The sequence below is a fragment of the Salmo trutta genome, chromosome 17, assembly GCF_901001165.1.
Source record: "Salmo trutta chromosome 17, fSalTru1.1, whole genome shotgun sequence".
Taxonomy (NCBI): Eukaryota; Metazoa; Chordata; class Actinopteri; order Salmoniformes; family Salmonidae; genus Salmo; species Salmo trutta.
Genome location: NC_042973.1, coordinates 45,516,469 through 45,804,826, shown reverse-complemented (window position 1 = coordinate 45,804,826; position 288,358 = coordinate 45,516,469). Strand labels below are relative to the sequence as shown.

General features: G+C 43.0%; 5 protein-coding genes across 21 annotated transcripts; 3 read left to right on the top strand and 2 right to left on the bottom strand.

The window, feature by feature from the left end:
• Positions 1–19,904: 19,904 nt before the first annotated feature.
• Positions 19,905–40,910, top strand: LOC115152283 (AMP deaminase 3). 4 transcript variants are annotated; one of them, XM_029697026.1, is made up of 15 exons: positions 19,905–20,184; positions 25,762–25,987; positions 26,146–26,338; positions 26,536–26,701; positions 26,916–27,135; positions 27,236–27,365; positions 27,516–27,710; positions 28,041–28,172; positions 28,263–28,426; positions 30,565–30,691; positions 34,363–34,526; positions 36,740–36,860; positions 39,059–39,232; positions 39,502–39,612; positions 39,883–40,910. In XM_029697026.1, exons 2-15 carry the CDS (start codon positions 25,767–25,769, stop codon positions 40,057–40,059), a joined length of 2,295 nt encoding a protein of 764 aa, XP_029552886.1. In that variant the 5' UTR covers positions 19,905–20,184; positions 25,762–25,766; the 3' UTR covers positions 40,060–40,910. The 4 variants fall into 4 exon arrangements, with proteins under 4 accessions (XP_029552886.1, XP_029552885.1, XP_029552884.1 ...); XM_029697025.1 differs by having other exon boundaries at positions 19,906–20,184; positions 25,765–25,987; XM_029697024.1 differs by lacking the exon at positions 19,905–20,184 and adding an exon at positions 21,003–21,478 and having other exon boundaries at positions 25,765–25,987.
• A 9,169-nt stretch (positions 40,911–50,079) lies between these two features.
• LOC115152282 (uncharacterized) lies at positions 50,080–52,155 on the top strand. Of its 3 annotated transcripts, XR_003867453.1 has the most exons (3): positions 50,080–50,854; positions 51,147–51,707; positions 51,829–52,155. XR_003867453.1 is itself a non-coding variant. In XM_029697022.1 (2 exons), the coding sequence occupies exons 1-2, from the start codon at positions 50,177–50,179 to the stop codon at positions 51,537–51,539; spliced, it is 1,071 nt and encodes a 356-aa protein (XP_029552882.1). In that variant the 5' UTR covers positions 50,080–50,176; the 3' UTR covers positions 51,540–52,155. The 3 variants fall into 3 exon arrangements, 1 of the variants encoding a protein (XP_029552882.1); XR_003867454.1 differs by having other exon boundaries at positions 51,602–52,155; XM_029697022.1 differs by having other exon boundaries at positions 51,147–52,155.
• Positions 52,156–60,698: 8,543 nt separating this feature from the next.
• Positions 60,699–76,377, bottom strand: LOC115152281 (RING finger protein 141). The gene is made up of 6 exons (XM_029697021.1): positions 76,258–76,377; positions 68,683–68,880; positions 68,125–68,233; positions 67,741–67,919; positions 67,487–67,594; positions 60,699–61,070 (listed from the first exon to the last, which is right to left on the bottom strand). Exons 2-6 carry the CDS (start codon positions 68,817–68,819, stop codon positions 60,920–60,922), a joined length of 684 nt encoding a protein of 227 aa, XP_029552881.1. The 5' UTR covers positions 68,820–68,880; positions 76,258–76,377; the 3' UTR covers positions 60,699–60,919.
• Positions 76,378–130,225: 53,848 nt separating this feature from the next.
• Positions 130,226–135,161, top strand: LOC115152280 (homeobox protein DBX1-B-like). The gene is made up of 4 exons (XM_029697019.1): positions 130,226–131,587; positions 131,770–131,874; positions 134,084–134,286; positions 134,467–135,161. The coding sequence occupies exons 1-4, from the start codon at positions 131,221–131,223 to the stop codon at positions 134,773–134,775; spliced, it is 984 nt and encodes a 327-aa protein (XP_029552879.1). The 5' UTR covers positions 130,226–131,220; the 3' UTR covers positions 134,776–135,161.
• A 472-nt stretch (positions 135,162–135,633) lies between these two features.
• Positions 135,634–274,419, bottom strand: LOC115152279 (neuron navigator 2). 12 transcript variants are annotated; one of them, XM_029697014.1, is made up of 40 exons: positions 274,342–274,419; positions 273,292–273,810; positions 227,710–227,827; positions 226,936–226,988; positions 225,160–225,232; positions 224,782–225,010; positions 224,324–224,395; positions 223,609–223,739; positions 217,700–218,726; positions 217,283–217,401; positions 211,077–211,185; positions 207,609–207,989; positions 199,890–200,015; positions 179,962–180,091; positions 168,543–168,849; positions 167,502–168,165; positions 166,118–166,552; positions 165,729–165,800; positions 164,886–165,046; positions 163,323–163,499; positions 156,165–156,217; positions 155,736–155,759; positions 155,494–155,568; positions 152,224–152,307; positions 151,991–152,114; positions 151,685–151,842; positions 150,342–150,517; positions 145,469–145,549; positions 144,864–145,017; positions 144,478–144,628; positions 144,208–144,305; positions 143,988–144,083; positions 143,668–143,836; positions 143,250–143,485; positions 140,612–140,766; positions 140,365–140,436; positions 139,926–140,122; positions 139,622–139,740; positions 137,839–138,042; positions 135,634–137,549 (listed from the first exon to the last, which is right to left on the bottom strand). In XM_029697014.1, the coding sequence occupies exons 2-40, from the start codon at positions 273,370–273,372 to the stop codon at positions 137,415–137,417; spliced, it is 7,026 nt and encodes a 2,341-aa protein (XP_029552874.1). In that variant the 5' UTR covers positions 273,373–273,810; positions 274,342–274,419; the 3' UTR covers positions 135,634–137,414. The 12 variants fall into 12 exon arrangements, with proteins under 12 accessions (XP_029552874.1, XP_029552866.1, XP_029552867.1 ...); XM_029697006.1 differs by lacking the exons at positions 273,292–273,810; positions 274,342–274,419 and adding an exon at positions 237,341–237,907; XM_029697007.1 differs by lacking the exons at positions 273,292–273,810; positions 274,342–274,419 and adding an exon at positions 237,341–237,907 and having other exon boundaries at positions 163,323–163,496.
• Positions 274,420–288,358: the final 13,939 nt, after the last annotated feature.

Sequence of the window (288,358 nt, the reverse complement as noted above, 5' to 3'; positions counted from 1 at the left end):
AAGGAATAACGGGGCATTATCTGTGTCATATTTTGATGATTGTTAAATTGTAAAAAAAAAAGAAATGGCAATAAATATATTGTACAAAAAAAATGTAGTAGTTTTTCCACCACTGGTTATTTACGTTTTAGTCATTTAGCATATGTGGGAATCGCACCCACAACCCTGGTGACTAAACCACACTGTGCTTCATCAAATAGCAGAACCAAATTACCTGGTTTGAAGTTGAGATTACATTAAAAGTACATGGTGCAAATGATCAATGCCGTTCGAGATTCTACATATACTACAGCAATTGTGAATATCTCCACAGAGCCGCCACAACCTACAGTATGCATGCTATCTTGAACATGCACGCTTTATATGATTAACGTTACATACGAATAAATGTATAGTTACAGAAACCTTAAAATGTGGCCATGGATCTGTTACTTATTTTAAGGTTGAATAAATATTGTTACATTAGTTTGTAAGATAGCCTTAACTTTAGGCTATTTACGGTATTACAAAAGTAATATTGAATTGTGTTTAGTTGACAACGCAACCAAATATCAACATTTAAAGGATATATTAACTGCTTGGATAGTTCAATCTAAGGCACTGGCTTAATTCCATTCTTTAACTTGTATTTTTGGTTGAGTTGGAGACGTGCAGCCAACATCTAATTTATTAACATGTTTTGTCGACAATTTAACAGGCTATTTATTGTATTTCAAAAATGATATTGAAATGTGTTTGGTCGACAACATCAATTTAGGCATCAGGCATGTCACTTCCCCCATTGGCTGACGGTGCTAATACCGAATGGGACCAAACTATTGTGGGTTTAGCATTCAAAACGAATGCACGACAAAAAAAACACACAAATACTACTATTATAGTATAGAAGTAAAAATACCTGTAGCTATGTTCCTATTTGGACATAATCAAAAACATTGACACCACAGCGTTTCTAGTTCTAAGAGGAGCTATACTAAATAGATAATTGTGATTTTCAGATTTATTTGAGTACTGGGAATTTATTTGCCGTGCATATATGCTGATGAATTGAATATGAAACTAAAGTCGTGAATGTTTTTCAAAGGCGTCTGTGTGGCGTCAGCTGCAAACGTTCCACACAGATGTTCAATGAGCGATCGAGTTCTACGAAACTCACTAGGCCTACTCTCATTTTAATAAATTCAAAACGACTACTGTAATGATAATAAAAGCCAATAAACTGAATAATTACTGTCAAACTATTATTTTTATTCAATTGTTGAATTAGGCCTATTGTATTTAATTTTACATTTCATGCCTATTCAAGTGGTTTTGACAAACTTTTAGGATGTGGACGGCTACTATGTCATAATGTACATGATGTCATAATGAAGCATTATTTTGTTAAACTAAGACAATCCATAGACAGGTCATTGACGCTCTTCCTGAACTGAGGTAGGACCTATAATTTAATGAAATAATCTCAAATACATTACTTTTATCTTATGAGAACTTTATTTGATCAATAACTGTCAGAAAACGTATGTTTTGTGATTTGTGACGAAATTTTTTTTGTTTTAAACTAGGTCTTGTGTTTCTGTTTTCAAGAATATATTGTTGAAACTGTATAGTCAAATCCTACGTGTGCAAATTATCTGGAAGTCCAAATTGAAGGTAGGCCTTAGTCTGTTAATCTTTCATTTTTATGAATTTATGAACATTTTGGCAGGAATTGGAATGTCCTTTGAAAGTGGAAAAACACTAGTTTATAATAACAACTTTGATCAAATTCTATTGAAATATATGTCATTTATTCTATATTCTTATTCTCAAACATGCTTTTTGTTGTTGTTTGCTACTCCACTGTGACTCTCAGCCATGAAAGACAGAGGGAAGTCCAGCTCACCGTTGGCTAGAACACAAGAGACCAGTCAGAACAGTTCTGAGAACAGCCTGACAGACATCCTCAGTGTCCGGAGTGCCAGTGATATTGTCCTACAGCCAATGCCACCAGGGAGAAAGAATAGCCGATCCCACTTCCACAACATGGATGTAACAAAAGAGAGGGATGACATGGGAAGGCTTCCCATGGCCACTCCACCCATCAGGCTCCCAATGCTCACTGTGACCTCTCTCACTGTCCAAAAGATCAAAAACACCCTCAAGGTGACTGGCATGCCTTGTCTACAGCTCGAGGGCCAGATGGGTAGTAAGCGTCTGGGTCCGGTCAAAACCAAAACCGGAGGGAGCACATTGACCTCCAGCCACAAGCAGGAGCCAGAGGTTAAATCCAGCAGACCACAGACACCAGGAAGCATCCCTAGGAGGCCCAATGTATGCTCCACTGCAGCCAAGAAAGTAGCTTCTTTATCTGGGACTCCATGCAGCCAGTCTGAGGTCAGGATCCTGGCCCATCCTCTCCAGAGGTCTAACATCCAGGACCAAAGGCCCCGCTCTCCTCCTGCTCAGGCCAGACGGTCTCTGTCCGACGGCAGCCTCTTGCAGCTGCCATGTTCTCCTGTGGATGTCCTCCAGCCGGAGGTCCAGGCCAGCAGAAGCCTGGCTCGACCCAAGACCGGGATAGCTAGGATAACAAGACATACTGATGGCAGCACACTGAGGTTCCCTAACCAGACCTTAGAGCTTATAAACTCCATGGATAGGAGGGAGAGCACCAATTCTTTCCCTGTGCTGCCAACCATTGCAGTGTCAGCCTCACCTGCCCAGATGGCCATCCCATTGCCTATCCCAATGATCAGCCAAGTGCCTGACCTTCTGGTGCCTACTCCATCTGATTCTCTGGTTCCTTCCAGCCGAGTGCCTGCCCCACCTGCCTCCCCAGTGCCAGCCCGGCCTGCCAACGCCAGATCACGGCGTGTGTCAAAGACGATCCAGCTCTTACAGATCTAGTCTGCTATGCTGGACCAGCAGCTACCAGAACAACTGGGTGACAAACAAATCATATTACCCTCTGAGCCCCTGTCCTTCAGTAGCACTGAGAGGATGTTCCTCTGTGGTCCACCTTTAGTCTGCCACCCAGCTAACGTAGGCGGAGATGATGGCTGTCACCCCCTGCCCAGAGCTACGCCCAGCCACACAGGTCACACCAACCACTCCGCTTTACTGACCAGTAGGAGAGCAGTGCAGGCCAGCGAGAAGTGCCCCTTTGAAATCCTCTTGACCCCCTTGGTCCCACTGGCAGAACAGCCTCCTATCAAGCGATGGCACATGCCCGCCTCCCGTGCCAAGGCCAAGCGGGAGAATAGCCAACGAGGGCGCAGGAAGAGAGTGAAGCCCATTCACGGGGACGTTAACTTTAAGTCTGGGCCTTTCTTCCCAGTGTGTGTCTCTCCATCACTGCCCTCGATCTTGGAGGTGGATGAAGAGTCTTTCTGAAGAGATGGAGCAAAGCCAGTTGTAGGGGGTCACTTTATTTAAATAGGCAAGTTAGTTAAGAACAAATTCTTATTTACAATGACGGCCTACCCCTGCCAAACCTTAACCCGGACGACACTGGACCAATTGTGTGCCACCTTATGGGACCAGTGCCTTAGACCGCTGTGCCATTCGGGAGCCCTCATGGCCTCCCATGGACCAGAGAGGATCAGCCAGCATCATCCCAGTGTCTGCTCTACCTTCCATCCTAGTTCCTCCACTGCCCTTTCAACCCCAAAGCACAAAGGGCAGGTGACAGAAATGATCCAGCGCCCACCGATCCAGGCTGTTGTGCATGAGCAGCAGCAGCTACTGTCGGAAGTACTGTTGGAACAGACTTTTCCTATGAGACCCAACAGGAGCCACAAGCTGTCAAAGTACTTTCATCCCTGGGGTGTGTAGCTTCTCGAAGAGTGTTCTCTTCCTGAAGATGGACTGCTTCAACCCCTTGGGAGTATCCAGAGTATCTAGTACGCTGGTGTGATGATAGAATATGTCCATCAGTATCAACTAGAGATTAATATTAATACACTTGTTATTCCAGTTAGGCAAATGTTAATCAGCATGTTCCAAAAAAATTATGTTTCTATAAAGTTTTATTGCAGTTGAAAATGATCTGTGGTGTGTGTTGTTGGTTTCTTGTGAGCTATGAAGTATACAATTTTAGTAGAATGTTTATTTCTTCATTGGATTTGTTGATGTGTTGCCCAAGGAGAAGAGGTAAGTGCTGACCGGACTAATATAAGTGAAGGTGTTTCCAGAGGCCAACAACACAGAGCAGGTTAGAGAAGCTTCAAACCTAACTAACCACACACGCACAAACACTGTAACCAATTTAGGACTCCTCACAAATACATACCTTTTGAGGACCATGCTTTCCAGACATCATAGAAGCACAGAAATTACACTCATGAGAAAGAAAAAAAATCTATTGAGTTAATCACGTAAAGTTTCTGACTCCTTGAAAAAAGTTCACTTGTAATTTTAACAACTTCTTGAAACCGTACATTGCAAATCAAATTGTATTGGTCACATACACATGGTTAGCAGATGTTTATGTGAGTGTAGCAAAATGCTTGTCATCTTCTAGTTCCGACCATGCAGTAATATCTAACAAGTAATCTAACAATTTCACGACAACTACCTTATACACACACAAGTGTAAAGGAATAATTAACAATATGCACATATAAATATAAGGATGAGCGATGGCCGAACGGCATAGGCAAGATGCAGTAGATGGTATAGAGTACAGTATATACATATGAGATGAGTAATGTAGGGTATGTAAACATTATATAAAGTGGCATTTTTTAAGTGACTAGTGATACATTTATTACATCGAATTATTAAAGTGGCGAGAGATTGAGTCTGTATGTTGGCAGCAGCCACTCAATGCATTGCAATGCATTGCCGTCATCCATGGAGAGAATGCCTCCTATGAAATCTATAAAAGCTATCCAACTGCCTACGTTGTACCTAATGGAAGCGTAAAATAATTAACAAGTTTAAATTCCCCCTATTTGACGCATTCATTCTATTTTAAGACTGAAAATATTAATGTAGAATGCCACAATGATGCAACACGGATGACAACTCAACGGCTGTAGTGTAGTACTTCTGTAAAGTATTTAAACTGGAACAACCATTTCAGTAATGGATTCAATATATCCAAGTTACAGATTAATAGTTTAGATATTTTTTTCTTTTCTTTCTGTAACATTCAAAGTCAGCAGGCTTTGTATTCTTGAGACCTTAGTCACTCCAAAAGTGAACCACCCACCTGGAAAAACTTCCCCCGGACAGTGAGTGTCATGCCCTGACCTGAGAGAGCCATTTTTCTCTGTTTAGTTAGGTCAGGGTGTGATATGGGGTGGGCATTCTATGTGTTTTATTTCTATGTTTTGGCCGGGTATGGTTTCCAATCAGAGGCAGCTGTCTATCGTTGTCTCTGATTGGGAGCCATACTTAGGCATCCTTTTCCCACCTGGGTTTTTGTGGGTAGTTGTTTTCCGTTTAATTGTCTGTGGCCTGACGGAACTGTTTGCTTTCGTTTTGGTTTATTTGTTTAAGTTTTTCATTATAGTAATAAATATGAGCACTCAACACGCTGCGTTTTGATCCACTCCTTTTGAGGATCGTAACAGTGAGATAGAGGACATTCGTCATATGCCTATGAGTTTAAGTCAAGTAAGTCCCATTAAATCCTCAGAAGTACACCAAGATAGCCAGAAGCATCTCATACACTTATTTTCTCTGATCTGGAACTATTCTGTTGTGTACATAGAAATGTACTGCTCTCCAGTCCCTGTTTACTAGTGCTTGGGGAGAAGAAGCAATGCATTTCTCAGTCTTGTTTTTCCCATTCGGATAAAATTCATCAAGGAATATTCAAGGGCATCCACCTCTATTGTCCACCAATACCTTTTGTTCCTTTGGCACCTTTTGTCACGCCCTGACCTGAGAGAGACGGTTTGATTCTCTATGTGGTTAGGTCAAGGTGTGGGGTGGGTACTCTATGGTGTCTATTTCTTTGTGTTGAGCAGAGTATGGTTCATAATCAGAGGCAGCTGTCTATCGTTGTCTCTGATTGGGAGCCATACTTAGGCAGCCTTTCCCCACCTGTAGTTGTGGGATCTTATTTTTGTACTGCTCCTTATAGCCTGCAAGACGTGATGGTCGTTTGTCATTGTTTATTCTTTTGTTGAAGTGTTCTAAGTTAAAATAAATTCAAGAAGAACACGTACCACGCTGCACCTTGGTCTACTCCTTTTGACGATCGTTACACCTTTGGAAAGAGATGGCATTATGAATGACTACATTAAAAAAAGGTTGACTACAATACAGTACTTGAACATCTCTCTGTATTAACTCTACAAGGTTACAGCTGTATCTGCAGAGAGTGTGTTGAGATTAAACTAACAATCCCAACTAAATAACTACAAAGATAAGGATGTAAGAGGAGAATGCCTTGATGTCAGCATTTCACAGACTCGATCTGTATGGAATCTAAGCCCAACAATCTGTTTGCAATGTAAACCTTCTAATAAAAGCAATACCTATTAAATCAAGTTCCCTCCCTCAAGAAAAACAATGTAAAGCGTGGTAATCCTTCTGTGTTATCATCTATCCTGACACACTAGTTCCAGATCTAACATCTTGACTTGTGTCCAATCCAAACTGAACCGTTCTGTGCTGGCATGGTTGGAAATACACTAACTGATAAAGACGGTATTGATCTGGACCAGCACAGTAGGGCCATAAGTTGACACTACAGAGTGAAAATGCACTGACTGAAGGCAGCAGGAAACATGCTTACCGTGTGAGCCTCTCTTTTGTCCCAGCTTTCCCTTGGTCATTGGCTGTTTAGCCCAAATCGCTGACATCTCTCCTGGAAAACATCAGTAGAAAACATGTCGAAAAGGACATTGTAAGTAAGAATAGGTCCATGTGTATGTAAGGTATAGGCATACCGGTCAGATTTTCTTCATAGAAATTGCCTTCCTCTGATGGCCCTGGGACACAACCATCTTCACTGTTGTCAATACTGGTTATTGAGTCATCAGTCTTGTATCCAAGCATAGCTTTGGTCAACTGTATTGCAGAAAAAAAGGATCTTGGATAACTAGACAGATATCAAAATATTTGGACACTGGTACATTTTGATGACTTATGGCTCTGTGCTCCTCTACTTTACATTTTCTTATAATACAATGAATATGGGATGGAAGTGCAGACTTGCCTGTCTTTGATTTACAACGCTGATTCACAAGAACTTACAGTATGTGCTGGTGTTGAATGACACAAACTTACGTATACGCTGTCTGTTCTGATCAACGGCGGTGCATCATCCAACACATGGACTATCGACCCAGAGGTACTGGCAGCCTCAGTGTCTGACATCTAAGGATACAATAAAATGAAATTAGTCATGTGCAAATTAGGCAATTGAATATGATTCAACCATCCCCAGTATCCTCATTCTAAACAACTGACAAACCTGAGCTTCAGGATTTATTATTTCCTTTTCAAATCTGGCCTACAAGTTGAATTATGTTTCTTTTAGAGTTTCCATGCTTCTTCCTAGCCTCTGCAGAACCTTTGTAAAGAAAGACAAGTTACAAAAATAATGGTTGAGACTTAAAAGAATGACAAGATTGCTCTGCACACAACAAAAAGGATGGGCTGGGGGACACCAATGACTGTTATCATTGACTGATAGAGGTCCTACAAACATCTATTACAATTTACTTTCTTAAGACGACTTTCGAGGTAAAAAAGCAAGTATAAGCATAACATAAGCACATTATGCAAGTTCCTGGATGCAACTAAAGCTGATCTGCTTTTATGGATGGACTAAACGAGAAACAGTATGAGTGAAATGGCTAAAGCAAGGTATGTGAATTGGCACAGCCCTACCAAATGTTACACTTTCCCACAATCCTTATTCCTGTTGTGGTGTTACACTCTTTTACGTGCAAAGCCAAAATAACTAGCAACTTATTTCTCTTTGAGTAAGAAAGGGCGCTAAAAAAAACTGCCAAAACTTGAATAAAATAATTTAATGAGAGGATTTTTATAAATATTTCAGCACACATGCATGCTTATGACTTGACAAAACAGATGAAAAAGAACTGGATTTTCTAGCTAGCTATTAAACCAATTCAAGTTACACTAGCAATATTATTTACTAATGCATGTAACATTGGGTTAACCACAATCATGTATTCTGAATCAAAGTCATGTTACCAATTATGCTAAACTAGCACGCTAACCGCTGGCTAGCACGCTAACCGCTAGCTAGCACGCTAACCGCTAGCTAGCACGCTAATCATTAGCTAGCAGGCTAATCATTAGCTAGCAGGCTAATCATTAGCAAGCAGTAAATAAGTAGAAGGTAAAAACATGCAAAGTAACAATTGAACATTAATGAATTGTTTGGATAAACCCACCAATTTCATTCTCATGACGCAGTATATCTGACACAATGTGGCTTTCAGACATTGTCAATGCATGTTGGATTCCACCGAAAGACATACATGAGCTAACATTAATTACAAATAAAGACAACGGGAACATGCTTGCTTGCCAATACACCAAATACAATTTTAGTTAAAATATTGGTTAACAGTTTAGTTAATAGCTAACCTTCTTGCAGGAATGTGAACGTCTACAACCATCCTCCTCTTCATTAAAAAACGTGCTGCACAGCTACTTTTGTTGTGATCATGCTCAGACAGAGACAGGCTTGCCAGGTCAATTTCAAATGTCTAGTAAATCCAGGAAAACCCGCTTTCAAAGCATGAAACCTATCACAATTTCAGCAGATTACAGGGAAATTAATGGATTTTTTAAAATACCATGTTGGTAATGGTGCAATATAGAAGTAGTATTAAAAACTTGCACCCAGCGACCAAAACTTTTCAGCTGCAGAAAACTTAAAAAGTTTCTCAAAAAGACAACATAGTAAACATGGCAACCCTGGGGAGAGACTTGTCACTGCAGCATGGGGGAGATGGGAACTGTGTTGACCTGTGAAATGTTTGATAGTTTGGTACTTTGTGCACTCTGCAGTGGGGGAGGGGCTGGATCTCCAGAAGAAATTATGGAGAGTAGACAATGATTCCATCAGCCCAGATTTCTGAATATGTGTGCAATATTATTACTGTCACCTACATTTCCTTAGACAGTTTAGGTTTGTAGCTTACACAATCAGTATCAGTGAGGTGTTAAGTGCAGCTACTTGAATGGTCTGTAGACCTGCTGACACAAAAGTAGCTTATGGCAGGTTAAGATTCTAACTAGCAACCTAACCCCTCAGCAATCAGGTTCACTGCCTGCACACAGACCAAACAGCCTAGTGATATTAACAGCCATCTCTTGCTATAGGCACTCAGCTACTCTCACCATCTCTCTTTCTCTCTCATAACAGGCCTTTTAAAAAAAAGTCTTATTCTCATTTACCCTCCACTAGACCCCTGGTTTCACAAGGTGGAATAAAATGTACTGATAATAAGTGATTTCAGGTTTGTACTGCTGTGAAGACGTGGGCCTTTACATCAGCATTGGTCTCTTTGCAAAAATCCTCAAGAAAACTCATAATAAACTTGGGTAGCTGATGTGTAACTGATGTTCATATCTTAAAGGACAAGTCACTATAAGCTTTTGTCAGGAATCAGGACTCGGTTAATAAAGCCAACACAACTGCATGTTTTACAAATGGTAGGCTATCTTATGGTAGGCCTAGTTATAAAATTACATTATAGGACGACACTGTACACTATAGGCCTATTTCTTTGCCGGATTGGAGAATGTCTGCAATTGTCATGCCTAGTGCAGTAAAATGGCCAAAACATGGCCTGGTCATGGATGAAAAGCACCTTTTCAAAATGTGGTAGAACTGAGTGAACATAAGGCGGACCCCAGGATTTCAGCTTCCTGTGTTAGCTGTTGTAATCCTCTTGCTGTGTTTATTTGTAGATAGACTCACCCCAACAGGGAGTTCTGAGTTGGGAGGTATAATCAAAATGTCTGCTTAATGCTTTTGAGGGAGCAGCAGAAAAGTGTATCCAAGAAAGGGTACCCCTTGCTAGAATTGTTAGTTGTAGCAGTAGTAGTAGCCATGTAATGGCAGCAGTGTTGTAGTCGTGTCACTAAAGCATAAGTTTGAGTCAATTCACAAGACCCTATGGCTAACTCTGAGTTGAGTCAAAGTCACCAATGTTTGAGTCGAGTCGAGTCACAAGTCCCTATGGCTGAAATAAGAGTCCCTGTGTTTGAATCCCGGTCCAAGATTTCAAGTCTAAGACAATGGGTCCATATTAACTTAATATTAAGTTATTAACCCAGTCAAATAGTGACAGGGGGGAATTTGATCAATCATTTTTTACATTTATGTGCAAACAAATGTTTATATGCTACAGGTCAACCAGATTGACAGCTAGCTAGCTAGCTAATTTGGTAACATAATTGAACATGGTGTGACTACACAGCTTCTCTATCTTTGATGTAGTCTAAACAGAAACTGAAAGACACAGACAAACAGATACACTTTTATAAACTATACTGATGTCAGATATTAGTGGCTAATGTTCACATTCTGTGGAGGTCAACTGCTCCTAGATCTGTGTGTGTGTGTGTGTGTGTGTGTGTGTGTGTGTGTGTGTGTGTGTGTGTGTGTGTGTGTGTGTGTGCCTGTGTGGTTAGGTTTGAAGCTTCTCTAACCTGCTCTGTGTTGTTGGCTTCTGGAAACACCTCTGGTTGTCAGCGCTCTCTGTGATAGAAGATTGGCTTTAGCGCAGCAGCTGTGGCAGACAGATTCTGCTAGTGAGCGTAAACTGAGAGCACACAGCTGATTAACCCCTTCACTGCCGGCCAGGGAAATTGAAATGTATGCAAATGTTTCCCAGTTTATGCAAATACTTGCACCATGACGTGAAACCGTGAAAGAAAGAAGGCCATGTTTCAGTTATGGTGACGCATGATCACATGTAGCCTAACTTACCTAACCTTCCTGAGAGTATGATGGGAAGTGTTCATATGTAACTCAACATCCTTCTATGCTTTGCTCTCTATCTCTCGCTCTTTTTTCTTGAACCAGTTCTAGAACAATTGATACAGCAATACTTCTCTGCTTGGTCATAGCTTTCTCATGCATGTTTCTAGAGAGAAACTGGGTACCATGCATGACTGATCTTACAGTGCAATGTAAGATCTTTGCACTGGCCCCCATATAAATCTCTACAAAAATGTGGTAACACCTCTTAAACTTGAGTGATATCTTTATAATGCTAGTAAGCTTTGGGTTTTGGTGGAGAGAATGTGTTTCGGAATGAACCTTAGAGAACAATACATAAGTTGCCAGAAAGTATTTATTATGATGGACTGTGAAAAACCCAAGGGATCATCATCTATTAATGTACTGTGTGATAGCAGATATGACATTTTCTGTCATTTAAATAGTTGAGGCTGTGTGTAAATTCAGATGGTGTTCAAGGTACAAAATGTTCAACCTCCTTTCGTTACAGACCTTTAGTGCCCCCCTTGTGGAATATCACGTGTCGTTACATGGGGATCAACATTTGTTTTTGAGGGTTGCAAAAAAAAAACATGGATAATGTTAGAATAAAATCATGCAGAGGAAGCTTTATTCAAAAGACGGAGGATGACACATGACGTGTTGTACAGTGTCAGGCTTCAGATCAAAAGAAAAACGATACAGTTACTGCCTTGCAGGGTTGAAAGGGCAGTGGAGGTACTAGGATGGCAGGCAGGGCAGACGCTGGGATGATGCTGGCTGATCCTCTCTGGTCCATGGGAGGCCATGAGGTCTCAATAGGGCTCCTGATTGGCGCAGTGGTCTAAGGCACTGGTCCCATAGGGCGGCTCACAATTGGCCCAGTATCGTCCGGGTTAGGGTTTGGCCGGGGTAGGCCGTCATTGTAAATAAGAATTTGTTCGTAACTAACTTGCCTATTTAAATAAAGGTAAAAAAATGTGTGTGTGTGTGTGTGTGTGTGTGTGTGTGTGTGTGTGTGTGTGTGTGTGTGTGTGTGTGTGTGTGTGTGTGTGTGTGCGTGTGTGTGCGTGTGTGTGTGTGTGCGTGTGTGTGCGTGCGACCCCCTACAACTGGCTTTGCTCTCTCTCCAGAAAGAGACTCTTCATCCACCTCCAAGATCGAGGGCAGTGATGGAGAGACACACTGGGAAGAAAGGCCCAGACTTAAAGTTAAAGTCTCAGTGAATGGGCTTCACTCTAAATGATGTTTAAGTGTGTGTCACGTCCTGACCAGTAATAGGGGTTATATGTTATTGTAGTTTGGTCAGGACGTGGTCACTGTTCTATGTTTATGTATTTCTATGTTCAGTCTAGTTCTTTGTATTTCTATGTTTAGTTAATGTTTGTTTTAGTGTTTTGTGGGAGATTGTGCTGTGTATAGCTTTGTGCCTTACCGGCCTGTGATTAGTCGTTGTGTTTTTTTTGGTTCACCTTCTTGTCAATTTAATAAAAGAAGATGAGTGCACTTTTTCCTGCTGCATCTTGGTCCACTTTACCCTACGACAGTGTGACCCTGGCAATCTGGTTTGCTTAATTTAAGGAATTTTAAATTCATACTTTTACTTTTGATACTTAAGTATATTTAAAACCAAATCCTTTTAGACTTTTACACAAGTAGTTTTTTATTGGCTGACTTTCACTTTTACTTGAGTCATTTTCTACTAAGGTAACTTTACTTTTACTCAAGTATGACAATTGAGTAATTTTTCCACCACTGGTTATTTACATTTTAGTCATTTAGCATACGGTCACACTGGTCACCCATGGGAATCGCACCCACAACCCTGGTGACTAAACCACACTGCTTCATCAAATAGCAGAACCAAATGACCTGGTTTGAAGTTGAGATTACATTAAAAGTACATGCTGCAAGTGATCAAAGCCGTTTGAGATTCTACAGACTACAGCAATTGTGAATATCTCCACAGATCTGCCACAACCTACAGTATGCATGCTATCTTGAACATGCACGCTTTATATGATTAACGTTATATACAAACAAATGTATAGTTACAGTAACCTCAAAATGTTGCCATGGATCTGTTACTTATTTTAAGGTTGAATAAATATTGTTAGATTAGTTTGTATGATAGCCTTAACTTTAGGCTATATACTGTATTACAAAAGTAATATTGAATTGTGTTTAGTTGACAACGCAACCAAATATCAACATTTAAAGGATATATTAACTGCTTGGATAGTTCAATCTAAGGCACTGGCTTAATTCCATCCTTTAACTTTTATTTTTGGTTGAGTTGGAGACGTGAAGCCAACATATCATTTATTAACATGTTTTGTCGACAAATTAACAGGCTATTTATTGTATTTCAAAAATTATATTGAAATGTGTTTGGTCGACAACATCAATTTAGGCATCAGGTATGTCACTTCCCCCATTGGCTGACGGTGCTAATACCGAATGGGACCAAACTATTGTGGGTTTAGCGTTGACTCAAAACGAATGCACGACAAAAAAACACACACAACTACTACTATTATAGTATAGAAGTAAAAATACCTGTAGCTATGTTCCTATTTGGACATAATCAAAAACATTGACACCACAGTGTTTCTCGTTCTAAGAGGAGCTATACTAAATAGATAATTGTGATTTTCAGATTTATTTCAGTACTGGGAATTTATTTGCCGTGCATATATGCTGATGAATTGAATATGAAACTAAAGACGTGAATGTTTTTCAAAGGCGTCTGTGTGGCGTCAGCTGGGAACGTTCCACACAGATGTTCAATGAGCGATCGAGTTCTACGAAACTCACTAGGCCTACTCTCATTTTAATAAATTCAAAACCACTACTGTAATGAAAATAAAAGCCAATAAACTGAATAATTACTGTCAAACTATTATTTTTATTAAATTGTTGAATTAGGCCTATTGTATTTAATTTTACATTTCATGCCTATTCAAGTGGTTTTGACAAACTTTTAGGATGTGGACGGCTGCTATGTCATAATGTACATGATGTCATAATGAAGCATTATTTTGTTAAACTAAGACAATCCATAGACAGGTCATTGACGCTCTTCCTGAACTGAGGTAGGACCTATAATTTAATGAAATAATCTCAAATACATTACTTATATCTTATGAGAACTTTATTTGATCAATAACTGTCAGAAAAACTGTTATATTTTGTGATTTAAAACTAGGTCCTGTGGTCTTGTGTTTCTGTTTTCAATTATATATTGTTGAAACTTTTTAGTCAAGTCCTACGTGTGCAAATTATCTGGAAGATGTCTTTTGAAAGTGGAAAAACACTAGTTTATAATAACAACTTTGATCAAATTCTATTGAAATATATATCATTTATTCTATATTCTTATTCTCAAACATGCTTTTTGTTGTTGTTTGCTACTCCACTGTGACTCTCAGCCATGAAAGACAGAGGGAAGTCCAGCTCACCGTTGGCTAGAACACAAGAGACCAGTCAGAACAGTTCTGAGAACAGCCTGACAGACATCCTCAGTGTCCGGAGTGCAAGTGATATTGTCCTACAGCCAATGCCACCAGGGAGAAAGAATAGCCGATCCCACTTCCACAACATGGATGTAACAAAAGAGAGGGCTGACATGGGAAGGCTTCCAATGGCCACTCCACCCATCAGCCTCCCAATGCTCACTGTGACCTCTCTCACTGTCCAAAGGATCAAAAACTCCCTCAAAGTGCCTCGCATGCCTCGTCTGCAGCTGGAGGGACAGATGGGTAACAAGCGTCTGGGTCCGGTCAAAACCAAAACCGGAGGGAGCACATTGACCTCCAGCCACAAGCAGGAGCCAGAGGTTAAATCCAGTAGACCACAGACACCAGGAAGCATCCCTAGGAGGCCCAATGTACGTTCCACTGCAGCAAAGGCAGTAGCTCCTTTATCTGGGACTCCATGCAGCCAGTCTGAGGTCAGGATCCAGGCCAATCCTCTCCAGAGGTCTAACATCCAGGACCAAAGGCCCCGCTCTCCTCCCTCTCAGGCCAGACGGTCTCTGTCCGACGGCAGCCTCTTGCAGCTGCCATGTTCTCCTGTGGATGTCCTCCAGCCGGAGGTCCAGGCCAGCAGAAGCCTGGCTCGACCCAAGACCGGGATAGCTAGGATAACAAGACATACTGATGGCAGCACTCTGAGGTTCCCTAACCAGACCTTAGAGCTAATAAACTCCATGGATAGGAGGGAGAGCACCAATTCTTTCCCTGTGCTGCCAACCATTGCAGTGTCAGCCTCACCTGCCCAGATGGCCATCCCATTGCCTACCCCAATAGTCAGCCATGTGCCTGACCTTCTGGTGTCTACTCCATCTGCTTCTCCGGTTCCTTCCAGCCGAGTGCCTGCCCCACCTGCCTCCCCAGTGCCAGCCCGGCCTGCCAACACCAGATCACGGCGTGTGTCGAAGAGGATCCAGCTCTTACAGATCCAGTCTGCTATGCTGGACCAGCAGCTACCAGAACAACTGGGTGACAAACAAATCATATTACCCTCTGAGCCCCTGTACTTCAGTAGCACTGAGAGGATGTTCCTCTGTGGTCCACCTTTAGTCTGCCACCCAGCTAATGTAGGTGGAGATGATGGCTGTCACCCCCTGCCCAGACCTATGCCCAGCCACACAGGTCACACCGACCACTCCGCTTTACTGACCAGTAGGAGAGTAGTACAGGTGGGTGAGAAGTGCCCCTTTGAAATCCTCTTGACCCCCTTGGTCCCACTGGCAGAACAGCCTCCTATCAAGCGGTGGCACATGCCCGCCTCCCGTGCCAAGGCCGAGCGGGAATGGGAGAATAGCCAACGAGGGCGCAGGAAGAGAGTGAAGCCCATTCACTGGGACGTTAACTTTAAGTCTGGGCCTTTCTTCCCAGTGTGTGTCGCTCCATCACTGCCCTCGATCAGGGAGGTGGATGAAGAGTCTCTTTCTGAAGAGATGGAGCAAAGCCAGTTGTAGGGGTCGCACACACACACATCTTCATTTTTGTAAAAAAAAAAAAACGTTATTTAAATAGGTAAGTTAGTTAAGAACAAATTCTTATTTACAATGACGGCCTACCCCGGCCAAACCCTAACCCGGACGACACTGGGCCAATTGTGCGCCGCCCTATGGGACCAGTGCCTTAGACCGCTGCGCCAATCAGGAGCCCTATTGAGACCTCATGGCCTCCCATGGACCAGAGAGGATCAGCCAGCAACATCCCAGCGTCTGCCCTGCCTGCCATCCTAGTACCTCCACTGCCCTTTCAACCCTAAAGCACAAAGGGCAGGTGACAGAAATGATCCAGCGCCCACCGATCCAGGCTGTTGTGCATGAGCAGCAGCAGCTGCTGTCGGAAGTACTGTTGGAACAGACTTTTCCTATGAGACCCAACAGGAGCCACAAGCTGTCAAAGTACTTTCATCCCTGAGGTGTGTAGCTTCTCGAAGAGTGTTCTCTTCCTGAAGATGGACTGCTTCAACCCCTTGGGAGTATCCAGAGTATCTAGTACGCTGGTGTGATGATAGAATATGTCCATCAGTATCAACTAGAGATTAATATTAATCCACTTGTTATTCTAGTTAGGCAAATGTTAATTTATCATCAGCATGTTCCAAAGAATTCTGTTTCTATAAAGTTTTATTGCAGTTGAAAATGATCAGTGGTGTGTGTTGTTGGTTTCTTGTGAGCTATGAAGTATACCCTTTTAGTAGAATGTTTATTTCTTCATTGGATTTGTTGATTTGTTGACCAAGGAGAAGAGGTAAGTGCTGACCGGACTAATAGAAGTGAAGGTCCGATTCAAATTTGTATTAATCCGAAGGAGGCACATCTGAGTCACACCTTAGTGCCATAATTCTTCACATTTTCAATGTTAGCAACACTGACAAATTCTCAGGTGGAACTATTTGTACTACTGCATTGGAAATGAGGATCTATCCAAACACAGTGTTTATGAAAATCTGCTGAACAACATTTTCTGACCAATAAGCTTGTTTGTGGTAATATTTGGCCAAAGGTTTCTTTGCTTGAGTCAAGAGGTCCTTTCTCAACTTGCACATGTAAGGGAAGCAGACAGCTGCAGATTTAATATAAGTGCTGGGTTACGCGGTAACCAGGTCTCTCTTGGCAAAAGAACCCACTTTTGCAAGAAAGATCTGGATAGTGCCACATAACACAAGGCTTATATAAATTCTTCCTTTTATACAAAGAAAAATGACCCCTTTATCTGGAATAGATGTAGTGTTGCCTTACATTTGTGAAATGTGAATGACATTTGCTTAGCCTTCAAACTGTGCTTCGTTTAAAATACCGTTGGTTGGACTGCGAGGCAGCGATTGTATCGTTTTTCTTTTGATCTGAAGCCTGACACTGTTCAACACGTTGTGTGTCATCCTCCATCTTTTGAATAAAGCTTCCTCTGCATGATTTTATTCTAACATTATCCATGTTTTTTTTTTGCAACCCTCAAAAACAAATGTTGATCCCCATGTAATGACACATGATATTCCACAGGGGGGCACTAAAAGACTGTAATGAAAGGAGGTTGAACACTTTGTACCTTGAACGCCATCTGAATTTACACACAGCCTCAACTATTTAAATGACATAAAATGTCATATCTGCTCTCACACAGTACACTAATAGATGATTATCCCTTGGGTTTTTCACAGTCCATCATAATAAATACTTTTTGGCAACTTATGTATTGTTGTCTAAGGTTCATTCCGAAACGCATTCTGTCCAGCAAAGCCCAAAACTTACTAGCATTATAAAGATATCACTCAAGTTTAAGAGGTGTTACCACATTTTTGTAGAGATTTATTGGGGCCAGTGCAAAGATCTTACATTGCACTGTAAGATCAGTCATGCATCGTACCCAGTTTCTCTCTAGAAACATGCATGAGAAAGCTGTGACTAAGCAGAGAAGTATGTCTGTATCAGATGTTCTAGAACTGGTTCAAGAAAGAAGAGCGAGAGAGAGAGCAAAGCATAGAAGGATGTTGGGTTACATATGAACACTTTCCATCATACTATCAGGAAGGTTAGGTTAGTTAGGCTACATGTGATCGTGCGTCACCATAACTGAAACAAGGCCTTCTTTCTTTCACGTCATGGTGCAAGTATTTGCATAAACTGGGAAACATTTGCATACATTTCAATTTCCCTGGCTGGCAGTGAAGGGGTTAATCAACTGTGTGCTCTCAGTTTACGCTCACCAGCAGAATCTGTCTGCCACAGCTGCTGCGCTAAGGCCAATCTTCTATCACAGAGAGCGCTGACAACCAGAGGTGTTTCCAGAGGCCAACAACACAGAGCAGGTTAGAGAAGCTTCAAACCTAACCACACACACACACACACACACACACACACACACACACACACACACACACACACACACACACACACACACACACACACACACACACACACACACACACACACACACACAGTATGCTAATTAATATTTAGATGCACTTGCAGGCACATACAGTATGAAAGAAAACCAGCAATGTCTGAATGCCGAGGTGAGAACGCAGCCCGGGGCATTCCATTGTTCTCTACCAGCATTTAAGAGTTAAGTCCTGTTCAAGGTATGAGCATGTGCACTGGCCATTCAGCAGGGTCAGTGCAATAACATAAAACACTCATTTACACTGACAGAGTTCATACACTAATTGTGTGCAGCGCTGCAAACATGTGTGTCTTATTTAATCTTATTCAATGATATTACTACATGTTAAAGATCACGAGTGTCTTATTTAATCTTATTCAATGATATTACTACATGTTAAAGAGCACGAGTGTCTTATTTAATCTTATTCAATAATATTACTACATGTTAAAGAGCACGAGTGTCTTATTTAATCTTATTCAATGATATTACTACATGTTAAAGAGCATGAGTGTCTTATTTAATCTTATTCAATGATATTTCTACATGTTAAAGAGCATGAGTGTCTTATTTAATCTTATTCAATGATATTACTACATGTTAAAGAGCATGAGTGTCTTATTTAATCTTATTCAATAATATTTCTACATGTTAAAGAGCACAAGTGTCTTATTTAATCTTATTCAATAATATTACTACATGTTAAAGAGCACGAGTGTCTTATTTAATCTTATTCAATGATATTACTACATGTTAAAGAGTATGAGTGTCTTATTTAACCTTATTCAATAATATTTCTACATGTTAAAGAGCATGAGTGTCTTATTTAATCTTATTCAATAATATTACTACATGTTAAAGAGCACGAGTGTCTTATTTAATCTTATTCAATAATATTACTACATGTTAAAGAGCATGGGTGTCTTATTTAATCTTATTCAATGATATTACTACATGTTAAAGAGCAGGAGAGTGTGGAGACCAATCCCAGGTTGGATGTGCTACTAATACTACTACTACATCTAAATGTGGCTTTTTTCACCACTAAGTGAGCAATTATTACATAAGAGCCTGGCCTACCAACACTCCATATGGAAGTGTATGAAGTATGTAGGTTCACTTCCTCTAAAACGGAACTGCTGTGAGAGATAAGGGAGCTGGTTGTCTTATCTTTTATTCCTTCCTAAATGTAGGCCTCGTTGGCACAGTGCTGGCACGCTGGAGCTGATTTGTCAAGTGAGTTCAAGACTACAGAGCTCACTCCTGCGCTAAGACTAAATAAATCTATGCGAATCCATGTTCCTATGTGTGTTTCTATGCGTCACTGTCAAAAAGTGTGATTTCTTCTCGTATAAGTAAAGAATTGGAGTATCGTATTACCAGAGTACTGAATATATTGCAAAAATTTCACAATCCTTCATAAGAGATGTTATGTAATACAATTCCAATGCCATAATTAGTCGAGCAATAGTCTGGAGAGCGGATGTGGTTGTGTGTGGCTCTGAGTGGGAGTGAGAGATTGGGAAGTGGAGGTTTTGGGACTGGGACAGGATAGGATAGGATAGGATAGGACTGGCACACACACAAGTCTCTGCGGGATGGGCAGGTACAGCAGCAACGCTTTCCAAGGCGGAGTCAGGTTTCCTCCAATTGTTTCCATGCAAATATAGGAGAGGCCGGGGAGACGCAGCTCAGCCATTCAAAAGATAAATAAATACAAGTAGTCTGCTGAGAGCGCCACACACTCACTCCACTCGTCTCGTTCTGTAGCGTCAGGAGACAACACCGAACAAATCAACAACGCACCAAGACAATATATCTACCACCTTCTCAGCTTTGTTACACTTTGGGGTAAGTAGCAGGCCTGTCTCTACGTACTTTGGGGGGGGGGTTTGCACGTTTTCAATGGAGACAAATGACATATTTTTTTACTACCCTCTAACTGTGTTTATAATCTGACTTGTTCCTGACACTTTCCATTCCCTGTCACTGGACCAGTGATTGGGATTTACTACACCGCACAAATAGCTCCAGGCATTTCTCACCCTGGTGTGTCAGCATACTACTATTAAATTACATTATGTTTGTTGTTTCTGTAAATGCTTAGGGGCACATGTGACTGTTGACACCCAGCGTATAGTAAGGGTAAAGGAGGCCACTCACTGCAAATCGGATTCAGTACTCTATGCCTGGTGTCCTACGTCAAGGTCTATCAAAGCATGGGATTGGGAATGTGTGCATTTTACTACAACATTGTGTGTCCTTCACTGTGTTTCATTCAGTGTGACACAATGTTTCAGGGACAGAGTGTTCCATAAATGACCATAAGCTCTAGTGCCCACAGCACATTCTGTTCTATCAGGTACTTGTATTCTTGGTCCTGTTATGGATTATGGAAACCTGGTAAAGCTCAGTTGTCTGTTCACCACAGTGCAGGGCGTGGTTGCTATGCTCCTGGCAGGCTACAATGGCCCAGTTCCAGGCCTGGCTTTAAGAAGAGCCAGCTGGTGCAGACAAGCATATTTTTTTTACCTTTGCTGTTTAGCAGAGCGTCTTGCTTGCCTCCCTCAAAGACATGACTAGAAAATCAAAGGCAAAGAGGTTGCCTCCTGCCACTAATGATCTATTCAAGCAAGAATGAAGTACTCTGCTCTCCTGTTCTCCTTACAACTGTTACAGTGTACGGTGGGTGGAGGGATCAGGAGGACATTAGGTTCCCCCATCACCCCATCTCTCAGTGAGTGCTGAGTCACTGCCTCGCTGAGAGCCAGTTGTGACATACACAACTTGGATTAGCGGGTCGGGTCGCCATGACACTCCCAGCCTCCAAAAATAGAGAGGGAAAGGATACTCAGAAACAACCAGCTGCTGCCTCATACAGAGACCAGGGCTGATAAACAACTGAGCGAATCCTGAGAAAGACACACAGAAAGAGATAAAGCAACCGAATCACACCGAAGAGACAGAGAGGCTGTCAAAACAGAGACAGAGAGAGACACAACAGGGAACCCCTCCTGCATCACAGTAGTGACCAACAGAGTGATACAAAGAGATTCACAAGAGAGACAGAGAGAGTCACTATTGGGGAATACAGACTCATCACTCAGAGCAAGAGAGCCAGGCATGGCCCAGATCACTGCAGAAGGTAAGAGTGAGAGATAAAGCTAGCTACTGACCATCCCGTTGTGTTGTGATGATGACAATGGGCGTGGTGTGAATGGCAGGGGTCATTGAATTTCTATGGCTTGGGGCACTCTGAGGGTCAGGACCTACTGGATAGAGCACTTCCTGTGTGCAAGAAAATACTGTGATGAAGCACAGCTAGTTGACAATAGGCAAATGCTGAAAAAGGGGCATTTTCAGAGGAAATGACAATAAGTTAGGATGAGTCGCCAGTTTGATGATGTCATGTGTTTGGATTGTGTGTGATGGTGTATAGAGGCACTGACCTTCCACACGGACACAAAGTCAACAACTAAATCACTCAGTAAATTATATTGTCCCCATATACACTGTTGTTGACTGTGTTGTATGTCTATGCGTCAGGCTGCCATAGACAGCGTATGGGTCGGGTGGGGTTCCATGATGACCGACGCTGCTGAATTTGACTAAGGAGGAGGTCAGAAACATAGCAGTGTGGTGCCGGGACAACAACCTCTCCCTCATCGTCAAGGAGACCAAGGAGCTGATCGTGGACTATAGGAAAAAGAGGGAAGAGCACGCCCCCATCCACATCGACGGGGCTGTTGTGGAGCGGGTCGAGAGCTTTAAGTTCCTTGGCATTCACGTCGCGAAGGACTTAACATGGTCCACCCACATCCGCGAAGAGGGCACGGCAGCGCCTCTTTCCCCCTCAGGAGGCTGAAAAGATTTGGCATGGGCTCTCAGATCCTCAAAAAGGTTCTACAGCTGCACCATTGAGAGCATCTTGACCGGCTGTATCACCGCTTGGTATGGCAGTTGCACTGCCCTTGAACGCAAAACGCTACAAAGGGTGGTGCAGACAGCCCAGTACATCACTGTGGCTGAGCTCCCTGCCATCCATATCAGGCGATGTCAGAAATGGCCAAAGACTCCAGCCACCCAAGTCATAGACTTTTCACTCTGCTACCGTAGGGCAAACGCTACCGGAGCGTCGGCTCTCGGACCAACAGGCTCCGAGACAGCTTCTATCCCCAAGCCATAAGGCTGCTAAACAGCCAGACTGCTAAATAGTCAATTATCTGCACTGACTCTATGCACACTCACTAGACTTTATATACACACACTCACTCACACAGTCACTCCTACACAAATCCCTCACACATTCAAACACTATATACGCACGCACGCGCACGCGCGCGCACACACACACACACACACACACACACACACACACACACACACACACACACACACACACACACACACACACACACACACACACACACACACAAAATGTTCCAAAGCATTGTAGGCCTATTTTAAGGCGCTGGGGTTGTTGAAAGATCTTAGATGGCTTGAGTTCCACGTCAACATTTGGTGAAAGAGAGTCAACAGCGAAGCACTCATTTGATAGGGTGGCTTGTTGTTCTACACAGTATCCGTGATGTCTGACTGGTGAACTGGCCAACTGACCCACTCAGTCACAGATGCTACCCTAATAGTGGCACTAGTATTAATAGTCACGTGGAGACATGGTCAATAAAATAAGAACACAGCAAACACAATAGACTGGGAGGTGGATAGCAACCAAAGGTCTGTGTCACTCCAAAATGGCTGAGCTACGTGAATCAGCAGAATCAGTTATTATTGTAAGGCTTGAGGGCTACACAAATAAACATTACAAAAAGGTCCTGGGAACCAAGAGTAATATAGTCTGCAAATAACTGAATACTAAAACAACAAACACTCTGGGTTGTCTTTGCCTTTTACAGTAGAAATGGACCTCAAGATTGTTAACCCCTCATTATCTCTGTCCGCTTGGTCTGACTGGAAATATTCTGTCTCATTTAATGTGAATAGAGTTGGTTTTGTGCTACAACACAGAAACAGACAATGGAACTGAAAGACGTGAACGAAACCGTGTTTGTTGCATAACAGTGGTTTTGTGAAACTGCCAGGCAGAAACAAACACCACAGTTACCAGATCTACCCTGAACCAAGCCTATGGGCAATTCTGTAGAAGAAAGGAATCATTTATAAACTTTTGGGGGGGAGGAGGGGGGAGGCAGTCGCCTAATATGGTCACAAATTTTAAAAACCTTTTTTTTTTGCATCCTGTGCAGTAACAATATTTACATGATCAGCCATGAGCTCATACTATCCCATGAACTGTGACATATCCCACTACAGTATGTATTACACGTCTCTTCACACTTGTATTTGATTTGATATGCATACTCAACACATTATCAAGGCCATTTTGTCTGCATCACAGTCGAAAATGCTTTACAAACAAAATGTACAGAGTCACTGAGACAGATAATTAGAGACAGAGAGGCTGGGTGGGTGAACGATTTTCCTTTTCATGCTCAGTGACTGACCTCTGATCCAGGAGGTCAAAAGTGATGCAGTCTCTGTAACGTGCCCTTTTTGGTGAACAGTTCTGTTTACTGTAACATGATTATGACTTTGACAGCAAATGAAGGCACGTAGAAACAGGAGACAAGGACGCTCAAGGACATGTTTACTGCAGTGATTTAAGCTGAGGTGTTGCAAACACGTGTTCCCATTACACCATGCTCTCAGATTCAGCCTGTTGTTCTTGTATTTACTGCCTCTGTCAAGATAATATTTTATTTTCCCTAACAGCAGTAGTATTTCATCGTAGACAATATACTAATCATACCAACAGCCTTCATGTATAAGTCATTTACAGAACCAGTCAAAAGTTTGGACACACCTACTTATTCAAGGGTTTTTCTTTCTTTTTTTTTTTTTTACTATTTTCTACATTGTAGAATAATGGTGAAGACATCAAAACTGTATGACATAACACATCTGGAATCATGTAGTAACCAAAAAAGGGTTAAACAAATCAAAATAGATTTTAGATTCTTCAAAGTAGCCACCCTTTGCCTTGATGACAGCTTTGCACACTCTTGGCATTCTCTCAACCAGCTTCACCTGGAATGCTTTTCCAACAGTCTTGAAGGAGTTCCCACATATGCTGAGCACTTGTTGGCTGCTTTTCCTTCACTCTACGGTCCAACTCATCCCAAACCATCTCAATTGGGTTGAGGTCGGGTGATTGTGGAAGCCAGGTCATCTGATGCAGCAGTCCATCACTCTCCTTCTTGGTCAAATAGCCCTTACACAGCCTGGAGGTGTGTTGGGTCATTGTCCTGTTGAAAACCAATGATAGTCCTACTAAGCGCAAACCAGATGGGATGTTGTATTGCTGCAGAATGCTGTGGTAGCCATGCTGGTTAAGTGTGCCTTGAATTCTAAATAAATCACTGACAGTGTCACCAGCAAAGCTCCCCCACATCATCACACCTCCTCCATCCTTCAAGGTGGGATCCACACATGTGGAGATCATCCGTTCACATACTCTGCGTCTCACAAAAACACAGCGGTTGGAACAAAAAATCTCAAATTTGGACTCATCAGACCAAAGGACAGATTTCCACCGGTCTAATGTCCATTTCTTGGCACAAGCAAGTCTCTTCCTATTGGTGTCCTTTTGTAGTGGTTTCTGACGATGAAGGCCTGATTCACGCAGTCTCCTCTGAACAGTTCATGTTGAGATGTGTCTGGTACTTGAACTCTGTGAAGAATTTGTTCGGGATGCAATTTCTGAGGTGCCGTTAACTCTAATGAATTTATACCTCTGGGTATTCCTTCCTGTGGTGGTCCTCCTCATCATAGCGCTTGATGGTTTTTGCGGCTGCACTTGAAGAAACTTTCAAAGTTCTTGACATCTTCAGGAATGACTGACCTTCATGTCTTAAAGTAATGATGGACTGTCGTTTCTCTTTGCATATTTGAGCTGTTCTTGCCATAATATGGACTTGGTCTTTTACCAAATAAGGTTATCTTTTGTATACCACCCCTACCTTGTCACAACACAACTGATTGACTCAAATGCATTAAGAAGGAAATATATTCCACAAATTAACAAGGCACACCTGTTCATTGAAATGCATTCCAGGTGACTACCTCATGAAGCTGGTTGAGAGAAAGCCAAGAGTGTGCAAAGTTGTCATCAAGGCAAAGGGTGTCTACTTTGAAGTATCTGTTTAACACTTTTTTGGTTACTACATGATTCCATATGTGTTATTTCATAGTTTTGATGTCTTCACTATTATTCTACAATGTAGAATAAAAAACTCTGGAATGAGTAGGTGTGTCCAAACTTTTGACTGGTACTCTATAAGTCATTTTATAACTCAATTCTAAGGACAATTTCACTATGTGCTTTAAACCTGTGTTCCTCTGTTTCAGTAGAGATGCCGCGTCAGTTCCCCAAGATCTCGCTGAGCGAGGTGGATGAGTCGGTGCGTCTGCTGGCAGAGAAGGTGTACGCCTCGGTGCTGAAGGAGGAGGACACCAAGGATGCCCTGTCCATGTACACCGTGCCTGAGGACTGCCCCATTGGCCTGCACCAGGACCGGGAGATGGAGATGCTCAAGGAGATCGCCGAGCAGTACTCTGAGGAAAGCACCAAGAGGTCAGAGGGCACATATAAACTAATGGGTCTAATAGGTCAAATGTAGACATTTTCAGGGAGGATTATTTTCCCAAAGTGACTTGAATGACATTGATTTAAAAAGGAGACTAGGGTACGGAATGTCTACTTATCCACTTGTATGATGTTGGTCTCTCCAGGAAGAAGAATTTTAAGATGAAGCGTTCCCAGTTGGTATCTCAGCAGTTCCCCAGTTCCCTCAACATCAATCCAGAGTGGGCTATGTCTGTAGTCACCCCTCTGCTCTTCCCTGGCACCCCTGTTTGCCCCAGTATCCCAGAGAACTCCCCAGAGTTCCAGAGGGTCACCATCAGCGGAGATTATTGTGCAGGGGTAAGCGTCATCATAAAATAATATATTTATATAATCTCATTGAATCTTATCACAAATCATGTCATATCCTTCATACAATGACCCCCCCAAAAATTATACCAAGGCAAGAGCTAGTTTGGAAACAATACTTCTAGGAGTTGCCATTTCTAATGACAGTGTACTGCCTATAATGGCCTGTCAACATGCATTTTTCCCAGATCACAGTGGAGGACTATGAACAGGCAGCCAAGACATTGATGAAGGCCCTGTTCATCAGGGAGAAGTACTCCAGGCTGGCCTACCACCGCTTCCCCAGAACCACCGCCCAGTTCCTTCGCAGTGCTGAGAACCAGAAGTGGAACGTGGAGGACGAGATCTTGCCAGGTAGAGAATCACACTATACACATTCAGCATCAACCACATACCAGCTTTGGGGCTAAGAGTCTTAGAAACAGCTTTTCTTTGATTATTTCTGAGCTCAAGCTTTATAAAAGTAACTCCACTTTGAGACACTCGTTCTCAGCCTCTTCTTTGGTCGTTTCCTTTCACCTCTCTCCTCTCTTCCCTCTGGTCACTTATTTAATCCTGTCCTCTGCAGATATGTGCCCCTGCCCTCGCGAGGGGGAGGACCCGTACACTACGGAGGGCATCCCTGACGACCTGAACTACTCGCTGCAGATGAAGGACGGCATCGTGTACGTGTACGACGATGCAGAGGCCCTGAAGCAGCAGCAGCCCCACAGCCTGCCCTACCCCGACTTGGAGACCTTCGCCATAGACCTGAGCCATGTCCTCGCCATGATCGTAGACGGGCCCACGTGAGCACCCCACCACTACATCACCACTTCACACTGTTGCCCAATTCCCAATGACCCCCTCTATTATGGTGTTTCTAATATCATCTCATTGTCATTCCAGGAAAACCTACTGCCACAGACGACTGAACTTCGTGGCCTCCAAGTTCTATCTGCACGAGATGCTGAATGAGATGGCTGAGCTGAAGGAGCTGAAAGGTGTACCTCACAGAGACTTCTATAATGTCAGGAAGGTTGGTGACGCATAAAGTATAAGATGGATTGCAAATACAAGGGTAGAAACTCCCATGATTACATGGTCATAAATGACATTTCACTGACTCAAGCTGTGCTTTAGAACAAGCTGACAAAATATGTCGGCTTATGCCTCCTCGCGAATACAGGTAGACACTCACATCCACGCAGCTGCTTGCATGAACCAGAAGCACCTGCTGAAGTTCATCCAGACCACCTACAAGACCGAGGCAGACCGCGTGGTGCTGGAGAAGGGGGGCCAGATGATCACCTTGAAACAGGTGTTTGACACCCTGGCCATGGACCCCTATGACCTCACTGTGGACTCCTTGGATGTACACGCTGTAAGAATGTTCCAGAAACTCTTAGATGCTCCAATGCTTGAAATAATATTGTTGGATAGTATTTAGGTTATTACAGTTTATAGGTTACATCAAGATTTTTAATACATTTAATAACCTATTCTGCATGACGATTAAACTGTTCATAAGCAGTTCATAACACCATTATAATGCATATATGAATATTCAGAAGTATGTCTTTAAACAATTGCAGTTCTGCTGTAGGTTCCATGTAACTTGCCAATAGTGTGTTTGAGGATCACAATGATAGTGGTGCTAAACTGCTGTTATTGACAAAAACATGTAATAAATTATAAATGTGTACTCTCTTAGGGAAGGCAAACATTCCACCGCTTTGATAAGTTCAACTCCAAGTACAACCCTGTGGGAGCAAGCGAACTCCGAGAGATTTACCTGAAAACAGACAACTACATAAAAGGGGAATACTTTGCACGCATCATCAAGGTATAGCATCAACTTAAGCTCAATATCACAACTCCACTATCATGGGAATCTCTAACAAACTGTAATTCCTTTCCTCTTCCTCTATAACAGGAAGTGGCTCATGAGCTGGAGGAGAGTAAATACCAGCATGCAGAGCCCCGTATGTCCATCTACGGCCGCTCCCCTGATGAGTGGGAGAGCCTGGCCTCATGGTTCATCCAGCACAAGGTTCACTCCCCCAACATGCGCTGGATCATCCAGGTGCCCAGGATCTAGTAAGTGCCACAGGTAGAAGAGGGGAAGATAAGGGAATGCTGCTCTCAATGCTGATCTCTAGGCTAGTGGTACTAAAATGCTTCAACCATAACGGTCTTTGTAAAACTACACTAGTTGTAAGTGTTCCATGGCAATGGAAATAAACTCAGCAAATAAAGAAACGTCCTCTCACTGTCAACTGCGTTTATTTTCAGCAAACTTAATATGTGTAGATATGTGTATGAACATAACAAGATTCAACAACTGAGACAAACTGAACAAGTACCACAGACATGTGACTAACAGAAATGGAATAATGTGTCCCTGAACAAACGGGGGGTCAAAATCAAAAGTAACAGTCAGTATCTGGTGAGGCCACCAGCTTCATTAAGTACTGCAATACATCTCCCCCTTGTGGACTGCACCAGATTTGCCAGTTCTTGCTGTGAAATGTTACCCCACTCTTCCACCAAGGCACTTGCAAGTTCCCAGACATTTCTGGGGTGAATGGCCCTCACCCTCCGATCCAACAGGTCCCAGACGTGCTCAATGGGATTGAGATCCGGGCTCTTTGCTGGCCATGGCAGAACACTGACATTCCTGTCTTGCAGAAAATCACGCACAGAACGAGTGGTATGGCTGTGCGTGATTTCCTGCAAGACAGGAATGTCAGTGTTCATGCTGGAGGGTCATGTCAGGATGAGCCTGCAGAAAGGGTACCACATGAGGGAGGAGGATGTCTTCCCTGTAACGCACAGCTTTGAGATTGCCTGCTAAGACAACAAGCTCAGTCCGATGATGCTGTGACACACCGCCCCAGACCATGACAGACCCTCCACCTCCAAATCAATCCCGCTCCAGAGTACAGGCCTCAGTGTAACGCTCATTCCTTTGACGATAAACGCGAATCCTACCATCACCCCTGGTGAAACAAAACCGCTACTTGTCAGTGAGGAGCATTTTTTGCCAGTCCTGTCTGGTCCAGCGACGGTGGGTTTTTGCCCATAGGCGACGTCATTGCCGGTGATGTCTAGTGAGGACCTGCCTTACAACAGGCCTACAAGCCCTCAGTCCAGCCTCTCTCAGCCTATTGCGGACAGTCTGAACACTGAGGGATGGATTGTGTGTTCCTGGTGTAACTCGGGCAGTTGTTGTTGCCATCCTGTACCTGTCCCGCAGGTGTGATGTTCAGATGTACCGATCCTGTGCAGGTGTTGTTACACGTGGTCTGCCACTGCGAGGACAATCAGCTGTCCTTCCTGTTTTCCTATAGCACTGTCTTAGGCGTCTCACAGTACGGACATTGCAATTTATTGCCCCGGCCACATCTGCAGTCCTCATGCCTCAGGCACGTTCACACAGATGAGCAGGGACCCTGGGGATCTTTCTTTTGGTGTTTTTCAGAGTCAATAGAAAGGCCTCTTTAGTGTCCTAAGTTATCAGAACTGTGACCTTAATTGCCTACCGTCTGTAAATTGTTAGTGTCTTAACGACCGTTCCACAGGTGCATGTTCATTAATTGTTTATGGTTCATTGAACAAGCACGGGAAACAGTGTTTAAACCCTTTACAATGAAGATCTGTGAAGTTATTTGGATTTTTACGAATTATCTTTGAAAGACAGGGTCCTGAAAAATGGACGTTTCATTTTTTGCTGAGTTTAGGACGTTACATTGTCAACCAAGGTTATGGTCCCTTTTACTGGTTGTTATTTAATTTAGAAGCAATTGATTCCCAGAACCTAAAAGGGTTCTTGGGCTGTACCCATAGTAGAACCCTTTGAAGAACCATTTTTGGTTCCAGGTAGAACCCGTTTGGTTCCAGGTAGAAACTTTTTGAGTTCTATGTAGAACCCTTTCCACAGAGGGTTCTATATTGAACCCAAAAGGGTTCTACCTGGATCCAAAAAGGGTTCTACCTGGATCCAAAAAGGGTGCTCCTTTGGGGACAGCCGAAGAACCATTTTTTCTATGAGTGTATAAGTCACACAAAGGGTAGTAGGAATGGTGCTGCTACTTTAACAAAGAAAGGCTGTTGTCAGCATTATTATTAATCAACAAATAATTTAACTGAATCCACCGTCAGTCTTACAGTGATCAAGAAAATCACATCGGTCCATCTAAAGATATGTTACACAAATGTAACATTTTGTCTTGCAGTGACATTTTTAGGTCGAAGAAGATAGTACAGAACTTCGCCAAGCTGCTGGAGAATATTTTCCTCCCACTGTTCGAGGCTACAGTCAATCCACAAAAGAACAAGGAGATACACGTTTTCTTGAAATACGTGAGTATTTACAACACACAGTGGAATAGCTCAACTTTATCAGACTGATTTTCCAAGTCAGAAATTGTGAAATAACTACACACATATACATACAGTTGAAGTCGGAAGTTTACATACACCTTAGCCAAATACATTTAAACTCAGTTTCACAATTCCTGACATTTAATCCATTTAATCCTAGTAAATTCCCTGTCTTAGGTCAGTTATGATCACCACTTTATTTTAAGAATGTGAAATGTCAGAATAATAGTAGAGAGAATGATTTATTTCAGCTTTTATTTCTTTCCTCACATTCCCAGTGGGTCAGAAGTTTCCATACACTCAATTAGTATTTGGTAGCATTGCCTTTAAATAGTTTAACTTGGGTCAAATGTTTTGGGTAACCTTCCACAAGCTTCCCACAATAAGTTGGGTGAATTTTGGCCCATTCCATTCAGTTCTGCCCACAAAGTTTCTGTAGGATTGAGATCATGGCTTTGTGATGGCCACTCCAATACCTTAACTGTGTTGCCCTTAAGCCATTGCCACAACTTTGGAAGTATGCTTGGGGTCATTGTCCATTTGAAAGACCCATTTGCAAACAAGCTTTAACTTCTTGACTGATGTCTTGAGATGTTGCTTCAATATATCCACATAATTTTCCTCCTCATGATGCCATCTATTATGTGAAGTGCACCAGTCCCTCCTGCAGCAAAGCACCCCCACAACATGATGCTGCCACCCCCGTGCTTCACGGTTGGGATGGTGTTCTTCAGCTTGCAAGCCTCCCTCTTTTTCCTCCAAACATAACGATGGCCATTATGGCTAAACAGTTCTATTTTTGTTTCATCAGACCAAAGGACATTTCTCCAAAAAGTGCGATCTTTGTCCCCATATGCAGTTGCAAACCGGTCTGGCTTTTTTATTGCAGCTTGGGAGCAGTGGCTTCTTCCTTGCTGAGCGGCATTTCAGGTTATGTCGATATAGGACTCGTTTTACTGTGGATATAGATAATGTTGTACCTGTTTCCTCCAGCATCTTCACAAGGTCCTTTGCTGTTGTTCTGGGATTGATTTGCACTTTTTGCACAAAAGTACGTTCATCTCTAGGAGACAGAACGCGTCTCCTTCCTGAGCGGTATGACGGCTGCGTGGTCCCATGGTGTTTATACTTGCGTACTATTGTTTGTACAGATGAACGTGGTACCTTCAGGCATTTGGAAATTGCTCCCGTGGATGAACCAGACTTGTGGATGTCTACAATTTTTTTCTGAGGTCTTGGCTGATTTCTTTTGATTTTCCCATGATGTCAAGCAAAGAGGCACTGAGTTTGAAGGTAGGCCTTGAAATACATCCACAGCTACACCTCCAATTGACTCAAATGATGTCAATTAGCCTATCAGAAGCTTCTAAAGCCATGACATAATTTTCTGGAATTTTCCAAGCTGTTTAAAGGCACAGTCAAGTTAGTGTATGTAAACTTCTGACCCACTGGAATTGTGATACAGTGAATTATAAGTGAAATAATCTGTCTGTAAACAATTGTTGGAAAAATGGCTTGTGTCATGCACAAAGTAGATGTCCTAACTGACTTGCCAAAACTATAGTTTGTTAATAAGAAATTTGTGGAGTCGTTGAAAAACTAGTTTTAGCAACTCCAACCTAAGTGTATGTAAACTTCCGATTTCAACTGTATGTATATATATATACACACACAGTGCATCATACATTTTTTTTTAAATCTCCAGAATTTCTGCATTTCTGAGTTGTCTCCTTTTGAAAGACATTGCTAATGCTACAGCTTAGCTCATTAGCGACATACAGTGAGGGAAAAAAAGTATTTGATCCCCTGCTGATTTTGTATGTTTGCCCACTGACAAAGAAATGATCAGTCTATAATTTTAATGGTAGGTTTATTTGAACAGTGAGAGACAGAATAACAACCAAAAAATCAAGAAAAACGCATGTCAAAAATTGTATAAATTGATTTGCATTTTAATGAGGGAAATAAGTATTTGACCCCCTCTCAATCAGAAAGATTTCTGGCTCCCAGGTGTCTTTTATACAGGTAACGAGCTGAGATTAAAAGCACACTCTTAAAGGGAGTGCTCCTAATCTCAGTTTGTTACCTGTATAAAAGACACCTGTCCACAGAAGCAATCAATCAGATTCCAAACTCTCCACCATGGCCAAGACCAAAGAGCTCTCCAAGGATGTCAGGGACAAGATTGTAGACCTACACAAGGCTGGAATGGGCTACAAGACCATCGCCAAGCAGCTTGGTGAGAAGGTGACAACAGTTGGTGCGATTATTCGCAAATGGAAGAAACACAAAAGAACTGTCAATCTCCCTCGGCCTGGGGCTCCATGCAAGATCTCACTTCGTGGAGTTGCAATGATCATGAGAACGGTGAGGAATCAGCCCAGAACTACACGGGAGGATCTTGTCAATGATCTCAAGGCAGCTGGGACCATAGTCACCAAGAAAACAATTGGTAACACACTACGCCGTGAAGGACTGAAATCCTGCAGCGCCTGCAAGGTCCCCCTGCTCAAGAAAGCACATATACATGCCCGTCTGAAGTTTGCCAATGAACATCTGAATGATTCAGAGGACAACTGGGTGAAAGTGTTGTGGTCAGATGAGACCAAAATGGAGCTCTTTGGCATCAACTCAACTCACCGTGTTTGGAGGAGGAGGAATGCTGCCTATGACCCCAAAAACACCATCCCCACCGACAAACATGGAGGTGGAAACATTATGCTTTGGGGGTGTTTTTTTGCTAAGGGGACAGGACAACTTCACCGCATCAAAGGGATGATGGACGGGGCCATGTACCGTCAAATCTTGGGTGAGAACATCCTTCCCTCAGCCAGGGCATTGAAAATGGGTCGTGGATGGGTATTCCAGCATGACAATGACGCAAAACACACGGCCAAGGCAACAAAAGAGTGGCTCGAGAAGAAGCACATTAAGGTCCTGGAGTGGCCTAGCCAGTCTCCAGACCTTAATCCCATAGAAAATCTGTGGAGGGAGCTGAAGGTTCAAGTTGCCAAACATCAGCCTCGAAACCTTAATGACTTGGAGAAGATCTGCAAAGAGGAGTGGGACAAAATCCCTCCTGAGATGTGTGCAAACCTGGTGGCCAACTACAAGAAACGTCTGACCTCTGTGATTGCCAACAAGGGTTTTGCCACCAAGTACTAAGTCATGTTTTGCAGAGGGGTCAAATAGTTATTTCCCTCATTAAATTGCAAATCATTTTATAACATTTCTGACATGCGTTTTTCTGGATTTTTTTGTTGTTATTCTGTCTCTCACTGTTCAAATACACCTACCATTAAAATTATAGACTGATCATTTCTTTGTCAGTAGGCAAACGTACAAAATCAGCAGGGGATCAAATACTTTTTTCCCTCACTGTATATATATATATATACATACACACATATACATTTATATATATTCCTCCTAATAATAAAACGTTGGTATTGTATTGCATTCATACAGTAGTACTTCCCCCTGGGTCTCAAAGCATTTTACATTGTATGAGAGTAACTCACGACTTCTACCATCACCAACGTGTAGCACACTCCTGGGTTAAGCATCTTGTATTGCAGCAATTTAGTGCCAAAATGGTTACAGTGCATCAGCTACGGCACCTGCTCAGATCCACACCTCCTGTCCTGTAGGTGACCGGGTTCGACAGCGTGGATGATGAGTCCAAGCACAGTGACCACATGTTCTCCTACAAGAGCCCCAAACCTGAGGAGTGGACCTCAGACGACAACCCTCCCTACAGTTACTACCTCTTCCACATGTACGCTAACATCATGGTCCTCAACAACCTGAGGAAGTAAGTCACTGCTCTTGACCAGGGTGTCAGGAACATGTACTCATGTTATTCCTATGTGTAGCCTACTGCTATGATTAAAGGTAGACTCGCAATATACAATACATACAGTGGCAAGAAAAAGTATGACCTGGATTTCTGCATAAATTGGTCATACAACTTGATCTGATCTTCATCTAAGTCACAACAATAGACAAACACAGTGTGCTTAAACTAATAATACACAAATTATTTTATTTTTCTTGTCTATATTGAATAGATAATGTAAACATTCACAGTGTAGGTTGGAAAAAGTATTTGAACTCCTAGGCTTATGACTTCTCCAAAAGCTAATTGGAGTCAGGAATCAGCTAACCTGGAGTCCAATCAATGAGACAAGATTGGAGATGTTGGTTAGAGCTGCCTTGCCCTATAAAAAACTCTCACAAAATTTGGGTTTGCTATTCACAAGAAGCTTTACCTGATGCGAACCATGCCTCGAACAAAAGAGATCTCAGAAGACCTAAGATTAAGAATTGTTGACTTGCATAAAGCTGAAAGGGTTACAAAAGTATCTCTAAAAGCCTTGATGTTCATCAGTCCACGGTAAGACAAATTGTCAATAAATTGAGAAAGTTCAGCACTGTTGCTACTCTCCTTAGGAGTGGCCGTCCTGCAAAGATGACTGCAAGAACACAGCGCAGAATGCTCAATGAGGTTAATATCAGGAATCAAGGTAAGACCCAGATGCAGACTGTCGAAGTAACAATGTTTATTGTAGCAACAGGGGCAGGCAAAAACAGGTCAAGGCAGTTAGGGGTCGATAATCCAGGGTAAGGCAAAGGTACAGGACGGCAGGCAGGCTCAGGGTCAGGGACAGGCAGAGTACAGTAATCCAGAGGTGGAGCAAAGGTACAGGATGGCAGGCAGGCTCAGGGTCAGGAAGAGAGGTTAGGCGGGTGGGTACAGGCTCAGGACATGCAAAGGTCAACAACCAGGAGGACGAGGAAAGAGAGGCTGGGAAACGATAGGAGCTGACAGGAAAAACTCTGGATAGCTTGAAATAATAAGACGAACTGACAACAAACAGATAGAGAACACAGGTATGGGGATAATTGGGAAGAACGGCGACACCTGGAGGGGGTGGAGACAAGCACAAGGACAGGTGAAACAGATCAGGGCGTGACAGTTAAGAAGGATCCTAGTGTCAGCTAAGGACTTTCAGAAATCTCTGGAACATGCTAACATCTCTGTTGACGAGTCTACGATATCGTAAAACACTAAACAAGAATTGTGTTCATGGGAGGACACCACAAAAGGACACTTCTGTCCAAAAAAAAACATTGCTGCACATCTGAAGTTCGCAAAAGAGCACCTGGATGTTCCATAGCGCTACTGGCAAAATATTCTGTAGACAAATTAAACTAAAGTTGAGTTGTTTGGAAGGAACACACAACACTATGTGTGGAGAAAAAAAGGTACAGTACATCAACATCAAAACCTCATCCCAACTATAAAGTATGGTGAAGGGAGCATCATGGTTTGGGGCTGCTTTCCTGCCTCAGGGCGTGGACAGCTTGCTATCATTGATGGAAATATTAATTCCCAAGTTTATCAAGACATTTTGCAGGAGAATGTTAGGCTATCTGTCCGCCAATTGAAGCTCAACAGAAGTTGGGTGATGCAATAGGACAACGACCCAAAACACAGTAGTAAATCAACAACAGAATGGCTTCAACAGAAGAAAATACACCTTCTGGAGTCCGAGTCCTGACCTCAACCTGATTGAGATGCTGTGGTATGACCTCAAGAGAGCGCTTCACACCAGACATCCCAAGAATATTGCTGTACTGAAACAGTTTTGGAAAGAGGAATGTGCAGGTCTGATCCGCAACTACAGAAAATGTTTGGTTGAAGTTATTGTTGCCAAAGGCAGGGTCAACCAGTTATTAAATCCAAGATATCATACTTTTCCCACCCTCCATTGTGAATGTTTACACAGTGTGTTCAATAAAGACATGAAAACATATAATTGTTTGAGTTATTCGTTTAAGAAGACTGTGTTTGTCTATTGTTGTGACTTAGATGAAGATCAGATCAAATGTTTTGACCAATTTGTGCAGAAATCCAGGTAATTCCAAAGGGTTCACATACTTTTTCTTGCCACTGTACTTTATTTGTCCAACTGCTACAGAAATGTGTATTTATGCAATGCGTCATTCTTTGTTTTCCATCAGGGAACGAGGCCTCAACACCTTCCAGTTCCGGCCCCACTGTGGCGAGGCTGGCTCTATCACCCACCTGGTCTCTGCCTTCCTCACGGCCGACAACATCTCCCACGGTCTCAACCTGAAGAAGGTCCGAAACCTCAACTCTGACACCTAATCATTACCTATGACATGCCCTGGGTTGGGTAGTAACGGATTACATGTAACAGGAATTATAATCTTTGAAAGCTGTGCTGAGCCACACAGCTCGTAAATCACCTTTCAGTGGGAATGGAAGTTTTTCCCTACTGTCTAATCTACACGACCGAAAGTATGTGGACACCTGCTCGTCGAATATCTCATTCCAAAATCATGGGCATTAATATGGAGTTGGTCCCCCCATCGCTGCTATAACGGCCTCCACTCTTCTGGGAAGGCTTTCCACTAGATGTTGGAACTTTGCTGCAGGGACTTGCTTCCATTCATCCACAAGAGCGTTAGTGAGGTCGAGCACTGATTTTGGGCGATTAAGCCTGGCTCGCAGTCGGTGTTCCAATGGGGTTGAGGTCAAGGCTCTGTGCAGGCCAGTCAAATTCTTCCACGCCGATCTTGACAAACCATTTCTGTATGGACCTCGCTTTGTACACGGTGTCATTGTCATGCTGAAACAGGAAAGGGCCTTCCCCAAACTGTTGCCACAAAGTTGGAAGCAAAGAATCGTCTTAATGTCACTGTATGCTATAGCGTTAAGATTTCCCTTCACTGGAACTAAGGAGCCTGAACCATGATAAACAGCCCCAGACCATTATTCCTCCTCCACCAAACTTTAGAGTTGGCACTATGCATTGGGGTAGGTAGTGTTCTCCTGGCAAACCCAGATTCGTCTGTGGGACTGCCAGATGGTGAAGTGTGATTCATCACTCCAGAGAACTAATTTCCACTGCTCCAGAGTCCAATGGCAGCGAGCTTTACACCACTCCAGCCGATGCTTGGCATTGCGCATGGTAATCTTAGCCTTGTGTTCGGCTGCTCGGCCATGGAAACCCATTTCACGAAGCTCCCGACAAACAGTTCTTGTGCTGACGTTGCTTCCAGAGGCAGTTTGGAACTCGGTAGTGAGTGTTGCAACCGAAGACAGACAATTTTTACAAGTACACACTTCAGCTGTCCCATTCTGAGAGCTTGTGTGGCATACCACTTCGTGGCTGAGCCGTTGTTGCTCCTAGACATTTCCACTTCAAAACAACAGCACTTACAGTTGACCGGGGCAGCTTTAGCAGGGCAGAAATTTGAGGAATTTACTTGTTGGAAAGGTGGCATCCTATGACGGTGCCACTTTGAATGTCACGGAGCTCTTCAGTAAGGCCATTCTACTGCCAATGTTTGTCTATGGAGATTGCATGGTTGTGTGCTCGATTTTATACACCTGTCAACAACGGGTGTGGCTGAAATAGCCGAATCCACAAATTTGAAGGGGTGTCCACATACTTTTGTGTATATATAGTGTATTTGAAATCTCCAAAACTGCCAAATTTCCTCTCATTGGTTGTTTTCCACAGAAACTTTATTTTTTACCAGAAAAGTCAAGAGCACCCACTTACTGAGAACTGAATCATTCCACATTTCATCAGCTTCTTTGTGTCAAAAGGACACTTTTCATTTGCCAACACAGCTCCACCATGTTCACTTCACAGGCACTGGGATGACATACATGACAAATCAACAGCTTATTTTTAGCTAAGTGGGAACGAATACAGTAAAAACCACCTGTCTACCTTTGTAAACAGATCTTCGTGTTTTTGCAAACTTTGAATAGACTACATTGAATATTTGCACAATTGATTATCTAACTCATGAAATAATCGGATTGAACTTGGACATGTTACATCTATTGAAGTCTTTATCATACTGTTATGTTAAGGGTGGATCAGACAGAGAAGACCTAGAATTGCACAATCAATGAATGAAGATTGGGAAAGCTTCCCTGGAACTTGGTGTTACATTTTTTTTGTATACCAATCATGAGAAACATCAGTAGAATATACAATGACACAGTTTGATACATTTTCTAAAGTTGCAAATGGTACAATTTAAACATGGCAATCTGTGATAAATGTAAAAAGTTGTGGAAGACCATAAGAACCTCTTTCTCTCCCTCCTCCCATGATCCCAGGTCCCCATACAGCTGACCCTCCCATCCCATCCCATCCCAACCATCCTTTCCCCAGATCCAACCTGAGTCCCCTCCTAGCTGTCACACTCGCCCCAACAACCCCACCCTCCCCACTACCCATGGCTCACGGCCAGGCCAAAAGGAGTGTTGACATCTTTCCATCTCTCCCTTCTCAGAGTCCTGTGTTGCAGTACCTGTACTACCTGGCCCAGGTCCCCATCGCCATGTCTCCTCTAAGCAACAACAGCCTGTTCCTGGAGTACTCCAAGAACCCTCTCAAGGAGTTCCTCCAGAAGGGCCTGTGTGTGTCCCTGTCTACCGACGACCCCATGCAGTTCCACTACACCAAGGTCAGAGCCACTGGGAACTTCTGTAGATCTGTAAGGATTGGATTGGTGTAAGCAACGTGGCAGAAATGTCAACTAGCCTACCAGAAGGCAAGATGAAACTATCCCCATAATAATTATATCTACACAACCCAGCCGCACACCTACCAGAGAGTAACAATTGCAAAATCAATGTTTGACGGTTAATCTTCTGTGCGTGAAATAAAGTAGCATGTTAGCAAAGAAGCTTTGGGGAAACTCCCCTCTCCCCTGTCTGTTTGTCCATGCTGCAGGAGGCCTTGATGGAGGAGTATGCCATTGCGGCCCAGCTGTGGAAGCTAAGCACCTGTGACACGTGTGAAATCGCCAGGAACAGTGTGCTGCAGAGTGGTCTGTCTCATCAGGTACAGTAAATCAATACTTGGTAAATAGAACTGCTTGGTAAATTGTAGCGTTACACTAGTAGTGCCTGCTGACAGTGACAGATGCTTTCACCCTCTATAAGCTCATGCCGACAGCTTAGGAGAACTCACCAGGACGTCACCTCGCAAGTGATTTCTGTAGCCATCCCCGACCACCTCCTCATGTAGCTCCTGTGCGTGTCCCGGTGCTGTGTCACCGAAGTGACACGTATTTAGTGACACATATCCTGTATCCCCCTTTAATCCTGCCAGGAAAAGAAGCACTTCCTGGGGGCCAACTACCTGCAGGACGGGCCTGACGGGAATGACATTAGACGGACCAATGTGGCTCAGATCCGCATGGCCTACCGCCACGAGACCCTGTGCAATGAGCTCAGCTTCCTGGTGGAGGCTGTGAAGACAGAGGCCAGCAGCACACAGGTCGAGTGACCACCGCACAAAGAGACCCTTTTCACACTACCGAGCCAGGCGGAGCTGTACTGCGCTTGCCTGGTTACACATTTACCACACAGTAGCTGCTGGGACAGTGTTGGAAAGGTCAATGTTAAAAGTATCTGTGGCAGCACAGTATGGTTTGAGTCGGGACAGTAGTGTTGAAAAAGATTAGAGTGACCTCTGGTCTCTATCCACTTCAGCTCTAGACCACAGCCAAATACTGTACTGTTACTGCGCTACGGTAATACTGAGAGAATAAGACACCATGCTAAATGAATGAGACTGTACCGTGTAAGCCACACCAAATCAAGCCACGCTAACAGCACCACACTAGGCAAATCAACATTACCCTATTGATTCTTGTTTTCTTTTGTCTGCATGCCTTTTTCCATATGGTGTTTGATAAAGTAGAACTTCATCCCTACCACGAAAACCCTGTTTGTAGTTGAACATGAGATCCAGAGGGACACTGCTTATACACTGCCATAGTTCCCATGTCCTGTTCAATAAGTACTACCAACTGTGCCAATACAGGAGCTCTCACACCAGATTGAAAGCCAATCCGAGAGCACACCAGTCGTTGTGTTATTCTGGCCTTTCTATTTGAAATACAGTACCTAGTGGTAGGAGGGATATTATTATGTCAGGTAAAGGGACTCACATGTAAAGGATAGCCATACATTTTGATGCATTGTTTTCGAGGTCTGTATCTCTGTTGTAACTGTCTCTGAGGGTGTGGTGTTTTTTATTATACAAGTTTGTGAAGAGAGGTTTGCTACGATGCGATAGAGGAAATGTATGTTTTTATATGACAATAAAGAGTTACTTACAATATTTCACACAAACAGAAGCAAACTGTAACACATGCACCTGAAACACATAGTTGGTCAAATATGAGACTGGCAATCACAATAAGTTGTCTTTTAATATAATAGAAGACAAAATACACAAAATACATATATGTGCAAAATGTGAACTTTTTTATTAGCCAGTGGTATTGGTTTATTTAATCAGTGGTGTAAAGTACTTATTAAGTAAAAATACTTTAAAGTACTACTTACGTCGGTTTTTGCGGTATACTGTACTTTACTATAGATATTTTTGACTATTTTTACTCTACTACATTCTTAAAGAAAATCATTTTCTTTTCACTCCATACATTCTCCCTGACATCCAAAAGTTACATTTTGGTCCAATTCACACACTTATTAAGAGAACATCCCTGGTCATCCCTACTGCCTCTGATCTGGCGGACTCACTAAACACAAATGCTTTGTTTGTAAATTACGTCTGAGTGTTGGAGTGTGCCCCTGGCAATATGTACATATTGTGCAGTCTGGCTTGCTTAATATAAGGAATACAAACATGGTCTCTTTTTTGATTAAGGCAGCTCCAAAATGCAGGTGTTTCAGCCTAGCTCAGTGCTTTCTGTGCTGGTGGGGCAAGCCAGCAGAAAATACGGAGCGTTGCGCCGTGATTGGCTCAGTGGGGACACTGCGTCATAGCCAAGTCTAAGGGTAGAGCTAGAAAATTCAAGCCCCTTGGGTGCTGCCATATAGTTATATTAGAAGTGCCCATCCAAGAAGTCTCAAGGTTATTGGCCACATATAATTTGATGTCAAATCACATATCTACAGTAGCTTTGATTGGACTGATCATGTCAACATCATACTTTCAAAACCTTTGCTGGCAGTCAACATCATGAATCAGGTCGACAATCTACTGGCAAATCCTTTTTAATCCTTGTCATATGAAGAGAAATAATGAAGAGAAATTATAGATAAAGCGTATCGGTGCTCATCGGCCATTGGACATAAAAACATTACACAACAAGTTGGAAATCGCAAATTCAGTGATTTGGAAGGAATCAGTGGCTAACTGCAAGCATTGCAAAGCGATCACTAGCCTGCTATTCAGTGGACTGGCTGTGTGGTCCCAAGTCTGGGTTTAAGGGTCTCTTTTCCAAGCTTAAAATGATAAACATTCAACATTGGCCATGCTGTCAAAGAAGCATGATTTGGCCCACGCTCAAAACAACTGTTAACTCGGAACTGGGAAGTCTGACAACTGGGAACTCGGGGAAAAAAATAGCTCTGACTGGGAAAATAAGTTTTGAATGCTCATCCATCTGGGAATTGTAAGTCGGGAACTCAGGCCTCTTTCTAGAGCTACAACCTGAAGATCACTGACGTCATCATGATTTAACCTCCCCCAGAGTTCCCAGTTGTCTTGATAGCTCCATAAATCCAGAGAATGCCAGACTTTGATGACAAAATTTGCCCACGAAAGGACCGCCACGCCACCCGCCTGTTCAAGTAAGCACAACAAGGTGAGTCCAAAAATGTACTGTATGCTGCTGCATAATGATGTAATATGCCATTTCTCCTTCACCAAGATAATCCATCCACCTGACAGGTGTGGCATATCAAGAAGCTGATTAAACAGCATGCTCATTACACAGGTGCTGGGACAAATGAATATAAAAAGGAAAAGCAGCCAACAGGTGCTCAGCCTACGTGGGAACTCCTTCAAGACTGCTAGAAAAGCATTCCAGATTAAGCTGGTTAAGAGAATATGTAATTTCATAGTTGAGATGCCATCACTATTATTCTACAATGTAGAAAATAGTAAAAATAAAGAAAAACCCTGGAATGAGTATGTGTCCAAACTTTTGACAGGTACTGTATATGGAAACGGTATATTGATGATATTTTTGTTCTATGGGGTGATGCAAAACAGCTCCAGGCGTTTTATGCTTTTCTTAACTCCTGTTCTGAACATTTGAGATTTACTATGCAATCTGATACACGTCAAATCAGTTTTCTTGATCTTCTGATCTTGTGTGAAAATTAATGTTCTATACACTGATCTTTACAGGAAACCTACTGATCGTAACAGTTTGTTGAGGGCTGACAGTTGTCACCCACTTCCCTTGAAAAATAGTTTGCCCTACAGCCAATTCTGTCAAATCAAAAGAATTTGCTAAAAACAATCAGATTGACAGAAATATGGCTGAGACGCAAAGAAAGTTCAAGGAGAGGGGGTACAAAAATGATCAGATTAGATTGCCATTGATAAAATTCATAACAAAACGAGACATGACCTTTTTACAAGGTCAGTCTCGCAAAAAGACGCGTTCTTGCGTTCTAACTACCCGCTATTCAAAGCGCTCTGAACAAATTAAGGGAATCGTTCACAAACATTGGCACATTCTAAAATACGATGACAGTCTCGGTAATGTGTTTTCGGACCTTCCCTTGGTCGTATTCTCGCGGGGCAGAAATCTCAGAGACCAATTGGTACACTCTGATTTACACTCTGATTTACCACCCCAAGATATTCCTGAACAATGTCTATTTGCGCCCCTACTGGATGGAAATTACAAGTGTAATTGCTGTGCTCAACAACATTTATTTTGGCCCAAAATGGAGAAAGAAGTACAAACTTGATGGACGTTTAGATGTATAAAAGCTAGAGTTAATGATAAAACATAGACATGAAGATAGTGAAGAGGACAGGACAGTCAAAGCCCTGAGAAGGCTGCTGGAAGAACAGGGAAAGGAGAGAGAGGAACTACTGAAGTTGAGAGAGGAACTACTGAAGTTAAGAGAGAAGAGTACTAAGCTAGCAAGGAGAAAGAGTGAGGATAGAGAGTTCAGAAAATTAACCCAAGAATGGGAAAAAGATAGACGGGGACTTGGGCATAAGTGTGGAAGACCTAAGGCCCTCGGTAGACTGGATCCCCATAATCAGAGTCCAGGGAGAGAAAGAAGCCAGGGAGATTCAGAATGGATAGAGGAGGAGGATGGGGAGAGTGGCCAGTACCCTATGATAGCATTGCCAAACCCACTGGCTGGGGATGATGCGGCACCGGCCACTCTGGATGTATACAGGGCATGGACACAGAGAGATGTGGTCCGAGCCGTAGAGGATGTAGTGCATCCTAAGACAGGTATAGAAGGGTTCAGAAGAGATCTGGAAGGTCTAGCAGCCAGCTAGACACAGGGGAGATTGAGAGAGCAGTAAGACAGCTGGTGGGGAAGGTCTGGGCAGCAGTCCGGGGACAGTGGGTACCTGGACATAATGATTTGGTGGTATTGCCCTGGGCAGCAGATGGGCCGTATGCCGACAAAATAACACAGCTGTGTAATAATCTGAAGGAACACTATCACCGACATGCCGATTTTTCCAAGGTCCACGAATGTAAGCAGGGAGACAGTGAGACCATAAGTCAGTACCTAGAGAGGCTGAAAGATGTATTCAATGCAAACAGTGGGTTAATAGAGACACCGGTAGCCCAGGGGAACGGTACAGCATATCACCAACAATTGAAAATAGCTTTTCTCAGTGGAATGCGCCCAGAGATAAGTCGTACCATAAAAAAGACTCTAGTAGGGTGGGGAACAGCAACTCTAGCAGAGGTAAAGAGATATGCCATTCACTATGAGCAGCATAGGAAAAATGACAGAATTAAAAAAGAACAGAAAAGAGCAGAGTACCTGGTAGCAACCCTAGGGGAAATAGCGGGGAGGAGCAGAGACTCTGTAGACAGGAGGGGAAAAACAGGGAAACACGATGACAGAGACGGAGAGAAGCAGTGTTTTATTTGCGATAAAACAGGACATTTCGCCAGGGACTGTAAAACACCCTGCAAATAATGTAACCAAGTAGGACACAATCACCGTAACTGCAGACATAAGGGGAAAGGCAGGCGTGACAATCGGGGTGGGAAGGGAGAGAAGAACAATAGGCGCCCACAGCCCGATTCAGAGGAGGAAGAAGAGGAATGAGGCATGACCAGATTCAGAGGAGGGGGAAGATCTGAGTGAACTAGATGAGGTGGTAACAGAACCAAATTGTGAAGTGTTTGAATTGGCAACCATTGATTTGACAGGAACAGAAACCACATTTGATATTGACGGTAATGGGAAAGAAAATAAAATTTCTTTGTGACACAGGAGCATGCCGTACAGCGATCTGTGCTGCTGATAAACCTGAGGGAGTAAGAATAGATGGGGAAAAGATTATAGTTCGCTCAGCTTCAGGACATCAATTCATGGAAAGGTTGTCCTCACCAATCAATTTAAAACATGAGCAGTCTGGAGGGGAGGCAACCGTCCCTGTCTTGAGATCCAAATTGTGCCCTGTGAACCTGCTGGGATGTGATGTAATGACCAAATTAAATGTAGCCGTCACTCCCATTGAACGGGAAATGATGGCATACATTGTTCGAGATAACATGGTAGTTTGCGGGGATGGGGAACCGTGCTATTGGTATAGTCAAGATCTGTTAAAGGGGGGAGTAACGGATAATCCTAAAACCTTGATGGAACTTGCGGATGATGTAGTACCAGGCCTCACTAAGATGCCCCCCGATGACTTACACTGCACTCTCTGGTATAATAGACGCCCAGGCCCTGATCAAGTCTCTGAGGAGGCATTACTTAAAACCACAGAGAGTATCATTGGGCTAAAGTGGTTCCACTATGACAGTACACACGCAGCAGGGGAAGTAGAGCTACAGCCTCAGACACAAAGACTGTTCAGGGAAAGGTGTGGCCCCCATGTCTCTCTTGCGAAAGAACCTTCAGAAGGGTGGGAGGACATGGGTCAGTGGATATCTAAGGGAAAGAGAATCACAGACTGGGTAGACATGATGAGTGGAGATCAGCATAGTCCATCAACCGATAGATATCGCAGGAAGCTAAATTGGAGAGCAAATAGTGTTCCTGGGGTACATCTGAGTGAATGTGGGAGGTACTGAGGAGAGGCATACCTGTTAACAGAAGAACATGAATTAGAATTACAAATAGTCCCTGAGCACTTATGGTCACAAGGTCCAGCAGATGTAGGATTAATTAAAGGGGTAATTCCAATACAGGTAGTGCCAAAATCTAATCATAGACCATACCAGAAGTAAAATTTTATGAAGCCCGAGGTTATAAAAGGGATTACTTCCATATTTGAGGAATTGGTAGAAGGGGGAGTAATCGGAGAAGGAGATGAAGCATAGTGCAATTCTCCAATGTTTTTGGTAAAGAAAGCAGCACCGAGTAATGACTGGAGGATGTTATATCTACTCGGCTACTATAAGAGGTGATTTAGAGTGTAATACCTGGATCTTTATGTGTACCAGATTTTGGTTAATGTATTTTTATTATAGTATAAGTAGTATATCCTGATAGCCATGGTTGGTTTGGCTTTACCTTTTAAGGGAGGGAATGGATATATAATAGGGTATTATATGATTTTTTTTAAAAGTAATTAGGACTACTTTAGGAAGATTTGACCCTCCAGAGGAGAGCCAAATTTGAATATATGAAGATGACATATTGGTGGCGAATCCCTCCCAGGGGGGCTGTAAAGCGGACACTCTAGCTCTGTTAGTGTTCTTAGCAGAACAAGGTCTTAAAGTTAATAAGAGGAAGTTACAGCTCTGGCAGGAACAGGTCATTTATTTGGGACACACCATAAGACAGGAAGGGAGAACACTTAATTCCACCATAAAGACAGCCATTCTAGAAGCACCTAAACCACTCAATAAGAAACATAAGTTTTCTTGGAATTATTAACTATTGTCGTGCGTTGATACCCCACTTTGCATTACATACAGGGAAGCTCAGTGAGTTGATATATGGTAAAGCTATGGCAGCAAAAGATAAGATCGAGTGGACAGATGAGGCTGAGAACCAGTTTGTAACCATAAAGAAGTTATTGACAACTAGCTCTGTCCTAGTGTTTCCCAGATATGATCGTCCTTTTACACAGACAGTAGACTTCAGGGAAGGATTCATGACGTCAGTACTAACGCAGAGACACGTGGGGGAAAAATATAGTCCTATTGCTTATTTTTCCTCCCGATTAGATGAAGTAGCCCAAGCCATGCCACTATGTTTGCAGTCTGTGGTGGCAGCAGCTCAGGCAGTTGAGGACTCGGCATCTGTTGTGCTCTATCATAATTTGACTTTAAAAGTTCCTCATGCCGCATCCATACTGTTGTTAGAACATAAGATGGCTTACATGTCACCAGCTAGACATTTGTCTTGTATGATAATTCTTTTGAACATGCCTAATTTGACAATAGGATGTTGTACTACTCTGAACCCCTCAACATTAGTTCCTATTGCAACAGATGGCAGCCCACATGATTGTGTAACAGAAACTGAGAAAGTTGTCTTACCAAGACCCGATTTGACTTATCTAGCTTTACCTGATGGGGAACTGACTATGTTTGTAGATGGATCATCAAGAAAGAACCATGATGGCACTAATACGACAGGATATGCTGTAGTTACAGACACAGAGGTATTGGAAGCTGAGCCGTTACCGAGAAACTATTCAGCACAATAAGCAGAAATAGTAATACTTACCCGTGCGTGTCAGTTAGGGACAGGAAAACGTATTACTATTTACACAGACAGTGCCTATGCATTTAACACAGTACACATATTTGCAGCCCAATGGAGAAACAGGGGAATGGTAACCACTTCTGGGAAACCTATAACACACTCTCAGTTGATTTTTAATCTATTAGATGCTGTACTTTTGCCAGAAAAGTTAGCTATTTGTAAATGTGAGGCCCACACTAGAGGGACAGATAGTGTCAGTAACGACAACAGAAAAGCAGATGTGGAAGCGAAAAAGGCAGGTCTTTCACCATAGCCATTTAATCAGCAGTTGTTAAAAGAGGAAGTGAACATAGACAAAACTATATTACAAGATTGTCAGTCTAGAGAACCAGTGAAAGAGATTTCGAAATGGGAGAAGTTAGGAGGAATTTATATAAGGACGGTATTTGGTATCATGATAAGTTACCAATACTACGTAAGTCATTGTTTAGAGATGCGGCAAGATTGACAGGGGATAGTAGAGCAGGTTAGGAAACACTTTGTGGCCAATTGGATAAGGAACTACTTAAAAAAAGTTTTTTATAATAGATAAATATACTGCTCAAAAAAATAAAGGGAACACTTAAACAACACAATGTAACTCCAAGTCAATCACACTTCTGTGAAATCAAACTGTCCACTTAGGAAGCAACACTGATTGACAATAAATGTCACATGCTGTTGTGCAAATGGAATAGACAACAGGTGGAAATTATAGGCAATAAGCAAGACACCCCCAATAAAGGAGTGGTTCTGCAGGTGGAGACCACAGACCACTTCTCAGTTCCTATGCTTCCTGGCTGATGTTTTGGTCACTTTTGAATGCTGGCGGTGCTTTCACTCTAGTGGTAGCATGAGACGGAGTCTACAACCCACACAAGTGGCTCAGGTAGTGCAGCTCATCCAGGATGGCACATCAATGCGAGCTGTGGCAAGAAGGTTTGCTGTGTCTGTCAGCGTAGTGTCCAGAGCATGGAGGCGCTACCAGGAGACAGGCCAGTACATCAGGAGACGTGGAGGAGGCCGTAGGAGGGCAACAACCCAGCAGCAGGACCGCTACCTCCACCTTTGTGCAAGGCGGAGCACTGCCAGAGCCCTGCAAAATGACCTCCAGCAGGCCACAAATGTGCATGTGTCTGCTCAAACGGTCAGAAACAGACTCCATGAGGGTGGTATGAGGGCCCGACGTCCACAGGTGGGGGTTGTGCTTACAGCCCAACACCGTGCAGGACGTTTGGTATTTGCCAGAGAACACCAAGATTGGCAAATTCGCCACTGGCGCCCTGTGCTCTTCACAGATGAAAGCAGGTTCACACTGAGCACGTGACAGACGTGACAGAGTCTGGAGATGCCGTGGAGAACGTTCTGCTGCCTGCAACATCCTCCAGCATGACCGGTTGGCGGTGGGTCAGTCATGGTGTGGGGTGGCATTTCTTTGGGGGGCCGCACAGCCCTCCATGTGCTCGCCAGAGGTAGCCTGACTGCCATTAGGTACCGAGATGAGATCCTCAGACCCCTTGTGAGACCATATGCTGGTGCGGTTGGCCCTGGGTTCCTCCTAATGCAAGACAATGCTAGACCTCATGTGGCTGGAGTGTGTCAGCAGTTCCTGCAAGAGGAAGGCATTGATGCTATGGACTGGCCCGCCCGTTCCCCAGACCTGAATCCAATTGAGCACATCTGGGACATCATGTCTCGCTCTATCCACCAACGCCACGTTGCACCACAGACTGTCCAGGAGTTGGCGGATGCTTTAGTCCAGGTCTGGGAGGAGATCCCTCAGGAGACCATCCGCCACCTCATCAGGAGCATGCCCAGGCGTTGTAGGGAGGTCATACAGGCACGTGGAGGCCACACACACTACTGAGCCTCATTTTGACTTGTTTTAAGGACATTACATCAAAGTTGGATCAGCCTGTAGTGTGGTTTTCCACTTTAATTTTGAGTGTGACTCCAAATCAGACCTCCGTGGGTTGATAAATTTGATTTCCATTGATTATTTTTGTGTGATTTTGTTGTCAGCATATTCAACTATGTAAAAAAGAAAAAGTATTTAATAAGATTATTTCTTTCATTCAGATCTAGGATGTGTTGTTTAAGTGTTCCCTTTATTTTTTTGAGCAGTGTATATTAAATGGGAAGAAGCGTTCCCAACTTACTTGGAGGATACGATTAGGGTAGCTAAAATATTAGGTCCAGATATTATCCCTAGAATTTGTTGACTAGGATCTATCTCTTTAAATAATGGATTACATTTTAGCTGATCAGGTAAACCATATAGAATGCCAGAGTTAGTGAGACCAGAACAGGTAGACATAGAAGTTGAAGATATACTAACAGAACACATGAGAAGACTGTTTGTTAACCAAACCTGTATGTCTGAGATTCTGTGTCCAACGGGTGAATTACAGGAGAAGGTGATTCACTCAATCCAACCAGGAGACTTGGTGTGGATCCAGTCCCTGAGGAGAAAAGACTGGAAGCAGCCACAGTGGGAGGGGCCATACCAAGTACTTCTGGTGACCGCCTTTGCCATGAAAATAGCTGAAAGAGCTACCTGGGTGCATATCACACATTGTAAGAGGGTAAGACACACTGACACTGTTGGACAATCACAGAGTTAGGAGAAGAACCGAATACCAATAAGGTTCAGGGGTTACCTCTCTAACGAAGATTCCCTAACCCACCCGATCCTCACTGTGTGCATTCATAGAAGTGAAAGTATGAGTTGGCCTCTAGCCAGTGAAATGTTCTCTGGGAGGGGGTGGGGCTTTACAGGGGTACTGGTAAGTCTGAGCTGTCTAATTGTGGGAGCCATATTCCTAATACACCATGCACCGCTCGAGAAGTCAGAAGGTGGTAATTTAACCCATAGTGTAGAAAAGGAGGATTTTGTACTACCTAAGTATAAAAGGTCACTCGATCTGGATAAAAAGGAAGTGAGAGTAGAGTTAGGGAAGGATGTCTCAATAGAGTTCTATGTAGATCAAATGGGGTCCCTAACCTCCTGGCAGTCTAGGACTCTGACTTCATGGGGAAGATATCTGTGCAAATCCCCGTGTAACTCATGGAATCAGGTCATAGCTCACACAGAAAGAGAGGGCTATGTCAATCCACACACCAGATATAGAAACGGATGGAGCGTAGTAAAGGTCAGGGTTTTTGACTGCAATCCAGAGCAAGGGAAGTATTGCATAAAGGTACGAATAGCCATTAGAACTGTAAAGAAAGAGGATTTAGGGTTATGGTTTGTGGGATTTGACCAGACTTCAGTTGACACTCTGGTATCATTCAGAGTAGGAAAGCTTGAGGTGGGAGATGGTTCCGTGACTGGCCAGAATACAAGCACAACCCCTGAGGACATGGATGTCCCCCATGGTGCTGTCCAGAGTCAAGGACCGGTAAGAATAATTCAGACGAAAGATCTTAAGGAAGTGATTGAGGTGGAGACTTGGTTTGGGGATTCCAACCTAGGGCTGGAATGGATTCAGTGTACAGCTAGATCAGTAGCTAGAGAAGAAGGTTATGCCTGCGCAACAGCCAAACCTCAGTTGACAACCATCACCTTTCCACTCGATGGAATTAATTTACCAAGGGGAATGGCTTGTATGGTAAAGCTGTTAATGAAGGCAGGGAAGCCAGACAATAACAGTTGCACTGATCTGCATTATCTGTATCCTATGTGCCCATTAGATCCAGACTTTCCCCTTTCACAGTCGCAGGAGGAGACTATTATTATATGGCTCGACACAACACACACGGACGGGACGTAGGGGAAGTAAGAACCTGCAACTGAATGTTACAACTGACGAGACAATGAGGGACCTGACTGGGTGGTTGAGTTCCGAGGACTTTAGTATAAAAATGCCGAGAGCGGATGTCTGGTGGTTGTGTGGGGGTATGAAGCTGTGGCCTAACCTGCCTTCGAATTGGACTTGTATTTGTGCATTGGTACAGTTAGGCATGCACTTCACCCTTATCAAACACCATGATCTATTGCCTGTAAGACGGGCAAAAAGAAGCTCTCCATCTGGGTCCTTTGACGATAGAGTTTACATTGATAGCATTGGATATGTTGCTGGCTGAGAAGGGGGGTGTGTGTGTGATATTCGGATCAATGTGCTGTACTTTCATCCCAAATAACACAGCTCCAGATGGATCAGTGACCAAGGCCCTGGCAGGTTTAACCACATTGGCTAACAAGTTGGCAGAGAACTCTGGGGCGGATACCTCACTGACTGGGTGGTTTTGATAGTACGTTTGGAAAATGGAAACATTTTGTAATCATTGTGTTGTGGGCTGCTTTCACTTGTATGACTGTGTTGATATTATGTGGTTGTTGTTTGGTCCCTTGTACGAGAGGTCTCATTTCCAGGGCTCTGGAGAGATCCATGACGGAGCAGATGGTGAGATACGGACCGATTCCAAGTTCAGACCAGTGGGACGACAAATACCTACCGCCGAGCCTGGTGGAGGATTCATTCGATTCTGAGGAGCCCATGTTGAAGGAGACTATCTTTAATGTTTAGGAAGACTATTTCTTTAAATAAAGGTCATAACAAAAATCCTAATCTGAAGAGTTAGGACTGGATATAGGCCTAGAACAGTCCTGGATGAGTATGTGATGAAAAGACATGTATTTGTTTTCTTTTATTTAGTTTGATTTTGTGTGACATTTCTGAATCCAATAAAAATAGATGTGTTATAGTGTATGTGAAATATTTAGCCAATAGGGTGGATTGTAATGGAAATTATATGATTAAAGGTTGGACTAAATTATTTCACCCTGAAAATGTATAACTGAGTGATTATAAGATGAATGTACTAATGTGTGTGTGTGTGTGTGTGTAGGAAAAGTTTAAGCTTAATGATTTAGCAATGTAAGTAAGACATTCAAGGAAAAGGGGAACTGTTAACAGACAGCAGACAACTTATGACCACTGTGAAACTAATAACAGGAAAGAGGTCTCCCCACCCAGGGAGGGGAGAAACCATTGGGCTTGCAGTAGATTATGTAACATGGGGCAGGATATGATAAGCAATGTATGTGATGGAGAAGACTTGTAAATAAGCATTGACAGTGTTAAAGAAGAGGAGGGGCATTTGTAAGGAGTATGACATATGGTATGACCAAATGTTAGGTATAAAAGGCTGTGTACATTGTATGATATTCAGAACTCTCTGAATAAAGAACTAACCTTTTGCAGACTTCTGGGACTTTGTCGAATTCTTCTATTAACCGGGGCCTTACAACCCCCGGGGAATTGGTCAAAGCATATAGTGAGTTTTGAGTTAATAACATTGGGATGAAAATTTTCGTGACAGTATCTCAGAGCATCGTAGCACCATTAGGTGCAAAAACTTGACTTACCCAGTTGCGGCCCACTTTTTGGAAGCAAACCACTCGATTTCGTCTCTGCGTTATATTGGCATCGAACCTGTCACCCTCCCTTGGAGAGGGGGTGACCTTGATAATTTATTGTTAAAACGAGAGGCTGCCTGGATCTTTAACTTAAAGACCCTTGCACCCTTCGGTCTCAACATAGACTTTGATCTTAAAACCTCTTACATCTAGATGTTCCGCTAGCGGAACACCACTCCAATATCCAATGATAGGGCGTGGCGAATTACAAATTCCTCAAAAATACAAAAACTTCAATTTTTCAAACATATGACTATTTTACACCATTTTAAAGACAAGACTCTCCTTTATCTAACCACACTGTCCGATTTCAAAAAAGCTTTACAACGAAAGCAAAACATTAGATTATGTCAGGAGAGTATCCAGCCAGAAATAATCAGACACCCATTTTTCAAGCTAGCATATAATGTCACAAAAACCAAAACCACAGCTAAATGCAGCACTAACCTTTGATGATCTTCATCAGATGACACTCCTAGGACATTATGTTATACAATACATGCATGTTTTGTTCAATCAAGTTCATATTTATATCAAAAAACAGCTTTTTACATTAGCATGTGACGTTCAGAACTAGCATACCCACCGAACACTTCCGGTGAATTTACTAAATTACTCACGATAAACGTTCACAAAAAACATAGCAATTATTTTAAGAATTATAGATACAGAACTCCTTTATGCAATCGCGGTGTCCGATTTTAAAATAGCTTTTCGGTGAAAGCACATTTTGCAATATTCTGAGTAGATAGCCCGGCCATCACAGGCTAGCTATTTTGACACCCACCAAGTTTGGTACTCACCAAACTCAGATTTACTATAAGAAAAATTGGATTACCTTTGCTGTTCTTCGTCAGAATGCACTCCCAGGACTTCTACTTCAACAACAAATGTTGGTTTGGTTCCAAATAATCCATAGTTATATCCAAATAGCGGCGTTTTGTTCGTGTGTTCAAGACACTATCCGAAGGGTAATGAAGGGTGACGCACCGGCGCATATCGTGACAAAAAAATTCAAAATATTCCATTACCGTACTTCGAAGCATGTCAAACGCTGTTTAAAATCAATTTTTATGCGATTTTTCTCGTAAAATGGTGATAATATTCCGACCGGGAGACGTCGTTTTCGTTCAAAGACTGAAAATGTAAAATGGACTCTTCACGTGCACGCGCGCACCCATCTCATTGTTCTCAGATCGACCACTTACCAAATGCGCTACTGTTTTTCAGCCTGGGACTGCAGAGTCATCATTCAACGTTCTGGCGCCTTCTGAGAGCCTATGGGAGCCTCAGAAAGTGTCACGTTACAGCAGAGATCTTCTGTTTTCAATAAAGAGGCTAAAGAAGGCCAAGAAATGGTCAGAGAGGGCGCTTCCTGTTTGGAATCTTCTCAGGTTTTGGCCTGCCATATGAGTTCTGTTATACTCACAGACACCATTCAAACAGTTTTAGAAACTTTAGGGTGATTTCTATCCAAATCAAACAATTATATGCATATTCTAGTTTCTGGGCAGGAGTAATAAACAGATTAAATCGGGTACGTTTTTTATCCGGACGTGAAAATACTGCCCCCTATCCATAACAGGTTTTAAGCCATTCTTGTGATTATTGTGACTTTGCCATTGTAATTGTTTGTAAGCTTGTGTAGTCTAAAATTTATCTATGATCGTATGCTATCCATTACTTTTTTTGTATGCTTTTCTTTGTATGCCATTTTTATATTTGAGAATTAACCAATGATATTAGGCCATGATTACAGACATCTGTGTGTCTTTTGATACTACTATATAAACGAGTCATCTCGCAGTGTTTGTGATTATACCCTGATGAAGATAGCTTGGCTGTCGAAACGTTGGATATTACATTTTTGCATCTGAGCTCCCAGAGTGTGCGGCTCTCCCTTATTTTCAAGTTTTCTAAATGGGTCAACTTTGAGCACCTTTATCTCCTTAATATTTTGGCATTCAGGTCCAAAAGGTCCCTTTCACCATGGGCAAACATGTATGGAAGGTGTTGTTTAAATCAAAAGGGGTGCAGTCAGAAATTGATCAATCATATGGAACAACCTTTTACTCAAAGATGCACTAATAATCACAGTAAACTACAAAATATTCACAATAAACTACAAAAATATTCAAAAGTGCAATTGGTCAACATTACAAACACAAAATAATTTGGTCAGATTTGAATTACATATTTTCTGTGGATTTAAAAACAAATATTAATTAAAATGTTTAAGTACAGTGTTACAATTCATATAGGGAAATCAGTCAATTTAAATAAATTCATTGGGCCCTAATCTATGGGTTTCACATGACTGGGAATACAGATATGCATCTGTTGGTCACAGATACCTTAAAAAAAAGTAGGGGTGTGGATCAGAAAACCAGTCAGTATCTGGTGTGACCACCGTTTGACTCATGCAGCGCGACACATCTCCTTCACATAAACTTGATCAGGCTGTTGCTTGTGGAATGTTGTTCCAATCCTTTTCAATGGCTGCATGTTGGCGGGAACTGGAAGACACTGTCGTACACGTCGATCCAGAGCATCCCAAACATGCTCAATGATGACAAAACGTTCCCTCGAATTTCTAGGGGCACTGAGCACATTTTTGCTCTTGCGAGCGGAAACTTGAACATTGTGAGAAGACAGTAGCCAATAGGCTATTGTGGTTTTGAGCATAATGTAGGCCTACCAACAAAACCAATGGAACGAATCCCATAACATTTTCACACGGAATAAGCTTTTGATTGATAGGATATAGCCTATAGTAGCCTATATGTCGTGTTCAGTGCAGGCCTATATTGCATGAGACTTTTAAAAACGCTTTTACATTAGGTGTTTTACTTGGTCTGTAACACCATGGGCCAAATAGCTGACTGTAAATTGCATTCATTGTACAATGCAAGAAGTGGCTTTACAAAATAAAATGTATTATCACCATACAGAAATTTGACAATGTAGGCTACTCCTCTGACTATTAACTTATTTGCATATTCAAGCCTGTCTCAAAATACAACACTGCTCCTTTAATTAAGACTTAAGCTTTTTGGCTGACCGGCTTTTCAAATACAGCTTGAAATGTAGCCTACACGTTTTGTGCTCTTGTATGAAGCAGTAACTCCCCATAGCTGACCTATACACGTATCTATAACTGGGATAACAACTCGATAACTAGCAAAGAATAGCAACAAATGTGCACACGCGCGGCTCTGCGCTTTGATCTGACAAGCGCATTCCCTCGCGAGTGATTGAAAGACCGCAAGTGGGCTACCCAGGCCAATAGAATTCTACTCCGTTGCACTCTGGCTCTGCCTACAACTAAATCAGACTCAAACTTGCAAAGTTAGATTTGTTTTGGTTTGTTGCATTGAAAAGTCGGTATGTTGATTCGATCACAGAAAAAACGTTGATCTATATAGTGCAAATGAATGGGGCGAACTCAATGAAGTTCAATCGTTTGCGTCTCTGTGCAGCATGACATTTCTTCCGCATGGCAGTCCTGAGGGAAAGGCGCGGCAGCAGAACATTGGTGACATGTCTGGTGAATATGCTGGCCATGGAGGAACTGGGACATTTTCATCTTCCAGGAATTTTGCACATATCCTTGCTGTGCATTATCATGCTGAAACATTGGGTGACGGCGGCAGATGAATGGCACGACATGTAGCTCATCTCGGTATCTATGCATTCAAATTGATCGATAAAATGCAGTTGTGTTCATTGTCTGTAGCTTATGCCGGCACTTTCGCCAACAGTTTCATCAGCTGTCCTGGTGGCTGGTCTCAGACAATCCTGCAGGTGAAGTAGCTGGATGTGGAGGTCCTGGTTACAGGTGATCTGTGGTTGTGGAAGTACTGCCAAATTATCAAAAAGGACTGAGGCAGTTTATGTTAGAGAATTGCACATTAAACTCTCTGGTGGACATTCCTGCAGTCAGCATGCAAATTGCATGCGCCCTCAAAACCTGAGACAAAACTGCACGTTTTAGAGCAGCCTTTTGTCCCCAGCACAAGGTGCACCTGTGTAAGGATCATGCTTTAATCAGCTTATTGATATGCCTCACCTGTCAGGTGGATGGATTATCTTGGTAGAGAAATGCTCACTAAAGGGATGTAAACAAATGTGTGCACAAAATAAGAGAATTAAGCGTTTTTTGCATATGGACAATTTCTGGGGATCTTTTATTTCAGCTCATGAAACATGGGACCAACACTTTACATGTTGCGTTTACATTTTTGTTCAGTATAGTACCAGCCAGTCATGAGTAAAGTACATACAGCTCAAATCTTCAGTTCCCTAATGGGAATAACACATTCCAAATATATTATTTGTAGTACTATTTTAACATTCACTCAGCCTCACACAAGTTAAATATTTAAAACAGCCAGTGCACTGGCCTTGCTTAAGTACCCATGATATGGAAATTATTTTGATAAACAATCACATTTTGTTTTACTGATTAATATTTAAACTAAAAGATACATTTTTGGGGAGATAAATCACCTCATCTAACTTACACTGAGGAGAAAATAGAAAGATTATCGTGGCTGAAGCATCCATGAGATTATTGTACTTTATTTCACATTTCATCAAATAGCAAACCATTCACATTGAGGGCGTTATAGGATTTCAAAAAAGTAGAGAAGTTGTGTGATTAGTGATTTATGGACATTTCCACAGCAGTTAGGTGCCTATAAAAACATCTACTTTTCAAAGTGCAATTATAAGAGTAGGTATAACCAAACGGAAACAATGTGGTTGGTTTATATATTATTGTGGAGAGATGTGCGCACCCCCCCCCAGTCAATAGTTGACACACAGACTCATTCCAGGGTTTCTCTTTATTTGTACTATTTTCTACATCACAGAATAATAGTGAAGACATCAAAACTATGAAATAACACATATGGAATCATGTAGTAACCAACAGTGTTAAATCAAAATATATTTTATATTTCAGATTCTTCAAAAAGTAGCCACCATTTGCCTTTGACAGCTTTGCATTCTCTCAACCAGCTTCATGAGGTAGTCACCTGGAATGCATTTCAATTAACAGGTGTGCCTTGTTAAAAGTTCATTTGTGGAATTTCTTTCCTTCTTAATGCGTTTGAGCCAATCAGTTGTGTTGTGACAAGTTACGGTTGGTATACAGAAGATCACACTATTTGGTAAAAGACCAAGTCCATATTATGGCAAGAACAGCTCAAATAAGAAGAGAGAAACAGGCCATCATTACTTTAAGCCATGAAGGTCAGTCAATCCGGAAAAGTTTAAGAACTTGGAACGTTTCTTCAAGTGCAGCCGCAAAAACCATCACGCGCTATGATGAAACTGTCTCTCATGAGGACCGCCACAGGAAAGGAAGACGCAGTTACCTCTGCTGCAGAGGATAAATTCATTAGCATTAACTGTACCTCAGAAATTGCAGCCCAAATAAATGCTTCAGAGTTCCAGTAACAGACACATCTCAACATCAACTGTTCAGAGGAGACTGCGCGACTCAGGCCTTCATGGTCAAATTGCTGCAAAGTAACCACTACTAAAGGACACCAATATGAAGAAGTGACTTGCTTGGACCAAGAAACACGAGCAATGGACATGAGACCAGTGGAAATCTGTAAACGGATGATCTCCACATGTGTGGTTCCCACCGTGAAGCATGGAGGAGGTATTGTGATGGTGCTTTTCTGGTGACACTGATTTATTTAGAATTCAAGGCACACTTAACCGGCATGCTACCACAGCATTCTGCAGCAATACGCCATCCCATCTGGTTTGCGCTTAGTGGGACTATCATTTGTTTTTCAACAGGACAATGACCCAACACACCTCCAGGCTCCAGGATGGAATGCCTCAATGACCTGGCCTCAACCCAATTGAGATGGTTTGGGATGAGTTGGACTGCAGAGTGAAGGAAAAGCAGCCAACAAGTGTTCAGCATATGTGGAAACTCCTTCAAGACTGTTAGAAAAGAATTCCAGGTGAAGCTGGTTGAGAGAACACCAAGCGTGTGCAAGCTGTCCAAGGCAAAGGGTGGCTACTTTAAAGAACCTAAAGTCCATTTTGATTTGTTTAACACTTTTTGGTTACTACATTTTACATTTAAGTCATTTAGCAGATGCTCTTATCCAGAGCGACTTACAAATTGGTGCATTCACCTTAAGATATCCAGTGGATTCCATATGTATTATGTCATATAGTTGATGTCTTCACCATTGTTTTTACATTGTAGAATAAAGGAAAACCCTTGAATGACTAGGTGTGTCCAAACTTTTGAGTGGTACTGTATATACAGTGCCTTCAGAAGTACTCAGACATTTCACATTTTGTTAGGTTACAGCTTTGTTCTAAAACTGATTAAATTGTCCCCTCCCCCGTGTGCCTTTCCAAATACCCCATAACGACAAAGAAAAAACAGCTGACATTTTTGTTAATTCCTAAAAATAATGAAATGTCACATTTACATAGGTTGTCAGACCCTTTACTCAGTACTTTGTTGAAGCACCTTTGGCAGCAATTACAGCCCTGAGTCATATTGGGTATGAAGCTACAAGCTAAGCACACCTGTATTTGGGGAGTTTCTCCCATTCTCTACAGACCCTCTCAAGCTCTCAGGTTGGATGGGGAGCAATGCTGCACAGCTATTTTCAGCTCTCGCCAGAGATGTCCAATCGGGTTCAAGTCCGGGCTCTGGCTGGGCCACTCAAGGACATTGGGACTTGTCCCGAAGCCACTCCGGCATTGTCTTGCTGTGCGTTTAGGGTCATTGTCCTGTTGGAAGGTGAACCTTCTCTCCAGTCTGAGGTCCTGAGCACTCTGGAGCAGGTTTGCATATGGATCTTTACATTTTGCTTTCCTCCAGACGTGACGATCTTTACATTTTGCTTTCCTCCAGACGTGACGATTGGCATTAAGGCCGAAGAGTTCAATCTTGGTTTCATCAGACCGGAGAATCTTGTTTTTCATGGTCTGGAGTCCTTTAGGTGTCATTTGGCAAACTCCAAGTGGGCTGTCATGTGACTTTTACTGCGTAGTGGCTTCATCTGGCCACTATCATAAAAGGCCTGATTGGTGGAGCGCTGCAGAGATGGTTGTCCTTCTGGAAGGTTCTCCCATCTCCACAGAGGAACTCTAGGACACTGTCAGTGACCATCGAGTTCTTGGTCACCTCCCTGACCAAGGCCATTCTCACCCGACTGTTCAGTTTGGCCGGGTGGCCAGCTTTAGGAGGAGTTTTGGTGGTTCAAAACTTCTTCCCTTTAAGAATGATGGAGGCCACTTTGTTCTTGGGGACCTTCAATGCTGCATACATTTTTTGGTACCCTTCCCCAGATCTGTGCCTCGACACAATCCTGTCTCGGAGCTCTACAGACAATTCCTTTGACCTCATGGCTTGGTTTTTTGCTCTGACATGCATATAGACCGATGTGTGCCTTTCCAAATCATGTCCAATCAAATCGAATTTATCACAGGTGGACTCCAATCAAGTTGTAGAAACATTAAGGATGATCGATGGAAACAAGATGCACCTGAGTTCAATTTCGAGTCTCATAGCAAAAGGTTCTGAATACTTACGTAAAATGTGATATTTCAGTAAAAAAATAAAATAGGCACCTCAAATTTCTAAAAACCTGTTTTCCTTATGGAGTATTGTGTGCAGATTGCTGAGGACTTAAAAAAACATATATATATACACATATATATATATATATATATAAATATAATCAATTTTAGAATGCTGTAACGTAACAAAAAATGTGGGAAAAGTCAAGGGGGCTGAATTCCTTTCAAAGGCACTGTAGACACACACAAGTTTAAGAGCAATCATGTAAAAGTAATCTTGAAATATGGAAAAGTAAAAAAGAACATAAGAAATAATCACAACAGGCAAATTCCTATAAAGCAACCCATCTTCTCTACATACCCCCAAAACCAGGGCAAGGTGTTTTTCCTGGCGAAAAACTCCAGACCCTTCCCCAAACTATTCTTGTCAGTTTGGTTGTCAGTGGTTAATCAAAGTGTCTTAGTGTTGAGTAGCTTAAGGTCTGTGCGGATGGCCTGCCTCGTCAGCCAGGTTGAGGATATAACCAGCTACGTCGTCCTCTGTAGGGGCATCAGGCATCACCCACGACTCATTGGCAGCGGTCACTTGCAAGCGGCATATCGGACAATTCCTGCTCTGCCCACTCCTATGAAAACAAACCAAATAATTGGGTACATTTACATGGACACTGATTAAACGTAGTTTGATTAAAACCTCTGTATGCTTTGCAAGAAGAACCATTTCCCTAATAATCCTGTTTAAAAATGGACATCAGGCTTAAATTAGGCTACCTGAAGGGACTTTAGTGAATGCAGAAAATCAAAATAAATGTGCTATCAAATCTATAATTTTATTAAAACAATATAATACAAAGACAATACAAAATGGCCACTCCTATCAGTGGGTTCTCTGGGCAGTGGATGCGCATACCCCCACCCGCCCCGAGATGCCAGCAGTGCAAAGCCCCTGGCCCAAAGGGATTTTCCAAGGGTGGGAAGCACCAAGCCCCACCCCATGCCCAGGCGGGCATGAAAGCGAGCGTACCCATAACCACCAGACACACAGCGTGAAACCAAAAAAAAACATGCATAACAAAACATATAATCACATCCCCACACTCACCCCTGATTAGAGGATCTCAAACTTTTATAAATGTGCAAGTGTGTATGTATGTATGTATGTTTTCCAACACTCATTAATTCCAACCTTCAAAACAGCCACAGATCCACCCATCTCTCCCAGTAAATCATTGTACCACTTCCTTTTGCAATACATACCTCCATCCTACCATGGTGTCTCACTAGGGACTTGAACCTCCCCATCTGCAACATTTCTACCGAAAATACGCCACAGATGAACAGTACCAAAAGAGATGCTCTATTGATTCTTTCCTTGTGGCAGCCTGCACCGGTCTGACTGTTCAATGCCCCATATACTGAGCATTCTTTTGTAGTGAGAATTTGATATAACAGCTTAAATCTAAGTTCTGTATATCAGTTCATAAAACCAATGTCATGGTATTGGGACTTTGAAAATTTGTTTGCAACTATCTTGAATTTATGAAGCATAGTTGTCAAACCTCTTGATCGTAAGTGAAACTGATAGTTTTTACGATTTATATTGGTCATTTTATGCCATTGATACTGTACTTTTTAATTGGTGGCAGACAAACTAATTCCTTTCTCTTTTACGTAATTGCTTCTTCCATGTGGCAGAGCTGTGATGAGTTGGTTATTTAAGCAATACGGCTCGAGGGGGTGTGCTATATGGCCAATATACCATGGCTAAGGGCTGTTCCTATGCAAGACGCAACGTGGAGTGCCTGTATACAGCCCTTAGCAGTGGTTTATTGGCCATATACACCCTAAAAATCCCGAGGTGCCATACTGCTATTGTAAACTGGTTGCCAGTGTAATTAGAGCAGTAAAAATATGGTTTTGTCATACCCATGGTATAAGGTCTGATATACCACAGCTGCCAGCCAAATCAGCATTCAGGGCTTGAACCACCCAGTTTATAATTTTTTTTATACCATGGCATTGTTGAATACTTGTTTCTGATTGGCTTGAAGGACATTTTAGAGCGGGCATTATTTCCCTATAACACAGTATATTTGCACAGTAGAATTCAATGGCTATAATAATGGCTGTTGATTGTCTTGAATGGCCGTTCCTATTCAAAACTATGGAAGCTTTCAAATTTCCAGCTGAAACAATACATTTAATAAATTATTGTATAAATATCCTAAAGCAAGAATATACATTATCCGATTAAATTGCTTTAGAAAGGGGCACAAGACAGGGATGTCCCCTCTCTCCCCCCTCCTGTTTGCACTGGCAATTGAACAGCTTGCAGAAAGAACTAGACAGGGCTCAAATGTAACAGGTATCAGCATTGGTAAACATTCATTTAAAATAAACATATTTGCCGATGATCTCCTGCTATACCAGACCAATATTGAAAACTCAATACCACCTTTGCTTAAAATATTTTCAGAAGACTCAAATCTCAAGTTATAAAATTTAAGTGGAAAAATATGAAATAATGGCAATAGGACAAAGAAAAACTCCCAATTCACAGCAATCCTTTAAGTGGACCACAAAAAAGTAAGATTTAGGATGCTTAATAAGTGACAAACAAATATATAAAAATAACTTTATTCCATCAGTCATTAATATGAAAGCAGATGTAATTAAATGGAATAATCTTCCCATAAATCTCACAGGTATAATAAACCTCTTTAGAACGGCATAGCTGCCAAAATGTTGTATATATTTTTGGTAATACCAATTACCCCACCAAAAACTAACGAAATTACAGTTAACATTTTGCTTAATCCAGTAAAAATGAATGTATAGAATTGATTATACAAGAGACAAAATTCATAAATTCCACAGCACAATGTCAGAGTCATGTCTCAAGTGTAAAACAAATAAAGCTATGCTTTCTGGGAATGCTATAACGTTTAGAAGATGTGGACGGAGCTAGAAAGTTGTCTGTCAGAAGTATTAAAATATAAAAACTTACTTTTAATCCACCCATCTGCATATTTCAAGACATGACATATGGTGATGTAGTGTGATACCCAATGGGCTGGACAATTCTTTTCTTTTTTTTGTTGAAAAAACGAATACTAAAACCTTGGAAGTCAATTAATTTGCCATAATTAACACAATCTAATCATTCATTATTTAAATAGTATGGGCTACTGATTTTTTTTTTTAAGACCAAGTGGCAAACAATAATGCAGGCACTAGGGATGGGAGTGTGAGCAGGCGGGTCTGGGCCGATGAGATGTAGAGCTGTATGTGTCTATAAGTTATCATTCATATGTATAAAAGTTTTTTATTCAAAAAGCAAAGGGAAAAATAAAATAATTTAAAAAAGAATTCAATGCCTATAGTTCATTCTTACATGTTCTAGGTTTGAGCTGCTTTTGAAAGCAAAAGCAGAAATTGAGAACATTGGCATTGTTGAATTAGATTTTATAATAGCAAGCTAGGACTGACGGTTTGGTTAGCTAAACTAGCACATCTGTTCGGTTACCAAGGCAACTGTCACTATCTGGTATACTTGCTAGCTACTTCAGTGGATGTTGAACACATTTCTACTGGTAAATGTTTTAAATTATAGCCATTGTATAGAAGGGATAACCAACTTGGTGCTCTATGCTTTCTCTGGCAAATAATGCAACTCCATGGAAGGTCAGTTCAACTCCCCTAATACGTCTTGGAACACACCTTCCACATCGTTCATTATTTTCCAAAGAACGCATAGCCCCTTGTTGATTATCCCTTATTGTGCATTCATCTCCATACACCTTGATTAATTGCTTGTGTGACAATTTTACCGTCGTTGTTTACAAATGTCATTCATGAACATGATACCTTCCTTATACATTCTCTCCAAGAAAATTGGTTTATCCATATTATTTGCAGAGATATATATATATATATATATATATGAGGATAAAATTGGAATTGTAGCCAACTTGGTACCGCTTCATTTAAGAAGGAGGGTAAGAGCAAAGAGACCCATTTTAAATATTTGATGTGCTTCTCTTAGTAGCCTACTGGAAAACCAGTTTGTATTTAGATACAGTTTCGGTATAATGGAAGCTTTTGTGATATTTTGGTATTATTTCTGAATAAAAAAATAAATTACAACCCCCCCAATCCCAACCCGAGGACCTAAGGGATCAAATTAAATAAACATGCATGAAAAAAATGACAGAAACTAAAGCAACACAAGTGTTTCAGCGGCAAGAAGGCATTGGTTCAAAGAAGGAGTTGGAACAAATTATTTTCCAATCGTTTCATTCTGAGCAGAAGCATAATTTCTCGTTCAGTTCCACTGTTCAGACCAGCAAAATAAAGTTCTGAAACGGTTCGAACCCGCCAAAAAGTAATGGTTTATATTGTTCCTTTTTAAACCTCTGAAATCATTCAAATTTGTTTACATTTAGCGCAACGTTAAATTACTTCACCAGTCAGCGCAGATAGAGTAGCTTGCTATGGCGCGAGCAAGTTATTTACATGCATTGGACAGACAAGTGTCGGGTGCACGATGCGACTGACATTTTGCAGGTGGGGAATAGTGAGAAACGGTGGAGAGGAGGGTTTGCGTCAAGCCCTGGGCATCTTTTATCCGTTACTCAAATCTGTTCCCTGAACAGGTTCCAAACCCTGGTTCAAAATGTCTTCTTTAGTGCCATGAAAGCGAGTGGTAGACAGCTCCATATAAATGATATTCATAAAAGTGAGGAGCCATTGATAGTGTGAGTGTGGAAGCTTCCATCGTACTGCAATCATTTCTTAGCGGCTGTTAGGCCAGAGTTGACAGGTTCGATGCTACGTCATCCCAGAAAATAGATAGAGGGCATTCCCAAACCAAGTGTATAAAAGCTACCAGGTTCATTAAGAGGGAACAATGTACAGGAAGCATAATTAAAATGTTCTTATGAAACAGCTTATGAGGAGTTACATACAGTGGGGGAAAAAAGTATTTGATCCCCTGCTGATTTTGTACGTTTGCCCACTGACAAAGAAATGATCAGTCTATAATTTTAATAGTAGGTTTATTTGAACAGTGAGAGACAGAATAACAAAAATATCCAGAACAACGCATGTCAAAAATGTTATAAATTGATTTGCATTTTAATGAGGGAAATAAGTATTTGACCCCCCCTAATCAGAAAGATTTCTGGCTCCCAGGTGTCTTTAATACAGGTAACGAGCTGAGATTAGGAGTGCTCCTAACCGCAGCTTGTTACCTGTAAAAAAAGACACCTGTCCACAGAAGCAATCAAATCAGATTCAAAACTCTCCACCATGGCCAAGACCAAAGAGCTCTCCAAGGATGTCAGGGACAAGATTGTAGACCTACACAAGGCTGGAATGGGCTACAAGACCATCGCCAAGCAGCTTGGTGAGAAGGTGACAACCATTTGCGAATAATCGCACCAAATGAAGAAACACAAAAGAACTGTCAATATCCCTCGGCCTGGGGCTCCATGCAAGATCTCACCTTGTGGAGTTGCAATGATCATGAGAAGGGTGAGGAATCAGCCCAGAACTACACGGGAGGATCTTGTCAATGATCTCAAGGCAGCTGGGACCATAGTCACCAAGAAACAATTGGTAACACACTACGCCGTGAAGGACTGAAATCCTGCAGCGCCCGCAAGGTCCCCCTGCTCAAGAATAAATATACAGGCCCGTCTGAAGTCTGCCAATGAACATCTGAATGACTCAGAGGACAACTGGTGAACGTGTTGTGGTCAGATGAGACCAAAATGGAGCTCTTTGACATCAACTCAACTCGCCGTGTTTGGAGGAGGAGGAATGCTGCCTATGACCCCAAGAACACCATCCCCACCGTCAAACATGGAGGTGGAAACATTATCCTTTGGGGGTGTTTTTCTGCTAAGGGGACAGGACAACTTCACCGCATCAAAGGGACGATGGACGGGGCCATGTACCGTCAAATCTTGGGTGAGAACCTTCCCTCAGCCAGGGCATTGAAAATGGGTAGTGGATGGGTATTCCAGCATGACAATGACCCAAAACACACGGCCAAGGCAACAAAGGAGTGGCTCAAGAAGAAGCACATTAAGGTCCTGGAGTGGCCTAGCCAGTCTCCAGACCTTAATCCCATAGAAAATCTGTGGAGGGAGCTGAAGGTTCGAGATGCCAAACGTCAGCCTCGAAACCTTAATGACTTGGAGAAGATCTGCAAAGAGGAGTGGGACAAAATCCTTCCTGTGATGTGTGCAAACCTGGTGGCCAACTACAAGAAACGTCAAGAAACCTCAAGTGATTGCCAACAAGGGTTTTGCCACCAAGTACTAAGTCATGTTTTGCAGAGGGGTCAAATACTTATTTCCCTTATTAAAATGCAAATCATTTTATAACATTTCTGACATGCGTTTTTCTGGATTTTTTTGTTGTTATTCTGTCTCTCACTGTTCAAATACACCTACCATTAAAATTATAGACTGATAATTTCTTTGTAAGTGGGCAAACGTACAAAATCAGCAGGGGATCAAATACTTTTCCCCCACTGTAGGTCCTGTGTAAAAATTACAATGGATGTTGGTGATCAGGATTCAGAGAGGAGTGTTGAATATTAGACTGCACACGATCCCAACTAAAACATTTATCCTGGAAGGCATCTTATCACAAAGTGTCAAGAGGAAGAGGTTTATAACAAATGTACAGTAAAAACAATTACCCATTTGTTTTGCTCCTTAAAACGCAAAATCTTATGCATAGGATGTAGCATCAAAGCTGACTGCCATGGTACCCAAGTTCGGACAGAAAGTTGGTATATGAAAACCATTTATAATATTCACACTTAGGTTTTACAAGCTCACTTCACTCATGCATAAGGCTCATGCAAGCACATGCGCAAACAGCTGGAACTCTAAGGTGTTTACATGTCCTAATTCTTTGCAATCGTTCAAATAAATGTAGGCATTTTAATCTAACATGCTCAATGACAACAGACGTTGTGACAACAGATTTATCAGTGGGACTACTGTGGAAAGCATCTGTCTCTTACCACTTGTCAATGCACTTTTGACAGAAGCTGTGAGCACAGGGCAGAATGAGGTCAGATTTACCATCCATGCAGATACAGCACTCCTCCTCATCAGTTAACTGCTTCACCCTGTATGGGAATACACACAATGGCAGCCAGTCAGACTTGCCTCAACTTCCAGACTTCCTCACATTAAGGAGCAAGACTTAGAAGGATGGCAATGCAAGACTTCCCACAGACACATGAAATAAACACACATACACAGAACTACTAACCTGCCCATCCACATGCTGGCCTGGCAGGAGTCCCCTGACGAGAGGGTTCCAGACGGGAGGCTGGCGCCCTCTGCTGACAGCACCTCTACTGCCTGACTGGTGATGTCATGGTACAGCTGGATGAACTGATACAGGTTCATGATGCGAGACGCCTCCACCATCCCATTCTCTTTGTTGATCTGCCAGAGCACAGCGCGATAACAAACATGTTTCAGTCTCAAAAACACACATGCCATGAACACACACAATGTGCTTACAGACACAGTAAACACATCACTGTTTTAAAAACACACATTTCCCCTAAAAAAAAAAATTTGGTCAGAGATGAGACTGATTCACAATGACATGTCTCCAGAGACCAACTTTAGTTTGTCCCTTTCTCACCTTGGTACAAACTATCCTCACAGCCACTTTCCACAGAGCAGAGGTGTCCGAGCCAGTCTGGACTTCAAAGATCAGGTGTTTTTGCTGTCCAGCTGCTAGCTTAGCCGTCCTGTCCAGTTGACAGTCATGGAGAAACATTGTTACTCAACAAATGATCCAATGACAACTTAGAAACAGAGGATGGTTAGGTGACAGTGTTATCACTCACTGCCTGTGAAAACCACATTCACACCAGCAAGGCCTACCGATTGGGGAAGGACTAGGTTAAATCCCAGCAGGGAGACAGTGCTCTAGCTCTTGATTAAGGTTCATAACCTGGATTATGTCCGTTAATAACTAGTGTTATAAGTGGATAATGTTCAAGAAGTGCCAGCGTAGGAGCTGGATGTTACTTTGGGGAATTAGCTCCCCACCTGTAAATGAAAAGGGAAATACTGCTATTCTCTTTGTAGAGCTGGATATTATTATCATCATCATCATCATCATCGTCTAATGACTAAGTACAAAACGCAGAGCAAACAAGGACTACACTGACAGTCACAACATGGCCGGCCTTACACGTCATTGAGCTCTGCCACCCTGGCCAGGAACTCCTCGTAGTTGAGGTATCCGCTGTCGCGTACCAGCCCAGCATGTTTCACCAGCTTCTCAGGTAGACGGGTCATCACCGCCTGGCCTGAGATCTGCTGGCCCATCCCAACCGCGCTCAAAGAACAGCACTATGGAAAGACCGTGCCTCATTCAGCGCAGGGTGGCCTGACCGAGGGAAACAAAAGCAAAGTCACCAAGTCATTTACCTAGAGCAAGGGTTCCCAAACTTTTGGCCCACGACCCCATTTTGATATTAAAAGTTCATGACCCCACCATGTAAAATGTTTTTTTTTTTTAAATACAAAATAAAAGTGATATAATCAACCAGCAATGGTAACTTTTTAAAAAAAATTGGGGCTGTGACAGTCTATTACAAAATCAGTCTGACAGTACTTTTGATAGTATTTCAATCTGAAGAAAGTATGGTTTGACGAGACAGAAATGCATCAGAAAGGCATTGTTCAATTCAGAAGAACATCAGGTAATCATTTTGTATGATCTCCTATGTAGAAAAGATCACCATTGATTATGTTATTCCCCCCCCAGTCTGATTTAGTGCCTGGTCTTGTCCAGTCTGTTCTAATGAGGCTTGTGGGCATTGTAGAGTGAAACAGAAGACAGTTACGTGTTCCAGTGATGGGGTCAATCTTTTGTATCTTAAACCAGTCAAAAGATCGAGCCACATTTGTAGGAAGAAAACAGAAATCACTGTTTATTACAACCACACCTACACTGCATGCACAATTATTAGGCAAATTGTATTCCTCGGGATTCATTTTATTGTTGAACAAACAATGCTCTCAGTCAATCCAAAATGTTATTGAACCTCAAACCTGAATGTTTAACAAAGGAAAAGTGAGTTTTGTCTTTGTCAGGGAAATATATAAGTGTGCACAATTATTAGGCAACTATTAGTGTGCAGAATTATTAGGCAACTAAATTACAAAAATAATTTCTCTCAACTCACTTGTTTATTCTCAATTTTTAGAGTAAGTGTACCAGATAAGTCACACAAAATGACAATTATATAATTTTTGGCCTTTCAAAAATATTCAGTGACCAATATAGCCACCCTTATTTTCAATAACTGCCATGAGCCTTCCATCCATGGAGTCTGTCAGTTTCTTGATCGGTTCACGATCAATTTTCGCTGAAGCAGCAACCACAGCCTCCCAAATGCTGTTCAAAAAGGTGTATTGTCTTCTATCTCTGTAAATCTCATGTTTGAGAAGGGCCCACAAGTTCTCAATAGGATTTAAGTCAGGTGAGGAAGGGGGCCAGGTCATTATTCAGGCATCTTTGAGGCCCTTGCTGGCTAGCCAAGCAGTGGAGTACTTGGATGCATGTGATGGAGCATTGTCCTGCTACTCCACTGCTTCTTCCTGTACCACTATTTGACGAAAGAATCTTCCAGAAACTGGCAGTAGGTTTGGGAGTAGAGTTTCAGCCCATCTTCAACCCGAAAAGGTCCAACTACCTCATCCTCAATGATAGCAGCCCATACCAGTACCCCTCCTTCACCTTGCTGGCACCTGACTCAAAGTGGTGCCCTGTGTCCATTACTGATCCAGCCAAGGGCCCATCCATTTGGTCCATCAAGAGTCACTTTCATTTCATCTGTCCATAAAACCTTTGAAAAATCTGTCTTCAGGTATTTCTTTGCCCAATCTTGACGCTTCAACTTGTGAATCTTATTCAGTGGTGGTCTTGTTTCAGTCTTCTTGACCTTGGCCATGTCTCTGAGTACTTGACACCTTGTACTTCTGAACACTCCAGGTAGGTTGCAGTTCTGGAATACGGTGGCACTGGAGGATAATGGGTTCCTGGTAGTTTGACGTTTAATTCTTCTCAAGTCTTTTGCAGTTAATTTGCGCCTTTTCTTCCCCATGCGGTTTTTTGTGCCCCAGTTGACTATTCGCAACAAAACGTTTGAATGTCCGGTGGTCACACCTCAATAGTTTAGCTATTTAAAGAGTGTCGCATCCGTCTGAAAGGCATTTTACATTTTTGGCTTTTCAGTGTCAGTTCAATTTCTTTTTTGGCCCATTTTACCTAAGGTAATGAGGCTGCCTAATAATTATGCACACCTTGATATAAGGTGTTATTCACTTTCGCCACACCCTCCCTCATTACACAAATACATATCACCTGAAAATGATTAAATCCAATAAGCATTCAAGTTTATATGGTTTAGAGTTAGAAAATGTGAATAGAAACGATAAGATCATGATAAGATCAGAATACTCACTTGCCTAATAATTGTGCACGCAGTGTAGTTTCTCTCGCAACTCCATTTTCAAATCAAGCAACCCCACATGGGGTCACAACCCCTAGTTTGTGAAACGCTGCTTAAGAGGGAACTCAGTGAAGGCCTGTTATCACAGCTTTGTAGCCTACTCTGAGTGTTTTCAGACTTCTACCAGCCAAATGGTATTATTTATATATCAAATAATTTTTTGATTCATGTGTCCTCCGCAACATGACCCACCAAAACGCTTCTTATCACCCGCTCGCTTAACCTGGAAGCCAGCTGCACCAATGTGTCGGAGGAAACAGACCGAAGTCAGCCTGCAGGCACTCTACCCACCACAAGGAGCCACTAGAGCACGATGAGCCAAGTAAAGCCCCCCTGGCCAAACCATCCCCTAACCCGGACGACTCTGGGCCAATTGCACGCCGCCCTATGGGACTCCCGGTCACGGCTGGTATTGACACAGCCTTGGATCGAACCCCAGGCTGTAGTGACACCGCAACACTGCGATGCAGCGCCACTCGGGAGGCCCATTTGTGAACATTTGTAATGGGTTGGACCCAGATGAATTGAGGCAGGTAGTGTTTCACAAAATAGCCAAATATACCTGGCTAGCTAGGACTTAGCCCTTCATCGTCACTCTCAGTTCCATTACATTAAACATAAGGGTAATTGGACCGACGCTCGGTCTGAACATTAACAGCGCTTGCGTTACAGTTTTGGAAGCATAAGGACCTTATCTTTCATATCAGTGAGAAATAATAAATACAACTAAAAGGTTGAATTGATACACCTATCTAGGGTTAGGGTTAGAGCGCTTGTTTACGGAAAAGACGGATTAGCTGCGTTGGACTAGGCCTACTACGCACCTTGACCGATCATCCTCAGCATACAACACCTTCTGATCTACTCTGACCGTGGCGAGCTTAAACCCTCTCTCACACCGTGCACTTCTAATCCCCAGCAACATGGACACCCCCACAATTGACCGTTTTTTCCACCAATACTACACATACCTTTGTCACGTGCCCTCCTGCACACTTTTCACATCTCTGAAACTTGGATTCTAAAACACCTTAGTGGGTTCAGCACAAAAGTTCACGGGATAGCTGACGTCACTTAACGACTGCTTCAAAACGCCGAAAAGGACAGATGGTGTCTTTTCAGTTTCACCACGCTCGCCACCGGGTCTGCGTCGCAACAAACGGCGGGCATAAAAGACGGGGAATGTTCAATTTCAGTTGTTCCACCTCAACACGCCGCCACCCCAGTAATCATTCCTTTCAAAAACCAAGTCACAGGTCTTGTTGCAAGGCTCCTGACACAAAACACTCCTCCTGGGCAGAAGACACAGAAAAACCACCACAAGACCATGTCGAGCTACCGTCACCGATTTAACAGTACCCAACTTATTTTCTACCCAGCCTGATACTATCTATGGGTCCGCCAAAAAGGCAGGGATCCACATTCTCCAAAAATGTCACTCCCACTGGTCCAGATTCATCCTTTGCATGAACAGGGAGAGACAACCGCAGATAATTCATCCACTCTCGTCAGGTTAAATTTCAGCGCTGACAGCAGAGTGCGGTTTGTACTTGGCGCCATTCTTCCTCAACACACATATTCCCTCTGCACTCGGCTCTTCTCCCTCACTGTCCATAACCACGTCTATCCATTCACCGCGCCTTCATCCGTTATATTCAGGGCCGGCTCTACGGCATAGAAAAACCCCCGCATTGATCAGAGAGGAACTGGCCACCTCGCCATGGTGTCAGTCACTATGAAATCAAGTGACATCACAGAGATACTGAAATCGAATCTACTCACGCAATTGGCACAGATGTGACACTTGAGGTCACAGGCTTATTGAAAGCACTGGCAGAGCCAAGCTTTACATTTATAAAACTCCAATTCCTGGGGCTTCTCGACCCACCTAACAAATTACTGCAGTCTGAAGATACTGATCTGCACCCGGGTATCAAACTTGTCCGCAGTACCTATGGGTGCATTGAAAAACTTTGATGCCGAATTCGAAAAGCTTTGCGAGGCATGCAGGGAGGTCATGAGCACCCCTTGGAGAAGGACCTGACAAGTAAAGGAAGGGGAATGGAATAAGAAACTTTGAGGTTCAACACATCGAGGAGGCTGCAACTCTTCTAAATGGTAAGTTACAACATTTATGGCCCTGGCCGCCGTGCCAGAATTATTCATTAAATTGGTTTTCCCTCATGTAAGCCTGGTTGTTTGGCAGATTTTTTTTTGTAATGTAGTGTTACTTCAATTAATGTTACATTTCTCTGTGATTCTTAATGTCATAGCTTGCTTTTGCGGGTCTAATTGCTATTGATAGATATACAGCTTTGCGTTATTTTATGGGTATAGGGACAATGACCAATGTAGCCTACTGGTTGTGCTCTGAGGTGAGCCCTGGCGCAGTTCTCCGATTGTCCTGGCTGTCCACTTCAGTGAGGCTGAAATTGGTAGTGCACCCTTTCAAATCAAATCTTAATTGGTCATATACACATGGTTAGCAGATGTTAACGCGAGTGTAGCGAAATGCTTGTGCTTCTAGTTCCGACCATGCAGTAATATATAACAATTTCACAAAAACTACCTTTTACACACAAGTGTAAAGGAATAATTAACAATATGCACATATAAATATATGGATGAGCGATGGCCGAACGGCATAGGCAAGATGCAGTAGATGGTATAGAGTACAGTATATACACATATGAGATGAGTAATGTAGGGTATGTAAACATTATATAAAGTGGCATTGTTTAAAGTGACTAGTGATACATTTATTACATCTAATTTTTTATGTTGGCTAGAGATTTGAGTCAGTTTGTTGGCAGCAGCCACTCAATGTTAGTGATGGCTGTTTAACAGTCTGATGGCCTTGAGATAGAAGCTGTTTTTCAGTCTCTCGGTCCCAGCTTTGATGCACCTGTACTGACCTCGCCTTCTGGATGACAGCGGGGTGAACAGGCAGTGGCTCGGGTGGTTGTTGTCCTTGATGATCTTTTTGGCCTTCCTGTGACATCAGGTGGTGTAGGTGTCCCGGAGGGCAGGTAGTTTGCCCCCGGTGATGCGTTGTGCAGACCTCACTACCCTCTGGAGAGCCTTACGGTTGTGGGCAGAGCAGTTGCCGTACCAGGCGGTGATACGGCCCGACAGGATGCTCTCGATTGTGCTGTTGAGCCTTCTTCACCACACTGTCTGTGTGGGTGGACCATTTCAGTTTGTCCATGATGTGGACGCCGAGGAACTTAAAAAACGTTCCACCTTCTCCACTACTGTCCCGTCGATGTGGAGTGCTCCCTCTGCTGTTTCCTGAAGTCCACGATCATCTCCTTTGTTATGTTGACGTGGAGTGTGAGGTCACCGCGCGGTAGCCTTCTGTCCATAGTACTAAATCGATGTTACGGCGTGTGCCGTTTTAATAAGCGCTCTTGGGCCACCAGTCCTCATGTGGATTTATTTAGGCTCTAAAGCAAGACAAGTTGTGACCCCCTTCCCCCATGGATTTAAAAAGCCCCCTCCGGCATGTCATCCTGGAGCAGAACCTGGCTGTATTGCTTGAGGAGCATGCACTGATGGCATTTCTCCAAAATCCAACTTCTCTTCCTTAGCCCATTTTATAAGTCTGGCTATGTCGGGCCTCTCCATGCTCGCTCCCTTTGCCAATACTGGTGCTCCTCTCATGTGGAATGTATTTTCTAACGGACTATTTACATTGATACATAAGATCAACCGAAAGTTTAGATGTCATTTAATTCAGTCATCCTGTACTTGCTGCCGTAAGGACAATTCTAATTTCTCAAGCAAAGCGAGATGTAAACGCGAAATCTTCTGTGAGATTGGCGCCGCCTACAGAGTGGACTACCTGTGCTAATTAGCTATATGCGTCTCCGAACACCTGTGTACGCCACGAACGCGTTGTCACTGACAACGTTTACATGTGCACAGTATTCCAGCTAGTAGCTCACATCCCACTCAAGGTCTTATTCAGGATAATCTATTTACATGTACCTTTAATATCCCGCTCATTAGTATCCATGAATAAACAGAATAGTCCTAATTTAAGTTCATATGGGTTAAATCGAATAGCAATTGAAATATGGACACTGGAAAAGTTATTTATTAATTCAGCATCTCTTGAGAAAATGTGAATGCCTGTATAATATTGTATACTTATGCAACCAGACAGTATTTCAACCACATAAAATATGCACCCAAGACACACTGAAGTCTTATCAGAAACGTTTGTCGTTCTCTTTTCATTTCCTTTCCTTAAAACCTTTCGAACTGATGACATTTGAACATTTTGCACAGGACCAACCTTTCTGTAGTGCGTTTTTTACCCGTCCCTAAAACGAAACAGACAACTTTACAGGTGCTAACTAGATTACTAATGCATTCATTCTATAGATGTAAGACATTCTGGTGAGCACTACTTTATTTAGTCTTCTGGGGCAACAAGTTATGACAAAAGAGTATCCCGAATAATAACGGGATATTGGTGTGCATGTAAAACGTGGTCATTGAAAAATACTGTCGGCTCCAATTGTGTTAAAACAGTGCACAGTAACGTGTGTATTTTGCATTTGTGAAATGAAAGTCAAGGGATTTATGTTTCTAGAATCGTACCGCCAATTGAGAATCAATTCACGTTTAGATGGCGTATTTGGCTGTTTATTTGCTTCCAGAGCCAATTGCCCTTTAAAACATACATAAGGTCGTTGGACTATCGACTGTGCAGCAAAAGCACGCTGACGCGGCAGAGTCGATATCCGCGGTTATAAACCCAGGGTCGTTACAGTACTTTAGTTCATTATGTGGCTAGTCAGGACTGTTACCCATCATGGCATTGATATGTTTATCCATCAAACGTTAGGTTACGCTAATGTCGAAGTTCCCTGATGAATCGCGTCAACAATTTGAACGCTAACCAACGTTACGAATACGATACTAGTGATATCAGAAATGTTATGTAATCAACTCAGCGAGCTAACCAGCTAAGTTAGCTTGCCTTGACATGAAAAACTGTAACTGTTATTTAGTCACACGAAAGGCTTGCCTATATTTGTTGCAATTTCTCTTTGGCATTTTACTGCATCTGGCACATAGCGACATAAACATATGACTACTAGCGAACGAACGTCACAATGTATTTCTTAGGTTCGGATGCTAACGTTAGCTAACAGAGGAAAACACGCACTTCTTTTTCAAAGCCCAAGCCCACATAAGATCATCGGTCTACATTTGGTGATATAGGTTCAGCTTACCTGGTATGGCTACGTGTCAACATCGATATTTTACAATCCACATGCAATCATCAACGTTTCATTTGTTTGGGAGTTTATGTTGTGGTTTGTGTAGCGCTAGTAGAGATGTCGCAGAATGATGACGAAAGAAAGTATCGACCCGCAAACTTCGCAATGTCCTAACCTAACCATTTTAAATGTAAACTTCAATGGGGTAGGGTCGTCCCAAAGATTCCGGATAGCAAGAACCATTTTAACGCAGATCACCGGTGACGATCAAACTAAGCCTAATGCTAACTCAATGAATTGATCAGTTCAAATATGTATCATTAAATGTATTCATGTTCTTAAATAAGGAAAGACAGAACTGGAAATTATGATCAAGGGGTGATAAAAACATGTAAAAGGAAACATTTTAAGCAATGTTATATTTTGGAACTAAAAGCTCATTCAGGTAGGCTATTCTTGCATTATGTTGGCTAGACCGTTTGGCTCCTTGAGTTTGTGACAGGTTGGGGGCGCGTCAAGAGCCGCACGCGAAATTAAGATTATTGATGTCGCTTTGTTTACACAGCTACTGCTAAAACCCAATTCATCTTTTTTTCTCCACATCCAATCTTTCCACACTCAATTTTACATATGACCCACATCAGATTTGTGCATTTACACTGGGAAGATCTCAATTGCACGCTCCTCGCGTCACCGTCTCCTTTGGTATCATGTCTTTCACACATTTTGTCTGTGCATGCCGCCACTTACTCTGCGGTAGTGTGCTCAATCACGTTGCCGTTTGTGATACAAAACTAAAATAGGAAGGGGGAAAGGAAAACAATTATAATTTGCACTACCAATTAACCCTACACCTATATACCACAATTTCATTTTTTTTAAACACCCCATTTAACTACTTTTACCCTACACCAGGCTGACGGGCTGGGAGGATGTTCGTTCAACACACCTTGTAACTCTTCTGCAGCAAATCATTGTACACCCAAGTACTTCTCAGCAGCTGCCAGCATAACATTTATTTTCATTTTTATTTAACAGTACCCAACTTCCTTTCAAAAACCAAGTCACAGGTCTTGTCGCAAGGCTCCTGACACGAAACACCGCTCCTTTTGGGCAGAAGACACAGAAAAACCACCACAAGACCATGTCGAGCTACCGTCACCGATTTAACAGTACCCAACTTCTTTTCTACCCAGCCTGATACTATCTATGGGTCCGCCAAAATGGCAGGGATCCACATTCTCCAAAAATGTCACTCCCACTGGTCCAGATTCATCCTTTGCATGAACAGGGAGAGACAACCGCAGATAATTCATCCTCAGTGTGATTTAAGTTACATTTCTATGGTACAGTTGATAATCATGACAATGAATGCTTAAGACAACCATACTGAAGCACAGTTCATATCACTCTGTATTGGCCTACTACTCCCCATTGACCCATCATCCTCTACTCAAATACATTTCAATGTAAGGGCTTTATTGGCATGGGAAACATATGTTTACGTTGCCAAAGCAAGTTAAATAGATGTATCTATAAACATTTAGTGAAATGAACAAACAAATGTACAGTAATCATTACACTTACAAAAGTTAGAAAATAATAAAGACATTTCATAGTGTTGTAATGATGTGCAAATAGTTGTATTGGCATGGGAAAAGGGAAAATAAATAAACATAAATATTGGTTGTATTTACAATGGTGTTTGTTCTTCATTGGTTGCACTTGTGGCAACAGGTCACAAATCTTGCTGCTGTGATTGCACACTGGTGTTTCACCCAATAGTTATAGGAGTTTATCATAATTGGATTTGTTTTCAAATTCTTTGTGGGTCTGTGTAATCTGAGGGAAATCTGTGTCTCTAATATGGTCATACATTTGGCAGGAGGTTAGGAAGTGCAGCTCAGTTTTCACCTCATTTTGTGGGCAGTGTGCACATAGCCTGTCTTCTCTCGAGAGCCAGGTCTATAGCAAGGCTTTTCTCACTGATTTTGTACATAGTCTAAGATTTCCTTAATTTTGGTCAGTCACAGTGGTCAGGTATGCTGCCACTGTGTACTCTCTGTTTAGGGCCAAATAGCATTATAGTTTGCTCTGTTTTTTTGTAAATTCTTTCCAATGTGTCAAGAAATGATCTCTTTGTTTTCTCATGATTTGGTTGGGTCTAATTGTGTTGCTGTCATTGGGGCTCTGTGGGGTCTGTTTGTGTTTGTGAACAGAGCCCCAGGAACAGCTTTCTTAGGGGCTCTTCTCCAGGTATATTTATCTGTAGGTGATGGGTTTGTTATGGAAGGTTTGGGAATTGCTTCCTTTTAGGTGATTGTAGAATTTAACAACTCTTTTCTGGATTTTGATAATTAGCGGGTATCTCAGATCGTTCACAGCTTTGTGGAAGTTACCTGTGGCGCTGATGTTTAGGCCGAGGTATGTATCTTTTTTTGTGTGCTCTAGGGCAACGGTGTCTAGATGGAATTTGTATTTGTGGTCCTCTACTCTCTTCACTGCCTCAGCATGCAACACCTTCTGTTCTATGCTGGCAACCTTCTTCTTCTTCGGTGGGGTTAATTGGCAGTTGGCATCCAACATTATGGTGCATTACCGCCACCTATTGTACTGGAGTGTTGGCCAGAGACAGGGAGAAACTAAATCCTACCTGCCAGCCCCGTTGCTCTTAAAAAACTTCTTAAGGCTAGGGGGCAGATTCCTGAATTTCCAGATGACTGACGTGCCCAAAGTAAACTGCCTGTTACTCAGGCCCACAAGCTAGGATATGCATATAATTGGAAGCATTGGATATAAAACACTCTGAAGTTTCCAAAACTGTTAACATAATGTATGTGTGCATAACAGAACTGATATGGCAGGCGAAAACCTGAGGAAAATCCATCCGGATTCTTTTTTTTTTTAGGTCACAGGCCTTTTCAATGCAAGCCTATGGGATATACAAAAAAATAGCTCCCAGATTGCAGTTCCTATGGCTTCCACTAGATGTCAACAGTCTTTAGACACAGGCTTGTTTCTTGAAAAACGAACAAGTAGTTGTAGTTTATCCAAGGTGTTCTCATCAGGAAAGGTAGGCTTTTGGCGCGTGTGAATGAAGGCGCGCTCTTCGTTATTTTCCTTTTCTATTGAACATTGTTCTTTCCGTCTGAAATATTATCGTTTATTTACATATTAGGGTACCTGAGGATTGATTAGAAACATTGTTTGACTTGTTTGGACGAAGTTTACCGGTAGATTTTTGGATTCCTTTGTATGCATGTTGAAGGAGTGGATTACTGAAATCAATGGCACCAACTAAACAGAATTTTTGGATATAAAGAAGGACTTTATCGAACAAAACGAACATTCATTGTGTATCTGGGACCCTTGGGATTACGAACAGAGGAAGATCTTCAAAGGTAAGTGATTTACTTTATTGCTATTTGTGATTTTTGTGAAGCCGGTGCTGGTTGAAAAAGTATTTTGATGTGGGGCGCTGTCCTCAGATAATCGCATGGTATGTATTCGCCGTGAAGCCTTTTTGAAATCTGACAACGCGATTGGATTAACAAGAAGTTAAGCTTTTAAATGATGTAAGACACTTGTATGTTCATGAATGTTTAATATTACAATTCTGTCATTTGAATTTGGCGCGCTCCAACTTCCCCAGATGTTGTCGATTTTAATCCCGCTAGCGGGATCCGAGCCCTAAGAGGTTTTTAATTCTAAATGACGTTCTATAGCTAATGACGTTCTACTCAATATACTCATTAAACTAATTTCCCCTTAAACTGTATCCCCTTCTCCCTCATAATCGATCTCAACCTCTCTCTTTCCCTCTGATACTGCCCACACTGTAGCAATACATGCTCCACGGTCTGTTTTCTGGCAATAATCACATTTTCCTGTTGGATGCTTTCCTATCACATTTAAGGTCTTATTCAACTGGCTGTGTCCCACCCTTAATCTTGTAAAAATACCCTCCTCTCTTCTGTCCCTTCCTGCCCTCTGTACTTAAATAAATGCCTGCCCTTCGCATGTCTATTCCACTGCTCCATCACTGTCCATATCAGGCTTTTTGCCTCTGCCTTGCTCATTGAAACTACAACATCAACATCCCCACTACTAAGTGCTTGTTTAGCCAGTACATCAACTGCCTCATTCCCCTCTACCCCAACATGGGCTGGGACCCAAGTAAATCTTATCTGTTTCCCCATCTCTCTAATCCTGCCATGGGTTTGTAGCACCTCATAAAGCAGATCTTGTCTGCTAGGCAAGCTGAAGATTTTATTTTTTACCTTTATTTAACTAGGCAAGTCAGTTAAGAACAAATTCTTATTTTCAATGACAGCCTAGGAACGGTGGGTTAACTGCCTTGTCCAGGGACAGAACAACAGATTTTTACCTTGTCAGCTCAGGTATTCGATCTTGCAACCTTTCAATTACTAGTCCAACACTCTAACCACTAGGCTACCTGCCACCCCACAGAGACTCATTAACACTGCACGTGAACCAGAGCAAATAACTACTGCTTGACTTCCTCCACCCACTGCAACGCCAACAGTATGGCCTTCAGCTCCGCCGTATATACAGCCAGATTATCTGTAATGCGTTTCCTAATTTACAACCCACATTCCTGCACTACAAATGCTGACCCAATACGTCCTGTCCTTTGATCTTTTGAACCATCCATGTAAATGGCCACAGTATCCAGACGTCTCTTAAACAAATCAGATGGATCAACACCCACCCTATCTTTCTGTAGTCTCTCCAACACTTCTAGATCAATTACTGTCGGCAGGAGTAACCATGATGGATTTACGGGAATAGCTACCGTTGGACTAAACTCCCTTCCATACAGCCCCATCTCCTTCAACTGGGTAGTACCCACCAACACAAAGCTTGTGTTCTGTCTTCGCTCATGTTCCCAGCATGCCTGTAAAATCCCTTTCGCAGGATGAGACACCCCATGTCCCTGTAGGTTGACCCAATAATGAATTGCCAGCTGCTGTCTCCTAATGTGCAATGGCATATATCCCATCTCCACCTGTAGTGCAGCAACTGGGGAGGTCTAAAACACCCCACTACATATTCTGAGTCCTTGCCCCTGTATGACATCTAGCCTTTCCAATGAGGTCCGGGCTGCCGAACCATACGCTATACTGCCATAGTCTATTACAGATGATGTCCGGGCTGCCGAACCATACGCTATACTGCCATAGTCTATTACAGATCAGATCAATGCAACATACATGGTCCTGAATGAGGAACGCCCAGCTCCCCACTCCTTCCCTGTCAGACAGCGTATCACATTTACCACCTTCTTACACTTTCCCACCACTCTCTCTCAATGTGTTCTGCCCAGGCCAATGTAGTGTTAAAGTATACCCCAAGGAACCTGAAGGACCCCGCCCTCTCCAAGTTTCTCCCATATAACCTCAAACATACCTCATCTCCCACCTTCCTCCTGGTAAAGAACAATGTCTGAGTTCTCTGCAGAGAACCTGAATTCCCACGTTAATGCCCACCGCTCTACCTCGTCAATTGCTTCCTGTACCTTCCTGACTACGTATGGCACATTTCTTCCCCTCTTCCATAAGGCCCCATCATCTGCAAATAACGACCTCCCAATATCTGTCCGTACCTGAGAGTGAACATCATTGATCCTGATTGAGAACAACAGAGGACTAATTACGCTCCCCTGTGGAGTACTGTTATCCACCAGGTAGCTGCCAGATAGAGACTTCCCCACCCTCACCAGGATTGACCTTTCAAACAGGAAGTCCTTTATCCAGTTGTGCATTCTCCCCCCTACCCCCATAATATCAAGCTTGATTAACAACCCCTCCTTCCACATCATATCATATCCCTTCTCCACATCAAAAAAGACAGCTACAACAGTCTCCTTGTTCACCTGAGCCTTCCTGACCTCTGCTTCCAAACAGAGCACTGGGTCCATACTTCCCCTCCCCTTCCTGAACCCACTCTAATGTGTCGATACTAAACCCCTGCTCTCCAGGAAGTAAGTTTGTCTCTCCGTAATCATACGTTCCATAGTCTTACATACAGGTGACGTTAAAGCTATTGGCCGATAGCTTGTTGGCCTCGTTGGGTCCTTCCCTGGCTTCCAGATTGGTACCACTACTGCCTCCTTCCAACTGCCTGGTAGTTTCCCCTCCTCCTCCTACACTCTGTTGAACAACACCTGTAGCTTATCCAGTGCCTCATCACTAAGATGGGCCAACATAACATAGCACACCTCATCTTTCCCAGGTGAAGTTAACCCAGCCTTTTCATCTCTGCCATGATAAATGGTTCACCTTTGGTTCACCTTTGAACCTCTTCTGACAAATGATCCGAGCTATGCGCTTCTCCTCATCTGTTACTGCCACATCCTTCCCACTCGTCCACACTGGATAATCCCACTCCCTTCTAACCTCACTCATCCTCTTAATGGTGTCACAGAACCGACGCCAACATGACCTCTTTGCCTGACGGATATTTCTTCTCACCAGGGCCTGGGCCTGCTTATACTGAATCAGATATTGGAAGTTATGTGTCCTTTTCAGTACTCTAAATGCCCTGTTCCTACTCCTCACCATTGTCCCACACTCCACCATGGGACTGCTTTCCTCCTCCTCCCTGAACTCTCAGGTATAGCCTCAGTAGCTGCTCCCTCTAACTCTTTTCTCACCCAGTTATTCATACTATCCACATCCCCTCTCATATCCACCCAAGCCATCACCTGCTCACTCAGCTCCTAAAACTGATCCCACTTTGCCCTTCCAAACACCCACCTGCCTACCTCCCACTCACAGATTCCTGCCATCGCACTAGATACCATAGTGAGGTCCAAGGCAGACTCTTTCCCTGTGGCTACATCAATCCTGGTACCTCAGCCAACATTCAGGTACACCAGATCTTTCATTTCTAGCAGATTTTCCATCACTTGGTCATTTCCATCCATCCATCCATCCATCCATCCATCCATCCATCCCCCCACCACTACATATCCCTATATGCAGGGGCGGAAATCCCAGGGGGGACACGACCCCCCCATCCTGGGAAAAATATGATTTGTCCCCCCCAATATATCACTGAAACATAACTATGTAATTTAAATAATATTAATAATACGCAATGAAAGCAATTGTGCTGATTATAGACACTTAATAGCGCGTTTTTAAGTTTCAAAAGATTGCAACCCCCCCACCCTTTGCCTCACAATGGTTTGATCCACTGCCAGTTCCTTAGCTTGCTAGGTAACAGAGAGGTCGTATCTACTGTCTGAAAGGCACTCAATGCACATAACTGACGTGAGGTTAATCCAGTCAATCGCGCACACACACTAGCTGAATATGCAGAGCTAGCGCGCAAATATTAACTATTAAGCTAGCTAGTACCTATTCCATTTATGTGGCGTCGTCAAAGATGGAATCAGCATGCAGATGATGTAAGTTAGTGCTTCAAAGTCCCTGTGATAAGGTTAGCGATAAACTGAAACCCAAACTGAACAGAACTACACTCTCTTCTACCATTGTCTTAAATATATTTAATGGTCTCGTTGCAAAAGCTAAATTGTCGCAAGTGAACTTTTATTTATTTATTTTATTTCACCTTTATTTAACCCGGGTAGCAAAGATTATAGCAAACACCACTGAAACTGAATTGGTGCTCGCTAGCTTTGCAAATTCAGCTATTGTTGGAAGCCAGCCAATATGAAACAAACTATTAAAATTACAAAAGGTTGCAGCATATGTTGTGTAAATGGTGAACTCATACAGCTGTCAACTCTTGTCATTTTAATCCGTTTCACATTTGCTAGCTACCTTTTAGATCGAAGCCCAAATAGAATGATTGAAGATGATAGAAGCCCATCTCCTACTGTAAATAACCTACACACTGTGTGTGTGTGTAGCCAGCCAGCCAGCCAGGTAGAAAAATGGCAGAAAAATAAAAGACGGACATCAGAGTATTTTTCAATACACCAAAACGCATAGTAAGAACCCTAGTAGCCTAATATCTCAAAGACTAGTTGATAAAATGTTCATAAGAAAGAAATGAAATTCTAATGGAAATGTTTCACAATGATGTCATTAGGCAGACAGATGGCACACAGACAGCAGAGTTGGAGACAGATATGCAGGGACAGACTGGCAGAGACAGGGAGTCTCAGGTAAGTTTGTTGAGTCTTTGTTTGGCAACATTATGAAAGGTTCTCAATTTTTTTTGACTTGTAAAATAGGAACATAATTGGAAAATGCCATGGATACCCCCACTCTCAACTTAAACTGGTGACTGAACTAAGATTTGTTAAAGGCAATGGTATTGCTGTTGTGATTAGTTGTGTAGTTTTGGGTACCGGTAGTTAGGAGTACGGGAAACACCTTGTTTCTTTGGTTCCTCAATATATATTTACCATATTACAATGTAGGCTATGTGTTACAGCACTACTTTTGGTGTCCCCCTCAGGAATTGCTCTTGAGAAAATGTCATGTAATTGTCCCCTCCAAAGTTGATATCAGATTTTCGCCAATGCCTGTATGATAAACTCAATAGTCGGTTTGAGCCATGTATCCTGCATACAAATAACATCAGGCTTAGCTGGCACCCACAACAAACTTCTTGAACTCTTGCCCATTAGCCAACAGGCTTCAAGCATTCCATTGTAGTACAACCACCATAACTAAGATCCAGTAATACATGACTCCACCCTCGGCTGATTGAGGTCATCTCGAACCTCTTCCCATGTCAACCCTGTCACACTCAGATGTCTCCCAACAGCTTTCACTATTAGCTGAATCCTCTCTGTTTCAGACTCTACTTTAGCAGTGCTATTGATAGTTCCTGTTATGAACGTCACCAGCTTTCTCTTATCTATGTATACCATATCGCCGCCCACCTGCCCCGTAATCCCCGGTCTAGATGCTCCTACCCATCTCTCCCTTGAACCTGTATCTCCCTGGACCTGGACCACCCTCACTGCCTCAGCATATGACACCCTTCTCTCCACTGTCACTTGTTGCACCTCCATTGCCTGCTTCATTGCCTCACACCCACTATATGCCACACTATAAGCACCCCCACAGCTGTAGCACTTTCGTTCTGCTATTAGATGAAACACAGTGATATCACATTAATCTGTTGTATAAATAAATAAAATATCTGACATTGTCACGTCCTGACCAGTGAAAGGGGTTATTTGTTATTGTAATTTGGTCAGGGTGTGGCAGGGTTTTTTTGTTGTTGTGTGGTTCGGGCTATCTCATGTGGCTATCTCATTTTTCTATTTCTATGTTGTTGTTTTTTGGTAGGACCTCCAATTAGAGGCAGCTGGTTGTCGTTGCCTCTAATTGGAAGCCATATTTAGTTGGGGGTTTGTTTCACTTGTGTTTCGTCGGTGGTTGTTTCCAGTATAGTCTGTGCACCTTATTGGACTGTTTTTGTCGTTTGTTTTGTTTAAGTGTTTTTCCTTCAATAAATAATAAACAAGATGATCAATATACCCTTTGGATTTTGGTCCACTCCTTACGACGAACATTACAGACATTGTATTCCCATTTGAACTATGCCAATGTTTTAAATGGTTGAAAGCACAGTGATAGACATTTGGGTGTCAAATATACCAAAAATCAGACAATGTTTTTCCATTGGGATTTGGTTGTGCTTTTAGATGGTTGAAAACATAGTGATAACACATTGGAAATTCAACCATCCTTTGGCTGTCTTTTTGAGTGGGTGAATATAGGTTGTAATCTCACTGATCAATGTCAACCAAATATGACCAAATGATCCACATTGAAATTACGTATATTTGACTCATCTTTAAACTGTAAGTTTATTATTTATAAAGTTTAATATATTTAGATTTAATTTAACAACAAACCTCTATCCTATGCATTTCTCGCCAGTTTGGTGTGTCATTGGTGCATGTGTTTCTTTTTCATTTAAAATTCATCACTATAATCATGGAGCAAAACTCCTTGTCATGTGCCTTGCAGGGGTGAAAATCTGGGACGTGATAGGTCCGTTTAAATGTTTTCCAACAGAAAACGTTCTCATTTCAATGTTCTCCCCAGTTTGTAGAATTGCGAGTGGATTAAACGGAGCCCTAATTATTTTGGCTTTAGTTCTGGATTAACCCTCTGTACTGTCGACTCCAATTCACACTCCGCATTTGATGAAATGTGAACTGACATAAATACCGTGGCTCAGTTTCAATCCGATTATGCGGTTAAATCAACTCAATGCTAACCCAAGCATCGGACGCTGGCGGGCCTCCTTTCTTCCACTCCTACTAACAAGTGACAGTGCCTCCCCAAAACACAGGGACCCACGCTACCTCGGCATAGCCCCACGCTACACCCTTCACCCCGCATGAATGGGGCCCTTCAGTGAGGTGACGCACACAATGCACTGAATCAACCTAAATATTGTTTTATGAGCAGCAAATAGGTGGCATCACATAAAGAAAGCTCCCATCTTGGAGTGCTGGAATTTCCACTTCTTAAAGGGGTTAACAGAATAGAACAAGTAGGAGAAGCTGTGACAATGGCACGTCTTGTGTCCCCTCACAAAGGAACAAAACAGGGTAGGGAACAAGGAGGTAGTCTAAAAGAACTGCATTTTCAGGGTATTGCTCAACTTCAAATACATTTAGCAGCGATACGTTTCCCAGATTAGAGTGCACAATGGCCTCTCAGAATGGCAAGGCGTTAGGCCAGTTGATGAGGTATGTGTGTGGATGTCTGTGTGCTGTGGTGGGAAACAGGAATTCACGTCCATGGTTATGTGGGACTGGGGTTACAGGAGAATCCTGAGAGTCAGAGAGCTCATAAGAAATCATTTTGGAGTATCTCACGAAGTGTATTTCAATCGTGGCTTTTGAGTTGAGACCTTTTGTTACGTTTGCATTCGTTTCTTAAGTAAAATGTGTGTTGCTGAAGTTAGTATGAAGTGTTTTTACCAACAGGCCAGTATAACTTGAATTATTACTGAAGTTTGAATATTTACAGTTTTCATAACTTGGATGTGATAACAACTTGCATCTTTCTCTGAATACTTAGAGCCCTCTCCCATATTCATGAGGAGAAGCTCATGACAGAACCGAATGCCTGTAAAGCAGTGATGAAATTTCTGAAATTTGAAAGATGCGAAATCCTAATTTGTCCAAAGCACCAGAACTAATGCTACTCATTATCTCACGCATCCGGTGGTATCATGACATATCTACGGTACCATTTACAGTGCCTTCGGAAAGTATTCAGACCCCTTGACTAAAAAAATGTATTCCGTTATCAATCTACACACATTACCCCATAATGACAAAGCAAATACAGGTCTTTCTTTCGTTTTTTTCCCCAAATGTATATATTTTTTAAAACTGAAATATCCCATTTACGTAAGTATTCAGGCCCTTTACTCAGTACTTTGTTAAAGCACCTTTGGCAGCGATTACAGCCATGAGTCTTCATGGGTATGACGCTACAAGCTTGGCACACCTGTATTTGGAGAGTTTCTCCCATTGTTCTCTGCAGATCCTCTCAAGCTCTGTCAGGCTGGATGGGGAGTGTTGCTGCACATCTATTTTCAGGTCTCTCCAGAGATTTTCAATTGGGTTTAAGTCCGGGCTCTGTCTGGGCCACTCATTCAGAGACTTGTCCCGAAGCCACTCCTGTGTAGTCTTGGCTGTGTGCTTAGGGTCGTTGTCCTGTTGGAAGGTGAACCTTTGCCCCAGTCTGCAGTCTTGCGCGCTCTGGAGTGGGTTTTTATCAAGGATCGCTCTATACTTTTCTCCGTTCATTTTTCCCTCAATCCTGACTAGTCCCCCAGTCCCTGCTGCTGAAAAACATCCCCACAGTATGATTCTGCCACCCCCATGCTTCACCGTAGGGATGTTGCCAGGTTTCTTCCTGACGTGATGCTTCGCCAACGAGTTCAATCTTGCTTTCATCAGACAAGAGAATCTTGTTTCTCATGGTCTGAGAGTCTTTAGGTGCCTTTTGGCAAACTCCAAGCGGGCTGTCATTTGCCTTTTACTGAGGAGGTGCTTCCGTCTGGCCACTCTACCATAAAGGCCTGATTGGTGGAGTGCTGCAGAGATGCTTGTCCTTCTGGAAGGTTCTCCCATCTCCACATAGGAACTCTAGAGCTCTGTCAGAGTGTCCATCTGGTTCTTGGTCACCTCCCTAACGTAGCATGTGTAAAAGAAACGCCTGAAACTAGATCCCCTACATAGTGGTTTTAACGAGAATAAAAACAACAGCCAGGGGAGGCTCTCTTCTGCACTGTTCAACCAATCCAGTACATTTGGAGGAGGAGTTAAGATGGAGTGTCGCCTTGTTAACATCCAAACGTGCAAGTTGTGTCACAGGCTCTCTTTCTAGGCTACTCTAACCCTCTTCAGCTCTAACCCTGACTTCAGTATTCTCTTTCCAAAATGGCCTTTCTCGATTCTATCAGCAGAGGGCGTGCTTAACATTGTTGCTTGAGTATTTGGACATTGAAATGACAATAATCAGCATTTTCATGAGATTGTGGTAAATACTTAGGTTGAAAATAAAAAAATAAAACAAAAATTGTATTTATGGAGTGAATACTGATATTGGATAGACCACTAATTACCTTAGACCATTAGTCTACTAATAACATGAAGATAAGTGACTCAGAGAAAAAAAATACAGTAAGAATCAATGCAACAGTGAGAATTCAGCTCTCCCATTGGCCACATTTTTTTTAACCTTTATTTAACTCAGCAAGTCAGTAAAGAACAAATTCTTATTTTCAATGACAGCTTAGGAACCGTGGGTTAACTGCCTTGTTCAGTGGCAGAACGACAGATTTTTACCTTGTCAGCTCGAATCGTGGATTCGATTTTGCAACCTTCCAGTTACACTGGAATCCTCATCTCTCCCAAGTGGACATTCTCTCTTTCTCCCCTGACCCATCTGTCTATCTCCTCATTTGAATTCCATGCTGTCACAGTTACCAGCCCTTTCAAGCTTAACATCCTTATCATTTATCGACCTCCAGGTTCCCTTGGAGAGTTCATCAATGAGCTTGACGCCTTGATAAGTTCCTTTCCTGAGGATGGCTCACCTCTCACAGTTCTGGGTGACTTTAACCTCCCCACGTCTACCTTTGACTCATTCCTCTCTGCCTCCTTCTTTCCACTCCTCTCCTCTTTTGACCTCACCCTCTCACCTTCCCCCCCTACTCACAAGGCAGGCAATACGCTTGACCTCATCTTTACTACATGCTGTTCTTCCACTAATCTCATTGCAACTCCCCTCCAAATCTCCGACCACTACCTTGTATCCTTTTCCCTCTCGCTCTCATCCAACACTTCTCACTCTACCCCTACTCGGATGGTATTGCGCCATCCCAACCTTTGCTCTCTCTCTCCCGCTACTCTCTCCTCTTCCATCCTATCATCTCTTCCCTCTGCTCAAACCTTCTCCAACCTATCTCCTGATTCTGCCTCCTCAACCCTCCTCTCCTCCCTTTCTGCATCCTTTGATTTTCTGTGTCCCCTATCCTCCAGGCCGGCTCGGTCCTCCCCTCCTGCTCCGTGGCTCGACGACTCACTGAGAGCTCACAGAACAGGGCTCCGGGCAGCCGAGCGGAAATGGAGGAAAACTCACCTCCCTGCGGACCTGGCATCCTTTCACTCCCTCCTCTCTACATTCTCCTCTTCTGTCTCTGCTGCTAAAGCCACTTTCTACCACTCTAAATTCCAAGCATCTGCCTCTAACCCTAGGAAGCTCTTTGCTACCTTCTCCTCCCTCCTGAATCCTCCTCCCCCTCCCCCCCCCCCCCCCTCCTCCCTCTCTGCGGATGACTTCGTCAACCATTTTGAAAAGAAGGTTGACGATATCCGATCCTCGTTTGCTAAGTCAAACGACACCGCTGGTCCTGCTCACACTGCCCTACCCTGTGCTTTGACCTCTTTCTCCCCTCTCTCTCCAGATGAAATCTCGCGTCTTGTGACGGCCGGCCGCCCAACAACCTGCCCACTTGACCCTATCCCCTCCTCTCTTCTCCAGACCATTTCCGGAGACCTTCTCCCCTACCTCACCTTGCTCATCAACTCATCCTTGACCGCTGGCTACGTCCCTTCCGTCTTCAAGAGAGCGAGAGTTGCACCCCTTCTGAAAAAACCTACACTCGATCCCTCCCATGTCAACAACTACAGACCAGTATCCCTTCTTTCTTTTCTCTCCAAAACTCTTGAACGTGCCGTCCTTGGCCAGCTCTCCTGCTATCTCTCTCAGAATGACCTTCTTGATCCTAATCAGTCAGGTTTCAAGACTGGGCATTCAACTGAGACTGCTCTTCTCTGTGTCACGGAGGCTCTCCGCACTGCTAAAGCTAACTCTCTCTCCTCTGCTCTCATCCTTCTAGACCTATCTGCTGCCTTTGATACTGTGAACCATCAGATCCTCCTCTCCACCCTCTCCGAGTTGGGCATCTCCGGCGCGGCCCACGCTTGGATTGCGTCCTACCTGACAGGTCGCTCCTACCAGGTGGCGTGGCGAGAATCTGTCTCCGCACCACGCGCTCTCACCGCTGGTGTCCCCCAGGGCTCTGTTCTAGGCCCTCTCCTATTCTCGCTATACACCAAGTCACTTGGCTCTGTCATATCCTCACATGGTATCTCCTATCATTGCTATGCAGACGACACACAATTAATCTTCTCCTTTCCCCCTTCTGATAACCAGGCGGCGAATCGCATCTCTGCATGTCTGGCAGACATATCAGTGTGGATGACGGATCACCACCTCAAGCTGAACCTCGGCAAGACGGAGCTGCTCTTCCTCCCGGGGAAGGACTGCCCGTTCCATGATCTCGCCATCACGGTTGACAACTCCCTTGTGTCCTCCTCCCAGAGTGCTAAGAACCTTGGCGTGATCCTGGACAACACCCTGTCGTTCTCCACTAACATCAAGGCGGTGACCCGATCCTGTAGGTTCATGCTCTACAACATTCGCAGAGTACGACCCTGCCTCACACAGGAAGCGACGCAGGTCCTAATCCAGGCACTTGTCATCTCCCGTCTGGATTACTGCAACTCGCTGTTGGCTGGGCTCCCTGCCTGTGCCATTAAACCCCTACAACTCATCCAGAACGCCGCAGCCCGTCTGGTGTTCAACCTTCCCAAGTTCTCTCACGTCACCCCGCTCCTCCGCTCTCTCCACTGGCTTCCAGTTCAAGCTCGCATCCGCTACAAGACCATGGTGCTTGCCTACGGAGCTGTGAGGGGAACGGCACCTCCATACCTTCAGGCTCTGATCAGGCCCTACACCCAAACAAGGGCACTGCGTTCATCCACCTCTGGCCTGCTGGCCCCCCTACCTCTGAGGAAGCACGGTTCCCGGTCAGCCCAGTCCAAACTGTTCGCTGCTCTGGCACCCCAATGGTGGAACAAGCTCCCTCACGACGCCAGGACAGCGGAGTCAATCACCACCTTCCGGAGACACCTGAAACCCCACCTCTTTAAGGAATACCTGGGATAGGATAAAGTAATCCTTCTAACCCCCCCCCCCCCTTAAAAGATTTAGATGCACTATTGTAAAGTGGTTGTTCCACTGGATATCATAAGGTGAATGCACCAATTTGTAAGTCGCTCTGGATAAGAGCGTCTGCTAAATGACTTAAATGTAAATGTAAATGTACTAGTCCAATACTCCAACCACTAGGCTACCTGCCACCCCATACACAGTAGGAAGCTGACAGTATGTAATGAGCCTTAGATCTGAGTCTTTTGACCAGCCGGTCACTAATTGCATGCTCATGAAAGGGAAATGTTGTGGTATTGTTCTTGTCAGTGGGAAGTAATTGTAGTGAGCAGTAGGGAACAAGCTGTTGTTGGGTTTGTGTCAGTTGCTCATGTTGATTCATTGCCTTTCATTGATCACTGGACCAGGTGGATGGTGAGTTTATCTGCATGGTGTCAGACATTAATGTGTTATCCACAAAGACACATTCATAAATACGCTAAAACTCATCTGCCGTTGATTTTCTGAGAACAAACATGTTACAACTCAGATAGCATCCACTCACTCGTTTTTTTTATTCCAGAATCAAACATTTTACATACAAAAAGAACACTTGTTGAAATGAACAGACAAAGCAACTTGTACACATTAAGAAAAAAAATGTAAGAAAATAAATGCACTCACTAGTATGAACACATACAAGCATTTCTTCCTTTCTTACACTTCCCTTACAAAGAACCCACATGAAAAACCACATGTGGTTTTCGGACACATGTGAAGAAAAAAAACACGTGAACAAATCATGTGAAAAATATTCAGTGTAAAAACAAAATACAGACACATGGTTTTCAGACATACAGTCGTGGCCAAAAGTTTTGAGAATGACACAAATATAAATTTTCACAAAGTCTACTGCCTCAGTTTCTATGATGGCAATTTGCATATACTCCAGAATGTTATGAAGAGTGATCAGATGAATTGCAATTAATTGCAGTCCCTCTTTGCCATGCAAATGAATTAAATCCCCCAAAAACATTTCCACTGCATTTCAGTCCTGCCACAAAAGGACCAGCTGACATCATGTCAGTGATTCTCTCGTTAACACAGGTGTGAGTGTTGACGAGGACAAGACTGGAGATCACTGTGTCATACTGATTGAGTTCTAATAACAGACTGGAAGCTTCAAAAGGAGGGTGGTGCTTGGAATCATTGTTCTTCCTCTGTCAATCATGGTTACCTGCAAGGAAACACGTGCCGTCATAATGGCTTTGCACAAAAAGGGCTTCACAGGCAAGGATATTGCTGCAAGTAAGATTGCACCTAAATCAACCATTTATCAGATCATCAAGAACTTCAAGGAGAGCGGTTCAATTGTTGTGAAGAAGGCTTCAGGGCTCCCAAGAAAGTCCAGCAAGCGCCAGGACCGTCTCCTAAAGTTGATTCAGCTGCGGGATCGGGGCACCACCAGTACAGAGCTTGCTCAGGAATGGCAGCAGGCAGGTGTGAGTGCATCTGCACGCACAGTGAGGCGAAGACTTTTGGAGGATGGCCTGGTGTCAAGATGGGCAGCAAAGAAGCCACTTCTGTCCAGGAAAAACATCAGGGACAGACTGATATTCTGCAAAAGGTACAGGGAACTCCCCAGACCTTAATCCCATTGAGAACTTGTGGTCAATCCTCAAGAGGCGGGTGGACAAACAAAAACCCACAAATTCTGACAAACTCCAAGTATTGATTATGCAAGAGTGTGCTGCCATCAGTCAGGATGTGGCCCAGAAGTTAATTGACAGCATGCCAGGGCAAATTGCAGAGGTTTTGAAAAAGAAGGGTCAACACTGCAAATATTGACTCTTTGCATCAACTTCATGTAATTGTCAATAAAAGCCTTTGACACTTATGAAATGCTTGTAATTATAATTCAGTATTCCATAGTAACATCTGACAAAAATATCTGAAGACACTGAAGCAGCAAACTTTGTGAAAATTAATATTTGTGTCATTCTCAAAACTTTTGGCCACGACTGTACAATGCCAGTTTGGACACACCTACTCATTCAAGGGTTATTTTTTATATTTTATATAGAATAATACTGAAGACATCAAAACTATGAAATAACACATATGGAATCATGTAATAACCAAAAAAGGGTTAAGCAAATCAAAATATATTTTATATTTGAGGTTCTTCAAAGTAGCCACCCTTTGCCTTGATGACATCTTTATACACTCATGGGATTCTCTCAACCAGCTTCACCTGGAATTCTTTCCCAACAGTCTTGAAGGAGTTCCCACATATGCTGAGCACTTGTTGGCTGCTTTTCCTTCACTCTGTCATCCAACTCATCCCAAATCATCTCAATTGGGTTTAGGTTGGGTAACTGTGGAGGCCAGGTCATCTGATGCAGCAGTCCATCACTCTCCTTCTTGGTCAAATAGCCCTTACACAGCCTGAAAGTGTGTTGGGTCATTGTCCTGTTGGAAAAACAAATGATAGTCCCACTAAGCTCAAACCAGATGGGATGGTGTATTGCTGCAGAATGTTGTGATAGCCATGCTGGTTAAGTGTGCTTTGAATTCTAAATAAATCACTGACATTGTCACCAGCAAAGCACCCCCACACCATCACACCTCCTCCTCCATGCTTCACGTTGGGAACCACACATGCGGAGATCATCCGTTCACCTACTCTGTGTCTCACAAAGACACGACGGTTGGAACCAAAAATCTTACATTTGGACTCATCAGACCAAAGGACAGATTTCCACCGTTCTAATGTCTATTGCTCGTGTTTCTTGGCCCAAGCAAGTCTCTTCTTATTATTGGTGTCCTTTAGTAGTGGATTATTTGCAGCAATTCAACCATGAAGGCCTGATTCACGCAGTCTCTTCTGAACAGTTGATGTTGAGATGTGTCTGTTACTTGAACTCTGTGAAGCATTTATTTGGTCTGCAATTTCTGAAGTGCAGTTAATTCTAATGAACTTATCCTCTGCAGCAGAGGTAACTCTGGGTCTTCCTTTCCTGTGGCGGTCCTCATGAGAGCCAGTTCCATCATAGCTCTTGATGGCTTTTGTGACTGCACTTGAAGAAACCTTCAAAGTTCTTGACATTTTCCAGATTGACTGACCTTCATGTCTAAAAATAATGATGGACTGTTGTTTCTCTTCGCTTATTTGAGCTGTTCTTGCCATAATATGGACTTAGTCTTTTACCAAATAGCCCTATCTTCTGTATACCATCCCTACCTTGTCACAACACAACTGATTGGCTCAAACACATTAAGAAGGAAATAATTTGTGGAATTTAACTTCAAACAAGGCACACCTGTTCATTTAAATGCCTTCCAGGTGACTACCTCATGAAGCTGGTTGAGAGAATGCCAAGAGAATGCCAACGGTCACAGCTGTCATCAAGGCAAAGGGTGGCTACTTTGAATAATCTCAAATATAGTATATATTTTGATTTGTTTAACACTTTTTTGGTTACTACATGATTCCATATGTGTTATTTCATAGTTTTGATGTCTTCACTATTATTCTACAATGTAGAAAATAGTAAAAATAAAGAAAAACCCTAGAATGAGTAGGTGTGTTCAAACTTTTGACTGGTATTGTATGTGTGACATTTCATATGTAAACAAACATGTGAGTCAGACACGTGGTTTTGGGACACGTGTGAAGTGTCAAATGGATTTTTCACATGACATTTCACATGTGTTTTCATAACTGACGGGATTAGAACCCTGGTCCCTATGGGAGATGCTAACGGCTTGACCATTCGACCGAGAGGGCCAACACTTACTTCGATATCGTAGGCGGGGCTACCTCATCACATGACCATGAGCAACCATAACCGACTCATGTCCGCTACACTTTCCCATTTTAATGTGAATTGGGGCTGTCAAACTATTCAAAAATGTAATTGAGTTTATCGCAGGATTTGCTGTGATTAATCACAGTGAATCGCAAATTCATAATTTGCTCAAAATGAGCTGTAATTTACGATTTTTCATACAAAAAGCATTACAAGAATATTGACGTCTTGATTTTGTCCAAAGTAACGGTTAGCAAAATCAGATAAATTGATAAACCCACTTTAACCTCAAAGTCAACTTGTTTTGACGTCGGATTGTCACATGTGAGGAGAATAACACTTTCACCACCACGTGAATTTCCACATGTGAAAGTTACATTTTCACATGTGAATGTTTCTTACATGTGAAACTGCAAAATAGATTTTCACATGTGAATGGTTTTCACGTGAACTTGAAATTCCACATGTGAAAGTGAGAGATTGAAATGTGGAGTTTTCTTACGTGAAACTGCAAATGTGATTTTTACATGTGATTGTTTTTACATGTGAAAATGCAGTTGCAATGGGGCAGCAGTGTAGCCTAGTGGTTAGAGTGTTGGACTAGTAACCAAAAGGTTCCAAGATCAAGTCCCTGAGCTGACAAGGTACAAATCTGTTGTTCTGCCCCTGAACAAGGCAGTTTACCCACTGTTCCTAGGCCATCATTGAAAATAAGAATTTGTTCTTAACTGACTTGCCTAGTTAAATACAAATTCCATGTGAGATTTTCACATGTGGTGTTTTCTTACATGTGAAACTGCAAATTTGATTTTCACATGAGATTGATTTGCAACAGCAATTCACGTGAGGTGAAAACATGTTTTCTTTTCACATGTGAAAGCTGTGAACTCTAAATGTAAAATGTAAAAATATGGTTTCACGTGAAATTTAAGCTCAACATGTGAAATCAGCTATTTAACATGAAAAATTGCGATTTCTGCCAATTTGACCAGTTTTTGTTTTATGTAAGAGTTAGCTAACATGGGCTTTGGCTAAGGTAAACTTTCACAAATTTCAATTAATACAAATCAAAGCAGAACAATACAGTAATGCTATGAGAAAACTGATTAGTCTATAGCTCATCCTGAATGGAGAATCATCAGGTACCGCTACTGTTGTTGGCTTAATTAATATGTCAAATGAATATGCTCCTCTCCAGCTGGCTGCTTCCTCTGTCTAAAGCAACTGTAGGAGTCTCAATTTCCTCTCCAATGGAATGGTCTTTAGTCTAATTCAAGCATCCCATTGGGATGGGGGGAAAAAAATATCTAATTGAGGGATAGTGGCAGGACAAGTTCAGACTGTTGATGCTACAATTGAAATAAAAACAGTTCTGCTTCTGTTGAGATGCCTTGTCTGCTGTGCACACTGACTGTGGTGCACACTGACTGTGGTGCACACTGACTGTGGTGCACACTGACCGTCACTGAAGCCTCTCATAATGTAGTCTGCCTTTTGAGATGAACTATATGTCTCAACAACCTGTTCATCTATTTGTCATTTGAACTCCTCCAGGACCAGGCGACTGAGTAATGAAAGGCCCTTTTTCCATGCTCGGTTCTAATTTTCGGGACTCTTAGCATAAAACGAGATTGAGATCTGAGCTTGTATGCATTTTTATTTTTGAGCTACAAGATAGGATAAATTAAATGTCTGTTTTCCTAAAATGGTCTTATAAATAAGAAATGCAGCAGTGTTTGAGCCTGCGTGTTGCTAGTGATGTCCACCCGACAGCACTGTAGGGATCACTGTAGAGGTCACTGTAGAGATCACTGTAGAGATCACTGTAGAGGTCACTGTAGAGATCACTGTAGAGATCACTGTAGAGGTCACTGTAGGGATCACTGTAGGGATCACTGTAGGGATCACTGTAGGGATCACTGTAGGGATCACTGTAGAGTTAGACGTCTCTGGTTGGTGACAAAATGAAGGGTTGCATGATACACAGAGTCAAGAGCCTTCAGTGTAGAGCTTGAGGCACATAAATAGTATCGCCGTAGTCCAACACAGAGAGAAAAGTACAATGAATTAACTGCCCTGGGCAACATCCTACAAACCCTTCAAATATCTTACAAAACAATGCCCATGATTTTCCCAGGCCAGAGAATATGATAAATCTTCTAATTGGTATGGACCTCACTAACTCTTCAAATCCTCTTAGGCAATATGTCTGTTTGATTTTTCTCACCATTAGCCACGTAAATGATTCTATTGTTACAGGTCTGGATCAGTGGAATGGCCCTTTTTAAGTCCCCAAGTTGTACACAAAACAGTTAATAAAAGATTGTCTATGTCTAGCGCATTTGTTTTCAGCTAAAGTGATACATTTGTATTGCATGTGTTGTACTACTGTGACACATTTTCCCCCAGCTCTGGATGTAATTTGATGAAATAGCATATAATAGAATAAATATCCTTTGGTAAAGTAGACTGCACAGACGCCTGTCAGCTTTAAGCAACAACACATGGATTTCCCCACAGGAACAATAAGTAGACTTTCATAGGGTACTTATGGAAAACCATGTTTAGCCCAAAGACGGCTCACAAGTTGTGTCTAGAACTGGGTCCACAGACCCACAGTTGGTGTGGAAGCCCAGTGTCAGTTTGTGTAACAGCAGACCCACAATAGCCCAAGCCAGGCTCCCTACCAGGGGGGCAACAGAGCTACAAATGTCAATGCCGAGGGAACAATCCCAGAGTGAATGGAGCAGCATTAGCCAGGCCCCTAATGCCAGTTTACTAACACCTGTATTAGTGCACCATCACTGTGGTGAAGACCACTGTCCAACAACTAGTAATCCCATAAGCTCCCACAGCATTTGCATATTCCTCATTATATTATTTAAACCTGAAGAAGGCAGGTTTTCACAGCTAGCGTTCTCTATTCCTCCACTCCCGCTACCTGGGTGGCTGTGGAACAGTGTAATAGAGTAATGGTCGTGAATGTGAGGTTGATATGTATGTAAAGGATTAACAGAATGAGTTTGGGTGTGAAGCAATGCAGCCATATCCTCTACACGGGATCAGGGTAATTGGAGGGGTGGAGAAGATGGACGATCCATTACGTTGAGTCTGTTTGCTCAGCGGTCAGCAGGCCTAGTTTGGCAATTTTGCTCCCGCTTTTGGCACTGCTACTTTGTAAGTGTTGTGTTCGGGGGAGGGGGCGTTTTTTTGTCACCAGACCTTAGCCCTGAGAACCTCTGTATATTCACCAAGCTGAGCAGATCCCCCTACAAAGCAAATGCCTTGAAGATTTAGCATGGCGGACTAGTAGTGTGGTGAAAAAGGGAAAAATTGCTGTGTACATTTCAAGTGATACTTGAGGTGGCGACCCAATCAGACCACACATTCTGCTGCTCTCTACAAGTGAGAGATAATTGAAATCTATAAACACCTCCAAAGCCCCTTTCTTATTTTTATTAATTCTCTGCTTCTAAATCTCTGCATCAAATGTGCCAAAATCTACTTCAAAGAAGATTGAAATGGTTCAAATTCAGCATATAAAGAAAGGCATTATCGAAAGGCTCTCCCTCTTGCAGAATCTATTTGATTGTGTGGTATTTGAATGTGAAAGCTAGTGGAAATATCGCATAGCGTAACTCAAATGATTCAAAGGAACAACGTGTTTCAAGTCGTAATATTTTTTGCAAATACATTTCAGCAAGTTATAACTCAAAATCATCATATTTCAAAGATGTAGGCTACAGTTTTCCTTGTCAAAGCTGTTAAGTTTTACTATTAGGCTATTAAGGCTGACATTTCCCTTGTGTGAAAAATATTATCCAGCATGTAAATGATCTGATTACAGGTGGTGCTAATTCAATATTGTATCACACACACACACACACACACACACACACACACACACACACACACACACACACACACACACACACACACAATATCACACACACACACACAATATCACACACACACAATATCACAACAGAGCTGTGTTAATCAAGTGGTTGGAATCAGATCAGTGGGAATCAGATCAGTTGTCACCACCAGTTCTCCTCTGTGTGTGACAGTGGTAAGATAGCCTTCAGAGCCAATTAGGGGAGGGGGTTGTGTGTGTGTGTGTGTGTGTGTGTGTGTGTGTGTGTGTGTGTGTGTGTGTGTGTGTGTGTGTGTGTGTGTGTGTGCTCTGGGTCTGGGTGGGTTGTGAGGGGCTAATGGGTGATCAGTGTGTGAAGGATCGAGCTTCTCGTTACCTCTAATCTTTAGTGTTCTTCTGGGGATAGCTAGCTAGCTGGCCATTACTGTCACACAGCACAACAGTGATCCGATACAGAATTAGACAAATGTGCTAACCTGTGAGAAGCTTCTCTAACTGTTGTGGGAGATCCTGTCATCTGGGTTATGTTGTGCTATCTAAAGGCCATGGAGTCAGTGGTGTTTTCTAACATGTCTCTTTGCTACATAAGGCATCATTTGTGCCTTGTCGGGATTCAAAGATTGCCTGTTGACATAGTTTCAACACTCTAACCAGCTTAATTCTGATGCTGATGACGCTTAAAGTCACTTGTGCCGAACGTAGGTTAATTAACCCCTGCCTGCATCCTCCCTACCCCAGGCGTTCTCACACACAAGCACACATAGACCAGCACAAAGGTTTGGTTATAAGCAGATAAAAGGCCCATAATGACACGGCAGCAGGTTGGAACAAAAGACATGGACTGGTGGCGGCCATCATGTCTTCTGCCTCAGCGAACAACACAGCAGGCCAAGCCGCGTGCGGACCATGTGATTGGAACTGTATTGATCACTCAATTTGTGGCCCTGGTTATCCTGGGGCCGTCTGGTGCTGTCCCTGGGGGCCTGGAGGGCTGGCTCCGTCTGCTCCCCTGACAGGCCCAGCTCTGGGGTTGAAGAATGAGGGAGGCAGGTGGTGTGACTAAGCAGAGCCTTGTTAGAATGGGGCGGTGCGGACGGGAGGGGCGCGTCGTCAGGCACCATCCAAAAACAGGCTGCCGGGTGCTTTTATTTACATCCCTCCGACTGTTCACATTTCAACGCTCTGACCCTTTTTTTCATTTCTATACAATGCATTGTTAACAAAACAGTTTACAAACCACGGGCGATACATTATCCACTCTGACTTCTCAGATTTACTCCGACTAATGGGTTCAGCCACTGAGCTGTGCAGAAGTCCACACATGAACATTGTTCAATATCTCCTTTGTGTAGCATTTGAAAACAAGTGCAAACTTACTGACAGGTCGTATCTGTAATACTTGTGTGTATATTATAAATATTTACACAGATATCATTCTCTTTTTGCAGTTCTGATATTTGTGGGAACTCGCAACGTAAGAGTTCACAACGTAACAACTCAACTTAACTTAACTTAATTCGGAAGAACTTATTCCTAAATGAACATGTAGAAAAGTGCTTGGACATTTCTAATGATACCAAATTCAATTTGAATTGAATAGAACGACAGAGTAAGCAAATAAACAAAACAAACCTAACTACAAAAATAGAAAAAAAGGGAGAAAAACGAATCAGTGAGTTGGTCTGTTATTGTGACACAGTCAGCAACCACGGTAAAAGTGTTTCCATATAAAAGCGACTAAGTGGGCAAGCTTTGCACACTCCACATGTTACCACCGCTGTCTTCCCCTGGGGAAAGCTTTGCATTTATAGTGATCTTAAAGAAATTAATTTGACTTTAACTAGATCATCTTGTCCCTTTTCACACAGTCAGAGACCCCTGGGGTTGACAATAGGGCCTTTGAGAGGGGAAGGAGGTTAGTGCTGGCCAAAGGTTAAACAGGCCGTCCCCTCATGATAAATCACTGCTTAATGAGCCCGCCATTGTCCCACATTGCATTGCTCACTTTCAGACCGTCACCTTCTGGTTGTAAAGCTGACACAGCTAATGAACTGGCCGCTTTGAAGTCATCCACAATATTGACTGATTGCATGGAGCAGATGTCTCTGGCCAAGCAACTAGTAAATGTACATTTGATTAAGAAAGAGGTTCATGGCCCTGGATGGGGCTAGTACTGTGTGTGTGTGTGTGTGTGTGTGTGTGTGTGTGTGTGTGTGTGTGTGTGTGTGTGTGTGTGTGTGTGTGTGTGTGTGTGTGTGTGTGTGTGTGTGCACGCGTGTCCGTGTGTGTGTGTGTGGGCGTGGAGGGATCATTCACCCAGGGAACTTCATTTTAAAACAATGACTTTTCACTTTGACAAGAGACTCTCTCGCTCTCTGCGAATAGACTCCACTGGAGCACGGCAGGTTGTTTTGCTGTTTCTGTCACGTTGTTTTTCTCTTTGTTTTAATGGTCTTAGGCTTCTTCTGTTGAATATGGTGGCTCATGGGCATAGTCTGAAATCTTTAATGTATGCATGTATGCATCTATTAGGGAAATCTACTGGGGCTTTGACCTCAGACACCTTTTTGGTTTACTTTTATTTTCAGAAGGTGATCTTCTATTTTGATGTTGGTCTTCAACCTAGATCTGTACAGAGTGAAATATTTTCACAACAGCTTGTCATAGCGGATAAAGACACGTCACTAACACACTGTTGCATTCGAATGATTGTTTGGAATAATACAGAGAGTATTTTTCTATGTTAATTGAGCTAAAAAAGGCCAAATTGATAGTTTAAATAAAACCACACTACTTATGATATCTATTTTATTGGGTTTTCTCACACAAGAATGTCATAGGTTCTTATCACAGGTTTACAGCAGTTCTGTACTTTGGCATATAATCATTAAGACACATGAAATATCCAAACATACATTCAACAATCACACCACAGTACAATACTATAATGCAATTATACTGTGTTTAACATGATCCTACAATGTAATATCAAACACATTCTGTATCCCACCTGGTGCTAACAGTCTAGACGCGGAAGCTTAAAACCACACTATTCAATTCTGATGAGAAATATATCTTTTTTTCATGATCATACATTTTCTTGAATCCTCTGAGCAATATAAAGTCCACGTGTAAATGGAGCCAACGTTGAGAGCCCCCTCTCTGAATGTGTAGCAAAAAAAGGAAGTGGTTTTCATAATGGAGAAAAGTCTTCTTCCAGTGTGTCCTAAGGGAGAGGTAATGGCTTAATAAGTAGGCATGACTAAACACGAGCCGGTGCACCAGCTTGTCGTGACAGAGAGGGAAAGTGGAGGAGAAAGGTATTGCTGAGCTCCACTGATTAGCATATAATTGCTGCCTTTGTATTTAGACATAGGGAATTAGTCTTGTGCTAGCTTTAATGCTAGTGGCTGGCTGTCCATTCTCTCACTCGACGTATGTAGCTGGCGCCGTTGCCAAGTAGTTCTGAAATTCAAAAATGCGTTTTTTTTTTAAATTCAGTTGATACAGTCGACAGCTAGCATAGCAATATTATAATGTTTGGGGAAATAACTTCCTGGATTATTCTATACTTAATAAGCCAGCTAAATAATAAATGGAACATGCACATTCCCACAATTTCACAATATTCAACTGAGATCAGAACATGTGCATCTGCATGAAAAATCGAAAATTCGGAAATAATCAAAATCGAAATAAATGTTAACCAATGATCCAGTCAAAGGAAGAAAATGAGAAAGTCAATAAGGGATTTAGCTTCTGAGAAATGTCATAACTAAGCAATTACATTGAAACAATAAAACAATGGTTACCTCCCTGTTAGATGTTCAGTGGGTAAAAAAACACAAACAAGAGGCAAAGAAGTACGGTTAATTTGTAGTCTCACTCATGTTATATTGAGATTAGGGACCAATCCGCCTCAAAGTGCAGATTTAGTCAGATTAGTTGAAGGATCTGGTTCCTTGTTGAGAAAATGTGACCCTATTCAGTCCAGATTTTACTTTGTGATGGAGCATGTCCCAAAATATTACAAAATCAAATAGAGATTTAGGAGAAACAGGGTTTTCCAGTAACTGTATCTGTAGTCTATCCACGCAGACAGTTTCAGGTACATATTTTGCTTACTTAAGTACTAATAGACATAAACTTCTAACTTGGATTGTAGTGTTTGTTAGGAGTTTGAGTGCCCTACTATGGTAGTAATGACAAAACAAATATGGGTACACTGAGTACCCAAAAAGTGGAAAATGGTGTTAAATTGTATTTTTTTGGTGAATATCTATTTAAAAGAATCCCAGGCTGGGATTCCATCTGATCGAGCTATGTTGGCTATGCACCTTTTTAAAGGCAATGCTCCCGCCTTCGCGGAGACCGCATTCACGGTAAACGCTGCATATGTCGGCTCAATCGGAAATGACCCTTCGATGTCAAGCATGCTAAAACGGGAATTTACCAGTGATCAGATTGACTCTCGGCCCTAGTGGCCTCCTCAAAGCTACATCTGAGTAGTATATCACCACCAGTACTTTTTCATACCTTACACACATGTATACAACCACAAGGGTTCCTTTTGCCTCCACAAAGAATTGCTAGCTGTGCATGAAGTTCTGTTCGGGTGCTAAACCATTATCTGTGTGATACTATTTCATTAGTCATCGTATTGACCCAGCCATTTTCATGGTGTGCCTATTTAAATGTGTTGTTACATGGTGTGTCTGCCACGGTCTGTGTGAGTGTGTGGTGCTCACATGGCAGGCCCTGAGAGGAATGTGTGTGTGCGGGGGATCCCATGCTGCCCAGGGCCATGATAAATGGTCTGTGGTCAGCTTGAGGAGGGGAGGGTTCCAGAGCCGTGCACGAAGGCCCCTGGGGGTCGTCAGCTCAGCGAGATGGAGGGATGAGGTGGACCCACGCCAATTATGTCCCTTTGTGCCAGACCGCTCTGTGATTGACATCAGTGTTTCCCTCTCCCCATTGAAGAATACTGGCCAGCCACTGACCTGCACAGTGGAGGCAATACATTTTAACAATCTTAACAATCTTGCTACTTGCTTTAAGCAGAAGCCTCTCTGATGGAGGTTCAACAAAGTACTAACATATTGGCTTTGGAGACATTTCGTTGGTGGTTGCTACATAATGAAAGTCTGAGGTCCTGTCTTCGTCTTAAGTAAGATTTCCAGAAAATGATTGAATCATTTCTTATTTTAAAGTGACTCAAAAGTGCAAAGGTCAAAAGACGTATGTTCCCTACCACATTGACAGTCACAAGACCCAGCATCCTCACACAGTTAGCATCTTTATAACCCTGGAAAGACCCTTTGTCCCCTTTGACACAAAATTATCACTCATTACTTTTAAAAAGCCCTTTTCCGAGTTTCTATTAATTTTCATTGATGCCAGCCTTTTTATGCCTTTCTCAATGCGGTATTCCTTCCCCCTTTTGTTTCCCCTCAAGTGACGGCTGAATAACTACTCAAGAAATGAGAGCATAATGACCCGGCAATGGTGACAAAACCTAATTGGTCACGGAGGCCAGTGGCTAATGAGCTGAAAAAATGAGCCCATGGGTGTGTAATAACTGTATTTTCCTCTGCCTCTACTCCTTTCGTCACAGCCCTGTGTGGCATTTTTAACAAACTGAAATGGCACCAGATGCAACAGGGCTCAGACACTTTGACTTGAATTGGGAAACCATATGTTCAGATAAGTCATGGTTTCCCCTTTCCCACAGGCAGGGGCCAGTGTGTCTGTGAGGTAGAGCACTGGTGGCCAGGAAGCACCACTTTACGACTCGGCACCATGGGCGACAAAAAAAAATATCTCTTAGACACAAATCTTAATAAACTTTATTTTATTGCATCAAAGATTTAGATTTTCTTTGGGTTTAATCACCTTTTGAAAAATCGACTTCTTTTTTCACTCAGTATGTTATAATAAAAATGTACTTAAATGTGGTTAAATATTTTGGGAGGGAATATTTCAAATATATATGTTTAAAATATATTTCATTATATTTAATGAATCCGTTTATTTATTAAATAAGAGTAACACCACATATGTCCCTTGTGATAAATATAATTTTCTGTTCGAGTCAGCTGCAAAGGCAGAAAGTTTCTCAAAGGCTTTGTTTTTGCAAGCTTGGCTGCTCAGTTCACAATGTTGTTAGCTCCAGTCAAGTGAAGTTATTATCCCTTTTTTAATATACTGCACTTCTTGCCCTCGTGAACCTGTTGAGAAGTTCTGAAAGGGACCTGAAGAGTACCACTGGCTCCTGAAAATAGTGCTGACTATGAGGCAGAAAGGGGGGAACTCCAGTTTTATTCAGTTCCTAAGATAACACCATACAGAATGATAGACTCCTCTGGACTGTTTGTCCCCCTCGTCCATTGTTCTTCCTTTCATTGAGTGAGACTTGAGGGGGCCGTCACAGGTAGGAGAGCAACAGAGATAATTCCCAGCCCATGGTTGATTGCCCCCTTATAGACACTCACTCCCAGGGCCCTGAAAGGCCTCAGACGCTGGTGAATAAACTCCTACTCGCTTCCATAAACTTTTTCTCCTCCCGAATTTTCCGGGGATGTGAGCATCTCCCAGCCAGGCCCGGGGATGTCTCTGAAAGAGAGCCTGTTTGGAATCAAAGCCCGTCGGCTCCACCCCTCTCTGCACACACACAAAAAGAGAGCGCCTCTGATCCAGCGCTCAGCCAGTAAAGACGAGCTCTTATTTTCCCTCCTATGGTATACCATCCCAGGTTCTCTTCCCTGCTATGGTATACCATCCCAGGTTCTCTTCCCTCCTATGGTATACCATCCCAGGTTCTCTTCCCTCCTATGGTATACCATCCCAGGTTCTCTTCCCTGCTATGGTATACCATCCCAGGTTCTCTTCCCTCCTATGGTATACCATCCCAGGTTCTCTTCCCTGCTATGGTATACCATCCCAGGTTCTCTTCCCTCCTATGGTATACCATCCCAGGTTCTCTTCCCTCCTATGGTATACCATCCCAGGTTCTTTTCCCTCCTATGGTATACCATCCCAGGTTCTCTTCCCTCCTATGGTATACCATCCCAGGTTCTCTTCCCTCCTATGGTAGATTATCCCAGGTTCTCTTCCCTCCTATGGTAGATTATCCCAGGTTCTCTTCCCTCCTATGGTATACCATCCCAGGTTCTTTTCCCTCCTATGGTATACCATCCCAGGTTCTCTTCCCTGCTATGGTATACCATCCCAGGTTCTCTTCCCTCCTATGGTATACCATCCCAGGTTCTCTTCCCTCCTATGGTATACCATCCCAGGTTCTCTTCCCTGCTATGGTATACCATCCCAGGTTCTCTTCCCTCCTATGGTAGATTATCCCAGGTTCTCTTCCTTCCTATGGTAGATTATCCCAGGTTCTCTTCCCTCCTATGGTAGATTATCCCAGGTTCTCTTCCCTCCTATGGTATACCATCCCAGGTTCTCTTCCCTCCTATGGTATACCATCCCAGGTTCTCTTCCCTCCTATGGTAGATTATCCCAGGTTCTCTTCCCTCCTATGGTAGATTATCCCAGGTTCTCTTCCCTGCTATGGTATACCATCCCAGGTTCTCTTCCCTCCTGTGGTAGATTATCCCAGGTTCTCTTCCCTCCTATGGTATACCATCCCAGGTTCTCTTCCCTCCTATGGTAGATTATCCCAGGTTCTCTTCCCTCCTATGGTAGATTATCCCAGGTTCTCTTCCCTCCTATGGTATACCATCCCAGGTTCTCTTCCCTCCTATGGTAGATTATCCCAGGTTCTCTTCCCTCCTATGGTAGATTATCCCAGGTTCTCTTCCCTCCTATGGTATACCATCCCAGGTTCTCTTCCCTCCTATGGTATACCATCCCAGGTTCTCTTCCCTGCTATGGTATACCATCCCAGGTTCTCTTCCCTCCTATGGTATACCATCCCAGGTTCTCTTCCCTCCTATGGTATACCATCCCAGGTTCTCTTCCCTCCTATGGTATACCATCCCAGGTTCTCTTCCCTCCTATGGTAGATTATCCCAGGTTCTCTTCCCTCCTGTGGTAGATTATCCCAGGTTCTCTTCCCTCCTATGGTAGATTATCCCAGGTTCTCTTCCCTCCTATGGTAGATTATCCCAGGTTCTCTTCCCTCCTACGGTAGATTGTCCCAGGTTCTCTTCCCTCCTATGGTAGATTATCCCAGGTTCTCTTCCCTCCTGTGGTAGATTATCCCAGGTTCTCTTCCCTCCTGTGGTAGATTATCCCAGGTTCTCTTCCCTCCTATGGTAGATTATCCCAGGTTCTCTTCCCTCCTATGGTAGATTATCCCAGGTTCTCTTCCCTCCTACGGTAGATTATCCCAGGTTCTCTTCCCTCCTATGGTAGATTATCCCAGGTTCTCTTCCCTCCTGTGGTAGATTATCCCAGGTTCTCTTCCCTCCTGTGGTAGATTATCCCAGGTTCTCTTCCCTGCTATGGTATATTATCCCAGGTTCTCTTCCCTCCTATGATATATTATCCCAGGTTCTCTTCCCTCCTATGGTAGATTATCCCAGGTTCTCTTCCCTCCTATGGTAGATTATCCCAGGTTCTCTTCCCTAGAAGAGTAGAAGCGTTTGAGGAGCCTTTTGGTCTTAGACTTGGCGCTCCGGTACTGCTTGCCGTGCGGTAGCGGTAGCAGAGAAAACAAGTCTATAACTTGGGTGACTGGAGTCTCTGACAATTTCATGGGCTTTCCTCTGACACCGCCTATTATGTATGTATGTATGTATGTATGTATGTATGTATGTATGTATGTATGTATGTATGTATGTATGTATGTATGTATGTATGTATGTATGTATGTATGTATGTATGTATGTATGTATGTATGTATGTATGTATGTATGTATGTATAAGTATGTCACTAATAAAACAAACGCTTTGGTAAAGAGAAAAATGACCAAGGGGGTTGACCCTACAGCAGGAACCAGCAGCCCTAGAATCTTCACAGCCGAGCAGGGTCTCAGATGACATCACTGGGGGAGATGGCAGCATTGTTAGCGTCCCAACATGGGGCAGTGTATTAAATGCAGCATGAGCTTGATCCCCTTTCAGTCTTGACTTAGCTGCACAGACTCTAAGACCTATGACATAGTCGCACATTCTTAGTGTGACCTCCCTCATGCAGCCTGTTGGCTCCCTTGGAGAGTTAAAAGTCACAAAGAAGAGTGCTGATAGCCACCAGGAAGATTTCAGCACATTAACAATGCTCTTTTTCACTGGGCCATGGGGTGGGTTAAAGAAGGACCTGCTAGTGATAGCAGTGGAGCGAGGAGCACCCACTTTGATTGACAGTGTCTGTCAGGGACAATGAACTCCACTTCAACATTGTATTTATGTGTTCCGTGTAGAGTTGTTCGACTGTGACCCTTCCATCTGTTCTTGCTAATCTGTCCATCATTTGGACCGGGTGTCTCTTGATAGGCATCCGTCCAGTCTCCTCTCATTCTCTCCAGTACGTACGGACTAGTGTTTCAGATGGAGAGAAATGAAGAGCACAGTGAGCCTCACTAAGAACCTCACTTCAGTCGAGTTCAGGCTTAACTGAATGACATCAGACGGAACACAATATGGAATTGTATTGAATAGTTTGCGGTGGGCCTCGTCTCTGAGGAATGCTCCTCCGAGCCAGATGTTTATGACAGGTTGCTGGCATCGACCCCCCCCCCCCCCCCCCCGCTTTGAGAATGGGGTTCCGATGATGGGCCTTCAGGTTAGTATGCTGGTGGTGGTGGGGAGGTACAAGGTTGTTGGAAGACTGTTGCTGCAAAACATCAAGTGAGAGACAAGGGGTGAGTTAACATAAGTACTCCCCTAGATGTATGCCCATTGGTTGACAGAAAGGGAAGTGATTATTACACGAGTGATCCCATAGGTTAATCAGCAAGCGTGGTGGAATTGCCTTAGTGTGCCATGCTCATTGGCTGAAGTTAATAGGTGAATGACTTTCCCTACGCTTGCTAATGGTAAAGACGAGGAGAGACATGACGCTATCCTGATGAGGTAACATTAACACTACCATATAAATACCTGCTTTGCTGATGCGGTAACATGGACACTCCATAGCAATACTTGCTATGCTTAGAAGGTACCATTATAAACACTACTATTAATACCTGCTATGCAGGTAGCCTAGTGGTTAGAGCGTTGGGCCAGCTGGATCGAATCCCTGAGCTGACGAGCTGAGGCCAAGCTCAACAGATCAGAGGGCATCCAGGGGACTTTGAAGCTACTGCTTTAATCTACATTATTACTGCTGACTCATTCAGCAGCAACATGGACAATTAGAGTATTTCTCAAAGAAACATGAGAAAGAGAAGATTTTCATTTGTTATTGGCCTTGACCCCATGTGTCCATTGACTTTAAGGGAACCCGAGAAAGCTGACATCAAAGCAGGATGAGGGGGAAAAAAAACTCAAGGTTACTTGCGTAACCCAGGTTCTCTGATATTATGAGATATCTCACATGTGGGATTCACCAGAATCTCAGAAGCTTGAAAGAACCTATCACACACGCCTGTCGGATACAGACAGGTCGAGTGGCGAATGAGGTGAGTCCCTCCCCTCATTATAAGGAGACACTCGGTCGTCCTCTGTTCATTCTCGAGCATACCGAACTTCCTCACACTCTTGCTAGTAGGGGAATGCGGTGAAATACAGGTAACTGCCAAAATTAAGGAAACACCAACATAGTGTCTTAATAGGGTGTTGGGCCACCACAAGTCTCCACAACAGCTTCAATGCGCCTTGGTGCCTTAGCATAGATTCTACAAGTGGTCTGAAACTCGTGTGTGTATTGGAGGAATACGTCGCCATTCTTCCACAAGAAATTCCTTTAATTACGTGTTTTGTTGATGGTGGTGGAAAATGCTATCTCAGGCACCTCTCCAGAATCCCCCATAAGTGTTCAGTTGGTCTGAGATCTGGTGACTGACACACACAACACACGTGGCACACACACCTGGGTACCCAACCCTGAAATCTGAACATTTTCGGAATGATCACGTGTTGATCACATCCTGTGGAACATGCGGTCATCCGAGAGGGTTGCAGATAAGAGAGAGAGGTATTCTATTCTCTGTGTTGGCACCAAACAGCTCTCTATCTGATTTGATGTTGAACCCGAGCTCGGAGAGGTGGGTTACAAGGGAAGTCGTGTCACGCACCTCTTAAAAAACGGGCTCTAAAAACGGGTGGTCTCAGAGCAAACTGCAGTCTGTAGCCCTTCGTAACCGTGGACCAGACTCAGGGCTGGACTGTGCACGCGCGCCATTTCCCTGCTCTTGTGGCGAGTAAGCCCACAGGTCGGTAGACTCTCGCTCACCAGTGGTGCCGGAGTGTCCTGTGGTGGCGATGGAGCGAGTCGCCCTTTCATTGTATTTTTGCTCTGTGTGCTTGGCATGATGCCTGGATACAACAGGTACTTTTTTGTTGTTGAAAAGGGCAGTGTTGTCACACCCTGATTTGTTTCACCTGTCTTTGTGCTTGTCTCCACCCCCCATCAGGTGTCTCCCATCTCCCCCCATTATCCCCTGTGTATTTATACCTGCGTTTTCTGTTTGCCTGTTGCCAGTTCGTCTTGTCTCATCAAGCCTTTCCATACTCCTGTTTGCTCTAGTCGTCCCAGTTCTGACCTTTCTGCCTGTCCTGAGCCTGATCCTACCTGCCTGACTCTGAGTAAATTAGAGTAAAGTAAAGAGTAGAGTAAATTCCTTAAGAGCGAACACATAGAAATGGGTTGCTGCACATAGAGAAGGGTTCTAGGAGCATAGATGTAAAGTAGGAAGGAAAAAGAGTTTGAGTGGCAATACAGTGCTTCTGTATTTTATACTTTTTATACTTTTTCAAACACTTCTACGTTTTATATTTTTAACCTCTTAAATGTAATGGCAAAATAGACATACCCATATTTGGAAAGAAGACATCTGAGAGATTATGAGGAATTGATCAGAAGATCGAAAGGAGTTACATAGTTCAGAATACACAAGATCAAGCACACGCAAAATATGCATTTTGAAAGTAATCTTAAATTGACAAGCTATAAGTGAATTATTGATTCCCAAAGCTGGAAACACATCAGATGGCTTCCACAACATGTGAACAATATCAGAAAAAAAGGGATTGACAGACCTAACAACTAGAAATGGGCAGATGTTTTAGTAAGTGGTGTCAGGTGTGGTCACGGGATGTTTCCAAGTGTCCCTAAACCTCTCCGAAGTGGCATATGTCTGTAAATTAGATAATTCCAGTGCTATTACATATTTGCAATCCCTAAATGCTATTTGTTCAGTATAAAAACACAATTCCTACCATATCAACCTCACTCAAACATTGTGGTGGTGTTATGGGGTATCCAGGGTACATTCAGGTGTCCTTTCAACCTCTACAAAGTGTCCGAACTTAGCTAGCATCAAATGCAGCTAGTTAGTTTAGCCTACTCAAACACCCGGCTCAAACAGAGAGGGATGCTATGTTAGCTAGCTGGCTATGGCTATCCAACACTGAAACTCTTCCAAGTCTGTATCAATCATTACAGGGATGTAAAAAAAAAATGGTGTTACCTTGGGGGAGAAAACTTCTGGGGTACTATAACTTAGCTCAGTTAAATCTCAATTTGCATCAACAGTTGACCAGATAAGAAGGTTTGCACCTATAACGCAGGCTTTTTTTAATGCCTGTTTTTGTTTAGTGTATGCATTTGTTTATTGTACTATACACACAAAGAAAAAAAGGGTTCCAAAAGGATTATGTGGCTGTCAAAAGGGTTCTACCTGGAACCAAAAGGGGTTCTTCAAAGAGTTCTCCTCTGGGGATAGCCGAAGAACCCTTTTTGGTGCTAGATGGTATCCTTTTTTCTGAGTGTAGTCAGCAAGAGATGACTCTCTCTGAGCTGAAACACAAAACATTGCACACCAGATGTCCCTGTGAAGTCCCCCAAAAACGGCAAGCACATGGCCTTTAACGTAAAGTTGGCCATTAATTAATCCCTGTTTTTCTCTCAAAATACCCTATCCTTCGGCTCTTTTACTGTTTTCAACACACTCGGGAGCTGAACTATAGGGGAGTGAAAAGCTCCATAGAAGAAGTGAAGTGTCTTAATTAAAGCCCAGAATTACCAGCGCCCTCCACCTCTCCCTGCTCCTTTCTTCCAGGCCCAGAGAAGCAGGAGGAATGGTCCAATCCCACTTGAAGGCCCCCTTGTTTTCTACCGCCAATAGAAAGTCCCATTAGATACAATGACAGAGAGAGGGCTCAAATTAAAACTAAAACTCCTCTGCCTATGTCATCCCCTCTCATTATTTCCAAAATTAGATAGCGAGAGGGAGTTGAATGTGGCTTCTTCAAATCCTCGGCATGGCAACACTTGATGCTAATTAACAGAGACTTATTGTCGCAAACCAATGTATATATAAGGGTTTAGTGGGCCTAGAGAAAAGCCCCAAAGTAAGGGTGAATAACTTAATGGATAACTGACACTCATTGGCTTTCACCCTGCCCAGCCTGGATGGAGCTACACTATATTGTCCTTTGAAAATGAACTAATCGCTACATAACTTCTCATAGAACTTGGTCCACTCAGTCAGTTCAGATAAATATGATGCACAGTAGATGGGATAAGGCAAGACAGTTATGTTACAGTTTTCTGTATCCCACATAAAATGAACTTAGAAACTTGATTATGTGGCTCATACACAAAACTCCATATTCCAAAGCACCTTAGACTTGTTTTTCTAGGATCAAAGTGGAATATGGTTAGAGGAAGTAGAGCTATACTCATTTGATAAACAAATACACTTTTTAAATACTAATGAGCATAGTAATATGTGGTTACCATTTTAAGGAGGACGGATCTCTTCTTTATTCCAGTTAAGAAACAAATAATGTGATTCAATCCATCCAAAATCAAAGGCTCTAGTTCCCTGAATCCTTTCCCCATTCCACTGTGGAGTGGCACAAAGAGAACGATGCAGAAGCCATGGAGTCCGCACTTACTGATTACTTATACATGACTTGGCGCTCACTCTATTATTCCCAGGCAGAGGATTCGTTTTCTTTGAGACTATGCTTTTCGAATTCATCCTCATTTTAACTTTTCTTTTCACGACCGCAACGTGCCCCTTCAAACAAATCAGGCCCTCTTTTCTTTCGGGTGGTGGAAAGATGAGAGAATATGTCAGTATGTAAATTGTCGGTTCATATGAGGCTTGTTCACAGCCCTTTTTTTGTTGTTCTCCTTTTTTTTCAAAGTCCCCCCCCCCCCCCCCCCCCAAAAAAAAAAGAAACAATTATTTGGACCACAAAGGAGATGTGGAGGGGGGGATTCACTGAGCAAACGATATAAATCACATTTTGGGGAGCATTACAGAATAATTACACATATGCTTAGATGGGAGGCATTCATTGGGGTTCACAATATTTTAGGGATTAAAGATGTTAATGGTGCAGCCCTCTCTAAGGGACGGGGATCGTTGACACATTGAAATGCAAAAGCATAGCATTTGGAGAGTGTAATGCCGTCTGTCTCTGGCGCCTTCTACAAATTTGGGAATGGTTTTCCTGCATCCAGACACTGGGCCCTTAATACCTAAATATGTTCCCTCGTATAAAGCAGGGGACAAAGGCAGGCAGCTTTCATGGTGTAAAAGTAATTACTTTTCAGCTGATCAGAAAAATCCCCTCCATCCCAAACCTCTGTCCACTGCAACAGGCAACTGACCACAAGTACCACAGAGTGTTTTTATTTTATCTCACACTTTAGTCCACCATTCTAACTTCATTTTGTAGTGAGAAAGCATAATACCTGCAGTGCTATTTACATGTGTACTTGTCTTTCGTCCCTTGAATGTCTTCAGAAAATAAACCATCGCAAAATAATTTCTACGGATTTATAAAACATGTATTTTCCTTTTACTCAACTGTGGTTATCTGTGATGAGATAGACAATAGAATTTTTGGCTTTTCAGCCTGCTAAATTCGGCAGCTCAAATCAAACTCTCCTTCGTCATTTGACCTTCTCCATGCCATAGAAAATAACCACATTTGTATCCAGACTGTAACAGAGACTCTGGATTTTATGTTTTCTTTCTTCTCCCTGCCAGTGTGGATCTGCCTGGCTGAAGTCGGGGCCATGAAATCCCTTTTTTGTTGATGTTTAGACATGGAAATGTAAAGTATTCATGGCAATTATAGGCATGAGAAATTGATGAAATTACAGTCTGTTCCTTGAAAGAGACAGAACGGGTGCGAAACGAAAGGCGATTGGCTGTGTCTGCAGTGTGGTGGTGGCTTTCAAACAGGTGAAGGGCCCTGTGTGTGGGATGACTGGGATCGGCACGTGAATGTGGCAGGACAACAGGCCTCCTGCTGGGCCGGCACAAAGAGGGGGCACACACCAGAACCGCCAGGACATTGACTGAAATGAGCACCCACTCTTTCTCCGAGGGAAATCTTTTGGACCTCCTCGAGTGTTACAGATACGGCACATTTCGCCAAACGAAGACCTTCAAATAGGAGGTGAATAGCTTAGTGCACGCTTTCATTTCCCTCAGCCCTTTTCAAAGGAGCGGCGATATGGGATGAATGAGCGCCGCTCGAGAATATCCTCCGTATCGCCTTTCTTTCTCTTTGTATGTGTGGGTGTGTGTGACTTTAGTCCTTGTGAAATTATTAAACAAAGCTGGTGTAGGAGCCTGAATGAAGGCAGAGCATGCTGAGCGTGTGACTATAATCTGGTGAGTGATGTTGCGGTGGACGTGATAACGTTTTCAAAGTGAAAATGAAATGAAAAAGCATGTATTTATCTACTCACATTGTGAAGGGAATTGTATTAGCCTTGACCCTATTTGTGTATTACCAGTTTGAATACTGAATTCTCTGTTCTGTTTTGTAGCGTTTGTCATCTTGCTTGTTGTCAATTCTGTGGGATTCCAAGAACCGATTTCATACTTCTTCAAGATCGTCCTTTTGTTTAAATAAAACGTATATTTTAGTAAGAAAATACTCTATAAGTGGCAAGTGTTTTTCTGCCTTTATGTTGAATGTGTTTTCACATGAGAGAGTTTAACGGTGACACAGCAGAGTGCAAACAAGCCTTTCATTCAGAATCAATGCACCTCTGGGGTGGGAAAGGAAGTGGAAAGCAACTTCTTGGCCTCTCTGCGACAACCCCTTTAAGGCAGGCCATCTGATAAACCCTGTTAATGAAAACACACACACACACACACACACACACGCACACACACACGCGCGCACGCACACACACACACACACGCACACGCACACGCACACACACACACACACACGCACACGCACACGCACACACACATCTCGAGGAAAGCTAATCATCCTATAGCCAAGTCCCATATTTCTTCTGCTGCACCCTGTGTGAAGTGCTAAGCTAACTGTGTCTTGAGATGTGGCAGAGAATAAAAGTCCAAGAAACCACTGTGGCCCTCTATGGGTTCCATTCACAGCCATGCTTCCATGAATACAGCAAAATCTAAAATGAAACTTTCAATCTCTGCATCACATTCAGCTCGCTAAGAATGGGGACTTCCTTTTTAACAGCTTCCCCCACCAACCTTTTGTGTTCTCTCTGCTCCTAATAGTCTTTAGATTTCTCTCTGACCCAGCGAGGGTTATAGACTGCTGAAAGACTCCCCTTTGTCACACTCCAAGAGAATTATAAGGCAAAGGGGGAAAAAAGAGTCTTGTTTTTTTGTCCGAAAGTGATTCACTTTAAAAGAGAAAAGGCAATGTTTCCTGGATATGGACAAGAAAAAGGTGCACATGAGGAAGCAAGTAGTGTCCTAAAATTCCTCACCTTTTCTCCCGCTTTCAGAAAATTACTTCAGTCCATTGAAGGTCCACATACAGAGCGTGGCTCCTGTTTAAAATACACAGAAGTATTCATGTTTTATTCAGAATCAAATGTAGTATCAAGTTGAGAAAAGGTCCCATAAAAATGTCTGGAGGGCCATTGGGACCCCCAGGCCCTTTGTAAAGGGGACCCCTCCTCATCTGAAGGAGGAATGATTTCATGACTGAGTAAGAATGAAAAAACACCCCTCAAGAACAAACCTCAGCTCTTGTGACTATTTTTGTTATTTTCTCTCTGAGCAGTAACACCTACATTGTATTCAGAGAGACAGAGAGCATTCAATGGCCTCCGAAAGAAAACCCATTCACTTCAAGGCAGCTGGGCAGGCCAAGTACTCAGTCCAGCCTCTTCACTCTTGGATGGGTTTTGTACAAAGCTCAGATTCAGAGGCCTCTGTTTCACTCACTCTGACAGAAAGTGACTATAAATTCACCTTGTGGGGATTTTTACAGAGCTTGCTAGCTTCTTGGAATGCAGGCCTCAGTGTATAGAGACACAGCGACATATTATTCTATTTCACTTTATCCCCATTCATTTTTACTCACACAGATACAATACATATGAGCAAAAGACAAAATGATGTTTTACTCATAGCTGAGTGTGTTTGGTGTGGGTGGCTTAGGCTATTGCAGAGGGCTTGCCTTTTCAGGTTTCTCCAGGCAGTATTTTAGGCACCCTGCTCTGTGTCTTGTCTGTCAGAGAACTGAATACAGAGGACCCTGAAAGCCCCTCTTTAGAGGGCATCCCAGAGTTCAAAAGGTCCTGCAGAAATGTTTGGGACCTTTCTGTCCGCAGTCTTGACCATCAGTGGACAGGAGAACCACTGGAGGTTTCAGGGGCTGGTCACTTCATGAAGTCCCACGGCAAAAGAAGTCCCCTTTTGGGGGCGATTCCTTTATTCTCTTTATACCTCCACCTTCTCATGCATTGTGCTCTCCCTGGCCACTGTTTGTATAATCTATAGCAGCTCTCCAACCTTTCATTGAAAGGCCAGGATTTCTCAGAGTTTGAAACCGCAGTCATTGCACATTGTTTGAATCGTATGTATTCTACTTCTGTCAATTACTCTTAATGCTATTGTCATTATCTCTCAGATGGATGCACAATAGAGAGCAATAGTAATGGAGTATTTTTGTAGGTATTAAAGGAGGCCAAAGCCTATGGAGAAATGAGTGGGGGTTTTTGGAGAGTTTTGGGATGAACGTTGAAAATAAGGTCTGTGGTTAACACAGACTTAGGAGATTGTCTCCGTTTTGTTCTATGAATTTTGAAGCGTTTATTTAATCACAACAAGCACATAAAGCTTCGTAGTTCATAAAGGTCATGTTAACTGACTGATATTATCTCATAGACCAAACTTTAGAAGATCTCCTAAGCCTGTGTTAACCTCAGACCTTATTTTCGGCATTTATCACAAAGCCCCATTCAATTCCCCTATAGGAATGGCTGAACGAACCAGAGGTAACTAATTTCCGTTTTTTTAGGACTACAAGCTGGCGAGCTCTATATCATAGAGGTTATTCAGAACATTTGACCAGCATGGTAAACTCACCACTATTTTGTGATGATATAAAGAATGGATAGAGCCAAATTCATATTTGGGCTATCAACAAAGCATGGAATAGTCCTATAAAAGTTGGTATTTACTCTGTTTTGTAAAATATTTCCTGTCTTGGAAAAGAGTGTGGTAACAGGTGGAAAAAAGACAACTTGAAATGTCTTTAAAGCCGCAGTCAGGAAGGTTTCCAGTGATTTCAATGAATGACTGGAGTATCATAGAAAGTTGGACAGAAAGGAACAGCATATGCTGAAAATGATGTCTCATCTCATTCACTTTGTATGGATCAACAGATCCTGCCCTAGCATGGTGTCATGGCAACAATGATATTCAGTGGGGCAACCACATCAAAAGTTATTATACCTTTGATTCAGAGAACAAGGATACCAGCACAAGCAGCTTGGGATCAGAGGTTCTCCATATGGGTTGAGGACGGGGGGCCAATATCACCCACCTCTTCAGGAAGTGTACTGTGAAAGCCCAGAGTAGTAGGGAAGGGGCTCCCCACGGCCATATGGAGTCCACACAGCCAGCAGGCACAGCGGCTGGCAGCATTATCCCGTTGGAGGAGGAGATCCTGGGCTGCCAGTCCCCGTCCGCTGCTCCCCCATGCCTTTCAACCCCGCGCCCTGCCACACAGAAAAGGAGATTAGGATTAATCTTGCGTCTGACATGCTGATATTAACACCATTTTTTTCTGTCTTTCCTTTTAGTTGCTGTACATTTTGGGCTTGTGAAAAAGGAAGGAGGGGTGGGGGCCAAAATCCAAGTCTGGGCCCTGGATTACTCCTAGAGAGGGAGGGGGCAGGTTCAAAGGATTTTTCTTGTGATGGACACAGAAGGAGAATCATTTTGGCAGAGGACAATATAGTGTCAATATCACGCTTTATTGATCTGATTTGGGATATGTGGGTTCAAATTGCCACAGGGAGGGCTTCCATACTTTAGGTTCATTATGTCTCTCCGTCTCAAAATGCGCATCAGCCAATGAAAATCGTTGATGTAGTTGATGATAGCTGTTCACACACTTAGCCCTACGCTAACAAATTCTGCATTAGCCAATCAAAGATCTTAGACTTTGTATTCTACAACCAATGGCATTTCAAAAAAATAGGTCAACTTGGCCATGAGAGATATACATTTTAAACTTCCAAAATCAAGGTTTACTTTTCTTCTCTTGGTCTGTCACAATTGTTGTGTGTCAACGTTGCATGATGCATCCTTGACTAGCTACTAACTACTAACATGAGACAACTCTGGAGGCAAGTTAGACAAAATTAAATAGGCACGTTTTCTCATATATGACCAAATATTGCGTTTTGTTGCTTATCACACACGTCCATGTGCTTTTATGCTAACATTTGAAATTAGGTTCTTACAAGTTCAGAGTGCGAATTATACCGTGACATTCAGGGGAGTCTCTATTGGGTGCACGTGCACACATTTATTTTATGGGCCTAATAGTAGATACATGTCATTTAACTGTACAAATTGTGAATGAAATTCATCTGGTTGTCAAACAAATCACTTCAAAAAGTAGGCTACCTGCGGCAGCGCACATTCATCCACTCCGTTTGCTGAATGGAAAGAGACATCTGTTACAAAAACCATAAGTGACATTCGGCGACTGTCATTAAGCCTACTGCAATGGTGTGTATTCACAGATGCCAAGGGAAGCCATGCCTCCCAAAAATGGGAACAACAAAAACAGAACAAAAACTAATTAATTCTTGTTTCATAATTGTCCTTCTATTCGCAAGTGGCTCTTCATGTTTTTTGTTTTTGTTTTGATGTACGATAAACTTACACAGAGTGCAAATTACAGGGGAGACATGAGCTCCTCTCTAAATATTGATAATTTCACTGAAACGTGCGCCTCCAGCAAGATTGTCAATCTCTCCGGACAAAGCATTTGAGCGAGCGAAACAGCTCCCCTCTGTTTCTCTATGTGTAGCCCATGTATCTGATGCTGTCTGGCCAAAAAGAGGACCACTGTTTCGCTCGCTTGGATGCTTTCTCCGGTGAGATTGATGCTCTTGCTGTCGGCACGTGTCTTGGTCAAATTATCAATATTTAGAGACCCCCCCTCCCCACTAAAGTTTGACTTTTGTTTCATTAAGAGGAGCTCATGTCTCCCCCGTAATTTGCACTCTGTGTAAGTTTACTGTACATAAAAAAGATTAAGCGCCTATGGATTCAAATTGCTGTCATGTACCACTATTGCCATCTCTTCCAGGTGGCACGCATCGTTAAAGTGGTTGACTTGAAATCTGCAGGGCACATTAACTGTTGCTATGTGCCCCCCCCCTTGTGTGAAGATGTTTTGTTAAGCAAAACACTGTTCACTGCTAGTCCTCGATGCTTGATTCAAATAATGCATATGTCATGAAGTGGATGATTCTAATAATGCATGTCAAATGTTCATGTCAAATGTTGTTCATCTTAATCTTCATTTTCAAGGTTTTGGCAGCACTTCCCTTCGCACCACACTAACACAATAAATATAATTATACATTTCAAAGGAAAAAACTATATCTCACCTGGGATTCAAACTTACCACAAACTGTGAAAATTACCAAGAGCCAGGCTCGCTACACTGTGAGCTTTTTTGCCAAGTTTATATTTTGCACACGTTTTTGTTCGTTTGACTATCAGATCATGCCATTTGACTTCTCTGTTAAGGACGTTTTCATGAAAAAGTGTTCAGTCACGTCCACCTACATCAACATATGTAATTGGCTGATGCAAAATGTGTTACTGGAAATAATCATGTCCAGCTGGTCAGGTTAGCATATAGAGCTAAGTCTGCCAGGTTATGTGGTGGGAACAGCTAGCATGTAGCGTTTTATCACGTGCAACTAAGTTGACGATCTCAATTGGCTGATGCACATTTTGAGACAGAGAAAAAGTTGAAACGTAAAATGTTTTATTTTTTATAATGTTCACATGTATGGACCCAGGGACTTTAGGTAAACCCAGCCTTTCGATAGGCCTACTCTGTTTTTGAAAATAAAACAGACGAGTCAAACAACACTGTGCTCCAGAACCAGAACCGAAAGCTTCATTCCTGAGACCATATATTGTTTAATGTCAGTGGGACCTGTTGCTATTCGTGGGGAGTGCAAAACCAAACAAACCTTACTAAATTAAATTGTGTTTTCACATTTCTATTGGCTATTGTTTTTTTTTCTTTAGTCCCCCCCCCCAGCTTAACATGCATGTGCTAACCAGGTCTTTGAATGAATGACAGTCATCACGAGATATTGGGTGAAATTGTGGCTATGGAAACTTCTGGTTGCAGTTCCCTTTTTGTTTTTATACAAGTGGATTAAGGACTGATCATATTTCCTTGGTCCATTCGTATAATAACAAACAATGAACTCCATTAAAAATGATCGTGTTTAGAAAAGCAACAATATAAACAACAACAAACAATTGTTGGTGAAATGATATCACGTGAAATTCCCAGCACTCCAGGCGTATTACAGTGTCTTAGCCTGACATTATTGCTCCTTTAGTGGGAAAAGTGAAATGTCATTGTCTGGGATTTTCCCTCTCCCTTTTGATTATCCCTGTGAGAAACCCTGCTCCTCCTAAAGTACATGAATACTATACACTTCCAATTACACTTTACACTTACAGGGTCTAGGCCAGGGAACCCTTCAGAAAAAGACATACTCACACACAGAAAAGGCAAAAGGCCTTTGCTGTTATGCAAATATATCAGTCGGTAAACGGTTAAATGCGAATTATATTTTAATTAAATGAGTTTTTGGCTTTCTATAACTGAATTGCAAGGCGAAGTCTCAATACAGAATCCCCACGCCGCGGCCACGCATATTATGCACTTGACGAAATGCGAACTGACATATATACCATGGCTCACTTTCAATCCGATTACTCGGCTAAACCACATCAATACCATCCAGCCAACAGGCGCTAGCGTCCCCCATTCAAGTTGTCAGAGAACAACCCCAGCTCCTCCTTGGTACACAAGCGCCCTCGCTGCCGCTGCAGAGCCCCCACGCTCAACCCATCAGCCAAACTCAAAAGAGCCCTTTCGACAAGGTGCTTTCCTCAGCTCTCCAAGCTCCGGCCTAAAACAAAGCTAAAGATTGTGTCGACGTGCCCAAACTCCCACTGCAGCCCCGTCAGCACATACAAGTACTCAGGTTTAAAAAAATACTCTCCCCTCCAAGGACTCAGGGCTCTTTTGGTGTGCCATCTTATTGAGTAGGTTTTCCCAATGTGTTCCCATTATCAGAGACGCCATGCCCATGGGGGCACAGGGGCACGTGCCCCCTCAGATTTGTCCTGTTTAAAAATATATAATAATAATAATATTGTTGTTTCTGTGTAATACTACTAGCCACCTAGTAATTTTATGAAGTTGGCTTATAGCCCAGATCTCCCAACCTAATAACTAGCTACGAAGAAGCCATTTCAGGGTATCAATCAAGTTAGAGTAGCTAGCTTGTCTTACTACAGGTAACTGCCAAAATAAAGGAAACACTAACATAAATTGTCTTCAAGGGTGTTGGGCCACCACAAACCATAACAGCTTCAATGAACCTTGGCATGGATTCTACAAGTGTCTGGAACTCTATTAGAGGGATGCGACACCATTCTTCAATAAGAAATTCCATCATTTGGTGTTTTGTTGATGGTGGTGGAAAACGCTGTCTCAGGCACCTCTCCAGAATCTCCAGTAAGTGTTCAATTGGGTTGAGATCTGGTAATTGAGACAGCCATGACATGTGGCTTAGATTGTTTTCATGCTCATCAAACCATTCAGTGACTAATCTTGGATGAGGACATTGTCATCCTATGGGGGCATAGCCATGGTAGCCAAAATAATGGCCTGCCCTGCATTTTTATACATGACCCTAAGCATGAGGGGATGTTAATTGGTTAATTATGTCAGGAACCACACGTGTGGAAGCACCTGCTTTCAATATACTTTGTATCCCTCATTTACTGAAGTGTTTCCATTATTTGGCAGTTACCTGTATCTTAAGTGGTACGCCTCCTGGCAAGGTTGGTAAGACTTTAGAAAAGCAAGCAATAACTTCATGTACTGAATAAGACTCAGATTCCTTTCAATCTTTTACCCAGATTTTAGTAGAGATGCAGAGAAGCATATTTAGTTTCTTTGAAAAAAGAACCACCAGTCAGGAGGATACAGACAGATCAAGAGGTATGCTTAGATACGCAGAAAAATATACACATTTTTTTTTACATAAAATTAAGCATACTGATTATGGCTCTAGATAACAGGATAAAACTGTTTCAGGTGTTTGAAAAATACATTCTACAACTTCTGGGCAGGGGGACTAGCCCCCCTCCGGACCACCCCCCAGCCTCATGTACTTTGTGCACCCTCAGATTTTTTGGGTACACGACGCCCCTGGACATTATAATGATCAACAACAATAATTCCACAGTTAGCATAACCGAAAGGTTAGCAGCCAGCCCTTCGTTTAAACTGGTGTTGACAACCACATAGATTCCCCCCTTTTTGGGCTCTGTGGCAGCGCTTTGGTTTTTCGTGGAGCACATTTTAACCAGAGGCGTTTAAAACACTTTTCTAAACAACCTGCCAGGTGCAGAGGGATCCCTAAAGATCCAGCTAGGCAGTGTAACGTTATGAGGACCAAAGAGATTAGAATTTTAATTAAATATGTCCCCTGAGCTCCCATGACTGATTTAAGACTAATGAGCATTCTATGAGGGTTTCAAAAAGTCCAATGTTTTTACCATCTATGAGAGAAAATAACCAAGTTTTGAATTGAAATGGTTAGTTGAGCTAAGGGAGGGTACAAAGACAATATTGAGGCAATTGTTTCCCATATACAGTACCAGTCAAAAGTTTGGACACACCTACTCATTCAAGGATTTTTCTTTATTTTTACTATTTTCTACATCGTAGAATAATAGGGAAGACATCGAAACTATGAAATAACACATATGGAATCAATGTAATAACCAAAAAAGTGTTAAACAAATTAAAAAATATTTTACATTTGAGATTCTTCAAAGTAGCCACCCTTTGCCTTGATGACATCTTTGCACACTCTTGGCATTCTCTCAACCAGCTTCATGAGGTAGTCACCTGGAATGCATCTACATTTTAGTCATTTAGCAGATGCTCGAATCCAGAGCAATTTACAGTAGAGTGCATACATTTTATTACATTTTTAAATACTGGCCCCCCGTGGGAATTGAACCCACAACCCTGGCATTGCAAGCACTATGGTCTACCAACTGAGCTACAGTGGTTCAACTAACAGGTGTGCCTTGTTATTAAAGTTAATTTGTGGAATGTCTTTCCTTCTTAATGCGTTTGAGCCAATCAGTTGTTGTGACAAGGTAGGGGTGGTCTACAGAAGATAGCCCTTTTTGGTAAAAGACCAAGTCCATATTATGGCAAGAACAGCTCAAATAAGCAAAGAGAAACAACAGTCCATCATTACTTTAAGACATGAAGGTCAGTCAATCCGCAAAATGTCGAGAACTTTGAAAGTTTCTTCAAGTGCAGTCGCAAAAACCATCAAGTGTTATGACGAAACCCATGTGTCTCATTTGGTAGAGCAAGGTGCTTGCAATGCCATGGTTGTGGGTTTGATTCCCATTGGGACCAGTAAGAAAATGTATGCTGTCACTCTGGATAAGAGTGTTTTCTAAACGACAAAAACAATATATATAGTTAACTAAGCAAAACATAATTATGAATATATGACCATATATAGGATGGACTAACTGACATTAGTAGGGGTTCGAAGGAAAGCCTTCATAGACAGATTGGCTACCAATGAAATTGGGGAACAGGTGCATTGAGAGCAACACACACTGAAACGCTTTGTCCGTTGGACTTGTGCCTCTCTCCGTTTGAAAACGGGGGTTATGTTTAATGCAAAGTTAATATCGATGTAATGCTGGTCAGAGCTTCTCTGTATTTTAGGCCATTCCTAATCCCTTCAATGTTCCGCAGTGGCCGGATCCTAGTCAGAAACAGATGCTGAGCCAGACTTGAAGAGGGAGAGCTTAGCGAAGGTGTTAAGACCAAAGCAAAGCAGCGTGTAAAATAAATACCATGCAAAAACACAATTTAAACTTGATGATTATCTTCTAATAATATAACCAATAATAGGCCACGTTACTTTTGAACAGATTTGGTAGTATAGTATTTTTTTAAATTTCCCTGAATGTTTTCATAATTTGCAATCATGATCAAAAACCCTCCTTATTAGGGTATTTATTTGATTAAAGGAAAATAATAGAATTAGTCTAAATGCAAATGATGGGCATCTGCTCACTAAATTGGCTACTCTTAAATATATTGAATAGACTGGCAGAGTGAAAGTCAGGTAAAGAGTCGAATATATTCGGTTAAACAAATAAAGAGGTCGCAAGAAGGCAATATATATATTTTCAAAATGTTAAATCATTTACTTAATTAACCTGAATTTAAAACAGTTATTCTAGTAGGTTAAACGGTTCAAATAATTATGAAGCAGTATTAACGACTGGATCATTTTAAATTGAATGCAGCCACATCTTGTGTCTAGGGACAAGGAGGGTGGGTGGTGAGTGCACCTTATGTGGATATAATATCTTCAAAATGGGTTTAAATGTTTAAAATTGATGAATTCAGCGACTGACCAGCTGCTGTATCTCTATTTGGTAAAGAGAAAACAATCGTGCTGGCTTGGAAAGCTAGTAGAAATTAGTTTCGGTCACTGGGGCTAAGCTATATTTCCTGCAAACCATCTGCTTGATTTGTACAATAGGGGGATTTTCGAAGGATCGCGAAAGAATAAAATGCTTTGAACATACCAGTGATGTTTTTTCTTCTTCTGTGAAGGTGGGTGCTGTGTTAAGGTGTCTTAATATGGGTTTGGCTACAGTTTGTCTTTGCCCTGATAAATACATTATTCAATGGTCTGAAAAGATAAGAGTAGGCTTTATATATGTTCATGTGGAAGTGTTTCTGACTATGTTATTATTGTCATGGCTCTTTTGCATAAAAGATCCATAGCCCAACGCGTATTAACCTGAAAATAGGATAAATAGTCCAAATGAACTAAATCGACCCTGCCTGTGTAACATGCAAGACTACTGGATCAGAGGGATAGTGGGTAGCCAGCCTACTAGTGTGAGATCATTTGTCAAATATATTTAAAAATCATTACAATTCATGTTGTTGTTAGTTATGGAAGCAGGCTACCAAACTGTAAACAAAATCTAGTTGTTTCAACTATTATTAAGTAACTGGTTTCATAGCCTTTTTTTGTTTACTCAACTTTTTGGTTAAAGTGTTACCTAAATGTAAAAAATGTTGTTGGCCCAAACTTAGCTTCAACATTAGAAAACGAAGGCAAAAAATCTGTCAATTTAAAATGATGTGTTTGCTCAATTTGTCTAGTATGTTCTTTCAACTAGAAATGATTATTTTGACATTTTACATTAACAAAAGGGCCGAGGAACTAGTTACACACACTGCTTTAATATACAACGTTTACAACTAACATATTTGACACACGTTGACTACATTGTGCATGTTTATTTTTACAGTAATTAGTAGCCTATTAAACATGTCCTCACCTGGGATTTGAACTCACAACCTCGTGGAGCGGTAGGTAGCCATAGGGGTTAAGCGCGTTGGGCAAGTAACGAACGGTTGCTGGCTTGAATTCCCGAGCCGGCGAGGTGGAAAAGTCTGCCCTTCAGCAAGGCAGTTACCCCCAACAACTGCTCCACAGGCGCTAATGACGTGAGACATCGATTAAGGCAGCCCTCCATTATTCAGAGGGGTTGAGTTAATGCGGAAGATGCATTTCAGTTGAGTGCAACTGTCTAGGTATCCCCCTTTCCAACAGTATTCCAAACTTCCTGTTACCCCACAATGTCTGTCAAGAACTGATTTCACCTGTATTGGTGCACTTCAAAGTAAATCTCAGCTCTGTTAAAAGCACACTCAAGAAAAGCTATTTTATTTATCATAGTGAAGGAGTAACATTACAACAGAGTAATATGTTCCACCATTAGACACCTGTACAACTATAAACAAACACATCGAATCAATGATGAGATAATAGATAGATTAACTGACAATCTACACAGACATGGGGTGTATAGCAGGAAGATCGGAATGCCATGAACCAAGAGGTTGTGAGTTCAAATCCCAGCCAAGGACATATTGAATAATGATTACTGTATACATGAACAATGTAATCACGTGTCAAATATGTAAGTTGAAACCATTGTATGGCAAAAGACTGTTCCACAGCCTTTTCTTAGTTGCATGAACATATGAGACAAATTGAGCAAACGCATCATTTGAAATTGATTTCACTTTTGAGTACATTTTATCATGTTGGTTGGTCATGTGTTTTTTTTAACTTCAGGTAACACTTTGACCGAAAAGTTTAGTGAACAAAAACAAAGGCTGTGGAACCAGTTACTTAATAATAATTAGCTGAAACAACTAGATTTGTTGGTGTGTTTTGTTGTTGTTTTTACAGTGCATGCGTCTATCTTCCTGGGAAACGCCTACAGAGCATCATTTCATGGAGATTTACTTTCTGTGCCATCAGTTAGGACACACACGGACTTTCTCTTCCCATCGCATTCAAAGCAGAACAGTTGACTCTTCAGAAAGAAATGTGTAAGGTAACCACTTGAAAATGAATGGTTAGGATTTAGGTGAACAAAACCGAGAGAGCAGCAGTCAAACACCATTAGTTGCAGGTCTTAGCCAACAGGCCTCAGGATTCACCTCTCCTATCGGATCACACAGAAAATAACTTCGAAATAGATTCTTCCTCAAATAAACTATTTTGTTCACTTTTCCCCCTGTTTTATAATCTATTTCATCAATGGGCGTTTATCATTTTCCTCCTGCAAGCTATCCTGAAACGTTTTTGCTTTGACATACTACAATGAAATGAACCCACGTGTGGCCCAGCATGCGTCTGATCTAGCCCTCTAAACAATGTCTACCTTTCTACCCGCAGTATACCGCGCAAGAAAAACTTCTGGAGCATGAAAAAATAATAATAATAACGGAAGAAAAAAAATCATGCCCTCCATCTATTTGTTTCAACTTATTTGTAAACTTTTAACTCTTAAAAATATTATCTGACAATAATTGAATGACAGCAGTGTAAACTATGTATAGCTGTCATATTATAGGCTACCCGGTTTATTGGTGATTTATGACTAGGCCTATACATAGGGTACTAGGGGGTAACTAGCCCCCCTTAAGAACAACGTCTAATTGCTGACACAAAAAAGCAACATTTGGAGAAAAAAATTGGTATGTGGATGAAGGTCATGCTTAGGCGAATAAACTATAAAGGGAAATAAATGGCTACAGTTTTCACTTTTGTAGTTATTTCATGAAATGTTGTTTTTAGAAAAGGGGCGTTTTTTTAATTGTACCAGTTACCCCTGTAGAAGATTATGGCATAGGGTTTCATACAAGTGTGTTAAAATCCATTTAATCCATTTTATTTAGAGCTTTGTTAGTAAGTGATACTTAAAAGCTAAGTCTAGTTGTCTTATTTTAACGATTTAAATCAAATATGGGGGGGAAATGGTGTTGCACATGTCACCATTAATATCTGCACTATGACGAGATATGATGTAAAGTCCCTCTTTCTATCTCACCTGCACATGAATTGTCTTTGTTCTTTCTTTATCGTTCCTTTTTCATACCATCCATTATGTACAATTGCACTAAATATAATTTGAATAATGCAAGATTTTAAATCCCAGCAGTCTTTAAAATTACATTCGGGAGCAAAAGGTTTTCAACAGTTGTTTTTAATTAATAAAAAAATAATACATTGGAATGGAATATAAATAATACAATTAAATAACATTGGAATATAACATTTATTAACTAATTAACTGTGGCAACTCTCTTATGCTCTGCTATTGCACAATTCTAATTTGTACCTGTAGGTCACACATTTTTTATTTTTGACTTTTATTTAACCTTTATTTAACTAGACAAATGAGTTAAGAAGAAATTCTTATTTATAATGACGGCCTACCCCGGCCAAACCTTAACCCGGACGACGCTGGGCCAATTGTGCACCGCCCTATGGGACTCCCAATCACATCCGGTTGTGATACTGCCTGGACTTGAACCATGGTCTGTGGTGATGCCTCCAGCATTGCAATGCCTTAGACCACTGCGCCACTCAGGAGCCCCCCAAATAAAGCTATTCCCACTCAAATTGGAGCACAACTCATGAGCCCACCTCCTGCACTGCTCACACCTAATCCAGTCTCCACCTGTGGCTAAAAACAGGGGGAGAGATACCAATTGAAAAGCTCTCTCTTAAAAATGTAGATTGCTACCTAGCTATATGACATAAAATGCTGTGTAAAATAGCTAAAAGGTTATAAAGTTGCATTAACTTTAAAGCTATCAGTCACTAATTGTAACATTTACAACTGAAATGTAAATTACGTTATCTTTTTTAAATGTATTTTACCTCAGATGATCTCGTAGTAAGGTTGGCAGCTAGTACTCCTAGCAGCTAATGCTAACTAACTAGCATTTACTGCGAGTGAAGTTGCTAGCTAGCAAGTTAGCATAAACTAGCGTTAACTGGGCTAACTTATTACTACTTCACAAAAAAATGATCACATTTTTGTGGATTATTTATCTTAAGGCCTTCCTACTTGTATATATTTATTAAAATATATAGATCTAACTTCACTGGAATATATCTACAACTTTTTGATCAACTTACCATAAAGGATTATTTTTGTTCAGCAAGAACAGTCACAGACAGGGAAAGTGTTGAGAAAATTATTTGGTGACATCTTGTGTTCTTTATGTGAATTACGGGGGGGGCAGTTACCCCAGGGGGCAAGTTACCGCCTACTACCCTAACTATCATGAATTTTTAAATAATAAATGCCCTATGTCATTTCTTTTTATTTTTTATAGATAAATCCTAGGGTTCATTCTCCTCCCATATAAAGCTTATAATGACTGTTAAAAGATAATAAGCATCTAATTAGGCTCAGTAGGCTCAGTGCTTCTTTTGTCCTGTGTTTTGGTCTTCCAAGAAATAGGACACAAATTGCCAAGGCGCACACTAGCACACAACAGTTATTTTGAATAAATTCAGTCATTAAATTCAAAACCGTTTCATCTAATGGTGTCTTACAGCACAAATGCACTTTCATTAAAGAATGATACTCTAACCGCACATTGAAATCAAGCTGGAAACGATTTTCCAGAAAGATTTGTGTCAGGGTAAGAAATACATTTTTTAAGAGTTTGACAGTTACTTCATTGATAAGAGCGCCAAGGCCAGAGCTGCACATTATTTTCAGCGGGACCAGCGACATCAAACGTGATCGCTCAGATCACCAGTTTTTATTAACGCACCAGTTAAACTGCTCGGATATGAAACCTGTCTGATTTCCAATGAGAAGAACTGATTGGTACATATGACAAAGCCTATTGTGCTCATAATATCCTACTGAATATGTTACAATAATTTTTTTAAACGAGAGAAAAAGGTCATACAAAAAAATTATAATACAGTAGGCTGATAATAATCATCACAAAAACAATAATAATTATGATCATCATCATAATCCTTATCATCATACCATAATAATAATAACAATAATACCCTAATAATAAAACAATAGCCTAACTACAACAATATTTTGAATACAAGTGAATGCGGATAATATTTACAATTATGGCATTTTTACAATCAACTTTTGTGGTCATGTAAATTGTCTCACATTGCAACGCATCCTAATAGAAATGAGGGAATCACTATATTATCATAGTTCCTCTAACAAGTCTGAAACTAACGACATTATGCAGTTAGGTGCTCAAATTAATTGAATAGATCATTTTTTATAAAGCCCCTATTCACAGACTAACGTTGTTTGGAGTCCTTTAAAAATAACCTTTTTTTATTAGTTTGTGTGTGCTGCCACCATTATCACAGTGAAAGTATATGTAAAACGGATGACTACACTTCCTTTGTTAAATGACATTGTCTAGTCTTTGCTTATGAAGTCTAATCCAATCATAAATTGTTTATTCGGACCAATCAGGAGGCACTGAATTTCCCCTGAAAGAAATTCACGTCGAGAACTTTGTTGAACTTCATTGTCAGGCTGTCAGTTTCGAAAGGGCTTTGGTAAAGGTCCACTATAAAACCCTTCTTCTAAAGGAAAGGGCCAGAAGAGAACTGTGAGTCTTTCCACTTGGATCCTATAGGCGAGGGAAACTCCTTCAGTGAGAAAGAGCTCTTTACAATTACTTTTCCTTTACCCATCCAAACTGAGCAATGATGTTCCCTAGTGCACTTGCGCCTCCCGCTATATGCCCCAGTCTACTTCGACCGCCGGCGGCTCTCTCGCTGCCCCAGTCCTTGCATTCAGCTTTCCCCGCCCACTCGAGCTTTTTGGTGGAGGACCTGTTGCGGATCAGTCGGCCAGTGAGCTACTTCCACCGGACGATTCCCTTACCCAGCGTGTCTCCCCTGGCATCAGGAGCCACCACGCTGACCTGCAGTCATCACACTCACCAAGCTGTCATCTCCACTTTAGCACAGACAAGAACGGGTTCTCCTCAGACCGCACTCTCCGTCAACCACGACCCTAACTATCTGAAGTTTGGAGTTAATGCCATCCTAGCACCATCAACGAGAAACGGTGAGATTATTGCGAAAGTATAGGCTAATGTAAAAAATGTTAGAGTGAATTTAGCCTACAAACAGGCGTGCTGCTTTGAATTTATGCAAATGCATGGAGATTATGTATATTTTGTCTATATGATTTAACAAAACGAAATGACAGTCAATTAATGTAAATGTTTCTTTCATTTTGAATCACAGCATCCTCTCCACGTTTAATGCATCATGCCATGCACGCAAAAGCCTTCCCTCTGCCATATTTTGACTGTTCGTTTCATCCCTTCATCAGAGCGTCATATTTTCCAGGTAAATCCACTTAACCCTGTCATGCCCATGTATTCAGCTGATGTTGTTGAACCTAATAACAATCTGCCTTTATTAGTTGAACCTAAGGGGGTATACAATCATTAGTTCAGAGGTTGGGAGCCGTAGAACGTCGTGGAATCAGTCTCGCCAATTTGATGCCCTATTTAGCAGTGCTGACATTTTGCATCAGTCCCCCTAATCTACAAATTAGCCGCAATTGTCATGGTCTAAATTTGAGGCGGATCCCCTCTCACAAGGAAGCTGCTGGCGTCTCTTCATTGCTTCTTTTTCCCACCGAGCCAGTGAACTTAGCTACTGATAACTCACAAAGCTTTCAGCACCATGACCAATTGGTCAGCTCCCTCCGGGAAGCCACACTTGACTTAAACATGCTGTTGATAGGCATTTACCAGTCATGGACTAATTCCCCATTAGAGGCTATTCACTATTTCAATATTCTCACAAGACCACATAGCGTGTTATGCATGTTTATGCATAGTGCTGTTGTGAGAAATCTAAAGTTAGCAAACAATAAATGGCACAGGATCCTGGAGTAATGTCATTAAAATATAATGACAGGCTAGCTAATGCTACAATGCTAGGTGTTATATATATTTCAAGATTAAGAATACGTGTATTATTTCCCACACAGCTATAGTGAATTCACACATCCTTTGGCTTTTGAATAGCCAACAATAAAGATAGTGATAAGAAGAATCTAAAATGGCTACGCTATAAGGTACAGATATGGGTTAAGACGGCTTCTTTTGCGAGCTATAAAACAACTTCAGCCTTATGAATAGCTTTTTGTGTTAATTTAATGAAAATGATGGGACACAAATAAGGCCCAGCCATCAGTAGGCTATTCTCCTGGACCCAATTTCCTAAAAGCATTTTTAAGGCTTAAGTTAGTTCATCGTTAGAACTTTTGTAGGAGCATCGCCAAGGGCTCTATTCAATCCGTATCACAGAAGTTCAGCGTTACAGAGTGATTGAAATGTAAAGGCAATGTTCCCGTGTTGGCTGAGACAGCATTCACGGTAAAAGCTGCATATGTCGGTTTAATAGGAAATGACTTTTAAATGTAGCCTATATGGCGCAATCGGTAATGCTTCAGCGATACAGATTGAATAGAGCCCTAAATATCTGAGCTGTTTCCCAAAACCATCGTTATATAGGCCTACTAAAGTTGCAATTGAAAACGCTCGTTATTTACCGACTGCCTCAGACCATGTAGAACAGCTAACAGCGGCTTTAGATGCTTTTGCCCTTCCGCGTCACTTCATACACAGAGGATTCCCACTAAACATCTCAAGATGTGTAGGCCCTACAGTATCTGTCTCTCTGTGTCCACCGATAACTTCAGAACGAAGTTGCCTACAAATACAAATTAGCCAATGTCTTTGCGGTTGTTACAAACACGCGTAGGATAAAAATAAACTTAAAATGAAAACAGAGGGGGCTGTATTCAAATATAAAACAGTAGGCTACCTAGGCCTATATTTTTCAATCGTTGAGTTTTGAAATCAATATCATGTTCAATCTATTTAGTTATATTTTGCTAATTGTAGGCTACTGTATCGTAGGCTATGTAATTATCTGCCTCAATATATTTCATGATGTGTAACATGTGCGCAATTATGTGCTAAATCTGTGATTTAGGCTAGTGCTTTATTAGAGGGTAAGCCATTAGAATCGCTATTGGGAAACCGGGGCCAGATGATCTAGGCATGCGGTTGTGTTTAGTTTGAAAGTATAAATCTCTTTTGTGGCAGTAATATATGGCTTTAGTGTCCTGTCCTAAGCCTTTTTCAGTTAGTTCATTACTACACAATTACCGTTCACGCTTCATCAGCCCCTCTATCTTTCATTGGGGCTTTCGAAAGGGATACTCTGCCATTTTACCATACCAATGCTATAAGGGACCAAGCAATGTGCTAATTAGCTGCTTCGTGCCAATTCATTCAGACGGACTGCATTTAAGAACTTAAGAACAAAAAACCCGTCAATATTTATAGACTTCGAGAGACTTCGCTTTAGACTACGAAAGAATTCGCTTTTATGCACGTTTATCCCCATCCACCCACTCCCTGAAAAGAAAAGAAGGCTAGGCTACTTTGTTAAGCAAGGCTACTTTGTTAGCCTATGTGTGCATTTCCTGGAATGACACGACGCAAAGCTAATGGTATGTTTTTGTCTTTACTTTTAGCATCCTCTTCAGTGGTTCCTATCCCCGGTACATTTTCATGGCCGCTGGCTGCAAGAGGAAAGCCCAGGAGGGGGATGCTACGACGGGCAGTGTTCTCTGATGTCCAGCGCAAAGCCCTGGAGAAAATGTTTCAGAAACAGAAATACATCAGCAAACCAGACAGAAAGAAGCTGGCAGCAAAACTTGGGCTTAAAGACTCACAGGTAAAAACGAATAAAACAAAAATACAAAAACAACCAGTAGCCTAAGTGAATAACACCAATAGACCCACATCAATGTAAAATATTCCTTTTATGTATAGTTTGATTACTGGCATGTTCTAATATTGTTATTAGAATAAACCATGATTAGATAGCCTTATAATATTTCATGTATTTTTCAAGGTGAAAATCTGGTTCCAAAACCGAAGAATGAAATGGCGCAATTGCAAAGAGAGGGAGTTGTTGTCGTCCGGAGGTTGCCGGGAGCAAACCCTTCCAACTAAGATGAACCCCCACCCGGACCTCAGTGACGTCGGGAAGAAGTCTTGCGAGGAGGAGGTAGATGCGTTCAGCCCGCGCGCGGCCTTCTGCCGCTCTCCGTCAGAGCGCGAACTTTTGAACAGTGTGGAGTCGCACCTCTCTTCGCCTTGCAACTCCAGCAAGCACTCCGACTTCTCAGAATCAGAGGAGGAAGAGATCACAGTGTCTTAAATATGAATAATACATACATTATGCTTGTATAAAGTTGTTTGATCACATATATTGTTGCGTATATTGTATATAGACATTATTACCCAAATTAGATCCCTTCATCCTTTGATTTGAGCATATTATTTGTCCATGATATTACCAATTCACCTGGCCTATACGTAAATGTAGGGGCCATATTGGTTGTGGTAGATATTTCAGTACTTATTAAGGGATACACTTAGTAAATTAGATGTATTCTTGCAGCTTTTGCTATTTGTACCATATTTTGTAAGGGCCATTTTTATACCAAGAGGATTATACCTGACTTAAATGCTTATATTAGATGCATTGCTTTTAATCTATGTAGATGTTAAATCTATAACTTAAAAATAAATATATTATTTGTATGCTTTGTTTAAATGTTGTACTTTGAGAGTATTTTTTTCCAAATAGAACTAAAATGTAAAGAACAACTGCTGCTTTCTTGACAATGGTACAACAATCAGAATAACACTTAAATAGTTTCATTATATTCCCACTATAACAAGTAAACAATGATTGATAAGGTTTGTCACTGCTTTTTTGCTTTTCTTCTCATAAGAAAGACAGAGGTCAGTATGAGAGAGTGCAGTGTCTTCTATTGTCTTAGAAATGACAGTTAGTCCAACGCTCTAACCACTAGGCTACCTGCCGCCCCAGTATAGGGCTATACACCAGGACGTCAGTCACATAGGTAGCCTAAATCATAACAGACCATTGCATTATTTCCAACAATGCTACTGAATTGAGACAAATGAACAGAGTTCAACACACAGAACATTGCTGAACAATATTTAAAACCACGTGAGGTCAAATAAAACTTTTACCATTTAAAACAACTTAATAAATAAACACTGGTTTATTTATTTCTCTATGAATAAAAAAGATGAAAGATGGAAAGTACAGTATTGTGACCAGATTTATTCTCACAGTCTCATCGTTTTTCACTCTTATAGAAAAAGGAACAACCTATGGAGGAAACCTAACTATAGGCCTACACACATTACTCTGTAGTTCGGTAAAAGATGTATAGAAAATGTTTTGAAAACGTGGGATTCAGATCAAATATTTACATCTTCACATTACAAAATAAAAATGTGCATAAACAAAATTCACATATCAAAGAATTCAACAATTATCAACCACTAGATTCAACAGCATACCTTTCACATCATTCCAACATGCTAACTGTGTGGGACCAAGAAAAGACAAACAACCATTTCGATTTGTGCTTGCACCACCCTTTACAGTCCAGTAAGATGTGCTAGTGAAAATTCAAACCTTGCAAAATATTCACAGATCAATGTACCTGCAATACAAATCTTGACCATACTTAAAAATACAAGTAAACTGTTTTGGTTTCAGTCGAAAGTTCCAAATGAATGTTGCAAATAATGTGTTACTAAGAACACTCATGGGATGAATAGCAACAGCACTGACAGATAAAGTGGACATTCTGAGGGGGCGCAACCAAAGTGGTACCTCTTAGTAGAGTAAGCTGCTCTGAGAATACTCCATCTTATGAGGGAATAAAGCCTAGTTACTCCGATACAGCAACACCGAGGATCCCATTAACACTGGACGCGAATGGAACCGGTGCTAATTCTTCAGAGTGAGCCACTAGACACGCCAGCCTCCGTCTCAAAGCCATGCAGTCGCTCTGATCCTTTTCTAGCCAGAGACCTTTCAGATGTGGTTCTACATGTCCAATGTGCCTCTATATGGGGAAACACTGTGTTGGAACATTTCATGCAGGGATGGAGCTCTGTCTGGAGCTGAACAAAAGACAAACAAGGGCTTTTGGGATACTGTTTGAAACGCTCATGAGGTGTAAAGTTCTCATCTTCCTCAGGAGAGCACCAAAAATCCTAAAAGTATCACTGATTTCAAGATATCCTTGACAAAAGCCTAGACCTCTTTGCTACCAGCTAGCTGCACATAAACGATGTGGAATCATTTTCATCAAAGTATGAGCAAGTTAGCAGCCCCTAAACTCTGCACCGCCTCTATAGAAATCAAGTATATCAAAGGCATTGTCAATGCATGTGACCACCGTTGTTATAAAGGTAGCAAGGCATCATTTGAAAGTTAAGCACCAAAAAGATGACTCTTCACTAAGAAAATGCACACAGGTCAAGCTCTGTGAAGCTGAGTGAATGTATGTACAGTTTTTTTCTACTCAGTTTGGATCACATAGCTATAGCCTAGGTTAGGTCACAGTCAAGGCAACTGGTTTGATGTCTCATAAACTACGTCATTCATTTATATGGCTGAGTGTCTTTGTCTGGGACTGTAAACAGACTCCTAATAAACACTGAAAACAGTAGAAATACTGAGTTGAAATTATTCAGGTTATTGAACTTCGACTGGGTTTTTCATCTCGGGTTACCTGCACCCAGTAAATCTATTTATTCTATTATGTATCAGTACACAGTGTAAATAGTGAGTTCCAACTGGTATAAAAGATGCTCTGACTGCCTAAAGACATGAAATCGCAGAGGTCAAATTCTAATTTGAAATACATAACCGAACATTGAACCTCATATCAATGGATGATTAACACAAAAGGTATGTTCATTTAGGATGTGTCCCAGAGTGAGTACTAGCTGACAGAGGGAGACTCATAGTGTGTACTCAAGTGGTGAGTCCCGCATGTTGTCTTCATGGGGATCCTGGTTGCTGTTGGAGTCGCTGTCGTAACTCTGAGTGCTGCCGGAGCAGTGGGCTGCCTCCTTTAACCTCATCAGCATGTTCATCTGTGGAGATTTATAGAGGTCAGAGGTCAGATAGGTTGTCGCCTATATACAGGCACTCATGCTAAACATAAAGCCATAGATAGTCTTTCAATAAGGTGCTTTTAAAGAGTATGCTCTTAGATACAAATATCAAGTCAAACCTTTGTTCATACAGACCATCATCACATACAGGATTATTGTGTAATGCCATACCAAACATACTTTCATGATTATTTCCAAATCCAACCAATATTTGGGTTAAAGATTGTCAGAAAAGTTAACAGGAGGTGTAAGCCTTATATCAACGTACCAGGGGGTCTCCGTCTGTGCATCCCTGGGGAAGCTGTTTTCTGGGACAGCCATCTTTGGAGATGGAGTATCCATCGAAGCCTACGTCCTCTGGCCGGAGCTGCAGCAGCTGGGGCCATTCGTGCTGCAGGGGGCTGGCTGCCCAGGGGTAGCTCTCCATCACCCACCGTGCTGGATCCTCCCACGGAGCTCTCCTCCCATACATCTGAAAGACGGACAGAATCATAATAACTGCTCAGTGATTTTCATTAAAAACAGTAAGTGTGTGTCAGCTTATTATAAACAGTGCCTTCAGAAAGTATTCACAACCCTTAACTTTTTTGTTGTGTTACAAAGTGGGATTAAAATGGATTTCATTGTCAGTTTTTGACAGCAATCTACACAAAATACTCTGTAATGTCAAAGTGGAAGAAAAATCTGAACATCTGTAATTTAAAAAAAAATAAAACAGTAATATATCTTGATTATATAAGTATTCAACCCCCTGAGTCAATACATGTTAGAATCACCTTTGGCAGTGATTACAGCTGTGAGTCTTTCTGGGTTAGTCTCTAAGAGCTTTCCACACCTGGATTATGAAGTTGCCCATTATTATTTTATAAATTCTTCAAACTCTGTCAAATTGGTTGTTGATCATTGCTAGACAACCATTTTCAGGTCATGCCATTGATTGTCAAGCAGATTTAAGTCAAAACTGTAACTCGGCCACTCAGGAACATTCACCTTCTTCTTGGTAAGCAACTCCAGTTTGGCCTTGTGTTTTAGGTTATTGTCCTGCTGAAAGTTGAATTCATCTCCCATTGTCTGGTGGAAAGTAAACTGAAACAGGTTTTTCTCTAGGATTTGTAGGGAGTTTCCTCCCAAGTTTGTAGGGGAGTTGCAGTGATGGGACAACTGATGTAACTACCAATTGGATATTACGAAATTGGGGAGAAAAAGGGGGTACAAGTACAAAAATGAAGAAAAAAACTTTACCTTTGTATTCAGGAAAATAAGTTCATTCCTTTGGAACATTTTTTGCAGTATTACTTTAGTGCCTTGTTGCAAACAGGATGTATGTTTTGGAATATTTGATTCTGTACAGGCTTCCTTCTTTTCACTGTCATTTAGGTTAGTATTGCGGAGTAAATACAGTGTTGTTGATCCAGCCTGAGTTTTCTCCCATCACAGCCATTAAACTCTGTAACTGTTTTAAAGTCACCATTGGCCTCATGGTGAAATCCCTGAGCGGTTTCCTTCCTCTCCGGCAACTGAGTTAGGAAGGACGCCTGTATCTTTGTAGTGCCTGGGTGTATTAATACACCATCCAAAGTGTAATTAATAACTTCACCATGCTCAAAGGGATATTCAATGTCTTCTTTATATATATTTTTTTATCTACCAATAGGTGCCCTTGTTTGTGAGGGATTGGAAAACCTCCCTGGTTTTCGTGGTTGAATCTGTGTTTGAAATTCACTGCTCAACTGAGGGACCTTACAGATAACATTTCAGCTTTTAATTTTTAATTAATTTGTAAGCATTTTGAAAAACATAATGGGGTATTGTGTGTAGACCAGTGACAAAAACATTTACATTTAATCCATTTTAAATTCAGGCTGTAACACAACAAAATGTGGAAAAAGTCAAGGGGTGTAAATACTTTCTGAAGGCACTGTACGTACTCAATGTACACTCTATGTAGTATCTCTCTGTGTCCGTCCGTTAGATTACAAACCATTATTAAAAGGGCTAGCTCTACTACAAATGCAAATTGATGCCACATTTCAAACGTTATGTCATTGTACCTGCAGCCCCTCTCGGACAGCCTCCAACATGTAGGGAATGATGGAATAGTTCCACAGATCTGTGAACCACACTCTGGATCCCTCCACATCCATGGGACAAGACAGGAAGAGGCGAGGCCCTGGGAGGAAGAGACAGACAAACGTCAACAAAACAAATCTCAAATATACAATTGAGAAGTATGTGTTCATTCAAGTACAGTCTATTCATCTATTTCTTAAATCATAATGTAAAAAAACATGGCCAGATAATGTAATAGCAAAAGAAGAAAAGAAGAAGATGAATGTGATTTCCTGTGAATCTTACCGATGGTGACGTCCGAGGAGCTGTGAGACTCTAGGAAGCGGTTGAGGTGATGCCAGACAGTAGGGATCCACTCGATGATCCTCACCAGCTCAGCGTTGCGCTGCCGGCTGCTAATCTCCGTCTCCATCAGCCTCCTCCTCAGGAACCGACCCAGGAAGCCCTTCACTGGCTCAGTGTGGTTGGCACACAGCACCCACCTAGAGAGGACACACACAGGAAACAGACAACAGCAGAGAGGGTGATCAGTTACTGTTCAAACAGACCTCCTCAAACGAGGGTTAGGCAGAGGACATATCAATGTTTAAATACTGCCCTCTTGTGGCGGTTACATGACATAGCAATTACATTTTACATTTCAGAATAGAGATGACATCAAATAACATTATCTTGTAACTGAAAACAAGACAGTAACACATACAACATTATAGATATGATGTACCTGAAGTTATGATGAAGCTGCAGGTTGGGAGTGGATGATGTAGCCTGGTTCATTGTTCCAATGATATAAGGACTGGGAACAAACAAGGCAATACATTTAAGATTAAGAACAAACAAATAAACACTGTGTGAGCGTGTGCACCTGTGTGCATGCCCGTATGTGAGCCTGTGCGTGTGTGTGTGCGCCTGTGTGTCTCTGCGTGTGTGAGTCTCTCTGTGTGTGTGTGTGTGTGTGCGCGCATACTGACCATTGGTGGTGGTTGCAGCTGAGCAGGCCATTGAAGACCTCTCCTAGAGAGCTGACGTTGTGCAGGTTGTCCAGTATTACCACCAGGGGCATGTCCACCCCATGACTCGTACTGTTGCAATGGTCAGCCAGGTTAGACAGGTACTGACGCAGCTCCTGGACACCAGAGAGAAGAGTTTACAAAGACAGTACAGTTAATCATTTCCACATTAACCACAAAATGATTCCCCATACAGCCTCTAAAATACCACAGTATATTACTAATGACATATTAAGCATTTCATCTATAGAGGGGTTGCAGTTGAGTCACAAATCACCGAGTCAGTCTGCTGGAACTTTGGTGCCCTGTGTGTCCTCCGATCTTCCACATGGCTGGCTGTGGTGATGGGAAACCGAAGCTTTGTGAACCCTTTGGGGCTTTCATGAAATTCCAATAGTGTGCAAATGCAGGCCGCAATTTTGGGCGTTCCTGCATGTGGGCATTCCTGCCTCTGCAAGAACGCCTCCCCTCGAGCATCCCATTGGTTCCTGCATGAACGCTTACTAGTTAGATAGCACACAGTGTCGCCCCCGGCTCCCGCCTGCTGTGTACCAGAGTCCTCCTTAGGACTAGCTGGCTAAGCTAGCACACAGTGTCCTTTTCTCCCGCCTGCTGTGTACCAGAGTCCTCCTTAGGACTAGCTGGCTAAGCTAGCACACAGTGTCCTTTTCTCCCGCCTGCTGTGTACCAGAGTCCTCCTTAGGACTAGCTGGCTAAGCTAGCACACAGTGTCCTTTTCTCCCGCCTGCTGGAAAACATTGCCCGAAAGGCAGGGTCGAAGGACACTGTCTACCGGTGTACGGCTAGCTAGCTACCGTTGTCACCCCCGCCCCTTCTTCTGTAGGGTTGATGGGCTGCTGGCATCCAACGTTATTGTGCATTACAGCCATCTACCTTACCGGAGCGCCCCGCCTTCCGTCTGTCCTAACAAAAACAAGTACCAATAGAAGTAGAAAGAGGGGTTCCTGCAGATGGAGGAATGCCAACAAGCAGGAACGCCCCGAAATGTGGGCCGCAATTGCACCCATTTCCCAAATTGTGCCGAATAAATGGTTCATTACTCTGAGTTTTTATCACAGTGTTCTTAGGAACATATAAGCATGTTTGATGTTTACATAGACTTGTTTTCCGATTGCACCCATCAAAATGTCATGGCGCAATGGATAGGAATACCACATCCAGGTTTCCCTTTTTTCTTCCAGGTTCATTATTTAGGATGCTGAAGACAAAAGATTATCATAGGCTAAACTAATAAACTATTATAACAAATTATTTGAACAACAATAGGAAGAGCGTGTGGTCCTATAATGTATGTCCTATAATTCCTATAATAACTACAACCTAAAACTTCTTACCTGGGAATATTGAAGACTCATGTTAAAAGGAACCACCAGCTTTCATATGTTCTCATGTTTTGAGCAAGGAAATTAAACGTTAGATTTTTTACATGGCACATATTGCACTTTTACTTTCTTCTCCAACACTTTGTTTTTGCATTATTTAAACCAAATTGAACATGTTTCATTATTTATTTGAGGCTAAATTGATTTTATTGATGCATTATATTAAGTTAAAATAAGTGTTCATTCAGTATTGTTGTAATTGTCATTATTACAAATAAATACATTAAAAAAAGTCAGATTAATCGGTATCGGCTTTTTTGGTCCTCCAATAATCGGTATCGGTATCGGCGGTGAAAAAAAATCATAATCGGTCGACCTCTACTCTAAATACATGGAAATTCTTGAGGGAAACCTGTTTCATTCTTCCAGAGATTTGAGACTGGGCCGGATGTTCACCTTCCAACAGGACAATGACCCTAAGCATACTGCTAAAGCAATACTCAAGTGGTTTAAGGAGAAACATTTAAATGTCTTGGAATGGCCTAGTCAAAGCCCAAACCTCAATCCAATTGAAAATCTGTGGTATTACTTAAAGATTGCTGTACACCAGTGGAACCATCCAACTTAAAGGAGCTGTAGCAGTTTTGCAGTTTCACAAGAAAATATATTTTTCATCTTCAAAGTGGTACGCATGTTGTGTAAATCAAATGATTCAAAACCCCCAACAAATCCATTTTAATTCCAGGTTGTAAGGCAACAAAATAGGAAAAATGCCAAGGGGGATGAATACTTTCACAAGCCACTGTACATCCTTCTATACCATGGTTTATATGTGTACCTATGTTAGCAAATGTTGTAAACAAAAATACAGTTTAAAAGCCACGCACAATGTATAAACCTATTACAACTGGAGCAGGCCAAACCTGCTGGGTTTGTAAACGTTAGACATCTTAGTAAGAAGTAGAGTATTACTACAACAGCAAAAAAAGTAAATACCAGAGATGGCGAACCTCGCTCCACTGATCGTTGATCTATCTACGTCATATGTCACCGGCAACACTCTTTTCCAAATACTGTATCCTCCAACAGTTCCAATTTGCAATGTAAGGGGAATAAGCATTTCCATTTGTGAATCTCCTCTCTCATATACTTCCATATCGGTTACATTTTGGCACCTCTACTATCATACAGAAAGTATCCCTTGGTAAAGGTTCTTTCCTACATTCAACTTATTAATCATGATAGTGTTGACAGACCTTGCTCGACTTGTGGTCTACATTGAACGTGGCAATGGTCCCGTCGGTGACCTCTCTCCCTTCCCTCAGCACTATGTGTTCGGCCAATCGGCTGGCCAGGAAACTCTTCCCGGTGCCACTGGGGCCAGACAGGATGATCCTCCGGTGCTCATGGAGCTGGGACACGTAGCGCTGCAGCAGGGGTTTGGGGATCAACGTCTCAAACACCAAGTCGTCTTGGCTGTGCTCACACACACCTGCAGGCAGGGGGCAGCACAGGACACGTATATTAAAGGATCAGTGTTATTGACTGATCCAGACAGTTTTTAATTACAGGGTTCAAATGTATTTAAATATTGACTGCTAGCAAAAACAATGCAAGTGATAGAGGTATAGTTCTAATTTTCCAAACTTCCGAGAGGTCCATTCTTGCCCATACCTTTGAGAGAGACAGAGATGGTGTCACTGTCTCCAACGAGGTATCCACAGGGCAGGAGTTCAGGGGTGTCAGTCCCACGTGTGCGATGGATGTCCCCGATGCTATAGCCAAGGACACTGTCTGAGTTTAGACCCAGCTGGCTCACTGGGTCCACGTGGATAATGTACTCCTGCAGGACCAGGGACCAATCAAACATCAGATACAGGACAATGGACCAATCATACATCAGACAAAGGACCACAAACCAATCACATGTCAGATACAAGTGTCACTCTAGTCACTCCTCTACCAGGCTGAGTTTGAAGTGTCTGTTGATTTACCTTAAAGAGACGTCTGACCACCCCATCCAGCACATCCCATTTGGTTTTCCCACTGACACCAATGCAACCAATCAGGAATTGACGAGGTCTACGCTCCTATAAAATATGAGGACGAACTCATCATAAGATCTGATATTAAGGACAAATAAGGTGAAAGGCATACATTTTTTTGGTAGCCATTGTAATTTCTGGTGAGTTGGAAGTGTAAGAAGTTTCGTACCTCTTTCCACTTGGCATCCTCATCTAGAGTTACGACCACCTTGACGTGACGTCCTTCTTTCCGTGAGCTACCTTCCCCGTTGTCCTCCAACAACATGTCTACAGAGACAGGGACATAGATATTAGCTACAGCAGACAGGACTACAAACACACACACACACACGGACAGGTGAATGCATGTGCTCACGCACAAAGACTAACACTGGTGCGCACACACGCACGCACGCACGCACATACGCTCGCTCGCTCGCTCACTCACTCTCTCTCTTACCGAGGCTGGTGGACTCTGTTAGAGCGAGGCTATGCTGTGACTGGCCCGCTGAGGGTGAGGCCACTGAGGCTTGTGAAGCTGCTCTGCTGCAGCTGCCCTGACTCTCCATCTTCAGACAGTCGTTCTCTGTCTTCAGCCTCTCTATCTCGCCCTGAGGACAGATTAGAACACATCATGTCAAACATAACTCACAGCATCGTACCACTTTGTATTTGACATGCTTTGTGATGGCCAATGTTCGCGTGGTCATTTCTAGGGTGAGGGGTTTTCCCCTGACCATGCAAACCTTGACCAGGAACATGCCAGGTCACAAGGTCAGGGAAACCTCCAGGCCCTCATCATGTCATACCAATGGTCATATGTGGTCATGTTTCAGTCATAATCACCTGCATGCGGTTCATGGACTCCCTGAGCTGGTCCAGCTGGTGGGCGGAGCTGAGGGCCTCCAGGCGTATGTCAGTCAGCTTCATCTCCTTGTCTCGGAGCTCGCTGCGGAGCGCCATCACCGTCTCCGCCTCGCTGTCTGTGCACTCTGAGATCCTGCAGACGAGACAGATGTCTGGTCAGTTCAGGGTTAAACAGAATGCTAGTCCACATCCCTGAGAAACCTCATGGAGCACAATTCTAATTTTCTTACAAAGATCTTTTTTTCTTTTTTTTTTACTCAGTAACATGCTGTACAAATGATTGGTTTGTCACTGCAAAAAATGATTGTCGCTTATTCCAAGTTAATCCAGAGGCACTGAATCACTGTGTGATAGATAGGGGTTCAGGCAATTGTAAACAGGACAAGATCAAAGTCCTGTGAAGGATGTGTGTGATTGGCTCAGAATTCCACTTTCAATGGCACAACATGGCATGAGTGATCGAGTTGATGTTAATTGGTTAAATAATCATTTGGTGCATCAAGGACATTTGTTAGGATTAGCCATCATCAGAATTGCTCATAAAGTGAATGTGGGTTATTCAGACATTTTTCATACTCTATTACCGAGCGAGAGAACCAGTCCTCAACACCCCAGTGCTACCGCCCCAGCCACGCCCACTAACAGGCAGGGGAGAGAGAAAGGGACTAGAGACACACACAGACAAACAGACAGACAAGAGAATAACAGCTTCAATACAAACATCCAACTATTGACTAAAACAATGAGGCCATGCAGTCTCTAATGATAACACACACACAGCTTGGGGTACTGGGATATACAGTGTATATATATATATATATATATATATATATATACACACACACACATACAGTACCAGTCAAAAGTTTGGACACACCTACTCATTCAAGGGTTTTTCTTTTTTTGTAGAATAATAGTGAAGACATCAACACTATGAAATAACACATGTAGAATCATGAAGTAACCAAAAAAGTGTTAAACAAATCAAAATATATTTTATATTTGAGATTCTTCAAAGTAGCCACCCTTTGCCTTGATGACAGCTTTGCACACTCTTGGCATTCTCTCAACCAGCTTCACGGGTAATGGTTTCCAACAGTCTTGAAGGAGTTCCCACATATGCTGAGCACTTGTTGGCTGCTTTTCCTTCACTCTGCGGCCACAAACCATCTCAAATGGGTTGAGGTTGGGTGATCGTGGAGGTCAGGTCATCTGATGCAGCACTCAATCACTCTCCTTCTTGTTCAAATAGCCCTTACACAGCCTGGAGGTGTGTTTTGGGTCATTGTCCTGTTGAAAAACAAATGACAGTCCCACTAAGCGCAAACCAGATGGGATGGCGTATCGCTGCAGAATGCTGTGCCTTGAATTCTAAATAAATCACTGACAAGTGTCACCAGCAAAGCACCTCCACACATCACACCTCCTCCTCCACGCTTCACGGTTGAAACCACACCTGAAGAGATCATCCGTTTACCTACTCTGCGTTTCGCAAAGACACGGCGGTTGGAACCAAAAATCTAAAATGTGGACTCATCAGACCAAAGGACAGATTTCTACCGGTCTAATGTCCATTGCTCGTGTTTCTTGGCCCAAGCAAGTCTCTTCTTCTTATTGGTGTCCTTTAATAGTGGTTTCTTTGCAGAAATTCGACCACGAAGGCCTGATTCATGCAGTCTCCTATGAACAGTTGATGTTGAGATGTGTCTGCTACTTGAACACTGTGAAGCATTTGTTGTTTGGGCTGCAATTTTTCCTCTACTGCAGAGGTAACTCTGGGTCTTCCTTTCCTGTGGCGGTCCTCATGAGAGCCAGTTTCATCATAGCGCTTAATGATTTTTGCGACTGCACTTGAAGAAACTTTCAAAGTTCTTGAAATTTTCTGGATTGACAGACTTCGTGTCTTAAATTAATGATGAAATCTCATTTGTCTTTGCTTATTTAAGCTGTTCTTGCCATAATATGGACTTGGTCTTTTATACCAAATAGGGCTATCTTCTGCATACCACTCTTACCTTGTCACAACACAACTGATTGGCTCAAAGAAGGTAAAAAATTCCACAAATTAACTTTTAACAAGGCACACCTGTTAATTGAAATGCATTTCAGGTGACTACCTCATGAAGCTGGTTGAGAGAATGCCAAGTGTGTGCAAAGCTGTCATCAAGGCAACTTTGAAGAATCTCAAATATATTTTGATTTGTTGAACACTTTTTTGGTTACTACATGATTCCATATGTGTTATTTCATAGTTTTGATGTCTTCCCTATTATTCTACAATGTAGAAAATTGTACAAATAAAGAAAAACCCTTGAATGCGTAGGTGTGTCCAAACTTTTGACTGATATTGTATATATACAGTGGCAAGAAAAAGTACGTGAACCCTTTGGAAATACCTGTATTTCTGCATAAATTGGTCATAACATTTGATCTGATCTGCATCTAGGTCACAACAATAGACAAACACAGTCTGCTTAAACGAATAACACACTCGTGTCTTTATTGAACTCACCGTGTAAACATTCACAGTGCAGGGTGGAAAAAGTATGTGAACCCTTGGATTTAATAACTGGTTGACCCTCCTTTGGCAGCAATAACCTCAACCAAACATTTTCTTTATTTGTGGATCAGACCTGCACAACGGTCAGGAGGAATTTTGGACCATTCCTCTTTACAAAACTGTTTCAGTTAAGCAATATTCTTGGGATGTCTGGTGTGAACTGCTCTATTGAGGTCATGCCACAGCATCTCAATCGGGTTGAGGTCAGGACTCTCCAGAAGTCGTATTTTCTTCTGTTGAAGCCATTCTGTTGTTGATTTACTTCTGTGTTTTGGGTCGTTGTCCTGTTGCATCACCCAACTTCTGTTGAGCTTCAATTGGCGGACAGATAGCCTTATATTCTCCTGCAAAATGTCGTGATAATCTTGGGAATTCATAAAAGGCTAATTGATCATTAGAAAACCCTTTTGCAATTATGTCAGCACAGCTGAAACTGTTGTTCTGATTAAAGAAGCAATAAAACTGGCCTTTAGACTAGTTGAGTATCTGGAGCATCAGCATATGTGGGTTTGATTACTGGCTCAAAATGGCCAGAAACAAAGAACTTTCTTCTGAAACTCGTCAGTCTATTCTTGTTCTATTCCATGCAAGAAATTGCCAAGAAACTGAATATCTCGTTCAACACTGTGTACTACTCCCTTCACAGAACAGCACAAACTGTCTCTAACCAGAATATAAAGAGCAGTGGGAAGCCCCGGTGCACAACTGAGCAAGAGGACAAGTACATTAGAGTGTCTAGTTTGAGAAACAGTAGTACACACAAAACACCAGTCTCAACGTCAACAGTGAAGAGGCGACTCCGGGATCCTGGCCTTCTAGGCAGAGTTGCAAAGAAAAAGCCATATTTCAGACTGGCCAATAAAAATAAAAGATTAAGATGGGCAAAAGAACACATACACTGGACAGAGGAAGATTGGAAAAAAGTGTTATGGACAGAGGAATCTAAGTTTGAGGTGTTCGGATCACAAAGAAGAACATTCCGTAATGCGCAGAAAAAAAAGATGCTGGAGGAGTGCTTGACGCCATCTGTCAAGCATGGTGGAGGCAATGTGATGGTCTGGGGGTCTTTTAGTGGTGGTAAAGGGGGAGATTTGTACAGGGTAAAAGGGATCTTGAAGAAGGAAGGCTATCACTCCACTTTGCAACGCCATGCCATACCCTGTGGACGGCACTTAAGGATAGAGAGCGGTATTTTCACGTCCGGATGAAAAGTGTGACCAAAGTAAACTGCCTGCTACTCAGGCCCAGAAGCTAGGATATGCATATAATTGGTAGAATTGGATAGAAAACACTCTAAAGTTTCTAAAAGTAAAAAAGTTTCTAAAACTTAAAATTATGTCTGTGAGTATAACAGAACTTATTTGGCAGGCAAAACCCTGAGGACAAACCATCCAGGATTTTTGTTGTTGTTGAGGTGACAGTGTTTTCAATGGGATTTCTATGTGGATATAGATTTCTAAGGCACTTGCTTGCAGTTCCTATTGCTTCCACTGGATGTCAACAGTCTTTAGAAATTGGTTGATGTTTTTCTTTTGAGTAATGAAGAAGTATGGCTATTCAGAACGAGGGTCGAGTCTAGTGTACTGTTGTGGTTGGGGCGCGCGACCTGAAAGCTAGCTCCACTTTGTTTTCGTCCTGTATTGAACACAGTTTGTCCCGTCTTAAATTTGATCGATTATTTACGTTAAAAAATACCTAAAGTTGTATTAGGAAAGTTGTTTGAAATGTTTGGATCAAGATTACAGGTAACTTATTCGATATTTTGTAGTCATGTTGCGCGAGTTGGAACCGGTGTTTTTCTGAATAAAACGCGCCAAATAAATTTACATTTTGGAGATATAACGACGGAATTTATCGAACAAAAGGACCATTTATGATGTTTATGGGACATATTGGAGTGCCAACAGAAGAAGATCTTCAAAGGTAAGGCATGAATTATATCGTTATTTCTGAGTTTTGTGTCAGGCCTGGCGGGTTGAATTATGATTGCCATGTGTTTGTTTCATGGGGTGCTGTCCTCAGATAATAGCATGGTTTGCCGTAAAGCCTTTTTGAAATCTGACACGGTGGCTAGATTAACAAGAAGTTAGGCTTTAATTTGGTGTATTGCACTTGTGAATGTATGAAAGTTAAATATTTGTAATCATTTTTTTAGAATTTCACGCTTTGCAGTTTCACCGGGTATTGTGGAAATGTTCTGCTAGCGGAACCCCTATCCCAAACAGGTTTTAATTGGAGCCAATTCCCTCCTACAACAGGACAATGACCCAAAGCACAGCTCCAAACCATGCAATAACTATTTAGGGAAGAAGCAGTCACCTGGTATTCTGTCTGTAATGGAGTGGCCAGCACAGTCACCGGATCTCAACCCGATTGAGCTGTTGTGGGAGCAGCTAGACCGTATGGTACGTAAGAAGTGCCCATCAAGCCAATCCAACTTGTGGGAGGTGCTTCTGGAAGCATGGGGTGAAATCTCTTCAGATTACCTCAACAAACTGACAACTAGAATGCCAAAGGTCTGCAAGTCTTTAATTGCTTCTTTGACGAAAGCAAAGTTTGAAGGACACAAAAAAAACATTATTTATAACCTTGTCAACATCTTGACTATATTTCCTAATCATTTTGCAACTCATTTCATCTATGTTGTCATGGAAAACAAGGACATTTCTAAGTGACCCCAAACTTTTGAACGCTAGTGAATATATAATATAAAGCTGTTGAGATAGCTGTATCAGACACCATGGGAGTCAGTAGTAATCATTAATACGGTCTTGTGATCTTCCAGACCCCTGAATTGACTGTATTAAATGAGAAAACAGGGAGCCTCCATTATGATCCACTATCACCTCCCATTTAGAAACAGGTGAGTGTCTAATAGCCTGGGCCCAGGTACTCACAGAGAGTTGGAGTGGGAGTTCCGGATCATGGGCGTTGAGGCGGTGGAGCTGTTATATGCAGTTAGCTTGGGGGAGGAGGGCAGGGAACAGTCGGCCATCTCCTCTACGTCGGAGTGGGAGGACGCAGACTTAGACGACTTCTTCTTCCCAAATGCCTGCTTGAAGGAGCTCCGCAGCTGCAGCCAAGGATGGGTATGGGGTCAGAGAAGAGAAGAAAACAGAGAGACCTGATTACATAGTAAAACACACAGACATATAAGGGGCCCAGAAATACATTTTGAATCACAAAACAGTTACAAACTTCTACTCTTTCACTATCTCCACCTAATCAAGGAATAAAAGTCTATTTTGGAAATTAGTGTGTTAATCTTACCTCATAAACCTCCACACGATAGGAGAGCACAAGAGGGGAAAGACAAGACCACAGCATGCTGATCATAGACAATTTCAACTTTTAGCACAATAGAGGTAGGGTGGATTTGTTTTGTTAAGACAGGAACAATGCAAGAACTTATGTACAGGTCTTAAGGACATAGAATAGGCCGTACACCAGGCAGCTCACTAAAGAGACTGAACGCAAACTATACCCTCACAGCTACAAACAAGGAATGAACACTAGGCTAGGGAGCAAGAGTTATCACTTCTCACTAATTGACACGACTACTCAACCACTAAAGGGGAGATTTAGATATTTAAACTCAGTAGTCATCTGCCCCCTTGTGGTCAAATAGTCAGGTACGCCACGGTTGTACTTCTAACTAATACACAGATGCTAGTATCATCACCGTCTGCGTACATAGTCATCATTCACCTTCCCTCCAGCACACGCAACAGCATTATATCAGAACAAAAGAACACACACGCAGACATTTTAATTTGACTTCATAGGTTAGTACAGGCAGTGTTCAGCCAACATACATACTGTGTACACACATCTTTTCTACAGGCAGAAAATGCATGAGTATATTGACCTAAGCTCGTATCGCCTGACTAACAGATTACAGGTGACCTTTTCGTAGTTGTGTGCAGTTTCTTTGCGGTTTTGCCATGTGTAATAAGGGAACACCTCACAATTCTCAACTCACAATCTAGTTTCTAGAGCAGCTCACTAACAACAATAACCATATTCACCTTTGCTCCTGCGCAAGCAGGCTGAGCACAAACAGAAGGATTGGAGGAAAGGGCAAGAACATCTGACAGATTAGACGTGCAGACAGAGACAGACAGACATACAGACACCGAGCGACAGACAGCTAGCCAGCCATGTAGATATACAGACAGACATAGAGTGACAGACAGACAACTAGCCAGCCAGCTAGATAGACAGAGAGTGGAGGACCTACCCAGTTCTTCTTCGTCTTTTTGTTCTTGGCGTCCAGCTCCAAGTTGCTGCCCACGCTGGAGTGGCTGGTGACGCTGGTGATGCTAGACACACTGTCAGATGAGTGCTGTCTGCGGATACACAGATCCTGCTGAGACTGGGGGCTTCCATTGGCTGAGGCTGTGGGATGCACAAGAGAGAGGGTGAGACAGGGACCAGCATAGAATTCTAATCCATTCTGATTCGGTGTCAGATGCCCTTTTTCTCACTAGCCAATAGACATCTGCTCTTGTTGGGTTTCATGTTGATGTGGGAGGTAACTTCTCACCTGGCCTATCACCTTTGCAGGTGAGCTCTGGCAGGTTGATGACACCGTCGATGGCTGCCTGGGCTGCTGTGTTCTGCTTCTTCATGTGCTCTACGGTTTTCCTCAGGTCGTTCAGCTCAGAATCCTAAAATACCACAACACGATGAAACAACACAGTTAGCGTCACGATCCAGCCAAGGAAAGACAGGCATATTTCTGAGGAAACCGACATTTTGACGGCTCCAAGTCCGTACCTTCTGCTCAGCCGTGGTGGTAAGGCCCTGGAGTCGGATGGTCATGTTCCCCAAGCTCTGCTCAAACGCTGCTACCAGGTGAGCCTACGGACATGCACGCAGCAGTACACATTCAGCTATCCATGTATAAGTTTGCAAACTGACCTGCTGACAATGTCATTTGTTCTCCTTCAACTGACACACGTTTGTTTGATTCGCAAGCCCCACTCAGGGCTGTGAAACGGGCGACACGCTGCAGTTTTAGGAAAAGGTCTCGCTCGTAAGAACACACCCACATGCCTTTCACGACATGCATACACAGAGCCAAAACAAAAACATACACAGGTGATAATGGCTTCCGTGTCATGGTGTACACTGAGTGTTTTGAGTAAGAACGACAGGAGTTGAGTTGCTCCACAGGGACAGCTGGGGAAGTCACTGCATGTTAGAAATGGATCCATGCTGATATAATTGGCCAGGCTTTCTGCCGACTACCTATTTACCTGTCTGGGCAGGGTTCCATGGTTCAGTAGCCTGGTAGAGATGAACATGAGGCCAACACGAGTCCTAAAAAAAAACACTCTAGCTAGCTATCATCTGCCTTCGTGAAACAAGAGACCTGCTACCTTCTCACAGCCACAGACAAGCAGAGAGAAAGGAAAAAGAGGAATTCCGGTTAAGCGAAAAACATTTTGGATGTTTTCTTCTCATATGCAGAGTAAACTGATCACAAGTATTCGTTATCTTCTGTAGAGATACAGTTATGAGAGAAACATGCTGCTTCAAGTCATGCTCGTTATCAACTTGCACGTTGATTTACTCATCAATGTCACAGTTGGAAATATGATGAAGGCGTACAAAGAGATTGCAGACCGGCTCAGTATGCAGTCAGTTTGGCAATCATATACATCCAAAGAAACCACCTCAAATGCATAAAATCAATGGATGGCTTGTGTTTTAGAAGATAAATGCTAAAACTATTCCATACCGAGGTGTTAGGATTTCCAAAGCTGTGGTGGGTTTTAGATAGTACATATTCTCTTATGCATTGCTGTTGTTGATATACTTTGCCAGAAAATGAATCAGCGCATTCGATTCACATTACACAGAAAACCTAAAGCATGCACATTTTTTTAAATCAAACATCAAATCAAACATCACGTTCCTGGTAGTTGATAACAGCTTTACAGGCAAAACAAAAGCAGAACATTGAGTATTGCAACAGAGACGAGCGTGTCCTCTGACATATCTGGGACAGACACACTGAGCTCCAACCTCTAGTTACAGCTCACAACCCAGCCATGCACTGTAGTAGCAGTAGTACACAATACTGCTGGCTCCACAATAAACAGACAAATACCCAGGATGTAGTAGCAGTAGTAGGCTATACTGCTGGCTCCACAATAAACAGACAAATACCCAGGATGTAGTAGCAGTAGTAGGCTATAATGCTGGCTCCACAATAAACAGACAAATACCCAGGATGTAGTAGCAGTAGTACGCTATACTGCTAACTCCACAATAAACAGACAAATACCCCGGATGTAGTAGCAGTAGTACGCTATACTGCTGGCTCCACAATAAACAGACAAATACCCAGGATGTAGTAGCAGTAGTACGCTATACTGCTAACTCCACAATAAACAGACAAATACCCAGGATGTAGTAGCAGTAGTACGCTATACTGCTAGCTCCACAATAAACAGACAAATACCCAGGATGTAGTAGCAGTAGTACGCTATACTGCTAGCTCCACAATAAACAGACAAATACCCAGGATGTAGTAGCAGTAGTACGCTATACTGCTAGCTCCACAATAAACAGACAAATACCCAGGATGTAGTAGCAGTAGTAGGCTATACGGCTAGCTCCACAAGAAACAGACAAATACCCAGGATGTAGTAGCAGTAGTAGGCTATACTGCTAGCTCCACAATAAACAGACAAATACCCACATGCCAACATACAAGCTCACTTCCCAAAACAAAGCCTCCAGAGACTCAAAGCTCCTGAAGCCCTGTGAGAGCCCAGAGGTTCCAGTCAGATCCCACCTCAGTGAGGTCCTGCTGTATGTTGCTGTCCTCCTTGTGGCCTGCGGGGCTGTAGGTCTGGCTGCGTCTCAGCCTGGGCTGCAGCTTGCGTCTGGCCTTCTCTCTGGTTGCCTCCTTCCCCAGGGACGGGTAGTGGTTCAGGGGACACCACGTCACCATCACCGAGCTGCTAGCCCCGGGACTGGGGCTTTTGGCTGACATGGCTAAAGCGCCTCAGCTCAGGGTGATCCAGGTCCAGTCAGGGACCAGTCTGCCTTTGATAAAGTATGAGTCCGGTAGCAGACAGACGCTGAAGACTGATAGTTAGGTGCTTCTGTTTTGATCATCACACAGAGGGATGAGTAAACACATGTTCTGATTCTTATCACAGCCCAGAGCCCGGCCGCCACGGAATATGAGCTGATAGCTTGGCAGAAGGCAGAAGAGAAGGCGGGGAACAGATCTGGAGGGTTTCCATCAGACAGAGGGGCTGGTGTTGGGGCACGTGGCAGGCTGGCTGATTCCTCCACTATCAGGCTATACTGTCTGTCAGGTCCTAGTGCAGGTATGTCTTACAGGGCTGGTAAGGCCAGGGGCTCAGGCCATACTCTAGCAGCCTAACCCGAGTTCTCTTACAAGGAACTACAGCCTTCATACTCCACCCAAGCCCCCACAGCTGCTCTAGCCTGCTTTGTTGTGAAATCTCTGTTCGTGAGATCACATAACCAGTGTGGATGCGGGCCCGAGGCTGTACCATTTCATTAGGCTGTTACTGACGCTGTTTCTGCTGCAGGGCTGTCATGTTTGTTTACATTCAGAGAGCAGATAATGGGGCTGAACGCCTGCTTCCCCTCTCAGACCATTACCCTGTGTCATGTTCAATGTGCTGTAGGACGCCACGCAAAGGGAAACAAAAACACCATGCGCAATGCTGGAACTCTTTGACTTGTAGGTATTTTCAATTCTGGTAACACGCAACACTAGGACGAATCCATTCCAATGACCACAACCAAGGCATTATATACAGTTAGCAGGGTTGGGGTCAATTCCATTTCAATTCGAGTCAATTCACAACGTACACTGAAACACCAATTCCAATTCTCTTCCATGCTTTTCAATGAGGAAAATGTGGAATTGGAATTTGGTTTACTTTATGAATTGACTGAAATTGAAATGGAATTGACCCCAACCCTGACAGTTAGTACCAGCGGAACCATGATGCCACAGTGCTTAGCATAGTAACCATTTGCCATCAAACTTACATTAGCACTCAACTGAGTGGTCAAACCAGACACCTTCTCCTGGGAAGCGTCCAATTCTCTCCGCAGCTTACGAATCTGAGAACAGAAAAACAAGATCATGCTTATCTACAGGAAACATCATATTAGGATATAGAGTATGTAGTACCCAAATAACTTGCTGGCTCATAAACAGTTACGATGTTACAGTCCCAAAGGTAATCAATGGTGGCACATGGTTTGTGTTAAAGTAAAGTTGTTCTTACCTCCGACTGAGATTTCTCCTCCGGCTATGAAAAAGAGGAGAGGAGAAGAGAAGAGAGGTTTATGCAGGTCACAGTATGCATGGGATAAGACAGCAAGACAGACAATCTGAACATATTCAGTTTCCACCTAAGGCTATAAGGATTCACACAAGCAGTTAATTAGCAATGCAACTCAGCAGTCAAGTCAGACACATTGAGATGGTCCCTCTTCACTTTCACCCATATAGCTCACTGAGGGCTGGTTTCCCAGACACAGATGAACCCAAGTCCTGAACTAAAAAGCATGCTCAATGAAGAACCTCAATTAAAGTAACTTTTTTTAGCCCGGGACTAGGCTTAATCTTTGTCTGGGAAACTAGCCCTAAGTATATTAACATTCGTACTATATGTTTGGACAGTGCATCAAACATTAATCAAAGTGTCGCTCACCATGGAGTGGGCAGAGGAAGTGCTGGACACTAGAGACAGAGAGGAGCCGTGGACTGGAGAGAAACAAAAACAACCCTCAACTCATTCATCTGGTGACATCAATCATGGATAATGGCTTCATGCAAGCAGTGATTCATCTCCCCCCGATGACTTTGGAAACAGGAACATGCATAAACAGGTCCCCTGGGTGAACATTTACAACAGAGTTGCTGCTCTAGGTGTGTGTGTGTGTGTGTGTGTGTGTGTGTGTGTTTGTGTGTGTGTGACCGCGTGTGTATGTGTGAGCGCGTGCGTGGCACTGTTACGTTACTGTAACTAGTTTACTTTGTAGCCTACCCTTTAATTGTGCTGATATGGTTTGACATCCACACATCAGCCCCGATATCTAACTGCCTGACTACACAAACATAATCACACGTCCAAACTTTAAATCGCCCTGGTGAGACATACAGTATGACACATTCACACTTCAGCAGCAGTCATCAGCCTATACATCATCATTACGCTTTAGTGAGTGCTGTTACTACACTAACACAGCCTCGCTATATGAGCTGTCTCTCTCATTAATCATAATGGAATGGAACCACAACATCACCGCAGGACTAAAATGACAGCAGGGGGATGTGCCAAACTTAAAGGTCCAATGCAGCCATTTATATCTCAATATCAAATCATTTCTGGGTAACGATGAAGCACCTTACTGTGATTGTTTTCAATTAAAATAGTCAAAAAGAAACAAAAATAGCTTCTTAGCAAAGAGCAATTTCGCAAGCAAGAATTTTGCTTGAACTGTCTGGGGGTGGTCTGAGTAGGTGCGGAAAAACGGAAAACTAGCTGTTATTGGAAGAGAGGTTTGGAACTCTTTCTTATTGGTCTATTAACTATACTGAACAAAAATATAAATGCAACATGCAACAATTTCAAAGATTTGACTGAGTTACAGTTCATAAGGAAATCAGTCAATTGAAATTAATTCATTAGGCCCTAATCTATGGATTTCACATGACTGGGCAGGGGTGCAGCCTTGGGTGGGACTGTGAAGGCATAGGCCCACCCACTTGGCAGCCAGGCCCACCCACTTGGCAGCCAGGCCCACCCACTGGGGAGCCAGGCCCAGCCAATCAGAATTAGTTTTTCTTCATTAAAGGGCTTTTTACATACCGTAAATTCCGGACTATAAGCCGCAACTTTTTTCCCAGCTTTGAACCTCGCGGCTTAAACAATGACGCGGCTAATATATGGATTTTTCCCGTTTTCAATTTTTTTTCTAAAAAAAAAACACATTCTGTGACGTGCTCAGTTCTTTGCCGGCATGAAGCTTTCATTAGACCAATGAAATTGCCGAACGGGTTAAGGTCAAACAACTTTTTTGTTTACTGTTTAGCCTGTCTGGGCTAGGGGGCAGTATTGAGAATTTTGGAAAAAATATGTTCCCATTTTTAACTGCCTCCTACACCAACTCAGAAGCTAGAATATGCATATTATTGTTCAGGTTTGGATAGAAAACACTCTAAATTTTCTAAAACTGTTTGAATGGTGTCTGTGAGTATAACAGAACTCCTATGGCAGGCAAAAACCTGACAAGGTTTCAAGCAGGAAGTACCCTGTCTGACAAGGAGTCGTGCGTCTTGCATCTTTTTATTGAAAAGTAAGGATCTTAGCTGTAACGTGACAATTCCCAGGGCTCCAATAGGCTCTCAGAACCCGCTAAAAACCTGAAGGTTTACGAGGGAGCCTCAGGCTGAAACACATTATCACCTTTTGTAAGTGTCGACTCAGAGGACCTTTGAATGAGGCGCGTGCACGAGTCGCTCCTGAGGAGAAATTTTATTCGGCTGTTTAGGCTCAATGCATACTCCCGGTCGGAATATTATCACTAATCTACGAGTTGAATGGCATAAAAATTGGTTTTAAACAGCGGTTGACATGCTTCGAAGTACGGTAATGGAATATTTAGACATTTTTGACACGCCAATGCGCCATGCGCGAGACCGTGAAGAAGCATTCTAGAACTCACGAACAAAACGTCGCTGTTTGGATATAACGATGGATTATTTGGGACCAAACCAACATTTGTTATTGAAGTAGAAGTCCTGGCAGTGTATTCTGATGAAGAACAAGCAAGGTAAGAACATTTTTCTTATAGGAAATGTGATTTTGGTGGAGGCTGACCTGGGTGGGTATCTAAATAGCTAGCCCTGTAATGCCGGGCTATGTACTTAGATTATTGCAAAATGTGCTTCATCCGAAAAGCTATTTTAAAATCGGACATATCGAGTGCATAGAGGAGTAATGTATCTATAATTCTTAAAATAATTGTTATGCTTTTTGTGAACGTTTATCGTGAGTAATTTAGCAAACTGTTAGTAAATTCTCCGGAAGTTTGCGGGGGTTATGCTTTTTCTGAACGTCACATGCTAATGCAAAAAGCTGTTTTTTGATATAAATATGAACTTGATTGAACAGACATGCATGTATTGTATAACACAATGTCCTAGGTGTGTCATCTGATGAAGATCATCAAAGGTTAGTGCTGCATTTAGCTGTGGTTTGGGTTTATGTGACATGATATGCTAGCTTGAAAAATGGCTGTATGATTTTTTCTGGCTGGGCACTCTGCTGACATAATCTAATGTTTTGCTTTCGTTGTAAAGCCTTTTTGAAATCGGACAGTGGGGTTAGATTAACGAGATTCTTGTCTTTAAATAGCTGTAAAATAGTCATATGTTTGAGAAATTGAAGTAATAGTATTTCTAACGATTCAAAAATCGCGCCACTGGAATTTCAGTAGCTGTTACGTAGGTGGGACGAAATCGTCCCACATACCCGAGAGAGGTTAGATTAAATCGAGCGCTCTCAAACTTCCCATCATTCTGATTACGGTAGTCATTTTGTCACCCTCATCATGGCAAAGACACGGAGAAATGCATATGATGCAGCTTTCAAGTTGAAGGCGATTGATCTGGCTGTTGGAAAAGGAAATAGAGCTGCTGCACGGGAGCTTGGTCTTAATGAGTCGATGATAAGACGTTGGAAACAGCAGCGTGAGGAATTGACTCAGTGCAAAAAGACAACTAAAGCTTACTGCAAATTTTTTATTTTTTGTTACAAGCCGTGTTTCGTTAAAGCCTATTTATTTTTGTTACAAGCCGTGTTTCGTTAAAGCCTATTTATTTTTGTTACAAGCCGTATTTCGTTAAAGCCTGTGTAAACTTCATTTGTTTCAATGTACCGGTAGGCACCTGCGGCTTATAGACATGTGCGGCTTATTTATGTTTAAATAATAATTTTGTAAAAATTCAGTGGGTGCGGCTTATATTCAGGTGCGCTTAATAGTCCGGAAATTACAGTACATAAATACTACATTTCTGGGATCTTTTATTTCAGCTCATGAAACATGGGACCAACACTTTGCATGTTGCGTTTATATTTTTGTTCAGTATAATTTACTGCCTGGTTATGTTACCAGGCAGGCCAAAACAGGCTGTTATTTCAGGCGGTCTTTTCAAACAGCTCTTAAACTAAAAGGGCATTATCATTTTCACAATTTCCCAGTATTTCTCCAATCTCACAGTGTGGAAATGTGTGTGTGTGTGTGTATATAATATATATATATATAAAACACCGAGAAATCACGGTTTTGCCTGCACTGGGCCTTTAACTAAATGCTTAGCTGCCTACCAAGCCTTTGTACAATTATTTAGAGCCCTGAGTGTGTTCTCCAATGTCCCAGAGTCCACTGAAGCGTGTGGATGTATGGTGGGGTAAAATCATTCCATAACAGTCTGGATTTCCAGGCACTGGTGTCAAAACCAAGGGCAGGTCTTATAGGACTACAAGCTCAAGGAAACCCATGAATAGTTACGGGGGTCAGCTAGTTACAGATAGTGACATTTAGCCCAGGTATACACTTAGTTGCCAGTTGATTAGGTACACCCATATAGTACCGGGTCGCATCCCTCTTTGCCTACAGAACAGCTTGAATTCTTCGGGGCGTGGAAACATTGCTCAATTGGTATCAAGGGATCTATTGTGTGCCAGGAAAACATTCCCCAAACCATTACACCACCACCACCAGCCTGTACAGTTGACACCAGGCAAGATGGGGCCATGGACTCATGCTGCTTACGCCAAATCCTGACTTTGCGGACGCAACAGGAACCGGGATTCGTCAGACCAGGCAATGTTTTTCTATTCTCAACTGTCCAGTGTTGGTGATCGCTTGCCCACAGTAGCCGCTTCTTCTTGTTTTAGCCAATAGGAGTGGAACCCGGTCTGCTGCAACAGCTCATCCATGACAAGGACAGACAAGTTTTGCGTTCCAAGTTTCCGTTCTGCACACCACTGTTGTACTGCGCTGTTATTTACCCTTGTATTTTACCTGCACACCTGTTAGCTTGCATGATTCTTGCCATTATCCTTTGACCTCTCCTCAATGAGCTGCTTTCGCCCACAGGACTACCGCTGACCGGATGTTTTTTGTTTGTCGCACCATTCTCGGTAAACCCTAGACACTGTCGTACGTGAAAAGCACAGGAGGCAATCCGTTTCTGAGATACTGGAACTGGCGAGCCCGGCACCGACGATCTTCCAAGGCTCAAAGTCACTTAGGTCACTCGTTTTGCCCCTTCTAACGTTTAATCAAACAGTAACTGAATGCTTCGATGCCTGTCTGCCTGCTTTATATAGCAAGCCGCGGCCGCATGACTCACTGTCTGTAGGAGCGAACCATTTTCGTGAACATGGTTCCTAATAAACTGTATATCATTGCAGTAGGCCTATACAGTGCCTTCTGGAAAGTATTCAGACCAGTTTAATTTTTCCACATTTTGCTACGTTACAGCCTTATTCTAAAATTGATTAAATTACAAAGAAATCCTCAGCAATTTACACACAATAACCCATAATACATTTTTGCTAATTTATTACAAATAAAGAACAGAAATACGTTATTTACATAAATATAAAGACCCTTTGCTATGAAACTCGATATTGCTCAGGTGCATCCTGTTTCCATTGATCATCCTTGACGTTTACTCCCGCTCCTCTGCGCTCGACGTCGCTAGTTGTCTAATCATTACGCACACCTGCCACCATTGTTACGCGCACCTGCACCTCATGACACTCCCCTGGACTCCATTACCTTCCTGACTACCTCCCCTATATCTGTCACTCCCCTTGGTTCTTTTCTGAGGCATTATTGACTCTGTTTCTGTCTGTACGCTTTTCGTGTTTCTTGTTTTGTACTATGTTATTTTTATAATAAAATTTGCACTCCCTGTACTTGCTTCCCAACTCCCAGCGTTCACGTTATAGAATAATGCATCCCCAAGGGAAAGCAGCAACAGGGATTATAATTTTTTTTTTACTAGTGACGTCGGCTCCAAGTGCCGCAGACGAAGCAACCGAGGATGCCTTAGCTGGCTCGTCAGGCTTCCATGCCTCAGCTAGCTCTACAGGTTCTCAAGCCTCGGCCGGCCCGCCAGGCTCCCCATGCCTCAGCCGGCCCGCTAGGCTCCCCATGCCTTTATGGTAAAGCGGCCAGACGGAAGCCACTCCTCAGTAAAAAGCTGATGACAGCCCACTTGGAGTTTTCCAAAAGGCACCTAAAGACCCTCAGACCATGAGAAACAAGATTCTCTGGTCTGAGGAAAACAAGATTCAACTCTTGGCCTGAACGCCAAGCGTCACATCTGGAGAAAACCTGGCACCATCCCTACGGTGAAGCATGGTTCTGGCAGCATCATGCTGTGGGGGTGTTTTTCAGCGGCAGGGACTGGGAGACTAGTCAGGATCGAGGCAAAGATGAACGAAGAGATCCTTAATGAAAACCTGCTCCAGAGTGCACAGGACCTCAGACTGGGGTGAAGGTTCACCTTCCAACAGGACAATGACCCTAAGCATACTTTCTTTTTTCATTTTACCTTTATTTAACTAGGCAAGTCAGTTAAGAACAAATTCTTATTTTCAATGACGGCCTAGGAACAGTGGGTTAACTGCCTGTTCAGGGGCAGAACGACAGATTTGTACCTTGTCAGCTCAATACAGCCAAGACAACGCAGGAGTGAGGTGCGACATTCAGAGGCTTCATGAATGTCTTTGAGTGGCCCAGCCAGAGCGCGGACTTGAACCCAATCGAACAATGAGGCCCTTCTACACCTTCATTATTCTTTTCAATGATGTTCTGATTCAATCTTTTCAGTTTTTGTTGGAATGGGTTAACAATTATGTGATAAAACATATCCAATCAGGATTTATTCTTTAGTGGTGTCGGGAAGAAATTACGAGTCCTCACTGTCCTAGAACGAGTCAAGACAGAGTACAAATGCATCAGACTCCGAGACTGTGGTCTCGAGACGGGACTCGAGACCTACAACACTGATATGTATACTGTTACTGGAGCAGGGATTTTCCCGTGTTTACTCTATAGTCTGTGATCTAAAGTAGAAAAGTAGACATTGGGGTGCCGTCAAACAGGGCCTTGTGCTCCTGTCAGGAGGCTGGTGTTGAGTCAGATGTCTGTCTGCGATGGGGGGAGGAGAGGAGATACTTATCAGCCTTTCTCCTCCTCCTCCTCACCCTGGCCTGCATGCCACAACACCAGCCAAGAACCTGGCATCATAGAGGGATCAGCTAAAGTGAGAGCCTCAGGACAAGCACAAACCACAAGAGCAACAAGCCATTCAGAGCCAAAGAAGTGCAGTCAATCATCAAACCTCAGTCTATGTACATTTCGCAAATCGAACAAAGTGCTTCTTTCTATTTCCCAATTCAACTGTAGATGTGTGGAAAATCAACACAGGTTCCAAATGACACTGGCACACTAAATGTAATGAATGATTTCACTGGTGATTTAAGTGGTTGGTTAAACAAGCATGTCGATTCAATAAATATTCATTTTGTAAGAAAAATATGAATCTTTCACTAGCGTCCTGTAAAGAATGAAAGCTTTCAAAAAATGATCTTAGCTAAGCAAAAGCTTGATTTTCTAAGGGAGTTATAATCCATTCAGAAGTAAAATGATAGTTCACACATGTATGTGGAGTGCCAAAACAACCCTCTAAAGAAACTTGAATAAACAAAAATGACTTGACCAGTATTTCTCTGAGGCCATGTGTGAGAGCGGATACTGTAGGTAGAAGAGTGTGTCTGTCTTACCCTCCTCTAGTCCATCCCTGAAGGACCCAGAGCTGGTCATGGTGCGACTCTTCTCCTCCAGAGACATGGACGAGTTCCTCAAGCGTTCACTGTACGGGTCATACGGCCCTTCCTGATTGGCCAGTCCGCTGCGGAGGTTGGCCAGGTTGATCTGTGCAGCTGTGGTAGGGCTGCCTGCTGGGACACATCCGTTACATAACACAGGTCAAAGGTTATCTTAAAAACAGACATGGGCAGAGGGCAATGATCAGACATCTTTGCTTGCTGTCTGTTACTCTTCACTCAAAGTGGAAAGTAAGAGTGAAATACAACATTTAAGTGATAATGCCAGAGCCGTGCAAACCGTGCCAATATTTCCTCCAAACACCGGCTTCGAGGGCATTATTACTTTTGTACAACGGGTTACTAACATATTCAAATAATGATTGGCATATTTTCATTAATAACTTTATTTTTATGAATTTCTTCATACTATTTCATGCCGACACAAATCTAGGGTTGCTACCCAAGCCGGCTGGTCGTTCGTTCTTTCGGTTTGGTTGCCAGAGACTCGGCGACCCAGTCGTTCAGTCTTTTTGTTCTGTATCTATTCGTTCATTCTAAATGTTCCATTGCCATACTGGGTGGCAGCGTTCTTATCCCTTGCTTGCTAGCTAGCCAACATAACTTACAGTCACGTCAAACAGTGCAGCCAGAATAACAGCAAAGTAGCTGCATTTGTTTGAGCTGTTTTCTAGTGACATTTATTTGAATACATCGATAACAATGAGCTAATGAGGTGCGATTTTCACATGGCATAGAAAATGTGCTCACTCTTCAGGACACTGTTGTTGTTCAGAGGAACTAGACAACAACACAGTTAACACAATCACTTCAAACTGAAGCTGGAAAGACTGCAAACTATCTGCACTTCATTTAGTTTCACCTTTTTTCCAATGCCATTTCTTTGTACATATCCATAAAAACGATGCCAGCTGATTCATGATTTCGACTGGCTGAGAAACGTGGCCTGCCTGTCTGTCTCGTCCCGACTCACGACACGTTCATTACTATGGGGCAGCTGGAGATCAAATTTGAATATTGAAACAATGTTGCAAATGTCGGAGAGACAGACCGCAAGGTTTATACAAATCTCCCCTGTTGAAAACGAAATGTAAGTCTAAAAGAAATCTGAGATAATGTCTAGAATCTAGATGCTTTTTACAGTGGAGATCAAGTTTATAAATTGTCTGGCTGGGCTGATGAGACAGTGGATTGCGCAGTCAGATGGAACAGGCATTTTAACATCATAGATTTAGCCCGGTGGCAACTTGTAGAATAGACACCGGCTGGAATGCGGTTTAACCAATCAGCATGCAGGATTAGACCAACCCGTTGTATAAAATAGATATAATCACAACTACTTTTCCTTACATCACCACTAATATCACTGTAGTCTCTTTAAAGAGGCGAAACGTTAAGCCAGCATGCGCACAATATTTAGTTCTGGGTGCAGAGATGACTATCACTGCTCCTGCAATGATTATCACAGCGATGAGTGGAGAGGGTTGAGGCTACACCTACCAAGCTGGGAGAAGTTGAAGCGGGCTCCGGAGGGCGAGGTGAGGCTGGAAGCGGGGGAGAAGGGGGAGCTGCCGGCAGACTCCTGAAGACCTCCTGCAGAGTGGGAACGCAGCCAGTCCCGGGGGTCGTCATGACTACGCAACTGGGGCAGGTGGCCGTACCTTGAGAGAGATGGGAGATGCTGAAAAGCCACCTCACATCCACATCTATGGGTGAACGTTGCAAGTCACTAGCTGCACAGGTATAATGACCTAGGTTGTTGATGGACAGGGAGGCACATGGATAACGTCAAGGCTGTCTGATAATGTGCATCTAGTACAGTCACAAATCACAGGTGGAAGTTGCACGTCAATGTACCTTCATGAAAACAATACTTAATTGCTTGTTTTTTCTCAATGTATGTATTTTTTTCCTAAGTAAATATCTCATGGAAATGGTGATTTACGGAGAAGTATTTTGGGAGTTCTGCCCTTGTTAAAGTAAAAGAAAACTGGTGTAATATACATCTAATCACAGGGCCAATTCCTGTGTTGGTGCAGGTAGGTGTGTTGTCATTCTGAACATATAGAGACAGGAGACAGCTTCAGATAACTGATCTCTTATCTTATCTATAGAAGCATCACAGCTGCTGTGTCCTATATGCTTTGATGTACATCTCAAGATCAGGCCTCAGACTACAGGCCTGCCCTTCCTAGTTCAGCCAGCAGGTGGCGCTATGCATGCTGTGAAAGAGATGCAGGCAGCGAAAACATCCAACGGTCACTTCACTTCACAACACAGTACACCACACACAGGCAGCTGTTTCACTAGCAAGCAAGCCTAGCTCCATATAGACACATTTACCTGTCCTGTTTCCGGGGTAAAGTGTTTCTGCTGAATTTGGGACTAGCTGAGGGAGAGGAGAGGGGGCTAAGACTAGGGGCAGGGAGAAGGGGGTTAGGAGGTAGGGGTAGACAAAACAGAGAGAGGAGCAGCACCAAGAGAAGGGGGAAACAGAGAGATCATCAGTCATGATAGAATCCATGCTTTCATCCCACCAACACCTGCTAGGAGTCAGTCTCCTATCATCTCCTTTATCATCAATATGGCCAGTCAAACACTTCTGTTAACCCTCATGCACACCACAGTTTAAAGGTCGAGATACAAAGGGAGGAAAAGGGAGGGGAGCTTGTAGTAGATATTAAAACACATAGCCACACCTGGCCGTTCCGGAAAACCCCCCCCGCTCCTACCTTTCTGAGATTCCCGTTTTGATGCCGTTGTTCCTGATGCAGGCTGGCAGTGTGTCGTGACCATGGTGTCCGTGGCCACCGCTGCCCAGGGACACGTCGATGGACTCGCTGCTGGTGGCAAGGCTGCTGAGGGAGGGGTAGCCAGGGCTCAGGGTGTCCCTGCTCAGGGTGCTACTCCAGGCCAGGCTGTGGGAGGGGGTGGACAGGGTCGAGCCGGGGCTGGAAGCCAGGGGGGAGAGGGAGTGGGCCTCAACACCCAGACGACCTCCACCACCATACAGAGGGCTACTGCCCCCGCTACTGGCCGAAGGGGAGTCCAGAGCGCCGCCCTGCTGGCCAGAGTTGGCGTGGGGGTTGGCGATGACGGTGGCGTTCTTCATGTTCTCCGTGGTGGTGACTGGGACCTGCTGCTTAGCCTGCTTGCCTCCGAACAGTCTGGACGGCACGGGAGAGCGGAGAGGAGTGACAGGAGAATTATGAGGCGCATGGGTTTTAAGTAGAGAATTGTTGAAGGAATTTGTGATGAAAATGCTGGTTAAATGCAAAGAGAAGTGAAACAAATACATATCATAACATTGCCACGGGAACACAATACCTACTTCATGGTATAACCACGTAATCACAAGAAAAATAAATCTCCCTCTCTCTCTCTGATTCACCGGTCCGTTTTGGGCGTCCGTGTGAACAGCTATCATACATCTTCTACCGTGGCTTTTAATCAACAGGTCATGTATATGAATTAAAGCAGGATGTAAAGCGTGTGCCACAGACACCATATTCGTTTTGACAACATTAAATCAACAAGGGTTAAATGAGAAGGGAGACTCTCAGACCACTGAGGGAGAACAGCTGCTCTCTTTTCTCATTACCTCATCAGGCGATTAGTCAGATAAGTCCAAGCACCAGCAGCATCAGTTAAAGCAACACCAGGCAGCCCCTGGGTTCGAGCTCCTGGGTTCGAGCTAGAGAAAACACTGCCCCCTCAGCCTGGGCTCTGTCACCCTGATTTTAATGAGCAGTGATAGGCCATTATTTCACAGGCCACAAGGGAAGAGAGGCCCTCTAGCTGCCTAGTGATAAAACAAGCCTTTTGGTTTATGGGCAAAAAAGTCATGGGCAAAAAATATAATGAAACCCTGATAAGGGCTCTCTAAATGTTCTTTAATGTTACTATAACGCTGATATGATGATTATCCCAACTCAAATATGTTTGCACTGTGCCTGAATACGTCACCCCTTGAAACACAAGCAGGATGGTGTGGTAGTGCTTTCAGGGCTGGAGGAAGGAACTATCAGACTCATCAACTGTTAGTGTAAGACAGCCCCTGATATATGGGGGTAGGTGTACTTTATGTAGACTGTAGTATGGAGGTGGTGGGCTCACCTGCGCAGAGTAGGGGAGGAGATGTCTGGGTACTTTCCCCCTGGCTGCCTGGCTCCCTGATGGGGCAGTGTTGCTGAGCCCTGGGCCATGGGATTGTCTTCAGAGGACACCCCCTTCTCCTTGTCTGTCTGGTTAGATCCCGAGCCAGGCAGGGGGATGCCACCGGCGCTGGGCTTGGGGACTTGGCTGCGGCTTTTGGGGCCGTGGTGCGTGTTGGACCTGGAGCTGAGGTTGGACTCGATGCTGGTGCTGGAGGAGCGGTTGGCTCTGCGAACCCCGCCAGAGGCTCTGCTGGGCCGGGGGAGGCTGCGGTACTGCAGGGTGGAGTGGGAGCTCACAGGCAGGTAGCCATCATCCACACTGGCCTGGCGACCAAGACCCCGACCACCGTGGAGCTGCACTGATTTGGGGATCTTCCCCAGGGTGGCAGAGCCACTGGTGATGGTGACTCCGCTGGCTGTCACCATGGTCATACCTCCTCCTGCATGCTTCTTGAAGCCAAACGTGTTGGTGGTGGGGGTGCGGCTGGAGGTGGAGGGGGGCTTCTTGGCTTCGTCTCCACTGCTGCGGCCCGTGTCTGATGGGGAGCGTTGCATGCTGCTGTTGGCCCGGGGCGAGAGATGATGCTGGCCCTTCTCAGACACCTTGGTGTCGTCCGTTTTACCTGTGGGTGGAGACATGACACAGTCTGTCAACTGTGGACCAAGCACATTGACTCAGCAATGCGGTTATACAGTAGCATCAGACATCCTGCTGAGTTCCAACATGTTTCAACTCAAAGGCCTCTCTATCTACCACTTCAATATAAAAAGGTAAGAGATCACCAAGTCTTCAGAACGGTTCTCCGGAGAGTGGATTCATCACCTGGCAACCAGTGCCCTGATCTCACCAGATAAAATATCTCTGTGGTTGACTGCTGTCTGCCTTTTCACATGCTCCAGGAACCCATGCAGTTCAGACTGACAGAGCACAATACATAGACAGTGTGGCTGTTGGGATTGCAGACAGAGACAACATGGCTCTACTCTGTATGTTACGTACCTGTCCCATGGGTCTTCAGCGTGCCGCAGACTGGCGTGACAGGTGCCTTGGTCCTGGGCGAGGTCACGCCCACCTGGGCACTCAGGCCTCGCCTCCAGGAGCCCGTGTGGGCCATGGAAGGCGTTTTGCGGTCCGAGGAGCTCCTGCCCGACTCGTCCGACATGTCTGAGGGGCGGCGGCACCACTTGGAGCTAGATTCCATTTTGAACCCGCTGTCCGAGCTCCCGTCTGACCTCTTGACCTCGTCGCTGCCGGACCACACAGAGTTCTGCTCGACGGCTGAGTGCTTCTCCGCGTCCGTCTGGAGCTGGGGGGGAAACCAAACATAAAACATCTGTTACTTCTGTTTATTCAAGTGGTGTAGATACTATACATTCTATATCAGTATAATAACATGTGAATCATCTCACAAGGAGAGCAAGCAGAAAGAAAAGCAATGATCTACTATAGTATCTCCCCTCATAAGCTCACCCTTATGCTATCATTCCAGTTAAACAACTCCACATGCCACTATTACTGTGAATGCTTTAACATTCTCATCAGCAAACAGCACTCGTTAAAAACACACAGTCAAGACCAGGGTGCTTTTTTTAGTAGCAATGCATATTCCCCGCCCACCTGAGGATCTGTCCTTTTTCAGTCATCTATCTCCTGTGTTTGAGGGTTGCAAAATCCACTTGTCACTTCAATCTTGCTGAGACTAAGTAATTTTTTTTTAAATGTAAAAAAATGTATTACACATTTATTTAACCAGGTAGGCCAGTTGAGAACAAGTTCTCATTTACAACTGCGACCTGGCCAATATAAAGCAAAGCAGTGCGACAAAAACAACCACACAGAGTTACACATGGGATAAACAAACTTACAGTCAATAACACAATAGAAAAATCTATGTACAGTGTGTGCAAATGTAGTAAGATTAGCGCGATAAGGCAATAAGTAGGCCATAGAGGCAAATTAATTACAATTTATCATTAACACTGGAGTGATAAGATGTGCAGATGATGATGTGCAAGTAGAGATACTCGGGGTGCAAAAAGCAACAACAAAAAATGTATAACAATATGGGGATGAGGTAGTTGGGTATGCTATTTACAGATGGGCTGTGTACAGGTACAGTGATCGGAAAGCTGCTCTGACAGCTGATGCTTAAAGTTAGAGAGGAAGATATAAGTCTCCAGCTTCAGTGATTTTTTTGCAATTCGTTCCAGTCATTGGCAGCAGAGAACTGGAAGGAAAGGCGGCCAAAGTAAGTATTGGCTTTGGGGGTGACCAGTGAGATATACCTGCTGGAGTGTGTGCTATGGGTGGGTGTTGCTATGGTGACCAGTGAGCTGAGATAAGGCAGGGCTTTACCTAGCAAAGACTTATAGATGACCTGGAACCAGTGGGTTTGGCGACGAATATGTAGCGAGGGCCAGCCAACGAGAGCGTACAGGCCGCAGTGGTGGGTAGTATATGGGGCTTTGGTGACAAAACTACATCCAATTTGCTTAGTGAGGTTTTGGAGGCTATTTTGTAAATGACATCGCTGAAGTCAAGGAACGGTAGGATAGTCAGTTTTACGAGGGTATGTTTGGCAGCATGAGTGAAGGGGGCTTTGTTACGAAATAGGAAGCCGATTCTAGATTTAATTTTGAATTGGAGATGCTTAATGTGAGTCTGGATGGAGAGTTTACAGTCTCACCATACACCTAGGTATTTGTAGTTGTCCACATATTCTAAGTCAGAACCGTCCAGCGTAGTGATTCTAGTCGGGTGGGCAGGTGCGGGAAGCAATCAGTTGAAGAGCATGCATTTAGTTTTACTAACATTTTAAAGCAGTTGGAGGCCACATAAGGAGTGTTGTATGGCATTGAAGCTTGTTTGGAGGTTTGTTAACACAGTGTTCAAAGGAGGGCCAGATGTATACAGAATGGTGTCGTCTGCGTAGAGGTGGATCAGAGAATCACCAGCAGCAAATCCTAACATCATTGATGTATACAGAGAAAAGAGTCGGCCCGAGAATTGAACCCTGTGGCACCCCTGTAGAGACTGTCAGAGGTCCGGACAACAGGCCCTCCGATTTGACACACTGGACTCTATCTGAGAAGTAGTTGGTGAACCAGGCGAGGCAGTCATTTGAGAAATAAGAATTAAGTAGTGGACTACAATGGAGGCCTACAAATCCTGACAAGACCTGAAGTGATTACCACAGGAAATCAGCAAAGATGGCTCTTTCATGATTCACGAATCAACAGACTGGAGAGTGAGGCGGGCGAACAGGACAATTACGTTGGCCCTACAAATAAACAATGTGTTGGAGCAGTATAGTGTGTTTTCCCAGCGCTCACTAAGCTTACTTAAGCCCGGTTATAACAGGTCATTGTTTAAATAGCTACTGAAAATTCTAATAAAAATGGATTGCCAGGGAAAGAATTTTAATGGCCTTGCTCTTTATCAGCATGAATCTGAAACACTTATCTCTAGGCCTATCCCTGCAATAATAAATCCAAACTGTATTCTACAGAGCAGCAGAAAAATGCAACACAAAGCAATTCTATACAAGGCAATAGTTACAGAGAAAATGGGAGGGATTTTGTGATTGATTGTTGGCTTGAAGAGCTGGTTTTGGGGCCGGACTTCAATCATCTGTTGATGTTTAAGTCACTCGTTGGCACGGGAGGATGCAGAGAAAATCTTAATGGTAGAAAACATGAAAACTAAACGGGTGCCAAAGCACCAGTCTCTCCTCTCGTCTATCAGTGTTTTTTTTATGACTGGAAATAACCTTGCTGCAGTCTTCTACACTGTAAAAAAATATATTTTGTTTTTACATTAACTTACTTAACTTACTGGCAACCTGTACTTTACTGTAATTTTTTTTTACAGTATGTTACCGTATATTCTAAAGAACCTTTGGCTTAACAGTATATTAGTGTCTCACTCTCAAGTCTCCACTTATCAGATGTTTTAAATAAAGTTTACAGTAATGTACTGCTAAACCAAAGTTTCTTTGGAATTTATGGTAACATACTGTACCTTTTTTTTTACAGTCACTTACAGGTAACTGGCTGCCAATAAGTTACCGTAAAAACAACTGGATTATTTTTACAGTGTACAATATCACAACCATGCCAACTGCTTTATTCCTGAGAAAACTCATTCAGTGCTGTTCTCATGATGTTCCATTGAAAAGAGACTGTCTCTATAGGAGCATTATGTGGATAACTTTGGAAAAACATGAACTGCTTGGAAAGGCTACAGACTTCTGTCACACAGACTTCAACATAAGCAATGTAGACAGACATAACACACTGGGCACAAACCGGTTGAATCAACGTAGTTTGTCAACGTATTGTGATGTGGAATCTAGGTGTAAAATACATTGGATTTGAATAAAAAGTCTGCAACTGTTGTTTTGAGGGTGACATTTCAACCACAGGATTATGTCATCATGGTAACAAATTTCAACATAGACAAATCTGGTTCTTTTAAAACAACATCGATTCTTAAATGTTATTTCCAATATCAGAAAAAAACTATAGGCTGGGCAGCAACTCCTACTGGAGAGTTGACCTATCAACAGCTACCCTTTGGTCTCCCATCCAGGGTTTTAACCAAGCCCAGCCCTGCTATGATACAGTATTTGTCACTGAGTATTGCCAATGTGCTATCGTGAGAATGATTGTTGATTGTGCTCCACTTAAAAACTAAATAGTTTCACTGTTGCTATTGAAGTCATTCCAAACAGTATATTTAACAGAGCAAATAAAATGTGACCATACTTTATCACTCCTATATAGTCAATGGTGCTATTTAGGCCTATCATTTGCAAAGTCATCAACAGCTATTGTTTCAATTCAACCCCGAATTCAACAAAAAATAGACAATACAATAGGCCTAGGGTTTCAAGCTCTGGTTGATTTCAAATGTTATGATATTTAGTGATTTTGAAATGTGTTTGGTTGTCAACGCAACCAAATATCAACATTTAAAGGAGATCTATCTTCTGCTTGGATAGTTCCATCTGTGCCACTGACAGTCTGGCTTTAATAAATGTTGTCTACAAATGAATCATTGATATGTTAGATTCACGTCTGCATCTCGACCCAAAATCTAAGTTAAAGAATAGGACTGAATCAAATCATACTTTTATTAAAGTGCATTTAAAGTTTGATTTGATTTAGTCCTATTCTTTAATAAATAAAAGTTAAAGAATGGGACTAAGCCTGTGGCACAGATGGAACTATCCAAGCAGTCGATACAGCTCCTTTAAATGTTGATGTTTTTGTGTTGTCAACCTAACACAATTCAATATTACATTCACAGTAAATAGCCTAAAGTTAAGGCTATCTTACAAACTAATGTAACATTCAACCTTAAAATGAGTAACAGATCCATGGCCCTATTTTGAGGTTACTGTAACTATACAATTCTTCTTATATAATTATATAAAGTCTGCATGTTCAAGATAGCATGCATAGATCATCGCAGGTCGGTGTAGATATTCACAATAGCTGTAATAATCTCTGCAGAATCTCAAATAGCATTGATTACTTGCACCATGTACTTCTAATCAGGGCAGGCGTTGTGGGCGGGCCCTAGGGGGTCTGGCACGCCTACCGTACCTCTTTGACTGTCCTAAATAAAACATTGAAATATGAATAATTGATTTGACCGACAGGCAGAACGACACATCAATCTCATATAAAGCATCCGTGCGAGAAAAAGCGCCCCTCTGTCTCAGTACGTGTAGCCCATGTATCTGATGCTGTCTGAACAAGAGTATGGCATGTCGTACTCTTTTTGTCCAGACAGAATCAGATACATGGTTCACATACAGTGAGACAGAGGGGCGCTGTTTCGCTCACTTGGATGCTTTCTCCAGTGAGATAGCTTCAGCCACTAGCGAGTTGAACAGGGATGTAGCGCTGCCGTAGCGTAGTAAAAAAATATTTCTGGAAAATCAATTCTGATACATTTGAAAGAAATTATTTAATTGCTACAAAAATCCATGAAAACGATAGAATGACAAACTAAATAAATTTGTAGGCTGTAGCAGCCTATAGGTAGGTAAATGGTGCTTTCTTTCCGACCTCTCAATTCAATTCAATTCAATGGCCTTTATTGGCATGGGAAACATATGTTAACATTGCCAAAACAAGTGAAGTAGATAATATACAAAAGTGAGTTTATAAACAATAAAAATGAACAGTAAACATTACACTCACAGAAGTTCCAAAAGAATAAAGACATTACAAATGTCATATTATGAATATATACAGTGTTGTAACGATGAGTAAATGGTTAAAGTACAAATGGGAAAATAAATAAACATAAATATGGGTTGTATTTACAATGGTATTTGTTCTTCACTGGTTGCCCTTTTCTTGTGGCAGCAGGTCACACATCTTGCTGCTGTGATGGCACACTGTGGTATTTCACCCAGTAGATACTGTATGGTTCGTTTTCAAATTCTTTGTGGATCTGTGTAATCTGAGGGAAATATGTGTCTCTAATATGGTCATACATTTGGTTAGGAAGTGCAGCTCAGTTTCCACCTCATATTGTGGGCAGTGTGCACATAGCCTGTCTTCTCTTGAGAGCCAGGGTTGCCTACGGCGGACTTTCTCAATAGTAAGGCTATGCTCACTGTGTCTGTACATAGTCAAAGCTTTCCTTAAATTTGAGTCAGTCACAGTGGTCAGGTATTCTGCCACTGTGTACTCTCTGTTTAGGGCCAAATAGAATTCTAGTTTGCTCTGTTTTTTTGTTAATTCTTTCCAATGTGTCAAGGAATTATCTTTTTGTTTTCTCATGATTTGGTTGGGTCTAATTGTGTTGCTGTCCTGGGGCTCTGTGGGGTCTGTTTGTGTTTGTGAACAGAGCCCCAGGACCAGCTTGCTTAGGGGACTCTTCTCCAGGTTCATCTCTCTGTAGGTGATGGCTTTGTTATGGAAGGTTTGGGAATCACTTCCTTTTAGGTGGTTGTAGAATTTAACGGATCTTTTCTGGATTTTGATAATTAGCGGGTATCGGCCTAACTCTGCTCTGCATGCATTATTTGGTGTTTTACGTTGTACACAGAGGATATTTTTGCAGAGTCTCAATTTGGTGTTTGGCCCATTTTGTGAATTCTTGGTTGGTGAGCAGACCGCAGACCTCACAACCATAAAGGGCAATGGGTTCTATAATTTATTCAAGTATTTTAAGCCAGATCCTAATTGATATGTCGAATTTTATGTTCCTTTTGATGGCATAGAATGCCCTTCTTGCCTTGTCTCTCAGATCGTTCAGAGCTTTGTGGAAGTTACCTGTGGCGCTGATGTTTAGGCCGAGGTTTAGTTTTTTGTTTTTTGTGTGCTCTAGGGAGTCTAGATGGAATTTGTATTTGTGGTCCTGGTCGACTGGACCTTTTTTGGAACACCATTATTTTGTCTTACTGAGATTTACTGTCAGGGCCCAGGTCTGGTAGAGTCTGTGCAGAAGATCTAGGCGCTGCTGTAGGCCCTCCCTGGTTGGTAACAGAAGCACAAGGTCATCAGCAAACAGTAGACATTTACTTCGGATTCTAGTAGGGTGAGGCCGGGTGCTGCAGACTTTTCTAATGCCCCTTGCCAATTCATTGACCTTCTCTCTCTCTCTCTCTCTCTGGCGGTGGCACAAATGATGAAGAACTGCAGATGTGTGTAAAGAGGCCTGTCAGTGGGAGGGTTGACCTCTTCGAGTGGGCCAAATCCAAGAACAGTCACAGACTGAAAACACGACCAGTGGGTGATAAAACGTCTGTCCTCAAAACAGTTTGTTATGGACTTGGGGTTCATGTACGACGCATTTGAGCTCGCCCTACTGTCCGAGTGTTAAGCTTACAGAAAAGTACTAACTCTATTGTGCATGCAGGCAAACTGATCCACCGCATGAACCGTATCATCCCACCAACGAGATCTAGCATCCAAAACTCCACGGTCCCCCTCTTAAGCAGTGGGACCCAAAACGATATGTGACCAACCCAGTTAGGGAGTTGACCAACTTGTTTTTCTCTGTAAGCTTAAGCACTCGGACAGTAGGGAGAGTTCAAGTGCGTCGTCCAGCACCACATTTTAAAGGGCGCTCAAATTGCTTAAATGAACCCTTATCAAGTTCTGCTGCCTACACCGACTCATTACATATTAGTATTATTAGTATTGCTATTACAAATAAAAAGACTATCACTTCTCACAATGGTGCTCGTTTAGTAAAGTTAGATCCAAGCTGAATCATTGCCTCACAAAATCACATCATGATTTTACAGAACAGAATATAATAGCATGTTCTGTACAGTAGTAGTAGGTGTATAATATGTTACACCAAAAACACCTCCTCAGTCATTTCTTATCTAGAGCTGAATAGTCAAAAATGTTTCCTCATGCGGCCAAAACTCAACAGCGCACAGGACCCAAGTGGTAAATATAAAGATCCAGTCCATTTTTTAAATTGGAGGCCAAATACACTTCAGCGTTGTGATGGAAAAATTCTAGTAAAATGTATAGAGCACAGAATTAAAAAGCTATTGTCGCATATTATTCATCAGACAGGTTTTTTACATGGACGATACATTGGAGATAATATAAGGCAAGTACTGGAAACAATAGAACACTATGAGAAATCTGGGAAACCAGGCCTGGTTTTCATAGCTGACTTTGAAAAGGCTTTGATAAAGTACGACTGGAATTTATATATAAATGCCTGGAATATTTCAATTGTGGAGAATCTCTTATACAATGGGTTAAAGTTATGTATAGTAACCCTATGTGTAAAATAGTAAATAATGACTACTTTTCAGAAAGTATTAAACTGTCAAGAGGAGTAAAACAAGGTTGTCCACTATCAGCATATCTATTTATTATGGCCATCGAAATGTTAGCTATTAAAATCACATCCAACAATAATATCCAAGGGCTTAGATGACCAGGGCTTAAAAACAAAGGTGTCATTGTACGCTGATGATTCAAGTTCTTTTAAATCCACAATTTGGATCCCTCCACAACCTCAGAAGATCTAGATACTTTTTCTAACCTATCTGGATTACAACCAAATTATGATAAATGTACTATGTTACGTATTGGATCAGCAAAAAATACAACTTTTACATTATCGTGTAGTTTACCAATGAAATGGTCTTACGGTGAAGTGGACATACTCGGTATTCATATCCCGAAAGAAAGAAACGATCTCACTACAATACCTTTTAACAGAACATTAGCAAAAATAGATAAGATCTTGCTCCAGTGGACAGGAAAATACCTGTCTATTTGTGGAAAAATCCCCCTGATTAACTCTTTAGTCATATCCCAGTTTACCTTTTTGCTTATGGCCTTGCCTACCCCTAGCAAACTGTTTTTTAAATTATATGAGCAAAAAATATTAAATTTTATTTGATACGGCAAGCCAGACAAAATTAAACAGGCCTATTTTATATAATGAATATGAATTAGTTGGGCAGAAATGATTAAATATTAAAGCATTAGACCTCTCACTAAAGGCTTCAGACATACAACAGTTATACTTAAATCTGAACTGGTTCTCTAGAAGATTAGTAAGAATGTCTCACCCCATGTTCAATAATGGCCTTTTCCCCTTTATTCAGATTACAAACTCTCACTTGAAAATAAAATCATCTCCAAAATATCGCTATTTTTAAAACAAGCCATAGAAAGTTGGTTGCAACTTCAGTTGAATCCACCAGAAATGAAAGAACAAATATTATAGTTAAACTCAAATAGACTAAATTATATAAACGGTATAATCTATCAATTATATCACAAATAGGACTGGTGGAGTTATGTCACACATGCAGCTAACAAAAATATATGGAAATGTCTACTCTACTCAAAATTACAACCAACTAATTGCAGAATTACTGAAAAAATGAAAGAGGCAAGTGGAAGGGGGAGAAAGTAAGGAACTTGTCTTTTGGCCCTGCATTGAAGACCAAAATTGGTTCAATAAAATTGTGATAAATAAAAAAGTCTGCCAGTTTCATTTAAGGACCAAAAACTTGACAGCTGTGTCATATAGATTACAAAATAGTTGGGAAGAGATTTTCAATGTGGCAATTCCATGGCACGTGGTTAATAAACTGATACAGAAAACGATGCTGGATTGAGTTTTTTTATTTAAATTATTATACAAAATTCTTGCAACCAATAGAACATTATATATATGGGGGATACAACCATCCCAGCTCTGAAGATTTTGCTGTGAAGAGACAGAATCATTAGATCATTTGTTTTGGTACTGTCCATATGTAGCTTGTTTTTGTTCGCAGGTTCAGGAATGACTGAAGAATTGCAACAGTTACTAGGAGCCAACTCTGCAAATAGCACTGCTGGGTGATTTAAAAAGTCATAGACAATTGATAAATAATATATTAATACTCTTAGCAAAAATGTGTATCTTTATTTTACAATATGTAGAATCTATGAAAATAGAAAGCTTCAGAACTTTTGTGAAACATCACAGCACAGTTGTATGTACAAATGTATATAGTATGTATAAGCTGGAAGTAAAAGCCAAAGTTTTTTGTCCATTAGTTTACTCCAATTAGGGGAGGGGTGGTCAGGTTAGGGGGACATAATAAAGGAAAATATAGTCACAAAAAATATATATGGGGATTGGTAATGATGCAGACAATTACATTGATGGAAGCCACAATCTATCTGCAATATTAAAGCTGATCTAACCCCTACATATACAAAATAAATACATTTTAAAAAAGGTAGGTGCGTGGATCAGAAAACCAGTCAGTATCTGGTGTGACCACCATTTGCCTCATGCAGCACGACACATCCTAATGTTGATCAGGCTGTCGATTTTTGCCTGGGAATGTTGTCCCACTCCTCTTCAATGGCTGTGAAAAGTTGCTGGATATTGGCGGGAACTGGAACACGCTGTCGTACACGTTGATCCAGAGCATCCCACACATGCTCAATGGGTGACATGTCTGGTGAGTATGCAGGCCATGAAAGAACTGGGACATTTTCAGCTTCCAGGAATTATGTACAGATCCTTACGACAATGGGCCTCAGGTTCTCGTCACGATTTCTCTGTGCATTCGAGTTGCCATCGATAAAATGCAAGCTTCTTGATATGTCACACCTGTCAGGTGGATGGATTATCTTGGCAAAGGAGAAATGCTTACTAACAGGGATGTAAACAAATTTGTGCACAACATTTGAGAGAAATAAGCTTTTTGTGCATATGGAACATTTCTGGGATATTTTATTTCAGCTCATGAAACATGGGACCAACACTTTACATGTTGCGTTTATATTTTTGTTCAGGGTAGTTTTAATTAACGCTCAGCAGCATGTCTCCCAGGACTTGGGGGGCTGCTGGGTAAGAGAGTTTCCCACCACACCACGACCTACCAGTCACGAACCCTGATGGACCCTAACCAAGACACCGTTCGAAAGGAGGTTTGTGTGGAGGCCAGGAGATAAGAAATAGTTGGGATGTCTGGGTCTCATGCAAGCTGCCTTCTGTATAATGATAGACAGCTCCACACCAGGGCCTCCCTGTGGGTTCACACTGAGGAAACCTTTAATTACAGGAGTGGAGGTCTGACTGAAAATGTTGCAATTCTCAGGGCCAGATTTAAAAAATGTAACTAACTTGGAGCTGGTTTCCTTGTGTTTTTACCGGGTTTTGTTTTGCTCATAAAACTTGGGGGCCCAAATAAAACCACCCGCAGGCCAAATTCGGCCATGGGCCACCAGTTGGAGAACCATGACCTAAAGGAAATGCATCATAAGTCTCTAGAACCAAGATTGAGACAGTTTTACTGTATGGCAAACAAAGTCTGCACCTCAGATCGATGGTCTAAAAGGTGAAAATGTGCACTTAAGAATGAATACCTACTGATAGGATTGTCGGGATAAGATGAACCGTGAACAGGGTGGTGGTGTGCCTGGCTGTGATTTCAATAAACACTTTGAAGCAACCACATCAGCACATACTGCAGAACAGACACAGATGTATATTTCACTCTGCTTATAACTGCAGTGAGAAAGTTGAAGTGCAGCCTAGTGTATGCAGTTCCTTTCAGCTTACTATACCCATTCAAATGATTGGGGCCAAGAGAATCAAAGTATCGTATATACACTTAGATTCCCTGTAAGTCCCTGGTATATTACATGGGAGAGCCTAAACGCTCATATATTAGACTAATAAGAATATAAACTATGGAAAAGTCTGGCTGTAGACATCATGTGATCAATATAGTCTCTTAAAGGGAAATGCAAGTTTAATAAAAAAGTGTTTTTTTAACTTAATAAAAAATCAACATGTTTCAAAGCCAAAGATGCCACCACCCTAGAAATAGCATGTTCATTCACCCTTCTAGTAATTCTAATAATATGGTTGCCACCTCCTACAGTGTGATTGGGGCAGAACCTACCTGTCCCTCTAGGTCCTTGCAGGAGATGGACGGAGTGTTGACATAGGAGCTGATCGAGGAGCTGGTGTTGATGTCATCTGTGTCGACGGTGTCACTGATCCCACTGCTCACCGAGCTGCTGTCGTCCCAACTGGGAGCGAGGAACACAGAAGGGAGAAAGAGTATGAGTTTGAATATTATATGGTAGGAGTTCGTAGTGAGAAAGGGGGAAGACATGATAGACCGAATGTCAGGGAGAAAGCGAGAGACACTGTAGAGCAGGGGTGTCAGACCAGTTCCACCCCCCCCCCCCCCCCACGTGCCGCATTCGATCATCACCATGTTTCAAAGCCAAAGATGCTGACACCGTAAAAAAGAAGCTTGTTCAGGCCACTTCTCTCTCTGTAATTGATTATGGTGACTTGTTGTATATGCATACAACCTCCTCCGTCTTACAGAGACTGGACTCTGTTTATCATGCAACCACCTCCGCCTTACAGAGACTGGACTCTGTTTATCATGCATCCTTGCGCTTTATTACAAATGCCAAGTCACTCACCCACCATTGCACATTGAACGAAATTGGTAGGTTGGACCTCACTTTATATGCGCATAAAGATTAATTTGTATATGTTCATCTACAAAGCCCTTTTGGGTAAACTCCCTCTTTACCTCTGTAGTCTGGTCTCCTTCACCACCAGCAGTGACCATACCCGGTCTGCTAGGTGGTTGCTACTTAAAGTCCCCAGGACATTCACAGTATTAGGCAAGACTGCCTTCTCTTCGTGTGCACCAGACGCATGCAATAGTCTACAATCCATGCTTCATCTAGATATGTTAGTGCCACTGAATATATTTAAAATATTGATGGGAGACTGTTACAGAGGAGTGTAAATGTTTTTTGTTAGGCTGGATCATGTTGTTGTATTGTTGTATGTTTTAATTCTGTAATGAATTGATTGTTGCTGCCTTCTTGGCCAGGTCTCCCTTGTAAAAGAGACTCTGTGTCTCAATGGGCTTTTCCTGGTTAAATAAAGGTTAAATAAATAAAAATAAAATCACAGAGGTTCGGAGGGCGGCACTTAAAAAACAATTTTTTCAGTCATTTAGCAGATGCTCTTATCCAGAGTGACTTACAGTAGTGAATGCATACATTGCATAATTTTTTTTCTCTGTACTGGTCCCCCGTGGGACTCGAACCCACGACCCTGGCGTTGCAAACACCATGCTCTACCAACTGAGCTACACTTAAAATGTATTATATTTCCTTGTCATCAAAATGTACAAAAGATTGGTCTCCTCCCTGGCTGTCTAGCGACATGCGGTCTGGGTGCCCACCCTGTGAAAATGAATGAAAAAAGAACTAATGTAAAATAAATAAATACACATTTTATCAATAATCATTTTATCAATGAGCTTGAGGACATTCATCCAAAGAAGGGACAGAAAATAACACGATCATTTCAAACTGAGCGTTATCAACGGAAAAACTGGCTCTGTGGCTGCGCTGCTAGTAATCAACTCTACTGTTCGCCTGCCTGCTGTTCTCGAACCAGCAACAGCGTGTGGACAAAAGCCGGTTACTGCGACTTGAACAACTAGCCTACAGCACTCAACAAGCATGAGAATGGATGTGAGTGTCTCACATCCAGAGCCAGGTAGCTCTGAAGAGATTCAGTAGCTCGCCGCTAGATCTGCCATTGAATGAACAACGGAGATTGAACATCAGCATGCACAATGCAAAGGTAAAAGAGAGCCGTGAGGTTTCGAAAGACCTAGCTAGTTAATGCTACATGCTACCTAAACAGGAGATGGCATTTCGTGGCAACGATGAGAGTGCCAGTTCATCAAACAGGCCCAGGGGCAACCATGTGGAACTAGTACACGCCTTAAGACTTATCTGAAAAAGATGAACAGTTAGCAACCCATCTAGAGACGCCACCGTGTTTGCGTTTTGCTCACGGCCCATGGAATTTTCACAGAAACAGGCGCGCTCTTCTGTGTTCTGCAGAACAAAAAGATGGATATCAGTTTCTGCCGTACCCGTAACAGCGACACAATGAAAGCGCTGGAACGGCCGTGACAAGACTTTGATAGTTTCTATGAGCGATTCAAGCAGAAAAGCAACGACCTGGGCCTAGCACAAAGCGAAACTCGCAGTAAATAGCCAATCAGTAGAGAGGGGGCGAAACTACTACTACATACTGGACAATATTAATGTTCAGATGAGAGCCAGGTTTGACCACTTTGGTGACCTTCATTTCCTTGGCTTAGAGGACTGCAAAAAAATCTAAATGATGTCACAAATTTCGACACCAGCAAACGAGAGCCTGTCAAATTATGCCAATTACTTCGATTTCGTTAGACTTAAGGAAGATCTTGTCGGATTGTACAGTTAACAAATGGTACAGGACAAATCACATGGACAGCTCCTCAGCTTTTTCTTCCAGCATGACCAGACACAGACTGAGTTACTGCAGCTGGTGCTCACTATACCAGCCACAACAGCATCTGTTGAGAGGTCATTTTCGGCGCTGAAACGGATAAAGACAAACAGTCGAAACTGGACCGATAAAGGGTGACTCTCATCCCTTGCAAGCATCTCCATTGAGAATCGAGACCGAGAGACTTTTAAAACGGAGGGCCAACAGGGAGGAGTTCTACAGTTCAGTAACTGATGTCTTTACCCAGAAGGAAAGAGGGATGGACTTCAAGTGTTTAGCGCCCTCTACTATTATCACATTACATGTCTATTGTGTTAGTATATATCTCAAGCAGTAGCACTGACTACTAGGCATTTAGTGTGTGTAGGGCTGTCTACAAGTAGCCCTACTCGCTGGCATTTGGGTCGCTGTCTGTGGTGCTGAAAGTTGCCTGGTCGTGCAGGTCAGTTGCGTAATTAGGGCCTGTGAATGTGTGCCTACAGGTTGCGCCGCCTACCTGTTGCTGTTTGATGGTTGGTTGATGGTTATCTATGTGATCGCGTCATACTGAAAAACAGAGTAGCAACAAATCCGCTTTATGGATGTGTGCGCTGGGAGTGAGTGGTAGACAATAGAAAGTGTCTACCCGGCCTCGGACCTTACCGCACGCCACTGTTCGCTTCGACGACATCGGCAAGCTGGACAGAGTGAAAAGACTTTAGGCGTAGGCCCGTTATCATTTCTTCACGGTTTCAATTTGGTTTTAGCCATTTCAACATCGATTCAAATACTCAAACCACCCGCGGGGCCTTGAGTTTAACACGCGCTGCAGAGAGACAGAGATACATTAATAAGACTAGACAGGGTAGAAAGAAAAAAAACTCCTATTATTCTCCCTCTTTCTTATTCTCCCTCTTTTACCAGGTCTGTTGGCCAGAATCAGCATTCCCATCATGCCTGTGACGTTAGGAACGTCTCCCTCCAAATTCCTAACTAGTTTTAATTAGCGCTCAGCAGAGTGTCTCCCAGGACCGGGGGCTGCTGGGTAAGAGAGTTTCCCACCACACCACGTCCTGTCTGTCACCAACCCCGATGGGCCCTAACCAAGACACCGTTTTAAAGGAGGTTTGTGTGGAGGCCATGAGATAAGAAATAGTTGGGATGTCTGGGTCTCATGCAAGCTGCCTTCTGTGTAATGACAGTGTCACGGGTGTCGTAGGGTGTAGACCAAAACGCAGCAGGAAAATGTATACTCATCTTCTTTTTATTTGTGAAGAAGGAAAAACACAAACAACGTATACAAAAAACAAACAAACGAACGAACGAACGAACGAACGAACGAACGAACGAACGAACGAACGAACGAACGAACTAGACAGTCTCGTCAGGCACACAGCTAAACAAGAAACAATCTCCCACAAAATCCCATGACAAACACATTCCTATTTATAGGACCTTCAATCAGAGGCAACGATAGACAGCTGCCTCCAACTGAAGGCCCCAACACCAATTAGCTAAACATAGAAATACAAATGACTAGACTGAACATAGAAATAAACTAACATAGAACAATAACCAAAACCCTGGACTAATAAATCAAATACCCCTCTACATACACAACCACCCCGAACCATATAAACCAAATACCCCCTCTACATGAACACATACACACCCTGAACCACATAAAACAAATACCCCCGCCACGTCCTGACCAAACTATAAGAACAAATAACCCCTTTACTGGTCAGGACGTGACAGACAGACAGCTCCACACCAGGGCTTCCCTGTGGGTTCACACTGAGGATACCTTTAATTACAGGAGTGGAGGTCTGACTGAAAATGTTGCAATTCTCAGGGCCAAAGGCTCTATCTGTGTGTGAACGGACTGAAAGATGTGTGTGTGTCTGCGTGCATGTAGATGTGTGAGGATGTGTTATCATCCACTGTCTGTGTGACAGAACCACTCCTTTCACAGTATTCACAGAGGTGTTGAAGTGTGGAGGGAGTTGGGTGGGAGGGTTCTCTTTATGATTCTAAGTTCACACGGATCAAGACGCTCACTCCTTCCAAGTCTGCCTGTCTGTCTGTCCTCAGTCTCCCATGCCAGTGTGATTGTTGCTGAGCTAACCAAAACAAACTCGGCCAGCCACAGCCAGACACTGCTGAGTGTTCCCTGTGAGAGCATCAACACCTCAGCCAGAAGCAACAGACCCCTCAATACACAGGTCTACTCAGTCCACTGTCTCAACTACGTCCAACCATTTCAGAATAGTACCACGTTTACTGTGAGGAATATAAAATGGTAGCAGGGGGAAATCAGAGTCCATAGATGACAATAATGAATGATGAACTGATGAACTGATGAATTGCAAACAGTAGTCCTAAACATTAACCACAGGTTCCAGTCTGCTAGGTAGGTGGGCAGAGGTCTGGCTCTAATCTAACACTAGCCAGGCTTGGGTTGCAAAACTACAGGTAATTTACCAAAGTTACCAGAATCTTCAGTAATTTTGGTAATTAACCAAAAACTATGGCAATCTAACTTATTTGTTATTAATATATAGTATTGTCCATAAGTTTGTAACAGATAGACCATATGATTCAAGAGAAAATAGCCTAATTAATGAAAAAAGCATCTTAATCAACAATGGCAATATTTGCAATTAACTCTGCAACTCCTTCCAACTATCAACTTTTTTCACAACTGCCACCAGTTTGACACCAAAACAGTGACAACAAATAGATATTGACATTGTCAAATGAAGTGTGTAAAAAATAACGGATAGTTCATACTGAAACCCTCATATTAAACATCAATGGTATTCACTCAGTTGATGGTTTGTATTTAGGATAATGTTTTACAGCTTTGTCATTCTATTTTTTATTTTAAAATCATCTTATTTAATTATTTCATATATTTTACACGTGATAAGGCCAGACAGAGGGCCAGAGATAATTACAGACACCTGTGATAATCTGAAGTACCCAAAAGTGCCACTAGATGTCTTGTGCTAGATTACATAAAATCCTTGAAAGTTGCCCACATTCTGGTAGTTTACTGGTAAACTTTGAAAGTTTCCAGTAATATACCCTCCCTCTGCAACCTTAAGCCAGGCACAGTTGCTACATTTCCATTGAGGATTTACCACAATGTTTTACCCAAAAGGCTCAGACTTTTCTGTTTCCATCGACATGGGCCGGCACCGGTGTCTCCCAAGGCCATGGCTCCGGCGGACCTACTCTAACTTGGAGCCAAGGCAAGGCCCTGGGTACTTTTCAGCTTACATTTACATAACAATAACTGTGAACTTTAACACCTTCTCACAAAGCAACAGTCTTGGATGATGCCGAGGTTGTTGATTCTGCTCGCCAGAAGTCTTTAGTGTCACACTCCTGATGGAAACACCATAACACTAGAGCTGTCATTAACATACAACACTGGCGGCCCACTGGTGTGGGGGTAAGTGTCAGTGGTAAAGCACCAGGTGTGTCCTGCTGGCCAGATGCCTGCCCGGTAACCTGGAGTGCCCAATCCAGCCCTTGTTTCACTGTACTGGTCTTCACACACACACACACACACACACACACACACACACACACACACACACACACACACACTAGAACTCCATCCACACAGCTACACCAAAACAATTCATCTTTTCACTGAGCCAGGGCTGAAACATGCAAGACAAGGCCAGGGGCTGGAGTGGGGGTGGCAAAGGTGGAAGAGGTCCAGCACAGAGACACAGTCACTCAGTATTTGGAATGTCTCCCTTCCTCCGTTTCAGCTTGGGAGAGTTCTACTGTATACTTTATGGACTTGTGAGAACTGAAGTGGTCAAAACATATTTCAGATGGACCCATTCTGCTTCTAGCCACCCAGCACAGGACTAATCATGACTGGTGGGCTGAGGTTCAGACAGGTTACGGTTCACCCTTTGCTATGCTATCAACCCTGATTATTTGTTAAATGGAGGAGGGAGTCTCCTGGGGGTGTTCTAGGCTGTGAGTCAGAGATTGACTGGGGGTAGAGTGAGCTCTCAACCCATGTAGGTTGACTGATACTGTGGCTCCTCCAGGGCCCGGAGGAGATATAGGTTAGGCCCTCCCCTCCCCGGCACCTGATGCTGCAGTGCTGCTGTCACTGTTTCCTCCAGTCTGAATAATGAGCAGAGACTGGAGCTGGAAGGGTACACCTGGTCCCTAATCAACATCGCCCCTAAGCCACCATCCCTCTGTCTCTATTTTCTCTCTCCCAGACACTTCACTCTCTCTTTCTACTCCCCATCTCTCTTCCCTTCCCTCCTCTCGTTTCACCCTGACTGGGAGATTGTCCCTTATCAAAAATGTGTATTTGTAAAGAAAGATGACCAATATATTCCATGATCAGAAGAGTATGTGAAAGACTAAGGTGGGGAGTTGGGGGTCAAATGAGTTGATATTGTTGTGTTTGTTTAGATATTAAAGACTGGAGTCTCTATAGAGTGAGTTGGGGGTGGTGTGGCGGTACACACTGTATATCCCCCCCCCCCTTGTTTCTGTGTGGGGAATGCAGGATTAGAGACACAGGGCCCCAGAGGAGTGAGGGGATCAGTGGACACTCTCTGGGGCAGGACATTGGGTGACTTTGGTCTGAGAGGCCAGTGGAGGGAAGTGAGCTGAGCTCAATCCAGAGGCCCCCACACCACGCTGTCCTGTATGTCCACTCTGTTTGGTCAGGGTGGGAAGCCATTAGCTCGACTAGACTTCTCACCCCCTCAGCAATATATTCAAAGCTGTTGCCAAGCGATGAACACCTAATACCTAACTCCAAGCTGCTCAGACAAAAGTGCCACATAACCGTTTTATACTTGCTTGGAATAAAAACAACACCATAACTATAATTTGATAACAAATTATATTAGAATGGCTGATTGCTGACATAAAACAGTCAGTCTGTCAGTACACTAAAGCAGACAGATTAGAGAGAAAACAAACCAGGCAAAGACAAACCCACTGGGGACACCACGTCATTTCAACGTGAAAATGTGGGTCATTTTGGGTTGAGACGTTGATCAATTAAATTTCAACCTTTATTCACCCAATCAAAAAGACAGGCAGAAGTTTGTTGAATTCCCAATGTATTATCATTATGCATTCAACCATCTAAAGCACAACCAAATTCCAATAGAAAAACAAGGTCTGATATTTGGTTTAGCTGTCATGTAAATGTGTTATCACTGCACTTTCAACCATTTAAAAGCAGAACAAAATTCAAATTGGAATACAATGTCAGATATTTTGCATTTATACAACTTCATGTGTTATCACTGTGCTTCATCTAATACCACAACTAAATGACCTGGATTGCAGTTGAGATTACATTCAAAGTACATAGTGCAAGTGATCAATGCCGTTCGAGATTCTGCACAGATATTTGTATTGTGAAGATCTCCACAGACCTGCGACCTTTGCATGCTATCTTGAACATGCACGCTTTCTATGATAGCATAATACGATTTTTATAGTTACAGTCACCTCAAAACGTGGCCATGGATGAGTTACTCATTTTAATGTTGAATTAAAACTGTCACATTAGTTTCATAGACTAGGCGTAACATAGTAGATGTAAATCCGGGACACTCAAATGAGTATGATATGTAACATTTGGTATGGTTACGTAAGATGAAAGGTTGCTTAATGCAAAAACTAAAGGAGGGTGGTTGGTCGGTGTCAGTGTGGGTGGATGGATGGGCGTATAACGCGAACGTCTAGCAACCCAAAGGTTGCGTGTTTGAATCTCATCACGGACAACTTTTGCATTTTAGTAAATCAGCAACTTTTCAACTACTTACTACTTTTTAGCTACTTTGCAACTTCTTAGCATGTTAGCTAACCCTCCTCCTAACCCTAACCCTTTTAGCTAACCCTTCCCCTAACACTAACCTTAATCCTTTAGCCTAACTCCTAACCTTAACCCTAACCCGTACCCTAGCTAACGTTAGCCAGCTAGATAAAGTTAGCATTAGCCACCTAGCTAACGTTAGCCACAACAAATTGTTTCGCGAATTCGTAACATATCATGCGAATTGTAATTCGTAACATATCATAAGAAATGGATGATGGACATCCACAAATTAATACATACCATTCGAAACATAACATATCATACTAAATGGAGTGTCTCGGATTTACGTAAAGAATCATACGAAATGCTCGGAGACCAGGTTGGATAGCCTTAACTTTAGGTTATTTACTGTATTACAAAAGTCATATTGAATTGCTTTAGGTTGACAACGCAACCAAATGTCAACATTTAAAGGAGATGTATCTAATGCTTGGATAGTTTCATCTGAACCCCTGGCTTAATCATATTCTTTAACATTTATTTTTGGTTTAGTTGGCGACTATCCAACATATCATTTCTTAACTACTTTGACAAGTTAATAGGCTATTTACTGTATTGCAAAAATGATATTAAATTGTGTTTGGTTGTCACTGCAACCAAATATCAACATTTGAAGGAGATGTATATTTTGTACCACTGACTTAGTCTGACTTTAATTCCAGTTTGTCTAAAAATAATTATTGATATGTTGGATTCACGTCTCCCTCTCAAACAAAAATCTAAGTTAAAGAATAGGACTAAACCAGATCATATTGTCACGACTTCTGCCGAAGTCGGTTCCTCTCCTTGTTCGGGCGGTGTTCGGCGGTCGACGTCACCGGTCTTCTAGCCAACGCCGGTCCATTTTTCATTTTCCATTTGTTTTGTCTTGTTTTCCCACACACCTGGTTTTCATTCCCTCATTACGTGTTGTGTATTTAACCCTCTGTTCCCCCCATGTCTTTGTGTGGTATTGTTTGTTTGTAAGTGCTTGTGCACATGTTGACTGGTGTGCGTCGGGTTTTGTACCCAAGTTGTTATTTTCTTAATGCCGTTTGTTTTGCAATTAAACTGCTCCGGCTATTGCCTAGTTCTGCTCTCCTGCGTCTGACATCCCTGCCACCAGTTATGCACCCCTTACACATATGCACTATAAATAAATAAAATTGGATTTGATTTAGTCCTATTCTTTAACTTAGACTTTTGGTTGAAATGGAGAATTCAACATATTCATTATTAACTTGAAGATTACATTTGACATCAACTAAACCTTGAAACCCTAAGCCTATATATGTATTGTCTAAGGCCTATATGTATTGTCTATTTTTAGTTGAACCCTGGGTTGTATTGAAACAATAGCTGTTGATGACTTTGCAAATGCTATATAGGCCTAAATAGTATCATTGATAATATACACTAAGTGTACAAAAATTAAGAACACCTGCTCTTTCCATGACATAGACTGACCAGGTGAATCCAGCTGAAAGCTATGATCCCTTATTGATGTCACTTGTTAAATTCACTTAAATCAGTTTAGATAAAGGGGAGGAGACAGGTTAAAGGAGGATTTTTAAGCCTTGAGACAATTGAGACATGGATTGTGTATGTGTGCCATTCAGAGGGTGAACGGGCAAGACAAAGATTTAAGTGCCTTTGAACGGGGTAATGTTCCCTCTAAGCTGCGAGCGTGCACGGGCGCACAGCTTCCCCGGGACAGCTGCGCAGAAGAAATATCAACCCACACAGAGAAGCACGAGATTGAACTTCAGAGTTTTTCCCCTTAGTTAACACTATCAACGTTTCCCTTTACTGTGGGAATTGTGATCTAATCAACGCAATATTAGCCAGTTTCAATGCAACACACCGAAACAAAATGAACTGTGCAAGAGATTCTGTTGTAGGCAGAAGGCATTGGAGTAGGATTCTGTTGCATTGACAAGCAGGACTCAGCCAGTACTCTACACATACCGGTGTGTATAACCAATCAGAGCTGCAGTAGGCCTGTATGCAAATAGACCATTGCCATATATGGATCTGTGCCATTCACTTTGAACTAGACTGTGTTTACAGCATGAGTGGTCATGAGTTGATGTGCTTGTTTTGAGATAAAAGCGAGAGCTGCACGTAGCAATGTGCACATATGTTCATATCCTTTGCTAGTTAGTGAGTTATTAACCTCTTGAATAAGCTAAGTAGCCAATAGGCAGAGGGTAGCATAATTTGTCTGATTCTCTGTAATAATGGTATGGGAATAATAATGCATTTTATTTTGTAAAGTGGTTTCTTGCAACAAACAACAATTCTCTGGAGAGAATTGCTTGTGAAAGATTAACGAGATCATGTTTCCATGGAATATCTGTTGCTGCTAAGGAGTACTGTCTGCATTGATAGCTGTGCTTGCTGTGGATCTTGTGAGGACACCTGCGCGGAACTGCCATACTTGGCTGAGGAAATATCTACGAGTAGTGAGGCGGGGTGCTTCGGGACTTTATGTGTGTCGTCATTTCTTTTGAGCTCCAACGCGCGCCAACAGGTTTAAGCAAGCTTGCAAGTAATTTGGGCATGGGTTGTGAGAAACCATTCGAGTTCATTTCTTTTAATTCTTTTGATGTGGTACATTGAAGATGTGATAATATAGACCTTGAACCTTATGTCTGTGCATTGGTGGAGTCATTTACTGTTTCAGTTTCATTTAAATGCATGGGAAAGCATATCCTTATGTAATAACAAAAACCTATAATCATTCTGAAGTTAATCCCCTAGTTGTCAACACCCTAGTGAGTTTACAATAGGGATTCTTATTGGAGATGTCTTTCTCACCTAACATCCCATGCTGTTCAGATATTCTAAGTAAGGTAATATCGTGAGAGTCAAATTCGAGCCTGGTGAGAGGGTTACACTAGCAAGCAAGGGATAAGAACGCTGCCAGCCAATATGGCAATGGAACATTTCGAACAAACGTCTGGCTTGCGTCCATAGATACAGAACAAAATGACTGAACGACTGGGTGTCGTCTCTGGCAACCGAACCGATAGAACAAGCGACCAGCCGGCTTGGATAGTAACCCTAGATTTGTGTCGGGACTATATCTTGTGGAAGGATTAAGTAGTATGAATAAATTCATAATAATAAAGATTTTAATGAAACTATGTAAATCATTATTTGTATGTTGGTAACTCGTTGTACAACAGTAATAATGCCCTCGAAGGCGGTGTTTGGAGGATATATTGGCACGGTTTGCCGGCCCTCGACTTCGTCTCTGGCCTAACAGCACCCGTGCCAATATATACTCCAAACAATGGCTTCTCGGTTATTATCACTTAAATAGCCACAGTAGCCTACTTTGACCACTGTCTGAAACTGTAACTCAAAGTGGGTTCAGCCTCAGTGTTCACAGTAAACACTCGCTGGAAGTTGCACAGAATTTTCACAACGTTAAAGTTTGTGCTCAGCAGACCAGAAATTTGCTCAGTACCCAAAAAAAATTGAGGGAACATTGGTAGTAGGTACCAGGCGCACCAGTTTGTGTCAAGAACTGCAACCCTGCTGGGTTTTTCACGCTTAACAGTTTCCTGTGTGTATCAATAACGTTCCACCACCCAAGGACATCCAGCCAACTTGACACAACTGTGGGAAGCATTGGAGCCAGCATGGGTCAGCATCCCTGTGGAACGCTTTTGACATCTTGCAGAGTCCATGCCCCGATGAATTGAGGATGTTTTGAGGGCAAAATGGGGGGGAACTCAATATTAGGAAGGTATTCTTAATGTTTTGTACACTAAGTGTTTGACTTACATTTGGTTACATTTAATTTGCTCTGTTAAACCTTCCCTTTGGAATAACTTCAATAACAACAGTGAATCTATTTAGTTATTAAGAGATCTCTCAATTGTCATTCTCACGACAGCACATTGGTAGTAGTCATTGACAAATATCAATGCTGGGCTACGTTAAAACCCTGGATGGGACACCAAATGGATAGCGTAGATAGATCAACTCTCCAGTAGGAGGTGCTGCCCAGCCTATTGTTTTTTTTCTGATAGTGGATATAACATCGAAGATCTGACGTTGATTCAAAGGCACAAATTCAACATATTTTACACAAGGTTTGTCTATGTTGAAAATTGGTTAGCATTATGACATAATTATGTTGTTGAAATTTCACCCTCAAGACAACAGTGAATGACTTTTTGCAAATCCAATGTATTTTCCACGTAGATTCTACGTCACAATACGTTGACAAATGACGCTAAAACAAGGTCGATTCAACCAGTTTGTGCCCAGAGGGAAGCTCTCTGTAACCATTGTCTGTAGGCCTTCAGCACTCAACAATGAACTGCTCACATCAATAAAACATATCCCTCAAAAGGAACAACACTGTTTAAGGACCATTTGCATGCATGAATAGGAACATGTGGCCTGACATTAAGCGATGCACTACGTTCAAGGATAAATTGCATTTCGCTGCCATTTTAGGAGCTCCTGTAAAGGTTTTGTCACATATTCACCACATCTAAAAAATAATCCGTTAAAACAAACACACCTGTAAAAAATATATAAGAAATGTACCCGTTTTAAACTCCAACACAAAACTGTATAGATCCACAACACCACAAAATAAAGATTCTCTATTCTACTCTCACACAAACAAGACAATGATAGTGAGCAAAAGCCAACTCAGACCCACATGGTTGTGGTCCTCCAGAATCCCCTGTCTGTCTGTCCATACCTGAGAGAGCCAGCAGCAGATATCCCCTGGCTGCAGTAGGAGCTACTAGGAGCTCGCCGAGGGAAGCGGCTGAAGTTGAACTGACTACACTTGCCGGTCCTACTCAGTCCTCCCGCTACAGCACACTGACTGACTTACTGACTGATCTCTCCCCCTGCAGCGAGACAGGCAGCCACACACACACACACACTGGTGGGGGGGGGGGGGGGGGGGAGCGGCCTCACACACACAAACACACACACACCCTCAGAACTGCCACAGAGGGGAGTAATCTGATCTGGGAGCAGAGTTAACCTGGGAAGTACTTCAAACACCACTTGAGTTTCTGAGTCACCATCCAGACAGCCAAGTCAGAGCTGATAAAACAGAACAGAACCTGTGAGGTCCTTCAAACATAGGTAGGTAAGCCTCAGATCTCAAAACAGATCTCAGAACAGCTTTACCTCTGAGATGTTCAAACAATAATAAGCTTTTAACATGATCTCAGAACAGCTAACCTAAGAAGCGCTTTAAACTCAGATTTGTCCAAACCAAATGCTTTTATTTTGCCAGGTGGATGGTGCGTATGCTTGGGGGGTATTTGTAAAGACAACAACCCCAGGAGGACAAGTTGGTGGGTTTTCCTAAGCCAATCTAAATTGTACATTCCAATGAGGCTCATTTTCTCTCCCTGCTTTCCCCAAAAAGGATTGTTCAGGGTCACATCCCTGGGTCAGGGATCAAGTTTAAAAATGGCTGACTCACTAACTCAGAGGAAAACATCAACATTAAGCAATAAAGCCAAACCAGCCCCCTGGTCATGCCAATATCTCTCCACTTTCCAGTGATATTCAAGTGACATGCATTTCATAAAGATCTTTAGAATGACTGAAAGTAAGGTGGTCGCCCAGGACTGTTAACAAACTCTAACAAGCTGACTGACCCATATTTTAAATTTGCTTCAAAAGCAGAAACCAACAACACACATATAGCAGAACCACACTTGATGTCAAACCAGAATGCCGTTAAAAGCAAACAGGCATAAAATATAAAACGTAGTATTATATTTATATGCGTGTTTTTTTTACACACACTTAGAAAAAAGTTGTCATCTAGAACGTAAAACGGTTCTTTGTCTGTAACCATAGGAGAACCCTTTGAAGAACCCTTTTTGGTCCCCGGTAGAACCCTTTTGGTTCCAAGTAGAACAGTTTTAGGTTCCAGTAGAACTCTTTCCACAGCGGGTTCTACATGAAACCCAAAATGGTTCTACCTGGAACCAAAAAGGGTTCTCCAATGGGGACAGCCAAATAACCCTTTAAGAACCCTTTTTTTCTAACAGTGCATCATAAAAAGGGACCGCTATACATTTAGCTTCAGATTCAGTGTATAGAGGGAGTTTGATTGGCACATTCCAGGCTAGCAGGCTAGCAGCCCAAACCTCTGAAGCCAGTCGTGTGTAATGGCATGGCTGCCTCAAAGCCAGAGGACTGCTAGGAATTCAGCAGAACAACAAATCTCTCGACGGACTCAGTCTCTCTCTCTCTCTCTCTCTCTCTCTCTCTCTCTCTTTCTCCCCCTCTTTGTCTCGCCCTCTCTTTCTGACACGCGAGTGTCTGTCTCTCAAATGAGTGGAGTAATCAAGCAGCAGAGAAATGACACAATTTCCACTGTATTCTGTAGTTTCAGCTGTCCTGGAAAAAAACATTCCACTTCTGAATAAATTCGGTTCCGAATGAAAAAGAAATGAAGAAAAAAGACATTGCTGACAAGCTGACCTAAATATAATTAGTTAAGTCAAATTGTTTCTTTTCTGAGCATGTGCAGTACCTTAAGTAGTCCAGTTACTTCACAAGCTATTGGCAGCTAGCTGCTACCAGCAAAACATTTGACCCAGAGTGATCATGTGTTATGTGCTCCTCTGGCCTGGTCCGGCTGTGATTTCACATCTCTGATGTGAACCCAAGCCAAGTTCCCTCTCATTGTTCCAGTGTTACTCTGCTGAGACGGTGGGAGCTGGAGACGGACTGTGGAATAGCAGGTCACAGGGTGGAGTAGTGCTCTACACACACACACACCACAAGCAAAGTTACTCAAGCACACGTACATGCACACTGCATTTCAGAACAAACACGTGCGGGCGAGCACACACAGATACAAACATGAACACACACACACACAATCAAAGCTCAAAATGCAGCTCAAATCCACAACACGATACGCCACAATAACAAACGCTGATAGAGTCACATTAGCATTGAGTGTTCTTTTGTTATCGCTCTCTGAGTGTTGAACATTCTACAGCCTCTGCAGAGAAAAACGCAGGGAAATGACAGAGCACTTCATTCACTTCCACATTAAATCCACTTCTATCGTCCATCCTTCCAGGTGACAGAGTATGATTTACTCCTTCCCTTCCTTGCTTCCTTTTCTCACCGGCTCATTTGCATGCCAATCGGCTGCAGGGTGTTATTCCTCTCAAGCATAATTAAGACTATTGTCTGGAGCCCTCAATTACCACAATTTAGGGTGTGAAACGCCTCTATTTCGAAACACTCTGACTGAAGGGCCAAACACAATGTAGTTTCACATCAGCGTGGCGAGGAGTTTGAAGAGGCCTCTCTTCCTATCCACATGACGTTTTCTGGTCAAGAGCTGAGATGTAACAAAAGAAAAAGCTATTTCATTCATTTTTTTCCCCCGTATATGCTTGGCTTTCCATCTGATTCTCGACAACAGCCCAATCATTTGAAAATATATCGGCATCCATCCACACAGCCGTCAGTGAAAAAGCATTTTGATCCGTCGACGTTCAAATGCATCGCTTGTGTTGATCTTGCTCTGCGAAAGTGGTGGCTCTCTTAACCAGATGAACAGATAATACGTTGTCCCATCGCTCTTCCTCTCTGCCAGACGTTGTGTTTGCAGAAAGGACCCCATTGCTGTATTAGCTAAGCCCCCTCATAGGTCCCCTCATAGCCAAGACTCACCAGACCAAACACAGCTCCTGGGGACGGGCATGTAACACAGCCAGCAACACGTCGCTAAATCACTTTCACACCACTCTGGACTCCTCTATCTCGCTGGTTTAACTCATAGAGAGTAAAACAATATGCTGTTTGTGTTCATGTAGTGTTTGCCTACATTTCAGCCAATATCATATAGTGTCCTAAACTAAATCACATAGGCTGCCTTTAACTGTGTCAACAAGTGGTATCTGCTCAGAAGCTACTGGCGTGAACTCCATATGAGGTCGTCAATCTTTCGTAGCTGTTCTCCGCGTTCCAGCGGTATAGTGTCTTCCCTAGAGAACCAAGGAAGGTTCTTCACTTCTTCCCAGGGCGCAAATCACATGGACATAAAGAATGCTTATCGGAGAGAATGAGCATTCTCTCCAATAAGCATTCTCTCCGTAAGTTCTCATACTTTCTGCTTGTACCGTTAGAGCCCAATGACACTGCTCACTTATCTGTCGTTCAGCGGGCTGTTCCTCTGGTTTTCACAGCTGGGCTTCTAGCTTGTGATTGGGTTACAGAGAGCCAGTGGGCCACCGCGAGATCATAACGAACGGCTCACCGTTCATCACATTACCACGAGATAGGAAGTCTTCAATAGCAAACAGACCGACTGACATCACGTCGGATCACACCGACCCTGAGAACTTTCTCATTCCTCCACATCACATTTAAAACAAAACACATGCCAATTCACATGAATAAACAGACAAAAAAAACACTTACTCCGCAGCTTACATTCTCCACTTTGTTATATTGTTTTCTGTATCCAGTTTGTCCCTTTGCGTTGCAGACAGCCTCTCATTCCCACTGCATGCATAACAGAGCAGAGCCGGAGCCCAGTCTGCACACCAAGTAGCTGCACTCAACAGGTAAGCAGCCCAGCAGACAGACAGCACGGTCACGACGACAGCCCTCTGCCAGCCACCCAGACAGCACAGGGCTATCACTGATCACTATCAGCCCTCAGCCCAGACAGACAAAACCGGAGGATTCTAAACTATCAGCATTGTGCTCCCCAACAGACTGGAGTGGAGCCCCTCCCTGCTAGTTCTCTCTCTGGCTGAGGTGTGTGTGTGTGTGTGTGTGTGTGTGTGTGTGTGTGTGTGTGTGTGTGTGTGTGTGTGTGTGTGTGTGTGTGTGTGTGTGTGTGTACAGTCGAGAGTCCTGGGGCTAGAGCAATGAGACACGGAAAATCCTCCCCTCTCTCTTTTTTTCTCTCCACCAGATTCAAGCCCCCTCCAGCGCACTCTGCTACTCACACATACATTAATGGTACCCCACTCCTCTGTGTGTGTGTGTGTGTGTGTGTGTGTGTGTGTGTGTATGTGTGTGTGCATGTGTCAGTGCGTGTGTGTGTCTGTGTGTGTGTTTGCCTCTCTGATCATCATCTGAATACTAATGCATTTTTTCCCAGGACCCCCCCCCCTTGCGGTGTACTGTAGGTGTAGCTTTGAGGGGATGTATTCTCACTTGAAATGCGTGGGCGGGCGAGCTAAATGCAGCGCAAATGCTCAAACAGACCGGTGGAAAGAGCTTTTGGCGAATACAAGTACTCTGGAACTACTGTATGAACTATAAAAATGGGCCAGGTATAGACATCAAATCAAATATCCGATACATCTCTATCTGAAACAACACAGTCCTCCCTCCAAAAATACCGCTTTCCAAAAGCCCCTTTAGGCTGAGATTACAGAGTGGAGCATCGATCAGAGTCCGGGAGACACAGCGTAGGGGCTTTTTTGAACCGCTGTCAGCATCTCAAAGACAATAAGGCTGAGCAACTGCAAGGGCTGGGGGACAAGAACGCATGTAATCAGGCAGGGTGCCAGGTTACACTGTTCTGTCTACCTCAGACTGCCTCAAGACAGCGGACTGCTTTTTCAGAGTCCTGTCCACCAGACACCCCCCCCACCCCCCACCCCCCACACTGGCTCTGAGCCTCCAGAATACACATGCATACATTTACACAGCATTGGTTAGGACACAGCTTACACCGTCCTGTCAGCCACAACACAAGTCTGATTTCACAGCATACTTCCTCTCCGTCACCTAATTTGAACCGTTGGTAAAAAAGACGCAAAAGTAGGTTTTCATTAAGGCGTTATGCTCTCTTGTTCGTTTTGTCTCAATCTTCACCTGACCATGCCAAGCAATTTTTACAATTCTAAAGATGTATATTAAAGAGCAGTTGAAACAGAGGTAAAAAAAAAAGTTGTTTTTAAATGTATTTTTTATGACAAAACAACTGGTTTGCCATGTTGCCAGAGTCTGCTGGTCCTCTATGTCTCCAGTTGGAAGCAGAAGCTCAAAGTGTCTGTGTCGAGTCGTGGCCTGTGGGCTTTCCACTGGAGGAGCCCAGGATAACAGGGGATGGACCAGAGGGGAAGGAGGACTGAGTTTCCATGCCTGGAGTAAAGAGGGCTGTGTCCAGACAGGTTGGACACAGTGGGGTGGGTGGGACTATCTAACATTCTGCAGGATGGATATACGAGTAAAACAATCTGCACCCTCAGGCGTCTAGGCTACATGTATAGTTACTACACAGGTACACGAAAGACGGCATAGGTACGGCAATAAAATAGTCCTTTTTTTGCGAACGTGCATTGCAGAGGTCCGTGAAATTATCAATGCTATCGATACTGTTGTTGTTATGGCTGTTATTCCTGCCAGTACGTGAGCTCAGCTGCTCTCCTGTAGGTGGTCCATTATTACAACCACCAGAACCCCTCTAATGTATCCCATTAGCTCTAACTCTGTGGGAGGTGGGCTGGCACCGGGTCTGTGCTTTATGCTAATGTTGTTAATACGTGGAACCACCTTAATTAATTAACCCCCCCCCCGACAGAATTCTTGATCTCTCAACCAAGGCCAAAACCAAAAACGGTACTGTTAACAAGTGTTGACTGTGTTGCCATAACCATCTGTGATGTCTATTTAAGATAGTAGTGTCCTTTCTGGTGTAAACCTTTGTTCACAACTGTAGACACCTTCATCAATAAATCAGGACACCCCTGTCGGTTCGGGCAGAAAGCACACAGGGCAGTTTTATTGTGCGGAGGAACACAGCTGGATCGTCTTTGTGTACCTCGCTAACCTCCATTCATTAGATTGTAAACACCACAAAGGGAATCAGGAAAGAGATGAGCCTGCGATGTCTAGATCTGTAACACAGACACATGGGAGAGGAATCGGGAAAGCGTACGGCGTCATATAGAGTCATTAGAGAACTCCCTTCTCACGTTGCTCAAATGAACAGCAAACCTGTTGTTGTTTTTTTTTTAAGATAATGAAAAACCTCACGGCACAATGCCTCTCGCCTCTCCCCTATCTGACCTTGACAGTTTGTGTGTATGTACTGTTATGTAGGCTACGTGTGCCTTTTTAAATGTATGTAGTTCTGTCCTTGAGCTGTCCTTGTCTAATGATGTTCTGTGTTATGTCATTCTGTATTATGTTTCATGTTTTGTGTGGACCCCAGGAAGAGTAGCTGCTGCTTTTGCAACAGCTAATGGGGATCCTAATAAAATACCAAAATACCAATTACCTCCAAAAAGGAGTTGGTTGGCTGAAGACAATGGGGGGGGGGGGGGGACTGTGAGTGTCTACTGTCTACTCCAAACCCATCCATTACCCATCCATAGCCTGTAGCACTGAGGAAAATGCAGTCTGTTTTCACTCAGACTCAGTCAGCCTCCCAACAATGGCAGCTCTGTTGCTTCTAGACTGATCCTATTGGATGACTCAACATTCTACTGGATTCTTTGGCAGAAGCAGGGACCTAATCCACAAACCAATCCACAACTGGCCAAACTTACAGTAAACCTCTGTCTGGTACATGGTTCCTCGATAGGAACGTGTGACTGTACAGAAGCCTCACCTGACCCAAACACTGCAGGTGGGGTGAGGGGACAGGGGAATGGGTGGTGCTGACCTACCTGTCAGTGGCGTCCCCTTGGCCCTTGAATGTGTTGCGATGGAGCGTCTCTCGGACGGCGGCCATGCCATCTGGCAGGCGGTTGAGGCAGTGCGTGTACCGGCTCAGCCCGCCGTCCGTCATGTAGCTGCAGACAGACAACACAACAGGCCTGTCAGTCACAGTCTCTGTACCTGTCTCAATATCGGTGTCTGTCCTGGTCTCTGTCCTTGTCTCTGTCACAGTCCCTGTCTCAGTCCCTGTCAGTCTTGGTCTCTGTCCATGTCTCTGTATTTGTCCCTGTCCTTCTCTTTGCCACAGTCCCTGTCTCTGTCCTTGTCTCAGTGTATATCTATGTCCCTGTTTCAGTCTCTGTCCCTGTATATGTCTCGGTCCCTGTTTCAGTCTCTGTCCTTGTCTCAGTGCCACTCTGTCCCGGCCTCGGTCCCTGTCTCTGTCTCTGTCCTGGTCTCTGTCCCAGTCTCTGTCTCGGTCCCTGTCTCAGTCCCTGTCTCTGTCTTTTTCCCGGCCCCTGTCTCTGTCTCGGCCCCTGTCTCGGTCCCTGTCTCGGTCCCTGTCTCTGTCCCGGTCTCGGTCCCTGTCTCAGTCCCTGTCTCTGTCCCTGTCTCTTTCCCTGTCTCTGTCTTTGTCCCTGTATCTGTCACATCTCTGTCTCTGCTGTGTTACATGACAGGCTGTACCGATCCACTTCACTGACAGGATTACAGCCTCAAACACATTACAATCCTGTTACATACTTTTATACTGTGTCTGACCTGAAGACCCCTATACAGAACAACCATGACGTGTGTCATCCGGAAAATGCACTGGAGACAGCTCAGTTGGAGACGCATATTTGGTTCGTATCATCTGGTAATACTAACATTGTTATTCCGCATAGTATGCGGGTGATGTCAGTGCCAATAACACCGCTAAAAAAGAAGAACAACGATATCTCCTGTCAACATGGCTACAGAATATGGCACGGGCATTCAGAACGGTCCCACCATCCCTGCAGTTGGAGAGGTGGGGGTTTGACATGACGGAAGAAATGACAACCTATAAAACAAAAGAACGTGCCCAAAGTCATCTCAGCATTGTACGCGGAGGGCACACGAGACGATTAGCCCGCCGCAGCTAGATAAACATTCACATTTGCTCTCAGTCAACACCAACTAACCCTCCATAATTACCCATTTTCAGTTACTCATTTAGAGGTCCATTGTCATGCCTTTAGCCCAGAGCAACGCCATAGGCTTACCAGCTTAGGTTGAGATAAATTCATTGAGGCAGTCCCATTGAAAGCACAGCTTTACTGTCATCCCTGCAACTTCACATAATCCCGAGCACGGTTTCACGCTAATCCAGGTGACACTGGGAGTCTCAGCTTGTCTTGGAGTGTGACAGGAAATCATGAGAAACTGCTTCTGTTTAAACTACCACTCATTAAACACATACAAATGCTTCCCAAGCCCGTAGTACTACTTTCGTAAAAATATTTATGGGTTTGTTACCGCAAAGCATTTTTTATCTCTAACTGTTAGGAGAGCTGACCAACACCCGACCTGAGGGCTTGGTTTCCCCAGAGCCATTTACAGCCATGTATATTAATGGCCTTGGTGTGTACAGACACGACAGCTCCCAAATCATTGTTGAAAAGGTGAATTTGAGTCACAATTAAAGCAACATTTTAATGTGACTACTGATTAACTTGGGTTTCGTTCACACGTTTTGGGAGTCATTACTTGGGTTAGCACACCCACCTCGGCAATAGGTGCCTGACCCTAAACTGAAGCCACTAGAACCCCAAAGAATGACACATATTAAAGAGCTATATGTAATGCAGGCTTTTTCACATAAAACATTTTTTTTCTTCTGCTTTTTACAAAAATTGAGTACACTGCAAACATACCTGTCAATGTTGGCTTCTAGAAAACGCCAATCCTGCAGGTTGGTCAGAGGAGAGATTTCACTACTGAATGGTCAACTAAGGCTGGTCCAACACAAAGTCATCCGAGTCACCCAGCCAGTTCTCCTTTACTACTATCCTCTCTTTCTTTGTATATCTCTCTCTTTCTCTGTCACACTCTCTCTCCTTAACACAACGGCCTCTCTCTCTCTCTCTCTCTCTCTCCACCACTCTCATCCCTGTCAAGTCTGTTCAGATGGCGGAGCTCTTCAGGAGGAATGATGGGGTCATCGGTAACAGAAGGAGCAGACGAAGGACCAGGGAGCTGCAAGCTCAGTGTTTCAGGCGGAGGCAGAGTGAGAGGAAGAGGGGAAGGACATGGCAGTACAGGACAGGAGAGCCCCAGCACAGGAGGGGAGGGGGTGTTGTTTGCGGAAGGGGTAGGGGTAAGAGGAGGGGGGGTATGGGCTGTGAGTCAGGGAGGAGCTGATTAGAATGATTTTCCTCAGAGCATCCTCCCCCCACTAACTGGAGGAGGGATATGATTCGTTAAGGCTGCAATAGGTCACTTTTTTTGGGGCGACCCAACCAAATTCGTATAGAAATGTGAGTTATAGATCTGTCATTCTTATTGAAAGCCGGTATAAGACGCAGTAGATATGTTCTATGTGCGCTATTTCTATGCTGCCCATTTCTAAGTTTCCTTTTACTTTCAGTTTTATACACCAGCTTCAAACAGCTGAAAATACAATATTTTTGGTTATGGAAAATATATTTCAAAGTGGTTTAGATGGTACAATTATTCTCTACACAATGACAGCTTTTTTTGTCACATAAACTGAAATTAGGCAAACTATTCGAATTTTAGGAACCAGGAAATTACCCTCAAACTGAGCAAACAGAGAGACTATGATTACTTCCCAAAATCGTTTGTACAAAAAGACATACTGTATAGAAGGAATCCTTACTCTCTAAAACGTTACTGTTTAAGCCAACCTGATTATGGGCTTTAGGTAATAATACTTCATAGTGAGTGATGAAAGAGAAAGACACCAACCTAAATTAAATATCCCCTTTCATCTCAAAGATCAGGAAGTACCAATTACATGCAAGCCCCGGCAGCACTAGCATGAACAAAAGCCCAGCATTTCCTCTGATAAGCAAAAGACCTAAATAGCAGCCACATTTTCTAGGATGAACTCTTTTGAGTGTTTCGAGGTTGACAGTGACTGATGTGACTGGAGCTATACTGTAGGCAGCTATTAAAGCTGAGTCAGACCAGTTGTTGACTAACCAGCCGGACAGGTTAAAAGCCTGAACCTTTGTCGAAAGGAGGGAGTGGAGTGTATGCCTTATGCCTTCCTGTAAACAAAAAACAGCACCTACATGGGGAAACAAAAGATAAGTTATGATTTTTAATTAACCGCCTTTTGCAATGAGACACGCCACAGAGGATGACTCATTGACTGGCTCACTTTGTTATTAAGAAATAACAAAAATGTCATTCAATGCAAGCAAACCAAGTACACAGCAATATATTTCCAAGCAGGTCAGTGGTATATGGTAACCACAACCCACCTGGCCAAAGCACAAGTTCATAGAAGTGGTCTAATGTTGGTCCCTACCTCTTCAAAGGGTATAAAATCAATAACTTGAATATCTGCCAATGTTTAGATTTCAGAGCTGCGTGCTTGCAGTGGGCCATCCACTAACTCTGGTTACTGAACAACACCGGTTGGTTTGAGCAGAGACAGGTCACTCATTTGTACTGAGTCACTGAACTCTCGACCACGTCAGGCCTTGGTTCAAAACAGAGTGAAAACCAGTAGAGTTTACTGGTCACGTTAGTATTAGGCCTATGTGTTCACCCAACCAGAAAAAAAATACAAAATAGATTTAAAAATATTGTGAAATACTTAAAATTGGCAAAATATTGTATTAATTTATTTATACATTTTAAATACATTCCAGATTATATAACATCATTCGTTTAAAATGTATATATAAATATAGGTCAAATGTATATCACAATATATGTTAAATGGATCAGAAAATGTATTTAATGTATTTAAAAATACATTCTGAAATAGATTAAAGAATGTATTTTAGAATACATTTTCACATGCTTTTTCAAACCGTTTGTGTTGCAAAATGCGAGATCCCACTGACTCTTAAGTAAAAATACTTTTTAAGTACTACTTGAGTAGTTTTTGGGATATCTGCACTTTACTATTTATATTTTTGACAACTTTTACTTTTACTCCACTACATTCCTAAAGAAAATAATGTAATTTTTACTCCATACATTTTTCCTGACACCCAAAAGTACTCGTTACATTTTGAATCCTTTTGAAATGGTCCAATTCAGACTCTTATCAAAATAACACCCCTGTCATCCCTATCGCCTCTGATCTGGCGGACTCACTAAGCACAAATGCTTAGTTTGTAAATTATTTCAGAGTGTTGGAGTGTGCCCCTGGCAATCCGTAAAAAAAGTAAACATTTATAAACGTGCTGTCTGGTTTGCTTAATATAAGGAATGTGAAATGATTTATACTTTTACTTTTGATACTTAAGTATATTTTTGCAATTACATTTACTTTTGATACTTAACTATATTTAAAGCTAAAGACTTTTACTCAAGTACTGTAGGACAATTGGGTACTTTTTTCACCACTGACCGTACTTACAAATATAGTTAGGATTTTGTACAAAATGTTTCACCTGACTGGTATCTTAGCAGGTGGAGTAGGGAACTATGGAACATTCAAGGACCTGAGGGTATGAGGTCAAATCCCGTTTAAAGGCACAATATTTCGATAAAAAAAGTGAAACTAAACCTAATGTCATTCATAGAAGGAATGTAACCAGCTACATTTCCTCATGTTTTGTAGGCTGGCTACACTGAGAAAAGTACAGGAGAAAGGTAGCTACACATCAGTCAGAGCGCTGTCTTTGATAGAAAGCCCATTTGTGAATTCTTATCCGAGTGGAGAAGTGCAACTGAAGCACAACATTTGTTTGATGCTGAGCAGAAATTACAATAAGAAGCATTTTAGATATGCGTTTTATCTTTTTTTCCTGCGTTAAAAATGAAGAAGTCTGCGTTAGGACAACCCCTAAGTTTAACTTGCTAGTTATCTAAGTAAGTGGCTGAATTAATGAGACCACGGAGCATCATAGTGTGTTAGCTTTCTGCCGTGTTTGAGAAGTCAAAGCCCTTTGCATGAGTTATCTACAGCTGCCACTGCAGCTTGATTTCCTTGCGTTTTTCCTACTCTCTGTTCAGGGCCGTCTGCTCCTCCCCTATCTTCTCCTGAGCAGAGCAGGCAGGCCCGTGGCCATAGAGACTCCCAGACACCACACAGACACAGCGTGTACACAGTACTCTTCTTCCTTCAGACAAGCATGCGTCAAAACTTTGTTCATTTGCCCAATGTCTCTTGTTCACATTTGCTTGTAAATATCCAAACTCACCAAAAATAATGTTTGCTCTTACCTATATATGTATTATTTTATGAGTTGGATTGCCTGTCTTTACAATTTGTTTATTTTCATTTGTGCTAGTTAACATATTTAGGTAGCAGCCTCCATGGAAATTCACTATTACTTGTGCTAATTTGGTTTGCATTCTGGTAATAGACGCTCAATGGGCTTTTTTGCGTTTTTGGCACCCCCTTGTGTACTAAGCCAGTAATACCGTGAGAGAAGGACGGTATGATGATATGAAAATCTACATACCGCCCAACCCTAGTCAAAATGCATTTTTATTGTACTTGACACATTCCAAAAGCATGCCAAAAGTACTAACATGCATTTAATTTACTACAAAAATGACTACAAACATAATACATTATCGGTCATGTTGTGACTCCATGTCTTCATGTGCATATGTAAAATAAACAAATGAACTTGATGAGAGAATTACATCTAACGTCCAACGGGCAGAACTTAACGTGTACTGAGTCGTTCCACGAAATGTGTGCGTTTTCTGCATCCCTTTGATAAGTTAAGTAGAAATGATGCACCCATATAGAATTTTAAAAGCCAAATATATAGTGCCCTTTAATATACACCACATGGAGAGCTCAATACATCTGATTTTCAATATGAATGAAGACATACTAGCGCAAGTACTCTTTTTGGCAATTTTCTGGTGGTTTGGGGTTGAAAACTGAGCATAACACATTAACCCTGTTAACCATAGTTAGACAGCCTAGAAATGTGTTTTTTTGTGTGAATCTTGCATGCAATTGCCCTTCCCTGTTGCACACAACACGCTTATATTCCCCCTGTCACATGGGGATTCATGGCTGATTTAACTAGTAATTACCAGTTGGAGGGCCGTTCAAGTGGATTTTTACCAGATGTTCCCACTTACCACTTGGTTACGAATGCACCATAACACCACTAACCAGCCACCGTGAAGCCTTATAATACCACTTATTGGAAGCACAAGACCTTGACATATTGTGGTGTGTTGTACGATGTATAGTTTTAGTTTAAATCGATAAAAACGAGAAATAAGAAATAACAAAAACAGGCACTAGATTTCTTTTCATGATTTAATTAAGCTGAAGAGAGGCACTTACTATAGTCTTTTTTTTTTTACCTCTTGAGATGGGAAAATTAGTTTTTTTTTTACGAGGTTGAACATGTGCTATTCATGACAGAATGTTCAAATTATGTGACAATCCAAATGATATCACTTCCAAAGAGTCATTTAAGAAGCTGAATTAGGAACCAGTTTGGCCACCCTGTGGACCAGACGTCATAGCCATGCATTTCTGGAATATTGTCAGGCATTACATGCATTTGAGCAAAGATGCAAATATATCTACTGTATGTTTATTTTTAAATACATTTTACGTGACGTTAAATATATGGAATTATTATTTTTTTAAATGGTATTGGAACTCGCACCCTTTGTTAAGTATGGTTGTCCTATCCTTTGACAAAGCGCGATCCCATCACCAAGACATTCGTAATGAACTTGTATAAAGCCTTCCCAGAGCAGAACAAGGACCATGTCACCACTGACATTCTCCCTTGCTTCCGGGTCCTAGAGGAAAATCAGATAATAAGGATGATTGTGGTGAACAACGTCCAAGTTCTCCAGCATCCAGTGCCTGTTTCAACCTGACAAGGAGATGATGGTAAAGTAAACAGCTTATTTGGTCCAATTCCACTGAGATGAAACACACAGCATAATATGTGATCACATCATCTACAGACATATCCTGACCTGCGTTTGGCTCTGTGTCACATGATTTACCTCTTTGTGGAGACCTCTGGTTGACTGTGTGAGGTTGTTGCCACAGAACCTCTGAGGCCCAGTAAAGGAGCGGATTCAAATCGAAGCTGGACCAGCATTCTTTCTCTAGGAGTGCATGTTGTATACGAATAAGAGCTCTCACCTTCTCATGTCATCTCAAGGCTAGGAAGAATATTTCCCATGAGCTGCTTTCTCTCGAGCGCACAAAGGCCAGATTCTTTTTTGAAATCATAACCCTCTTCCCCCTGAGAGCTTTCCAAATAAGACAGCATGTTACCAAGCTATTTTCCAAACGAAAGACGTTGCCTGATGTCTCAAGTGATCTCTCATCTGTCGTCTGCCACAGACTCTGGGGCTCTCTCTGAGCTACCACTGACAACTGGGAGACATTAGCAGAGAGGACAGTCACACTCACAAGGACAGAAGGCAGAAACACTACCATCTAGTGGCAAGAAAGCAGAACACCGAGGTGGTCCACTCATAGCAGGGTTATTGCTCTTCCCCTGGTTGCTTTCGTCAGTTGAATACACAAAAGTACAGATGTCGTGTGCACTCACCCGCTGGAGACTTTGTCCATGCGGAGGTTCCTCCCCAGCACGTCACCGTCGCTCATGTACCCCGTGGTCTCCATGGCGATGCCCTCCAGCTCCTCCATCTTATCTGGCGTGTCCAGGTCACACACACTGTTACTCTCCTGGCCTGGTGTCTGCCCGCCGCGGAGGTAGCGCCCGCTCTCGGGGCTCACCATGCGACTGGCACTGCCCCGTGTTGCCACCTCGTACCCGTTCCCCACTGAGGGGGCGTCACCCGCCTGCAGACGGGGGCTGGTGGGGCCCAGTCGCCAGGGCAGCGCTGGGTTGGGGCGGGGGGACAGGTTGAGCATGCCTCTCCCGCTGACCTCTGTGGTGACGCTGCCGTCAAAGGTGGTCTCCAGGGTACTGAGGAGAGAGAGGGAGGCGAGGATGGGTGGAGGGGGGGTAAGATTCAGATTCAAAATTAGACAGACCCCTGCTGCGAGAGGCTGTGGTGAGTCAGGAGCCAAACATGAACAAGTCCCTGTCCAGGGCAACGGGCTGTCACTCAAATAAATCCAAGGGTTGTTCACAGGGGGTGAGTGGGCCAGGACAGGAGCCTGCTGAAACCAACAGCATAGCCCAGCATACATTTCAATATGCTGGTCAGATGCTGGTCAAGCTGGTCCAACCAGCATGGTCAAGCTGGTTATGCTGGTTTACCAGCATGGTCTAGTTAGTTTTGTTGGTGACCAGCCTTCGCTGTGTTTTGGACACTGGTGACCAGCCTTTGCTGTGTTTTGGACACTGGTGACCAGCCTTCGCTCTGTTTTGGACACTGGTGACCAGTCTTCGCTGTGTTTTGGACACTGGTGACCAGTCTTCGCTGTGTTTTGGACACTGGTGACCAGCCTTTGCTGTGTTTTGGACACTGGTGACCAGCCTTTGCTGTGTTTTGGACACTGGTGACCAGTCTTCGCTGTGTTTTGGACACTGGTGACCAGCCTTCGCAGGTTGACCGATTAATCATTAATGGTTGATGATATTACTAGGTTAACTAGCTTGTCCTGCGTTGCATATAATCAATGTGGTGCCTGTTAATTTATCATCGAATCACAGCCTACTTTGCCAAACGGGTGATGATTTAACAAAAGTGCATTCGTGAAAAAAGCACATTCGTTGCACAAATGTACCTAACCATAAACATCAATGCCTTTCTTAAAATCAATACACAGAAGTATATTTTTTTTAAACCTGCATATTTAGTTAAAATAAATGCATGTTAGCAGGCAATATTAACTAGGGAAATTGTGTCACTTATATATGCAGCAGTTTGGGCCGCCTGGCTCGTTGCGAACTGGGTTTCTTCCTAACAAAGACTGTAATTAATTTGCCAGAATTTTACATAATTATGACATAATATTGAAGGTTGTGCAATGTAACAGCAATATTTAGACTTAGGGTTGCCACCCGTTCGACAAAATACGGAATGGTTCCGTACTTCTCCAACACTGTGTGTTTGCATTATTTTAACCAAATTGAACTTGTTTCATTTTTTATTTGAGACTAAATAGATTTTATTGATGTATTATATTAAGTTAAAATAAAAGGGATCATTGTTCATTCAGTATTGTTGCAATTGTCATTCATTACAAATATACATATAAAAATCGGCAGCAGTTTTTTTTGGTCCCCCAATAATCGGTATCGACATCGGTGTTGAAAAATCTTAATCGGTCGTCCTCTAGTTTGGACACTCATGGCCTGCCTTCACTGTGTTTTTGACACATACCAGCTTATGCTGGTGATGCTGGTATGCTGGTGACAAAGCTGGTCCATGCTGGTCTATGCTGGTCCAGCATGGTCTAGCTGATCAAGCTGGTCTGACTATGCCCATCATTATCATATTTCCCAGCATTCTCTATTGCAGTTGATTTTTAGAATAGTTTGTTTCAATATCTTTTTTGTTTGTTGTGTTTTTGCATGTCCATTGATTAATTAATCTTATAGTAAACAAAGATTAATAACATGTTTTTTTTTATGTTTCTAAACTAATCCAATCTGTTAGTTTGACTTATTGCACCGGATACTGAAATGGTTGTTCCAGTTTAGATGGTTTGGGTTGTCTCATTTATCATACTTTCTAACCCTGGCAGTCATTCTGCAAACATATTATAGGTGAAGAAAAGTTCAAATTGTTGGATATCCCCACTCTGGCTAGATTCCAATAGGAATTAAACGTCACTGTGCAAGCCAGAATGATGTGACTTGATGCTGGTTTTGCTGGTGACCAGCATAAGTGTCCAAAACACAGCGAAGGTTGCTCACCAGCAAAAACACTGCGAAGGCTGGTCACCAGCAAAACACAGCGAAGGCTGGTTACCACGAAAACACAGCGAAGGCACCCCGAAAACACAACAAAGGCACCACAAAAACACAATGAGGCACCACGAAAACACAGATGAGGCTAGTCATATGCTGGACCAACCAAAGCTGGTCTATGCTGGGGTTTTTTCAGCTGGGGAGTTACCTCTCTTACTCTCTGACAAACTAAAGGTCAGACTGGTCAAAAAGGCAAAAAAACATGTTCAATATACAAAATAATAAATGTAAGGGGTAGAGAGAGAGAGAGAGAGAGAGAGAGAGAGAGAGAGAGAGAGAGAGAGAGAGAGAGAGTGAGAGAGAGATATGAGATGAGTCACTTCAACATGAAAAGCTGCATTTACATGCCGTTCTGAGAGCATGTCAATCAAAACCCCATCAAAACCCCCATTCAAATGTATATACCATGAAAATGTTTGTCCTGGCTGAAAAATACTACTAGTTGAACTGAATTTTTCCCTCCCATATGATGCTAAAGAGTGTAGAAATGCTTTTGGCATTGTAAATCAGCCCACCAGGAGTTCTTTTCATGTATGTTCTCCCCTTTTATCGACTTGGGAGACAAAAGCAGCTTTTAACCCAGTGCTGGCTGACTACGGGGGTCCAGTCAACCCCTCTGAGCCGATTTCACGGCTGGGCTCAGGACGAGGCGACTGGGCAACACATCAGATTCATCAGACCAGAGACAAAAGAGGATGCCTCCAGATCAACATCTGATCTACCAGTCCAACTGCCAATCAGGCTGAAGCCTTTAGACCCTAAGGCAGACTCTGTCATGTAGACAAGATGGGATCCACATGCCGCACATAATGGTCCTCATTTTGAACGCTTCCTTCCCACATCAATCAAAATGAATGTCATGTTTTTGTTTCACCCTGATGTTCTTCTGCCCTCGGTAAATAGATCGCTGACGCATTACTGAGCTTGTGAAGACCCTAACATGAAATGCTCTGTGGAGAGCACTTTGCAAAGTAAGTATGCAATCATGTTTGGGAAGTGCGGCGCCAAACCACTCAAATAAACCTCTCAATCCATAAGAGCATCAAAAATGACACACACACGCACTCGCATGAAACGGGTGAGTAATGAGTGACACACACAGATGGTGCTGAAGCAAGGTCAGTGATCTACCTGTGGCTGATCTGTGTTCCCCTCAGGCTGGACATGGTCTCTTCCAGGTTCTGCCTCAGATCGGCAATGTTCTTCACCGTCCGCAAGCGCCTGGCCTCAGGGTCTTCACCTAGAAGTAGAGGGGGTGGGTCTGTTAGAGACAGCCTACCTGAAACAGCTGCTACGTCAAACAACACACGTGGCACAGGCTTGTCAGGACATCCTCAGAAATGTGCATCTTTCCTTCAAAGGTATCCATTAACACTTGAAACAGACCATTCACAACAAGAGGGTCCTAAACATTGCATACCGTCCTGTAGCTCCTTCAGGGCCAATCAAATCCCAAACCAGAAAAATATGCATACAAAAAATAAAAATACGCCATATGAATTCTCGGTGCTTTTGAGGAAAGAACATTTTGAAAAAGCTCTTTCGATCGGTCAAAACAGTCGCTGGGAAGGAGAAAAGCTTGGCCAACTAATTCACCCATTCACCCTTTTTCCAAATAAACATGAGCGGTAGGTGAGTGGAGGGTGTTGCTGGGCAGATTGAAATGTATTTGCCTATCATGAGGGGGGAGGCAGGGGGGGAAGCCCCCCCCCCCACACACACACACGCTGCCGTGACATGGAAACGTGGGCTGGAGAGCTGAGCAGCACTACCAGTCAAGGCATTCCAGGGGGGTCTTGAAGGGAGCACAAACGAGCCCATTCACAGGGCTAAACCTGCCCTTTACAACACCACTAACTCCTTACAGGCAGCCCTTTGATGGAGGGATTGTGTAACTTTTCTCCCGTTTTAAAGCTGACCTCCCTTGACGAAGTCCCGTTTCACTGAGAACATAACGGTGAGGGCTTACGGAATGTTCTGCCGGCACAATAACGGTAACATGCTCTGAATGCTTTGAGAGCATGAACAAACTTTGCTCTGCGAATGAACAAAAGCTGCATCTAAGTCCGAGAGGTCTGGGACGGTAAAGGAAAGCAGCCCTAAAGACCACATGCAGAGGGCAGCGGGGGGGCACACGCATGCAAACATACACAAGCACTTACTCTCGTGTTTCTCATATATCTCCAGCATGGTGAGGAGGATCTCCTCGTTGAGTTGAGCGATGCCGTCCCAGACACAGGTCTGCTGCAGGTGCACCTGGTACAGCCGGCTCTGCCTCCGACTGGACACATAGTTCTCCTCCCAGGTCACATGCTTGGTTCTGAACTCTGACGTCCTGGCTGTCTGCCTCAGGGTCACAGGGTCACAGCTCTCGGCGCCCTCTCTTCCTGGACTCTCCAGAGTCTCCACAGAGGTGTTTAGCTCAATGACTGGTTGTCTAGTTTCGTCTGGGGTTGGTCTGGTGGGGATGGGGATGTGAGAGGCGGGGTGGCTGTGCTGGCTGGAGCCCCCCAGGGTAACACTGCCCAGGGACAGCCTGGTCCTGGTTCGGTCTCTGCTGTGTCCTACCTCTCTGCCACTGGCTCTGCTGGGTGAGGAGTCATTGCTGCTGCCATTCTTACCAACACCCTCCTTGTTTCCGTGAGGAAGCATTTCTTCTCTCTCCATGAAGTCCTTACTAGGTGCTCCAAGTCTCTGACACAAGTCCTGTCCGGTATTGACACATCCTCTCCATGACACGTTAGGATTCGGATCGGAACAGAACGTAAGTAAATGCTTGTTTTCTTGAAAATGCTTCAGTCTCGAATTGACAGAAAGAGAACGATGCCGCTGACACAACTGCTCCAGTGTTTCCCACTCCTCCTGTGGCGACTGGTTTTTCTGGAGAAAGGCCTCTCCAGCCATCCACAACGCGCGCGCACACACACACACACACACACACACACACACACACACACACACACACACACACACACACACACACACACACACACACACACATACACACACACACACACACACACACACACACACACACACACACACACAACTTGTGTGTGGTGAGGAACCTTGGCAACTCCATGACATCCACAGCCTTTAACATGCAGATGAGCTTTTTCTGTTCCATTCAGTCAGGCCCCTGGCCTTTTCTCTCCCTCCTGGCTGCCATGTTAGACACAGAGACACAGATTCCGGGCTGGGGCTGCCTCAGGACAAAACTCCATCACTTCACCAGTCAACTCCAGGGTCAAAACAAGCCTCTCTCACCACACTCTCTCAACGAGTCTTGCAATTCATACAAAGCTCAATACGAATCCAGTGTTTCACTTTTCTTTATTTTTCCATCTCAATATTTTTCTGTTTCCCGTGTGGCAGCAGAGCAGCTCTCCAAATGAACAGTACCACCAACCAACATAAACCCACTTACTTCCTGGCTGAGAAACTAAGAGTTTCCAAGAATGTTTTTTCCACAGTGCTGTTAATTGCATTCAGACAGACTTTGTGTGGGCCTGCCAAATCATTGTGAACTTTGAGGCAATATCTCTGATCCATTACGAAGAGGCTAGAAAGAATCCACAGGGAACTGAGGCTTTTGCCCTCCATGGTGGCATTTTGATTCAGTCCTCGCTATAGAGTACTGACATGTATAGCTGGGAAGAGAGACCCTCATTTGTGCCTGGGAACAATACGAGGCTGAAAAAATGGTTTCCATGGACAGGATCCTTTGATGCAAATGAGAGTTAGCTGTCTATTTATCACCAGAAACTGATGCAGAAACTGATTGCACTCAATGAGCTGTATAAGGCCATAAGCAAACAAGAAAATCCTTTAATGCAGGAAAACTTAAATCTGTTTTACCTGATTTCTACCAGGATGTCACAAAATACTCAAGACCACCTTTATTCCACACACAGAGACGCATACAAAGCTCTCACTCGCTCTCCATTTGGAAAATCTGACCATAATTCTATCCTGATTCCTGCTTACAAGAAGAAACTAAAGCAGGAAGTACTAGTGACTCGCTCTATACAGAAGTGGTCAGATGACGCAGATGCTAAGGTATAGGACAGTTTTGCTAGCACAGACTGAAATATGTTCTGGGATTCCTCCGATGGCATTGAGGAGTACACCACCTCAGTCACTGGCTTCATCAATAAGTGCATCGATGACGTCGTCCCCACAGTGACTGTACATACATACCCCAACCAGAAGCCATGGATTACAGGCAACATCTGCACCGAGCTAAAGGCTAGAGCTGCCACTTTCAAGGAGCGGGACACTAATGCGGACGCTTATAATAAATCCCGCTATGCCCTCAGACGAACCATCACACAGGCAACGCTTCAATACAGGACTAAGGTTGAATCCTACTACACCAGCTCTGACACTCGTCGGATGTGGCAGGGCTTGAAAAATATTATGGACTACAAAGGGAAACCCAGCCGCGAGCTGCCCAGTGACGTGAGCCTACCAGACAGGCTAAATGCCTTTTATGCTCTGCAAGCAACACTGAAGGATGCATGAGAGCATCAGCTGTTCTGGACAACTGTGTGATCATGCTCTCCGTAGAGGATGTGAGTAAGACCTTTAAACAGGTCAAGGACGCAGAGCCAGATGGATTACCAGGATGTGTACTCAGAGCATGCTCGGACCAAGTAAAAAGTGTCTTCACCAGTGGAGGCTCCTCAGAGGAGGAAGGGGAGGACCATCCTCCTCAGTGAATTTCATAAAAATGGTAAAACATTGAAAAAGTTATCCTTTTTAGATAGAACTATACAAAATATATTCACATGTCACCAAATAACTGATTAAAACACACTGTTTTGCAATGAAGGTCTACAGTAGCCTGAACAGCACTCTGCTGAGGCTAGCTTACGTCCTCCTCTAGGTACAATGACTTCAATACAAAACCTAGGTTGCTCTTGGTTCTCACCCCCTTTCATAGACTTACACAGTAATTATGACAACAAATGCAGCTGGCTAGTTTAGTTACTCAAACACCTGGCTCAAACAGAGGGATGCAATGTTAGCCAGTTGACTATGACTATCCAACACAACATTGGAACTCTTCCAAGTCAAGGTAACCTTTTGGCTTCATTCATTTATTGCCACCAGGGCCTGCCGGTGTAACTGCTTACTGACTGTACACTGTAACATTACTGCATGATTGTAGCGGGTTTACTAACGCATTTGTTTTATTAGCTATGTTACTTTAGCTAATATGGGGACAACGATGTAGGCTGTGTGTAGCGGTTATGACATGTTTTGGCTTGGAAAGGTTTTTTCTCCTGGTCACATACAGCTGATGTGTTGTTCATTGAAGTCCACAAATGAAGGGAAAAGGTGAGAGGAGGAGAGTGCATAGATTCTAGAATTAATACAGCGTGGCTGCTATGAAAGTGAACTGTGCTTATGCATGATCAGGGGTGTATTCGTTCCGCCGATCCTGTTGAAAAACGTTTCTTAAATGGAAGCTAACGAAATGGGGATAAAAATACCTGAATTTGTCCAATAGAAACTCTCGTTTGTAACTGTTGGACTAATGATTACACCCTAGATGCAGGCAAGAGTGTGCAAGGCGGAATTTAATGTGTCACTGTCTGTCCATGTGTCACTGTTTGTCATCTCAACATTTTCTCTCGACCTGTGTGCACCTACGTTGTAAACTTTTATTCATAAGCTAGGTTGTAGCATGATGGGTATAAGGAAAATGCAAGTATCATGTAGTAGCCTAAACCTATCTATGTTACATTGAGCTGGGTGAATGGAATATGAATGACAGACATCCAACATGCTGTAATAGAAATAAGGCCATGTTCATGAAAAAAAAAGGAACGGCACTGAACGCCACTGGTCTTCACTGATATTTTCAACCTCTCCCTGACCGAGTCTGTATTACCTACATGGTTCAAGCAGACCACCATAGTTCCTGTGCCCAAGGAAGCGAAGGTAACCTGCCTAAATGACTACCGCCCCGTAGCACTCATGTCTTTAGCCATGAAGTGCATTGAAAAGCTGGTCATGGCTCACATCAACACCATCATCTCGGAAACCCTAGACCCACTACAATACGCATACCGCTCCAACAGATTCACGGATGACGCAATCACAATTGCCCTCCACGCTGCCCTTTCCCACCTGGACAAAAGGAACACCTATGTGAGAATGCTGTTCATTGACTACAGCTCAGCGTTCAACACCATAGTGCCCTCAAAGCTCATCACTAAGCTTAGGACCCTGGGACTAAACACCTCCCTCTGCAACTGGATCCTGGTTTTCCTGACGGGCCGCCCCCAGGTGGTAAGGGTAGGCAACAACACGTCTGCCACGCTGATCCTCAACACGAGGGCCCCTCAGAGGTGCGTGCTTAGTCCCCTCCTGTACTCCCTGTTCACCCACGACTGCATGGCCAAGCACCACTCCAACACCATCATTAAGTTTGCCGATGACACAACAATGGTAGGCCTGGTCACCGACAACAACGAGACAGCCTATAGGGAGGAGGTCATTGACCTGGCTGTGTGGTGCCAGGACAACAACCTCTCCCTCAACGTGATCAAGACAAAGGAGCTGATCATGGACTAAAGGAAAAGGAGGGCCGAATACGCACCCATTCTCATCGACGGTGCTGTAGGAGAGCGGGTTGAGAGTTTCAAGTTCATTGGTGTCCACATCACCAACAAACTATCATGATCCAAACACACCAAGACACACCAACATCTAAATTGCAGCTGGGCCTTTCTCTTTCTCTTGCATTTCAAAGATGATGGTACAAAAAAATACAAAAGAACGGTTGTTTTTTTTCTTTGTATTATCTTTTACCAGATCTAATGTGTTATATTCTCCTACATTCCTTTCACATTTCCACAAACTTCAAAGTGTTTCCTTTCAAATGGTACCAAGAATATGCATATCCTTGCTTCAGGGCCTGAGTTACTTGCAGTTAAATTTGTCATTTTAGGCGAAAATTGAAAAAAAGGGGCGGATCCTTAAGAGGTTTAAGGGCTCGTAAGTAAGCCTTTCACAGTTGTATTCAGCAAATAAAATTTGATTTTGATTTGATTTTTAATTTTTGCAGTTCACAATACTCTCATCTTCTTAACTACAGTCTTTTACCGGAACAGTGAAAAAAAGGCCAAAGAAAAACCGATACGGAAATTGAAGTCACGAAGAACAGGATGTAAATGCCCTGTTTCAATCTGCATGTACAGTGTGGGGAGAATCTCTTGAAGAACTACTTAGCAATCACAAATGATGTCTAGTATGCTTGGAAAGACGTGAGATTTAACCAGTGGACAGCTACACATATACTGTACATCATAGTGAGCCAGTCTTACTTGTGAGGTCCTCCAGGGAGTTGTGTGCTGATTTGCTGTAGGCTGCAGTCTCTCTGTGACACTCCAGTGACCCTGCTGCCTCCATCATCATGTCTGCTCCGGTCACATCTGGCTGAGACCTATAGGACATGACAGCAACAACAAAGACAATGAGAGATGTCACAGGGCCCTCTCTCAGTCTACCTCTCTGTGTCTCTCTCTACCTCTGCGCTCCATCAGGAGTAAACAGTTGGCAGTGAGTATATGTACTTCAGTCCTCTCCATTTAGTCATTGACTATAATTTAAGCTTATACAGCTCCTCGACAATCAGTAAAAAGGTTTGATATGTGGTATGTATAAAATGTTTGACATTGTGGTATATTCCTACTATCAAATTATGAAAGCTCAAATTCTGTACATCAAAGCGGGCACAGTACCTGTACATGAATGGTGCAACAGTAGCAGTGTTGGGGTGGTTGTATTGCTGCTGAGGATGAGGTAGCTGGACACTGATGGTGTTGCTGGCTGTGGTAGCGACTGGGGGCACTCCGTTGGTGTGGTGATAGTGAGACCTCCCTTCAGAGGCGGCCAGGCTGGAGCAGGAGCTTCTGTTGTCCAGCTGGCCCTTGTGCACCAAGAGACCACCACCCCCACCGGCCCTCAAAGTGCGGGGCCTCTCTCCATCTCGACCAGAAGAGGTCTTCCCTGCCTTGGAACCTGGCTTTGGTATTCCACTGTGTGCTGCCGAGGCTGAGCTCTCCTTTGTGCCACTGCCAGCCTTGCCTCCTTTTGGGATGAAGCTAGTGATCTTGGCATTCCTCTTGGGCTCCGCTGCGTCTGAACCTTCTACCTCCTGCCTGGTGTTGTCCCTGGGTACCTCCTGCTCTGTGACTGACCCCCACTTGGAGCCTTCTTCCTGGGCCTTGTCTCTCTCCTTGAGCCTGGCCTTGTCTTTCTCCTCCCCAGTCTTCAGAGAGCTCTTCCTGGGGGTGAGGGCCCGGCTGAAAGTGCGCTGGGCAATGCCCTTCAGAGCCAGTTTGGGACTGGTCGCCATGGCGCTGGGGGGCCGGGAGTTCCCATCCGCCTCTTCCAGGGGATCCACGCCGGTGGGGCGTGCCTCCATCGCCTCCGTCTCCTTCCCCGTCAGACTGTCAGTCAGGACTCCAGCTGCCTTGGAGGTTCCTTTGCTGTTGAAAAGCTTGAGTTTCTCCAGCATGGACTTCTGGGTAATGACTTTAGGGGGGACCTCTAGGGGCGGGGCCACGGGCTGCCTGTTGGGAGGGTCCTGCTTGACGGACAGCATGGAGGAGGTGGCGCTGTGCTTGACGTTCAAGGACTTACTCCTCCAGGGCTTGCTGCTGTTGCCTGCATTGGGCTGGGGGATGGAGGAAGAAGAGCAACCATTGATGGGCCCTGGAGACAGACCATGCTCAGTCATGATGGGAGAGGCCATGGAGCTTCTCTCTGTGGAGATACACAAACAGAGGCAGGGAGAGATGAGGGAGGACAGAGTGCCTGCTGTAGATCGAGATCTCTCATTGAATAGTTATAGTTGGGATAAGGGATGAACCATCCCTGGCAAAGCCACCGATCACGTGACACCATTCATTCCAATGTGAAGACTCAGTAGCGCATTGAAGCCAAATGAAGTCGGTTAAGATGGCATCTCATGGAGACATAACATGCGCTGTTTGAGCTACTCTAGGAAGTGACATTGCAGGCTAGCTCAGCGCTGCCCTCTCTCATTGAGTAACTCCAGTTGAAGGCTGACTGGAGTACTCCAAGCTGCCAGTAGAAACAACAATTATCTTCTTTTGTGTGCAATAAAAAAAATGGTTCAAGGACATAGATCTGATGTATTAGAAGCAATTATTGGTACCATGATTGTCTTCTAAACATTGACCACGAAGATTGTAATTTTTCCATTCACTATAACGGGGGATCCTGTTTTCTGCCTGCCTGTAGTACCAAGGTTGGCCTTGAACCTCTGTGGCTTCAATGAGAGGCGGCAGTCGTTCTCCCCTGGGATCTGTCTGTCTGTCTGTCTGTCTGTCACTCACTCACTCACTCACTCACTCACTCACTCACTCACTCACTCACTCACTCACTCACTCACTCACTCACTCACACTGGTCTCCATGGCTACACTGGGCTTCACACAATACTGATCTAATGCAATACAACATTATTACTCTGTGAATTACATGCTGAGTAAACACAAACACATATATCTACAATTTGGTATAAGAGTCATGAAATACACTCCAAAATTCAAAATATTAATTGCAAATGGTTCTGATCAAAGAAATACATTTTTCTCAGTATAATTTAGAGTACCCCAGCAATCTTTAACATGCAGATATTTAATTATCAATTAGCAGGAAAATGTATTGTTATTAACATGCTTTAAGCATATCTGACCTACCTCTAAGTCCAGTAGTCTACATGGGCAACAACAAGCAGGGAAACTCGTTTCAGAAGTGAATCCACTCTCAGTAAGCACACTTTCAGAGTAAACCCAGCCACATACCTGTCTTTTACCATGTCTAAGGGGAGGTAAACAAAAATGTACTGCCACAGCTAGCAGACGTTTAAATTTCAAACCCAAACATCAGCGACGCTGGTGTACAGTTTAGAGTGCAGGCTATGCAGAGTACCTGGGAGAGAGTCAATCATGAAAGCCTGTCTGTTCTTGCCGACTCAACACTGAACACCAGTGACCATATACAACTGTCGCACACACACACACACACACCTCAGCTCACAAATAACGCTCTAACAATGTTGAGCTTTGTAACACATACATGCAGTAAATCGCACACATGCATAATTCCCTTAGCTTATACACTGAGTGTACAAAACATTAAGAACAGCTGCTCTTTCCATGACATAGACTGACCAGGTGAAAATGGTGATCCCTTATTGACGTTAAATCCACTTCAATCAGTGTAGATGAAAAGGAAGAGACAGGATAAAGAAGGATTTTTAAGTCTTGAGACAATCGAGACATGGATTGTGCATGTGTGCCATTCAGAGGGTGAATAACAAAAGATTTAAGTGCCTTTGAAAGGGGTATGACAGTAGCTGCCAGGTACACCGGTTTGTGTCAAGAACTGCAATGCTGCTTGTTTTTTTCATGCTCAACAGTTTCCTTTGTGTATCAAGAATGGTCCACCACCCAAAGGACATCCAGCCAACTTGACACAACTGTGGGAAGCATTGGAGTCAACATGGGCCAGCAACCCTGTGGAACGCTTTCGACACCTTGTAGAGTCCATGCCCCGATGAATTGCGGCTGGTATGAGGGCAAAATGGGGGGGGAAACTCAATATTAGGAAGGTGTTCTTAATATTTTGTACACTCAGTGTATGTTGTTTTTAGACCTCAGAGCCATCAATGACTTCATTTGTTATCAGGCTCACTTGTTCAGCTCTGCAATCATTCACAACATATCTGTATATATTCATAACCCTGGCTAGAAAGTAGCGTGTTCGAAGTGCAACATTTATCAGCAGCGTCACCAGTCTCCAACAAAATGTACAACTCAACACCAAACATTTTACCCACCCCGAAAAGTGTTGATTCTTCCCCAACAAATGTGATCCGCCTCATCCACTGACACTTACTTTTGATCCTGACATATCGCTGGGACACCCAGCAGGTGTCCTGGCCTCTCTTCGTCCACCACTAGTGCTCTGGTTTACAGGTCAAATCACCAGAGACACTTGGCCAAAAGCACTCAACAGCCCGTTAGTTACACGATATACTCAGTAGCTTCAGACGCTCCATACTGTATCCTTCCCTGTGTCCCTGTGCCGTGTAATGGTGTGCTCACAGCATTCCCTGCCCGGCAGCTGCTCCAGGGTCTAACGTTCAAGCGCAGCGGGAAACTATTAACATTCTCAATTACTAGACAGTAATTCTGTTTATGTGGAACCCTTTAACGATCATGAGAATTTCATTTCACCTCAGTCACTCGCGGCTACATACAAGTGTTCCGTTCTACCTGGTGTAATTAGAAACACATTGGACCTTTCACATCATATAGTATGCCAGAATTGAGGTGAACAAGATTTTTGGTTGACAAAAATATGGCGAATTCATTGTAGTCTTCGTGTCTCCATTCACTGCCTAAAGAAATGCATCTACGTTATGCATGTTTAAGTGAGTCAAACAGTATGCTCTGGTAGCTCAGTTGGTAGATCATGGCGCTTGCACCGCCAGGGTTGTGGGTTCGATTCCCATGGGGCACTTGTATGAAAATGGATGCACTCACCACTGTAAGTCGCTCTGGATAAGAGCGTCTGCTAAATGATGTAGAAAGTGAAAGTTCCTTCACATGAACAAACACAAATAGAACACCATCTGGACTAATCATCCTGTTCTAGCAGAGAGGAACTAGTGACTTTACTTCATCACATCTCCTATTGACTCCAATACAATACACTTTTTGTAAAGCATAAGGACAGACACATAAACAACCTACAGCCAAGCTCTAGCGTTTCCTGTTTCACTAGCATAATCCTATATCCCCCCCAGTCTGAATTTGGCAACAAAAACAAATCTATTTACCCCCCCCTACTCACCCTCTCAGATGATCCTTAATTGACATGTCAGGAATGACAGTGGTCATTGTATAGTTCCAATCATGCTTCTATCCTCTTCCAAGAAGTGAACACCAACCATTTCTGATTTCCGTAACTCTCACTATGTCCTTTCTACCAGAGATCTACACACAAGCTATGAGTCTCTCTCTCTCTCTCTCTCTCTCTCTCTCTCTCTCTCTCTCTCTCTCTCTCTCTCTCTCTCTCTCTCTCTCTCTCTCTCTCTCTCTCTCTCTCTCTCTCTCTCTCTCTCTCTCTCTCAAGACTCCCTGTCCCACTCTCTCCCTCACTGCCTATCTTTCCCCACCTCTGCCCTTTCCTATCTGTCGGTCTCTCGTTCACTCGCTATCCCACCCTCCCTGTCGCTATCCCTCCCTCTATCTCTCCCTCTCCTTACCACAAATACACTAATTAGGGCTCAATCAATGCACAGTGAACGCCTCATCAACACAGCAGCAGCAGGAGCAACAGCAGCAGCCTACCACAGGCTGGCTTCAGTAGAACGTAGACTGGGTTATCGAGGCCCCGGCCCAGCCAGAGTTAACTCCCACTGTCACGCTGCTCTGCTCTGCTCGGCTCTGCTCTCACTAACATACATCACAGTACTTGGGGAGCACCGCTTGACTGGCTTCATACCACCGATGACTCAATCTGTCAATCTAGGACTTAGTCTTACAGTGAGTACACATTATAAGATGTATAATTTACGTCAAACAAGGCCATCTTTTCATACAGATTTATTTACACCACTACGATTGTAAAGCCATGGTGTGATGTGATGTCCACCACACTATAATCCAACACACAGGCAGGAATAAACAGTAAATATAGGCTTCGGAAAGGAGAGGAAGTAACACATTTGTTATGTCAAATGTAGCACTTCGCAATACTCAAATAGCGGATGTCCTTCAAATAAGAGGTAGCAAGCCAGCTGAAATGATAGGTGTCTGAGTGCAGAAATAGCTCTTTACTTCACAAACAGAAATGGCGACGGCTTAAAGGTTATCTGTGAAGCATTACGCTTACAAATAAACCTAAAAACCTAAACCTAAGACCTAATGTGAAAAGACACCTAAATAATGAATATCTTTAACTTCGCGTAACATTTTTACCTCGAACGATCCACAGAGGGGCCCGTGCGCCCGCAAGGTCAGCTTGAGTGGCACCCGTGTTGTTAAATCATTACCTGCTCCTCTAACAGCAGAGGAAATGTAAAGACAGAAACCATGATAGGTTATCTATCTATGTGTCTGTGTGTGTGTTTAGGATAACTGTCTATGTGGTTAGCTATTTGTGTGTGTGTGTGTGTGTGTGTGTGTGTGTGTGTGTGTGTGTGTGTGTGTGTGTGTGTGTGTGTGTGTGTGTGCGCGTGTGTGTGCGTGTGTGTTCCGGCTCTGGGAAACCATGCCTTCTCACCTCCCTGTGGTCCAGTCTGTTAATGTACCTCTAATGCTGTGACTGTTGACAGTGGATAAATGGCTCTCTCCCAGCATACAGCTGTTTCCCACACCATCCTTCTAAGGAAGAGGACTTTAACCCGCAGCACTACTCTAGCTACAACCAGCTAACAGCACACAACTAATGACTGCACGATAGACAAGATTGCTCCCAATCCAGATGTGTTTAGATATTTTTCTGTTGTTGTTTCCCTGGACGACCACATATTGATTTCTAAAACGGGGGTCCCCAAAGTGGTTTCCCTCTGAAAGCACAGCTCTACATCCTCATGCACTGTAACTCACCTCTGTCGCTGCTGGAGGGCTTGGGCTTGTCGTAGTGGTTGAAGCTCTGGCTGCGGCGGTTGCCGTTGGAGGCCGTGCGGGGCTTCCCCTCGCTGCCTGGAGCTGAGACCCGCATGGTGGGAGCTGGCAGTCTGTGGGCCACAGGGGGGAAAAAAAGTTACAGGTTGAATAAAACACGCAACGGTGTAAAAACTCATCTTAACGGAGCGTCATTTCGAAAGCCATAAATGATTGTCTCCTAAAGAGGATTAAATAATATTCCTCAAATCAGTCTAAATAACTCCATTTAAGGAGTGTATTCAGCATTTCGTGAGTACTTGAACAGATGATCTATGGACAAGAGCTCAAGAAAGATGCACATGGTTGCACAGTTATTCCATTAGGTGGTGCTATTGCATAACCTCATGCTGGGCATTTCCTAACTCATCAAAAGCTACTGCACATACTCACACACTCACATACAGTAAAACAGAATACTTCGTTTTTAAGGACAAGTTCAAAAGCACTTCCAGTCTACTGAAACCATGCACACAGCAAACCCACCAGGAAGCAAGTGTTAATACATCAAAAGTAGTCTAACATACTACAAGACCACCTGAAATTAGGTGGGAGAATGGGGAGGGTGCAGCTTTTCAAACACAATACGTGGTGTATCTCCAGTGTGAGTGGATTGCAGCATGCAGTGTCTATGGGAGTGAGATAGATGACAGCTGACCTAGAAGACTTTCTCTGAGCCACAGAGAGCTTTAGCCCTTTACTCTGAGTGGAAGAAGCCTTGGATGACAGACTGCATGGAGGAGAAAGAGAGAGACGGGTAAGAACGAATGTTAAGAGTAGACAGAGATCTGAAAACCGATTGGGTGAGATCAAGAGGATCACAGAGACTTGAACAAGCTAACGGAAAGCGAAGCGATTCACAGACGTGGAATGAAGGTGGCCTGCTACGCATGGGAACCGCAGAAGACGAGACTACACGCAATTCGAATGGATGACATAAACAACCATGAGGAACCAGTGTCATGAGGAAATATGAGGAATCAATGTCACATTTTATGGCGATTGACTGGGGGTCACTCATAAATAACCTCACATACTACATCTGAGCTTCTCCAAACCATGGATCACTTGCCATGTGTGGAAGCTGGAGGTTGGGTTGTTACAAGGTACTGTTACCTAGACAGCATATCTGATGCTGCTTTGTGTGCTGGTGCAGTGGAGCTGTGGGTATGATGGGTGTGGGTCTGAGCGGGGGCTGGTGACCCATGGGGAGTAAGCCCAGGCTGGTTGCTGTGCTCTGGGTGATGAGAGGCCTGCTGCTTCAAGACCTTCTGCTGCTGCTGCTTGTAGCGGGACAAGCTGAAGAACAGGCCCAGGATGGTCTTCAGGTTCCCATTAAGGATCTCTGCAATAGGAGGAGAGACAGAGAGGTTGGTATCTTTGGTATCATTTCCTCTTCACAGTCAGATCTAATGTGGAGTTATTCATTAGATGCTCTAGATGAGAAGTCAATATGAGGGAGAGTGTCTGGTAGATAGCGGCAGTTTGACGTACCTTCTGCACAGAGTCCCTGGATGTTCACCCCTTTAGCTGCCAGGAATCCTAGGCAGGTATTGATGTTTTCAATCTGGGGGAGAGGGGAGAGGGGAGAGGAGGGCATGGTACTTTGTCAGTACAGATAAAGCAGAGTCATCAATTAACAAAGATTTCCCCCATACAATGATAAGGTAATATTAGGCTTAATGTTTGTCTGCGATGTAGGAAAACCTCGGTCAAATCAAGAACCATATGGTCCTCTGTGGATTATAACCAACCACTAACGACGCAAGGTGAAATAATTCTGTATAATCCGCAAGCAGAAATCATCCTTCAGACAGTTCAAACATAGTAGTGAATGAGTAGAACAAGATTAGCATACAGGCCACAATGAAATGATTAACCTCTCTTAATTCAGACCTTACCACAGATCTTTTCATGCAATTCCCAATCACCCATTAGTAAGAGCTGGGAAGTTTCCCAACAACTAAAGCAACGTGTTTCTGAGGAAATCTAAACGTGTTCCCACCCATTACACTAAACTCCAGGAAGTTCACTTTGAGGGTGCGCAGATTACTGAAAGACTTCCATTCATAGAGCTACTCATTATTTTAATAATATTTTCCCAAATTCTGGCCCGCCACAAGAGAAAAAATGTTGTATAACAATGGGATCTGTCATTTAATGTGTAGGGGAGCTGGTGCTGGTGGGTGAGCCAGGGTGAGTCAGCTAGAGTGAGAGGAGAGCAAGATATATTAGACTGAGGGAGGTGGTCCAAGTGACAGACAGCTTGTAGGAGTGAAATAAGGTCAGAGAAAGAAAATGAGCTGCGAAATTGAAAGCAAGGGAGATATCTAATAATATTGGAGGTCCAATACATCCGTTTTTATCTGAACATCATGTCATTTCTGGGTAACAGTTAAGTACCTTACTATCATAGTTTTTAATTCAAATGGCCAAAAAATAAACAAAAGTAGCTTTTTAGCAAAGAGGATTTACTCAAGCAAGATTTTGCTAGGACTGCCTGGTCTGAGTAAGGGTGGGGAAAAATGAAAACGAGCTTTTATTGGAAGAGATGTTTGGTCTCTTTCTTATTGGCCTACTAACTCATTTACCGCCTTGTGATGTCTCCCGGCAGGCTAAAACTCCATCCCACCGAAACAGGCTGACATTTCAGGCTGTCTTTTCAACTCTTACACTAAAAGGGCATTATCAAAACGTTCACAATTTCACAGTATTATTTTAACTTCAAAGTGTAGAAATATATATAAAACACTGAAAAATATATTTTTTGACTGCACTGGGCCTTTTAACTAATTATCTTGGATTATCATACAAACAAAATAGAGGCTACTAGACTATGTCGAGCACGATAACAACAATAACGAAGTGAACGGATGTTTAACCCATGGATCCATGGATCAGTATGTGGGCAAAGACAAGACTGGTTCAATCCCAAAATAGGCAAGGGAGGTTGTTTGGGTGTCAGCGGGACACCAGTCTATTTAATGCCTCCCCACAGCCTCCCTACCGTGTTAGTAGGGCATCACTAGAAAGGCCGTTCTCTTACAGGAAACAGTGAGGAAAGAAGCACATGCCACCAAGGGTCCTCACTCAGCGTCAGGATTTCAGATTTGGGACGGATCATCCGGTTGTGTTCGCACAATAATCACACATGCGATAACTCATTATCCGAAACTATGAAGTACTGTTAGGCTTACGCCTCCCTGTTATCACTGTTTTAGGGGCTGGAGGATTGGTTCCCTTATGTTACAGAATAAACCCAACACTCACCATCTGAGTCCGGCTCTTTGGGTAGCCATTGATGTCTTCTATCTTCTCATTCGCTAGAAAAGAATGATGAAAAGAGAGAGAGAGCAAGAAAAGAAAGAGGATATTTAAACGATGAAGTAACACATCCTTCTTGGGACTTTCCCTGCACAACGACAAGTCACATTGAAGACGCCCGTACAGTATCTATCCAAAAGTAGTAATAACTTACGCTAATCATGGGAAGAAGCCGGGTTTTGCACCTGATGCCATCTCAGTCAAATACCACCGCTATGATCCTCATTTAGCCTCCGCTAACCACACTGCCTCTATTCACCCCACTTAAATATAATGTACAGTGCAGACACACAGGAAATAATGACAGGCTTGGGCTGCTCAACCTCTCATCCACCCTGGGAGGCTAAAAGCAGAGCTGGAATCTCAAATAGCTGAATTTCAGAGCAGGAAAGACTGATTTTAAAGACCCTCCTGACCTAAAGATCCCGCCTAACCTCTCCACAATAAAGGCCGTAGAGGCCACTGAGGAAGGCCAGAGAAGAGAGAGGCAAGAGGCCACTGAGTTGGAGGCCAGAGAAGAGAGAAGCACTGTGACATATCATACTCATCATATCATACTAATATTAGGCTATATAATATGATAAGCATGCAAAAAGTTTGTTCTTGTCGTTGCATTGCAATGGAAAGCCAATACGAAACGCATAATGATCACATGGAAGCATTCCAATTGATCTGCTGATTAAAAAAAAGTTACCAATAGAATGCCAGGCAAGTCCTTACCGACAACCTGTATGATCTCAGCCAATAGCACTCCATCTGTAACATCCTGCTGCAAGTCCTTTATCAGTCGCTTACGGCCCGACTTCACCAGGTAATGGTTGGCCCAGTCCGTGTAAATCTGCCCGACAACAAAACACATAGAAATACAATTGACATATTAGAAATACAATCAATTAACTTAATACCAGACCATTACTAGTTAATACAAGCAAGCAATAGCCTTTAGATAACACCTTTCAAACACCTTTCAGAACACACTCGCTTTTCAAGGCGTGATACTCACATTCCTCCAGAAATCAGGCCACTGAGCACAATGTAAGTTCTGCTCTGGGAGTGAGAAATCATGTCTTTCAAAGAGTAGGAAGTATGACATCACGTATTAAGACAGAAACTCACTGGCTGAGAGCACCGGTGTGTGGTGTCTGTAATCTGAGGAGCTTTGCTCATAATTGGATGTTTACTGCTGCTGCTGCATTTTAACATCTCAGTCATTTTTTAAGTCTGTCTGATCTGACGGAAAATAGTCTACACTTTTTGCCCCAAACTGTTTATGAGATTATTATGCTTATACTGTAGCTAGATAATACAGATCCACCCAGAGTATACACTCTATGAGAACCAGGGGGATAAGTACTTCACCATGGGGTTAAGAGGAGTTAACAGGGGGTTAAGAGGGAGGCACCAGACGGGTAATCGGACATGAAAGTGAAACAGATGAAGAAAGAGCTCAAATCGGGCAGAAAATCTGTGGGTTTGAATGACAAAACTGAACAGGTGATCTAAGGTAGATAGAGAGTGCTTAATGTGGACAACAGAAAGTAGCCTGGCAGAGAAAGATGGTTTTAAGAAATGTACACCTTTCAAGGTACTATAAAGACATTACAAACAGCTAAGAGCACAACACAGCTTGCTATTCTGTTTCCTGCATGGTGTTTCGCTGATCTGTTTCTGGTGGATTTGCATGAAAAAAAAGAGTGTTGAGTTTGACACTAAAACCTCAGGCTGTCTCCTATAGATAAAGCTATGACTTTCACTACGGAACAAAACACAACACAAGACTACAGGGTCAATGAAAAGTCACAAACCAATCAAGTAGCTCATGAAGCTCAATATAGATAAATAGTTACAAATGTGCACTTTTCTTTCAGAAACTGTGAAAACTTAATGTGAAGAACTTGAAAGTAAGATGGCGCCGAAGAGGAAGGCAGACGTTTTACGTGTCCCCAACCTATTGTGTTTTTTTGTTTGTTTATTTGCGTTGTTTGTAACTTATTGTTTTACTTATTTTGTACATAATGTTGCTGCTACCCTCTCTTATGACCGAAAATAACTTCTGGACATCAGGACTGCGATTACTCACCACAGACTAGCAGAATGCTTTTTTTCCTTACACGACTCTGACGAGCCCGACGCGAAGGATATACTGCTTTCTCAGGAACAGGCCCAGATCCCCACGATTTGCGTGAAGACGAGGCAGAGAAAAAGGGTCCAAAGGGCGGGCTGCTTTCTGATAATTCGTAGGTGATCGAATAAACCCCCACTTCCCTCCATTCTGCTAGCAAATGTGCAATCTTTGGAGAATAAAATCAACAGAGTCGTGGCTGAACGACGACACTATCAACATACAGCTGGCTGGTTACACGCTATACCGACAGGATAGAACAGCGGAGTCTGGTAAGACAAGGGGCGGGGAACTATGTATTTTTGTAAATAACAGTATCTAAGGAAGTCACAATATCTAAGGAAGTCTCGAGCTATTGCTCGCCTGAGGTAGAGTATCTCATGATAAGCTGTAGACCACACTATCTACCTAGAGAGTTTTCATCTGTATTTTTCGTAGCTGTTTACATACCACCACAGTCAGAGGCTGGCAATAAGACAGCATTGAATGAGCTGTATTCCACCATAAGCAAACAAGAAAACGCTCACCCAGAGGCGGTGCTCCTAGTAGCCGGGGACTTTAATGCAGGGAAACTTAAATCCGTTTTACCAAATTTCTATCAGCATGTTAAATGTGCAACCAGACGGAAAAAAAACTCTATTCACCCCTTGGCATTTTTTCCTATTTTGTTCCCTTACAACCTCGAATTAAACTAGATTTTTTGGGGGTCATTTGATTATCATTTGATTTACACAACATGCCTACCACTTTGAAGATGCAAAATATTTTTTATTGTGAAACAAACAAGAAATAAGACAAAAAACTGAAAACTTGAGCGTTCATAACTATTCACCCCCCAAAGTCAATACTTTGTAGAGCCACCCTTTGCAGAAATTACAGCTGCAAGTCTCTTGGGGAATGTCTCTATAAGCTTGGCACATCGAGTCACTGGGATTTTTGCCCATTCTTCAAAGCAAAACTGCTCCAGCTCCTTCAAGTTGGATGGGTTCTGCTGGTGTACAGCAATTTTTAAGTCATACCACAGATTCTCAATTGGATTGAGGTCTGGGCTTTGACTAGGCCATTTCAGACATATAAATGTTTTTCCTTAAACCACGCGAGTGTTGCTTTAGCAGTATGCTTAGAGTCATTGTCCTGCTGGAAGGTGAACCTCTGTGCCAGTCTCAAATCTCTGGAAGAATGAAACAGGTTTCCCTCAATAATTTCCCTGTATTTAGCGCCATCCATCATTCCTTCAATTCTGACCAGTTTCCAAGTCCCTGCCGATGAAAAACATCCTCACAGCATGATGCTGCCACCACCATGCTTCACTGTGGAGATGGTGTTCTCAGGGTGATGAGAGGTGTTGGTTTGTGCCAGACATAGAGTTTTCCTTGATGGCCAAAAAGCTACATTTTAGTCTCATCTGACCAGAGCTTTGCAGCTCCTTCAGGGTTATCTTTGGTCTCTTTTTTGCCTCTGATTAATGCCCTCCTTGCCTGGTCTGTGAGTTTTGGTGGGCGGCCCTCGCTTGGCAGGTTTGTTGTGGTGCCATATTCTTTCAATTTTTTAATAATGGATTTAATGGTGCTCCGTGGGATGTTCAAAGTTTCTGATTTTTTTTATAACTCAACCCTGATCTGTACTTCTCCAAAACGTTGTCCCTGACCTGTTTGGAGAGCTCATTGGTCTTCATGGTGTCGCTTGCTTGGTGGTGCCCCTTGCATAGTGGTGTTGCAGACTCTGGGGCCATTCAGAACAGGTGTATATATACTGAGATCATGTGACACTTAGATTGCACACAGGTGGACTTTATTTAACTAATTATGTGACTTCTGAAGGTAATTGGTTGCACCAGATCTTATTTAGGGGCTTCATAGCAAAAGGGGGGAATACATATGCACGCACCACTTTTACTTTTTTTCTTCATTTTTATTTTCACTTCACCAATTTGGACGACAATTCTGTGTATGTCCATTACATGAAATCCAAATAAAAATCAATTTAAATTACAGGTATATTGCAACAAAATAGGAAAAACACCAAGGGGGATAAATACTTTTGCAAGGCACTGAATACTCCACTCACAGAGGCACATACAAAGCTCTCCCTCGCCCTCCATTTGGCAAATCCGACCGTAATTATATCCTCCTGATTCCTGCTTACAAGCAAAAATGAAAGCACGAAGCACCAGTAACTAGATCAATAAAAAAGTGGTCAGATGAAGCAGATGCTGAACTACAGGACTGTTTTGCTAGCACAGACTGGAAAATGTTCCGGGATTCCTCCAATGTCATTGAGGAGTACACCACATCAGTCACTGGCTTCATCAATAAGTGCATCGATGACGTCGTCCCCACAGTGACCATACGTACAGTACATACCCCAACCAGAAGACATGGATTACAGGCAGCATCCGCAATGAGCTAAAGGCTAGAGCTTCCACTTTCAAGGAGCGGGACTCTAACCCGGAAGCTTATAAGAAATCCAGCTATGCCCTCCAATGAACCATCAAACAGGCAAAGCGTCAATACAGGACTAAGATCAAATCATACTACACCGGCTCTGACGCTCGTCGGATGTGGCAGGGCTTGCAAACCATTACAGACTACAAAGGGAAGCACATCCGAGAGCTGCCCAGTGACACGAGCCTACCATACGAGCTAAACTACTTTTATGCTCGCTTCGAGGCAAATAACACTGAAACATGCATGAGAGCACCAGCTGTTCCGGAAGACTGTGTGATCACGCTCTCCACAGCCGATGTGAGTAAGACCTTTAAACAGGTCAACATTCACAAGACCGCAAGGCCAGACGGATTACCAGGACGTGTACTGCGAGCATGCGCGGACCAACTGGCAAGTGTCTTCACTGACATTTTCAACCTCTCCCTGTCCGAGTCTGTAATACCAACATGTTTTAAGCAGACCACCATAGTGCCTGTGCCCAAGAACATTAAGGTAACCTGCCTAAATGACTACCGACCCATAGCACGCACGTCTGTAGCCATGAAGTGCTTTGAAAGGTTGGACATGGCTCACATCAACACCATTATCCCAGAAACCCTAGACCAACTACAATTTGCATACCACCCCAACAGATCCACAGATGTATATTGCACTCCACGCTGCCCTTTCCCACCTGGACAAAAGGAACACCTATGTGAGAATGCTATTCATTGACTACAGCTCAGTGTTCAACACCATAGTGCCCTGAAAGCTAATCACTAAGCTAAGGACCCTGGGACTAAACACCTCCCTCTGCAACTGGATCCTGGACCTTCTGACGTGCCGCCCCCAGGTGGTAAGTGTAGGTAACAACACATCCGCCACGCTGCTCCCCAACACAGGGCCCCTCAGGGGTGTGTGCTCAGTCCCCTCCTGTTCACTCATGACTGCACGGCCAGGCACGACTCCAACACCATCATTAAGTTTGCAGATGACACAACAGTGGTAGGCCTGATCACTGACAACGACGAGACAGCCTATAGGGAGGAGGTCAGAGACCTGGCCGTGTGGTGCCAGGACAACAACCTCTCCCTCAACGTGATCAAGACAAAGGAGATGATTGTGGACTACAGGAAAAAGAGGGCCGAGCATGCCCCCATTCTCATCGATGGGGCTGCAGTGGAGCAGGTTGAGAGCTTCAAGTTCCTTGGTGTCCACATCACCAACAAACTAACATGGTCTAAGCACACCAAGACAGTCGTGAAGAGGGCACGACAAAACCTATTCCCCCGAAGCAGACTGAAAAGATTTGGCATGGGTCCTCAGATCCTCAAAAGGTTATACAGCTGCACCATCGAGGGCATCCTGACCGATTGCATCACTGTCTGGTATTGCAACTGCTCAGCCTCTGACCGCAAGGCACTAAAGGTAGTGCGAACGGCCCAGTACATCACTGGGGCCAAGCTTCCTGCCATCCAGGACCTCTATACCAGGCGGTGTCAGAGGAAGGCCCTAAAAATTGTCAAAGACTCCAGCCACCCTAGTCATAGACTGTTCTCTCTGCTACCGCACGGCAAGCAGTACCGGAGCGCCAAGTCTAGGTCCAAGAGGCTTCTAAACAGCTTCTACCCCCAAGCCATAAGACTCCTGAACATCTAATCAAATGGCTACCCAGACTATTTGCATTGCTCCCCCCCTTCTTTACACTGTTGCTACTCTCTGTTGTTGTTGTTATCTATGCATAGTCACTTCAATAACTCAAACTACATGTACATACTACCTCAACTAACCGATGCCCCTGCACATTGACTCTGTACCGGCACCCACCTGTATATAGTCTCGCTATTGTTGTTTTACTGCTGCTCTTTAATTACTTGTTACTTTTATCTCTTATTCTTGTCCGTATTTTTTTAAACTGCATTGTTGGTTGGGGGCTCGTAAGCAAGCATTTCACTGTAAGGTCTACACCTGTTGTATTCGGCGTATGTGACTAATACAATTTCATTTGATTTGAACAACCATTTATATCCTATAACTAGCTAGCACTCAAAACAAAAGGCTCAGGGCTTAAGTTACCTCTCCAACCAGACAGAGAAGGGGTGTGTAGATCATAGACTTAGACATTACATCATTGTATCTGCCCCATTATGGTGTCTGTGAGTAGTACATTTTATTAATCTACTACTTCCATGAGTTGACAAACAAACTGAAAAGGCGAATACTGCCAACGGGATTGTGTTGTTTGAACAGGTATAAAGCCAAGGTGGGCGATTTACTGCCACCTGTGATCTTTCTTAACCCATAGGAAGTCCCACCCAGTTGACTACTTCAAAATGGTGAAAGTCCTCAATGGCGCAGCCCCTGCTAAAACTAGCTTTTGGGCACTAGAGTCCTCCATCTATCGCTATGGTGTAGATCCTCTTTCTTACATCTGACAGCATATGGACGCTGTGTGAGCCAAGAAACACCAACCACAAAGTGCGGCAGACAGTGAGAATATTCTTGATATAACATTGAATGAGGCGAGCACCGCCTTCACTTGCTTTTCAAAATGATGGTTGCTGGGCTAAAGACAGAGTGGACATAGACCAGAACTGGACACTGTTTGAAGCCATACTTGGACATATACTAATGCTAGTAGGTCTGACAGAAAGCTAGTTAACTACAGTCATATATCAATGTTTGTCCACCATCCAGCTGGGGTGTCCATTAGTAAGCATTAGTCATGTCTAACACCGTCATTGTTTCAAAAAATATCAAGAGGCACCTAATGTCTATCACAGTTCTACATCCCCAGTAGCTTGACTTTCTGTTTAGATTTTATTTTATCTCTTTTGCTTCTAGTTTTTATTTTATAATTTGTTTGTTTGTCCACACTGCTGAATATGTGTGGTTTATGGTCATTAGGTGGAGGCTACTCGACAAGCCCTTTTGTGCTTTTTCCTTCCTGTATGTATTTCTTTTTTTTTTAACTGTTACAAACTGTCTCTCTATTTGTGCAAATTAAAATAAACTAAACTAGTCTAAACTCTATGGTCCACCAGCTCCCTCGTCTATTTCCTGTCCTGTCCAGGTGGGAAAAGCCAACACGAGGTGGCAGTGTTGGTGTGTGTGTGGCCAGTGCATCCCATGTGTTTCAGTTGATCAGAGGTAATCTACTCTAACACATCATGTTACTGCTCCCCCTCCTCCTCTTCCTCCCTCAAAGCCACTGTATTTCATTATTAATGTCCTACACACACACACACACACACACACACACACACACACATGAATGCATGCACACGCACGCACACACACACAAATAACTCATTCAGAATTAGGCTGCGTTTGATCCTGCTTTTTGTGTTTGTAGTATTGCAGAGAGCAACCGAGCACTACTCCACCCAACCAAACCTTATGCATTTACGCACCACGTCAGACCATTGGTGGTGTTCATGTAATCCTCACATAAATAAACACGTAACCATCCTGGTGGAATGGAAGCCTGTCTGTGGTGGTGTCCGGCTGGAAGTCAGTGCAGGCCAGCCGGATGTGTGTTTACTGCAGAAGAAGGCTGTGGTGGTGTCCGGCTGGAAGTCAGTGCAGGCCAGCCGGATGTGTGTTTACTGCAGAAGAAGGCTGTGGTGGTGTCCGGCTGGAAGTCAGTGCAGGCCAGCCGGATGTGTGTTTACTGCAGAAGAAGGCTGTGGTGGTGTCCGGCTGGAAGTCAGTGCAGGCCAGCCGGATGTGTGTTTACTGCAGAAGAAGGCTGTGGTGGTGTCCGGCTGGAAGTCAGTGCAGGCCAGCCGGATGTGTGTTTACTGCAGAAGAAGGCTGTGGTGGTGTCCGGCTGGAAGTCAGTGCAGGCCAGCCGGATGTGTGTTTACTGCAGAAGAAGGCTGTGGTGGTGTCTTAAAGGGATTCTCTCTTCCTGGTAGGACCAAACGAGATGTTGCAGACACCCACCCCCCCACGCACAGTAGGCCTGCTCATCTCATTAAACTCATGCTGCCAGCAGCAGGTGTTGTCGAGTAGCAAATAACGACCAGCTATCTTCACTATACCAAATGTCATGTACTGTATCAATGTAGCTGATAAATCACATTTTAGATGAAAGAGACGCTGTGTATATTCTCATTCGGTAGAGAGAGTGCAGGTAATCAGCAGTAAGATTCACTGTGATCTTCTTCACTAGCGTGCTGAGACTGTATCAAGGAATCACTCATCTTGTCTGGTTCACTGAGCATACGGTGTTCATTATGAACATTTTGTGCTTCCATTCAGAAGATATCGGGGGATCTCAAGACTGAGATCTGGTAGTCGCTTCTCCAAACGTTCGCAATACGTAAAACAAACACACCCCAATCCCACTGGGCACACACTGGTTGAATCAACGGGGAATAGACGTTGAATTGACGTCTGTGTCCGGTGGGATAGTTCTACGCCACAAAATACCACACTGGCTAACTCTTCATGATTCCATAATGTACCAATCCCAGAAATCGGTATTTTCTTTCTAATCTTTCACCATATGTCCCCCATTAGGGTACGACAACAAAATAAAAAGGAAATATGAAATACGACAATATTATTCTATGCTTGTGTGTTCCCGATTCCTCTCCAGTGGGCCCCCTGGCCCCCCAGCTCCATGAACTCTGTAGCCGGGCTGCAGTGTGGAGCACACTGAGCCACAGCACAGTACTGCCACTCCAAATAGAGCGCTGGAGAAAACCCCCTGACCGCTGTTCACTCTCACTGTGTAATGATAGGCTATGCAGTAATCTTTCATCCTCCCCACCACATGAAGCAGAACATCAGCTCCTGCTGCCTGCCTGGGACAGTAGGCTATGGGATAGGCCAAATTCACATAGGCTACATATAGGCTATACATTGCCAGGCCAGCAATATAGACACAAGACCGGCACTCCTGGACTATAATCTATAGTCACTTTCAGTTGAACTATAATCTTTGTACAGTTCTGCAAATATATGAATATAAAGGCATATGCAGACATCAGCCAGAACAGGTGTGTAGAGCTCTTAAAGCCCATCTGCCTGCCACTCACACAGGCCAACATAAGGGGGTAAAAATTCTCACACCAGCAACGGCCATGAGGCCAAACGCTGCTGTTGTATTCTGTTCTCACTGCAAACCTTAGTCTTTTCAAATTTCCCTGTGAGAAAGTAACTAAGGTACGCCGAAGAGAATTAGATATCTATTGAAATGAATGCTAACATACAGAAGATTTCAAACAAACACTTCCTTGCATGGGGCCTCCCGAGTGGCCCAGCGGTGTAAGGCACTGCATCTCAGTGCAAGAGTTGCCACTACAGTCCCTGGTTCAAATCCAGGCTGTATCATATTTGGGCGGTGCGCAATTGGCCCAGCGTCGGCCGGTTAGGCAGTCATTGTAAATAAGAATTTATTCTTAACTGACTTGCCTAGTTAAATGCAATACAAACTCCACGTAGTGGTGACAGTGAAGACAAGGGAGAGTTGTTGTTCTCTATGTGCACCACTGAATGTCCATCTGATTAGAGTATTAACACTGCCTTAAACAACATGCGACTAATGCTTTAACCTGTGACATATGTTTACATTACTTACCACACACACATGCCATTCATCATTACGTGCCTACATTAGCCTGCATCTCTCCTATACACACAGCAGCTGCAAACGCCGATAGTGTTCGCTGTCCAACTACGCATGCTGAACAGGTGCAGAGATCCTATCTTTTATCCCAGTTCACTCCGGGTTTTGTCCTTTAGTCTTTTTAGTACGTAACAAATATGAGATTGAGAAGAACAGTGCTCTGACCTGAGGGTCCTCTCGGTCTTCACTCTCTGTGGTGGAGAGGCTTTTGTTGGGGGTGGGGGTCGTCTCTCCCTTTCCCTGGCCCTCTCCCTGCCGGTGAAGGGCTTTCAGGGGGCTGTGTCTGAGGTGGCTGGCCCTGTGAGGGCTGGAGGTCCTGGACCTGGCAGGGTTCTGTATCTGAGGGATGGGCAGGGCGCTGTGGACCGGTTTGGGTAGTCCTGACTTCATCTTAGAGGCGACCAGAATGGCCGGCATCTTCCACTCGTCTCAGAAACCTCTCCACACACTCTCTCTCCGCTGCTTTCTAAGAAGGTCGGCCAAAAGCAGCCGTACTCTCACACAGAAGCTCCACAGCTGGGGTAGCTCAGCCTACATATAGACATGTACAGCGGGAGGATCTTTGTGGTACACACAAACTCACACAAACTCTCACACACACACACACAGACAGTCCAAAAGTAAACCTTTGGAAGTGACTCTGGATGCGACGCTCAGAGAGATCAGAGCTCTGTTTGTCCAGGCAGGCAGCAGAAGTGTCTTAGAGACTTTAATGAATAAACACCGTTGGGTGGCAGTCTGGAGGGACGTTCAGCAGTATCCTCCTCCTCCTTCCTCGGCTTGTCAAGTAGTCATTGGAGACCGCCTCTTTCTCTCTCTCTCTCTCTCTCTCTCTCTCTCTGTACACTGATACTGTGAAGTTGGAGAGGAGCCCGATTCTAATTGGCCCAGTGTTGCTGTATAAAAGAGAGTAGGGTTTCTGGGTTCTGCTGATCTCTGCAGGAGGGGAGGGGCTCCAGTTCTGATGCCCCCTCCCTGGGTTTTATATTATGCTCCCCACGGCTTTGAACTCAACCGTTAACTCCACAGTGCCAGAACAATTTGGATGTGCACAGGGATGAATATGACGTTATCAAGTGCTTTTCTATGTTCTTTGTAATTCTGTACGGTTGATTCTCAGTGTCATGTAAACTTTCAGTCAGCAGACAGACTGGGGGATGTGTTATTATTCAGAGCCGGCCCCGGCAGAAGCTTTGTGAGGTTTCAAATAGTGCTGCAGCCAGCAGTTCCTCCAGCCGGTGGATTGAACCCTGTAATCCCTATGGGTCTAAGTCAAACAGAACTCTCTCTAACGCTGTGTTTCAACACAAACCATCCATAGGCTAAGGTTTTTCATTCTCCTCTAAAAGGACCGTCTATCCCCCTTGCCTGTGAAAGCAAATCAAAGGTCATACAATCTGGAGAAACCACAGGCTAATCGATAATCCACTGGACAAGATGGTTACCCAAGGGAAACACTCTTTTCACACCACTTTGATAACCAAAATGACATTTTCATCGCAGGTTAGGATAATTAACATAGCAGGTTAGGAGTCTGAGGTTAAGGTTAGGGTTAGCAAAAACGCTCTCCTAACCTGCTACGACAATCACTTTGCATCAAGGTGGCGTGAAAAGAGTTGGTCACAGTCAACCAACCCTCCACTCAGTTCACTGTCATCTGTTTTCTGTACAGACCTAGGTAGTTTGCCTTTGTTTCTATCCTACACACCTGCGTATTGATTGAATAGTTCACGTGTATTATAGAAATGAATGCGCTTTAGAGGTCTACGTGTGCGTGTTACTACAGTGTTGATGAGCCTGATCCCCATTCTGTGTATGTGTTTGTGTTCGTGCCGACTAAAACGTTCACCTCACTGATCACCCGGGTGGCACGGTGACCCCGCTGTGTTGTGACTTCTCTGATAGGGTCATAGAGAGGTCTTTTTTTTTCAAATACTGTGCGGCGAAGACGCACTAGGCACGTCTTTCTCCGCTAATGCGCACATTCATTGTTTTCACGGCGTGAATTGTTTGTCAATGTTTATGAATTCCCCACCATATATCAGAAGTATCACCAGCAGTAAATGTAGGCTACTGTCTTTACCATTTCCTCATTCATCTAAAATGTTTGGTTACGGTCATTTCTATTCATTCAATGTACAGTACCAGTCCAAAGTTTGGACACACCTACTCATTCAAGGGTTTTTCTTTATTTGTACTATTTTCTACATTGTAGAATAATAGTGAAGACATCAAAACTATGAAATAACACATATGGAATCATGTAGTAACCAAAAAAGTTTTAAACACACGTCAATTATATTTGACATTTTAGATTCTTCAAAGTAACCACCCTTTGCCTTGATGACTGTCACGCCCTGATTTGTTTCACCTGTCCTTGTGCTTGTCTCCACTCCCTCCAGGTGTCGCTTATTTTCCCCAGTGTATTTATCCCTGTGTTTCCTGTCACTCGGTGCCAGTTCGTCTCGTTTGTCAAGTCAACCAGTGTTTTTGTGTCTCAGCTCCTGCTTTCCCAGTCTCTTTTCCCAGCCCGCCTGCCTGACCACTCTGACTGCCCATGACCTCGAGCCTGCCTATGGTCTTGTACCGTTTAGACTCTGACCTGGTTACTGAACCCCTGCCCGTCCTGACCTCGAGCCTGCTTATCGCCTGGTACTGTTTGGACTCTGACCTGGTTTATGAACTCTCGCCTGTACCCGACCTGCCTTTTGCCTCCCCCTTTTGTTATAATAAATATCGGAGCTCAGCCATCTGCCTCCTGTGTCTGCATTAAGGGTCTCGCCTTGTGCCCTTATAGATGGCAGATTTGCACACTCTTGACATTCTCTCAAGTTTGGATGTCTTCACTATTATTCTACAATGTAAAAATAAAGAAAAACCCTTGAATGAGTAGATGTCCAAACTTTTGACTGGTTCTGTATTGATAGTTCCGTTCTCATTCTCACAGTGGACACGTTGTTTGGAGAGCTCACAAACTGCCCAACACTTGTGATAATAAAGCTGTGATTTCTTGAATTATGTTTACCAGTTTTATGTCAATTTCTTCCTTGTATTTAATTTGGAGCACATGTCTGGTTTCTCCATCTTGTCACTGTTGTGTGAACACGTGCGCTTGAGTGCGCGCAGATGCACCCGGCCTGCGTTCGTTCCCTATCGCTAGGAAGCTCTCCTGTCACAGCACGATCAACACCCTGACAAATCACATGGTAATCAAGCACAAAGAAACTTTCTCGGAGGGGAACAAGCAGCAGCAATCGCGCCTCACATCATGTGGCACTGCAAAAGCGCCGCTGTGACCACGCCAGAGCCTGGACCGGTAACACAGCTTATTATGGCATCAATGAATGATTCTCAAATGGCACTTGCTTTTTTTTATTGCCTGAATATGTATGGGGCAATTTGATTTCAGATCATATTTAATTACTTAACCTACCTTTCCACAGTCATTTTGATTCCCAAGCACACACCACTGCTAAGGTTACTGGCTTTTTGAAGTTTGTGTTCCCCGATATATAATAACCAAACCAAATCAAATCAAATGTATTTGTCACATACACATGTTTAGCAGGTGTTGATGCAAGTGTAGCGAAATGCTTGTGATTCTAGTTCCGACCGTGCAGTAATATCTAACAAGTAATCTAACCTAACAGTTTCACAACAACTACCTTATACACACAAGTGTAAAGGAATGAATACGAATATGTACATAAAAATACATAAATGAGTGATGGCCGAACGGCATAGGCAAGATGTAATAGATGGTATAACCAGTTGATATTACGGTTTCAATAAATGAATCTTAAATGGCACTCGTTTTTTTTATTGACTGAATATACAGTATATGGGGCAAATTAGAAAGGAGGATTTGTTATCTGTAATGTTTATGATAAATTGGGGGTTGTTGTGCACTGTTGGCATGTAGATAAATGCGCTCTTCTTTTTTTCTCCAGTACGGGCCAGATGTTCAACACGTTCTTCTTCTTCATTCGAGTACTAGAAAAAAAAATCATGTGAGCACTTCAACAGTCAACAAAATGTCAAATGCCCATCCCTAGTCATTCAAGTGTGGTCTAACTGTGTCGTTGCCAGGGACCGCTGAGACTTGCTACAGATGAGAAATCGAGGGCAGATTTTTCATAAAAGCTCACCGGAGTGACTTATTCCATCCTTTAGAGAGAGAAAGAGAAAGAGGAAGCGAGAAATGAGCATATTCCAGATGGTCTCTGGGCACCTGCTCAAATCTAACCAATGTACTGTACTGGCTGGGTCAGTCCCATTGGGTTGTTGGGCTGGTGATGACAATGGGAGCTAAAGACAACATGACATCAGGAGGGTTTTTACCTGAACCCTGTCACTCATTTATATCGCCATCACACCGATTCAGTCACCTCAGTCCTGCCAGCCAATGAGTCAAGAGTAACCAGGCGAGTTCTCCCAAACCACCGATCTGACACTTCGCTGTGAGTGTGCACAATTGCCAAAATCCTTCGTATGCAGCTGAGAGCTGAATGAACTAGCTGAATGAGTACATGCGTGTGTGACTGTCTGCATGAGCGTGTTTGTGCGTGTAACTGTCTAAGTGTGGCTGTCTGGGGATGTGTTTAACCTGTGATTCAGTGCAGAGGAAGCCCTACTGACCTCGCTGGCGTTGGGAGGGCCTGCAGTGACAGCAGCACTATCACCCTGGCTGTATCCTGTCCTGAGTGGGGGCCGCACAGCAGATAAGGTGGGTGCCTACTGAGTGAGTGCCTACAGGGTGGTGACGCTGCCGCGCCACCCTGGCCACCCTCCTCCCCTTCTGCTTTCTGGATCACAGCAGCACGTGCCGCCGATAAAACTGACACATATCGTCCTCTGGTGATGTTACGCAGACAGAGGCCCAAATTAACATTTAGCGATGACAGCGGCAATTAACAGACCAAGACTAGATGTGGAGGACAACAAGCCGTAAAAGGTACAGTGCAATACATTTCTATGTTAAGCAAACAGGCTGCCTGCCACAATACTGTCTGCCGCTTTAGAAAACCGCAAAATGAATTACGAAGAGGGGATATCAAATCGACTCTGTGAACGTGGTGCATTAACCCCTACACACTGGATTTGGCCGCAATTCCACATCCGGATGTAAATAACTCATTATTGACAGATGGTTGTAACGTCAACCTCCCTCCGACTATATCAGAGGTCAAAGGTCACCCCTCAGGCCCAGTCGGTCCCACTTCCACCATAGCATTTGGGGTTTTAAACGCTGTAAAAAGGCAGCAGACGGCACGCTGGCAACACTGTTAATTCCACTTTCATGAAAATCCCATTATTAGATTACAAGATGAGTGCCCAGTCAGCAAATAATCCCCTTAAGGGGTTAGGTGGAAGCAGGGCAGGATGGCGCTACCACCACTGGGTCAGTAAGCCAGGGCTCTCTGTCGCATCCCCAGCTCAGCTCCTCTCTGATGGGCTTCTATACACCACAGTATAGTCAGACTGCCACTGGCAGGGGGTAATACTAGGAAGTCAGTAGACTATGTCCATTGGCAATATTTTGGGTTAATGGCGTAATGAAGCAAGTATTTTACCATTGGCCAGCCTTTTTTATAATTTTTTTGCAGTTTTAAAGTTTTACAGACTATAATAATATGGTGCGTAATTGTTCTGGCACACTGTCGTCTTGGCTGACCAGGCTGCTCAGCTTCAGAAGCTCTTTTACAAAAGGCGCTAGATGAGATCGACGATGTGAAAACCAGACTATATCAATGATCTTCACAGATGAGAGACTGACCAGAGAACATCTGAGAGAAAGTAACTGTGAGATATTTTTTTTATGGGAAAGGATGTTTCCAGATCTTGAACCTCGGTCTTTGCTACTCATGGTGGCTAAAGGGCCCCGGACTGGGTCAGAGATGGAGACACTCAGACATCCCCTCTTCTCTACCCCACAGGGAAAACCCAAGGTACTGAGCTGAAAAGCTGTTGATACATCTGCCTATCAATAACACAGTATGCTGCTAAACAGATTGATCCGCAGGCCACCATTTCATGCCAAGAGACATATGGTCTCCTCTCAATGAGCCAGTCTGCTGAACTTCCCATCATAAATCCATAGATGCGTCTCGGTCGCTGAAGAGATGTTCAGACTTATTGAGATGAGCTAATATGGCTGTATTTAATCATAATATTAAACTCAATTTAGGGAGTAAGAGCCCCTAAGTTATGACCAAAGTGACATCCCTATTTCCCAGCATCATATGTACGATATCTGAGCGAGAGCGACTAACGAAATCAATGGGGGGGCCCCGCGCTTCCCATCCCTGCTGTAGAGAGCGCGTCACCGCCGCGCCATTCGGGTTTTAGTCATGTAGCGGAGCTTCCAATGAAGACACATGAACAGCAACAACACACGGGGAGGGGGCTAACAGAGAAAGTTTGGGGTGATTGGTAGAAAGAGAGAGGGGTCAGGGGCAGAGATATTAATGTCTTGAATGGATGCTTTGACTAGGCACAGTATGTTATAGGGACGTTCACTGGGCGGGGGGGGGGGGGGGGGGGGGCACATTGCACACCACCTGTTCTGCATCCTCCAACACCTCAATCCACTTACAGAGCTCACATACTGTATCAACATCCCCACCACACCACAGTTTTGTTCTATAGTGATAGGGCAGCAACAGACCTGAATGGTGAACAACGGCCACAAGCTGTTGCCTACATGAAGTGGCTTACAGTTACATGTCCAATATTCACATAGTGAGCATCTAATTGCATGTGAGAGTACAACACAGATGCTATACATGCTTCACCAATAACATCAGCTGGATCAGCCACGCTGTGTTGTTGTCTTTAGGTCTCTCTTCATGTAGTGTTGTGTTGCCTCTCTTGTGGTGATGTGTGTTTTGTCCTATATATAGATATATATTCTTTTTTATTTATTTTTATCCCAGCCCCCCCGTCCCTGTAGGAGGCCTTTTGCCTTTTGGTAGGCCGTCATTGTAAATAAGACTTTGTTCTTAACTAGTTAAATAAAGGTTTAATAAAAAATCATAAAAAATCAGGAGTCTTGACTGAAAAGATCCAAAACTCAGTAGCCTTTATACTGCACGGTCTATTCATAATGGAAACTTTACCCAAGGTCTATTCATAATGGAAACTTTACCCAAGGTCTATTCATAATGGAAACTTTACCCAAGGTCTATTCATAATGGAAACCTTACCCAAGGTCTATTCATAATGGAGACCTTACCCAAGGACTATTCATAATGGAGACCTTACCCAAGGACTATTCATAATGGAAACCTTACTCAAGGTCTATTCATAATGGAAACCTTACCCAAGGTCTATTCATAAAGGAAACCTTACCCAAGGTCTATTCATAATGGAAACCTTACCCAAGGTCTATTCATAATGGAAACCTTACCCAAGGTCTATTCATAATGGAGACCTTACCCAAGGTCTATTCATAATGGAAACCTTACCCAAGGTCTATTCATAATGGAGACCTTACCCAAGGTCTATTCATAATGGAAACCTTACCCAAGGACTATTCATTATGGAAACCTTACCCAAGGTCTATTCATAATGGAGACCTTACCCAAGGACTATTCATAATGGAAACCTTACCCAAGGTCTATTCATAATGGAGACCTTACCTAAGGTCTATTCATAATGGAGACCTTACCCAAGGTCTATTCATAATGGAAACCTTACCCAAGGTCTATTCATAATGGAAACCTTACCCAAGGTCTATTCATAATGGAAACCTTACCCAAGGTCTATTCATAATGGAAACTTTACCCAAGGTCTATTCATAATGGAAACTTTACCCAAGGACTATTCATAATGGAAACCTTACCCAAGGTCTATTCATAATGGAAACTTTACCCAAGGTCTATTCATAATGGAAACCTTACCCAAGGTCTATTCATAATGGAAACCTTACCCAAGGTCTATTCATAATGGAAACTTTACCCAAGGTCTATTCATAATGGAAACTTTACCCAAGGACTATTCATAATGGAAACCTTACCCAAGGTCTATTCATAATGGAAACCTTACCCAAGGTCTATTCATAATGGAAACCTTACCCAAGGTCTATTCATAATGGAAACCTTACCCAAGGACTATTCATAATGGAAACTTTACCCAAGGTCTATTCATAATGGAAACCTTACCCAAGGTCTATTCATAATGGAAACTTTACCCAAGGTCTATTCATAATGGAAACCTTACCCAAGGTCTATTCATAATGGAAACCTTACCCAAGGTCTATTCATAATGGAGACCTTACCCAAGGTCTATTCATAATGGAAACCTTACCCAAGGTCTATTCATAATGGAAACTTTACCCAAGGTCTATTCATAATGGAAACTTTACCCAAGGTCTATTCATAATGGAAACCTTACCCAAGGTCTATTCATAATGGAAACCTTACCCAAGGACTATTCATAATGGAAACCTTACCCAAGGTCTATTCATAATGGAAACTTTACCCAAGGTCTATTCATAATGGAAACTTTACCCAAGGTCTATTCATAATGGAAACCTTACCCAAGGTCTATTCATAATGGAAACTTTACCCAAGGTCTATTCATAATGGAAACCTTACCCAAGGACTATTCATAATGGAAACCTTACCCAAGGTCTATTCATAATGGAAACCTTACCCAAGGTCTATTCATAATGGAAACCTTACCCAAGGTCTATTCATAATGGAGACCTTACCCAAGGTCTATTCATAATGGAAACCTTACCCAAGGTCTATTCATAATGGAAACCTTACCCAAGGTCTATTCATAATGGAAACCTTACCCAAGGTCTATTCATAACAAAGTTTTCTAACAGCAAAAACCCTTTGAGATTGACAGCAGACTAACACCCACAGAACAGTGCATCCGGTCGGCATTCTTTCCCTGGCTGGTTCAGGTCAAAGCGGCAGCCAGGAACGCTTCAGCAGTGAAGAGTGCTGTCATCCTGTCGATAAAAAAGGGTATATAAATAGTGCTGGGAACAGGAGGGCATTAAGGTGGCGCGAGAGAGGGCACAGGGAGAGAGGAAGCAGATGTGTGAAGACCCTTAAGACACTTCTTCTGACCAATGCCAATAGATTAGAGCAGCTATTGCTGGTTCTGGTGAACATCGCAGCTCACAGAGGCTCGTCAGACATAAAGAAGCCCTTTGACGAGGATAGCTATAGCAACCCTCTAAACACAGTATTAATATTATCAACTTGTGATATTGTTATGAATTTGTGACATTGTCAAATACCTTGTTACGGTGTCTCTGGTGTGTCTGGTATTTAGAAGTACAGTGCATTCGGAAAGTATTCAGACCACTTAGCTTTTTCCACATTTTGTTACGTTACAGACGTATTCTAAAATTGATTAAATAATTGTTTTCCCTTTTATAAATCTACACACAATACCCTATAATGACAAAGTGAAAACAGGTTTTTTGATTTTTTTGAAAATGTATTAAAAATAAAAACAGATACCTTATTTACATAAGTATTCAGACCCTTTGCTATGAGACTCGAAATTGAGCTCAGGTGCATCCTGTTTCCATTGATCATCCTTGAGATGTTTCTACAACTTCATTGGAGTCCACCAGTGTTAAATTCAATTGATTGGACATGACTTGGAAAGGCACACACCAGTCTGTATAATGTTCCACAGTTGACAGTGCATGTCAGAGCAAAAACCAAGCCATGATGTCGAAGGAATTGTCCGTAGAGCTCCGAGATAGGATTGTGTTGAGGCACAGATCTGGGGAAGGGTACCGAAGAATTTCTGCAGCATTGAAGGTCCCCAAGAACACAGTGGTCTCCATCATTCTTAAATGGAAGAAGTTTGGAACCACCAAAACTCTTCTTAGAGCTGGTTGCCTGGCCAAACTGAGCAATCCGGGGGAGAAGGGCCTTGGTCAGGGAGGTGAACAAGAACCCGATGGTCACTCTGACAAAGCTCCTGAGTTCCTCTGTGGAGATGGGAGAACCTTCCAGAAGGACAACTATCTCTGCAGCACTCCACCAGTCAGCCCTTTATGGTAGAGTGGCCAGACGGAAGCCACTCCTCAGTAAAAAGCACATGACAGCCCGCTTGGAGTTTACCAAAAGGCTCCTAAAGACTCAGACCATGAGAAACAAGACTCTCTGATCTGATGAAACCAAGATTGAACACTTTGGCCTGAATGCCAAGTGTCACGTCTGGAGTAAACCTGGCACCATCCCTACGGTGAAGCATGGTGGTGACAGCATCATGCTGTGGGGATGTTTTTCAGCGGCAGGGAACTGGGAGACTAGTCAGGATCAAGGGAAAGATGAACAGAGCAAAGTACAGAGAGATCCTTGATGAAAACCTGCTCCAGAGCGCTCAGGACCTCAGACTGGGGTGAAGGTTCACCTTCCAACAGGACAACGACCCTAAGCACACAGCCAAGACAACGCAGGAGTGACTTCGGGAAAAGTCTCTGAATGTCCTTGAGTGGCCCAGCCAGAGCCTGGACTTGAACCCGATCAAATATCACTGGAGAGACCTGAAAATATATTTTAAGTGATGCTCCCCATCCAACCTGACAGAGCTTGAGTGGATCTGCAGATAAGAATGGGAGAAACTCCCCAAATACAGGTGTGCCAAGCTTGTAGCGTCATACCCAAGCAGACTCGAGGCTGTAATCGCTGTCAAAGGTGCTTTAACAAAGTACTGAGTAAAGGGTCTGAATATTTATGTAAATGTAATATTTCAGTTTTAAATGTTTTATAAATTTGCAAGAATTTCAAAAAATCTTTTGCTGTGTCATTATGGGGTATTGTGTGTAAATTGATTTGGGGTAAAAAACGATTTAATCCATTTTAGAATAAGGCTGTAATGTAACAAAATGTGGAATAAGTCAAGGGGTCTGAATACTTTCCGAATGCACTGTACATCTAAATCATTTGAAGTAAGAAAAGCTTTATCCCACATTTCCATCATTGGACATATCTACAGGGCATTAGGACGAGTACGCAGGTTATAAGGTTACATTGGCAATTCAGATGTTCAGTTGATTGTTAGAGGCCACCATGAACGCATGAGTAAAACAAGTCAGCCTTGAATTACGGGATTTCTGTGGTTTCCCTAGCGACTGGGCGCATTGCAGACTATTGACTCAAGTCAGTCAGTACACTGGACTATGGCATCAATCTACTCCAACATCCGCCCACCACAGTCACCAGGCCTACTACAGCCCACTCTATTAAAAGTAATGACAGGAAACCCACAAAGCAATAACACCTAATCACGGATGGACTGACGCCACACAAATCTGAGGACATCTTATGCCATTACTCATTATCAAACAATAACTAAGTAATATATATATTTAGCTAACTTTTATACGTTTGGACTGTGAGGGGCCTCTTCTACATGATAACCGAGTGTGGCAGGAAAGGTTAAGGCTGAGTACGCTCTTTAAGTCCTTCAGTTGGTCATCAGTTGGATCACAGCTGCGGTCACAAATCAGGCTGTTTAAAATGGGCAATTCTCCAAACATGGAACGAGGGTCCAAATAAGAACATGACCACCAGGAGGTACAGAACAGTATAACATGTGCTGAGTGAACGAGACTTAAAACTACTTCACCCAATGACAATACTCCAGTTGTTTCTCCTTCCATTGTATTCACACACTGTGGTGAATTGATTCCTGTACTACCCACAAGGGCCAAGTGAGGGCAGCATACACTGATCATACCTTATCAGGCTGGTAACAAGGTCACCCCTTATTGGATTGACAGTAAACTCAATAAAACATGTATTTTGTTTGAATTAAAGGGGCACTTCTCCCACATCATCTTTCCCCCCCGAGTCAACCGCTGTTTCTACCTCTATGTTCGACCTCTGTGTTTTAAATGGCTTGATATGTCGATGTGTGTGAATAGATATGGCCTCAGTGAAATAATACAAGATAGATTCCTTCTATTACAATTCATCCTGTTGAGGTATTGAGACATGAATGTATGCCTTGTTCTTTATAAGGCTGGGAACCCGTCAATGTCTGTGTGTGAAGTTAACAGGGTAGAACTGAGCTGTTCTGTGGGTTAGCTTGTAGCTCCACAGAGTGAGAGTGCTGACTGAACACAAGAGGTCTCCTTCACTGCACTGTGCTGAAGGGATCAAATATCACTGTTTAAGTACCACTAGCTTTACCAGGTTTCCTCAATGACCTTTCTCTCCCTTCATGCCAGTGCTCTAAAACAATCACTTAAAAAATGCAATAATACAACCCTCTAAAACAACTACTTGAATAATGCAATAACACACAGTCAAACATTCACATGAATGCAAAGTACAGAGACGCTCAAGTAAACGCCGTTTAGCGCGCGATTCACTCCATCCCTCCGACACGCAGACACAACAATGTACAGTCAGACGGTATTCCTTTTCTTTCTTTCTGTTTAGCGTCTGTAAACCTGGCCAGACCTTGTGGCCCTTCGCTCTGTCCAGTCACCTTGTGTGATTGTGGAGTATTGCAGGCACCTCGTCTATTATTTACCGACGCAAAGCCTTGAAGGAAGGGGGGGGGGGTTTCTGCCCTTTGAAAAAACATCACCATGAGGTGATCCTTGGTCACACACTTATTTATTTATTAATGGACCTTGGCTCAATCACCCCTCCCAAATGAGGGAGGGAGGGGAGGGAAAGAGAGAGAACGTGCCCTTTCACTACATCCCCTGTTTCCATACATCCCAGACTAGAGCCTCATACAGAAGGACCATGCCCGCTAAGGGTATAATGAAATTCACCCCTCTGTTCCTCCTCTCATTCCTTCATCCTCCTTTCTTCTCTCCCTGTCTAACCAGTCGTTCCCTACCGGGGTTCTGACACAGCTCTGTGATACAGGATTACATGGACAGACCTGACCATGGTTGATGAGATTACAGCACAACAAAATAGTTGAAATAAAAAGCTTGATGGGTCCTGCATGAGTGCCTCAGCCTGTGAGGTTTATGAACCGAGAATTTAGCAGTTTCCGTTATTGGTTATTTCAGTTTGGTAACTCGTTGGTAACACATAACTGCCACAGTGCCACAACTATCATTGATTCACTTGGATGAATGAACCTATTCAAAAATAGTTATCTTTTACCAATCTGATTTGAGAAGATGTGCTTGAGATGCAGTCAGCCAAGAGGGCAACTCAGCATTGCACGCCTAGCCATTCCTCCTCATTCATTTGGCAAAAAGGAATGTCTATTCAGTCAGACAGCTCAAGAGAGTAGAATTTTCACAGAGAATGGATTTAATACACATAGATTGAGCATTTCCTGCAAAAGACTGTGCAAGGAACTTTCATAGAACTTGTTAGCAGAACTTCCTCTTCTGTATTTGTGTGCTAAATGTACGGCTCAGACACCACACATCCCTCAGTTGAGGAACAATCAGCAAATAACAGCTCTGGCCAAAATTTCTACAGACATACACTACCGGTCAAAAGTTTTAGAACACCTACTCATTCAAGGGTTTTTCTTTATTTGTACTATTTTCTTCATCATAGAATAATAGTGAAGACATCTAACTATGAAATAACACATATGGAATCATGAAGTACCCAAAAAAGTGTTAAACAAAAACATATATTTGAGATTCCCTTTGCCAAGATGACAGCTTTGCACACTCTTGGCATTCTCTCAACCAGCCTCATGAGGTAGTCACCTGGAATGCATTTCAATTAACAGGTGTGCCTTCTTAAAAGTTAATTTGTGGAATGTATGTCCTTCTTAATGCGTTTGAGCCAATCAGTTGTGTTGTGACAAGGTAAGGCGGTATACATAAGATAGCCCTATTTGGTAAAAGACCAAGTCCACATTATGGCAAGAACAGCTCAAATAAGCAAAGACAAACAACAGTCATCATTACTTGAAGGTCAGTCAATACGGAACATTTCAAGAACTTTTAAAGTTTCTGTAAGTGCAGTCGCAAAAACCATCAAGCACTATGATGAAGCTGGCTATCATAAGGACCGCCACAGGAAAGGAAGACCCAGAGTTACCTCTGCTGCAGAGGATGAATAGTTATAGTTACTAACCTCAGAAATTGCAGCCCGAATAAATTATTCACAGAGTTCAAGTAACAGACACATCTCAACATCAACTGTTCAGAGGAGGCAGTGTGAATCAGGCCTTCATGGTCGAATTCCTGCAAAGAAACCACTACTAAAGGACACCATTAAGAAGAAGAGACTTGCTTGGGCAAAGAAACACGAGCAATGGACATTAGACCAATTGAAATCTGTCCCTTGGTCTGGAGACCAAATTGGAGAATTGTGAGACACGGTGTGTGTGAACGGATGATCTCCGCATGTGTATTTCCCACCGTAAAGTATGGAGGAGGAGGTGCTATGGTGTGGGGGTGCTTTGCTGGTGACACTGTCTGTGATTTATTTAGAATTCAAGGCACACTTAACCTGTCTAGGCTAGGGGGCAGTATTTTCACGGCCGGATGAAAAACGTACCCAATTTAAACAGGTTACTACTCTGGCCCAGAAACTAGAATATGCATATTATTAGTAGATTTGGATAGAAAAGTTTCTAAAATTGTTTGAATGGTGTCTGTGAGTATAACAGAACTCATATGGCAGGCAAACACCTGAGAAAAATCCAAGCAGGAAGTGAAAAGTCTGAGAATTGTAGTTCTTCTTTTGATTCTCTATCGAAGCTCCAGTGTCTCTGGGGTGACGTTGCACTTTCTAAGGCTTCCATTGGCTGTCTAAAGCCTTCAGAAAGTGGTTTGAGCATTTTCCTGTCACTGGGAAGAGTATAGGAGTTCAGTTACTGAGTGGTCTGCCTGGCAACAAAGGGATTGGATATGCTCGGTCCCGCGAGCGCGCCCCTCCTTCTTTTTCTTCTTGAATGAATATGCTATTGTCCAGTTGGAATATTATCGCAATTTTACGTAAAAAATACCATAAAGATTGATTTTAACCTCTCTAGGGTAGGGGGCAGTATTTTCACATCCGGATAAAAAACGTACCCGATTTAATCTGGTTATTACTACTGCCCAGAAACTAGAATATGCATATAATTGTTTGATTTGGATAGAAAACACCCTAAAGTTTCTAAAACTGTTTGAATGGTGTCTGTGAGTATAACAGAACTCATATGGCAGGCAAAAACCTGAGAAGATTCTGTACAGGAAGTGCCCTCTCTGACCATTTCTTGGCCTTCTACACTCTCTTTATTGAAAACAAAGGATCTCTGCTGTAACATGACACTTTCTGAGGCTCCCATAGGCTCCCAGAAGGCGCCAGAACGTTGAATGATGACTTTGCAGCCCATGGCTGAAAAACAGTAGCGCATTTGGTAAGTGGTCGATCTGAGAACAATGAGACGGGTGTGCGTGCACGTGAAGAGTCCATTTTAGATTTTGAGTCTTTGAACGGAAAGGACGTTTCCCGGTCGGAATATTATCGCTTTTTTACGAGAAAAATCGCATAAAAATAGATTTTAAACAGCGTTTGACATGCTTCGAAGTACAGTAATGGAATATTTAGATTTTTTTTGTCACGATATGCGTCCGCGCGTCACCGTTCGGATAGTGTCTTGAACGCAAGAACAAAAGAGAGGATATTTGAACATAACTATGGATTATTTTGAACCAAAACAACATTTGTGGATGAAGTAGAAGTCCTGGGAGTGCATTCTGACGAAGAACAGCAAAGGTAATTCAATTTTTCTTATAGTAAATCTGAGTTTGGTGAGTGCCAAACTTGGTGAGTGTCAAAATAGCTAGCCCGTGATGGCGAGCTATCTACTCAGAATATTGCAAAATGTGCTTTTGCCGAAAAGCTATTTTAAAATCGGACACCGCGATTGCATAAAGGAGTTCTGTATCTATAATTCTTAAAATAATTGTTATGTTTTTTGTGAACGTTTATCGTGAGTAATTTAGTAAATTCACCGGAAGTTTGCGGTGGGTATGCTAGTTCTGAACGTCACATGCTAATGTAAAAAGCTGGTTTTTGATATAAATATGAACTTGATTGAACAAAACATGCATGTATTGTATAACATAATGTCCTAGGAGTGTCATCTGATGAAGATCATCAAAGGTTAGTGCTGCATTTAGCTGTGGTTTTGGTTTTTGTGACATTATATGCTAGCTTGAAAAATGGGTGTGTGATTATTTCTGGCTGGGTACTCTGCTGACATAATCTAATGTTTTGCTTTCGTGGGAAAAGCCTTTTTGAAATCGGACAGTGTGGTTAGATTAACGAGAGTCTTGCCTTTAAAATGGTGTAAAATAGTCATATATTTGAGAAATTGAAGTAATAGCATTTCTAAGGTATTTGAATATCGCGCCACGGGATTCCACTGGCTGTTGAGTAGGTGGGACGATTTCGTCCCACATACCCTAGAAAGGTTAAACAGCGTTTGACATGCTTCTAAGTACGGTAATGGAACATTTAGACTTTTCGTTTCTCGTTCCGCGCTCGCGCGTTATGCCTTTGGATAAGTGATCTGTACGCACGAACAAAACGGAGGTATTTGGACATAAATATGGATTATTTGGAACAAAAACATTTATTGTGGAAGTAGCAGTCCTGGGAGTGCATTCTGACGAAGATGAGCAAAAGTAATACAATATTTCTAATACTAATTCTGAGTTTAGGTTGCCCCGAATTTGGCGGGTGTCCGAATAGCTCGCCTTGATGGCTGAGCTATGTACTCAGAATATTGAAAAATGTGCTTTCTCTGTAAAGCAATTTAAAATCTGACACAGCGGTTGCATAAAGGAGTAGTCTATCTATAATTCTTAAAATAATTGTTATGTATTTTGTCAACGTTTATGATGAGTATTTTTGTAAATTGATGTGCACATTCACCGGACGTTTTGGTGGGATTACATTTTCTGAATATCACGCACCAATGTAAAATGCTGTTTTTGGATATAAATATGAACTTTATCGAACAAAACATACATGTATTGTGTAACATAATGTCCTAGGAGTGTCATCTGATGAAGATCGTCAAAGGTTAGTGCTTCATTTCGCTGTGTTTTGGGTTTTATTGACACATGTCCTTGCTTGGAAAATGGCTGTGTGATTATTGTTGTCTATGTACTCTCCTAACATAATCTAATGTTTTGCAATACGCCAATCCCATCTAGTTTGCGCTGAGTGGGACTATCATTTGTTTTTCAATGGGACAATGACCCAACACACCTCCAGGCTGTGTAAGGGCTATTTTACCAAGACGGAGAGTGATGGAGTGCTGCATCAGATGACCTGGCCTCCACAATCCCCTGACCTCAACCAAATTGAGATGGTTTGGAATGAGTCGGACCGCAGAGTGAAGGAAAAGCTCAGAATATGTAGGAACTCCTTCAAGACTGTTGGAAAAGCATTCCAGGTGAAGCAGGGTGAGAGAATGCTAAGAGTGTGCAAAGCTGTCATCAAGGCAAATTTGAAGAATCTAAAATATATTTGTTTAACCCTTTTTTGGTTACTACATGATTCCATGTGTGTTATTTCATAGGTGTGATGTCTTCACTATTATTCTACGATGTAGAAAATAGTAAAAATAAAGAAAACCCTTGAATGAGTAGGTGTTCTAAAACTTGACCGGTAGTGTACAGTACCACCTCTCCCAGTTTTCTCAATATTTGTGTAATACCCTTGTTAGAACCTGTCACGACTTCCGCCGAAGTCGGTCCCTCTCCTTGTTCGGGCGACGTTCGGCGGTCGACGTCGCTGGCCTTTTAGCCACCGCCGATCCACTTTTCATTTTCCATTTGTTTTGTCTTTGTTTTACACACCTGATTTCAATCCCACAATTACTGTTTCATTATTTAACCCTCTGTTCCCCCATGTTTTTTTTGTGAGTGATTGTTTATTGTATTTTCGGTCTGTCATGGTGTGCGTGTATTTGTTACTTTGTATCTTTGACATTTGGAGTAAAAGTACGTTGATTACTCATATCTGCTGTCCTGCGCCTGACTCTCTACACCATCTACACATAGGACCCGTTACATAACCAAGTATTTCATTTATTTGTTATAATTAATTGGTAATGTATAAGTGAATAGGTTGGTTTACTTTTAAGTTTAAGTTTTGACCAATAAGGTCGCTTGTTAAGCTGTGGCCAATGAGAGTTGACCTGGTTAACGGAAGGCCTTGGAATAAAAAGAGAGGGAGAGAGACGTTGAGAAAAGGATGGACATTACATTATGACCGTTGGTGAAGAAAAATTATAAAAGAAGACGATAGAAATAGAACAAAACCTATACCTACCGAGTTTTGAAGGAAAATACAGATTTTATTTTATAAGAGAGTTGTTATAATTTTGTTAAGAAAGACTTAGTAAAGACTGAAGCTACCGTATCATCGTGAAGGAATTTGGCAGCCTTGAGGTTAGCCTAGCATCGTGTGACACCGAGAGAGAATTTCTTGGGAAAGATTAACGAGTTCATGTTCCCATGGGATACTGGTTACGGCTAAGGAGTACTGTCTGCATTGATAGCTGTGCTTGCTGTGGATCTTGTGAGGAAACCTGCAAGGAACTGCCATACTTCACTGAGGGAATATCTACGAGTAGTGAGTAACCACAACGGTGGGGTGCTTCGGTACTTTATGTGTGTCGTCATTTCTTTTTGAGCTCCAACGCGCTCCAACAGGTTTAAGCAAGCTTGAAATAATTTGGACATCGGGTGTGGACGACTCATTGAGGTTAATTATTTGTATTTATTTTGATGTGGGGCTTTGAAAATGTAATAATACACATTTTGAACCTTATGTATGTTCCCTTGGTGGAGTCATTTCCTGTTTCAATTGAATTTAGTGCATGGGAAAGTATATCCTTATACAATAACAAAATCTAGAATCATAGTTTCTAGAATCATAGTTTCTTCTTGGAGATGTCCTTCTCACCTACCATCCCGTGCTGTTGAGATATTCTACCTAAGTTAATATCGTGAGAGTCAAATTCGAGCCTGGTGAGAGGGTTACACTTGAATGTGCTACTTTCCAAAGAGGATGAGAGTCCAGTCGTGTGGTTTGGTAGTTATGAGTCAGGGCCATCTGACACATCCATGATTCTGAATTAGAATACACTTCACTAGTCCAAAAATGTCCAAAAAGCTGAAGTGACAGTGCAAGGTGTGACCTGAGACAAGTCGCTGATCTGTAGTGTGGCACAGCTCTGGCATGGCCTGCCTACCTCACACAACCCCAGTCTGCCCTGATCACATCATCACTACAGCTTTTTTTATCCACAGAGCACAGAGATCCCAGCCCCTGGCAGAGACACAGAGGAAAGGAAAGGGAGTAAAGGAGAGAAAGGAATGAGGAGGAGAACAGAATAAGCCTCTGCTCAGTGGCACTAGACATGTCCTTACCTAGAGGGACAGAGCGAGAGAGCGAGACAGACTGACAAAGAGACAGAGAGACATCGAGAGAGAGAGGGAGTGAAGTTGAACCATATGTCCAATGAGGAAATGAAACGTACAACCACTATTGCAGTCATGATCCTGTTTGTCAGAACATAACAAACCCGTGTTGTATCACTCTCTGCAAACATCTACCTCGGGGGTCATCCTACTACACTTTGCAACCAAAGACCAGACTTCAACATTGTCTCCATCTGCAACTTGAACACAGACCTAGTTGAGTGTACCAGAGGCTGGAGTCTCCTAGCCTGGACTCAGATCTGTTAGTCTCGCTAACTCCTACAGATGTAGGATCTTAATTTGAGCCAGTTTGCTACAGAAGGAAAATAATCCTGCAGCAACAGGACATTTTTATTATTATGTGGATAATAATTCATGGACATTTTTTTTGTAGGGGTTGATACACGTTCGTTAGGGCAAATCAAATAATTTTTAACTTTAGAAGCCTTTTTAAACCTCGAATGCACTCCAAGTTTGTATTTCTAAATCCTAAAAAGGCTACAATATGTCCAGAACTGTGCTGCACGTGTCCTCACCCACACCTTTATTTATTTTATTTAACCAGGTAAATTGACTGAGAACACATTCTCATACAGCAACAACCTGAAGAATAGTTACAGGGGAGAGGAGGATGAATGAGCCAATTGGAAGATGGGAATAATTAGGTGACCATGAGCGACAGATTGGGACTTTAGCCAGGACACCAGGGTTAACACTCCTACTCTTCTGATAAGTGCCATGGGATATCTTTAGTGACCAAAGAGAGTTAGGAAACCAGTTTAACATCCCATCTGAAAGACGGCAACCTACACGGGGCAATGTCCCCATCACTGCAATATTTGTTTTAAATTACACAAAGGAAAGAGTGCCTCCTACTGGCCCTCCAACACCACTTCCAGCCACATCTGGTCTCCCACCCAGGGACCAACCAGAACCAAGCCTGCTTAGCTTCACAGGCAAGGTAGCAGTGGGATGCAGGGTGACATGCTGCTGTTCAAACGCCACTGGCTCCACATGCGCTCACGCATTGACTTTAAAATCCTGGTTCACACCTACCAAGCTATCCACAACTCTGGACCAAAGTACCTGTCTGACTTTATCCTACCCTCCTGCCCCACACGCACCCTTCGCTCCTCCAAGTCCATCTCCCTTCAGCAGCCCCACACCAGATTAAAAATGATGGGTGAAAGGGCTTTCAGTGGTGCGGCTCCTCGGCTGTGGAATGCACTTTCAGTAACTGTCAGGGCTGCAGAGTCTCTGGCCTCATTTAAGGCACAGCTAAAGACTGTCAGAAAAGCTTTCAAGGACCTATGTTAATTCTGTTCTCCTGTCCACCGGTTCTGATGACACCTGTATATAGCTTTGATTGTTATCTGCTTACAATGTTCTGTGTTTTGGATTGTTTTTATTATCATCATTTGTATTTTCTTCAGCACTTTACAAATTAAATGAATTATTATTATTTCCAACAAAATTCTCAGCAACAAAGGAGTGATCAAATTAAGATCCTACATTTGTATGATCATTGTCACACATGGCAGCACAAACAGATCTGAGACCACCCACCGGGCACATGTCAGTTCAACTTCTAGTTTTGATTTACATTTGGTTGAGTTGTCAATTTAAGTGAATTCAACATGAAATCAACAAAAAATGTCACCATGTCATCAGATTTAGGTTAAAAGTTGGTTGAAGAAAAAAATGAAATTCCTTTACGTTGATAACTTTTTTTCAAATCCAATCGGTTTTCCACATTGATTCAATGTCATCACAATAGATGTTTTATTTGAAATGACTTGGAAACATTGATTCAACCAGTTTTTGCCCAGTCTGCAGTTTAGGATTTTCCCAGTTTAGGTTTCCTGGACGGTAACCCAACAGCAGAAGCTGTCCTCTACTGACTGCAGCTGGCTGGGCTGCCTGGGGGCTAAGCTCCCTGACAGGCAGTTATCTCAATGCCAGATCTGAGACAACGTGGCAGATTACAGGCAATAGATGAGCCAATCGAGCAGATTACAGCCGTAATCCACCATCTCCTGACACTCAGGGCCTGATCCTGCTAATGTTGCTGTCTTTCTGGCTCCTTCCTTCCCTCTCACATCAGCACCATATGGGAGCGTATCATAACCATATGAATTGGCTAGGTCAGGTGAACATACGGTGTGCAAATATGCTACTTCCATCGATCTTCTGAGGGGAGCCAGTAGCCTACTACCGAATCACTTGGCTGACCCACTACCAGCTTCTCCTGAGGCACAGAGACTGGGGGTGAGATCCTGCAGGGATATTTCAGGGCATAGGCGGACATGTTCAATGGAAATAGTTCAGCCTTGGACTGTTCATTCAATACTACAGTATAGCACATCAACCAGCAGCATTGATTTCACGGAGGGGACTGTATGGAAAGCAGTCGTCAGATGCTTTCCACGATGAACAATGTCAGCACCTTCACGTGCACATTTGATGCGTACACGGAATCAGGCGTACGGTGATACTTCAACATGATCATTTATGTTAATGAGCAAACCAGAGTCGCATTACCCACACTTTCAGAATAGCATACACTGTATGGCAACAAAGACCTACAATGCAGTCAATAACAGTACCATGGAAATGTATTTGATAGAGCAACTATTGAAAAGGGAACTAAAAGCAAATGAGGGGAGGGCTAATTTCAAACACAAACACACACACTGATAAGCCATTCATTGGGCCACAACCCTCCGTGCTAATCTCTTGCAGTGAAGAAAGGAAACAACAAATGTGTATTACAATAGGGGCGAGATAGAGAGAGAGAAAGAGGGAGACAGAGAGAGAGAGCGAGGGGAAAGAAAGAGAGAGAGCGAGAGATGGTGACAAAGAGGTCCAATGGACAGTCTCTCGGGGCAACTCATTCCCCTGGGTACTGAAGGCTGAACACAGGCAACACGTAGGACCTCCTACACCGTAGCAAAGTGTGAACAGCGTGTATAACTGGAGGTTCCTCTCACCAGTCTCCTCCCAGCTACACCACAGCAGTTCCACTGGGACCTACAGACCTCCACAGTGGCGGAACAGCCCAGCCAGACTGAATCACAGCGACCTGACGTGAAGACAGGGTTTACTACTCGTATTGCAATATTAATAAGGAGATGATGTCATCCAGACATTGCTGCTGCTCGATGGTGAGTCTGCCCTCTCTTGAAAGCAGTAATGGAAGTCACCTCGAAGTGACAGGAGCAGCCTTGGGGGAAGAAATGTGCAGCAAGCTCCTACTGCTAAATAACACAGTGATCTGGGGCAAATCAAATCGAATCAAAAATACATTTTTATTGGTCACATACACATGGTTAGCAGATGTTTATACCAATAGATGGTATAAAATACAGTATATACATATGATATGAGTAATGTAAGATATGTGTCACGGGCTGGCTCGAAAAACAACAGGAGAGGTAGAGTCAGGCGCAGGAGACAGAGAGTTCTTGACCACACTTCTTTATTCAAGAAAACTGGATGTGGTCGCCAAAAATATAGGGATGCAGCCCTTAAATTATTCTGCGGTGGTGTACAAACAATGAAACCAACCACAGGCAGAGAAAAACCAACACACGTTCCTATAGCACAAAACCGGACAAGAAACACAATCACGCACAAACACAGACATCCTACGCTAAACTAAATAACCCCCCCCTACTAATGACTAACCCAAAACAGGTGCGTGCCTACCTAGACCTAACCAACAGAAAGTGAAACAAAAAGGGATCGATGGTAGCTAGTAGGCCGGCGACGACGACCGCCGAGCTCCGCCCGGCTGAGGAGGGGCGCCACCATCCGTCACTGTCGTGACAATATGTAAACATTATTAAAGCGGCATTATTTAAAGTGACTAGTGATCCATTTGTTAGAGGCCAGTGATTGGGTCTCCATGTAGGCAGCAGCCTCTCTGAATTAGCACTACTATACTACTGTTACAGAGTACCGAGGCACAGGTAACAGGAACGCACAAATGAAGGAGGTATAGCGCTAATGATAATCTAAGTATCACGTTGGGGTCACCAACACAGGGTCGTTGGGAAATAGGTCTTATAGATGTTCTTATAGATGTTATAGATGTTCCTCATTTTGTTCGAGGGGCGGCAGGTAGCCGGGTGGTTAGAGCGTTGGGCCAGTAACTGAAAGGTTGGTGGAATGAATCCCTAAGCTTATAAGGTAAAAATCTGTTGTTCTGCCCCTGAACAAGGCAGCTCCAAGGCTGTCATTGTAAATAAGAATATGTTCTTAACTGACTTGCCTAATTAAATAAAGGTTTAAAAAAAAAAATCCACGGTATCTATGGTTCTTTCACATTTGTCAGAAAGGCTAGATGAATCAGTCTCTGAATCCCAGATGGACATTATTATTAATGAATGCCCTGTTTTCCATGTTAATTGGCTCCTCCAATGGCAGCCTGACAGCTGGTCATCAATAACCCCACGAGGGAGGCATCCTCCATTAGAAAACAGCAGGAGGAGAGGCATGGGAGGAGACCTGCATAATGTGCCTGAATGTCTGCCTATAACAATGTTCAGGCAGTCTGGAACTCAGTCATACTCTTTAGAGCAGCTTAGGGATTGAGGAAATAGGAAGTAAGGTCGAGACACCAGGGGTGACCACTATATTGTATGTACAGCATATCAAACTGGGGAAAGGTATATTCAGCTAAACAGCCTCAGGGATATACTGCTCAATATTTTATGTAGTTATGCTTCCATTAAAAATGCATGCGTTTTTTTCCCCCCACAGAACATTGAACTATAGTTTAGTGAGACGGAGTGAGGGATGCATTCCTACAGGCAGTGAGGCAGGTGTCCAGGTGTAAGAACACCTTCTGTACAGATGGAGGGGTGAGGAGTCCGTCTGGGGCTCAAATTCCTCTCCATCGTCAGCCAGTGTCCATTAGCCAGCTTCTGCTCTGCTGCAGTCTGATCCAAAACATCTGGCAACGAGAGCTTACAGTTCTACAGTTTAATCCATTACTCAGTTGGTCCATCAGAGGAGCGATCCAATCCAGGTGTAGTTTATAGTACTGATTTTATAGTACAGTATAAACATCACATCTGGCCAGTCAGTCCCATCTGTTTCAGCTGGTGCCCTGCTGCGTTTAAATCATCCAGACTGGCTTGTCTGCTTCAAACGCTGGGTCAAACACACAACATTCCCCAAATCTCTCCAAATATCAGTGTGCTTGAACATCTACTGTATCCCACAAGTACAGTCATCAGGGAACGGCATAAAACACATTCAGTATGGGCTTTCAATGAGACACTATCAATGGGCTGGAGACTAATAATGCCGCCTTAAACTGACTTACACTCATAAGGAGCAGGGGCGGAAATCCCGTTGGGGACGGGGGGGACACGACCCCCCCATCCTGGGGAAAATATGATTTGTCCCCCCCAATATATCACTGAAACATAACTATGTAATTTAAATAATATTAATAATACGCAATGAAAGCAATTGTGCTGATTATAGACACTTAATAGCGCGTTTTTAAGTTTCAAAAGATTGCGACCCCCCCACCCTTTGGAATCTTTGCTATCGTCAATTTATTCCAAGATCAGCATGCAGATGATGTAAATTAGTGCTTCAAAGTCCCTGTGATAAGGTTAGCGATAAACTGAAGTCCAAACTGAACAGAACTACACTCTCTTCTACCATTGTCTTAAATATATTTAATGGTCTCGTTAAAAAAGCTAAATTGTCGCAAGGGAACTTTTATTTATTTATTTTATTTCACCTTTATTTAACCCGGGTAGCAAAGATTATAGAAAACACCACTGAAACGGAATTGGTGCTCGCCAGCTTTGCAAATTCAGCTATTGTTGGAAGCCAGCCAATATGAAACAAACTATTAAAATTACAAAAGGTTGCAGCATATGTTGTGTAAATGGTGAACTCATACAGCTGTCAACTCTTGTCATTTTAATCCGTTTCACATTTGCTAGCTACCTTTTAGATCGAAGCCCAAATAGAATGATAAAAGATAAGATGATAGAAGCCCATCTCCTACTGTAAATAACCTACACACTGTGTGTGTGTGTAGCCAGCCAGCCAGCCAGGTAGAAAAATGGCAGAAAAATAAAAGACGGACATCAGAGTATTTTTCAGTACACCAAAACGCAAAGTAAGAACCCGAGTAGCCTAATATCTCAAAGACGAGTTGATAAAATGTTCATAAGAAAGAAATGAAATTCTAATGGAAATGTTTGACAATGATGTCATTAGGAAGAGCAGGCAACAGATGGCACACAGACAGCAGAGTTGGGACAGATATGCAGGGACAGACTGGCAGAGACAGGGAGTCTCAGGTAAGTTTGTTGAGTCTTTGTTTGGCAACATTATGAAAGGTTCTCAATTTTTTTGACTTGTAAAATAGGAACATAATTGGAAAATGCCATGGATACCCCCACTCTCAACTTAAACTGGTGACTGAACTAAGATTTGTTAAAGGCAATGGTATTGCTGTTGTGATTAGTTGTGTAGTTTTGGGTACCGGTAGTTAGGAGTACGGCAAACACCTTATTTCTTTGGTTCCTCAATATACATTTACCATATTACAATGTAGGCTATGTGTTACAGCACTACTTTTGGTGTCCCCCTCAGGAATTGCTCTTGAGAAAATTTCATGTAATTGTCCCCTTCAAAGTTGATATCAGATTTTCGCCCCTGATAAGGAGTGATAAGATTGATCATATCTGATTAACATGTACCACTGACACCCAAGCCAGTAACAGTCTAGCTCAGAGGACAAAATCAATTAGGCATGAGACGAGAACAGTACTTTTCACAAGTTAATTAATTTATATGACGTTGTTTACCCCTTGGAGTGAGAGGTCAGCCATTCATACTTATATTCCAGAGACTGCTTGTAGATTAGCTTTGACTCTGGGCCCAAACTGCTCCTTTATGACTGAATTAAACGACCATCTGGGGAGCAGGCATCTCCACAACTAGGTTTACAGCATGGATTTTTCAGATTCTTGTCACTTTCATGCAAATTATATGCTAAATTTCCATATGAGGTGTTCTGTGTCATATGTTTTGTTTGAGATACCAAGTAAATGCCAACATGCCATACTCACATTCAATTCAAACATGTATTTTAGATATTTTTACGGGCATTACAATTTGCACTCATCATTATCATTCTTTGAAAATTGTGACAAATTCTACTTCTTGAGACAGAAACCTGTATCACAATGGTAATTCCTTACACATATTTTCCTTGGTTTAGAGCTCATGTTTCAGATAAAGGAGGACACGGTAAAACATACACTAACTAGAATAGAAAATCAATTCTTAAATCAATAGTGATCCTTAAAGTGGAACTGACAGCATTTTAGCAACATGAAATCTTATTAAAATCTGTTCATATACACCCCCAGGAAGAATCTAATACTTTTTTTTAACATTCTCTGACAAGCTGGCACTTAGATATTGTCATTTTCACGTTTTCATAAATTCTTAGAATGTTTGGGAATTACGTATACTAAGGCATTTATGAAAATTCTATTTCAATACAGTGTCGCACCCTGATCTGTTTCACCTGTCTTTGTGCTTGTCTCCACCCCCCTCCAGGTGTCGCCCATCTTCCCATTATCCCCTGTGTATTTATACCTGTTCTCTGTTTGTCTGTTGCCAGTTCGATTTGTCATGTCTTACCAGTGTTCTTTCCCGCCTTGCTGTTTCTCTAGTTCTGTTTCCTAGATTTTTCCAGTTCTGACCATTCTTCCTGCCCTGACCCCGTGCCTGCCTGCCGTCCTGTACCTGCCTGACTCTGACCTGATCACGAACCTCTGCCTGCACTCGACTTACCCTTTGCCTGCCCCATGTTTCTAATAAATAATCTGAGAACTGTACTATCCGTCTCCCGTGCCTGCATCTGGGTCATATCCTGAGTCGTGAGAGTACGAACTGGCATGACTGACCCAGCAGATTCGGACCAGCTCCGCAACGCTGTCTCCTCCCAGGGAGCCACCATTGGAAGACACAAGGAGTTACTTCAAGGTCTTCTGGAAGGATTCCAGAACTTGGAGGAACGCCAGGACTGTGCCTTCAACACATTGCTGGAGCAATTCCGCAAAATGTCTGTGAGGCAACCCGCCACTACAGTAACACCCCAGACTGTCAATTACCCTGCTACTAGCGGTGTTTCTCCCCAATCTACCCCGGCTTCCCAAGAACCCCACCTACCTCCTCTGGATCGCTACGCTGGAGATCCCGGATCCTGCTGGGCGTTTCTCTCCCAGTGATCTCTCATCTTTGAGCTGCAGCCCTCTTCATTTCCCTCGGATCGCTTGATGATAGTGTACGTGATAACGCTGATGTCCGTCGAGGGCACTTGCCGGGGCTCCAGCGGTGTGGGATCAACAATCCACCGTTTGCCTCAGATTGGAGGAGTTTGTGGCGGAGGTACGGAAAGTGATTGATTCTCCGTTGTCCGGGAGACAGGCGGCTCGTAAGCTGCTCCAACTACATCATGATTCCCATAGTGTGGCAGACTACACGGTGGATTTTCGCACATTGGCAGCTGAGAGTGCCTGGAACCCGGAAGCCCTGATCAACGTGCTCCTTCCCAGGTTGTCGGTGGTGATTAAAGACGAGCTCGCAGCCCGGGAGCTGCCCCTGGACCTTGACTCCCTTATAGCCTTGACCATCCGGATCGATGGGCGGCTACGGGAACGTAGGAGGGAGAGGGAGTCTGTTCCCTGTCGCCGACGCTCGTCCTCGATTTCCACCTTGCTTCCGAGGAATCCCGGAAATCCCCGAAGCCCACATATCCGAGTGAATCCGATGTCGGCCGAAGTCTCTCGGAGGTCACCGAGGTCTGTCGAGTCGTCTCCTCCGGAGCCCATGCAACTGGGCAGGGCTAGACTGTCTCAAGCTGAGCGCTTACGCAGACTTAACACCCAGAGCTGTTTGCATTGACGAGCTACGGGCCATTTTTATCTACCTGCTCATTAAAGAACCAGGCTCATCAAGGAGGTACTAGTACGAGTACGCTGGTGAGCCGTACAGGGAGTTTCCATCTTCCATTGCTCGTACCCCTCTCTATGCTACCCTGTTGTGAATTGACCGGTCCAAATCTCTCCGGTTGCTCATAGACTCTGGGGCCGCCGAGAGCTTTATGGACGCTACCTGGTGTCGGAGCTGGGACTCCTCACACAACCCCTCTCCATTCCCACTGACGTCAGAGTGTTGTATGGGCGCTCTATTGGCAGAGTCACCCACATCATGTGTCCCATTAACCTGAGAGCGTCGGGTAATCACATTGAGTTTATGCAGGTCCTGCCCATCGAATCACCTCATGCACCTGTGGTTTTGGGGTTTTCCTGGCTCCAGAGGCACAATCCCCTGATCGACTGGGCTACTGGTTCTATCCTGGGTTGGGGCCCGATTTGCCATGGGCATTTCTTGAAGTCGGCACTTCCTAATAAATCTATTGGTGAGTCATATGAATCATGCATTGTACTGCATCCATCTATACTGCCAAAAATGCCTTAGTGTACGTCATGGAATGTTGAATCAAATAGAATTTTAAAACCTCTTATAAAGTTGGTTTTGTAGCATAAACTGGGAATTTGATATTGTTTACTGATATTATGATTGTTTGTTTGTTTCATATCGACAAAGTAGTTAAAATGCTGTCAGTTCCACTTTAAATGGTAGCCTTAAACTTTAATGGGATTTTGTCCCGCCACTGGTTCTCAGACGAAAATACGTTTTACGATCTCTATTACCGACTGCAATACATCCTGTCCCTGAAGAGTAGCTCTCAGATAACGTATGTTTCCTCCAAAGTGAATTCATCATTGCAGCCTGACACCACACTTCCTCAACCATGTCAATATAAGGGTTATTCCACAAAATGAGTCCCTTTTGGGCAGTGTAACTTGGTGATTTATATATATATATATATATATATATATATATATTGTTTTATACATTCTGTCATAAAGAGCACATTTTCAACTTAATAAAAAAAAAAAGTTTTCCCATCTCAAGGGGGTAAAAGAAATTACTATAGTAAGTGCCTATTAAGTACCAAATAAAGTAACAGGGTTGACCGTAACAGGGTTGACCGTAACATGGTTGACAATTTCATCTTAAATCAGCCATAACTCCCCTTGTGACAGGAGGAATGGAAGCTTGTGTGCAACAGGGAGGGGCAATTGAATGCAAGCTTCACCCCAAAACTGATTGTAAAAAAATGTCTACCCTGTCTGTATGGGGCGGCAGGTAGCCTAGTGGTTAGAGCATTGGGCCAGTAAGCGAAAGGTTGCTGGATCCTGAGCAAACAGTTAACCCCCTGTTCCCCGGGTGCAGAAGATGTGGAGGCAGCCCACTGCACCTCTCTGATTCAGAGGGGTTGGGTTAAATGCGGAAGACACATTTCAGTTGGACAACTGACTTGGTATCCCCTATCAATGTGTAGCAGAGTTGATATGTTATGCTTGACTCACTCAGTTTTCAACCAAAAAGTGACGAACCAGCTCCCCTGCTTTTACACTATGATTTTTCTATTAGATGTTCAAGGTTTCTTTTGAAAAACGTATTGAAATATGAATAGTTTCACCATATTAAAACAAGAGTTCAGTTCATGTAACAGAGTTGACCTTAAATAGAGGGACAGGTTGTTTTTTTTTCTTAAAATGAATCACTAGTCAAATGAAATAAATAATAATTTCCAGAAATGACTTTGTCAAAGCAACAAAATAACTAGGGCTTTTACAATGATGGTGAAAACTTAGGAGGAATTGTTGGGTTTTAGGCTGGGTTTCTGTATAATCACTTTGTGACATCTTCTGATGTAAAAAATCTGTGATAAAATCTTCCTAGAAGTCACAGAGTGTACATGGAGGGACATGCCAAAATGCAGAATTTTGTCACTTTAGAAAGTCTTTATTCATATTAAAAATCTGATTTATATAATTTTACATCTGGACTATATTAAAGGGCACTTCATTTAATAAAATATCAAATTCAATATTGGTGCACAATTTCTACTTAAAAATCAAAGGGACGCAAAATGGACACATTTCATATAACGAACCATAAGCACATTACAGAGGACTACACGCTTAGAAAAAAGGTTTCCAAAAGGGTTCTTCGGCTATCCCCATTGGAGAACCCTTTTTTGGTTCCTGGTAGAACCCTTTTTGGTTCCATGTAGAACCCCCTTTAAGGTTCTAGATAGCACTTTTTTTCTAAGAGTGTATGTATTTCTATAGGATGTCACTAAGATGGGGTTACAGGTTATGATTAGGCATTTAAAAAATGAATAGATACTTCATAAACATTGGTAATGCAACATAATGTATTAGAAATACCACAAAGCTAGCTAGTGGAAGCACCCAGATGAACCCTGACCACAGCATTACTGCCAGGGGCCCTTTGGGATGATGATGATCGTGGAGTGTGGTTTTGTTATAAGGTTGTTGCCAGTAATCAGGGGCCCAGTGAGAGGCAGGGTCAGGGAGGTCTCCGTCTGCAGGTTCGCCTGGGTAGGCAGCCAGTCACCTATACCCCTGGTCTCAACCCCACCTCAACCCTGTCTCACCCCTATTGCTCTGTTCACTCAAGCAAAAACAACCGCATGCTAAGCAATCCCAGGATGTACTGCACCTACATTCTCTCCAAATGACAGTTCCCATGTACAGTACATAACTTAGTATGCAAATCTTTTACCAGTACCTTAACATCATGAACGTACAAAACACTCATCAAACCTCATTTATTGGTTCATCTACATTGAAGATTACAAATTCAGCTAAACTACTGGGATGCTTTTGCTGTGAAAAAAGTGATTACTGAAGTGCATCTGAAAGAACAAGCCTAGAGAATCTGGGCACTGAAAATCATATCTATAATCGTGTAATAATAATTTGTGATGCCAGTGACAGCTTGTCCGAGGGGAGGCCAGTGGGGGATGCTTCTGCAAGACCAAGGCACAGAGCCAAGGTGAACGATTCCATCACACTGTCTCACTGATCTGCCTACAGCACTGTTGTTCTGAAAATAGCACAGCCTACAACAACCCATACTCTCAGCTTAACCACACAACATCGTTCCTATTCAACCTACAAAACACTAACAGGGTACTTGGCCAACAGAAGGTCATTGAGAGGTGAGCATAGGGCCACTGGAGCCACATATTAAGGTTGAAGCATTATCACACACACACAATTTGTACATCAAAGGCATCCTGCTTATTAGAATTCACCACACACCACGTGGCTCTCTTATTCTTCAGAACCCAAATGAACCCATAGCGGAACTAGGACAGGTACTGTAGTAGTGGGGTGTAAGGAACACTCCTGCCCTCCCTCAGGTGTCACAGCTCTGCCCCGCGACCTGTTCTTCAGCCCACACCTACATTCAGTCATAGAGCAAGATAGAGAGAATGAGAAAAGGAGAGCAGGAGAGCAGCAGATGGTGCTGGGGCCTAGAGGAGGACCTAATTGAAACAAGTGCCGTCCATCCTCCAACCTCTCTGCATTTCCATCCCACAGACAGTACCAGTCAGTCCCTTCAGTAGCTTGTAAACTCCAGTCCCTCTGTTTCTCTGTTCTTTAGTATAGCCCCTGAAGAGGCCAGTGCTTGTAATGGTGTTCCCCTTAGTAAGTGCACCGCACCATGGAGGGGATCATGGGTTGATATTACTGAGGCATTGCAGGGGGTTCCGCACATTAGAAGAGCATGATTTAAGCTCTGTCCAAAAGTGTGTGTGTGTGTGTGTGTTACCACTGCAGCTGCAGCATGGTAGGTAAAGATGATATTGACACATTCTAAAGGAACAGATGTCTAATCAGATTTACAACCAGAGGAAACAGGAGAATCTGGGTGACCTCACCCACAGTTCAGGGACAATCCTCAGGATAAACACGCAATTTAATAGTCTTACCATTGTCCCCCTTACAAGCTTTTGTGTCTGTAATCTACCGTTGCTTTGGGCAGAATAGCACACCTGCTTCATTGTGAAGTAGAAGAATGTCTAAATGTTTATACAGCAGAGAGAAGATGTATGGACATTCTCTCATTTCTGCAGGAGAGCAATTCTCTCCCTTAGAACAAATTGTCACCCATTAAAAAGTGGAGAATGATATTTTCACTCAGAATGCAACGGCACAGCTCTCACCAAATGGCCTAATCCCTGAGGTTGACGATGGATGTGTGTACATTCCGAATAAAACAATGAATTGCATATTCCACCATATAGCACCGTTCATATCACAGGTGTACAACCATCCATTACACCTTCCTATATCTTTAGCTAAATCAATCAATCAATCAATGACACCCCTTTCCATGGGAGACTAAGACTGTGGTGACAGGGTAACACAAAATGCCTAGCTACAAGGATAGAGAAAAATCTGACTCTGGATTTATGAAATATGATGCACAGATTATGGACTAATATGAACGAATATATGAAGAAACCCCCTTGAATAGTACTGTTCTCCTCATCCGCAATCACGTCATCTAACCTCATACTTTAGGCTGAACTTTTCCAAACGATCGCGAAGACAAAGTCTGACCTAAAGATACCCTGGCTGTGTGTAGTCTAATACCTTTTGACAGGATCACTTGATACCCCTCCATAACTATGGACAATCCACCATTCTTTCCAGGCCCTATAAACTGATTAGGATCAATGTCAGTGACTATGGCTAACGCACTTGACAGGACCCTAGTTCACACAGAAGTCCTCTCTTCCAGCTCCACAATGAGGAAAGGAGAGTAGACAAAGCTCTGTCCAACACTACATAGGATCAGCACAAGAATTCACTTTTATTTAACTAGGCAATTCAGTTAAGAACACATTCTTATTTACAATGATGGCCTACCCCAGCCAAACCCTAACCCGGACAATGCTGGTCCAATTGTGCGCAGCCCTATGAGACTTCCAATCACAGCCAGTTGTGATACAGCCTGGAATTGAACCAGGGTCTGTAGTGACACCTCTAAGCCCTGAGATGCAGTGCCTTAGACTGCTGCGCCACTCATCACACCATTCTATTCCTAACTTTCCTTTACAGAGCTTGCAGAAAGAAACAAAATATGAATATATAGTGCTGCAGAGCCTCGATGTGCACCAACATAAGAACACACAAAGACAAACAGACGTTATGTCTGACTCTATTACAACTTTCAACAACTCAACAAAAATTGTTATGAAATGTGTGCTTTGTTATAAAAGTGCCAATAAGTGTAATTCAAGGAGGGCACAGTTGGGGCACATGTGGACTGTGGAAAAAACTGCCTAATTTGACTAACTTTGGAACAAAATGACAGCTTAAACAGCATAAAGGCTACAGTACTCACTGTAGCTTTGTAGGTAGCCAATGTCATACCAGATAGATGACTAATATGGGGACTAACATGTTTCATTGTGGGAATTAGTGGTCTAAAAGATGGCAGATCAGGTTACGAGTCCAGTAATGATTGATGCAACCATCACAAACCGAGATTACTCAGATCACTGCACCTGGACCTATCAATAATTCTGTAGGGGGTAAACCAAAGCATCAAGTCACAGAAAACGACTCTTTTCAAATCAAAGTTTATTGATGGCGCACATAGATTTGCAGGTGTTATAGCAGGTGCAGCAAAATGCTTATGTTACTAGCTCCAACAGTTCAGTCGAATGTCTCACAAATACAAATAATAAAAAATCACGACAGGAAATCAAGAAATAGCAATACAAAGTAGATATATTTGAGTGAGCCTGTGTGAGAATCCAGAGTATAAATATGTGGTGTGTATGGACAGTATATCATTTGGAAAAGAAAACGGTATGTACAGTAGTAGGTATATAGGATGAGAATACAGTATATACATACACAGTGAGGAAACAACAGTTTATAAACAGAATATGATGTGACCAGCTTTCAATGACTCTATCTATATACATGGGGCATTAGTCTCAAGGTGCAAGGCTGAGTACCATGCAGGTAGCTGGCTAGTGATGGCTGTTCAACAGTCTGATGGCCTGGTGATAGAAGCTGTTTCTCAGTCTCTCTGTCCTGGCTCTGATGCACCTGTACCGTCTTCGTGGTAGTGAACAGACCTTAATGAGGGCAGGCAACGTGCCCCAGATGGTGCGTTGGGCTGATGGCACTGCCCTCCGAAAGAGCCAGGCGGTGATTCAGCCCGACAGAATGCTCTCAGTGGTGCATCTGTAGAAGTTCGCGAGGGTCTCAGGGGCCATGCCAAATTTCTTCAGCCACCTGAGGCTGAAGAGGCGCTGTTGCGCCTTTTTCACAACGGTCTAGGTGTGGTGGGACCATTTCAGGTCCTCGTGACGTGCATGCCGAGAAACTTGAAGCTTTTGACCTTCTCCACTGCGGCCCTGTCGATGTAGATGGGGGCGTGCTCCATCTTTTGTCTCCTGTTGTCCACAATCAGCTCCTTTGTTGTTTTTTATGTTGACATACTTTTTTTTTAACGTTTAATGTACTGTACTTTTGGCAAACTATTGAAGATTTATGATGTGTTAAAAAAAAGCTTCACCCATTTTGAATGTTCTATTGTTTTTGTGCATCTCTGAGCGATGTTTTATCTATTCCCGGGGTCATTTGATGTTTCATGTGTATCTGAGCTATTCACCGTTCAAGCAGGCAGAAATACAGCCAGTATGACGAGTTTTGCATCGTATGACCCCGGGAATTGATAGAACATCGCTCAGAGATGCACAAAAACAATATAGCATTCAAAATGGGTGACTCTTTCCTTTAACAAACAGCGCTCTTCTAACTGTACCTATCAAGAATCCAAGGACACCGAATCATAGAAACCACAGGTCTGAACAAATATAACATTTTATCAGCCACAGATGAAATAATGACAAATAAGGGTCGGCTGAATGAATGACAACAATGAGGTAGGAGTAACAAGGCAATTAGGTTGCCATAAGGCGTGAGTGAGGCGTCTAATTTAATAATACTCAACACTGAGCTTTACTTTGTTCAAAGGGAGACTTCCACACGGGAAGTCATCAAAAGCGATTTATCAAAACAAATTACCTCATTTCTACGACAGCCCCACAGTTCAGTGTTGACGCTTCACCAAAGCGTGACCAATATATGCTGCCCCAGCTGCCAGCCATGGGGGTGGGGTGGGGTGACAACCTAGCTACCGCAGAGAACCCCCTTACAAGATCCTGGTCTAAGGCCTGAACAGATGGGGGAGGGGTTCTCCAATAACTCTCTTATAAAAGATACATAATCCACTCTGCAATATGCATATTGTATGTAGCCAAGCATAAGAATACTTTTGTTACTGTCATTTTCACTGCCATCATGCATCATTTATATTCTTTTATACTATTTCTAAGTTTTCCAACAGATGACAATCAAAATGACTTATATCATTACTCAATAATCGAGTCCTATTCAGATTCAAAGATCAAAGCATTCGGAAACTCCTGTGACATGCACACATTTTGATGTCAGCAGAGGATTTGTCCGAAGACTCAACCATCGACACTGAGACACAAGGTGCGCCATCCGCTGATGTGATACACCACCTTAACATCATTATGTCAAAATCAACTGGGGTGAATCAACAAGAGAGCTCCTGTTTGTGACATGATGACCACTGTGGAGCAGGGGCTTCAGGGCAGCTACCTAGAGGTCATTAGGGAACAGACAGAGAGACAGACAGCATAGTGGCCTCCACTTACCTTTTTCTGGTCCTCCAATGCATGTGTCACAGGCTTCATCCTCTGGTGCTGATGCTGGCTCCCCTCAGCTCCCGATTCCATCTCAGGCTGAATGCCAGATACCCCCTCTCCTCTGTGCTCAGTCCCAACTCGTCAATATCCACAACCCAATAATCCCCAAGGGGAAGGGAAATCCCAGATCCTTCTTCCCAGGTTGTCAATAAGGATACACCACTTCTCAAAAGAAATGATCAGATTCGATACCTCCCATAGGACTCTGGCAGTGGTGAGGTCAACCATCGCTCTGCTTCTTCAGTCTCAACCCAGAGATGCTGCATTGAGGACTGGGCCACAGGATTGACAGGAGAAACTGGGTCCCAGAGGATGCTGGTCTCTGACCCATGGTGATTAGTTAGGGATGCAGCCTGCAGCAGTGATGCCCTGCCTTCATTGGAATTGATAGGGTTTAACCCACTGATGATGAGATCTGATGAGCATAGTTCAGTCCAATGGGCTTAATACAGTTCCATCACGCATGATCTGAGAGAAGAGCTTGAGTTACCCACCATGCAAATCACACTAATGCTGCAGTCAGAGATGTTGGGCCCCATGGAGACTGTTGTCTTTTTATGATTGTTGGAGATAATCTGATCATTTGAGATGCCAACAGATATTACAGCTGAACTAAACTGTATTTAAGATAAGTGATCACCATCTGGCAGTTGCAACCTAAATGTATTTTATGAACATTTAGCTGCAATGAATATCTATTTGTAAGGTTAGATTAAATTGATTCATCATCTTCGTGATAGTCATCATCATCGTTTAGGGAAATCGATGATTCTCAAAACTCCACACTGTCACTAAACTAAAGTTACCCAAAATAGGCTACAGACTACAGTAGTTAAACGTATTTCAAGTTTCCCCATTAGAAGTAACCTACAACATGAATTATATTCTGACTGTAAACGCAATGTAAAAAAGAAACATATACAAATGCACTCCAAAAGGAGCGTAGTCCAACATGATATATATCACTGTACGAAAATTCTTGAAATATAAAACACTCACCGCAATAAAATCCTATTTTCGCGGAATATCCATGCAAGAATATGAAAGTCATCTCCCGTGCGCACATCGTGCACCAGCGCAGACCATGCTTCCCATCCCCATCAAATCATTACGTCACCACAGCGAGCCCCAGGCTAATTTTCAATAGTTTTGTCGGGCACAGCTTTCTTGTCCTATCGATAGAGCTCGTTCCCATAGAAACTTTTAGCAATGAATTTTCTGCCATCTAGTGTCAAAAGACGTAACCTCCGCTATTAATTTATTGCACCTTCGACCGCAGAGGCATCGAACTTCACTAGGCTACTGTATGAAAATGCTCAACTTTTCGGAATTATACATACTTGAACTTTCCATCTCCTTGAAATGAGTGGTAGGTTGTTATAACATAATGCAACAACCAGGTGAATACAATATAACTAACTGACTGGACTGTCTACAGGCTGGGTGTACTAGTGAATTGGTTGTAAGTCCCATCACGCATGATGGTCCTAGACCAGAAGTAGGTGGAAACACCAAAGTGACCATCTTGGGTGTGGGTAGTGTCCTCAGTATCTTACGGTCTGTGAATCCCACTGTGCATATCAGAGACCACCAAATACTTTTTATTTGAAGCTTGTTATAAAGTGCCACACCATTCCAACAAAGATATGAAATGATCTTGTGCTGGCCCAGCACAGCCCTGACGCCATCCCCCTGGTGGTATTTAACCCTGGTAACTCACAGTGGTGCAAAAAGTACTCAATTGCAATAGTGTGCAACTACAGCCTGAAATTTGGGGCATTCAAGCATTCCACTGGTTCCTTCATGAACCCCCACCCCATTGGTTCCTGCATGAGTCCTCCAGATCAAAGGCAGTAGGGATGACAACTCGTTATATTGATTAGTGTGTGAATTGGACCATAATTCTCTCCTACCTCTGCATTCAAAATGTTACGAGTACTTTTTGGTGTCAGGGAAAATGTATGGGAGTAAAAAGTACGTATTTTCTTTAGGAATGTAGTGGAGTAAGAATAAAAGTAATCCAAAATATTATAGTAAAGTATAGATACCCCCCAAAAACGACAAAGTATTTTTACTTAAGTACTTTACACAACTGGTAACTCACTAAACCATGGCCCCTTATAATAGTTTAGGGAGAAGTGAGTAGGAAATCAGACGGCTGAGAAGTCTTTCAAGTCAAACTTACAAGTTACATTACTTCTTTTCCCTAAGCAAAGGTTTATTCCTGTTGTGAATAAACCATGCCAAATAGTAACTGAGCATTTATACACCGTATTTGTTTCTAACCCTGGCTGTTGGCTAACGCCATGGTACAGTGTACCCTGTGGCACATCAGTGGATGTGCTGACCTAAAGATGTAGGATCTTAATTTGACCACTCTTTTATTACTGAGATTTTTCCTGCCCCGCAGGAAATGCAGATGAGCTTTGGGATTTACATATATTAATTGAAAACCTGCACTACCACACCTATTAACAGTATTGCACTTTTCATGTAGCCTACTTTTGTCCAGCTAATAGCCTAAGCACCGATCAAGCAACATTATGGACTAAACGTTCAAATCCTGTTGCTGCAAGATTATTTTGCTATGACAATACTGATAAAATTCAGATCCTACATCTGTATGTGGCCTGAAAGCTGAGTGGGTTCTCTCAGAGAGGGTCATCGGCAGCAGGACCAATCTGGACTAGCACGGTTCTGCTTTCTGATGAGAGAAAGACTGCAGGTCCACCTCAGCATTGTCCATGGCCACATCACAGGAGAGCACGGGGAGTCCAGTGGTGAGGCTCTCCCTCCTACTCCTCCTGTCAAAAACAGCCTCGCAATCAATCCATACAAACATGTTGAACTTTGAACTGTTATACATACATTCATTTTAAACAGACCAATTCAATACTATTTCAGGAGTTGATCATCCATTTGAGATTTGATAGATACATACTGTACTTGTTGTTTCCTCTTTTGTCCACACAGCGGCGGTGTGGAGTGGGGCCAATTATGGCTGTGCTCCAGAGCCTCACTAGAGAGCTGGAGGCTGGGCAGGACTCGGACCTTTATTAACGTTACTGACGACCAGCTGGTCGTCTCCTCCTATGTACTAGGTGGTGACAGGGACATTATCCCTGTCACAAGGAAGTGTGTCATCACTAAATCACTAGAAACAAGGGCTTAAATTCCAGTTAGTATTATTTTGAGTATACACACACAGTAATATGGGAAATGTCTGTCTTTAGTGCTTATAAGGTGATCTGGCTGAACCTCCTGGGCCAATGGTCTGAGTGTGTCCAGCCTAGCACCATTCACCCTGTGTCCACCCTCACCAAGGTAGGTAGACCTGCAAAATAGTGTATTGCCTACTGTAATAGCGTAATAACAGTTGTGTGTATTATAACATATTGTTGTGGAAAACTCAATTCAAAGATTAAGGCAGAGACTATTTCATTGTATAATAGAAACATATTTAATCAAGCAGCTGCAAGGGAGCTCTGTCTATGATTTCACAGGGAAATGGTGCCAGTGTCACATCCTGATCTGTTTCACCTGTCCTTGTGATTGTCTCCACCCCCCTCCAGGTGTCGCCCATCTTCCTCATTGTCCTCTGTGTATATATACCTGTGTTCTCTGTTTGCCCGTTGCCAGTTTGTCTTGTTTGTCAAGTCAACCAGCGTTTTGTTTCTCAGCTCCAGTTGTTACCCAGTCTCTCTTTTCTTGCCCTCCTGGTTTTGACCCTTGCCTGTCCTGACTCCGAGCACGCCTGCCTGACCACTCTGCCTGCCTCTGAGCCTGCCTACCGACCTGTACCTTTGCCCCCCGCTGGATTTTTGACCTCTGCTTACCCTGACCCTGAGCCTGCCTGCCGGCCGGTACCATTGCCTTACCTCTGGTTTACTGACCCCTGCCTGCCTTGACCTGTCTATTTTCTGCCCCTATTGGATCATTAAACTATTTGACGTGGTCTGCATCTGGGTCTTACCTTCATACCTGATAGCCGGAGGGGATGGCTGCCGTTTTACGGGCTCCTAACCAACTGTGATATTTTGTTGTTTATAACTTATTTTATAACTTATTTTGTACATAATGTTGCTGCTACCATCTCTTATGACCGCAAATAACTTCTGGATATCAGAACAGCGATTACTCACCTGGAACTGGATAAAGATTTTTCTTTAACGAGTCCGACGCGAAGGATATACTGCTTTCTCAGGAGCGGGCCCAAATCCCCGTCATTTGCACGAAGAAAAGATGGAGAAAAAGGGGAGTGGAGGTTGGGCTGCCTTCTGAGAATTCGTAGGCGAGTGAGGAAACTTCCACTACCATCCATTCTATTGGCCAACGTGCAATCATTGGAAAACGAAATGGATGATATACGATCAAGACTATCCTACCAATGGGACATTAAAAACTGTAATATCTTATGTTTCACCAAGTCGTGGCTGAACGACGACACGGATAACATAGAGCTGGCAGGATTTTCCATGCATCGGCAGGACAGAGAAGCTATATCTGGTAAGACGAGGGGCGGGGGTTTGTGTCTATTTGTCAATAACAGCTGGTGCGGGATGTCTAATATTAAAGAAATCTCGAGGTATTGCCTACCTGAGGTAGAGTACAGTATGATAAGATGTATACCAAACTGTCTACCAAGAGAGTTCTCATCTATATTATTCTTATCTGTCTATTTACCACCACAAACCGATGCTGGCACTAAAACCGCACTCAACCAGCTGTATAAGGCCATAAGCAAACAAGAAAATGCTCATCCAGAAGCGGAACTCCTAGTGGCAGGCAAACTGTTTTACCTCATTTCTACCAGCTTGTCACATGTGCAACCAGAGGGAAGAAAAGTCTAGACCCCCTGTACTCCACACACAGAGATGCATACAAAGCTCTCCCTCGCCCTCCATTTGGAAAATCTGACCATAAATATATTTTTTTTACCAATGACTCGCTCAATATGGATGCTACGCTACAGGACTGTTTTGCTAGCACAGACTGGAATATGTTCCGGGATTCATCCAATGGCATTGAGGAGTATACCACCTCAGTCATCGGCTTCATCAATAAGTGCATCAACGACGTCGTCCCAACCAGAAGCCATGGATTACAGGCAACATCCGCATCGAGCTAAACGCTAGAGCTGCTTTCAAGGAGCGGGACACAAATCTGGACGCTTATAAGAAATCCCGCTACTCCCTCAGACAAACCATCAAACAGGCAAAGCGTCAATACAGGATTAAGATTGAATCCTACTACACTGGCTCTGACGCTCAAAAACTATTACGGACAACAAAGGTAAACCCAGCCACGAGCTGCCCAGTGACGCGAGCTGCCCAGTGACGCGAGCCTACCAGACAAGCTAAATGCCTTTTATGCTCGCTTCGAGGCAAGCAACACTGAAGCATGCATGATAGCACCAGCTGTTCCGGACGACTGTGTGATAACGCTCTCGATAGCTGATGTGAGCAAGACCTTTAAACAGGTCAACATTCACAAAGCTGCAGGGCCAGACGGATTACCAGGATGTGTACTCAAAGCATGTGCGGACCAACTGACAAGTGTCTTCTCTGACATTTTTGACCTCTCCCTGACCGAGTCTGTAAGACCTACATGTTTCAAGCAGACCACCATAGTGCCTGTGCCCAAGGAAGCAAAGGTAACCTGCCTAAATGATTACCGCCCCATAGCACTCAAGCCGGTAGCCATGAAGTGCTTTGAATGGTTCCCATCAACAGCTTCATCTCGGATACCTTAGACCCACTCCAATTTGCATACCACTCCAACAGATCCACAGGTGATGCAATCTCAATTGCACTCCACACTGCCCATTCCCACCTGGACTATGTGAGAATGCTGTTCATTGACGACAGCTCAGCGTTCAACACCATGTGCCCACAAAGCTCATCACTAAGCTAAGGACCATGAGACTAAACACCTCCCTCTGAAACTGGATCCTTGACTTCCTGACGGGCCTCCCCCAGATGGTAAGGGTAGGCAACAACACGTCTGCCACGCTGATCCTCAACACGGGAGCCCCTCAGGGGTGCGTGCTTAGTCCCCTCCTGTACTCCCTGTTCACCCACGACTGCTTGGCCAAACACGACTCCAACACCATCATTAAGTTTGCAGATGACACAACAGTGGTAGGCCTGATGAGACAGCCTATAGGGAGGAGGTCAGAGACCTGGCAGTGTGGTGCCAGGACAACAACCTCTCTCTCAATGTGAGCAAGACAAAGGAGCTGATCGTGGACTACAGGGAAAGGCAGGCCGAACAGGCCCCCATTAACATTGACGGGGCTGTAGTGGAACCGTTCGAGAGTTTCAAGTTCTTTGGTGTCCACGTCACCAACGAACTATCATGGTCCAAACACACCAAGACAGTTGTGAAGAGGGCACGACATCATCTTTTCCCCCTCAGGAGACTGAAAAGATTTAGCATGGGTCCCCAGATCCTCAAAAAGTTCTACAGCTGCACCATCGAGAGCATCCTGACCGGTTTCATCACCACCTGGTATCTGACCATAAGGTGCTACAGAGGGTAGTGCGTACGGCCCAGTTCATCACTGGGGCCAAGCTTCCTGACATCCAGGACCTATGTACTAGGTGGTGTCAGAGGAAAGCCCCAAAAATTGTCAAAGACTCCAGTCACCCCCCCCCCCCATTTGTTTTTACACTGCTGCTACTTGCTGTTTATTATTTATGCATAGTCACTTTACCCCTACCTACATGTACAAATTACCTCGACTAACCTGTACACCAGCACATCGACTCGGTACCGGTACCCCCTGTATATAGCCTCGTTATTGTTATTTTATTGTCTTACTTTTTATTATTTTTTACTTTAGTTTACTTTACTCTTTCTTGAACTACATTGTTGGTAAAGGGCTTGTAAGTAAGCATTTCACGGTAAGGTCTACACCTGTTGAATTCAGCGCATGTGACAAACAAATTCGGATTTGATGAACTCAAAGAGTAAATGGCTACATGTCCCTTACATAGTACGAGGTAAAAATACAATCATATTGTTTACACAACAGTTATTTCATACAAGCAACAGTTCCAGAACAAAATGGCATTGTGCTAGGTTGCAGACATACCAGGAGTCTATGAAAGGCATAATATCACAGTCCAACTGTCACGTCCTGACCATAGTAAGTTGTTCTTTTCTATAGTAGAGTAGGTCAGGGCGTGACATGTTGGTTTTTGTTTGGCATGACCTCCAATTAGAGGCAGCCGGTTGTCGTTGTCTCTAATTGGAGGTCCTATTTTAAGTTGATGTTTGTCCCACCTGTTTTTGTGGATGATTATCTTTTGAGTAGTGTGTTTGCCTCTCTGCGTCATGGTTTGTTTTTGTATTGTCAAGTATTTAAGTGTATTGCATTCAGTTTCACGTTTAATAAATATGTGGAACCACAAACATGCTGCGCGTTGGTCCGATCATTTAGACAGCCGTGACAACAACACAGAACATATCCCTTGAGAAGTTACAACAACTCACCCAATTCTGCCACCACAATATGATGTGTGTGGGTGTATTTTGTGGCGTGTGTGTGTTTTTTTTCTAGGGCATGTTAGAGGAAGAGGTGTTTCTCCATGTGCTGGGCTGGGAAGGGATGTATGGAGTACTAATGAACATGCCCCAGAGGGACCCAGAGGCTCAGGGACTGCAGGAGAGTGTACAGATCCTGGGACAAACCAACAGAGCGCTGAGCCTCTGAGCCACAGAGCTCCAGGACAAATAATTAATTAAGCTCATACATTAGTTTACACTGAGGGTAACTAATGTTGTTACATATACAGTAACAACGTGTCAACATGACCCATCAAGCTCATTCAAGTGATTTATGTTGTCATCAATAGTGATTTATGTATAGCAAAAAAAAGAAAAGAAAAAACAGAATGCGTTTGATGAATAAAGAGTTATTGAAAACAAATCTGCCCCACCTCCAATGCATAAAGGAGGGTTATCGAATTATGACCAAAGGAGGGCATCGTTGTCCTTTTTTCAAGTGAAGTAGCATGTTAGATGTACGACAAGAAGGCGGCAGAATATCCTTTCCTGAGTAGGATTGGCCAAACGAAAGGTGGCAGCAGAGTGGCTTGTAAACAGACAACGTGAGCTCGGCAGGTTCAGTAACGCTCTTCCCCTTCTCTCTCCTGCTCTTCCTGATAGAGTGTCTTCCTGACACAGCATTGAATCAGCAGGCTCATGGTTCCTGATGTCTGTCACTCTCCTCTTATGGTCCCTCTGTTTGTGTAGCAGTTTTTCTTTGTGCATCTGAAATCCACTCACTTCTGGAAGGTTCATTTCTAGGTCAGCCATCTGACTGGGACATAAAGCAAGGTAACATGGGGACAGACTGTGAATGAAACCTGAATGGATGATTACCAGCATAGTATATGACTCCTTTAATTGTGGTATATTGTTTTGAAAAATACATTTAACTAAAACAACAATCACAAAATATTGGTAAAATGTAAAGATTTTGTGATGGACAAAGACAGAGAATGTAATAAACTTGATGTCTTGATTTTAGTATAATGCTGCCTTTAAATAATAATACTATTTCCCAAATAATGGGTGAAGCAAACAGGCTCCTCATCCTGTTGACCATCTAACACTGACACTAATACCGACATGCCCCTGTCAATCTTCCTCTGCATTTGACTGAGTTGTTCTGACAGGTAGAAGCTTGCAACAAGGCACTGTTAGGCCTCAGGGCCTGCTGTGTTTCCTAGACCAACTGAAATACCCTGCTGACCCCACTGATCCATCTAGAGGCCAAGACATTTGGGGGATGTTGTTATCCATTGCGCTTCAATTCACACAGTGTGTTACTTCCCCTTGCACACCTGTCACTGTATGAGTGTGAGGGAGCCAGCTTCACCCTAACCTATGTCGTTGCATGTTGTGTGGGGTGAGTGTGTGTGTGTGTGTGTTTGTATGTGTGTAACTCTCACGCCGTCTGAGATGACGGGGCTTGCTCTGGGTCCTCAGTGTTGAGTGTCATGAACAAATGAAGCAGCCAACCAGAGGACACAATATGTAACTGCCTCAAGCTCTTACTAGAAATGTGTTGCCTGGAGTCACCTCTAATGAAAATAAATGGAATTGAGAGGTCCAGCGGGTTTCAACAACAACAAAAATATCCACAGTGAGTGGTACGTTATTTTCGAGGTGTTAGGTCGGGAAAACAATCATTGCGGAAAAGCGCAATGTTCCCACGTTCGTGGAGATCATATTCACAGTAAACGCTGCATGTCAGTCAATGGAAATTACCTTTAAATGGCGTATTGTCCAGATCTGCAATCAGATTGAATCACAGCCTTTTTTAATGCAAAGTAAATCAAATCCTTGTGATAGAAGGAACATGGAATAACACAATTACAGTATCCACACATTTTAACTCATATTTTTCATATTGTTGTGTGGCAGGCAGGAGCAGATATGAGCCCCCCCTCCAAAAACTAATGGGATTTACACTACTGTTCAAAAGATTTAGAACACCTACTCATTTAAGGGTTTTTCTTTATTTTTACTATTTTCTACATTGTAGAATAATAGTGAAGACATCAAAACTATGAAATAACACATATGGAATCATGTAGTAACCAAAAAAGTGTTAAACAAATCCAAATATATTTTATATTTGAGATTCTTCAAATAGCCATCCTTTGCCTTGATGACATCTTTGCACACTCTTGGCATTCTCTCAACCAGCTTCATGAGGTAGTCACCTGGAATGCATTTCAATTAACATGTGTGATTTCTTAAAAGTTATTCTCTTAATGCGCTTGAGCCATGGAGCCTCACACATGGAGCCTCATACATCTACACAACATCTGGTCAGAAACATCACATTCAGGCTCCTAGGCGTTTTGACTGCATACAAATAGCAAACCCTCACGCCTGCTGCACCAGCTTACCTACATTGACAGAGATGACGGTGTGCAGTGACATAAACATGTTTGAAAATAATTCATAGGTGGCAGTTTTTTTAAATATCACATACACTGTAAATGCAAACATTGTGGTAGTGACCATGCAACCTGCAGCATTCTGTTTTCAACATTCTACAAGATGTTTACTGGCTCACTAGGCGTGTCAGAATTTGTTATGACTTGGCAAGACAGTTAGGAACAAATTCTTATTTACAATGACAGCCTAGGAACAGTGGGTTAACTGCCTTGTTCAGGGGCAGAACTATAGAGTTTTACCAAGTCAGATCGGGGATTCAATCTAGCAACCTTTCAGTTACTGGCCAAACGCTCTAACCACTAGGCTACCTGCTGCCCAAATTGAAGAATTCCGTTTTTGTTTTGTCATAGACAGAGGTTTCGAAGTGATTCTGAAGAGTTCCATGGATCATTTACACTGAATTTGGCTAGAAGCCGACACAAAGAGAAGCAGCCAGCTGCAGATTATTACATTGATGCTGTGTGGTCTGCGAACCTCAAAGCCCACGTGCGTGAGTCTTAGATGGTAGTTTTGCGTCTCAAATGGTATGTGCGCGCAACCTGTAGACGTTTGTTGGTCTCATGTGAGTCATTAGCTTTGTTCCAGGACTCAGTGTGCTTTGCCAGGGTGTTATGTTAAGCACTGTTGCTTCTCCATGCAAGTCCCTGGTTCGAATCCAGGCTGCATCACATCTGGCTGTGATTGGGAGTCCCATAGGGACTAGTTAAATAAAGGTTACATGTGCAGCTAGCTAGCTAGTTAGTACACACTACTATGTCTCAGCATCTGTGGCTTGAGAAGGTACGGCATATGCTGGAGCCAGACCCTATAGCATAGAAATGCATTTAATAACGATAAAGTGTCTGTCCTATATCTGAGAGATACATTCACCAGACAGTTTATTAAGTGCACCCATCTAGTACCGGGTCGGATCCCCCTTTGCCTCCAGAACAGACTGAATTCTTCAGAGAATTCTACAAGGTGTTGGAAACATTCCACGGGGATGTTGGTCCATGCTGAAGCGATGGCATCACGTAGTTGCTGCAGATAGGACGGCGGTACATTCATGCTGTTAACAGCCTGTTCCATCTCATCTTAAAGATGTTCTATTGGGTTGAGGTCTGGGGACTGCGCAGGCCACTCAAGTAAACTGAACTCGCTGTCATGTTCCAGTTCATGTTTTTCCACTCCTCAATTCTCCAGTGTTGGTGGTAACGTGCCCATTGGAGCCACTTCTTGTTGTTTTTAGCTGATGTAGAATTGTCTAGAAATGAATTGAAATTCGGCCAATGGTAATTGAAGGCTGATGATCTGTGGTCAGAGGCAACAGGACTCCTACCCGCTGCTTTTAAAAAGGGTAGGTAGCATAAACATAACCACATGCAACATATGGATTTGCATTAGTATATGCATCAAAAGTCCCAATGCAAAGTTACACATCACTTTTTAATTTTTGTAATTATTACATAAAACTGGACATAATTCCGTAGAAGGGCTTAGTCAAGTCGGAATGTTTTTTTGTAATATGGAGGACCCTGAAAGCCAGTCAATTCTAGGGCTGATCCCAATTTGTCGACTGGTCGATTGTTTGGTCGATAGACTGTTAGTCGACCAATCATTTTTGAGCAGTAGCAAATATATTCCGTTTTATGGCACACAAGACACCTGTCTGATTCGTGCCCATCTCAGTAAACTAATGCATTGCGGAGGCTGCAGGGATGGTGCAGTCCAGGAAGAAGGGGAGGGTGGTTAATAGTTTATTGATGCGCGATCTGGCAATGCTGTCCATAGGCTCTGTGTAGAGGGTGTGACGCAACTGTGCAGCCTCCGGAGGCTTGCAAAGTCCAACTCCATATGTGCGCCTCCCAATTTTTTTTAACAATGCATAGGGCTCCATATACCTCTTCATAACTCCACATTGACATGATTCGCTGATGGTAGGTGGGGGTGGGAGATCCTGTATAAACAAAAACTCACTAACTTGACAACTTTATTCACAACATCTCTGCGAAGTGCAAGAAGCATGAATACCTGACTTCTACAGAGGCCATATCGCAGTAAATGCTGTACAGCCACTGCAGATGTCAGATTGACCATGCAGAGCCTTCAAGATGCACAATACACGTCTCTCCAGAATGCAGATTAAAGCAGAGAGAGCAGAGACTTACAGATTGATGGTTAAACTTTTACAAGAGCTAGCTACCAAAGCGAAAGGGAGGCGGGCATTTCAATGGGCCAAAATAGAGATTCCAGATGTCAGTCAGCTAGCGCGCTAGCACTAATCCAAGGTGGAAAAAGTTACAAAACTCCCGTAGCCTACTTCACAGAGAACATGGCAAAAAGTTAACAAAACAAAAAGGAGAACAGACAAGGTACTACACTATTGGAGCAAGCAGGTATGATTTTCTCTTTTGCTTTGAGCCCACAGCAAGAAGGCACCAGAGCCTGCCGTGCTAATGGGTTCCCACTAGATAACACAGCCACAAAGTCTGAAAAGCATGAGGTGTGGCTAACGTTAGCCAGCTTGAGCAAGCTACTGAGCTAGCATTTGAACTCTGTAGCAGAGTAGATCCTCCATATGACGTTGAGAAATAGTGCATTGTGTATAGTTTAGAAGTTACCTGGAAATAAGTTAACATGTAATTTCCCATGATAGGTAACCAGATCTTGACTACACTGCAGTTACATTGGTAAGTAAAAACTCATGCCTCCTACCCTTCAAGTACACATGGTCGTCTGTTGCGCTGGTGTTTTCTGCAGCTCTCTACCTTCAAGCGGAGACAATCAACCAAACACACACACACACAGGGTGGCAGTCAGCCTTCCTTCCCCACCATGCCCCTGACATTCATCAACGCCAAGGCCACCCTGACAATTCTCCCCAATCAATAGTAGGTGTCAGGACAGCATAGGGCCACAGCCATCCTTGTCAAGAGCACCCATTAATCCATGTTGCGGTCAGTCAGGGGATAAGCAATAGACTTGGGGCTTGACTCAATCTGTATATAACTGTGAACTTTACTGATACAGATTGAATCCACCCCTTAATCAGTCTGGCCTAGAGAGGACAGATAGTGCACAGATATAGCTTCACCTCTATCAAATGGAGCGAGAGATAGGGGGATGCTTTAGCAATGTACGGTTTCCTTTAGTGTGCTCCGCTACTAATGTATATAAGGTCAAATAAACAAAACTGTATAGCTATTCAACAGGTACAAATATTGCAATTTTATTTGCATATAAAGGCAACTAAATGTATTACAAGTTAAACAAAAGTTTCATAAACCAGGAAACTAAACAGGCATTTACAATGACAGAAGACTACTGTTGGCAACTTTTTTGCGTGCTAGCAAGATCGCATTTTCACACTGTGCAACAAAACAAAAATAATTAGCAAAATTCTTATTACCGTATTTTAGGGGACAACTCACTTTTGCTTAGGCAGTTGTGAAATATAATTTAAACAGCCGTTTGCTGAATATCGATAAAAATATAAAAGTGAGATGAAAATGCATGTGTGCTTTGAATAGCATAACATACATTTTTGAAAGGCTTTAGTGGGCCTATATAAATTCACACAAACACCAATTCACATGTACTCCATGGAAGATGGGGACATTTGAGAATATACATAATATGTTGCGTCCTGTTGAACGTGCCCCAGATCAAGGTAGATGATGCACCGGTACATACATTTCTAAAACAAATGTGAGAGCCCAAGGGACTACTGTTATATAATAATTGGAAACATTTCATATATTCAAAATGTTTCATTTTCAACAATAAACAGGCCTTTATGAACAGAGACCAAATATCTTATGTTATGCATGTTCTATTATCATCATAAGGTCAAGTATTGCTGATGTAGAAAGTATGATTACTGTCAGGCAGTGTACTTGCCTGTCAGACAAAAAGTGTATACAGTTGAAGTCGGAAGTTTACCTACACCTTATCCAAATACATTTAAACTCAGTTTTTTCACAATTCCTGACATTTAATCCTAGTAAAAATTACCTGTCTTAGGTCAGTTAGGATCACCACTTTATTTTAAGAATGTGAAATGTCAGAATAATAGTAGAGAGAATTATTTATTTCAGCTTTTATTTCTTTCATCACATTCCTAGTGGGTCAGAAGTTTACATACACTCAATTAGTATTTGGTAGCATTGCCTTTAAATTGTTTAACTTGGGTCAAACGTTTCGGGTTGCCTTCCACAAGCTTCCCACAATAAGTTGGGTGGATTTTGGCCCATTCCTTCCTCCTGACAGAGCTGGTGTAACTGAGTCAGGTTTGTGGGCCTCCTTGCTCGCACACGCCTTTTCTGTTCTGCCCACAACTTTTCTATAGGATTGAGGTCAGGGCTTTGTGATGGCCACTCCAATACCTTGACTTTGTTGTCCTTAAGCCATTTTGCCACAACTGTGGAAGTATGCTTGGGGTCATTGTCCATTTGGAAGACCCATTTACGACCAAGCTTTAACTTCCTGACTGATGTCTTGAGATGTTGCCTCAATATATCCACAATTTTCCTCCCTCATGGTGCCATCTATTTTGTTAAGTGCACCAGTCCCTCCTGCAGCAAAGCACCCCCACAACATGATGGTGCCACCTCCATGCTTCACGGTTGGGATGGTGTTCTTCGACATGGAAGCTTTAGTGTGCATTTCCTCCAAACATAACGAACATATAGCAGTTCTATTTTTGTTTCATCAGACCAGAGGTCATTTCTCCAAAAAGTACGATCTTTGTCCCCATGTGCAGTTGCAAACCATTGTCTGGCTTTTTTAATTTGGTTTTGGAGCAGCGGCTTCTTCCTTGGTGAGCGGCCTTTCAGGTTATGTCGATATATGACTAGTTTTACTGTGGAAATAGATACTTTTGTACCCGTTTCCTCCAGCATCTTCACAGGGTCCTTTGCTGTTGTTCTGGGATTGATTTGCACTTTTCGCACCAAAGTACGTTCACCTCTAGGAGACAGAACGCGTCTCCTTCCTGAGCGGTATAACGGCTGCGTGGTCCCATGGTGTTTATACTGGTACCTTCAGGCGTTTGGTCTGC

Coding starts and splice junctions, on each gene's coding strand:
- LOC115152283 (XM_029697023.1), top strand. CDS start 21,457: ATGGCCCAGATCACTGCAGAAG. Junction 34,527..36,739: donor GTCCTCAACAACCTGAGGAA/GTAAGTCACTGC, acceptor GTTTTCCATCAG/GGAACGAGGCCTCAACACCT. Junction 39,233..39,501: donor TGCAGTTCCACTACACCAAG/GTCAGAGCCACT, acceptor TCCATGCTGCAG/GAGGCCTTGATGGAGGAGTA.
- LOC115152282 (XM_029697022.1), top strand. CDS start 50,177: ATGAGTTGGCCTCTAGCCAGTGAAATGTTCTCTGGGAGGGGGTGGGGC. Junction 50,855..51,146: donor CTGTCCAGAGTCAAGGACCG/GTAAGAATAATT, acceptor TGTGCCCATTAG/ATCCAGACTTTCCCCTTTCA.
- LOC115152281 (XM_029697021.1), bottom strand. CDS start 68,819: ATGGGCCAGCAGATCTCAGGCCAGGCGGTGATGACCCGTCTACCTGAG. Junction 67,595..67,740: donor GCCAGCATGTGGATGGGCAG/GTTAGTAGTTCT, acceptor ATTCCCATACAG/GGTGAAGCAGTTAACTGATG. Junction 61,071..67,486: donor CAAAAGTGCATTGACAAGTG/GTAAGAGACAGA, acceptor TTGTTTTCATAG/GAGTGGGCAGAGCAGGAATT.
- LOC115152280 (XM_029697019.1), top strand. CDS start 131,221: ATGATGTTCCCTAGTGCACTTGCGCCTCCCGCTATATGCCCCAGTCTA. Junction 131,588..131,769: donor AGCACCATCAACGAGAAACG/GTGAGATTATTG, acceptor TTTGAATCACAG/CATCCTCTCCACGTTTAATG. Junction 134,287..134,466: donor TTGGGCTTAAAGACTCACAG/GTAAAAACGAAT, acceptor GTATTTTTCAAG/GTGAAAATCTGGTTCCAAAA.
- LOC115152279 (XM_029697006.1), bottom strand. CDS start 237,592: ATGCCGGCCATTCTGGTCGCCTCTAAGATGAAGTCAGGACTACCCAAA. Junction 168,850..179,961: donor GCAAGGACCTAGAGGGACAG/GTAGGTTCTGCC, acceptor TTTCCCCCCCAG/CTCCAGACGGACGCGGAGAA. Junction 139,741..139,925: donor CTCCTCGGACGTCACCATCG/GTAAGATTCACA, acceptor TCTTCCTCCCAG/GGCCTCGCCTCTTCCTGTCT.